The 288358-nt window shown below is 39.0% G+C and overlaps 14 protein-coding genes and 1 long non-coding RNA gene across 29 annotated transcripts in view; 11 read left to right on the forward strand and 4 right to left on the reverse strand.

The window, feature by feature from the left end:
• The first annotated feature begins 12480 nt into the window (after window positions 1-12480).
• Window positions 12481-67953, forward strand: LOC144050808 (heterogeneous nuclear ribonucleoprotein C). 5 transcript variants are annotated; one of them, XM_077564413.1, is made up of 9 exons: window positions 12481-12575; window positions 15325-15422; window positions 16243-16361; window positions 25207-25282; window positions 57720-57764; window positions 62291-62463; window positions 63394-63507; window positions 65369-65517; window positions 66081-67953. In XM_077564413.1, exons 4-9 carry the CDS (start codon window positions 25215-25217, stop codon window positions 66117-66119), a joined length of 588 nt encoding a protein of 195 aa, XP_077420539.1. In that variant the 5' UTR covers window positions 12481-12575; window positions 15325-15422; window positions 16243-16361; window positions 25207-25214; the 3' UTR covers window positions 66120-67953. The 5 variants fall into 5 exon arrangements, with proteins under 5 accessions (XP_077420539.1, XP_077420541.1, XP_077420540.1 ...); XM_077564415.1 differs by lacking the exon at window positions 12481-12575 and adding an exon at window positions 14014-14160; XM_077564414.1 differs by lacking the exon at window positions 12481-12575 and having other exon boundaries at window positions 14943-15422.
• A 585-nt stretch (window positions 67954-68538) lies between these two features.
• Window positions 68539-70914, forward strand: uraha (urate (5-hydroxyiso-) hydrolase a). Its single transcript, XM_077564190.1, has 4 exons — window positions 68539-68592; window positions 68741-68874; window positions 70276-70411; window positions 70522-70914. Exons 1-4 carry the CDS (start codon window positions 68539-68541, stop codon window positions 70609-70611), a joined length of 414 nt encoding a protein of 137 aa, XP_077420316.1. The 3' UTR covers window positions 70612-70914.
• A 1115-nt stretch (window positions 70915-72029) lies between these two features.
• Window positions 72030-76063, forward strand: pdcd5 (programmed cell death 5). Its single transcript, XM_077563715.1, has 6 exons — window positions 72030-72249; window positions 72956-72999; window positions 74410-74471; window positions 74845-74936; window positions 75357-75428; window positions 75505-76063. Exons 1-6 carry the CDS (start codon window positions 72184-72186, stop codon window positions 75547-75549), a joined length of 381 nt encoding a protein of 126 aa, XP_077419841.1. The 5' UTR covers window positions 72030-72183; the 3' UTR covers window positions 75550-76063.
• Window positions 76064-76532: 469 nt separating this feature from the next.
• Window positions 76533-80216, forward strand: mvda (mevalonate (diphospho) decarboxylase a). Its single transcript, XM_077564693.1, has 10 exons — window positions 76533-76700; window positions 76857-76927; window positions 77257-77371; window positions 77444-77590; window positions 77665-77864; window positions 77980-78054; window positions 78323-78541; window positions 79389-79504; window positions 79581-79689; window positions 79774-80216. Exons 1-10 carry the CDS (start codon window positions 76631-76633, stop codon window positions 79903-79905), a joined length of 1254 nt encoding a protein of 417 aa, XP_077420819.1. The 5' UTR covers window positions 76533-76630; the 3' UTR covers window positions 79906-80216.
• Window positions 80217-80960: 744 nt separating this feature from the next.
• cyba (cytochrome b-245, alpha polypeptide) lies at window positions 80961-83040 on the forward strand. The gene is made up of 6 exons (XM_077564694.1): window positions 80961-81127; window positions 81356-81425; window positions 81729-81803; window positions 81888-81971; window positions 82086-82167; window positions 82444-83040. Exons 1-6 carry the CDS (start codon window positions 81070-81072, stop codon window positions 82630-82632), a joined length of 558 nt encoding a protein of 185 aa, XP_077420820.1. The 5' UTR covers window positions 80961-81069; the 3' UTR covers window positions 82633-83040.
• Window positions 83041-85171: 2131 nt separating this feature from the next.
• Window positions 85172-97218, forward strand: tcf25 (TCF25 ribosome quality control complex subunit). The gene is made up of 18 exons (XM_077564028.1): window positions 85172-85540; window positions 86250-86366; window positions 86478-86543; window positions 86656-86780; window positions 86892-86957; window positions 87037-87119; window positions 87563-87693; window positions 88123-88222; window positions 88586-88679; window positions 88812-88904; window positions 89366-89471; window positions 89568-89727; window positions 90397-90484; window positions 90575-90733; window positions 91560-91650; window positions 93938-94017; window positions 94108-94183; window positions 96430-97218. Exons 1-18 carry the CDS (start codon window positions 85319-85321, stop codon window positions 96598-96600), a joined length of 2028 nt encoding a protein of 675 aa, XP_077420154.1. The 5' UTR covers window positions 85172-85318; the 3' UTR covers window positions 96601-97218.
• A 112-nt stretch (window positions 97219-97330) lies between these two features.
• mc1r (melanocortin 1 receptor) lies at window positions 97331-106821 on the forward strand. Of its 3 annotated transcripts, none has more exons than XM_077564029.1 (4): window positions 97331-97525; window positions 98770-98823; window positions 100472-100493; window positions 105549-106821. In XM_077564029.1, exons 1-4 carry the CDS (start codon window positions 97365-97367, stop codon window positions 106434-106436), a joined length of 1125 nt encoding a protein of 374 aa, XP_077420155.1. In that variant the 5' UTR covers window positions 97331-97364; the 3' UTR covers window positions 106437-106821. The 3 variants fall into 3 exon arrangements, with proteins under 3 accessions (XP_077420155.1, XP_077420156.1, XP_077420157.1); XM_077564030.1 differs by lacking the exons at window positions 97331-97525; window positions 98770-98823; window positions 100472-100493 and adding exons at window positions 98829-98852; window positions 99910-100059; window positions 100187-100245 and having other exon boundaries at window positions 105460-106821; XM_077564031.1 differs by lacking the exons at window positions 97331-97525; window positions 98770-98823; window positions 100472-100493 and adding an exon at window positions 102058-102132 and having other exon boundaries at window positions 105460-106821.
• Window positions 106822-115651: 8830 nt separating this feature from the next.
• def8 (differentially expressed in FDCP 8 homolog) lies at window positions 115652-126831 on the forward strand. 4 transcript variants are annotated; one of them, XM_077564680.1, is made up of 13 exons: window positions 115680-115772; window positions 116845-116984; window positions 117047-117169; window positions 120028-120122; window positions 120708-120857; window positions 121009-121150; window positions 121982-122146; window positions 123465-123592; window positions 124349-124462; window positions 124530-124610; window positions 125064-125204; window positions 125518-125627; window positions 126005-126831. In XM_077564680.1, the coding sequence occupies exons 3-13, from the start codon at window positions 117061-117063 to the stop codon at window positions 126081-126083; spliced, it is 1314 nt and encodes a 437-aa protein (XP_077420806.1). In that variant the 5' UTR covers window positions 115680-115772; window positions 116845-116984; window positions 117047-117060; the 3' UTR covers window positions 126084-126831. The 4 variants fall into 4 exon arrangements, with proteins under 4 accessions (XP_077420805.1, XP_077420806.1, XP_077420808.1 ...); XM_077564679.1 differs by lacking the exon at window positions 116845-116984 and having other exon boundaries at window positions 115652-115772; XM_077564682.1 differs by lacking the exons at window positions 115680-115772; window positions 116845-116984; window positions 117047-117169 and adding an exon at window positions 118656-118682.
• Window positions 126832-127686: 855 nt separating this feature from the next.
• LOC144050611 (mitochondrial inner membrane m-AAA protease component AFG3L1-like) lies at window positions 127687-137017 on the forward strand. 2 transcript variants are annotated; one of them, XM_077564015.1, is made up of 17 exons: window positions 127687-127858; window positions 128370-128460; window positions 128549-128608; window positions 128698-128813; window positions 128912-129061; window positions 129147-129221; window positions 129359-129483; window positions 129562-129835; window positions 129912-130049; window positions 131183-131336; window positions 131411-131518; window positions 131987-132112; window positions 132214-132324; window positions 133995-134110; window positions 134659-134859; window positions 135175-135369; window positions 135468-137017. In XM_077564015.1, the coding sequence occupies exons 1-17, from the start codon at window positions 127739-127741 to the stop codon at window positions 135729-135731; spliced, it is 2424 nt and encodes an 807-aa protein (XP_077420141.1). In that variant the 5' UTR covers window positions 127687-127738; the 3' UTR covers window positions 135732-137017. The 2 variants fall into 2 exon arrangements, with proteins under 2 accessions (XP_077420141.1, XP_077420142.1); XM_077564016.1 differs by lacking the exons at window positions 128370-128460; window positions 128549-128608 and having other exon boundaries at window positions 127717-127858.
• Window positions 137018-137676: 659 nt separating this feature from the next.
• Window positions 137677-153138, reverse strand: dbndd1 (dysbindin domain containing 1). The gene is made up of 4 exons (XM_077564017.1): window positions 152665-153138; window positions 148386-148544; window positions 143217-143354; window positions 137677-138374 (listed from the first exon to the last, which is right to left on the reverse strand). Exons 1-4 carry the CDS (start codon window positions 152693-152695, stop codon window positions 138217-138219), a joined length of 486 nt encoding a protein of 161 aa, XP_077420143.1. The 5' UTR covers window positions 152696-153138; the 3' UTR covers window positions 137677-138216.
• Window positions 153139-153931: 793 nt separating this feature from the next.
• Window positions 153932-163420, forward strand: mthfsd (methenyltetrahydrofolate synthetase domain containing). 2 transcript variants are annotated; one of them, XM_077564628.1, is made up of 8 exons: window positions 153932-154092; window positions 154191-154294; window positions 154729-154842; window positions 155647-155760; window positions 155840-155930; window positions 158779-158891; window positions 159086-159211; window positions 161810-163420. In XM_077564628.1, the coding sequence occupies exons 1-8, from the start codon at window positions 154065-154067 to the stop codon at window positions 162533-162535; spliced, it is 1416 nt and encodes a 471-aa protein (XP_077420754.1). In that variant the 5' UTR covers window positions 153932-154064; the 3' UTR covers window positions 162536-163420. The 2 variants fall into 2 exon arrangements, with proteins under 2 accessions (XP_077420754.1, XP_077420753.1); XM_077564627.1 differs by lacking the exon at window positions 154729-154842 and adding an exon at window positions 154895-155008.
• A 1625-nt stretch (window positions 163421-165045) lies between these two features.
• On the reverse strand, window positions 165046-167956 carry foxf1 (forkhead box F1). Its single transcript, XM_077563876.1, has 2 exons — window positions 166766-167956; window positions 165046-165972 (listed from the first exon to the last, which is right to left on the reverse strand). Exons 1-2 carry the CDS (start codon window positions 167739-167741, stop codon window positions 165809-165811), a joined length of 1140 nt encoding a protein of 379 aa, XP_077420002.1. The 5' UTR covers window positions 167742-167956; the 3' UTR covers window positions 165046-165808.
• Window positions 167957-186062: 18106 nt separating this feature from the next.
• Window positions 186063-275493, forward strand: LOC144050782 (uncharacterized). Of its 3 annotated transcripts, none has more exons than XR_013293929.1 (4): window positions 186063-186324; window positions 186583-186706; window positions 226903-226984; window positions 275316-275493. It is a non-coding gene; the product is annotated as an uncharacterized LOC144050782 (long non-coding RNA). The 3 variants fall into 3 exon arrangements; XR_013293927.1 differs by lacking the exon at window positions 275316-275493 and adding an exon at window positions 228616-228924; XR_013293928.1 differs by lacking the exon at window positions 275316-275493 and adding an exon at window positions 228616-228924 and having other exon boundaries at window positions 186647-186706.
• Window positions 275494-279727: 4234 nt separating this feature from the next.
• On the reverse strand, window positions 279728-285183 carry irf8 (interferon regulatory factor 8). Its single transcript, XM_077564430.1, has 8 exons — window positions 284866-285183; window positions 283834-284017; window positions 283586-283680; window positions 283451-283508; window positions 283175-283222; window positions 281801-282190; window positions 281610-281725; window positions 279728-281533 (listed from the first exon to the last, which is right to left on the reverse strand). The coding sequence occupies exons 1-8, from the start codon at window positions 285034-285036 to the stop codon at window positions 281324-281326; spliced, it is 1272 nt and encodes a 423-aa protein (XP_077420556.1). The 5' UTR covers window positions 285037-285183; the 3' UTR covers window positions 279728-281323.
• Window positions 285184-285911: 728 nt separating this feature from the next.
• The window catches only part of dusp22a (dual specificity phosphatase 22a), a 9815-nt gene continuing 7368 nt past the window's right edge, over window positions 285912-288358 (reverse strand). For both annotated transcript variants that reach the window (XM_077563716.1, XM_077563717.1), the window contains exons 7-8: window positions 288235-288358; window positions 285912-286718 (exon numbers count right to left, since the gene is read on the reverse strand). The exon at window positions 288235-288358 is cut by the window's right edge and continues 48 nt beyond it. In XM_077563716.1, the coding sequence (XP_077419842.1) occupies window positions 286527-286718; window positions 288235-288358 (316 nt within the window). In that variant the 3' untranslated portion in view covers window positions 285912-286526. The remainder of the gene's footprint in view (window positions 286719-288234) is intronic.

The following is a 288358-nucleotide window of genomic DNA, read 5'->3' on the forward strand; positions in this document are numbered from 1 at the left end:
AGTCCTTAGGAACTGCTAGCATGTAGCTCATAGATCTCAGCCTTCAAATGCCTGTTTTGTTTTCCTTAAACTGAACATTTGAGATTAAGTTTAATTTTGGTTAATGGATTGATGGATGGTTCATCATGAAACTTAAATCAGTCCTGACATGCATACCGTAGTTCCTATTCAACAACTGGAAAATCCATTTTTAAACAATGAAACAAAACCTGGCAAACTAATTTCCTCACTCATCAGACTCATCATGTGGCATCAAAGGCAATTCTGGCAAAAGTGGATTTTTCATTGGCCCAGTCTTTGCATATGTGACAACAAGCCCCAAAATGACTGAGACAATTTGCCCCAAACTACCATGTTGGCTAATACTTGCTCTAGTTTAAAGTTAGCTTAAAACAGAGCAGTGACTGAGGGATGACAAGATGCCTGAATCTCTCCTCTAACGAGTCCACATGATTTGCTGCTAGAATTTGTCTATGTACGACACCTGTTTCAAAATATATGAAATTGAACAATTATACTTGTTGTGCAAAACAGATAACTGGCACTCATCTCAGCCCGAAATTTGCTATTCTCTTCTCAGACAGTACAAAACCCCTGACCATTTATACAAAGAAAACTAGTATTCCACTTTTTTTGTTGCGCCCTCTGGTGGAGAAGAAAATTGCAATGTGACAACTAGCCCCGGTTTCCCCATTTGTTTTGGAATACTCCTGCTTTCCTGCAGTTGGGTCCTATACTTTTGCCTCCACATCACAAAGACCATGACACTTTGTGGAATTTTGTCAGTGAAAGCGATTCATTGTCGGGATTCAAAGCCACTCGAAACATGAGGCCTGATTTTCTAATATCACAAATAGCGGGTATTAAATTGTGTATTCCCTCACTCTAACCAATAAGGTGTAAAAGTGCGAGACCACCATATTTAAAAGAGGGTTTTTGAGCTACAGGTATCTCTGAAAATAAATATGAATGATGTTTGAAGTGATGGAATTGGAAGTGTTAGTGGGAGAGGCAAACAAATTTGTGACCTACAGATAACAAATGGATTGCTTTGCGAATTTTGCGGACATTAGCAATTAACACAGTAAAGCCATGCTTTGTTGAACTTGCGCCAAGTGCGTGGCTATTGGGTGTCCTAGTTTGTGCCCATTCTGTGCAACATTGTGTCTAAAACGTGAGAAAGCATACCTAAAAAAATAAACCTGGGAGAGGCAAGCACCAATTCTCAAAGTGTGCCGACATGACCCAGACACGCACACATGCAGAGTTGAACAGTTTTGTCATAGGCGATTTGGCATGACTCCTTCTTGTGATCGGCTAAAAGTTCATCTTTAGATCATTTAGAAGCTTCAAAAATGCATTTCTGAATAGACAATATGTCCCAATATTTTTTAAAGATGCAAAATCAGTCAGTGCTGTTCGTCTCAGGTTTGATCAATCACATTCTGTGAGCAAAATGAATTGATTTCCATATACTCCTCCGCAAAGCGCAAGGTGAACTGCATAGCAAATCAACATATTTGGCAGACACAGGCAATTCTAGTTGCACCTGGCTTAGTAGATCAGCTTTCAAATCTATTTGCTTGTTCAATGACGTTTGTGCCAGCTTGTGCACAGGCAAACCTTCAGTAAATCAAGCGAAACAACTACTAACATTGAGAAAGGAGAGAAGGCGGGAAGGCCAAAAGTAATATGAGGAGAAGATCTTGAATAGGAGGGCTGATAAGTAAATAAATAAAATGAAAAGTGTGTGTGTGTGTGTGTGTGTTTGTGTGTGTGTGTATGTGTGGGACGGAGAGATGGCTTTCTCCAGGAAGTCACATATTAATTGAAAACGACAGTTTCAATTAAAAATGTAATCATTCCGTCCGCTTTCTAATTAAAAGCGAAGCGGTTGATGGTTTTGACTCATTAACTTCAAAGAGGGATGCAGCCTGACAGAGGTGGAAAGTAGGAGAGTGGGTGGTGCGTATTGGATGGGGGTGGGGGTGGTATGTGTGTCATTCGACCGAAAGGAGAGCAAACCAGCGACTGATGGGGAGTGAGTCAAGTGACTATCGTCTGTCACAATTGCTTCCTGTAAAAGACATGAAGCTCTTGAAGAAGATTAGTGCTTCAATGATAATTAAATGGGGACAAGGTGACAGGTTGAAACCTAGAGCACAACCACCACCTGTGTGGCTCACCACAACCTTCAAATATTAGGTCAAATATGGATAATTCATTTAAAATGAGGCTTCAAAATATTGAAAAATCAAGCCTTTGTCTTCTCAAATGTGGGCGTTTTCTTCCGCGTGTTCGTTTTCTTTCGGGTAGTGAGAATGTTGGTTATCAGAATGCAGGCTGGAGATCGATGAACAGTCACTTCGAAGCTTTTATTTCTACAGAATATTCCGGGCACAAGTGAGTTCCGGACAATGGCTGCAGCCTCTCACTAGTGCGAAGTTACAGCGGATTCACAACATTCTTATACTATCTTGAAGGGCGGTACCACAAAACCCCCAAACCCCCAGCCCACCCGGAGTTCACCAGACATGAGATAAAACTTTTACAGACATCATTCAATGCACATTGACTTCGACCACAGACAAATGGTCTATTGTTGTGGAAATAGAAGAGGCATCCCAGACAAGCCGACACCCGGCATAAGATAAGACTTACAAAGAAATCATACTAACACATTGACTTCAACCACAGACAAATGGTCTATTGAGGAAATAAGTAAATTAAAACAGTTATGACTAAATCTGGGCAGAAGACCCTCTTCTGCGTGTACGCTGACTCAAGATAATCCTACTTCATCTAGCATCAACTGTATTTTATGCCTACTCAGATCTACATGTTTGAGACACAAAAATATATTAAAACCTCTGATGGCTGGAATATCTCCCACTGGGTTGTCGCGGGGCTTTTTCACACTGCAACAACGAGGCACTCTGAAGCGTCCAGTCCAGCATAAAACACCTATCCCACACGCTGGCTGTCATGTCTGACATACTTCTGTACTGTTAGATATTATTAACATTTTAATTTTTTATTTCATATATTAACCATGTTGAAATGTTTTATAGATGTGTAAAGTAAGTGAAATAACGTTGAACTCATCATAATTTGACCTTAACCTAAGCTGGAACATATTGTTTGGTCTAAAAAATTCCTTCTCAGTGTTCTGTGCGAAAACACAGTCTGTTCGTGAGAACAGAATCTACTTCGAACACACACACTCTGTTTGAGCCATCGCTCACGGCCACTCGAAATCTAGTTCAACTTGTTTGTGAGATATTGTTTTGAGAAAAAGTACCCAGAGAGTATATTTTGTCTAAAAATGAAAGACAGGTGCGGTCTGTTTACGGGGATGATGTTGTGTGACATGCTGAGTGAGTGAGAGCCAATCTGTTCTGCTCATTCTTGGATGGAGGAAAAGGGGCGTTATAAGAAGCCCTCTTCCGTAAGGGAGGGGGCACAATGGGCACTCTGAAAATTCCACCTCCTACGTGATGTTCAGGGTCGTCCCGATGTCCGGAGATCTCTGTTTTAATAAATCATCTTTGCAATGGTGTTTTTTCTTACAAGAAATCTGTCTTCATATTTTTGGAGCACGCAAAAGAGGACAAATATATTTAACCTCTTCAGTACGCACATGTTACAGCCAACAACAGGGCAGTCAAAAGTGGCCACACGAGCATGACACACACACACTGGATGTCAAGTTGAGTTTTTTTTCCTCCCTTTGTTTTCCTTGCAATTCCATTTTTCTCACCAACAATAAAGCGGCCACGCCAGCAAAGTATCCGGAAGGAAGAAGCTAGCTGGCTAACTGCACTCGCAATTGTGCCAAATAACAGCTTATGCAAACCTAGGCTCAAGTACTTATATAGCGGGGGAGGGGTAACTAAGGCCAATCTCAAATGCTTCATTGGGCCCCGTTTTAGCCACATCCCCTAAAAAAAATCTGCGTTTTAAGTGGGCCGGAAAGCACTCGTACTGAGCTCTGGCACTTCTAAAAAATTTCCCTTGAGCGTTCAGGTATTTCTCAACGTGCAAAGAACGTACTTTAAGCGTTCCGGTTCGCTTGAAAATGCACATTTTCATTCCAAAAAGCTGTTCCGGCGAGCGCCTCTAGGGGAGTACCAGCACTTTTTTTTTTCTTCTTAAAACACTGAGGAAAATTGAAATAATGAAACCGTTTTTTAGTACTACATAATGTAGTTGTCAGTGCACATATATAATGCATTTGCAAACTGCCTGAATTCGCTTGACAGTCTTTTTTCAATTCATTTCTGTGTTTATATAAAAGAAAAGCACCTCCATGCATATTGTATTTTTTTTAACCGTTTAATGTGTAAAAAATTGAGCCCTGACCTTTGCACTGCAAATTACTTTTGTCTTTTCTTCTCTGGGATACAGTATACAGCAAAACACAAAGTGTAAGTGATGGTGACTGCAGGGCAGATTTAGCTTTCGCACCACTAGATGACCTTGTGGTTATATTTTAAGCATCTTGTGTTTTCACCCCCACAAGTGATTCTTAACAAGAAAATGTCAGAATTCCATCAGCCACTCTCGCTTCTGTTTCTAACAGCAAAGAAGGTCACACAAGTCTTGTTGATCATCTGGAATCATTTGAGGTTGGTCTAAGCAGCTGAGACATGCTCTGACAGATTTGTTCAAACTAAATATCAAGTCGGTTTCAGAAGTCATATGTCACCTGAGAGTGGAATTATCATTTTGATTCATAAAAAACATAGAACATAACTTAAGAGCACCCACTGACACAAGGCAGATAACTTGTCCATTCTAGCCCAGCTAAGCCTGAAATGCAATGGTGGAAAAAAATCTCACTTTCTAATGTGTGTAATTGAACCAAGCACAAGAAAGGAGGTGTTAAGTCAAAGCGTTACTCACAATATCTCATAGCGAGATTTAATCCTTCTAATTACTTTGTCAGAAGGTGTCAATATGATTTTCTTCCCCTGTAGAGAAACCTGCTATGCTCCCAGCTAAATCATTTTTTTTTTACTTTGAACACAACATCACAAGTCTGGAAACAGTGTGCTTTCTGTATTTTGGGAGACGGAACACACAGCCTTCGAGATCTAACCGAACAGGAAATTGCTTCTCACATCTAAGTCCTCAGTTGTAACATCTAATCAAAACTGTAAAGGCGTTTAGTAATTGTCAACATTTTCCACAATAAGCCTTGTTTTTTCACTTTGACTTCCATTAACCAGAAACTCAGTTATTTGGCTTCAAATGTGCGTGTGAGTTTTTTTTAAGTTCTATAGCCACTATGTCAAGCAAAGTGCCCACAAGCTCATTTTCAGAACATTTATTGTTGCTAGGTTACCAAAAGAAAAAACGTGCTCCAGCCCACCATAATCATGGTAATCCTTCCATGTCTAGAATTAAATAAATGGCTTGTCAGTCATCGCTACTATCAATTTCTCGCCCGTCACTGTTGTTGACAGCATTGATATTGTGAATTTTGATTGGTTGGCGTCGGAGGCGCTACGTTGTTAAGCTGGGCTGTGTGTTAAAAAATGATTATTTATGAGAGCACTGCAGGGAAAAAGCAAGCGGCACATGGGGGTGTGTGTGTTTTTTTGCACGGAGGAGCTTGAATGCTGTCAACGCTGAACTTCATAAGATTTGTGAAGAAGATAGATGCAGCCGGTGAAAACAAGTTTAGCAGAATCTGGGCAGCGAGCGGCACAGCCGAGTGAATGGTAATTAAAGTCTGGTGCGTGTGTGTGTGTGCGTGTGTGCATCTTATCATCAGTCTGGCCAAAATGCACATCTGCTACCTAATGCTTAAAAAAAAGTGGGGGCAGAAATTTCCCCACCTGGGTTCCATCACACTGATGAAGCACTTAACGATCACACATGAGGCACCGTCACACCAACTTTCATGTATGGATAAAGGTATTCAGATACACTGGCTGATTTGATTAATTAATTAATTAATCTGAAATTGGATTGCCCCTGAATTTAATTCATCATCATCATCATCATCATCATTTGGCAGGGCCACAATATAGATATAACGTGCACTAATTGCTAATTTGCGGTCATGAATTAGGTATGAAGGAGGAAAAAAAATAAAAATTAATGTAGAGGAATGTTAATATCTCGCCTGGACATTTGTTTAGAAAAATCCGATGCACCTTCTCTATATTAACTCTTTCACTGCCAGACGTTTTCAGAAACGGGTTGTCCCCAGTGCCAGCCGATTTAAGCATTTTGACTGATCTTTCAAGGTCCACAGAAAATGTTGTGTTTGGACTATGGAAACACACATACTACCAAATGAAAGATTGGACTCTCATCTTTCATCAGAAAAAAAGTTTGTTTATACCTTATTCCGTTCTTCAGTAATCAACAATAGAAAATAGTTACTTTCACCGAAATTCTCTGTTTTGAAACAAAAAACGGAGAAAAAGAGCTTTTTGTGAAACTGTTATTTCATGCACTCTAGTGAATTGTACACTTCTTTTTGTCCATGAATGATGCCACAAACACCTAAATAGTGCTTTACTTCTGTAAAACACTTTCACCAACAATGAAAAAGTGTTTTTTGATTGCAAAATACGTTTATTTCCATTCAACAGTGTAACAATTTGACAAAACAATTTCGTAAACTATTTACAAATGTGTGCAACTGTGGTACTACTTACAATTATGTGGATGTTTCAAATACAGTTTTTCTTTTTGTAATGCTCTCCTCCGTGCAAGGAGACGCCGCTGGACTCGCACGACACTTTACTTTCACTTTGTCCGTTTCGCATGCAAACGTTACACTTTCTTGACGGCCTTTTTTTCCGGGGAATAAATAGCAAGTAGCAGACTGTACACACTCCTCCGATGAATATGCATTGGACTCGGGGCACTCTGTCGTCCGATCGAACGTCCGCCTGTGCGTGCTCGGTTGTGCTGCGCGTTACGATGTCGTCATAGCCGCTGCGTCAGCGCTTCCAATTTCGCCGTCAAACTCGGATTCACCATCATCATCATCGATGATGATCATCGTCGTCATCAATGTGCTCTTTTAGCGTTGGTCGATGCCTTTCGTCTTGTAAGTGTAGAGCTGCTTGCAAACGCTCGCCATTGTCCGTTTCCTCCATCTAGCTCCATCTAACATCTTCTACTGCTGCATCAATGCTTTCCAACCACGGAGTCATCTTCATCATCGATGATGATCATCGTCGTCATCAATGTGCTCTTTTAGCGTTGGTCGATGCTTTTGGTCTTTGAAAAAAACGGCTCGGGCGTGAGCTCCTCGCAACCGGTCGCCATTTTTCCGTTGTTTTCCATTCTGATCTCCTGCTCGACGCTCTAGCTCCGCCTCTACTGACGCCCACCCGATCTTGTCAAAAGAGAGTCATCGCTGCCCTCTAGGGGCCAAAAATAGTCATTAGGCACAAAAGACCTCCTTGAAACTTTCACAACAGATGCGGACGGCTTGCCAGCACCCGTTTCAAAAAAAATAATAATAAAATTGGATGACGTTATTTAACGTCATTGGCAGCCCTCCGTAGATTTTTACTTGACGTCATTTAACGTCAGTGGCAGTGAAAGAGTTAAATTAAATGTGACTACACATCAAAAAACATGACTCAGTTTTTAAGCTGCTCGAAAGATGGCCCAAGCTCATCAACTCACTTCAACATGGTTCTTTTGCACCACAAGATGGTGCCAAAGTCCTACTTTTGCTGAAATTAAGCTCCTCATTTCACTTCTACATGGTTCCTTAGTACCAAGATGCCACAAACGGTGGTCAAGCACTACTTTTGTCTAAATGAAGCGCCTCAACTCACTTCAACTTGGGTCCTTGTCACTGAGATGCCATAAGACGGTCCCACAGCCCTACTTTTGTCTAAATGAAACTCCTTATTTTACTTCAGCATGGTTCCTTAGCTCCAAGATGCTGCAAGATAATGCCAAAGCACTTTTGTCTAAATGGAGCTCCTCAACTGACTTCAATCAACTTAGGTCCATGGTACTAAGATGCCACAAAATGGTGCTGAAATTAAGCTCCTCATTTCACTTCTACATGGTTCCTTGGCACCAAGATGCCACACGGTGGCCAAGCACTACTTTTGTCTAAATGAAGCTCCTCAATTCATTTCAACATGTTTTTTTTTTTTGAACCAAGATGGTGCCAAAGCCCTACTTTGTCTAAATGAAACTCAGTATTTGACTTCAAAATTATTCCATAGCACCAAGATGCTACAAGATAATGTAAAAAGCACTACTTTTATGTAAATAAAGCCCTCATTTCACTTCTACATGGTTCCTTGCCACCAAGATGACCTCAAGCCCACCAAGCACGTTCAGGGAAGATCTACAACAGAAATGACCCAAAAAGTCCTCTTTCAGGACCAGCATCAGTGATGCCTGACGAGGGGCAACCAACTACTTTTTCAGGGCTATAATGATGACTTGTCTCAGTATGGCACTTATATGAAAATGCACCAACCAGTCCTCTGTCCAGTTCAGTTTGCAAGTCCTGCAAAAGAACATAATGAGGTTTTCACACTGAGCAGCTTCAGCAAGAGAGGCGAGGAGGGAGGACGATTTGAAGCGGACGCAGAGTTGTGTGTGTGTGTGTTAGGGGTGCTGGTAGACGCAGACAGAGAAGGGGACGCAAAGGAGAAAAGGCCCTCAATGATAATGTATGAGCTGTCTGCTGTGCTTCGTGGCAAACGAAGAAAGTGCAGTGGTCCATTTAAAAAGAAGATTATCATGTCAAGATACAGTAATAGCTCGGTGAACACATGCTTTCATTGTATGCAGTCCGTATGTCTGTCTGTAGTGGTGGTAGTAGTGGTGGGGGTACATTTCAGTGACTAGGCGGGAGAGAAGGGTGTTTTGTAGGACATCTTGGCTGGGAGCATTTTATTAAACCCAATCCATGAACACTTTACGCAGCAGGTTGAGCAGTAATGGAAATTAACTTGTGACTTTGATGCGATTGGAATTCACAATGTTTTTACTGTTACAAATGCATTGGTCATTATGCTTGATTATTAAGATTGAGATGGAGAAAAATGAATGGATTAGATTTTAATTACCAAACATAGTGTCTTGCACAGCCTGGGGCTACCACACTTGTACCAAACAACTTCCCACCCCCGCAGAATATTCACTTTATGTTCCACATGCCGAATTAAAGCGATACAAATTTTTCTAAATTAGTGGCATGTAGATAGATGATGAAAATATGTCATAATGATAATTTCAGTCTCAGAGAGAGCAGATATGAAAATGAGGGAAGGAATACTAATTCATAAGGAAGTATTTTGAAAAGTATAGTCGTAAAACAGATGAATTTCTGTGCTAGTAAAACTTTCCATGCGCATGTAGCGTAGATTCATAATTATGAATATAATTTGACATATACAGCTTGAAGTCTTTCTCCTTCCTGGCAGCATCTTTTATTTAATATTATGTTTCACATCTTTCAGTGAAATTTTCACCGTCTTGGTATGACGGTATTTCTTAAAATATTTTTGTGACGAAAGCAGTCATTTTGCTTAGAGATAGACGGAGGAGTCAAGATCACTATATGGTGGCTTTTGGCTTTTTTATTTCAACCCAACCCATATATGAGCTTTTCTTCTGAACCTCATATTAATTGTATTAAGTAAATATTATGCTATTAGAAATGCATATATTCTTTAAATTGCCCCACTTCATTATAAATTAACAAAAGGGCAACATACATGCAAACCACAAAATATGTGAGCTTGCTGACAGGGTGTACAGTTTTAGTTCTCTTTATATTATTATTATTATTATTATGCCCCTACTGCTTGAAGCCAGCTGGGATAGGCTCCAGCGCCCACCGCGACCTTTTTAAGGACAAGCGGTTAAGAAAATGGATGGATGGATGGATTATCATTATTATTTAGTACCGTTTAACCACTTATTGTACAACATCTAATTAAAACAGAGCAGTGTGTGGGACATGCCGAAATTGTGGACATTCAATGAAAAAAATAAATATAAAATGAAAAAATATTTTTTTTATTTGTGCAATTCCTTGGCCACTTACAATAAGTTACACTTTCATGATGACTGAGCGATTCTGATGATGACACCAAAGGACCAGTTATCCATTCTGATGTGCCATACATAGGCCAGCTACTGCAAAAGTAAAGTTTCTTTGCTTTCCAAGGCCTGTTTACAGAAAACCTTTTGGGTTTGAGTGCTAAACCTCATTGCTGCTTTCCTCCCCGTGCGAGTTCATCAGAAGAACATTGCCTACAGCCTTCATCCATTGCTGTGGTCAATTTGTCAGTTGGCTAAGCACAGCATGAGTTTCACTGGGCCTGCAGCCGAGTTTCAACATAAGTGCATACATAAATTAACACCATTTTTCATGATTAAGGAAACACTTTGGTGTTAAATCAAGAAGGGGGTTGCAGGATACGTATGAATAATTGGAGCAAATAGCATAGCAGGGATATGATCCGGTACCTGTTTTGATCCGCGTTTTAATATCAGATTGATTTAAACAAATGGTTTCTCTGCAAGGTTGTGTTTATTTTTATTTATTTATTGTGACTATTACACAACGTGCCTGTTTGGTCAGAACATTCATTTCCTGAGTTGTCGCCCTCCCTTTGCATCCTCCCAATTTGTGTGGGGATGAGTCAGTCCATAGGGCAACATCAGGCTTGTTCTGCTCCACTACCTCTTTGCCTGCTTCCTGTCGCCATCTCCCTGCACTTTCCACTCTGCTGTTTCTGCTATAATTGATTTAATAGCTGACAGTGAAAGGGCCAAATGGAATTCAAAGCAATAAACCCGTCTTAAAATAGTCAAATTGTGAGTGCAGTTGTGTGCATGTGTCCTTACGTTCTCTGTATTGTTAAGGGCTGTGTGCGGCGGCTATTCTGGCGCACAGGAAACAATTCAACCTGAAGGTCGGGCGAAACACTCATGCGCAAAGTATTTTTGTCACATGCAGGCTGTAAAAACGAAAACCTTTTTGGAGTAAAGTCAAGCTGTGTGTGTGCGCATGTTAGCATGCATGAAATCAGTCATCACCGAGCATAAAGAGCAGCTAAAGCTGATGAGATTAGCTTTGCACAAAGTGACATTTTGTCCCAATGATGGCACCAGAGGAAAAGCCAGGGGATCACTAAATGTCAGGATGATTCATCTTGTGGCTACCGTTGCTATGCCATAACAGTACAATGTATCATGTGCATTAAAAAAAGAGTTAACCTCTCACCTCTGTCCACTCACTGCACCAGTGGACATGAAAATTCGTTTTACCGGCTGAAGTTGAATGCAAATCAACTACTGATGAACTTTTTAATCGCCGTACTTTCAGTTTTCTAAAGGTATTTGTAATATTCTGACCACCGAACAAAAATTCTCGTGGCCTTGATGGTTTATTTACTCAACTTTACAATTTGAGAGGTTCCTTTATTTGTACAAACGAATGTGTCAGTGTCTGTGAATGGTTGATGAAGAACTCTCACTTACGTGTTACAACAGGAGTGGAATGTGGAATGTGGAATGTCAAGCCTCCGTCCTTTTATTCTTGCTGGAGACGAAACGGATTAATTCCTCCCGGTGTCCTAAAAGTCACTATATATTGCTTTTTTCCCCCCATTTTGTTTCAGGTATCATTGGGACAGATGTGAGGCCATCAGCATTTAATAGCTTAGGCTTTGCCGTTTTTGTAAGCATTCCCTTGCCAATGGCTAACCAACTGACATTGCAGCAGCGCCGCAAAATTACTGCCTGACAAGAAGTTATTTTGCCCCTGATTGCAGTTCAACGGCAGTTTGAGGAATTTTATAGTAGGCTACAATTTACGTTATAGAAACTGGATCTTTTCTTGGCAAACCACGCAAAAACGGTGAAGGCCTGCTATTACCACCGCTGATGAAAAAACAAATTCTTAGAGCAGGCGTTTGCGCAAAGCCAGGTAAAGTCTACCCAGAGGGGTGTACTTGAACTCAGCATCAACAAAAGTTCAATTCGGCAGATGCTTCAGAGAATGAAATAGCTTTACTCTGACTGACTTCAAGTTGTTGAAAGGCTTCAAGCGGAAGATTATGATGCCCATGTAGAAATGTGTGAAACACTCCACCATTACCAAATCCACCCTCAGCTCTTTGAAACCTGTCGTTCAGCGACGAGTCTATCTTTATTGTTTCTGCTATCCTGACACAACAGTTGAATTGGGGAAGGCTGATTGGGCATTTTTTTCTTCACAACCACCGTCGCTTCTGACGCACTAAACGACGCCAACATATTAATGAAGTAATTTGGTTCATTTACAACTCAAAATTTGTGTCTTGTCTTATACCCAAGGGGCATATATGGCTTGGAGAGACTCGACAGAATGGGATGAACACACAGTGTTTAAAAATGCTGCGGGCTGCGGCAAAAAGAGGATTTAAAGACATTTGTGTTTCTTGCTTTCTTCTCTGTTGTCATCACAGGCGAGTTACACGCTGGCCCACTGCTTTGATGTCACACTATTTACGGAGCTCATGCAGCTTTCTTCTAAGCCGCGTAAGCTACACCGGCGGCGGAACCGATAACCAAATCAGGTAGGAGAGTACCAAACCGTGCCTATGTGGCTTGAATGGAAGAAAATGGTAGCTATAAAAGTACAAAATTATTGCCGCCACTGTATTTATTTTTGCAAGCAAATGATTCACTGGATGACTAAGAAAGACACAGCATCAATTAGTATAGCTATCATTTTAGGGTGTACAGTAATATATTGTCAAAGTCTAAATCAATATGGACTAAGAACTTAAGATGAGAAACATTTTTGATATACAGACGCTCCCCTACTTACGAACATTTGAGTTACGAACAACGGTACATACGAACATTTCTGCGCGTACAGTATGTCGAAAAATGTTTGGAAAGAAATGCTGTAAGTTAGATTTTGTATTGCGCGTAGTGCTTCTTTCCGCCGCTAATACCGACGATTGGCGCTGTGAGAGCTCATTGGAGGCTGAGCAACGTGGCGAGGAGGAGGAGGAAGAAAACGCCGGTCCCCATGAAGCAGGAAATAACTTTTGAAGCCGATTCCAGCGACGACGAAGAATCTCTCATGATATAAAATCCTCCTCTTCCTCCTCCTCCTCCATCATCTCCTTAAGCATCGAGTACATCTTCCAAAAGTAAGTTAAACTTCATTTTATTTATCTTATTACGTACATGTACATACTGTGTGTGTGTCTTTCGCTCTCTCTCTCTAACATACGTAGTACAGTACTGTACGTATTCTCTCCATTTTATTAAAAGTTTTTTTCAGTACAAACCAATGCAGGTTACTTGTACAAGCCTTAAACATACTTATATGAACCTTCAATATACTTATATAGGCTTTAAACATAAATTATAATACAAAATATAGCACTGAAGCAACTTACGAACAAATTCACCTTACGAACGATCGTCCGGAACGTAACTCGTTCGTAAGGTGGGGAGCGTCTGTAGCTCTTGTACTGATCTTTTCAGATGCTCAAGTGTACCAATATTGCGGCTAAGCTGTTACAAATCAAAATGGAACCCTTCTATTGATGACACAGTAGTATACCAGCTGGAAGCAGATTTGTTGAACATACATACTGTTTAGACATATGTGCATGACTCGTGATTATTTTTTAACAAAAAGCTGATTAAAAGATTATACCATAGCGTACCATGCCACTTTATTTGTATAGCACGTGACGTTAAAAAGACAACAGATGTTGACACCAAAGTGCTGTACCTAAAGTAAATAAATAAAATTATAATAATATATAGAACAACAGTGTAAGCATATTAAGAGACAAAAATGTGTCAGTCACTCCTGAGTTTTAAAAGCCAGAGTAAAAATGACTCTTAAAAATGTGATAAAAAAAAAAAACATATACTGTAAATAAACTACTCTGTTATGAAAACTATAGTAGAATAGTAAATGAGGAAAAGGTAAGTACATACATTGAATACAGAAAGTGATTACATCCCTGTTAGGGGCAGCATGGCTCAGTGGTAGAGTGGTCTTCTCTCATCTGTGAGGTTGTGGGTTTGATCCTCACCCCCTGGTGACCAGATTGAAGTGTCCTTGAGCAAGACACTGAACCACGATTTGCTCCCAGTGGATCTGGCAGCAGCAGATGTGTGACCAAAATGAAGGTATGCATGTGTGAATGTGAGGCATTGTAAAGTGCTTTAGGCACCAGAAGGTGTAGATAAAGCGCTATATAAAGAAGCAATCCATTTACCCTGGTTAAAATAAGATATTAATTGACTTAAAAACAACTATAAAAAAAAAGCCCAAGTACCTTTTGGGACTGTGGCCAAAAATGTAACATTGGTTCCATCAAACCATGACACATTTTCCCATGTGCTATTGGGAGACCTGATTAAATATTTAGTAAATTATAACTGGGTCCAGATTTTTTTTTTTGTATGAGAACTCTGGTTCTGATTCAATACTGCACATTAGGAGAACGGCACCATACCCAAAGTAAAGAATGATGGTGGAAAGCCGGAAAGGGATTTTTGCTGGCTAAAGTGAAGGAGCTTATAAACAGCTACAGTATAGCAGTTAATTTTGGCACAAATGTTTCAGCTGTCTAAGGATCAAGATTCAAGAAAATTTTTAGTTTTGTAATGCCCCAGTTAGATGCCAGACCTAATTTAAAAATCTGCGGGATGACCTGAAGGGGACGTTGCACAAGAGACACCCTCGCCGTCTGACACATTTGGGAGAAAAAGTCACAATATGCCGTACAGCTAGACTCCTATATCACAGTGCTTCTATTTAAATTGTGTTTGGAAAATGTTTGTTAGCAATATACATTTGTCTGATGTTTAGATCACATTTTTTATCACAATAAAACAGCTAATTATAATGTTGGTGTCTTCACTTTCCCTTTACTGTAAATTAGTGAAGTGTCACATTTTGTTATTGTGACAGTCTGCTTGCCTATCAATGAACTGAGAGCAAATTAGCATTCCGAGGAGTTTGATAGAGAGTTGGGCTAATGACCTTCTGGTACCGTTGTGGTGATTGACACCAAACTGTGCATGCAGTGCAAAATGGACCTTATGATTTACGCATGCCATCAGATGCCAGCTGGGATAGACTTCGGCTCCCTGGTAGCGATCAGCAGTATAAATAATGGATGAATGGACTGTCTCGGAAGTTATAATATCTACAATATGAGTTCCCTTTTCACATGATGATATGATGTAAGTGTGGAATAAAACTACAAGCAAGATGCAGAATATGTCCTGGATCGTTGCTTCCTCTTTCCCAATGAGCTAATATGGATTCTGGTTGTGGCTTTTCAGTGGTACACGCCATGCAGGTTAATTCCACAGCCCATCTGGCTCCTTCTCCTTCCTGGGTTTCTGTTTCCTGAGGGATTCACTAAGAAGCTAACATCCAGGTGGGTCCTTAGGCAAGATTCTTTACGCTTTCTGCCGCTACCTCAGATGAGTGATACAAATCATGATAGAGTGACAGGCACAGACGTTGCCTGAATCAATAAGATCAAGTGGCAAAAAAATTGGCTACTGAAGGAATATTAAATTACTATATTAAGTGTAATCTTTGCGTGTTCAAAATCATTGTATCCGAGATCTGATGAACAAGGTTCCTTGCAAGGATTTATTTAAAAGCTTCCAAAGACACGTTAGGACACCACATCTGAATGCAACGTGATGACCCCAAGAGTGTGACAATTGTATGAACATCGACTCATTTATACAAAAAAGATAAAAGGTTCCTCCTCCTGGCTCTTGATTGAACAAAGGGCAGACATGTCGACTCCTAGTGACCAAATGTGTGATGTTATTAGTAAACAGATATTTTCATACAGACATGTCAACTCCAGGTTTAACAAAGGTGTAATGTTATTAGTAAACAGACATTTACATTCAGTTCCCCTTCTTGACTGGGGGAGAAATGCAATTAGGATCTAACCCCAGACTTTTAGACTCCAATGCCAAAAGGCTCTAAATAACATCATGCACATTCCTATCTTCAATAGCTTTGAGGGTGAGAGGATAAACTAAAGTTCACAAAATCATTATTCCACTGTATTATTTTAAACACTCATGATTATATCACATTGATATGCCTATAAGTAAACTCAAAAACAGTAAAACATCAAATTGAAAATATTAAATGTCTTCACTACTGAAACAAGAGTGTGTGTATATACAATCATTTGTGTGTGTGTGAGACTCTGCTCTTGTATGTTACAGGCCTGGAGCTAGGTGGACTTCTTGCTCCAACACTGAGAACACAGCACGTGTGAAAGTGGCTCAGGACTTATCCGTTTAATAAGGCAATTGCGACTGGGCTAAGTGCAGTGTGGAACGAGGTAATAATCATTTTGGAGTAGACTCAGATTATAGTTGGTCTCAGCCTGCGCTAGACAGTTAAAGAAGCTAATTAAACATGAAAGCTTCGCCAGAGTGATTCTAGGCCCTCTGGTGTCTTCTACAGCAACTTAATGGAGCCAGCACATGTAGCATTTATTCTACTGGTTTGTAATGCAGATTGAATTTGGTCAAGGATAATCACTGTGCATGTATTTGCATGCATCTGCTAGAAAGAATAAAACTTTTTTGTTGTACTTTTCAACCTTAAATTGATTGGAAAAAGAGCAAAACATTAGCCAGATGTAGTGATTCATTCCATTTATTTTTCTTCTTTTCATGTCCCATTGTGTGAATGCTGAGTAACAAACAAACGGACTGAAATTGAACAAGTCAACATTTAAACCACAATTTTTTGTAAAATATACAATATACTTATCGTTTTGGTGAACTTTTACAGTTATGTAAAACAATTTGACTTTTTTTTTTTTTTTTTAAATAATAATTAATTTCTTGGAGTTGTGCTTTGAAAATGTGGTCCATAGAATGATTGGATGGATGATGGATGGATTTTCCCCCCAAACTAGCCTCTTGACTTCCTGAAGGGGAAGTCAACCCCATCAAATAATTATTGACAATAATATGTTCTATGCAGTCATACTAGTCTAAATATGGTATTCTGTTTAATATAGCATTAGTTGCATATGAGTTAAGCAGCAAAACCCAGCTGTTTTTATTAATATCAGAAGGTGGCCGTTTTGCCATTTGATGTTGAGTGAAAATGACAGTTGCTCAGGTTTCAGGTAACAAACAAACACAGCTCAGCGTCAGAAAACAGGTGAGCTGTGATTGGTCAGGCCTGAGCCCTGAGCAACTGTGATGTCATCTTGAGCTGATTGTAAGTGGCAAAATGGCCGCCTCCTGAAATTGATAAAAATGGATGGGTTTTGCTGCACAACTCAGATTCCACAAATGAAATATTAATCAGAATGTCATATTTAGACTAATGAGGTCAAATATAACATATTATTGTCAAGAAATGGTTAAGGTTGACTTCCTTTTTAATTTATATTTACTTAAAATACCCTAATATATTGGCATACACATTATACACACATTATACATTAGCTTTAAGATGATTTTTTTTTTTTAGATTTATGCTTGTGTTTTGAACTCTTCGGTTATCTTATTTTAAATATGGAGGTGTGAATATGAATGCAAATGCTTGTTTGTCTATGACCTGTGATTGACCGGCAATCAGTCCAGAGTTGTCATGGCTCTGCTCTCAGTGTGATGGGTTTTTTTTTTCAGTCTCTGATTGAGCAGAGGGGCGTGTCCTGCTGCGCCACACCTGTTTCCTATTCCTAATTAATGCTTTACAAGGACTGGAACTGCCGGCATTCCCTGTCGGAGTATTGACCTTGTTACGTCCTTGTCCAAGGGCATTAGTCAGATCGCGTGTTTCCTATTCTTGTTCTAGTGTTCGTTCTTCGGTTCCAGTTTTCACGTGAGTCCTTTTGATCCGTAGTTTTAAGTTATTGTCTCCTCAGTAGGGACGGCAGAAATGGAACATTGAAATGATCAAATCATTTGAAAAGATTGATTCGCAAAAAAAAAAGATATTTTGGAACGTTTGAAGCATCTCCCCACAGTGACATCTGCATCTACAATCAAACAGTAGATCAGCGTTGCCAGCTCCCCAGTAAGGAAACTAAATATTGTCTGTCTGTCATCACCTAATTTACACAACTGGCAATCAGGTTGTAATTGTAATGGACGCCATAAGAGAGAGAAATAATATCATGGGAAACAAAAACTGAATAACCCCCACCCCGTCAAAATAAGTAGAGAAGTACAAATGAGCTTTTTGTTGCTGATACTTGGTCTGTTTTTAATTTTGCCTCTCAACATGAACCTGGGTTACGTGGATAACAAACCTTTTTTCTCAGCGGGTGCGTTACTACTAAACCAACCGCCGCGCTCAAGAGGATGTTGAAATATTATCATGTAGGGCGATGAATCAGCAGGGCAATTTTACATACGAAGTGTACTTAGGTTGGATTTATTTCAGATTTAAGACATTTTGATATAGTGCAATAGTGGGATTTAATTTAATTTTATAAAAGGCACTTGCTGAAACAATGTGACGTTTGGAGGCGTGATGGAACACGAAAGGCAATTGTCACGTGACATCCCCTTTTTTTTTTTCATGAGAGCTCAGTATTGTTCATTCGGTAATTTTACCGATTTGACATGTCATCATCATTGCTCTCTTTTTATTTAAAAAAAAATTTGACCTGATTCTGATTCTTTAGGAAGGGGATTCGAACGCGTTGAGTCCTTTTTCTCCGTAGCTATTTGTTTCCTCAGCTTTACGCTTGAGTGATTGATCTCCAAGTGTAGTTTTTCCTACGTCGCCTTTAGTTTCTCCGCTTTGTATAGCTCGTTTGTATTTGTTATTCTGTTTCATCGCGTTGTGCGGTTTTTAGCCCTCGGGTGTATTTTTGTTACTTTCTCTTCTTGCAGCTTTTGCAAGCGACTTTTGTTAATAGTTTGTCTCCTGGCTTCGTCCCGCGCTTGTGTTGTTACTCCCCGCTGTGTAAGAATAAATTTGTCAATCGTACCCTTTGTGTCTCTGCGTTTGTGGGATCCACTATCCGGTTTAGTAGGATAGACTCTAGTACACCTGCGAGTCTAATGAGGACGAGCAATAAAGAAAATGAATGCGATGCCATTTGGTATGCTATGTTATTCAAAATATTACCGTACAATAAGAGATTTATGATTACAACAGTTCAACCCTGAAATGGATGGATTCTATTTCCATTATTTCTCATTTCGAAAAGTGGTTTGACCTTCCATTAAATTAAACATCAAACCGCCTCTATGAACAGAGTGTGTTTGACCTTTCAGGCTGCACTGTATTATCGTTGCACTTAATTTTATTGCAAATTCAGCCCAACAACAAAACAGTTATTAGCTCTTGATGATGAGACTTCAAAGTGCCAATAATAATAAGCACTTAGTAAGTGTTCAAGTGGAATTTCAAAGTCCTTCAATGCTTTTTCCCAGCCGCTACCCTTCTTTATGTGGGACTCAATTTGTTTTGTATACTTTATGGCTTCAACAGAAGTGAAGATGAAGTGAGAGTGTCAACAAAACTCGTTTTTTTTCTCCTCATCTACGCTCCTGTTGCCGAGTTAAAAACAGCCGCGCACCCTTAGCCCTCCTTCCAGTTCTCCCTCTTATGGAGCAGCCCAGCGCACCTCTGTCCACCCCTCCCAGAGTCAAACATTTGGTACATCCCAGTGGTGCCTCTGTCGCTGGCTTGACACTGACTCAGTAGTATCTCAGCAGTCAGTCAGCTGCACAAGCAAAGAGGTCCTCAGTGAGCATCTTTTATCTCCGCCTCCTGCGTGTTTCGCATCTCTGTTATGACCCTGTTCAGCTCAAGATGTGAGTATGTCTTTTTTACGTCTTGTGTGTGCGTGTGTGGGTTATTAGATGTTTGCATGAATCACTGTGTTTCAGAACGGAAGGTGTATGTGTGCGTGTGTGGGGGGGGGGGGGGGGACTCTCATTTAGATCTTATTTGTTCAGTTTCTCCCTTAGTTTCACGCAAAACAACCTTCCTTCACTTTTAATCCCTGTTGGTTTTCCTTTCATGCTCATCACTTTGTAATCTGACAGTGATGTGACACTTTACCACTGGAGGTTTGGAGTTTATGATGATGGTGAACATGAGGTGATTCTGAGCCTAACCTGTCTCACATTGGCAAGGTCAGCAGGCTCTGTACTTAAAGGCTCATTGCCTCTTTAATTACATATATTAAGTAGCAGTGCAGCTCTTAGGAGGAATCAAATATTTTCTTTCGTGAAATCATCACATTAAAGAGGGAGATTCATTTGTAAGCATTTTTTTTATAGCGGAGCTACAACTTTTGCATTGATTGAAGAGCAACACTCTCCTCACAAAGCCAGAAAAGGCTGCAGGCAAATTGGGGAGGGGGGGAACACACACACACAAAAGACAAAATCATGATACACTGAATCTTGGATGTGGATGGCAAATATATTTCAGATAAGTGCTTGTAATCTTAAACTTTCTTCCATTATTGTCTGTAGCCTTCATATTGAGAATAATGCCTTTACAGTGAAAAGCCCTGAGAGTGAAAAAAAACTATAATCAGTCCTAAAACAAAGCTGCAGAGTTGAATCTGGTTGGATATTTAAGCAAGGAAAACTAATGCGACATGACGAAAAAAAGTGTATGCAGTCTAGGTTACAATTATTTTTTGTTTATTTCATGTGTGTAGGTCATGTGTGACTTTTTAATACACAATGGGATGCATTTGAGTTTAAAAAGAGGAGTCTAGAGCACTCAACAATCCTCAAGAGCCCCTATCCTTTCCATGTCTCCCTCGTCCAACACACCTGAATCAAATGATCAGATCATCCGCACACCTGATACCGATCCTGATTATTTGATTTAGGTGTGTTGGAGGAGGGAGAAAACAGTCTGGATTGGGGCTCCTGAGGACTGGACTCGGGCACGCCAGTGGTACATCAATTTGCACTTTTAATAGAAAGAAATGATCTTGCTGCTATTATTATTATTATTATTATTATTATTATTATTATTATTATTATTATTTTAAAGGGCTTTAGCAAATTACCATTGTGTGATGAGGAGCTCAAAGGAGATCAAGTGAATTTTATGATCTTCATTGAAATAAATTTAAGTCAAAAATTATTTTATTGATTCTTCTTTTCTTTTTCTTTTTTTACATCTTTCTTTATAGGGTGAATGGGTAATAAACGGCAGAACTTTCTTATTCCATGAATACACACTGCATGTACGAGTGGTACTACAAAACAATATTTGGGTCAGTCGCCTTTCAGAACGAATGTTATTTCTATGCTCCATTTATAAGAGAAGATAATTGGAAATTATGTAAATGATTAAAGAGTCGCGTTCTAACCACTGCATGAAACATGAAGCAAGAGCAATAATTATGATGGAAACATAAGTCAGACTTTTTTTTTTTTATCTGATCATATTATTTCATCTCCCACACATCAGTGACTTCAAAGTGTACAGATTAATAAGCGTATAGTGGCAATTTTTAGCTTTTATGCGTGTGTGTGTGTGTGTGTGTGTGTGTGTGTGTGTGTGTGTGTGTGTGTGTGTGTGTGTGTGTGTGTGTGCGTGTGTGTGTGCGTGTGTGTGTGTGTGTGTGTGTGTGTGTGTGTGTGTGTACGAGTTTGTGTGACTATATTAGTAGGCCTATATAAAAAAATATATATATATATTCAGAATAAAATGCATTTCAAATGAAAGCTGCATGTATCCAAATTCCCACAACTGATTTTTGCACAGGACTACCGCCAGTCTTGACATTTCTCTTTTAAATAGAATTGAATCTGCATCTAGTAAGGAAATAAATTAGGGGTTAGTTGATTGACCCCGACAGTAGAGTTAACCATCTTGAGTGCCGACAGGAAGGTCGAATCAGCAATGAAGAATTCTGCTTCCACCTACGGTGGCGGCGTACTGATGAAGGTCTTCTGAGCAAGTGCAAATGATTGACTATGTATGAGGAAAACTTTAATGCAACTATGGAATTATATCTCAAACTTAAACAGAGACTGTATCTTGTGTTAAAAGCTTTCATTTCATATCACAATGGGGATAGAAAGCATATACTGAATCAGTTTCCACTCATTCACATTAACACGCAATGAGCCATTATATCAGAACATTTGTTATTTGAAGGGAGGAGTAGAGAACATACACACACACACACACACACACACACACATTGAGACTTGACACTCCAATTGTAAACTGTCTGAATTTTATTGTGGCTCCTCCAGACAAAACCAAACAATGCCCCCTGCATTATCCCACTGATTGATTTAGAAAGTCTTTATAGGCCTTGCAGAGGTTTGAAAACAAGCAGTCTGGAGTTTATGGATTCCAATTAAGAAAGGAGATATAAGGGAATCTGAAATACATAACTCAAGCAAAAACCGACATCTCAGCATGTGCACTCATAAAACAAATCTAATGAGATCTAATCTACCGGTAATCTAATTTCGGCTACTGCATGAGAAAGAAGAAGAAGAAAAAAACGGGTCAATATCGCTATAAAGTGCCTTTGGTGTCTTCATTAGAATCACTCTGTAATCATGAGAACATAGCAGAATAATTAAACTCTGAGGGTTTTTTTTTTAATTAAGTGGCCAAACATTTGCACCGCACAATGATACTGAAAGTCTCTTCAAATTGCTGTCCACCCTGTCTTCATGGGGAAACTGTGCCTTTAAGAAACCCGCTGATGTTTTCAGTGGCATTACAACCAATATTTTGCTTCCCAACGGTGGCTGAAGTACTGGCATGTGGCAGAATAAATATGTAATAATAATGCTTAACGTGTCCATTCTGTCATATTAAATAAATATCAATTGATATTTAAGCCTTTCTGAGATTGGAAATATTTTGTGTTACACAGCTTGCTAACTGAATCCTATTGCGAAGAGTAGGTATAAGTCCATTATCTGTTCATTAAATGCTAATCCTAACCAAAAAATGTCCACACTGTCATTGTCCACCCTGTCAGCAAGCTTACTTGTTTTGCTGTTTGCATGTTTTCAATTACAATTTATTATGACAGGTCAGAAAAATGAAATCAAATCAATGTTTGGCACTTAAATGGGGTGAGCCAAATGCTCGTCTTTTTCTACTACACAAATTGAAATTGCTTTTCGTTCAAGCTAAAAAAAAAAAAAATGTTCCTAACAAATATTTTATAATGACACTAGTTCTTGAAATAATCCATTTTTTTCCTCAATTCTCTTATCAGTCTGGCCACTGTAGAATATAATAATGAGCGTATTGTTGCAATTTTTTTTTAATGCAGCTCTCGTTTTAAATCTCTTAAAGATGTATAAACGTGCCTGATACTGTGCTGCGTTAAAAACATTTTTCTGGTTTGCACTGGACTTAACAACACACCCAAGCTGTTAAAAACCACATGGTGACGCGTACCACCATTACAGTGTGCCAGTTTATTATTTACTTAAAACGACCTTGGTAAACAAATGGGCGTTTTAAACGAGCAAGGATATTTCATTTGTATATTCGTTGCTGGCCTCAAAGCGATAAGGTTTAGATGTCAGCTATGCTGATGCACCACAGGAGAAACAGAGAAGTTGCCCAGCAGGTTCCCTCTATTAAGCCTCATAGTGTTGCAAATGTATCTCTGCTGTGCTAGGCAAAAGCACAGACATGTGTTTTTGTACACGCATTTGCAAACCACACTTAATTAATTGTAGCTTGCAGCCATTTGATTGCCTCACTGTGTGAGTCTATGTGCAGTTGGCCCAGTCACACTCCATTCAGCACCCATCTGTCCATGTCTTCCTCTCCTCTCCTCTCATCATCCTCTTTTTCCACACTCTTTTGGAAAATTGAGACAAAGCGTCGAGCAGCAGAGAGCGTACTGTGATCTGCGATGTCAACATTGAGTTTGTTGGCGTGTTATGAACTGAAAATGGCTCTTTGTTATTTGGCCCATTGCATCGTTCTTAGAAGTGTATTTGTAATTGAAAGGCGGGCAGAGATTAAAGATGGATTGGAGTGATGTGAATGGCAGGATGAAAAAAAACAAAGGTGAACAGCTGGCTGGCGATGGCAGGTCTAATCAACGGTAAGTGATAGGAGGTGAATGTGAAGGACGACCACTGACAGACTTAACGGCCGCTTTTCTCATTAGCATGTTAAATGATGGCTAACAGAATTATTTACATGATTAAAATAAAAAAATGCCTGAAATATTGATGGACTCAGTAGGACATCACTAATGTTCTGCTAGCATTAGCCCATGTGCTAATGGTGCTAATTCTGAGTTTTGTGCGGTCCTTTCACAAATTAAAAACCTTGAGGATTTCCCTGTTATGGGACAAATAAAGGCTTATTCTATTCTAAAAGCGTTTAGCAATTGTTTATGAGGTATGTCGGAATTCCAGTTCCAAGTTTCACGACTGGTGTTCAGATAGCCGTTGCTTATTAAACCACCACACACTGTAAATGCTATTTGTTAGCCTTTCTATGGTGTTTTCCATTAAGACTTTATGGCAAGGTTATGTGGTTGATTTAAATACATTTATTTTATTTTATGTTTTATTTGACACTAAACTTAAATTGGGAGTGACAAACAGCTTGAAGGTTCTTTTCTTAGACTTGTTTTCTATTTGCCAAACTGCTGCTTGTTTGAAGTACAGTAACTTTAATTGAGTGCAGCCACCTAGCTTGCAAGTCAAAGCAAAAATAAATAAATAAAAAATCAGCCGGATGATGACTCGAGTTGAAAAAGTTAGAGGCTAACGTATGAACAAACAAGACCATACACCACTTTCCCATTAGAGCTCCAGTTGAGTTTGCCGCAGTTCATTTCGGATTGGTAGGCTTGCATTTCTTTCCCGGGTGAAGCATCATGTCTGTTTTTGTCCATCCATTTATAAGTTAGCAGGCTACTTTGTGCTTCGTGGAGCATGACATAAGACGTTAGCATTTGACAGATTGAACTATATTTTCTATTTCGGTGCAGCCAGAATGGTTTCAATGTGCCTTCACCAAACACAATGGTCCCTCAGAACTGTAGTAGGAAAATCCTGGAGCAAAAATATTTTTTTTTAGTTTGAAGACGGCAGGTTTAAGCACAAACCAGATATTTTATTCTACCGGTATTTGTATTCTGTGCCATACTACTGTGTAGCCACACTGTGCTGTGATGTCTCCCTTAGTGTATAAGGATGAAGTTAATGGGTTGTTCATGCTTGCAGACACGAGCATGAGTGGAGACCTCAAGTCAAGTCGCTCCAGGGCGGCGAGTAAACGGGCCAGCAACACCACTTATGGGTGAGTGTCAACCACACACGCACACACGCACACACGCACACGGACACAGGCGCTTGCGCACCTGCATGCAAACAGATCTTTGTCTACGACTCAACGGCTGCACCACCTGCATTGCAATCGATGCAGCATTATTTCTTAATGTTTCATAGCAGCTGAGTACGTGCTATGCTATTGATTTTAGCCAAAGGTGCTGTCTACGCCACTCAGTGTTTTAATCTATCTGCTGATGTTGTGAACGCTTATGATAACGTCTGATTACATGTTATTGTTGCTGGTTGAATACGGTGAGAAGGGAGAAGGGAACTGTGCAAACGGGCCTGTGGAAGGCGAGCAGGAGACGGAGACAGAACAATATGGGCTTGTAGTGGAGATTTTGTGTGTGTCTGTCAACTGCAGTGCGAACAACGCTGTTTCCAAGGAAAACAAAACACTTTAATATGAAAGAAGCTTCTCTATTTTACACTGAAATAAGAAATTTTTACTGTCACTATTATTTCAAGTAGAGGGGAGCAGAAGTCTGTAAATTGTGAGATAAATACGTTTTTTTTTTTAAGTAAAATATATATTTTTTTAAAGGGGGGGGGGATTATTTTGGTATTTCTTTCAATTTTAACATTTGAATGGAAATTGTTATGTTTGCAGCAAAACATATTTACATTAAAAATTACAAAGCTAAATGCACTGAAACAATGTCTTTCCTACACCCCTGATTGCTTTAATGATCATTTTACTTGTATAGGGTATAAGTCTGGAACAATACAAATTGGATAAAACTGAAAATTGCAATACTCTAGGACACCTAGATTTTGTGTCAAAAATAATTTTGTTAACCTACAGTATATTGAAGTTCATTTTCTTCAGCAAGTCTACAGTGTGACCAGAGTGAGCCCACATAAGACCAGAATGAGTGAGCAAAACTGTGGCATCCATTCTTGGTAGCTCTGTTCAACTAGGCTAAGCGAACTGGAGGAGTGGAAGAACATAGTTAGCGGATAGCGCTACTTAAACCCCTGAAATTGCTGACCCTCCAAGCTTATTGAAGTTAGCAGTATACACTCTAAAAACAGTTGGGTCAAAAGTAACCCAATTATGGATCAAAAATGGACCGCTCCACTGTATGGGTCAATTTGACCCAACCTTCTGGGTTGTTTTATACAAAATGACCCAAGTTTTGGACCCAAGTAAGGAATCTGATCGATATTTATGAGTTGTTTTACACTGAAAGACCAATTTCTTGACTTAAAGTTGGGTCAAATCGCCCCAAGTAGAGGATCGGTCCATTTTTTACCCATAGTTGGGTTATTTTTTACCTAACTGTTTTTAGAGTGCATGAGAGTATTTTGTCCAGCTGGTTGTGAACGGGAATGGAAATCATTTAATGGACAAGACCTAAACTTTTTACTGTAAGTGCTTCAAAAACCTCCCCAAGTCAAGTTGAATAATGCACATTAAAAGACACTGTTCCAAAATTAATTAGTACAGTCGTATTAGAGTACAGGAGAAAACACAGGCACATCTACTTTAAAAAACACATTTATTATATTCATAATTTGTATATAACCAATCTAATAAATAAAAATATATTTGTAATATAAATGTATTTATTTTTTTAAATCTAATCGTGTATCAAACCGTGGGATAGAAATTGAGATACAAACCAAATCTCAACATTGGTGCATTGTTACAGCCCTAATACAGGTACAGCTAGTACCATAAAACAATTGGAAAATTTCCAGTGAATACATAATTCGTCATTGCCTGTATTCATCTAAGCACATTCCTTTGAACTTCATTCCTGGCTGCCATTCTAAAAGCTCAAACACCTCAAATGTGCACAAGCCAGTCACATTCCTGTAAACTCAAGTAGCTGGTGAATATTCAATAATTTAAGGATACATTCAAAATGCATTGGCGGACATTCACCCTAAAGTCTAAACAGATCAATAAAACACACACTACAAGGAAAATAATATTAACATATGTAATAACTTGTTTGCTCCCAGCCTAATGAGTAGATTTCATTAGCATTCTGTGCTTTCACTGAACTGGGACTTCTGCATACGTTTGCTACGCCGTGCTCCCAAATAAACAGCGATAGTTCGGCATCCCCGCCAGCTCAATTCCGTGTCCCTCTGCTGGGCTTGCTTCAACATATCATCTTATCCAGTGTAAATAATGCAGGAGGGACATGCTACATTATATCCCAAACATGTCATTTTTGAGAAGTTAATCCAGCCAGGCTGCTACCTCCTCTGTCACCCTGTCTCAGGACATCCTTAACACCTCCCCTCCAACTCGATTTGCCCATTCCTCCATGTAGTTATTCAGCAGTACGTGGCCATGCATTAACAGGGTTAGTCACACAACACCCACACACACAATGCGCTGCCACAGCCGGAACTCACCTGAGGTATTAGCCGTGATACAGCCTGGGTCCACCTGATAATTCACCGGAATGACATGGTATTAGAGCAAAACAGGTCAGGTTTCTGGATGTTTTAGGTTAACCGCAGCAGTTCCCTACCTTTACAGCAACCCAGAAACAACTTTTAATAGGTTCTGGTAGCCACTGGATCTCATTTTAATAATAATAATAATACATTTAATTTATTAGCGTCTAGTCAACCCCCCAAAATTTGACAATAATAATGTTCTATCTATATGGCGATCAGTTTTTATCAATATCAGAAGGCGGCCATTTTGCCACTTGCTGTCGACTGAAAATGACATCACAGTTGCTCGGGTCTCAGGTAACGACCAATCACAGCTCACCTGTTTTCTGAATCTGTGCGTTGAGACTTTTGGTACCATTTGTAAATTCGGGATGGACCGATATTGTGCATTTTGATGAATATCGGTATCGGACCTTTTTTTTTTATCTGTCGGCCAATAAAAAGTAAAGCTAAAACCATTTTAATCACAGATAACTATTTATTTAAAATGTCAGTTAACTTTATGAGATACTGCTGACCCTGGGACCCTTATGAACCTTTTGTTTTTGTTCGACATTAAAACAAAGAAATTTGTTTTTGTTTCCATTCAACTGTTCCCTGAATTATTATTTTTTTAGACATTTAAAATGAATTATATTGTTTAAGATTAAAAAAAAGTTTGAAAAATTGTTCGATAAACATGCTTTAAAACATTACAACAAAGTCAAGATTGGCATTTGTATAAAAAAAAAAAACATTTTGATGCCAATATTTTTTCCCCCTTTTCACTGAAAATGAATATCGGCTTCAAATATCGGTTATCGGCCTCCTTGACTACTAATAATCTGTATCTGCCATGAAAAAAAAAACACATCGGTCTATCTCAACTGTAAATTGTTTGTCTCATTAAAGAAGAAGTCAACCTTAAACATTTCTTGACAAGAATATGTTATATGTGACCTCACTTGTCTACACGACATTTTGATTAATATTACATTTGTGCAAAATGAGTTATGAAGCAAAATCCAGCCGTTTTTTTATCCATCTCAGGCGGCTTCCATTTTCCCCCTTGCTGTTGACTGAAGATGACATCACAGTTGCTCAGGGCTCAGGCAACGACCTATCACAGCTCACCTGTTTTCTGAAGCTGACCTGTGATTGGCTGTTACCTAAGCAACTGTGATGTCATTTTCAGTCGACAGCAAGTGGCAAACTGGCCGCCATCTGATATGGATAAAAATTGCTGGATATTGCTGCTTAACTCATATTCCACTAACGCAATATTAACCAGAATACTGTAGTTATTGTCAAGAAATGCTTAAGGTTGACTTCCCCTCACCCAACTTGAGAGTTAGGGGTCTTGTTACATCAACAATCGGATTGGTGCAGTGTTTGCAGTGATACAGACTCTGTATATCGGTCCGATGTGGTGAAGAAGCAGAGCCAAAAGATGAAACTGTCAATTTACCAGTCAACAATACATTCTTACACTCACCCTTGGTCACAAGCTGTGGATCGTTGTCCACGGACACAGTAACTCACACTCAATACTGCAGCAATAGATGCAACTCCAAACGGCCTGCAAGTTAACCATTAAAATGATCACTTTTCATAATTTTATTGGAATCAAATACTGTACTTTATTTTCCCAAGTCAGTTCTCTTCCTTCCTCATTGCCACTTGTTTGAAGAAAAAAAAAAACTCCCCACTGGCAACTTGCTAGCTCTATATAAAGGTTTTGTCATCGTTTATTGTCCATGTGTCCTCCTTGTCAGTCTCACACACATACACACACACACACACACACACACACACACACACACACACACGTAGCTCCATGACACCCTCAGGTCACGAGGACCCAGCTGTGGAAGTATGATGAGCAAAGCCAATGTTTCACAGGCCAGATGCGGTTCCTGCCTCAATATGCTCCAGTGCACCACTACAAAAGCTCACTCTATTGTATAGGAAGGCTCAGCTGTGACTGGAATTGTGTACGTGGGTGCGTGCATGTGCGCTTTTAGTCGTCCTCTATGTATAGTGTTAAAAAATAAAAATAAAAATGTCACCCAAAATCCCCGTTCCCTAATCATGTTGACTTTCAATACATTCCCGCCACATTCTTTCCACCAGCGGTAAAGCACCAGTAGTATTTGCCAACTGCCAAAAGACAGTAGAAGAAGAAATGGAAGAAGAATTGTAGCATTACCGCCGATGGCTTCCTTCTTTATAGCATGGGAACGATGTTGAAGTATATAAAGAAAGTAGACAAAATTAAAGTAGAAGAAGAAACAGACGAAGAAGTACTGTGGTCATGGCAACTAATGTGTGATGTAACTCTGCTGCCACCTGTCTGTCACAACAAGGATTTACTACTTCTATAGAGGAGCAAAAGGTGCAATAATTACCAGGATTCTACCTTTGGCTACACGTGATGCAGGATTGTAGTTAAGTTAAGCCATTTTAAATTAAAAAGGAGAACTTTTCTGTAGTTAAGAGACGTAATATTCTAATACAACCGGAACTCATTTGCTGCCGTGAACACGGGTTGCGTTCAGAAATTCACCGTTCATTTTTTGTGGCACACTGAAGACCGAATGGCCGAATTTTAAACAACACTCAGTTTCCGAACAGTCTGAGTGAAGCAGTGCATGCTCGGGGCGAATTTCCGAACGCACGCACGATTAGGAAATTGAAAGTTTGGGAGCGAGTCTGAGCCATGCTGTTCTTGGTCTCGGTTTTTTTGTTAAATAAATTCCCCCCCAAAATGTGACTATACTCTGAAGCGATTTTTATATGTTTCTGTTTCATGATGCATTTTTCTTTTTACTGGACTGGTATGACTTGTATTCCGGAGCGACATCTGAAAAACGTGGTACTCATTAAACACATTACACTCTGGTCTTTATACAATTGCATTGTATTGCAACAACATAATGAATCTCTCTCCAGTGGCATAAATGGTCAAGACATCTTAAAGCCAGGGACAAAGAACAAAGGACGAAGGACACTAAGATGCAGTTTGCTAACGTCGGGCCAAATCTTCCTATTACAATTTGATCATTAATATTTTTTCACAAATTTCTACTATTGGGCAGTCCACGTGTGGGTGTTGTTTTTACAAATTATTGACCAAATCTAAAGTGTTGAAAATGGCTTGTTCCCTTTTTTTTAATTTATTTTTTTAAATATTTTTTTTATTTAATTTTTTTTTTTTTTTTCTGGAGAGCTCAGTATTGTTCATTTGGTAATTTTACCGATTTGACATGTCATCATCATTGCTCTCTCTTTTTTATTTTTTTTTATTTTGTATGTGGGCGAGAACGTGTACATATGTGCGTGTGAGTGTGTATGTGAAAATGGCTTGTTCCCTTTGACGATGCAATGTTAACGAGTGAACAAACAACGTTTTTGGGGTCTCCTAAAAAGGGATGATATTTGGAGATATGATGATTCGGCCTGACGCCAGTGATTTGCGTTAGTTTTCATGGAAAAGGCATATTAAGCAATAGGGGGCAAAATCCTCTATGTCCTAAAATGGAATTAGAATCTTCAGAAAACATGTTGCAAATCGTGCAACTCCATTTGGATAACAAATCCATTGTGAATCAGTAGTCTGGTTTCCATCTAAATGTTTCGAAATGTTCATTCATCATTTTGGGAAAATGCGCAAAACGGACATGCGACTTATGCCCGTTTCCATCCGGTCTTCTTTTGCGAATATGCGCCGCGAGATGACGTTGTAGTGACGGAACTTTGGGACAATGGGGAATTCCAGGTGGGAATTTTGGTTTTGACGGACTGAACGGGAAGTGGTTTGTCTTGTTGGCTTCCCTCCCGCATGTAAGTGAAGCGTTACATTGAGAGCTGATGTTAATAAAGCCATCTAAAATTGCATTCATGTTTTTTTTCTTTCATTAATTATAAAAAGAATCGTGTTTCTTCGTCTCCATAGACAAACATATCTTACTTTATCATCCGCCATTTATTGTGACTACAAACGTGCGTGTGACTTAGTATCGGTCAAAACGTGCGACGTCACTTTCACTTTCCTTTCTTTTCTTTGGTCCTTCCTCGGGTCTCCTGACGGCCTCACGACTCTGGCTGGAAGTGTTCGGTTTAGGTGAACGGTATGGGATTTTTTAATAGGTTTTAGGTGAACTAATGAATACACACACACACTTGCATGCACGCACATACAAAAAAATAATAATAATAAATAAATAAATTTAAAAAAGAAAAGAGAGCAATGATGATGACATGTCAAATCGGTAAAATTACCAAATGAACAATACTGAGCTCTCCAAAAAAAAAAAAAAACGTGCGACGTATATCCGGTCTTGTAGTCGCTTATTCGTTTCCATCGCCAAAATGCACATTTTCCTTTTTTCGATACGCTTCAAAAACCACCCCCTCCAAGCGTAAAAACGTTTTTGCACATTTTTGGCCTTTTTTTGGGGGGGGGGGAATTTCTGGCGTTTCCATTCAGTTTGTTTTTCGCAATTCTTGAAAACTCGAATAAAAATAGTTGGATGGAAACCCACCTAATAAATGGAATAGTCAGACAGGCAAACAAAAGATTACGTAAATAATGTTATTTAAACCATTACAGCTGATAACAGTTTGGACTTCATTTTGAAAGTGTGGCCCAGCATCCCAAAATGGATTGCTGGCTGTTCCACTGCATTTTTAAACCACTTCTTTCTTCTTTCGTCTTATTTTTCCACACCATTACTACTTTTGATCGCGAGATTGGAGGGCAAAAATATATCTTGTCGATCTGAAAGATTCATTACTTGAAGGTCAAATCCCTTTGGAGTGTCTGCAAAGTTTGAACAGTGACCTTTACTTTGTGTGGTTATAGCCTCACCAGTAAATCCGTTCATCCTACACTCTGCTTCATTTTGCTGTTGAAGAGAGAAAATACAAAAGAGAAATTCCGCTGTCCAGAATTTGGCCTCGCTGCACGTGTTACATTCGCTCATTTTGTTTTGAGTTATGAGCGACATTGCTCATGGAGGACTGTGAGTTAGGACAGAACACATGCAGCAGACCCATCTGCCGTAAAAGCTCAGGGAGGTTAAAAGGGGCAGGATGGATGGAGGCATCAGACTATGGATTGCGCTTCAACCAGTTCATGTTCCCTCAGAGTGGGTCGCAAATCACTGGCTAATCTAATGGCAGACATTACATCGCTGTTTAAAACACACACGCTTGCACAGCTTAAAATGAAATCATTGTAGTGCCATATGTTACAAAGCAGACAAATTAGCCATCAGCTGTCATTTTATGAGTTTATGTTGGCTTAACCGCATGCGGCTATATGGTCTCTACGAACAGAATAAAGGCGCCTCACAATAAAAATAAACGACAGTCATGGTTAAGTATGGCCGCCATTTGTTTGAAGTAGAATATGCAGCCCTTTAGAGCTTAAGAGTTATATCCTCCATTACGTTATAAATTGTAAAATGTCTCAAGTCCGTGGCTTGGCAGGCTGACATCTGTAAAACCACCAGAGACGGAAAAAAAAAAAAAAAATGCAAAGGGCAACAATTGTGACAATCAAAGAAGAAAGCAGGCGATGTTAATCTAGCCTGTCTGGACGCATCAATCTGCTGCAACATATTTTGGTGACATTACTTTGATTGTCACATAACAGCTGAGACTGCCATGTGTCCCGAATCTGCTAAAGCTGTCCACGCAACTAAAAAGGGCTTTATAAGAAAAGAGGACGTGATTGTGCTAGTGTCAGAGATCTGCTGTTTTATGTTTTCTTGAAGAAATATCTTTTCTTCCGCGTGTTCGTTTTCTTTCGGGTAGTGAGAATGTTGATTATCCGAATGCAGGCTGGAGATCGGTGAAAAGTTTCTTCGAAGGTTTTATTTTACAGAATATTCCGGACACAAGCGAGTTTACAGAACATGGCTGCAGCTTCTCGCAAGTGTCCCGATTACAGACACTTACAACCTTCTTGTACTATCTTGAAGGGCGGTACCACAAAAGCCCCCCACCAAACAGCCCACCTGGAGTTCACCGGACATGAGATAAGACTTTAAAAACATAATTGATTACAGACACTTGGCAGAAATTAAGATAATACTCACAAAGCTTTACTGAGGAAATAAGGAAAATTACTAATGACTAAACTAACTAAATCTGGGCAGAAGACCCTCTTCAGTTTCAATAGGAAAATGAAGCATGAGGTTGCTTGTAAAAACAAACAAAACGATGTGATTGATTCTTTAAGCAAAAAGCAACATATTTGCATGATTATGAATTGAAATTGAAAAAATAGGAGGCAAATAATGAAATATTCCATCGATATCAATCTCGCATTAGAATGCGTAGTTGTTTTGTACTGCTCACGCATATTCCAGTTGGCTTTCTCATTACTTCACATCTCGTTCAGCTGACGTCTGCAACATGATAAAATGAAGTTCAATGAAGTGGATCAAAACCTATTCTCAAAAGACATTAACTTGAAATTGAGGGTGACATTTAGAAACAACATTTCACACACGTCGCAAACCGGAAACGGAAACAAAGTTGATAGGTGAAAACCCGGAAGTCGGAAGTCCCGCCTCCTCCGTGGCATTTCGTCCATATGATGTTTTTTTGTTCTACAGCATGCTCACCTGTTTTCTGAGTTTGGTCATGTGACGCTTGCAAGCTGAGCCATGATTGGTCATTATCTGATCCTTGACCAACTGCGATTTCATTTTCAGTCGATATTAAGTGGCAAAATGGTGCTGCTTTAGCTGTAGTATTAATCAGAATTCGACTAGCGGGGCTGCGTGGAACAAATTATTGTCAAGAGAATTTCTGGATTGATTTTCCTTTCAACAATGGAATCTGAAACTGTATGCAAAATATTGTTAACAGGATATGCCGTAACACAGCATGACAAGACATAATCCCTCTTCTTACTGCATATCATTTTGATGTAAGATTTCTAAACGAAACAATCAATGCAACCTAACAAAGCTTGGTATTAATGATCGTGCTTTCGAAAGAAGAGAAAATGATATAGGAAAATGTTTGCAGACAGACTCAAGAGTCCAGCAGATGGCTTAGGTCATTCTCATGTGCCCAATTTTCTTTCTTTTTTTCTTCTTATTTTGTATATACTGAAAACAAATCCCATTGTTAAAAACAAAGCTTCAATTGTACAGCAAACTGATTTTTCGAGCCACATCTCACAGAGCAAAGCCCAGGAGTAACAATTTGCTGGAGACAAGCACATTTTGGCAGACAGCAAGCCCACCCAAAGACCCGCCTGCCGATTTCTGTGAATTATAGTGTAATGCATTGCGCATTGTCCTTATTGTACAAAGAGCGCCGGGGGGTGGTGTCATTGTGGGGCTGGGGGGGGGGGGGGGTTGGCTTGGTAATGCGGTTCAGTGTTGTTATGGCTTTAAGAAAATTGCTGTCCTTGAACAGGGTTTGTCCCGGGTCTGACGGCCCTGTAGCGTGAAGTCCTCTGAACTTCTGTTTTCATTTCAAACATGTCAGACTCTTCACAATCAATCCACTAGACTGACAATCGGGTAGCTCACGTATGGCATCAAGTAGAAAACTCATCACCATCTCATCACATTTTATACTACAGTGGCGAAGGAAGAAAGAAAACGCCGCCAAATTACCCTCGGCTTGCACTTTACATTACAAACAGTTTTCAGCCTGAGCAGAACAGAAGAAAACATCCTCAAACGTAATTCTACGTGCATTACGCTTCATCTGTTGAGATAAATAGTGCGCTGCTGCACTCGCATGCAACCACTCTCATGAATGTAATCTGTTCAGCTCGTTTGCCTGAAAGACTTTCGATTAAGATAACAAGCACAATGCTGAGAGAAAACATCGACCAGGTAAAGACCAGCTTGATGAGGTAAGACATTAGTATGCTTAAGACTACCAAAGATGCACTGCAATCCACTCATATTATACCACTTATCTAATGCAGTTGTTCTCAAAAGTTTTTAAAGTACCACCATTGTCACCAACATTAAAATAGAGTTGCATAGTTGGCCAAAGCGTTCATCAAAAATGAGAAAGAATTTATAAAAAATATATATATATGATGACAGAGTGTAAAAGTTCGCCACTAGGTGTCGCCAAGAGACCAAACTTTGCACGCCTACCACCAATTTTTATTTTGCGTGAGCGAACGAGCATCCCAGTGAGCGACGGCGACTTGGCAGCCGGTGTGAAGCCCGACGTGCGACACCGAAAGACCGAGCAAGCTGGATTTAGCCGGAGCGGCTAGCGGGAATTAGTCAGAGCCATAGGCCGGAGTGGCTAACAACTACGGCTGTGTTTAAGAAATCGAATAATCAATATCGAATCGATTTTCCTTTCTGAAGTCTGATATTGATTCATAAAACCATCAATCGATTATTTTAATATCTTTTTGCCATAAATTCATAAGAAAATAGATTTTAAACTCTTTGACTGCCAGACGTTTTCAGAAAAGGGATGCCGTCAGTGCCAGCCGATTTAAGCATTTTGACTGATCTTTCAAGGTCCACAGAAAATTTTGTGATTGGACTATGGAAACACACATACTACCAAATGAAAGATTGGACTCTCATCTTTCATCTTTCTACCTTATTCCGTTTTTCAGTAATCAACAATAGAAAATGGTTAGTTTCACCCAAATGCTCTGTTTTGAAACAAAATACGGAGAAATCAAGCTTTTTGTGAAACGATATTATTTCATGCACTCTAGTGAATTTGAGACCTTTTTTTTTTTCCATGAATGATGCCACAAACACTATTTACAAATGTGTGGCTGTTTCAAATACAGTTTTTCTTTTTGTAACACTCCCCTGCGTGCAAGGAGACGCAGCAGGATTTGCACAACAGACGCTACACTTTTTTGCTGGCTTTTTTTTCCCGGGGAATAGCAAGTATATACTGCAGTGTGTGTTTGGCCATGTTGCCATCAAGTCTACTCTCAGGATCATGATACGGTGACGTTACGGTGGTGTTACGTCTGGCTTCCTCATGTCCTTCAGTTCCTATACCGGGTGGTTGATCCATCTTATCCGCTCCATTCATGGTGGAATCGTAGTCCATAACCAGTGTCTTCTCCGTGATCAGACTGTACCCACTCCTCCGATGAATATGCATTGGACTCTGTTGTGCTGCGCGTTTTCCGGCGTTAGCATCGCTAGCCGGTGAGGCTTTATGACGTGATCATAGCCGCCGCGTCAACGCTTCCAACTTCGGCGTCAACCTCGGAGTCACCATCATCATCATCGTCGTCATCAATGTGCTCTTTAGCATTGGTCGATGCTTTTCGTCTTTGAAAAAAATGCTCAAGCGTGAGCTGCTTGCAACCGGTCGGCATTTTTGCGCTATTTAACATGGCCGATAGAGGCTAAACTAAAATGCGTAACACTTGGTCGTAATTTGGCACCTTTTCAAAACGACCTATGTGGTCGTATTTATTAGAGGACTGTCTCGAATTAACTATTCACCTGTTCACCACTAGATGGTGCTAAGAATGACACAATGTCCCATTAAATTCGAATTTAAATGTGTCTTTTTTTTGGGTTTGTTTTATCTCACTGTATGTTTGAAATAAAATTTTCAGCCAATCAATCAACAGTCAATCTCTCCCACCTCTAAAATTAGGTTTGACAGTATACATACATCCTGTTCTGCAATTTGGCACATCTCTTCACACCTGCATCCCCGTTTTAAAGCAGCTTTGAACAGCCAAGGTCTCTGAAGCAAACAGATCCCTGCGGGCTCCTCATGCGCCATCCTCAAGCGGATGACAAGAAGCATTTCAATGTTTTTTTGGTTGGCGTAGTAGCAAAAAATAACAACAAATGAGCTGTCAAACCAAAGTCTACACTACACTTTCTTTAAATTTCAGCATTCATCTCCTCCACGTTCCTCTGGTTGCCATTTCTCCCTGCACAGATACTATGACGTTCTGTCTGTTGTCCTTTCCCTGCTAGAGATGACGTGCTGGCTGTAGTGAAGGAAAGGTCAGCGCAGTCACAGGTGGATGTACTGCTGGAGAAAAGGTCATTGTGCCCCTCCCCCCCCAAAAAAAAGCAGAGGTGTGCATCTGCTGGTTTCACTGAGCCGCGGAGACAGCAACAGTGAGGAAGCTCAGAGGAAGAAAGGAGCGAGTGATATGACGCAGATGTGATGCTCGGCAGAGATAAGGTCATGAATCAGTCTGGAGCTTAGTGAAGGTGAGATGGTAGGGATGCTTTTCCAACTACAGAAATATTTCAGTTCTGTGTAGCCATGTGTTGTTCAATAACCTTGTCACTCACGCAAAAGTCATTCATAGCCAAATTTTATGAAGTCATCTTTGGTGCAGTAAATGGATTTAAAAATCAGCGGACTTGTCTTGGTCGACATCATATTTGTTGAGCAACGTGTCCGAAACCGACTGAACTGCCGGGCATCATTGGCCAAGGTTTTTACTGTGCAAAGTCTACTTAGTGTCAGCCAGATTGTCTTCACTCTCTGTATATTTTGCAGCATCAAAAGTTTTAAAATGGCAGTAAATATATATTTTTTTAAATCCCTTGTCAAATAGTCTAAAAATATTACAGTGTTTTTACATTGATAGTGAAACATAATTGTATTCTAGGGCTCTTCATTGCAAGGGAGTCAGCAGTGTTTCCCACACCATGTTAATACTTGGGTGGGCCACCCAAGTAAACTGGCCACCAACCAAGAAGTTTTTAAGAAAATATATAAAAAATATATTTAAAAAATAAATATAACATGTCGCGACCAGATGCAGACCGCATGTAATGTTAGTTTGGCGTCGCTTTGTGGATCGTGAGGCTAGAGGAGACGTAGTAACAGGACTGAGATGTCCACCATACACCCCTCCCCATGCCCGCTAGTAGTAGATTTAAAATAACTAACGTGTCTTAGTACTTTCTTTTTTTCTTTCTTTTTTTAATAAGAGCTGTCTTTAGGAAAATTTTCTACTTTGACCTGCAAGCAATATTTTGACATACAAGCGCCGTAACTCTCTTTATAAAAAGCTGCAGTTTGGCAGGTAGTGAGCAAATTTCAAAAAATAAATAAATAAATAAAGAGGCTTCAAGCTGTTGTTGCCACCCCAGTGAATTTTACTGTCAAACTAAACATAGCAAAAAGAATTATAAACCTTTGCCTTCGAAAACCTGATAGATTAATTCTAATAAATAATGCAAATCGTCATAGACAGGCAAACAAATAAGGAATAATAATAATAATAATAAGGAAGGAATAAGGGATGCAGCAAAATACATTTTGGGGGCCAAAAAAACGAAAATGAGAAATTTTGGGCCCAAAAAATTTATGACAATTTTTACTATCATTGTATTTATTATAATTAATAAAAAGTATAAAATTATTATGAAATATGTATTTAGCACTGGCATTTTAACAAAGTACAATATAAATTGAAATGCGCCAACACCGCAAAAAAGTTGGCTAATGGTACAGTAAACACCAAATTTTCTGGCGGTGCCATTGCACTTTACAGTCAATGTAGTTTGCACGGGTCGGCACGGATGCGTGTGATGCGGATATTATAACGCGTTTGTATTTGGAGCGGAACACGGTGAGGCGCGCTTAAAATCTGCACATTCACATATTCACCAACGTTTAAAAATAAATAAATGCATTTCTTCACACCAGCCAATCGGCTTCGGGAACGGACTGCAAAGTCACACGCGGCGTCTGTAGCCACCCAGAGATAGCGTGTTTCCGTGTTTAAAACCGTGTTGATAGCAATAGTGCTAGCATTAGCTAAAGTATTTAGGTTTTTTTTTTTTGTATTACTTCACCTTTTTTGTAACGGGTACCCAGATGACATCACCCCCCCCAAGGCTCGCTCTCCCGTCTAATGAAGTCATCTCCATCCCAACTGATTAGCCCACATTGGAGGCAAAAAAGACAAGTCAGAGAAACAGGTGGGAGAGGGCGAAGGGGGAGGCATAAATAAAAGACTGGTGCGCAGGCATGAAAGATCGATGGGGTGCGGTGCAGAGGGCAAGTGTGAAACAATTGAAAGAGGAGTAGATATGGAAAGAAAAATGCAGAGAGCAAAAGAAATAAGGGTCAGGGAAAGTGAGGGGTGAAGAAAGCAAAATAGCGGGGGGGGGAAGCAAGTGAGCAGTGCGCCGCGTGTCATCAGCCCCCCTGGCGGGAACAATCCATCTCAAATTGATCTTCCAGCTTGGCCCAGCAGGGCATTCCGAATCAATCTCAAATTGATCTCTGTGCCAGAGGTCGGGAAAACTAGCAGTGGAGCTTATCAGAAATATAGTGGTGCTGGGAGGATCTGACAGGGAAACTTATCACACTGCACAACAGGAAATGGACTCGGAGCCCCCGGGGTAGCAAGGGGGCGAGCCTGCACCCTATACACACACACGCGCACGCGTGCGCAAAGTTGCACAAAGATTGGATGTCTCTGCATGTGCCCAACACAAAAGTACACACGCACCCCCTGTTTCCGTACCACAGAGAAGCTCACGCATTCGTCAGCGCGCGTCACTCGGATACTCATTCATTACACACCTCGAAGTAATTTCAAAAAACAGAGAAGTTTCCCCGACTTAAAGTCAATTTGCTTTAAGATGCCATCTGAGGCCGGGAGCTCCTAATGACTTTTAACACATTCAATGTGTCCTCACTAAGTCTGTGCGAGAGACTACAGAAAGGATAATCAATACTTAGCATTTAGATGGTGGGTCCGCTCTGAAGAACGCTTGTGTGTCTTCAGGCCCAATAAATGTAAACCAAATAAGCCACAGTTCAAAAGTGCTTTTAAAGAAAACAGTATCAATAACAATACTAGCAGTGTTAACAACTCAACACGCACGCACACTACACATGAGGCCTGCCTGAGCTATCTGAATGATTGTGCTTATTAAAATGTGAAATCATGCTGCTCAAACTCTTTGAGAATGTTTTGGATTTGACTTGCTATGATTAAAGTAAAAAAAAAAAAAAGCCAATGTTTCTAATTATATTTCTAAGGCTTTGTAACTTTTCAGTTACTACTGCTTAAGAATTTAGATTGCATTTTGCGGCATGTAAGGAGAAAATGACCAGGGCAGGGCATGCAGAAAAATAATTCATTTTCATTGCGGAATGCAGAAGCAAGTCACATATAGAATTGGGTGTGAAAGTGAAGGGAATGTTTGAGGGTGTTTAGGAGGAAGCGGAGGATTTTCCGTGGCCTAGAATGGCAAAAATGTCTGCATCAGCACTGAGGGGCATTGGAGGTCAGAAAAGGGAGTGTGTGACGATAGGAGTGAGTTTCAGGGTATCTAGTTGGTCTGGATGATATGATCTCAAACTCATCGAATGGAATCCCTTCACAGTAACGGTATACCGTATATCGTGATATAAACATAAGTGTCTTCTTTCTTCTTTTCCTTTCGGCTTTTCCCTTCAGGGGTCGCCACAGCGAATCAGTTCTCCATCTAACCCTGTCCTCTGCATCCTCTGCTCTCACACCAACTACCTTCCTGTACCTCTTTAACTAAATCCATAAACCTCCTCTTTGGTCTTCCTCTAGACCTCCTGCCTGGCATTTGGAAACTCAGCATCCTTCTGCCGATATACTCACTATCTCTCCTCTGGACATGTCCAAACCATCTCAGTCTGGCCTCTCTGACTTTATCTCCAAAGCCTCTATAACGTGTGCTCTCCCTCTAATGTACTCATTCCTGATTCTATTCATCCTGGTCACTCCTAAAAAGAACCTCAGCATCTTCATCTCCGTCAACTCCAACTCTGCCTCCTGCTTACCAACATTGCTGGCTTTCCCCATATTTTGTTTTAACTCATCTCTTAAACTTTCCTTTAGACTGTTTAAATTTGTATATATTTCATGTCTGTGCCTGCAAACATTTTTCCTTACCTACCATCCAGTATGGCGTCCCTCAGGGTTCTTCTCGCAGGCGCAAAAACAAATTATTTTTCCTTGTCACGTCACACATTTGTGCTGCCAGATTCTTAGAAATTCTGACAGATTCTGGATGGCTGTTGATTTAGCATGCTAACATTAGCTGAAGGCTAACTTTTGTCCACTGAGACAGCTGTCCTAGGATGTTTTGTCCAAACCTAAAATTACTCTCATGAGGATGTTTCTGAATGGCAGCTTATCATTTATCCAATGCGTCCGTCAAATGGTGCCTGGTCTTTTTTTTTATTATTATTGATTGGATATGGGTTCATTTGCAGGCTTGGAAGCAAGAAGTTATTGCCACTGTGCTGCTTTGCCCTTCATGCTGCTAAATTGAAATATATAGCTTTTAATTCTCCAATAATTTCATGACAGCAGCCCATGAAAATGAAGCAGTGAACTGAGATAAAAAGGCAGGAAGGATTAATTGCTCAAGGCAGTAGGCAGTAGGCAGTAACCTTTTAACTTTGGTCTGCAAGTTGATTTTGACAGGACCTATTGTCTGATGGTAGCAACTTTTGCCATTCAGCCTCTTTTTTTTTTTTTGCAGTTGATGGGTGGCATGGGAGGGGTAGCTGTAAGCGCCACGGATGTCACTTGTCACCTTCCTGCTGTGTAATGCGGCTAATTAGCACTAAATATCCTGAAACCTAAAATTTTCCAATTACTGCTCCCCATGAGCTCTTTAGTCTCTCTCTGTTTTTTTTTTTTTTAATAAATTACAGAGAGCTGAGGTGTCCTCCCCTACCCTTGCAGTGCATCAAAAACGTGCAGATGTTAACTTAGCCTTATTGTATGGCAAGAAACGTACATCTAAATCAGTTCATCAATCAGGTATTAAGAGTGTTCTTTTTTTAATCTTAATTTTGCACTGAGGACAATTTTTTTGTGAGTGTGCAAAGTAAGGTCCATAAATGCATTCTTGTATGACTTTTATGAGGAAGAAACTGAGAGATAACCAAGATCTCAACCCCGTCAAACATATTTGTGATAAACTACAACACATATGGTGTTCCAGGCCCTTTGCCAGGTCCAAAATCAGTGACCTTTGACCTCACAAATGTTCTTGTGGATGAATGGGCAAAAAAAAAAAAAACATCTCACATATGTCAAAATCTTGTAAAAAGTCTTCACAGTAGAGTGGAAGGCACAATTCCATATGTCTTTTTCTTCTTTCTGTATTTGTTGTGGCAATTTGCTCCAGTACTTTTGTGCATAATCCATATAGTGGAAAAACAGACTAAATGTAGCAAGTTAGTGTCATACACTGACAATCCCTACTCTACAGACACTGTAGTCATTTTTATATATTTGCAAGAGGTGTTCATGAGCCTTCAAGAGTTAAGATGGCATACCAAATGAATCTCCTTTTATTTATAAAAATCAGAACTATCAGTCTCATTTAAAAAGGAGTTTGCAAGAAAAAAAATGATTTTTGTATTTTTTATAACAGTCATTGACTTGACTTGATAAAAAAAAAATCAGCTATAAAATATATTATGATCAAATATCAGCTGTTGAATAACCATCCATCTTCTGCCGCTTATCCGAGGTCGGGTCGCGGGGGCAGCAGCTTTAACAGGGAAGCCCAGACTTCTCTCTCCCCAGCCACTTCAACCAGCTCCTCCAGCGGGATCCCAAGCCGTTCCCAGATCAGCCAAGAGACATAGTCATAGTCATAGCGTGTCCTGGGTTGTCCCCGGGGCCTCCCGCCGGTGGGAGATGCCCGGAACACCTCTCACGACCTCCGACCCACAGCTCGTGACCATAGGTGAAGGTAGGAATGTAGATCGAGCGGTAAATCGAGAGCTTCGCCTTTCGACTTAGCTCCTTCTTCACCAAAACGGCCCAATACTGTTGAATAACCTTTCATGCAAACTCATCAAGGAAATTCACATTATGAACCTAATCGTCAACCATACAGATTCAATGATTAAAATTACAGCTTCGACTTACTTAAGGTTCATGTTAAATGACCTCTGCGCTGTTATTTTTAAACAGCATGATTCAACAAACGACACCATCACATTCATACAGCCTGGAGAAGTTTCTTCCTTTCTTTATAATGAGCACTTCTGACAGGACTGTCAAGAAGGACTTGATTCACTTCTGTCATTTAGTCTCCCTTTAATGATGCCCTTATACTTGACTTTGTTCTGCTCTTACGCTAAGTATTCTTAATAACGCTGAAACATCTCTGCACACAGGTTGATAGCCAAGTACAACCTTTCAGCCTTGTAAATTCCTAAACCAGTCCTCTACCAACATTCTATGCATTTTAAATAAGCATTTCACATACCTACCAGTTAAAACTAATTAATGTAATGCTTATTTGTTTTATTTAACAGGGATGTGATTTGACCAAAGTGAAATTATCTGAAAATTTAGCCGGGGGTCTGGGGGCCAATGTATATTGAACTATCCCATATAAAATGGCAGTTTTAGTCAACTCAAAATCAGTCACATTCAAAAACATTGGACTGCCTTTGCTTTTAAAAACTATCACTGAGAATATCATCATATCTAACTAATGTGATTACTAAGTTAACACATAAATAATGTTGAAGAGTTCAAATTTCATGAACAAATAATTGTGCATACACAATGAACTACTAAAAAAAAATAAAAAAAATCGGATTTTTTTTTTTTTGGGGGGGGGATAAAAAAAAGCGGAATTCCGCGAATTAGCGGAAAAATCACATCCCTGATTTAAGATGCAAGCCTCCTATCCTAAATCCCACATACATGTTTCATCTATTTAAAGTGGTTAAGAAAATCCTACCTGCAAAGCAAATGTCCTTTCCCCTCATTATTCTGGCTTACGTCCTACCGGGTTCATTGTTCGGTCCTGTTTTAACTGCTAACTCCTCGGATTAACTTGTCTCATCAAATATATTTAAACAAGGGATTTGTGGGGCAATTATAGAATACTAGAGATTGTAAAACCTAAAGCATTTACACTTCTGGTCAAATAAGTTATAAAAACGTATATTTACATATTTGTTTGTAAAGGATATATTACACTTAGCTTTAACATACACTCATTAAAGAAACACATAACTAGTGGTTCAAATTTGACAGTGAATTATTATTACAACCACAAATTTTAGATTAACACAGCATAACATAACACCACCATGACTCAAGTAGACCTTAAAAGGAACCCAGACTGTAATGACGCTTGCTCTATATGATTTATTTGGTTTCATTACTGTTACATTTCTTTAAATTAATTTCCAGTTGAATACATTTTGTAGAAACTTTATTTGCATGCATGCTGCCATATTTGTCACAATGCATTCTGGGTAGTGACATAGAACGGTTGCTGTCCTCTGCAGAGCCAAACAAAACAATTGCAAACTACACTAGCACTGGCAAAAAATATCACGTCATGTCAAAATACTACACTTTGCAGCTTTCGGATGTCATTTTCATTTTCATGTTTCATTTTTTTAGCGAACAATATAATTAAAAGACACCATATTTGTTCATTCAGCTCTAATAATAATAATAATAATAATGATGCACGAGACACTCAAAGACGCTTTACAATGAAATGGACACATTATTCATGCACTCACACATTCACACTGTGGTGACAGTAAGCTACTTAACTCTTTGACTGCCAAAAACATTAAATAACGTTTAGTAAAATCCTACGGAGGAGCGCCAAAGACGTTAAAAGACGTTCACCAAGTTTTGGTTTTTTTTTGCACGCAGGGGAATGTTACAAAAAGAAAAACTGTATTTGAAACATCCACACAATTGTAAATAGTACCACGGTTGCACACAATTGTAAATAGTTTCACAAATTGTTTTGTCAAATTGTTACACTGTTGAATGTAAATAAACGTATTTTGCTATCAAAAAACACTTTTTCATTGTTGGTGGTAGTGTTTTACAGAAGTAAAGCACTGTTTAGGTGTTTGTGGCATCATTCATGGAAAAAAAAAAAGGTGTCAAATTCACTAGAGTGCATGAAATAATATCGTTTCACAAAAAGCTTGATTTCTCTGTATTTTGTTTCAAAACGGAGCATTTGGGTGAAACTAACCATTTTCTATTGTTGATTACTGAAAAACGGAATAAGGTAGAAACAAACTTTTTTTTCTGATGAAAGATGAGAGTCCAATCTTTCATTTGGTAGTATGTGTGTTTCCATAGTCCAAACACAAAATTTTCTGTGGACCTTGAAAGATTAGTCAAAATGCTTAAATCGGCTGGCACCCACAGCATCCCTTTTCTGAAAACGTCTGGCAGTCAAAGAGTTAAGTAGCCACAGCTGCCCTGGGGCAGGCTGACGGAAGCGTGGCTGCCGGTGTGCGCCTACGGCCTCACCGACCACCACGAAAAACATTCGCACCTTCCATACACCATTGTGAGTAGCACTGGAGGCAATGTGTGTGCCTTGCCCATGGACACAACAACACATGACTTGGCGAGAGCGGGGATCGAACAGCCGACCTTTTGGTCACTGAACGACCATCTCTACACGCTCTGAGCTACGGCCGCGACGACATAACTTTCCTAAAGAAAGAAAGTTAAGAAAACAGTGGCTGCGCTGAGTCAAGCTGGGCTTTCCGGCAGACTCATTTTCTTTTATACGCCCTTAGCCCACCTGAGAATTTGGTGGTTGAAATGACACAAAATTTTGCGCCTGCTGAAAGAAGGTCTAAAGCTTGGTTCACACGGCAGGAGAATTGGCCCGATTTTAGCCCGACAATCGCAAGGACGCGCCGACAAGCAAACGATAATCTTAACAGATAATCCTGCCATGTGTGCTGGCAGCTCGGAAGGACCTCCGACTTGAAATCGGGGATATTCAACATGTTGGATTGTTTTGGCCCGACTTCGCTCCGTGTTTAATTGTATTTTTTTATGCACGCACACACATACTACACAAATAAACGTGGTCTCCGGGTGGGACGCGAACCCGCGATGCCTCGCCGCCCAGAGCCCATTTACACTCCTTTACACAATGCCTTTTTCTTTTTATGCCGCTTTTTCGCCTGAAAACCAGGAAGTATCGCGACCGGTCCTGCATGTTTGTTGACTCGGAAGTCACATTTAATCTCGAGAGGTTTTGCGAGCCTTCCCGTCACATTCATGAATGAACTCGGCTCGTGTGTGATTTTTTTCTCCTCGCGTGTGGTGTCTGTCAGAGTTTGGAAGTCGGACGACAATTTAAAAATCTTGCCGTGTGAACCAGGCTTAAATTGTGGCACAGGTGGTATAATGCGGCGTTGCTGAATTTGATTGAGGTGCAGGCTGACAGATTCTACACTTTGGGCATGTTTTGGTGGATGTCATAAATATAAGAACAGCGTGCATGGAACCCTCTCAATCATTGTAGAAATCAATTCACTGGGCATGAAAATAAGGCCCACGGTATCTGCCCACAAGGTGTGTACATGCACTCCCAAGCTTTAGTAACATGAGCCTGTAAAGAGATTAATCACTCTCCATGTCTTGTTGTTGTTTAATCGGCTTTGACATGCAGCGCTGTGATCATTTTTATTCTTATCCTCACATTGTATTCCTTTTTAATCACAGGTCAGACAAATGATCAGACTGGATCAAGTCACACTCAATATACACTTGCCAGTGTCCTTTCCTGCATGTGCTGAAAGAGCAGTTGATATAAAAGGTTTTTGTTTTGTAATCGCGGTAAACACCTGTTACACAGTGAGATTTCAAAGGGGGATTATGTTAATCTTTTGTTTAGACAATCCATAGCCATTAACAGTCTCCTCTATCATTGCCATTTGTTCTCCTCCATTTTGCAACATCACTTTGTTTCCTGTCTCTGAAATAGTAAGTAGCTCAAGAACTTTCCCAACTTGGTGCCTGAAAGCTATAAATTAAGATTTAATAGCACAACCATCTGTGCCTTTTTAGGAAAGTATAATAAATTGTTAGCTGTGCCAAGGATTTGAGTGTTCACGACTTTGCTAAAAAGACAGGCAGATTCTTGTCACCCAGCCCAGACATTCTCTGGCTGGTAGGTCAGTGGTACAGGACTCATAGCAGGTCATGCCACGCCTTGGCCCCGCCATACTGATCCGAGAGGCTAAACGCATCAGTCGGGAATGTCCGCATCCCAACAGCTGTGGGAGAATCTGAGTCATCCAGCTCACTGTGCCCGTCATCCTCATGTCCTCACAAATGCCGTTTTCCATCAAGCATGCAGCACAGTTCGGTATCTCATTTTGAAGGTGTCAAGATAATTTTTTTGAGTTGTACTACTTTTTGGCACCCTACATCAGAGTACCTATCAATCGCAGCAATTTGTGTCAGTGGCACTTAAAGTCTGGAGTGAGACAAACTGGTCGAAAAGAGAATCATCACATCAATAGAAATGAGCCCTGCTCAAGGGCTATCGATCAATTTTCTACACCGAGTAGCAATAGCAGTGACAAGCTGTGTAGTGGAGATGGGCATTAGTTGCAAACAAACTTTCCCTAATAAGACTTTCACTTAAGATAGCTAATGTCACGAGTGCGGAGTGGAGGACCCAAATGCAGAGGGAGGCAGGAGAACTACGGCAGGAATGCAGGTTATACTGAACATAATTTATTTTACAAAAACACTAACAGGGGTACTGGTTAGCTTTAAATAAACAAAGATCTGAAAAGATCCAAAATCAAAATAACATACAGAACACCAGAGGTGACAGCGACAATGATCCCACAAGGACTGACCAAAACCAGTAAACTAAATACACACACACTAACGAGACAACAAGACACACCTGGGGCAAGACACAAGTGGCTGAGGGCACCGATTGGTCGACACGAGGAAGGGCAGGAACACACTCAAGACCAATGGAGACACACAACCAAAACCAGAACCCAAACATGGCAGCTAAGTTTGTCTTCTTCCTGTATTTAGAAGCCATCTTCTGAACTGGGAGTTGTAAATATCCCCCAATGTTAACCTTTATTAACTATGTTAAGTTCCTTCAGTGGAAATCATTGGTGGGTTACTCTGAGCTATAACCTTCCTAGAAACGAGGCGAAGTAGCACAATCATCCTTTCTCACTCTGTCCACTCCACTCTTATCCACCTGCCAATTGAGTGTAGCTTTACTATCAGTGAGAGCGCCCGCTGGCATCAAGGAGACAAGTCAGAACCAATCATTCTTTCTCGGGTCACTTTTTATCGACTCTCCTGCCGCCTGATGTTTCGCATGTTGTCTGATGCGTTCTGTCTGTCGCGCCACCTCTCCTCAGTCCTCACTCTCAGTGCCTTTTTGACACTCAATCAGAGTACAGCTCCTCGGCTTCTTTTTTTTTTTTTTTACGATAACGTGGCCGGGGCAATCAAACCTAACGTGCTGTCAGACATTCAATGCAACATAAACTAAAGACAGGAAAAATGATTGCAATCGGAAGCGCAGTCCTTATCTCAAGATGAATGAATTGCTTTGAGCCTATAATCCAACCTTGATGGTTTTATGAGCGTCTGTGGTTGACTCCGTAGCCTTGCAGTGGTAAATCAGCACATGTGCCGCGTACTGTGCATTCACACGATGCAGTCCGGTGAGCCAAGCGATAATGGACATTGAGGAGTAGATTACATGGTGCTGTATTACAGTATTGATATTCTACTACCACAAACATGTCATTGATTAGAAAAACAGAGTATGTGATTACTGCATGTTAAAGTAGGCCATTGGGAAATAATAAAGATGTAGCCTTGAGAAATATTTAAACACTGAATGTTATGTCGAGGACATAAAAAAAAAGGTGTACTGTACAACAATGTCTTTACTATCACTTGATCTCTATGACATTTTAGAAGCATTAAGTAAACTCAAGTCATAAAGAACACTGGCAAGTTTAAAAAAAGGAAGTAGATAAGCAAGTAATATAAACAGTCTCACCTCAGCCACTCTTGGTAGTATTACAACAACCTCAACACTTACATTCTACAGCAACCCCAAATCATAAACAATTTACTACAATGTACTTCTGAAGGGAATATTTTTTAACAAGTAAAAGGGTGAAAACACTTTTGTATTTCAAGGGGTGGTCTTCAAGGTTAAAAAGGGAGTGGTGCCTTGAGATGCAAGAGACCACACATGAGTTTTTCCAAGATAGAAGCCATCGTTATTTTTTTCCCCCCTTTGACTTGCAAGTAAAACATTTGAGATTTTGCCTGAAAGTCTTCTAGTTTAATGCTGAAATATAAAGGAAAGTGCCACAGACGAGCTAACAAATTGGATCTAAGTGGTGGTGTTATAAGAAACAAAAATATAATAAACAAAAATAAACAAAAATATTGTAGTATCACGGTATTAAAATTACAGCTTTAAAACCTTTTGGGAAATATTTGGGTAAGTAAATACATTATTTTTTACCCTCACTTTGCTCCATCCCCACTCCTCTATACACAACTCACCCCTCCCTTTCCCTCTATTCGCCAAGAAGAAGGGAAAAAATTTGAATTGGAGGCTTTTAACGTCTTTGGCGCTCCTCCGTAGGTTTTTGCAGAACGTCATTTAACGTATTTGGCAGTAAAAGAGTTAACTTTATTTTATTACTATGTTTTATAAAATACAATATTGTAAAACACATTACAAAAAAATGGCAGTTTTGGGGCGCTGGCTGGCACAAATGAATAGCAATCCCATTCATTTCAATGTGGAAAAATAATTTCAGATATGAATATTTTGAGCATGGTCAAATAATTAAATTCCAATCTCAAGGGACCACTGTATACATTGTTCTGTAGGAACGGTGTAGTGCGATGAAATGATCTTTATGATTCTCATGTGGCTGCTCGACACAATCAATGAAAAAAAAAAAAGATTGATTAAATGAAAAAAATGCATAAAAAGAATCCTTCATGAGCTCAGCTTCCATTTCATTTTGAGTTTAAAGCGTTGTGACTTCAATGGAAAGTGACCTCCACCTGTGTCATCCCTAATTCCTCTCTTATGATTAAAGCTAATGCTACACCAACGAAGAGTTAGCATTCATGCAGAGAGAAGCAGACATTTGCCTTGTGTAAAATGGAACATTTTCCAAATTGGTTATTTACAGCAAACTGGCCACGTCTAGAACATTTGCACTCTTTGTAGTTGAGTAGTTTCCCCATCTGGGTTTTTGTCATGCTTTAGTGCCCAGTGCTTTCAACAAGGCAATGAAACAATCATTTTTTACTTCTTTTTTCAATACTGGTGACGGTTGGGAATATAATTGAAGGCAAGCATAAACTCCACTTGAGAAAATGTGACAGTTCAAAACTCCCACTTACACAAATGTGACTGTCCACAAATGTAAATTAAAGTCCCTGTATAATTAATGTAAAATTTGGACTATACGCCGCAAAATGTTCCCCTCTGCGGCTTGAACAATAGGTTTGAAGTTTATTTTTTTTCCAGACAAGTATTTTTCCAGTAAAGAGAGAATTGTCTTACCTTGACGACAGTTTTGAAACAAGCAAAGTAAGAGAATACTCTCTTACTGGAACAAACATTTATTTAAAAAAAAAAAAAACTTAAACCTTTTTTTTTTAAATACACAAACAAAAACAAGATGTTCGCCATAGCACTATAGCTTGAAAAATTATGTCATTTATTTACGGGTTTTTGCGATTCACATAGTGCCTCTTTTGGGGGGGCTCATTAGCTTCTCTTTAACTCACCAAAATCGTGATTACCTCCAAGCTGACGTGTTAGTTGTTCATGTTTTAAATCAAAACTATACACATTGAACCAATCAGTCAGTATTCTGATAAGCTCTGCTCAATTACACAATGTTATCATGCAGAAGACGCAATGTATTTTGTTCTGGCACATTGTTTTGTTTTACTTTATGTTTTTGCACTTGTGTTAATTTTCTACAGTAATCTTGCCAGTTCTCTCTCTCTCTCTCTCTCTCTCTCTCTCTCTCTCTCTCTCTCTCTCTCTCTCTCTCTCTCTCTCTCTCTCTCTCTCTCTCTCTCTCTCTCTCTCTCTCTCTCTCACATTAAGGAAGCATTATAGCGCCACCACAAATGCTATTCCTTAGCCAGTCTATGGAATTTCCAATTAATTGTTAGAATTTAGCTAAATGCTATTCCTTAGCCAGTCTATGGAATTTCCAATTAATTGTTAGAATTTAGCTAAATGCTATTCCTTAGCCAGTCTATGGGATTTCCAATTAATTGTTAGAATTTAGCTAACAGATTTTTAAGCAAAGTGATGTGGTTGTTTTAAATACACAATGTGTAATACTGTTTATTTTGTGTTTAGTTTGATGGTAAACGTGTAGTCTCTGATTGTTTTGAAGTGAGGTGAGCTGAGTTCACTGCCACCATGCAATGCATGTGTCTCCAAATTTTGCCCCCAAGTCAAAGCAAAGAAATAGCTCAGCAATAGAAATCTCGAAAATAACTCAAAAGTCGGGTCAATCACATATCAAGGCACTGTAATAAGTTTTTTTTTTAATGGAATTATCTATCTGTGATTTCTAAAGTTGCTCTAAATTTGTCATGTTGAGTATAATACCTTCTGACCACTTAATAAACTCAGGTGGTCTGTATTTGGAGGACCAACTTTAACATGAAGAGGGAGGGAATTGCTTATACTATACTTTAACCTTTGCTTAAAAAATAGTTTTATATCAGCTGAAATTTAATAGCAAGAATTCTGCTCATCGAAGCATGAGGACGTGAAAGTGCGAATACAAAGGAACGAGTAAGTCTTTTCTTGAAACGCAAGTCTAAACAAGAAAAGCATGATCAAACAAGTTTGTCTGTGCAGAACAGATCAGACAGGAACAAGGTAGAAGAAGAGAGCTTGTCAGCAATGTGTTTTTCATGTTTTCACTTGAACTACATTGTGAAAATAATAGCTAAATTCAGTGAATATAGAGTATGTATTAATAGCTGTGTGCTAAACAATTTCATTTTCGCTGGAAAATTGGAGTTAGCAGGGAAAAGTTGCGGCAATAAAATAAATAATGAATGCACGCACGCACGCACGCACGCACATACACATACACATATTCACCCACATACAAAAAAAAATAAAAATACAAAAAAAAATACAAATACAAAAAATATATATATATATATATATATATATATTAAAAAAAAATTTAAAAAAGGAGAGCAATGATGATGACATGTCAAATCGGTAAAATTACCGAATGATCAATACTGAGCTCTCCTGAAAAAAGAAAAAAAAAAAATAATAATAATAATAAACAAAATGGATATACAGTGTCTGTATTGTTGATGATTTAGTAGTGTCTTGTACGAAGATGTTCTGCAATTAGCAGAAAACAAACCCATATTTTCCTCGCATGGAAAATGATGTTTTTGTTGGAGAATGTGAAAAATAATGTGGCCTAACCACTTTTTTATGAATGGCAAAATGTAGCATTTCATGGCCATATTAAGCAATTTCAGCGCAGCATGTCTACCGATAGCCGACTTACTATTTCAGGGGAGCATATCTCTGCTGGCTTTTGCTATTCACTTGGCACAAGTGCCCATTATCCTGAAAAACAGTCTCCTTCGAAACAGTAGCGTCGGTGTGTGTGTGGTTATTGTAAAAACGACACAAGTGTGCAGTTGAAAAACGTCCACAGCACTGAATGAGTTAACAACAATGAATTTGTTTCACATTTGTATGACCATTATTGATTGAAATATGAACAAATCAGCATCGACATCAAAGAGGTTTCATTATAGTTTTATACTACATCTACTGTTACATACTGTAATTTCCAAACACAGGAGAACCTACATTTTCCCGTGAGTTTGTTGATTCTACTATTTTAGGATACATTTCCTTTGCAGGTGAAGCATACTGCGTTAACGAGCAGAAGTGAGCATTAATGTTACTGCGACATCTGCAATCATGATTCATTATGTTTTGTAATTGTGTGTCATTGTGATTTATATCGCTAATAGATGACCGCAGATGTGAATGCGCAGACAAATCGCATTGCATCAACGTTGAATTATTTTTCACAGATTTAGTTGCTGTGACTGATTTTAGGCTTTTGGTGTGGGGACATGCACACACCTACACACGCATGCAGGCCAGTATACACATGCACACGGTGAGGCGGATGATTTATAGCCAGCCGTGTCTAATGGATTGCTTTGGCACTTGAGAAATTATGAAAAGAAATTAATTAGCCTTTAGTGACCCTATGTCCATCTCTCTCTCTCTCTCCCTCTCTCTCTCTCCCTCTCCCTCTCTCTCCCTCTCCCTCCCTCAAACATAAACACACATACACACATTGACCCAGACGCTAAAGTGCTCACTTTGGAGGTAATTACACACTAAATAGGCTAACTGCTATGAATTTGTCTTTGTTGAATTCCACGAAAATACTTGTTAGTTGTCATGTCGTTATTCTACCCTGCTGTCATGTTGCATTGACCTCGGATGAGTAATGAATCATCAAATATTTCTTATTTAATATTCAGGGATACACAACTAATGATGTTATTTACATAGCTTAATCATTTGTGTCACCAGTCGATTGAAACAGCACGTGATTTGTTGTTATTTAGGGAGACATTGTTGAGCACCTAATTAATATCACATCAATATAGATTTGTGCGTAGTGTTTTAAACGATTTGATCAAGTAAACTAAATTAACCAAATTAGTCATTACTTTGACAGCCAACTACAAAACAATTTACAATCCAACAAACGGGCTTAACAGCTGATAGACACATCTGAGATAATCATGACAAAATAGATTATTGCTGCAGATACTGAATGAAAGATAAACACTAATAAACCAAAATATAACATTTCAGCTGGAGGAGTAGCTCATTCCCCCTCAGAGAGCATTTTTGTGAATTCATGTTATTTTCTGTTTTACCTCAGGCTGAATTCACTGAAAGAAGATGTTGTTCCCGCTGTAAAAGGTGTAATGATTTTCCCTTTTTTTGTGTGTGTTTGCATCATTTTAACAAAACATTTTAGAGAGGTCAGGCATTGGATAAACTTCTGTTTCTTATTGATGAAGATCCAGATTTTTCATCACCGCCTAGATCCTTTTTTTTTTTTTTTTTTACTTCTACATCGAGGTTAATAGGGGGCGCAGACCTCCAAACTACAAGAAAACACATCCTGTCGTGAATTTGTTTTGCAGTGGGTAATATCGTTTGAAATGCAAGTTATTGCCAACTATAGGTCTGGAGTACAACATTATCATTATCAAAGCATTATCATTTTGTAATTCATGACATGAGGTGGGTAGTAACGCGCTACTTTTATTCCATTACATTTATTTAGGTAACTTTTTGTTAAATTGCACGTCAGAGGAGTTTCACTACACTATACATTTTACTTTTATGATTTTTTTTTACCATCGCTACACTCTTAGATTGTGCTACATATTGCGTCCTATTTATATTTGTATCCGTTTATTATTGCGTGTGCGACATATTTGTTTTGGTTCATCAGTGAGATTCCTGCCTTGGGAGCCAAACCGACGTAACCACTAGCATAGAATGACTCCATTTTACCAATCAATTGGCCCCATACAGAAGCAATATTTTCAAAGTGAAATTCTTGTACGTAAAACAACAGTATATGATTTTCAGTTAAAAGTGGCAGAGCGTGCTTGGCCTCACTTTCCATCTATATTTACTTTACATGCGATGAAAAAAAAAACAGCTTGTCATATGTGTCTGCCTACAAATGTATATATTTCAGCCTGCAACAATTCCACTTCAAAGTTGTGTTGTTTCATGCATGTAAACAAAGAAAGTGACTTTACAGCCATTGTAAATGGATTTGTCTCCATTTATGTAACTTTTTTTTTTACATTTATTTTTTTATATATATTGCTTTCAGTTATAGTTATATTGTCTGGCGAAATCTGAATCCACACGTTTCTTTTTTAACCCTGGAGAACCCGCAGGGTCAAATTTGGCCCCTATAAATTCTGCTACTCAAATAACAAAGACCTTTTTTTTTCTTCTCTTTTTTTTACAAATTTAACTTCAAAAGTCCAGAGTGCCACTTCTGACCCCTGCATGGGGCCATCTAGTGGATGAATATTGCACTTACATGAGCCAGAGTGGTGGTGACAAGATGGCTGGCAACATGCTGTTTTGTTGAGCTGGAAATCAATCCAAACAAAACCATCTTCTCAGCAAACCATTAGATGGTAAAATTGTGGGTTTTTTTTGTTAATCTATTTCATATCATGTTGCAGAATGCCTAGGAGTATGTTTTATATATATATATATATTGATAAATTAGCAACTCTGAGCTAGTTCAAAAAAAAGGGTTAAAATTGAAAAAAACATATATTTTGGTGTTCAGTGAACTTATAGCAGTCATTTAATGTATAATTCATAATTTTCCAAAGAAGAAAAGGGTTCTTGGGTTCTCCAGGGTTAATTTGATGAATTGACTTACTTACTTTTTGTTTTTGTACTTTTACACTAGCCACTCAGCTACAGGAGGGAATCTATCACTATTTCTGCACCGTTTTAATGAGGGCCATCCTAGTTGGAACAGAACCCGTGCATAGACTTCCATCTCAGACAGCATGACACGGTCTTTATGTTGGCATGTGCACAGCCTCACCACAAGCTCTCATTATGAATTATTTTGTGGCTGTCTGTCTCCCGAGCATAGGAAGCCATCTGGTGTGAGACAGACAAGTGCCACTGTGACTAGAGAACATAATTAAAGTCCAATGCAAAATGGGTTTAGATGCACATGAGCGCAACAAGGATGTTTCTAACATAAAAGCGCAAGTGTAATTGTGACGGCATGCCCTTCTTATTCCAACATTAAGCATGACATCTTGGTTGTCCTCCACTGAGAGTCTGCCTCCCTGAACTACCCATGAGCAGATGGCACAGACTGAGAGTGTGTTACTTTCTCAAAATGTTGAAGCAACCTGGAAAAATAACACAATTTGGCCAATTTACTGTTGGAGCATGTGTTGTCATTTGGATGTGCGCTGATAGGATACTCTGGCATTTGTCCTGCTCTAGTTTATCATAATGTACATCCATCCATGATCTTCTGTCTATCCTGGTCAAAATCAAGATATCTCACTTGACTGTGTAAGAGGCCGGACACACCAAACTGATCACCTGTCAATCATAGGATGGAACCATACAAACAACCGTTCATGCTGAGAAGTACTGATTGCTTGCCTTTCCTCAGACTTACTGTATACAGTTATTTGTTTGCATTATAATACCACCCGTTTCTGTACATATATTCCAGATTTACTTTTGTCTCCTGGCTATTTCACTGAAATTAATCATGCTGAGCTCCTTTGTCGACGTTCTGTTCCTGTTTTGTTCACTTTCTGATTCATGCCACATTAAAGCCAATTCGTATTCATAAACATCTAGCCTTTGTGACACAATGTGAAGTATAGCAAATATTTTAAAAGCTGCATGTTTTTGTATGACTTATGTTGTTTTTGTCATAAAGCTGCAGAGGCCTTTTTGAGCACCCATCTAATGTTTCCTTGGCTGTAAAAAAAAAAGGTTATTGCAGGCATGTACACTACAGTAGCCCGGTATCAATGAAAATGTACAATTTTGAGCTGATCCAATTTATGATGAAAAAGACATTCAAAAAGGAGTGAGGAGTTGAACTGATGAGTAATGGAGATGATGAAAGGTGGGTCTGAATTAGAAGAAAGCACCACGGTTGAATGAAAGGACAATGAGAGTCAGCAGGGTAGCGACATGACGGATTATTAGCAGCAATGTGCAGGCATTAGGGAGGAATGCTGAAGTGTGACACGCCACAGTGTGTTCTCACTCAGGCTTTGTGTCACTTTTCTCTCTGCCTCGTAGCTTCCCTCATCACACATGGAGGTGATGCGTTCGCTTGGCGGTACAATATATATGGATTTTTCACCTCGGATACTGCAGCAGAACAAATCCACTGCCTTTTTTTCCTCTCGGCTGGCGATCATGAACACTGTAATCTGTCCAGATGAAGTGATTGTACGCTGTAACTGCAGCATGTTGACATCCTGGGAGCATAACGTGTAGTTTTGACAAATACTTTACTAACCCGTCCCTACCCTCTCCTCTTTGTCTCCATTTTTCCAGCACCGAGCTTGACCTGGATGACAGCTATGAGGACTACTATGACAGGTACTGGCAGGAAGCAGGACACATACCTGTCTGAAAGTGTGTGTGTGTGTGTGCTTAACATCCCTGATTTGTTTTGCTATGTTCGTTAATCAGGGCTGGACAGGCCATCTGGCATACAGGGGAGATGCTCGGTGGGCCGGTGTCTTTTGAGGTCAATGCTGTGCTATGTTCGGGTGCCCTCGTTGCTCCGCTGTCCGGCCCCTCTCCGGCACCGATGCTTGGTTACGGGGGGTCTCCGGGGTTTGGGGGACTGGTGGGGGTGGTACGGGCGGCTGGGTATGGGGAGGGGGGGCAGTCTGGGGGTTTGGGGGCCTGGGAGCGGCTGGGGCTGGGTTGTGGTGGGTGGCGGGGATGGGGGGGGGGGGTGTCTGTGGGCCGGTGGGGTGCCTGGCGGGTCTGCCGTGCCCCGTTCTGCTGCGTTGGGCTTGGGGCGTGGGCCGTGTTAGGGTGGGGGGCGCTCCTGGCTCCTGGGTTTGCTCTCCGGCCAGTGGCCCCTGGGGGGGCCCTGGGGGGTTGTGCTTGCTCTGTCCTGGCCGGGGTCGACGGCTCCCCTCTCTGGTGGAGGTTTTCATGCATGCCAGATCCACCACTACAGCATATACCGAAATTCAAACACAATCTGCTTCTTTCTCTGGTCGTTGAATCGGTGGAGGCTGATGTCTGTGGATCTCACTCGGCTTCATCTATCCTTCCTTCCTTTTCCTCAGTCTTTCCTTTGGGGTATATATATATATATATATATATATATATATATATACGGCTTGAGATATATATATATATATATATATATATATATATATATATATATATATATATACTGCAACCACAATTATTATGATATTGACAAATTAAAACCTCTCTAGGTATCCATTCAAACTAAGCAAAATTACATTTATAAATCTGATTCCTTTAGATCGTGCAAATCGTACCACATGAGGCTAGTCAGTTTATCTTCTGACTTATCTCAAGCCGTAAAACCTGCCTACTTGGCCGATTGCTTATAGCCTATTGGTACTGTTTGTTAATTTATTCTATGTTAGCACAAAACATTTTGCAGTGTAGCATTGAGTTTGAAAGACTGCGGCTCAGAGTGACTTTGTATTATTGGTCCAAGACTGAAATTGCTCAGGGACCTTCATATATCCCCCAGGCTTACACGCACAAACACACACACACTGATGCTCTGTTGCTTTGTGTATTAACTGTCATGCTTTCTTCAATGCTGTTTTCCTTGCTCTGCATTTTCCTGCCTTTGCTCAGGGGGGCAACACTTGCCACTGATTTTCAATTTGTTTTAACACAGTTCATGATTACCCCATGCTGCTGGGTAGCATAAGTGACAGCTGAATGTGTGTGTATGCTTTTGTATCTACTGTGTATGCACATTTTTACATGCAAGCTCTGCAGGAACTGCGTGCGTTTGCATTTGTGCACTAGCGTTTCTTATTAGTGCACATCAGTGTGTGATACAGACTGACATAACTGTTATTGTCCAGTTACTTTCACCTTGTGCAAACATGAAGGAAAAGTTCAGACACAAAGATAACTGCTCGAGTTGACAAAGCTTCTTTCCACGGGGGTCTAATCCATGGAGACAAACACACACACACGTACACACACTTTGCTGTAATCCTCTCTCATCTTCTGAGCTTCCATTTTCTGGGATGACACTTCAGAGCCGGCGTAACAACACATTGTCTGCGTGCCCCTGCAAACTGCTCTGAGGGACTTTAACTCCCATGAGCCATTTGGTTCCTATGTCCCCCCACACGGACAATACACAAAGCTGCTAATCTCGCACATTTTTGGCACCCTAACACACTTCATCCCGATGTGACACAGTGAAGCGTGTCTACGTGTCTGAGTGTGTGTGCGAGCGTGCGCCGCTGATGAGCACAGTTTGTCTGAGCACTCGGCTCAGCAGAGAGACTTCAGAGGACATCAGAGTGGAAAACCAAAGAAAAACACTTCTCGGAGCTGTGACTGACTGACTGGCTAACAGCTCAATCAGTAAACCTGCATTAAGTGCTCGCTGTCGACAGCTTGCCTCCCTCTTGTTGTTGGCTTTGCTCAAAGTATTTGCAAACGACTCACACAATTCAGTTCTTCAGTTTCAGCAAAAGTTTTGGGACGAACCTCTAAAGTATGAAATTATGAATCGATCAGAGATCCCTGATTTTTAATTCTTCCTAATTCATTATGACATTTTGGACAAGGAAGACCCTTTTTAGATTGTGAGTCATCATCAGTGACCTCTGACCTCACAAATGCAGCAAAACCTAAAAGAAAGTTTATGTACCAGTAAGAAAGAAAATTATAGTTTAGGTCTACATGGTAGTATAAATACCATAGTACGTCAGAAATGGTTTTCAGGCTTTATCACCATAAATCATCTTAAATGCGCAGTTATGAATGTACAGCATCTTTATATTGTTATTTCTATTTTTGCTCCGTGTAAGAGTAATGGTCATGCGTTCCAATACTTTTGTCCTCCTTTATAGTTATGCCATATTAAAATAAAATGCCATTTTCACATTTAAGAAATATTCCGAGGTTAGTGTATTTCCACATGTATTTTTTAAAGGGACAGCAACATGAAAAATCTACTTTTTGGAGCTTTTAGCCATGTTAAAATGCTAATTGCTCACCAAAAATATAATAAAAGAGGTGTTTTCCTCCATTCGCCCCTCTATGAGAAATTCACGGTCATTCTGCTCTCCAAGCACCAGCCCCTCCCAACCTGAGAAAACGAGCTCTTGGAACTTTTTGATGTAATCCCTTTAAATATATTTTCTATTTATTCACAACAATTATGCATGGTTTAAAAAACAGTGACTACATGCAGTCACTATTTGGGTTAAGGTCAGAATTCCGGTTTCTGAAAAAATAGAGGTAACATGTTTGTTTACATGCGTTGCGGACTGAGTTGCTCTCGTTTATGTCATTATGCGGACAACGTCATTACGTAAATAACATCATTTCCGCTTTTAATTTATTACGTTCAATAAAAGACATTATATTTATGTCACTGACCACTCTAAATAAAGTAGTCGGTTTCCTCCTCGCTCCAGAAGTGTGGTTCTTTGCTGCGAGCGTCATGTTTGTTTACACCAACTTGAGTAATTCCGGTGGGTTACACGCCAGAAGCACGGACATTTACTGTATGTGTATAAAGGCACAAACTGTAGAAAAACGAAATGACGTGAAAATGCAGAAGATAAATCAATGTAATTAAGGGATGCTCTTTTAGCAAGTAGGACGGAGCTGCGCATACAAGTCGTTACTGCATAGACGAAGATTCCTTGCGAATTAAATAAGCGAAGAAGAAGACGAAAAAGAAAATAGCAAGCATGCGCACAGCGAAAAACAATGCCCCGTTCAATCAAGGCATTCCGAATGCGTTTATATGAGCAAGAATTCCGGTTGTGAAAGGGGTAACCTTTGGGTCATTGCGCGTGTTTACATGGCCTTACAAAACCCGAATATTGCCAATATTCGGGTTTTAAAAGGGTTATTGCCTGCATGTAAACGTAGTCAATGATGTTTTACCTAATGCTTAGCGAAAGGAGATTTGACTTTCCAAAAAGGGCCAATGTCCCAGGAATGTTTAACTGCATCATAAGTATCAACCACACAGGGCACCATTCTAGCTTAAAAGCTAGAGTGTTTTTTGTTATTCTTGTTTTTTGTTTAGTCATTTGTTAGATTTCTCCATCTCTGTTGTGATTGGATGACTTTGATCATGTGACTTTGGTTCATGCATGTATAGTAGCAGTTCAGATTTGAGAGGAACGTTTTTTTCTTTTCTTTTGTTTAGTTTTTTTTTTTTTTACCGGCAGGAAATAGGCTTGAGAGGGTGTCAGTGGCACCCCGTGCCTGGTGTTAAGCTATTAATTGGCCATGGCAGGACCAATTACATTCAGTGACATATAGAGACATGTAGCCCTCCTCAAGGATAGACCAATTCCAGTGCAAGAATTATTAAACAGATGAAAAGTTGCCAAAAAATAGTATATAAAGACAGATAAATAGAAATTAAAATGTGTTTTGCTATTCTTTCCATTTTATTCTAATTACATGTCTGACATTTTCAGGACTTGTATAACAGATTTTTGTAATAATCTTTCTGGTTCTTGTTCTTGTGCTATTTTCAAATCATATTTTTAATCTCAACAATTCATAACAAAATGTCATATCACTTTTCTTCTTGCACTCAATATTTTTCATCTCATCTCTAGTAATCACTCAAATCCAACACCGGTGATAAATCAAGTATGTATTGTTATTGTGGTTGCTGCTACAGGCATTGTTTCTTTTCTGTCTTTTATTTCTCTATATTTAACTGTATGAAAAATGTTTTGAAGTTTGATCGACATGGAGGTTTAAAGATTTTTGAAGATCCTGCATCTTCTTTCTAGCACAATTATAACCTGCTAAGATTGTCAGCATCTAGGTGTATACACCAAATTATCTGCCGTTGTACAAAGAGTCAGGTTCATTTTATTTGATCTCTGTCTGCATTCTAGGGTGTATGACTACCAGCGTGTCCCAGCATCCCTTTCTCCCCTGCCTTCAATGGGACCGAGTCTACCCAAACGATCCCGCTCTTCTTCCTACTCCTCCAAGCACAGACGTAGTCGAGACAGAACCCACTCCAAAAGCTCTAGAGCCCACTCCACTAGTTCCACCACAGCCAAGTGTGAGTAGCATGGATGTATTCCACATCAAATTGGACAACATACTGAGAGGAATTGCAGATATCTCATATTTTGAACAGATGTGAGATCTTGACAGCTATGGCTTTGCCGTTTTTGTAAACATATCATTCGCCCATTCCCATTGACATTGGAGCGGTATTGCAAAATGCTGCCTGACCCGTATTGACTTCAGATGTTTTCATCAGTAGCCTTCCGCTGCGTGGTTTATCAAGAACAGATCCTGCGCTACTCGTTGCAGCAGTGTGACAGCCATGAAGATTCTCTAACAGGTGTCGAACTGCAGTCAGGGACAGAAAAACTTCTTGCCAGGTGGCACTTTTTCAAAGCTGCTTCAATGTCAATTGCTGTGCCATGGGCAAAGGAATGATATGCTTACAAAAACGTGGCAAAGGCTGAGGCCCGGCATTTCTCAAAAAGATACCTGAAATAAAATAAAAAAAATTGAAAAAAAACTTGTGTATGGTGACTTTTGGGACACCCGGTATAAATTATTAAATTAATACTATTTCTGGGAAAGAGGAAAAAAATGCAGTCCAGTACACATTTACATAAATGTCTAATATACATTTAAATTTTATTCTCCTGGCAAAATGGCTGCCCCCTTAGATGGATTTTGCTGCTTAATTCATATTCTACAAACACAATATTAATCAGTAAGTTTAATGTAAAGAAAAAAAAATGGGTTGACTTCCCCTTTAAGTGTTGATTGATTTAAGTGATAACTGCCAATACCTCCTAAGAAGATCGTAGCATATATAAACATATAACACCATAAGTCTTAGCATTATCTGCTTTTCAAAATAAGGCTTAGACACAGAAATAATCAATTAACCTGTAAATGAAGTGTCTAGTGGTTTCTACTGTTTTTGTAAATGTGGTTAACATTTCGGTTCCTTCCTCTGTCCCTGCAGTGGACATGGAGGAGTTGCAGGTGATTAAAAAGGAGCTGACTCTGATAAAGACACAGATCGATGGGCTGCTTGACAGTCTTGACAGGATGGACACACACACGAGTGACCATAAAGGTGAGGCTCTCATTCGAAAAACGGCGGTGGCAAAAAAGTGCAGGGAGGTCAAACGATAAATCATCTATTTTCATGTCTCGAACATTTTCAGGGCTGACTCCAGTGAAACGCAAGATTTCTGTTTTCTGCTCAATTTGTTCCAAGAGTCTGATCTAAGCCTGATCAAAATCATTCAGGAGCCGTTGGTGCTGAGTGATTGGGAGACAGGGGTGGTGTTTTAACTGACAAACCCATTATTTTTCCACCAGTCAGGAATTTTGAAACGTTGAACAAGGTCGATATCAACTGCAGCGGCGAGATGGGGACTTATGGCAGTTTAATAACATGCTGAACAAACAGTGTGGTTGCAAGCACTGTGACAGATGATGCCTTAAAATTGAACCGCACAAAATTGGAAACACAACACGACACAATGAAGGAGAGCAGTTGCTGCCATCATGTGGCCATCTGAACATTATAGCCACTAGCAGGAGGGCAGGACATCAAGAGGTAAATTAGTATCCTTATGAAGCAATTGGTTCATTTAACTCACTAAAAATTTAAAATAATAAGAATCTTAATGAGCCTGTGTCTGCTTTTGATTTAAAGTCTAACTATTTAATTGCATATTGATTGAGACTGAAATATCAGTAAGGTCAACAACTTAACCCGTGGGCAGTATTTTATTTTGAAATGGCTTGGTCAGAACCAACAAAAAGCCAAAAAATTGTCACAATAACACCTAGGGGTTAAGGTCACATTTCCTGTATATGCTGCTCACTCAAAGTAACAACATGTCGAATTTTACTTTAAAATACCAGCTTCAAAATGATGTCCGTGGTAGACTCTCTTGTAGTACTGAAGTTATCAATATTTTCCAGATTTTTGCTTTAGTGGTACCAGCCAGGACAGATCTCATCGTGCATTTTGGTAGCCTAACAGCATAACTGTCTTGCCAATTCATCTTATCAATATCCATTTAAAATACCAACGTGTTTGTGAAAAAAAAAAAATTAATGTCATGTAAATCCTCAAATGTTGAATCGAGGCGACTAAACTCTTGTAGTTTGTTGAATTTGTTGTGTTTTTTCTTGTTTTACGAAAACATTCCAAAAAAAATTTGGGCAATCACGCAATTAAGCGTAAACGCTTCTTGTTTGTTGAGTTTGTTGTGCTTTTTTGTGTGTGTTTTTATTGTTTACCGAAAACGTTCAAAACGAAAAAGGGCAATTACAATATTAGGCTAATAATTTGCACTAGCGTCTCAGCTAAATGCAGACAAAATTGCTACCCCTAGACTTACATCTGTTTAAATGTACTGTATTCATAATAATCCTAATTTGCGAACCATTGATAAACTTTTATTAAAAGCACAGAAAATGATTACAAGAATTAGTGTGGGCTCACGATTGGGCAAGTTTAAATCATCGATGTTGCTACATTTTGATTTTGCCGTCACTATAAGCTGCTAACCATTAATAACACAAAAGGCATTTATGTTTACATTTAGACTTTCTCACTTTTCTTACATATTGAATGACAGCAATATATAAGGACTTTACAAAGGATGCAACATATGAACATTCATGTTATATTGTCTTGATCAGGCACTGTTTATTTCAAAATGTTGGACTAGAGAAGAATTTGTATTTAGCATGAGCGTTTAATAATTGATTTGGCCAATCATTGACATTAACCTTTAAATTTGAAAGCAGACTCCACCTCACATCTTTTGGGTGGTGCCTGAGAACAACAACAATCTACTTTGTCAACAATCTGGCACTGCCTCTTGATGTAAAAACAGATAAATAATGCAGTATTCAACGTATCTTCCTTTCCATCCATAGTCCCAAGTTGAAACATTTTCACTGTTCGTTCGCAGGCTCCCCTTTGAGGGAGGAAAGTCCAGCTTGCTCGCTGTACGCCAGCAGTCCAGAGCACTCTCTTTCTTCCCTCTCCCCACCCAGCACCCGCCATCGAATCCACAGGGAGACCTCAGTACCGAGAGGGCTCAATGATAACTACCATACGGTAAATGAAAACAACTCCGATGAGGCATAATAACTGTAATGTCCTTATGTTTTTTGTTGGTTGTGATGATTCCATGCACTCACAGGCCAATTTGTAAGGTACAAAATAAATTAACTCAATCTGGTTTAGTGGCTATATTTTGGGTCTATACTTAACTATACTGAGGTATTAAGATACCGGTACTGTGTTCCTAATATTTAGGTGACTTGAGGCCTGTTAACATAGTCACAGATGGTGTTGCAGCATGAATTAAATTCCTGCTCGGTGTGAAACTGTGAATACGAATGGTCTCTACAGCATACAGTATGTGCCATGTGATTTAGTGACCAGTCCACATTTTATCCAAAGTTCTGCTCTCCACAACCCTGAACAAGATAAGAAGTATAGAAAATGGATGAATAATCAATAGAAGCTTGTAGTCCATTATAGTATGACCTAGATGGAATTAAGGCAACGTTATGAGTGTGTAGTCTTAAGACCACTGTCAAATCAATTTTTTGAAGAAAAAATAATAATTCTGTCCTTGCAACATCATGAAGTCTCTCTTTGTTTTTATGTGGCAGATGAACAATCACAGCTCAGACCCCGAAGAGGAAATATGAGGCTTGAAGAAAACAAAAGTGCAGAAGACAAGAATGGCGGAACAAATGTTGTGGAAGAGAACAGCAAACGATCAAGCCAATATCTTTAGTCCACTGGGAGTGCACATATCAAACAACCCTGTAAATTTGACTTGTTGCTGCAGCTGTAGCTGAATTTTAGTGACAAATGCACCAACACAAATGAAAATGTACTCATTCATGCAAAGGAGAAGATGTTTTAGTTTGGACTGAGCAGGAAAGAGTTAAATGTTATTATTTCCAAAGTACCAGTATTTGTGAAAGACAGCTGGAGGCGGAATCCTGCATCCGTATGCATTCCTATTGTGCTGTACCACTGTATTTGCATGAACACAAAGGCTCCAGCAATAATCCAAATAAAATACTGCAGCGTTAATCCAAATGAGGAATTGTGATCCCCTGGTGAGAACATAAAAATAATCCGGTACTAATTTATCACTATCATTTAAGCCTTCTTTTGAATGGAGGTGAAAATGTCGGACAAGATCGTACATGGTAATTTATGTGTTGCTAAAAGGACAAGAATGTTTTTGCTGCCTCATGGGTTTTACTTGAGCAAGGACAGAAAAAAAATCGTTTTAAATGGTCCTTAGTTTAGACTTTAACAGTCCATTCAACAGAATGAGGAACACATGCTGTTAAAACATTGTGCACACCTCACAAATGTTTAATCTTAGTATTTTTCAGAATGCAGTATGAATGTACTGTTTACATAGAATTGAATTATTTGTCAATAAACTCACATGCCATACATTTATGGTATCAGACCTCACAGAGCAAGTCAATTATAGAGATTCGGATTAGTCAGTCACATGGCATTTACTCAACAAAGAGGGCAATTGTGTTATTCTGTATGTATTAGTATGCCATTTTGGAGTCATTTTAGTACTTTTAAAGAATTTAGAAGAATGCTACAATTCTCTTCCACCATGACTTTGGCACAGAGTTGTGTCAAATGCTGTGGCCCAGATCAGTGTGTAATATTGTGCATTATTGTAAACTTAACTGTAAGTGTCTGATTTCACTTTTGCTTTATTTTGTACAAAAAAATATCTGTATACAAAAACAATGTTATTATAAATCATATGGTGTTAACATGTTTTTGTCGCCATTCTTGAGATGAGCCAAGTGGAAAATATTCATTGACATTAGTAAAGGTATTTTCATATTGACTACACATGTAATGGGGGTGTGTTTTCATTTCCCTGACGAGGGACAAGTGATGGCATGAAATACAGCGGTGCCTTGAAATACAAGTTTAATTGAATCTATTACCATTCTTGTAACTCAAAACACTCTTAATTAATCATCTTTTCCCACTGACATTAGTGGAAATGTCATTAATCTGTAGCCTACTCCTACCAAAAAACTCCTATTTTGTTCTCTTTTTTTGTTTGTCCCTGCATGATTATATTATACTGCCCCCAGTGGCCAAGCCAGAAGTAACCGCAATGAACTAAACAAGATCCCCAAACTATTGTCATTCTTTTATGTTATATTTAGTTACGTTTTTAAGTATAATATTATATATTAATATTTTCCTAAAGGCTGGAACGGACTAATAATGGCATTTATTAATTTCATTGGGGAAGTGTGTTGAGTAACGACTGTGGTCATGGAACTAATTAAACTTGTATCTCAAGGCACCAATATGTATTGTTGAGAGAGGATAGAATACTTTTTAATAATACAAGAGGTCCTCAGTTTATTCTATCACTAACCAATGACAATGCAGTAGTGAAGTCATGAATTTGTATTTGTAGAAAAACAATTTCTTCTAAATATAAAATAAAGACATTTAAAAAATGAAAGTTTCTTTACCTCTGCCCCTGTGGTTGACTGTAAGGAGTGAACAATCGTGAATCATTCATGGCCCGCCATTCTGAACTACTTGCCTTTACATCTTTGCATCGCAATAACAAAAATACAGACTGAATGGGAACAAGCGTCAAAGCAGGTTTCATTCAGTAAAGCATTATTTTTGAATAAAACTTGATCATAAATAGAGTGCAACCAATATCTATGAAACTACCCAGAAAACACAACTGTCTAATCAAATGGGATGAAACGCCAGCACATGAGAACTCATGTCAACCATTGCAGTGTCATCCAGCAGGAATGTGGTTAATAATCACCATTGTTGAAGCTGTGAATTGGGTTTTGATTGTCAAAATCTTTTTTTCTTAACCATATACAGTATATACTGTAAACGCACTAAACACATACTATACTGTAAACCTAAAATGACATCATTGTGCTCATCTGCATGTGGTTCAGCTCCAGAACTGCCCACTTTAACAGATTCCAACCAAGTACAAAGTGCTGCAAGCAAATACTGTTTGAGGAGGAGCTTAGTTCTTGCACAACCAGTTTTCTGCTGGGATTGTAATCCTCAGTCCACATGAGTACAAACAGGCTACAACAACTCAAGAGCCACATTTTGCCTGAAAACAAGGTAAGCATATTGTGTGCTTGACAAAAGCTTTTTTTTTTTTTATCACTCTTCACAAAGAAATTACTTTCTTAAAAATGCATTAAAATTTTGGAACTATCATCTGTCTGTCTGTATATCAAGCTATGTATCTAATACGGTGATTGATTAGTTGATCAGAGCGATGGCGAGTCCTCTGACCACACACGTGCTGAACACTGCCAAGGGTGTCCCCGGGGCCAATATAGCTCTCAGCCTACATCGACTGGACCCCTCAACTGAGACCTGGCTGTTGATTAACACTGGGTAAAATATCCATTCATCCATTTTCTTGTCCTCACTAGGGTTGCAGGTGAGCAAGGGTTTGTCCAGCGAGACAACCTGGACTAGTCGTCACCAGCCATTTGCAGCCGGCACATACTTGTATACACAAATAATTCATCTTCACACTTAGGGACAATTTAGGAGTCTAAAGTTCTTACTACTTGGTCATTGTGGTGCCCTGGGTAAAATATGTTAAAAGAAAAAAAAATACTTTAGTTTCAGGCAAAAATATTGGATTTCTCTTTCAGATGCTGCATTCTCAAAATATCTCCTACTACGGATGTTTGCACTACAGAATTAGCTGATCACTAGTGCTGTCAAAGTTAAAGCATTAAACTAATTAATTAATCACAAAAAAATTATTAACACAGATTAATCGCACTATTAATTTTGACCGAAGATTACTCTTTATCTGTCAGCGGATGGTTATGTTCAATGTAGCACAGGTTGTGTTTGAGCAATAAACATAACTAGATGCATTTAAGTAAAGCATTTAATAAATGTTTGCATATGACGTTCAGAAATATTTGTTCATGTCAAACTATTAAGGTCTTTATTTTTCATTTTAAATTATGCAAGTAATTTACTGATTAGAAAAAGAGGAGGGTGAGTGTGTGCAGTGGATAAAAACTTTTGAAGATATCCTCATAACATTAAATGTCGGGGGGGAAATAACACATAACAGGTGATCTTTAAATTTGGTGGGTAAAAAATTTTGATAAAAAAATATTTTTTATATTAAGTGATTAATTAAAATGCAAAACTGTGATTAATCCGATTAAAAAATGTAATCGTTTGACAGCTCTACTGATAACACAATCAATGTAACACTATTACTTTTGATTTTATTACTGGAGCAGTCATAATGTCAGCAAATGAAATTAGCGTTTCAAACTATGGGTAGGTTTTCAAATTAAGGTTTAAAACTAGGTTTAAGGCTTCAAAGTAGGGTTTTAAACTAGGGTTACAGTTTCAAATTAGTGTTTTAAACTAGGATTAGGGTTTCAAATTAGGGTTTTAAACTTGTCTTATTTTTTCCAAGTAGGGTTTCAAAGTAGAGTTAGGCTTTAAATTTTGGGTTTTAAACTAGGGATAGGTTTCAAAATTGTTTTAAACTAGTGTAACTGTTAGGGTTTCAAAATGTGGTTTCAAAACTGGATTCCGATTTGAAATTAGGGTTTCAAAGTACGGTTATGTAAATCATGGTTAGCGATAGGGTTTCAAAGTAGCGTTTCATTTGAGAGGTCATGATGGTCTATAAGGGAATAGAATAGATTTGATTTGTACTTGTGGAAATATTTCTCGTTACATGTCTGCAGTAAACTTTATTAACCATGAATAAAATCCGACATTATTTTTTTTTTGAAATATTCGTCCAAACAGGCAAACGAATTCTGACGGCCGTTTCCCTGGACTCATCACACGACAGGACTTTCTTTGCAGTGTATACAAATTGCGATTTGAAACAGCTCAGTACTGGGAAAGTATGGGGGAGACTTCCTTTTACCCATATGTTGAGGTGAGACGGGGGAGGCTTAAACAAACATCTTCAGTTCTTGTAGTTTTGCCACATTTCTGCCGCACATATTCAATGTAGCACACTACAGTCTGCTTTGTGTTTTGTTTCAGATTGTCTTCACCATAAGCGACCCAGACCAAAAGTACCACATACCTCTGCTCTTGAGCCGGTTCTCCTATAGTACGTACAGAGGGAGCTAGAGGTCTAGTGTGTGGTGACCTTCGGCGATTGGAAACATTCATCCCTTTCGCAGTTTGACTGACGTGTTGTATAGCCATTCCACTCAAAACACAATTGTGCCAACAATTTCTTGTATTCTTTCTAAGAATAAGATATTACAATCAGTATTAGTCTTTAAAATTAAATCATTAAGTTGTGATAAACTGCACTAAGTAGTCATGATTTAAACCCACTGCATGCATGTTTGATTGTGAATCGTATTGTTAAACATGGTACATCATTGTTTTGTTATGTCTTCTATTGTAAGATGAGTGTCTGAAGCAGGTTACAAATATACCGATTTTTTAAATGTAAGACCCCAACAATGATGAAAAAAAATATCTGCATGTGTGTGTTTACTGTTCTTCAGTGTGGTGACTTAAAGATAGGGATGTTCGATACCACTTTTTTAAACCAATACAAGTACTCCACTCTTGAGTAGTCACCAATACCTATATCAAGCAGCGATACTCCTAGTAGTTTCTCCAACAAAAAAACAATGACAGATCATTTTAAAGTAAGACCTATATATCCCACTATAGCATTTTTACTTAAAAATGTCAATTCTTATAACTTCCTGTCCATAAAACTAGCATTGATACCTTGAAATAAGGCTGGGTATCAGCACGATACCGCTACCTGGTATCGAAACTCGCCCATCCCTACTTAAAAGTGACCAAAACAACACATAATACACATAGCAGCAAATTGCAATATATTGCCACTTACTATTGTGAGTCTCCTCCCTCAAACTTGAGACAACATGGTGCCACAGGTCAGGGCATCGAGAATGCTAAAAAACACAAGGAATGAAGAGTATTTACTTAGTAGTAATAACAGTAGCATTTGCATTAGTAGTTGTATTGGTAGTAGTAACTACAGTTAATGTACTTGAAAGCTTACAAACGAAAAGTTATGAGCAGAATTGTGAATGTACAAAAGCTAAACGTTGCTTAATTGCACAAAACAAAAATGGTATGAATAATCACCAAAATTAACATGTACTCGTGTCAACTCCAACTTCTGAAAATATCAAAACAATTGCCACAGTATTTTGGATTTATGGACATTAAGCCTTTTTCGGTGCGCATAAGTTGTAAGCACAACTGTACGTCTATGCAGAGTTAATGAACACTGTGCGATCAACTCTGTGAAATAACATCGACTCTGGACACCATATGAATCTGAAAATGTTAAAATTGCACTTTGGAAGTTAAAATCAGCTCCAAAAATGTAAACCTGAAAGTTTACCATTCCATAGCATTTTTTTTTTATTTGTTCCCCTCACTTATATTTATGATCATCACAATTGCCTATTAGATTATTGTATTTAATTTCTATACCTGATGTTTTTTGAGGCGCTAAATTCTTCTTGCAAGTTGCAAAGGCGAATGCGTGTAGCTCTGTGTTCGATAGCTTTAGCCTGCAGTTGATCGGTTCTCCACGTTGATTACACTCCCCTGAGCTAGCTAGGGCCTTGCCCGGAGATGCGATTGTAGCGTTCATATTATTTACAATTTCTCATAATTTCAGTCCATACTATCAAAAAAACTATGGCAGACGACGAGTTAGCGGCAATTAGACAGCAACGAATGGCGGAACTCCAAGCGAAGCACGCGGTAAGGACAAAAGATTGGAGTGGTTTGGAAGCGTGTTAGCTACCTAATAAGGAAAGGCTGCTTGCTAGTTTGACTGATGTTGTCATTGAAATGGTAGGAAATCAGCTGTCACCTCGCTGATGTCTTACTATTAAGGGAAATTCACGCCAAATGCGCGTGAAATTTAATATTCGAAGTTTAAGATACGGTGGTACTACTCACTGAATCATTAGCAAGTTGCTAGCTCGCTTGCTGTCAACATGACAGTGCACAGACCTCTCATTCTGAGATTGTAACTTTAACTGCATGGATAATGTACGTAGCATCGTGCATTTTATCATGGTGTTTATAAACGTAACGTACAAGGCCAAACATTGTGCAAACAATAGTGCAAGTTTGTAGCATTTAGTTACAACGGTCGTAACTAGACTAAAGAGCTCCCCTGTTTTTTCCCCCAAATATTCTGTTGCACAAATGTGTAATACACAGACTACTGGTTTACTCCCACTCGTGATTTTACAATCAAATGATGATCAATACATATACATGCACCAAATCACATGTTGTAATTACACTTTAAAAACGGCGCAGTATGTATCCAAAACCTGTAAATTCTGTGTTTTCAGAGCTTGACAATAATTATTTGTAAAGTATAACCAAGTGTTGACTGCATTTTTGCTTTCTAAGATGAATGTTAATTTAGTAACTATGTGCTATGTTGCTTCAGGATTCAGGATCAAAGAATCAGCAAGGAGAGGAGTCCAAACAAAGGTAACATAATCACGATTACCTTCAAGTGCATTTAATAACTAATACAAATGAGGAATATGTAATAGGGCACACCGAAGAAGAAGAAGAAAATGATGCGTGAAGGTCAAGATATCAAAAACACAAACCTAAACATAACATTGAGACCAGCTGTTGCTGTCCATGCTCTGCTCTAGACCTGCCTTCTATCCCTTCACTAATATATACATATATATTTAACTCATTCATTGCCATGAATTCATTTTAAATAAAAAAGATTATCAAAAGTTAGGGGCAAGAGGCGATTACATTTTTTAATTGTAAATGATTTCACTAGTTAACTCACGATTAGTCACAAATTTTATATTGGTTCTAAATGTACAATAAAAAAAAGTCTAGGTTTTCATACTCTTGTTAACAAAAGTGGGGGGGGGAGAAATGTTAAAGTAATAGAAATAGTTTAAAAAAATTTTTTACGTTTATAGCCGTCAATGGCAGTAAATGAATTAAAAAAAAAAAGATTAAAAATTCAGGGCGTCAGGCGATTAAAGTTTTTATTCGTAATTAATTGCATGACTTCACTAGTAAACTCGCAATTAATCACAAATTTCATATCTGTTCTGAATGTACAATAAAAAAAATCTAGGTTTTCATACTAAAAAAGTTAAATTAATAGAAATAGTTCAAATGGATTTTTGACGTTTATAGCCGTCAATGGCAGTGAATGAGTTAATGTAATTATATATTTATTTAAAACACTTCTCTTTTTTTGTTCAGGATGTTTTTTATTCTTGTCATTTGTCCAGATCATTGTATTTTCAGGGTGCACACGGTAACAGTGATATTGCGAATTTGCGATATTAAAATAAGTGTGATATCGTCATGTTATGATAATGAAAGCACTACATGTGCTTTTCACCCACTTCAGCCAAACACAGCATAGTGAAGTACACTGGCGTGATACTTTGCGCACCTGAGCCAATAAGAACACTCGCTACACACGGTTTACAAAGTAATTCAAGTTGTCAGAGAGCGGCAAACCTACTGGCATGGTTGAGATTGCAATTTTTTTTACAATATTGTGAGTTTTTATACAGTAATGTGTGAGCTAAAATAAAAAAAATAATTGCCAACCTTCCCACTGTATCGTGATAATTTTCGTATTGTGAGGTTCATATCCTGATAATATCGTATCGGGACATTTGGATATCGTTACATCCCTCCTTGTAAGACAATGAAAGCAGTGCAGTTGTGATCGATTCAATGCCCTGAAAAATATTTTCTTAGTGTCTCTACTTTCTCAGTAGAGTTTACATTGTAGTTGGTGTTATTATGAAATAAATGATTGTGGAATGGTAACAGTCTTTTAACTTTGGAATTTTAAGATGTTATTGTTGCTTGCGTGTTAAAACTAATGTGGTGTTTTATTCCCAGAGAGACAGAGTTGAGGAACTCCATATTGGCCCAAGTTCTAGATCAGTCTGCTCGTGCCAGGTGTAAGTCTTTTTCATAAACTGATAATATCCTTTACATTTAAAATTATGTGTTGGGGCAACCATACAGAGAAAGGTATAACATTTCTCAATCTCAATATAGGATTTTTCTATTTTTAAAATTGCATGAAATCTGTAGAAAATGTATCTTATCGTTTCTCCATTTGATAAAACACATATCATGAACATTAAAAAATAATAAAAAATTGTTTAAAAAATTTTGCGTGGTTGTAAGTTTCCTGTTACCTTCTGACACATAAACATTAAAAAGGAAACTTTTGACTTATTTATCATGACTGATGATCCATCCAATTCTATGTTTTTCTCATTAAAGGCTAATTTTTGTTTGTATTTTTATTTTTTTTTGTCCCTACAGTGAACAGGCTTGCTTTGGTAAAGCCGGAGAAGGTCCGTTCAGTTGAGGATTATCTTATTAAAATGGCTCAGTATGGATCATTGGCAGGAAAGGTACATAAATGAGCATATGCTTGAAATGTACTGTATTTGTATTTTTTGTTACTCTTTCATCACTGTGGGACGGGAAAGTATGTCCGAATTCGGTCAATTTATTTATTTTTTATTATTATTTGGACTTTTTTTTTCAAATTATTGAACAATCAGAAGTGTTGAAAATAGCTTGAGAACTTTTAATGATATTATGTTTAATATATTTTTTTTTATTAATATTATTATTTTCCTGAAATGTTGTGGTTTTGGAGATGTGAGGTTTTCACACAACAGCTAAATTTTACTTTATATTACTACAGAGACCAGATTATATCGTTTTCTTTGATCTTTCTCCAGAATTAATCGACTTGGTTTGGGACGCTATAACTACTGTGTTGCTAAATTAACTGTATTTTGCTAAATGTATTTTTTTTTCTCCAGATTTCAGATTCAGGCTTGATTGAGATCCTAGAAAAAGTCAGCAAGCAAACAGAGAAAAAAACAACAGTCACAGTATGTTCCATTAATAGATTACAGATTATTGTCAGCATTTATGTCCTAATTTATCTGAACGCTTTGTTTTTCTCAGTTCAATAGGCGGAGGGTGATGGATTCGGATGAGGAAGATGATTAACTCAAAACCTGAGCTGTTGAATGAACCAGGAAATGAAGGCAATGTGTTTCATTGGGACTCTTTGACTACTGTGGTCCTGCTAGCACCCTGAAAAGCCGCAGTTTTTACTGTGTCTCTCTGGAATTGACACACCAGAAGGGGAAAACAATGAGTTTGAATTGACAAATGGTTTAAGAGATGCTGGATACAGTTACAAAGTGTCGAGTATATTGTTTGCTTGCGGTTTCATTTGGCATTTGCGTTACTCATGTTTTTGACATTTTTTTGACAATTCTTTACAACACATGAGTGTTTTACTCTCCTGCTCAGTTTTCATGAGTTACTTTTTCTTCCTGGTTTAAAATGTTCACCTACAGAAGATGGGAAAAAAAGCAGCAGATCATGCGTTTCATTATTACTTATATTACAACTCTTTATTCTTCTGTCTGGACCAGCAAATTTGGTCTTCTTTTTGCAAACCTGTCTCTTCAATATTTACAATAAAAATTAAAACAAAAAAGGCCTTAAATTCAAACAGCTTTTCATGTGTTCATTTTCTGTATTATTCTGCAGGGGTAGGTACATGCATCTCCATGAATTTGTAATACAAGTAATGTAAGCCTCAGTTGTATTTAGAACTACAGTATCAACTTTTGCACATGCATTTTCATAAACACTATTTAAACAGAATCACTTTTTGGTGTTGTTTGAACCTGATATAATTGGTTCCTTTATGGGAAACAAACAGTTTTAATAGTTTTTTTCTTTCTTTCTTTTTTATAAACCTGAATGCTGGTTCATCGTAATACTGTACAAAACGATTTACAATAGCAAGTGGGATGGTCTGATGGTCTGGGCCGTTTTCGCACCAGTGTGGTCAGATGATCACTCATTGGCCTCTCAAACTGTCGCATCAAGAGCTTGATTCTGATTGGTTGCAGGTTTCGCCATGTGTTCAACACCAGCCAATCACGAATACGACAGTGGTTGCTCAAAGACGAGTGTTGACAGTCATGTTGGCTAACGTGGCTGCTACAAACAAGCGCTTAATTTTATAAATTTAGATCGAACTCTACCAACATTAATCTACAGAATTAGAAATATGCCTGGGGACAGCATAAAGAAGACACACACGTGCACGGCTCCTGTGAATATAGCGGTCATTAAATACTGTGAGTATAACTTTAAACCTTGGCTCACTAATGCCTGACTCTATCGACCCTTTAAAAGTAGGTTTAATTGTTCTATTACATACCCGTAATTAGAAAACTAACTATAATTGTAATGGACTATAATTGTGGTAACGTTTTAGAAAATTTTGTTTTCAGGGGGAAAGAGAGATGAAGACCTAATTCTACCCATTAACTCATCGTTGAGCGTAACACTTAACCAAGACCAGGTAAGAAAGAAAGAAAAGAGACTGTGTGAAACACAGTTGGTTGTTGGAGAGGAAATTTAGATATCAAAGCGGGCCACCAAATCCCACATATAGGTGCATCATTAAAAGGTCTACAACTATTAAGGTAGGCATTGATGTCTTTAAGATGTTAATGCTCATTTGTAATGAGAAAAGTGTTATTTTATCGTTATGGTAAGCCTGAGCAACATTAGCTTGTGAATATGGTTGTCTTGATAGCTGATTAAAAATGAATGTGCATGCTACTACAACATACATTGTGACTTATTTTCTTTTTCTTTTGTTAAGCTTATGTGTCTTGTGTTTTCCAGTTGAAAACAACCACGACAGTGGCCACTAGCAAGTCTTTTGAAGAAGATCGACTATGGCTCAACGGCAAGGAGGAGGATATCAGCCATCCAAGATTACAGTCCTGTCTGAGAGAGAGTACGATTTTAAAACTGTGTACCCCAATAACACAATGAAGGATCCTTACATCTCTGTGTCATGTGTCTGTAGTTCGACGTCTTGCAAGGAAAAGACGTAATGAAGACGATCCCAATTTAGATTCAACCTGCTTATCCCACAAAGTTCACATCTGTTCCATCAACAATTTCCCCACTGCTGCTGGACTTGCTTCCTCTGCAGCAGGATTTGCTTGTTTAGGTGTGTTGCTGCATTGCATTCAACATCAGTGAAATGTAAAGCCTGTTACACACTGTTTCTCCACTGTTTTGCAGTATACACACTGGCCCAGGCGTTCGGCGTAGAAGGGGAATTGTCTGGGGTGGCTCGTCAAGGCTCAGGCAGTGCATGCAGAAGTATGTACGGCGGATTTGTCCAGTGGCTCATGGGGCATCAGAGTGACGGCAAGGATAGTCTTGCCCAGCAGGTGGAGCCAGAGACTCATTGGCCTGAGCTGAGAATACTTGTGCTTGTGGTATGAATGTCGGATTACGTTGCACTAGGTTAAAGAAGGGAGGGACATAAAAATGACAAGAGGGAAGCAAATACAAGTTATGCCTGTTAATTATGTGTGTCTATTTGTTTGACAGGCCAGTGCTGAGCGGAAACACGTGGGCAGCACCTCTGGCATGCAAACTAGTGTGCAAACAAGTCTTCTCTTAAAGGTACTGTTTTTAACCTCAGTACACACCCATATTTCTATTCTAAAGATTTGCTTTCACCGCGCTATGGAGGATTCAGTAGTCAATTTGTGCGAAAAGAAAACAAAAGTTGTGAAGGTTATTGATATGTCTGACTTGTCCCACACTTCCTAAACTGAACTTGTGAAAACATGCCTTACCATTTTAAAAGAAGAGTGGAATATATGCTACAGAGTAAACACATTGGATTATCGTGCAAGATTAAATAACCCCAAAATGTGTGTGTTTGTAGCATCGGGCCGAGTCGGTTGTCCCTGGCCGCATGGTTGAGATGATTAAAGCAGTGCGCAGGAAAGACTTTACTGCATTCGCTGAACTCACCATGAAGGACAGTAACCAGTTTCACGCCACCTGCCTGGACACGTATCCTCCTATATTCTACCTCAACAGTGTGTCTCATCAGGTCATCAACCTGGTGCATCGATACAACAGTCATTACGGGCTGACAAAGGTGAGGGACGCCACAGTTTGAGAAACACCACAACACTGGAAACAAGTGATGGAATTAGGTTTTAACTAGGTGTGTGCCAAAAACTCGATTCTCATTTAGTACGATTCAGAATCGATTTTAAATGTCCCAAAATCGATTTTATTTAAATTATTCATACGGTCTTCCCATTGTTTGTGTGTGCCTTTATTGGGAGTGCTGTTCATGTTGTACCCGATTTGGCCACTTAGGGGCAGTGTGGTTCCACGCGGTCTGATACACTGTTAAGAGTAGAAGGAAAAAGTCACGATCAAGTTATTCCAATAAAAGTTGTTTTTTTGCAGCGTTGAGCCGTTCTTATGAGTGATAAAAGTGCCGCAAGTAGAGCACTAATTAGCATTAGCGAGTCAGGCTGGAGTAGACCATTACGATTCCTTGAACATCTATAAATTGTAGCAAAAATCATTGTCAATCAAATAATTTTGAATCAAAAATCGTTTTTAATCGAAAATCGATTCTAAATCGAATCGCACACCCAAAAATCGGAATCGAATAGAATCGTGAGACATTCAAAGATTCCCACCCCTAGTTTTAACGCAAAGTACAGTATTTAATCATTGCTGTTTGTATGCAGTGTGCTAAAAGTTAGCTTTGATTCAATGAAAGTAACACAGCTCAAATGTAATTTAGATGGTTGCTGTTCGCAAATTTTCCACTTGTCTCACGTCCTTGTAGTTGCTCATTTGAGCGTACGTGTGCATGATCTGTGCAGCTGTCTTACTGATGTGATGTAATGAAGATGTGAAACTTGTGTGGTTTTCAAATTCTCGGGGTAACATGAAACCATTGTCAACATACTGTTTTCTTCAAGGTGGCCTACACGTTTGATGCAGGACCCAACGCTGTGATATTCACTTTAGAGCAGCACGTTCCTGAGTTTATTCAAGCAGTTCGACATTTCTTCCCTCCAGAAAGCAATGGTGGCGAGTGAGTAGACAATTGTCCATTTTAAGTTGTATACCATCTTGGAGTGTGTCCTCAAATGAAACTTCCTTTTGTGTAGGTTTTTAAAAGGTCTTCCAGTTCCCCATGCAGATATTTCTGAGGAGTTGAAACAAGCTATTTGTTTGGAGCCCATGCCCAAAGGAATTAGCTACATTATCAGCACTAAGGTATATACACACACGCATACCTAATTTGATTCTGTCATGTTCCTGCACTATACAATTTGTTGTTGTTGTTTTTTTATTTCAAAGCCTGGCCCAGGTCCTTGTGTTGTGAAGGATCCCACGCGGCATCTGCTTGGACCTGATGGATTACCTAAGAACACTGTTAAACATCATTCACTGGACAGGGACAGCGGAGTAAAACATGAAAACGGCTACTAATATATGACTGCCAATCATCAGTAGAGTCATTGCCCAATTACAATTTTAATGCCGTGTCTTCCTTTAGAAATGACCCTTTTTACATTTGAAACTGTTTTGTGTGCTCTCCTTGTGTACTGCTAAACCATGACTTTGAACAATGAGTTATGTAAGCTATGATCGAAAAGAGCTCTCAGTTGTCATTACTGTTCACAAGGCATTACACCATATAATCTATTTGCTGTTTAATGCCCATGTCTATAAAATTTGATATTATTATATAATATACTCATATCTAATAATGTGATTAAAAGCATTGTTTTACACTGAAATTTAAATGCTGTGCAAATTTATTGATCACATTGTTAGGCTGTGTAATGCAGATACTGAATTCTGTGTTAAACTTGGATAAGATGCCAGCTAAAATTCAACACAGTGTAAAGGTTATTCTTTTGCTATTGCTCACTTTTTCACACACACAAATGTACCTTTGTAAAGTAAACAAGTTTGTGATTTTTTTATTTTATTTTATGTAGTTTACTTTCTGTATAATTTAGCCTAACATTATTAGGATTTATAGTCAAGTTTATTTGTACAACCCTTAATCAGAAGATTTCCTTAAAGGGCTTCATAGGACCACAGTTCGCAAAGATCAATGGCATCCACAATGGGGAAGCGAAAAGTCAAAAAGCTGTACATTTGTACAAAGCATTTGGAAGGGAAAAGGAAGTAACCTTTGAGTAGAGAGCACAAATGGAAGAATCCCCCCTTTCAGGATGACTCGGCTGCAATGGATGCCGATTGGGCAACAACTGTAGAATGTTAAGTAAAACAGCATTAGAGTCCATGTAATAATAATTAAAAGTTTATTACTACTGAAGAACGTTTTTTACTCAAGTTATTTTTTGTTCATGTTAGAAGGAAGAGCACAATCTACGATAAAATGTTTTCATGGTAAGCGTTTAATTTATTTTAAGTACATTCAACTGGAATGGAAAAGGCATTAACATGCAGGAATTCATCACCCACCTATGACGGCGTTTGTAACCGGAAATGGCGTATATGGGGGCGTGTCACAGGTAGGCTCGGCTAGAACCATACTTATTTCTCATGCTGCTTCACTGCCTGCGCTCACATTTCACTTCAGAGAAAACATTTACTCCTTGAGTGTGCACCGAAGGCAACATGGGGAAGATCGAGTGGGCTATGTGGGCCAATGAGCAAGCTTTGGCTGCTGGACTCAGTAAGTTTAGCTACGTTTCAATCGTTTTTTTATTTTATTTTTACTCTTACAAAAGAGTTGCCACGTACTTTTTGCTGTAGATGTTACCCTGCTAAAAATTTTAAATTAAACAATCGATTCGTTTTTGTTTTTTGTTTTTTATTCAAGTTACTGTTACTCATTTATTTGTTTTAAAGATTAATGAGTGGCCTTGAATTTGACAAGCATCTTCCTGCTTTCTACTTGCAGTTCTCCTTACTGGTGGCATTGTGGGGGTCTCAGGGCTGTTCAGAGGGTGGCAGTTTGCTGCCTATGCTGTGTATCCTTTGCAGTTTCATAAAGCACCTTTAGCTTAAATGTATTTAATTCAAGTTGTCTTTTTGTGCAAATGTCCATTTTATAGACCAAGGATATCCTCATTACTTTTACCTAAGAGGGATTAACTGCTTAGAGACTGATAACTGTAGCAAATGAATATCAATGAAAATGGAAAATATTAACTACTGTTATCAGTTTACTTCTTAAATATGATCACAGTCTGTGGTATGTGTTGCTTAATTTTTACGTAATTATACATGTTGGCAAACCTGTCCGATAAGAAAGCCTTGACAGCATCGCTCAGTGCCACTGGCGTCTTTGTGTGTCTGCTGGAGTACCCGAGAAGCAGACGGGCAAAGGGCACCGGTGTGGAACGAAAGTAAGCGATGCCATTGCATCAATCGCGTTAAGATCGAAATGGTTGTCTGTTAATGTTCATTCTCTCCTAATGTTCTGTTCTCAGGGGGCAGTACTGTTTCACTGTGTGCGTGAGAGCTTTTGGGCCTCTGACAAGGAACTACTACGTCAGGGCCTTTTTATATGCTGGGTGAGTTGAAATCACAGCCGCTTTCCTATGCTCGACAGCATTCCTGCCAATCAAACACTTCTCTATTGTGTTGTTGCATTGACCTTAATAAAGACGTCTCATTCTGTTTCCCAGGCTGTGCGTTCCCGCTGGGTTTATGCTCGCTACTGTCCTAGGATGTGTCTGCCTTGCTATCGCCAGCCTCATCTACCTCTCAGTAAGTCAAATATTGCTGCAGTATTTTTACGATGTATTCAGGAAGTTGGTTGAAACGGTTACAAGGAAGAGATTGTTTCATTACTGGTACAGCCCTTGAGCCATACCTCACGTGTGGATTTCAGCATACCTGAAATCTGACCAGGAAGTAGTGTGGCTGAGTCATTTGGACCTTGTGTCATGTGCCAACAAAATTATTTTTGCAAATAGTTGACAACATTAATAAACATGTATTTAACTTTGGAACATGAGGTGATCATTTATTTTGCTATTTCAGGCGGCCATCCATGGAGAACACTGGGAACCCATTCTCCCAAGAGTGCAGCCCAGTAGGATAGCTCCGAGCATTAAGAATCCCCCTCAGAATCCTCCACCAAGACCTCCAGCGGAGATGCGCAGGAAAAATGTTGATGACTTGGAAGGCGCTTCTTATGACAACCCCATGGCTGTCATCGATGAGAAGTAACCCGACTGGTTTCCTTTTCTCCATCCTGTGGTTTTGTTGAAATGCCAACAGAGGTTTAACGAACCTTGTGACTTTTGGTAAACACCTTTTGAACAACGGGTGACAGCGTGAATGTCATTTTATTTGTTGCGGGGGTGGCACAATGCATATATTGCAGCTGCTAAATGGATCACATATAATAACTATAGATGTTTATATACTTACACTTGTGATTTAGTTTTTCCGATCCCACTGCCTTTGTAATGCAATTGCACACACCAGTGCATGCAGGTTTTTTTCAACAGTTCTTTTGGGTGAATTTTACTTTTTTGTCTGTATCAGTTTGACACACTGAGAAAAAAAACATATATTTTATACGATAGTTTTCTGTACTACATGTAAATAAATCATTATTTTCCCAGGTCTACATTTTAACGTGTCTTACTTCCTCTTTGAAACATGTGGTAGTTCGCAGCTTCCCATTTTGCAAACACCCTGACTTTCAGTATGTTGGAATTTCCCTTCTTTCATATTTCCTGTATTCTTTTCCTCACACATTACCTGTGACATCACATGACATTCATGGCATGCAAAACATCCAATTAATACTTTGTTCTGCCACGGTAGCTTGTTGGACAAGTTCAGCGCACTGATGTTGCATAATCCAATTAAGGTATTGTTTTTTATAGTGTGGAAACATCAGGGAGACTTGGACTTCCTGGTTTTAATGTGAAAAGCTCAAACGACACCAACCATAACAGTAATTTACAGGAGAAATAATCAGTCTAGTACACACATGCGTTCAAATGCCTTTTTTTTTATAAACAGAAATAACACTAAATTATCTCAAAGCCACCTTTAAAGTGGCCTATAACCCATACAACTCAATTTGACTTTGTCTTCAAGACGGAAATAAAAAAATAATAACCGACTACATGATGTGGTTGCACAAGTGTATACACCCTCTAATGTAATTGTCATCACATTCCGAGTTCAACACGTGTTAAATGTTAGTCAGCAAACCTATTGTTAGTAAAAGTGCCTCTGGTTAATCCCAAATAAAATTTCAGATGTTCTAGTTGGGTTTCTTATTTCCCCCTTTCTAGCAGGATCTTAAAGGTTTTGTGCTAACACTAACTGCTATTTTGAACTGTTCGTATCCTCTTCACCTTGACGAAGGCTTTGATTCTAACTGAAGAAAAACAACCCAAAGCATGATGTTGTCACCACATGCTTCACTGTCAAACAAAATGACAGGAAAAGACTACTGAACATCTTGGATTTATTTTTGATTTAACAGGCACTTTAAATAGCGGGAAATGCGTGCTGACTCCCATTTGAGTTGAGTTTGAACGTGATTGATTATTTCTGAACACAGCCGCATCTCAATATAAGACAGTGTGCACACAAGTGCAATCACATTATTTCAGTTTCAGGAAAAAAGGAGAGCCACAGTCACTGATGCACTGTCACCATTTTATTTAATGGCACAAGCGCACAAATATAAAATTAGTTCACCCGCAAGTAGGTACGTCAAATCTCACGGTCAAACATTCGCATGCAGATGAACCGGTCATGTCCCTTACATCAATATCTAGGCCATGCCCTTTCTCTAGATAAACAACATTACTGTACAGTTGTTGTGATGCCCAAAGTGCAGTAAAGTACACTTTATAAACCAGTTTTATTTTCTTCTTCCCAAGCCATCGCTGCACTCTAAAAAGAGAATTGTTGAATCAATTTAAGATTAAGCAGAGAATTGTTCACCAATTTGATATAATTGCTTCAAGTGGTAATACACAATTGAATTAAGTTAATCCAAAGTGAGTATATTAAGTATGAACTCATAGTTAATTAAATTTACAGTAATATATTATTTATTAAGTTGGTTCAACAATTCTCTTTTTAGAGTGTGCACTGAACTGACACTCCTTCCATGCTGCTATGTACAGTACATTTAACCATTCAATGCCCTCTGTAACTGTATATATATATATATATATATATATATATATATATAAAACGTGTGCCTTACTGCTAGTTGCACTGCACAATTTAATATCTACTATAGATTTTACATAATTTATTTTCTGTACTATTTGTCATTCTTGAAACACAATCTGATATGATTATAATGATGATAAAATCATTATAGACACCCGTCTTTTTTATTATTAGTATTTTTATCGTGTTTTATTATATTTTTATAAAATACAATATTTTCTTCATTAAAACACGTTACAATTGAGTTCATATAAATAAAGGAATATTGATTCGTCATGTGTGGGTAAAATGAATACGATAGATAGATAGATAGATAGATAGATAGATAGATAGATAGATAGATAGATAGATAGATAGATAGATAGATAGATAGATAGATAGATAGATAGATAGATAGATAGATAGATAGATAGATGGATGGATGGATGGATGAATGGATGGATGGATATCAAAGCTACCACTGTCACCTACTGTTGACTTCGAGCACTGCATATTTTTCGGCATTGTTTACAGCAAAGGTCCCCTTTTCTCCACTTGGAGGCAGTAGAGTGCGTCAAAACAGTTGAGACTGCCGAACAAGGAAATGAAGAAGTAGAAACTCGAACGACATGGCTGTATGCGAAGCATATCTTGATTATGTGCTCTCGTAAACTTACTTTAGTCGTCAATACTTTTGTATCAGCGCGTACATGAGCAGTGTAAAATGTCTACCAGGGCTTTGCGGAGGCTGAAAGGCAAACAGCGAGCTCAGGAGGCGGTTGTCGTCGAGGATCTAACTTTAGCAGATAGCCCCGATGAGCTGGCTGAAAGCGAGGAAGAGCAGCTGGACGCTACGAGTGTCAGTCCAGCGTCGCATCAGAATGTCAGCAATCGAAAGTCAAAGAAAAACAAGAATCGTAAAGACATCTGTGCCATTTTTGAAATGGTATGTCTACATTAGCTCAATCTTTCTACATGTTGCAGTGTGATCTTAAAGCTGTTAGCCGCGTCTAGCTAGTCCTTGTTAGTAAACTAAACATAGCCACACATTATTTGGTACACCATTTGATATCAAGCATAGAGAATTCGATGTGTGTCAGATACAGTCAAACTTCAAATTACAAGTTTCCCCCCTTTCATTGTGGTCCAGACGATCAGTTAGCACGTCAACAAAGATCCTGCGCCAGTTGCTTTGTTAAGTGCGCGAGAAGAGGTTGACAGTTGAGGCAGGTAAGATCATAGCTGCTCATAATGCCGTGAGCATCCGACAGACACTTTCTGGCTGAACAACATCACCTCGCTAAATTAACCTCCCTACTCGCTTGACCTGGCTTTGAGTGATTCCCCAACCCGTTTTCCTAAACTCAAGGGGGTGATCAGGGGGACCTGTTTTGAAGACATGGAGGATTTCAAGACAGCCGTGATGATGGAGCTATTCCTTTCAGCAGTGCATGAACGTTTGGTAGAGAATACTGGGAATGAGCATTAGACTCAAGGAGTATTACTTCAAAGTGCAAAACCTGTAGTTTGGATGTATAAAATAAAATAAAATTGTGACACAAGTCTTGGCGCTTTTCTGACACACCTTGTAAACTAGTAAGAATTTTGACGTGTTAGTTTTATTACTCTCATTTTTATTATTTATTATTTTCCAGATAAGTGATACAGAAAAAGTCTCAGCCGATGAAGATCTAGAGAAACTTGATGGAAACAAAACAAGTGACACCGGAAACAATGGCAGCAAAGAAAACAGCAGTCAAGGGTCGAATGAGGTAGTTGGCAAGATGTGGGAGGTGGAATGTATTTTTTTTTAAGCAAATTATTTTTGGTGTTTATTTATTTATGTTGTTTTTATTTGCACGTTTGTCATTTGTTATTTCCAGCATTTGTCCAGTGTTAGGAAGAAGAAGAAGAAAAAGAGGACAAAAGTTAAATCTGAAATTGAACAGGTAAACTTGAATAGTTTTAAACATGTCTTCTTTAAACCACACCTCAAATTGATTTTCTTAAGACAGAAAGCCACCTCAAATGTATCTTACAATGATTACTGTCTGATGTCAGAGAGCACAAGCACCAGATGACAACATTGATTTATTGCTGGAAAACCTGGACCGGTCCAACGGTTTGACTTTGCAAAATGACGCTGGTGGCTGTGACAGAAGACCCATCTTATATGTGGAGCACAGGTGATCGAACAATGTCTGTTTGATAAAGATGGAGCATGCTCATGATTGGCTGTCCTGACGTACTCTAGGTTATTTTGCAACTAATTGTTCCATGCATATTTTTGTCTCCAGGAATCTGAACCCAGAGACAGAGCTAAAAAAATATTTTGGGAGTCGAGCAGTTTTTGGTGATCAGAGGTAAACATGGATTTGGGGTGCTGTTTGGCAAATTCTTTTGTCGTCATGTCTTGTCATAATTTTTGGCATTTGTTTTCAGACCGCGACAACGCAATCGACAGTTTCATCGGAACACATGGATAACCAGCCCCAAGGAAAGTTGGCCTCGGTTCAGCCGCCCAGGTCAGGCTTGCTTTCATCTTATTAATCTGTTTAAATAATGTGTCTCCCTGGTATTACAATGACTGCCCTTGCATTTATGTCATGCAAAGTTGCAAAGGTAAAACTGAGTGTTTTGTATTTCTTCACTTGGAAACATTTTGTTACTTTTAATTTAATTAAAAGTGCAAAGGGGCAAACGATCTTCCGATGTTCTAGTCAGTAATTAAATGCATTAAATGTATTCATGACCTTCAAATGGTCCAAACAATTTTGTTTAGTAGAAATGTTTTTTTGTTTGTTTTTTTAACACATTAGGAGTAGGGAACTCCTGTTTTAGATGTCTCCTTGTAGTATTGCAGTAGTAGTTTTAAAGTTACGATTAAATTGCATACTCATGCTTGCTCTGTGTTAGGTCTGTAGTTAATTGACTACACCCGTATTAACCTGAAATGATGTTTTTTTAGGAATCTCAATGACCTTACTGGAGTCAAAAGATGGCATTCAGTGCTTCACCTTTGAGCACAGTCGCGACTACCAACAAGTGCAGTTCAAGTTCCTGGATGCTGTCGAGTCCATGGATCCAAACAACATTATGGTAAAAGTGCATTACTCTGTTGTGCATGTTAGTGAATAATGCAAGTAACACAACCAAACTACTGGTGTACTGTGGAATTTCCAAATAATTACAATTCTTATGTTTACATGATGGAATCATTAATCAGTTAATTTAAAGATAAAACTGTTGAGTGTTCTTTCTGTTGTCTAAGGTAAACAACTCTAACATGACTCTTTTTCACACAAGGGTTTGATTTTAAGTTATATACCATAGCAATTTTTAAAGGTATACTGTCATTCCATTAAAGTGATTGAAGCAAAAATATTTTAAGTTTTAATTGATAAACAGTCAATTATTGGCACATGATGTAACTATAATGCATATTGAATAATGATTGTAAGAGCAGTGATTAATAATGACATGCATGTTTAACATTTGTATATATCATTTATTGATGTCTTTTCTCAGGCTCTACTGCAGCTGAATCCGTACCACATTGATTCTTTGCTACAACTTTCTGACGTCTGTCGTATACAAGAGGATCAAGAGATGGCCAGGGACCTTATTGGTGAGGCTGTTTAACCCAAAGAAAGAAAGATTTCCTTCAATCAGTGCCCTCATCACTTTTAATTAACCCCAAAAATTATTCAAAAACACTGATAAACATTGGTTAATATGTAATGCCTTATTCCGCGGAGCCGATCAATGACGTCATTGGTTGATTGGGCAAATAAAGATATTACAGCCGATTGCGGATTTTTGCATAAAAAATGCTAAATAACAGCCGATCCCGATCCAGCCAATCAGTTCGGTGTAAAGTCTAATTCAATTGTTGACTAGACACACTAGCTGCCCAAATTAAATTATCAAAGCACATGAAACATCGACATAATACCGAAATGTGTGTACAAATGATTTAATTTTGTTGCAGAGAGGGCCTTGTACAGCTTTGAGTGTGCGTTTCACCCTGTATTTAGTCTGACCTCTGGCACCTGCAGACTGGATTACCTCAGACCAGAAAACAGGTTGGACGGACTTTTACATTCTCTTCAACTTTCTCTATCTTGACAGAAGCATGAAGTTATTTTTAAACCTTTCTTGAATAATTGATGACTTGAATAAAAAGCGTAAGTTGAGTGATAATAATCTGCTTTTAGGGCATTTTATCTTGCTCTTTTCAAGCACATGATTTTCCTTGAGAAGAGAGGATGCCCCCGGACAGCGTTGGAATACTGCAAATTGATCTTGAGGTAGAGAAGAAGAGCACAAGTATTTAAAAAAACAATATGGTCATGAGATGGCAAATTATTTTCCAGGGGCACTGTTTGTTTATATCCTACTAGATGAACAAGAACAACTTTTATTTAATTGAATAACATAATTTGTTGATTGTGTGTAATTGGTTTGTCAATTGGATGCTGTGTAGTGAATTGTCACGCAAACCCCTTAAATGTTAATTAAGGCCAAAGACAATTGGCTGTGTGTTTCTTGACAAATAACTGCAATTATACTCTTTCCTTATGAATTTACCCACTCAAAGTACATGAAAATGTAGAATTTCGATTCCTATAGAAGGAGAGGGTATATGTCAAGTGAATATCGCCATATAAATAGCTGTGAATTTTTGAGGACTTCATCGAGTCGATGTATTCAAAGATGTTGGATTTCTGAGGACTCCCAAGTACTTTTTCTCCTTCTTACTCCTACTCAGTTTGGACCCAGACTCTGACCCGCTTTGCATGCTGCTGCTCATCGATTTCCTGATGCTGCGTTCCAGACAGTACGACTCTCTCCTTCAGCTTTATGAGGAATGGGAGGTAAATTGCTCTTCACATTCCACATTTTCCTTATATATTTATTTTGACGTGGTCAACCATTCAGTGCTAGGCATAATTGTTTTGTCTGCTTCTCAGGAGCACAGAAATCTGTCCCAGCTGCCCAACTTTGCATTCTCCACTGCACTCTGCCAATTCCATCTCAGTCAGCAGGAAGAAATGGAGCCTGAAGAAAGCGATCGAGCAAAACATAAAGCTGACCAAATGCTACAGGATGCGCTCATCATGTTTCCTGGAGGTTAGAAATTCCACACTGTCAAGAGCTTTACTTCATACCGAGAGAGAAGCAAGCTTTCACACTGTATGTGTGTGAGGGATTTTTTTTTCTTACCCCTTTTTACTTTTTTTTTATCTAATAGTTCTGTGCTGCACCAAATGAGAAATAAATGGTTAATGGATGTTATAATTAAATTAATATAACATATAAAACTGCATGGGACTGTTTTCAAGCATGGGTGCTATACAGTATAGAACTCACCTGTATAGATCATCTTTTTTAAATAACCGATAAACACCAAAAGAACCTCAGTGGTGTATAGTGGTTCTATATGGAACCAGTTGTGCAATAAAGAACCTGTGAAGGATCTTATCTGAAAAATGTGATACCATCTCAAAATAATTTATGATTTAGGTTTACCACAAATGCCAAAGCCTGGGCTATGTGTAGATGTTACACTCCAGGGGAATCTAAAAGTGAGTTTTATGAAGGTATTGTGTATTTATAATTAATAAAAGAGTAAAGTGAATTTCCGCCATTTTTCTACATGCCAGACTGTCGGAAACAGGCTTCTAGAAATGGAGGGTTTTAATCACAGGAAAACAAACTATGAAGTCATGGTGTCGCAATGAATGATAGAAATCAGCCCCAGGGGGCATAAATGTCACAAATGTGAATGTGTTTCAACAGTCTTAATGCCTTTACTGGATCTATGCGCTGTGCAGCCAGATGCCACGGTCACCTCGCATGCGTTCTTTGGCCCGAGCAGTCAGATTGGGTAATACAAACTTTTGTCTGATCATCTTCTCTTCTCAAGTCTTAATGTTAGCGAACTACCCTTTGTGACGTCACCATTTGCTCTCTCTAGACAGCTGCCAGCCTTGTCTGAACTGACTGCGCTGTATATGGGGAGGATGTACAACCTTTGGAGGGAAGCGGCAGTTATGCTTTGGTTGGAAGAGTGTGTCAAGGAGGTGCTGTGTCGAATTGATGCAAATGACCCACTTGTGGAAGACTGCCAGAACAAGTAAGACCAAAACGGGGCTGCCTATCTGTCAGAAGTTTACATTCATGACAATCTTAAGTAATCCATATAATCCGTATGAATTTTTTCAAACTCCATATTAAATGTTCCCAGTTCCTGCCATGTCACGCTTACATAACACACACAGTAGCACAGTGGAACTTTTGAAGTTAAGAGATTGGCCTAAATATTCTTGAAAACTTAATTTCTAAATTTGCTCACTCCTTCAAACTATCATCATGTTGTACTAGGGGTGTTAGAAAAAAATCGATTCGGCAATATATCGCGATATTACAGCGCACAATTCTCGAATCGATTCGATATGCGGCCGAATCGATTTTTAAACATCAATTTTTTTATGGGAATATTCAACAAAACATCTTACTTAGGGTTAGGATTCACACATTAAGCATGGAAGAATGTTGTATTAATGGAACATTGAGCCTTAATTTTTTTTATTTCAGTGCTTTTCAAACATGAAACAGACAGCAACCTGTTTGTCAAATGCACTATGAATCTGCCCCACACAATCTGTTGCGTTCAGCTCATGTTCATGGCTGTTACAAATCAGATTTAATTTTAAATATACAATTATATGGTGGTGAACTACTTCTTCTTCTTATGTCAACACTACATGTGACCCTGAATTAGATCATTCATTTCCCATCGTAAAAAATTGTTTCCAAACTTGAATGAATCGCAGCCAGTGTCCTGGAGAATCATTTTTTGAATTCAGAGGTTCCAGTCTATTGTACAAACATAAGTATAAAAAGCCGCTTTAAGGCATTCTCCTCACTATAAACCGTTTCCTGTAACCTCTGTGCTGTAGGAGAAAGCTGAGATATCACAGCGCTCCGCGGAACATTCATCGCCACGTTCTGCTGTCTGAGGTCAAAGAAGCCACGTCCAGTCTGCCTCTGGTAAAATGTCCAGACTTTCATTCAAAACAACAAAGTTTTTCCTGTTGTCTACAGTAAAACCACAATTGTTATTATTATTATTATAATTGGGCATTAGCAGATTTACATTTGATACTTTGTCTGTTAAAACATTAAACTACGGTAAATTACAGTACAGTATGCCAATACTGCTTGGCAATACTATGGGACGCTAATCACTCACTATAGCATCTTGTATTTACAATTCAATTCAAGTTTATTGATCAGACTCAGGTCCATATGACAAACACACAGCACATTATAGAAGAAGAAAATAAATAAATAACAGACAAATTATATCTCAACAAGCAAGACATTGGTGCCAATACAGCCAGAAATGGGATCCATATCGTACAGCACTGAACTTGGGATTTGTCAGCAACTGTATGACACCATTCTGTGAGCCATTCAGCCTGCACATTAATCTAAACATCAGATGTCTCATTAAACTCTCAAATTCGTTCATGCAGGCTGTACGGAACGATTCACTGGCACTACTCCACCTGGGCTTATTTAAAAGAATCCTAAAAGCATCATTATAAGAAACCTGAAGCTTGTGGATTCTTACCTTTTTTAAATTGCCCACAAAGGGGGCAGTATACAATGGTGTACAAAAGGTTTTAAAAAGATTGACCTTTACAAGGTCAGAACACCAATAAAACTTCCTACACAACATGTTAGCTTAGGTCCTTATCTCCCTTTGCCCTGCAAATTAGCACCACAGTCTTCTTTGCGTTATATTTGATATCAAATGTTACACCCTAGTCAGAACAAATATTTAGCAGTTGTTGAAATCCTGCACTACCAGGTGACCAGGTAATAGCAAGGTCATCTGCATACATAAGATGGTTGACCACAGTGTTGCCAAACATCAGGGATGTGATTTTTCCGCTAATTCGAGGAATACCGCTTTTTTTATCTCCCCCCCAAAAAAAATTCCGTTTTTTTTTTTTAGTAGTTCATTGTGTATGCACATGACTCCGACAGATAACATCTTCTGCTATAACAAAGACATTTGTGGTATGCTCTAATATGAGTTACTTTTCATTTGGTCATGATACAATTATTTGTTCATGAAATTTGAACTCTTCAACATTATTTATGTGTTAACTTAGTAATCACATTAGTTAGATATGATGATATTCTCAGTGATAGTTTTTAAAAGCAAAGGCAGTCCAATGTTTTTGAATGTGACTGATTTTGAGTTGACTAAAACTGCCATTTTATATGGGATAGTTCAATATACATTGAAAATTTATGCTGTTGTTTTGTCTATTTCTTTGTCATGTGAGTGCATTGAAAGTACTTAAAAACACGGAAAACCCATGAGCTCTGGACCTAGCTGGGTGCCAGCGGCCCCCAGACCCCCGGCTAAATTTTCAGATAATTTCACTTTGGTCAAATCACATCCCTGCAAACATGCAGCCAGTATTACACTGCCTGAGTTGCTCTGACAGATAATCCATGTACACATTCAACAGGACTGGAGAAAGAATCCCTCCTTGGCAAACTCCGTTCCCAACACCAAACCGAGCGGAGGTTGCTTTCCCCCACTTAACCTGTATACTCTGATTGGCGTACCATTAAGCCCTATCAAAGGCCTTGGAGGCGTCAATAAAAACAGAAGAGTTTGCCCTTCTGTATGTTTCAGTCATTTCTTTCAGTGAATAATACATAAATCTGTACTGTGCTTGGGCTTAAAACCAAATTGGTTGTCAGTACTGACAAGATACGAATTAAAGTATTGTAAATAATTAGAAAAGCGGAAACCTGTAAGATCGTTATTGTCCCAATGGATATTTTCCATTGATGAGTTTGCTGTGTAGACGAGCAACAAATACAACACACTCAGACTCTATCACAATCACGCCTCACCTGTTTCTTTTCTTTTCTTTTTATTTCTTTTTCCTGGAGAGCTCAGTATTGTTCATTCAGTAATTTTGCCGATTTGACATGTCATCATCATTGCTCTCTTTTATTTTTTATTTCTAAATTAAAAAAAAATATTTACCTGTTTTCTGAAGCCGAGACGTGATTGGCTGTTACCTGAATCCTAAGCAACTGTGATGTCATTTTCAGTCGACAGCAAGTGGCAAAATGGCCGGCCCAGGAGATGGATAAAAACGGCTGTATTTTGCGGCTTCATTTATATTCCACAAAATATATATATAATAATAGTGTTGACTTCCCCTTTAGCTTGTGGTGACAATAAGATCTGTCACTGCAGTAGACCCAACTTTGACCATGCTTCTTTACTCCACCCTATCAGGAGGTGACGACTCAACCCATGATGGGATTTGACCCCCTCCCACCAGTGGAATCTTTTAACTCATACACCAGACCAGCAAGGTAATACAGGTCGTTCATACCTTTCTCCGTTAATTTAGCGACCAACGCAAGCCATACCTTCAGTTTGCTTGTTTCTCTGTGTGCATGTAGGCCCCGCGTTGGAGCATCAAATGAGAGCACACTGTCACTGTTTTTCCGTTCCTTACTGCCAAACTTCAACCTTCAGGTAAATCCTTCATAGAATTGAGATTCAAATTCACAATACCTTAGGTTGGATAAGGAATGCACTCATTGGTCATCATATTCAAAAGGCTGTTCTGTGCCGGGGTGCGCGCTCCCCGTTTGCCACGTGACCAATGACGAGGTGAAATGGGGAGCGGCGAGGTAAATATTCCCAACGCTCGCTGCATTGACGCGGCCAATTTAGTCAAAAAAGTGCCCCTATGCACACCAAAAAAATGGCAGTATGCAAATTGCATAATTGACCCACAATCCTCGATGCGGCCAGTGACGCCCACGATCGGTTACAGTTTGCCGGTAGCAGCATGCATTGCTGATGCTAGCGAGCATTAGCAACATTAACAAGCCATGCTGCTACCGAGCATTAGCAACATTAACAAGCCATGTTGCTACCGAGCATTAGCGAGCTAAGCAAGGATGGAAACGTGAATATTGTGCCTGTTTATGCACCAAAACGGAACTGTATTGCCCCTGAGTCGCGTAAAAACCACTTTGAATTCCCCCCATGGGCTCGCTCACATGTTGGGGGGAAAAAAAAAAGGTATGACGTCAGACAGGATTGCGGACCGGGTAATGTGCACGAAGTTAGAAAAACATCACAGGTAAGAGGATTTATTTTCACATTGTATTTGTGGGGATCTATTTTGTTTCTGGGGGAATGGAACGATTGTAAATGAGCACTATTGGCGGAAGGATACATGAAAAGGAGGGGGAAGCGATTGTTGTGACAGTTGTGACTGGAGAGCAAGACAAAGTTGTGCTTGTTCCACCATTTGGTTTCGCATCTTAATACAGTGTTTCCCACACCATGTTAATACTTGGGCGGGCCACCCAAATAAACTGGACACCACCCAAGTAGATTTGAAGAAAATTGAATAAAAATATATTTAAAAAAAAAAAAAAAAAAAAAACTGTCACAGCCAGATATACCGCATGTAACATTAGTTCGCCGTCATTCACTTGTGGATCATGAGGTTAGAGAAGACGCAAGTAGCAGCCACATTGGCTAAAAAGTTTCATGACCAAGCGCTAACCCTGCTATGCTATAGATCTGCTCTGTTTATTCATCCCTACTTAAAAAAAAAAAAAAAAAACTTTGTATCTTGTAGAAGCCTAACAGCAGCAATAAATCATATTTGAGCTTGAAAAATGGAGATTTATATATATATATATATATATATATATATATATATATATATATATATATATATATATATATATATATATATATATAATGCAGTAACTTTGTAGCACAACAGTTGGAATGGTCTAAATTAGATAACATTTCCTCCCTATGCATGATGTTCCTCATGACAAGTGAAAAAAAATAAATGAAAGGAAGCATATGACAAATATTGAAGTCTCAAATAACAAAGACTGATGAAATGAGAAGTTGTTAAAAGTTTTGGTCTAGTGATTATTGCTTCTGGTAATCTTATAAAGTTCATTTTTGAGTTTGCTGATTGAGTCTGCTTTTGCAGAACGTTAGGAACATTTTGCCTATTTGTGTCACGTGTACCCGTAAAAACTCCGCAACTTAATTGTTCTGCTTATTTAAGCGTTACAATCAACCACAGCTGCTTCCAATCAGACATCAACATCACATGATGTTCTATCCCCCATCCAAGTCCTGGAACAGTGAGGCCAATTTCTTTATATTTGCTTGTATCCCGTCCGTCCGTCCATCCATCTTCTTGCGCTTATCTGCTGTTGGGTCGCAGTGGCAGCACTTTAAGCCGGGAAGCTCACACTTCCCTTTCCCTAGCCACTCCGTTCAGGTCCTCCAGGCGGATCCTAAGTCATTTCCAAGCCTGTTGGGATACTCTCTAGTGCATCCTGGGTTGTCCCCAGGCCCTCTTACCCAGTGGCATGTGCCCCGAAAAACCTCACCAGAGAAGCGCCCGAGGCACCTCACTTGAAAGGGGGTGGTTGGTTTCAAACAAAAGGTGCTTTGTCCTGAATCTGAGATGTCAAACACACCTGGATGTAAATATATTGAAATCAAAGTAGGAATTCTGAATGTTTGTCTCATATTCAGAGAGACAGTTGGATGAAAAAAAAATATTAAGACTGTAAGGTTTTATTAATTGCGGTATAAATGTGTGAAACTCCGTAAAACAACCCCACCCCCAATTACATAAATTCATTCATCATACACTTTGACCATGTTTCATTATGTAAATTATTAGCTGACAGTGTCAGATACGTCACGTTATTTGATATTTTCTCCAGGATGGGCCAAGGCAGGAGGACGGCGACATGGAGGTGGCTCGAGCCGGGCAAGAACTAAACCAGGAAGTGAATCGCCTGATGGTGGCGATGAGGGACATGCTGGCAAACATCAGGTTTCAAGAGCCGCCACGAGAGGACCAGCCTTTTAGAGACGAGGAAGAGTGGGACTGAGCGGGACGTTTTTGGAAAACTGACGGAAGAATAATTCATCAATAAAACATCTGTGACTAAATTATATTGCTGCCAAATGAGCTCCTTAAAAAAAGATGTTCCTCTCCATTTTTTAGGCTTGTTGAACATGAATCCACCTTTTTAATTAGCGTATTCTTAATTTTTTAGGCTTTAAAAAAAAAAGTTTTTCCTGTTATATAATGATTTTGTTCATGTATTGGATGGAATCTATACAGTGATGACATTGTTTTAAATCTCAGCATAACTTCACTGAATGTTATGCCATGATTACGCACTTTGGGCAATATTTCCCCTTTCGCGCCTGGAACCGCGCACTTTTAATTGAGGTCTATTCACCCATCCAGACTTTTGGCAGACCAACATTGCCAGTAAGCTGGGAATGAGTGTGCAAACAGCCAAGAGTAGTGGATTCGTTGAATTCTGGGGCTGGCTGTAAAATCATGGCGTATGGAGTTTTCCCTGACACTCATAAATGTCATTGGAATCCATGAGAAAAAAATTGCACATTTTAAATTTGAAAATACTTGGAAGGAGATTTGCATGTGTTTTTTTGGGAGGGGATATGAAATAAATCCAATAAAAGTGATTTCATCAGAATACAGCTCTTATGACTGAGTATATGTTTGGATGTCCAATGAAAAGGGCATAAATCATCGATGCCCAGCTTTCCGTCTACCATGGACCAGCCGAGTCACTTTTATCACAGACATTTTGACGACCAACATTAAAGCGAATGCAATCAAATGATTAAATCGCAAATTTACCATTGCACCATTACAATGATTATTTGTATTATTGAGAGCCGTGCACTTTCAAAAAACTCTTTAAGGGCCTTTCTTTTTTCTTTTTTTGATTTAATGACAGCCGCTAGCACCATGTTCGAAGAAGAATTACTCCTGATAAAAAAAAAAGTCATCTGACGCAGATATTTTTTTGCCATTAAATATCACAGCTATAAAATACTGTAAAGGCCAACTGATGGCATCTATTAGATCAGCTCAAAGTTATTTTTCATCCAATCCCTTTTAGCAGCCAAAATACTAGTAACGAATATTTTTACTAGCAGTACATCCGCGAAACCGCGGGAAAAAAACGGGATATAGCAAGGGAACGCTGTATTATAATAATTAATTATTATTATTATTCACAATTATGGAAAGAGAAAAACATCTGTGTTTATTTAATCTTGCACAACTTTTCAACAAACAATATATGAACAGTTTACAAGTGCAACAAATAAATGGATTATTTTTGAATAAATGAAAAATAAAACTTAAGAATTTTTAATTTACAAATGGCTAAATAAATACAGTCCCCTCCAAAAGCATTAGTATTTGGTACCATAGTCCTCATTTGTAATAACTGCCTGCGACCAATTTGAAAGGGTTTTCCAGGCCATTACTGCAGCCTCTTTCAGTTCTTGTTTGTTTCTGCAGGTTTCCCCCTTCAGTCTCCTCTTTGGGAGGTGAAATGCATGCGCTATTGGGTTAAATCAGATCCTATTATTGACTTCGCCAGTCAAAATGTCACTTTCCCCCAATGAAGTCTTTTTTTTGTGTTGGCAGTGTGTTTCTGGCCGCTTTTTTTTTTTAATCATCATTCATCGTTTTGTGTCTGCGACCCATCACACAATAGCAGACTTGCTTGACAATTTCCAGTCATATGCTGCTTTGTCTATTAAGGCACATATGGCCGTAACTCTCCTTCATTTGCAGGAAAAATATCATCTGTACCCGCGGAAAGCATGACAATACCCACCATTGTTGGAGTAGTGTGTTTAGCTCTGCCCTATAGTTGTTCATGTAATTTCATTTCAAGTTTATTTGAGTAGGGACAGAAGCTACATATAACAACAATATTCGGGAGAATTAAAAAAATAAAAATGATATCGACCCAATTTGAATGGTTTTACTTCCCTGACTTTATCATCTACTTGCATATTGGATAGATAGAATTTGTCCAGAGGATTCTCCACAACAAAGAAATGCCTTTTAATCACAGTTAAAACATTCAAAACAGTCCTAACAACAAGCTATGTTAGAAAATCACTCTCTGATGCTTATCCTGTCTCTTATCGCTACAAACTTGCAGGGATTTTTGCCATGGAGATCCCCATTGATTTAATCCACCCAAAAAGTTTGAGCTCTTCAATTCTTGGAACTTCTCTTTTTACTGCTCTCCGCAGAGAATCTCTCGATTGGCGTTTTGTGTTCTTAAGCACATGACTTTTGGTAAGTTACAGCCTTTAATTTATAGGCACACAATCCTAACGTCATGTCATTTGTTTTTGTGCCACTAAAATAGTCTTGAAAGTGTCAATTCTAGGTTTTAAGTAAAGTTACCATAATAGTAGAAACAGCTTTCAGTGGTTCTGCACCGCTGTATACTACAATGTCAATAATAAACCATAACAAAAATCTGCAAGCAAAACTTGAATGTAGCCTCTCCACTAATCCCTCCTCACCTCGACAGCAAAATAGCAGCGCTAGCAATGCTAAGCTAGCATTAGCACTATAGACGTTCGTAATGGTTTGAGTATTATTTTGTGCAATGTCCAATCAATTAAAAATAAAAAGAGGCAATGAACGTATCTGTCAAGCAGAAATGTTTATTATTACTTCTGATTCCCTGCCGTTAGCTGAGGTCCCTTCAGTTTATTTCTGCTTGCTAGTCTTATATCCAGTTGTTAGCAAACGAGGGACTACCATTTATTTCACCTTCCGCATTTCACAACCTCACAACCGCAATGATTTTCTTCACAGATAATTTTGGTCACTGTCAGGTCATTGACAGATTCAACAGATATTTTTAGGGGGAGCAAAACTGCATGCTCGCCTTTAAGAAAAACGGTTTTGATATATTAACAGTAAATACAACAGTTCTGTTAGATCTTATAAGTGTACCTAATGTTGTGGCCCCATAGTGTATATGAAGTGAGATTCAAAGATTTTTTGTCAAATCTGTCTGCAACGCCCTGAAGGCCAAATGGTTTATATCTGTCAAAATGGAGAATGACAGGGCCTTGCTCTTCTGTAAACGATCCAAGACAATTTTGATAAACATCTGCATGAGTTGCCTTATGGGCAATTTGCTTCGGTTTACAGCCGTCTAAAAATATCTTCATAAACTTTGTTCAGTGCCCCACTTCCTATATATTATTTGCTTATACTTAAAAGTTAGTGAGCTAATAGAGATTGGTGGTGTGCTAGATTAAAAAATGATATTGTGGAAGGATTTGAGGACTGTTCATGTGATCTAAATAGAAAGCCTCTCATAACCTGTCCCCAGAAGCATCTGAATGAGGAGAAACAGCCTCTGACCGTTTCATCCTCGACGACGACGCCACAGCTTCGTTGTAATAATTCCGAAGGACACAAAACCAACACACTTAATCAAGATGCAGCTAACAATTTTGCTGGCCTTTATTTTTTTTATCTGGTAAGTGATTAAGAGGATTTTTGCTACCAAATTTGCAAAATTTCAAGCCCCTGTTAATATTGTAATTGGCGAAAAGAAAAGAAAGAAGTAAAGCTGTTGTTTACTCAAAATGTATTTCTTGTGCCAGGTCGTTCCTCAAATGCTGCACACTTCAAAGTGACCTTATCTTAATGTTGATTAAGTGAGGTGAGTTCCAGAGAAGGCACACATCCCCTTTTGTTTACATGCTTGGACTGGATTGTTTTGGACAAAAATGTCAAATATAGTTTGAAGTTCTTTCCCTCAAACTAGGCTATATGTCACATAATCATTATTAATGAAAAGTTTCTAGGTCAAACAATCCTAGCACAATCCTATTGTTTCACATAAATATAGGTCAATTTTCCTGCTAAATATATATCGGTGGTGTCAGGCCAAAACCCGTTACCTCCAAAATCGTCAATTTTCAGCATACCCCAAAAACGGCATGTTTGTTCAACCATTAACATTGTATTATAAAAGTACGGTACTAGAGAGCCGCAGTCCTGCATGTTTTTGATGTCTCCCTCCTCGAACACAGCTGAGAGGCTCCTGCGGAACGTAATTATGAGCTGATGATTTGAAACACCTGGGTTGGAGGCAGGAGACACCGAAAACATGCAGGACTGCGGCTCTCGAGGACCGAACTTGCCTATCCCTGACCTAATAAATAGCGTCAGTGTTACACTGTTATGATCGGCATGGACGTCTCCCAACCCAGAGGTGGTGGGTTCGATCCCCCGCCGATGTGACCATGTTGATGTGTCCTTGGGCAAGATACTGAACCTCCAGTTGCTCCTCATGCTGCGCCATCAGTACATAAATGTGATGTCATGTGAAACGCTTTGAGAGCCTTAATAGGTGGTAAAACGCGATACTGTACAAGTGAATGGTCACTTAACATAACCCTTTCAGCAACAGATATTCGAACACATAAGAGCAAAACATGTGGACAGATGATTTGACAATCCTCACAGGCATATATTCTTTATCCATTGTGAAGAACGACTAGTATTACAGCTGCTTACCGAGTCAATTGTGAAACTTTTTCATGTGTCTATGTTATACTGCAAGCGGCACGGTGGCTGACTGGTTAGCACGTCCGCCTCCCAGTGCTGAGGACGTGAGATCGAGTCTGGGCTTCGGCCTTCCTGGGTGGAGTTTGCATGTTCTCCCCGTGCTTGCGTGGGTTTTCTCCGGGTACTCCGGTTTCCTCCCACATTCCAAAAACATGCATGGCATGTTAATTGGACTCTCCAAATTGTCCATAGGTGTGATTGTGTGTATGATTGTTCGTCTCTGTGTGCCCTGCAATTGACTGGCAACCAGTTCAGGGTGTACCCCGCCTACTGCCCGAAGCCAACTGGGATAGGCTCCAGCAACCCCCGCGACCCTTGTGAGGACAAGCGGTAAAGAAAATGGATGGATGGATGGATGTTATACTGCCCCCAGATGGCCAATGACAGAATACAGCACAGTGACCACTGAATTCCAGCAAAAAATTGTTGAGAAAAATTTTTTTTTTAGATTATATTTAATTATATCATTACTGCATGGTTTTATAAAGTAAAATATTCTATTTTTCTTCTTATAAAACGTGACCATTTTCGGCTAAATGATTAATGCCATTTCTGTTCATTTCAATTGTGAAATATGATTTGTGATAGGCACCACTGTACTTTTTGCCGCCAATTAGCAATTTAGAAAAATCATTCATCTCATGCATATCGACTACTCCACTATGTTGTGACTGCTTTGACAATTTCTTTGATGCACTTATCCTCCGTCAGCATACAAGGAGGAGTCTAGTCAAGTCTCACATGGTTCTCTGGGCCCACATCACTCCTCTCTCCAAGTATTCCAACATAGCACTCACGTCACGTCGGTCTCGGTGCTTTCTGCAAAGAAGCTCTCTTGTTAGGCGGGACGGGCGCCTTCGGTGTGCCAAAGGCAAAAAACATGATTTGGGAAAAAGACATGTTCTGGATGTTGGTTTTTGTCAGCTTGCACCCATAAACAAGCCGAGGAGACTCACTTTCACGTGGATTGCTACTGGTACGTCCAATATATTTTACTTTCCTCCACCAGATCTTAATATTCTAAAATATGTATCTAGTCTACATTGTTGTTGTTTCTCAAGTGTGACTAAGTAGGCCTCTATTCAAGCATTATTTTATTACCAGTCAGGTCTAACTCGATAACTTTCCCCCATTGTTATTTTTACCACCTTTCAAATTGGACTCTAAAGGTATCGATTAAACGTAACTTTTAACATGCTCCTATTCAAGTATGATTTTACATCATGTTGGACCCCAAATTTAGAATAGACTAGAATAGAACAGGACACTTTATGCACGGTTATTTAGGACTCATCAAGTTTGACTAAAAAAATGATTCAATTATTTCATCCCAGTCAAGTTGTGCCGCCCTTTTCCAATGATATTTGCCTCAGATCAACTTTAATTCTAGAAAATTCTTAGAGGGATCCTGTACAATCAAATTAGGTTCTAGTAGTGCTATAAAGTTCCTTCTTTCTTGAGTTATTTTGCAGCCGATTAAGTTTGACTCAAGAGGTGGGATGAGGATATTTTAGCAGTGATCAAATATGGTACATTTTGTCTTGCTAGTCAGGTTTGACTCAAAATATTGACTATTACTTAACACTAGTCAAGTTTTTCAGTGTTATGTATTATAAATCCACTTTAACCCTTCTGTTCCATTCAAATATGCAAACACATCTTATCCTTGGGCAGTGCAAACCTCTTTATAATTATTATTATATAATATAATGAAATTGTTACCCAAGTGTATGTGACAGATGCCTGTTTTATATATTTAAAATCTGAATAGCCCATTTAAAAGAAAAACACAGAGACTACCTAGTTTTTCTATTGCTGGTCCCAACCTATGGAATGACCTCCTGACAACTCCCTGAATGGCCATTAAAATCCATTTTTTAAGTCCTTGAGACTCTACCCTTGTTTTAGTGGCTCATTTCTTTGTATAAAACTATTTTTTTAAATTGTCTTATGTTTTGTTTTGTTTTTATTTTTTTAAATATAGCATGCAATACTTTATTACAGTTGTTTTTAGGGTTCTATCCATACAATTGAGTTGATTTAAATACATCCAAAGAACATGTACGAGACCAATGAGAAATATTCTCATCGATTCACCCGAATTTGGATAGTTTTTTTTCTTTCTTCCCAGTCTTTCATATATTTGTATTGTTACAGAAGTACGTGTGTGCTATGATCTGCTATCTAAAACACTTGGAATGAAAAATCATTTCTGTTATCATAACATGGTGTCAAAAATGATCTAATATTTGATTAATTATCAAATGAATCAACTATTTTAATAATCAAGTTATTGTTTAGACCCATTGCTTAACTTAGAATTGTCAAAGTCCTCTGATTTAACCCTCTCAAAAGTGATTATTATTCTTTAATATCTGTAGTCATTCATGAAATCAAGACTGATTATCTTTCACGTCTTAATCAAAATAAGACATTTGCAAACATCTGCTTTTACTTTGGAAAACAATGACCACACTAGGCTGTAACTGAATTTGTTTCAAAAAAGTACATGATCAAATTGACGCAGGCAAAAACCGAATGCTTTGGGCGATCTGGTGGCTAGAAAAAAAAAATCCATTATCGATAAAGGTTTGTTGCTGCTTTGCCCTTTGACTTGTTCACAACCCGATGTAAGCTTGCAAGTGAGTCACACCCAAGTTCCGCCAACTGCCTCCCAGGGATGATGTCGCTCCAGCTAAGCCCCTCCAGCATTCTGTTTTGATATTCAAAAATGTATTTATAAATGATTTTCTCGGCCTTCGTTTAGCCCCGGGAAAGAACAAATCCCGGAGCTGTGCCTGCTGCCTCCCCTCTGAATTTGTCATCGCCAGTACGTCTTTTCAAATTGATTGTGTTATGAAGACCTCAAAAGCTGATTTTGTATTTGGACATCACTGAGAGGAACCATTTTAATGACATCAGCTCCATTTTTGAAAAGTAGTCTGTTTGCTGCTGGTCATAAGAGAGTGCATTTTTATTATCAGACAAATTCATTTTTTTATGTCTTTTGTGATGCAAAAGATGCGACAGAACCTCATTGATAAGGAAAGCCTTTTTTTCGTTGTCATTTTCAGTTGAGCAAGGGCAGAAACAGTGACTAATCGTGACAAAGCGTGTGTGCACAAAACCAAACTTTTGGAACTACGGCCAAAAAATTTCACCTTGCTTTGATGATACCATAACACATTTTACCCACGTTTGGGAGATTTCAAGTGTGTCTATACAAAATGTAGCCAGGCTTAGGTATTTTTATTTGGAAAATATTGTAAGGGTGTCAGAATTAGTGCATTCATTTTGAGTTAAGTTAAATTCCCTTTAACGGCAACTATTTTTTTTTTGCAGTAATACATTTAATAATAATACATATATTTGTGGAGATTGGGGTCAAGTTTACAATTTTAAAAATTTGCAGAACTTCATGCTAAAGATTAGATAGCTCTTAATATGAAAAGAAAATGCACTGAGCTATCAACTTACAAATGCAAATTTGCCATCTAGTGGCAGAAAAATGACCTAGACACAAATCAATATCACACTATTTTTTTTTTTTTTTACAGTACAGTACATCTTTTTAATTTTATCTCAATTTTGTGAATTATGAAATTACTGTCTCAATGACTAAAAGATGCAACCAGATTTATATTAGTTTAACATATTTCCCCCACTTTTATGTTAACAGTAAGACAGAGTATGAAACTTATAAAATATTTTATTGTACATTAAGAACAGATGTAAAATTTAATTTAAAGATTAATCATGAATAACGGTTAAAAATTTTAATCACCTGGCACCCCTAAAAATAAGACTTCCCACCCTACATGTCAAGAACATTTGCCAAATTGTCTTGTGTAAGTGCTTTTCCACCTATTAAGGGACTCAAAGCGTTTCACACTGACTTTGTATTCACCTGATGGCTCAACATCAGGAGCAACTGAAGTTTCAACAACACTTCGACATGGTCACAAGGTTAGGGGGTCGAACCCACAACCTCTGGATTGGGAGACAACCACTCCACCTCTGAGCCATTCTCTGATAGAGGATTATTGTCACAAGAAACTGCTCTCTCTCTAGTTTCACCTCTGTTTTGAAAAAAAAAACGTATTTTAACGTCTTTGGCACTCCATAGGATTTTACTAAACGTTATTTAACGTTTTTGGCAGTCAAAGAGTTAAATATATATATATATATTTAGATCTGACTAACTAATGTGTCAACCAGAAAAAAAATCACAGGGACCTCCCTAGACCGACACCCCTGATTATAAGCAATCATGTGTTAACTCTTATTCAACTTTCCATTTCAGGAGCAATGGAGTTTTCCAACAGTTCCCAGAATAACATCTTCATGCACCACGACTACCTGGGTGACTTCCTACAAGACAATGACACCAACTCGAGTGGGGCGGAACCCAACTCGTTGGGCTGCTTCCAGCTGCAAATCCCACAGGAGCTCTTCCTGTCACTGGGCCTCATCAGCCTGGTAGAGAACATCCTTGTCATAGTGGCTATCATCAAGAACCGAAATCTTCACTCGCCCATGTACTACTTCATCTGCTGCTTAGCCGTGTCAGACATGCTGGTGAGCGTCAGCAACGTGGTGGAAACCATCGTCATGCTTCTGCACGATCACGGCCTTATGGACGTGCAACCGGGCATGCTGCGCCACCTGGACAACGTGATCGACGTGATGATCTGCAGCTCGGTGGTGTCGTCGCTGTCCTTCCTGAGCACCATCGCGGCGGACCGCTACATCACCATCTTCTACGCGCTGCGCTACCACAGCATCATGACCACGCAGCGCGCCGTGGGCATCATCGTGGCGGTTTGGCTGGCCAGCATCACCGCCAGCATCTTCTTCATCGTCTACCACACGGACAATGCCGTCATCGTGTGCCTGGTGACCTTCTTCTGCTCCAGCCTGGTCTTCAACGCGGTGCTGTACCTGCATATGTTCTTGCTAGCGCACATACACTCGCGCAGCATCACCGTCAACTTCCGCAATAAGCGCCGCCCGTCCACCAGCATGAAGGGCGCCATCACGCTCACCATCCTGCTCGGGGTCTTCATCGTGTGCTGGGGGCCCTTCTTCCTGCACCTCATTCTCATCCTTACCTGCCCTACCAGCCCCTTCTGCAACTGTTTCTTCCGGAACTTTAACCTCTTCCTCATTCTGATCATCTGTAACTCGCTTATAGACCCTCTCATCTATGCCTACAGGAGCCAAGAGCTGCGCAAAACTCTTCAGGAGTTGCTGATGTGCAGCTGGTTCTTCAGTGTTTGACGCTTTTCACGGAAGCAGGAAGGACTACACAGCTGCTGTTCCACTAAATGATACAGTTCAGTTTGAAACAAAAAAAAACCCTGTTCTGTAGGGTGACCATATTCCCGTTTTCAAAAAACAAGAGGACACTTGCCCCGGCCGTGAAATTGTGGTACCAGTCGCACTTTCACAGTGTACTTTACCTCCTATTAGTCACGTAATGCCAACCGGACATTTTCATGAATTTATAAACCCCCCCAGACGCCCGAACAGGAGGTAAGAAAATGGTGTGTCCTCTCAAATGGCATCCCAAGAGACGTTTGGTCACCCTACTCATCTGGCTTGTGTTTTGGCGACGCACTCAAAAAGTAAAATATTGACTTTCATTTCAACCTCAATACAACAATGCCGCACAAAAACTGAGCTTATGCTGTATTTTGTCTTTAACTCACAAAATATGTTTCTGGAACACGTTGACAAAAATAAAAATTGTGACGTATGGTAGGGATGTATGGAGAGCTCAGTATTGTTCATTCGGTAATTTTACCGATTTGACATGTCATCATCATTACTCTCCTTTTTTTTTCTTTTGTATGTCAGTGAGAATGTGTATGTGCGTGTGTGTGTGTGTGTGTGTATTCATTAGTTCACCTAAAACCTATTAAAAAAATCCCATACCGTTCACCTAAACCGAACACTTCCAGTCAGAGTTGTGAGGCCGTCAGGAAACCCGAGGAAGGACCAAAGAAAAGATCAGACTTTCAGCCAATGAACTCAAGCAGTTTCTTCTGTCATCATACTACACTGCGCAAAACTTAAATGAGGGCCTTCAGAGTTGTTAGGGAAAATTAGCATTTTGCGCCTCATCAAAATAGCAAATAGCAAAACTGAGAATCAGTTAGCTACTTACACCACAGCTAGCTAGTGACAAGCTTCGGCTGGCTTCTTGTTAAGCATTTTGTGCCTCACCAAAATAGCATATACTGTAGTAAAATTGAGAATCAGGTAGCTACTTACGTCACACCAAGCTAGTGACAAGCTTCGGCTGGCTACTTGTGGCTATGTTATGGAGTTTTTCCTCTTACTATGACGCATTTACTGTGGTGAAATTGGTTTATGAGCACCGAGATATAAAGGAGCTGGTGTGCAGAATGGGGTGTTGGGAAGTTGGCACTGTCACCCAAAATAACAACACCGCCACCAGTCGCCACATTGACTACTAGCGATATTCAAACTTTTTATATAGGAAGAGCCCCTCCTCTTCTTCGCTCAATGCCAGTCCGGTCTGAACCGGTGAATATGCTACAAGCCATGCTAATTTCCAAGCTAACACTCTAATCGTCAACGTAGAAGTAACAATTCTGTATCGACTACTCAAAGAGCATCAGCATATTATGCGCCACTCCACACTGATACGTCAACTGTTAAAAAATAATAGTTGTTAAAAATCAGCTCTAGCCTGTTCTTTTACAAAAATAGCATTAACTTGTTTAGGGATTTTTATTGTCTATCCAAAAGTGATTATGTGGAACTAATTGGTACCAAATATTCCTTAAAGTCAACTTCTATTATACTAGATCTAAATGCCAAACTCTTCTTTATGTATGTGTGTGTGTGTGTGTGTGCGAGCGTGCGTGTGTGTATGTGCGAGCGTGCGTGTGCTCTCAACCATGACCATTTATAAGTGATGCCCGTGAAGAACAGAGCCTGATACTTCCGGTCATATATTAAGTGCAAGTCTTTGTGGGTTTGGAAGCCATAAGCCATTTGCACGCACATGTTCACGCACTGTGACTAGCAGTGCATTACTGAACTTTGTTCTTGTGTTGGACGGAATGTCCTCAGCTTGACTTTGCTCATAAAATAACTCGAATTGCCACAAATCGAAAAGTTCCGCTGAATAAATGTTTTATGTGTGAGTATTTGTTCATGCCCAGTCCGGGACCATAGCGGGAAACCAGTTTAAGATGGTGGCCAATCTGCATGTTGGTGCTCTCTCTAAGGCTACGTTGACATTGCAGGTCAATTCTGATTATTTTTGCCACTATGTGACATGCTATTGGTTGGGTTAGGGACCAGACTGGCCGACAAATAGCAAAAATCCACATATATTGGATGCCTATTGAAATGCATTGCATTGCATTTTAGAACCATATAACATGTAAGCTACCATCTTTTTCATATAACTAGTACTTCTACAGTAGTGGTATTTAAGATTGGAGTGGGGCGTGATTTCAGAACATTCAGCAAACACACACACACAGCGTTCAAGAGTGGAGAAAGTGGCTAATTCTGATGATCTTGGAGCCTTATTTTGTATATACTTGTTGACGGTCATCATTCAAATTTCACAGGGTTACAGTCCTTGTGTGTCAAATTGCCAACACATATTAATTTCTGCTTTACAGGGTTTTTAATGCACTGCCCTGATTAGTGGAAAGACACTTGCAAGTGTATTTGCTGCTGAGTATTTACCTGCGTGAGGTGTATCCAGAACTTGTCTGAGATGTTTTCTCAGTGATTGTCTTTGCAGCCATGTAAGTGAATGTATTTATTCAAGGTTACTCTAATGTAGACCCGAAACTACAAGAGTGTAAATGCTGTGGTTATAATACATCTCATAGGCCAAGCCAAACTTGTACAGTACATACTTTATATTGATGTTAAGTAATTCTGTGTAAAATGACTGGCTAATGCTAATTAGCGCACTACTCGCGACACTTTTATCACTCAAAAGAACGGCTCCACACTGCAAAAAAAAAGGACTTTTATTGGAATAACTTGATCGTGACTTTTTCCTTCTACTCTCTAATGTGGCTACAACTTAACAGTGTATTAGACCACGTGGAACCACTCTGCCCCTCAGTGGCCAAACCGGGTACAACATGAACAGCGCTCCAAATAAAGGCACTCACAAAGGCGAGACAGTATAAAATATTTTAAATAAAATGGATTTTGGGACATTTAAAATCGATTCTGAATCGTACTAAATGATTCTTATGAGAATCGTTTGGCACACCGGTAATGGAAACCCACCCAATCTGATGTGCATCTTTGCTTCACTGAGGAACGAAACTGTTTCAAGTCTTACCATCTGGCGTAGGCTAAAACACTTTTTCTTTTTTTGCACATTTTTTTTCCAGGTTTCCAAATAAACAGTATTATTTAATTTGATACAGTTGGCAATTTTGTGACACAAAGCAAAACTGAAGATTTTTTAAAATGTATTTTATTTAAACCTTATTAAAGTCAGATATTATATATGTTGTCAAAATGCATTTTAAAGACAATTTTCATGTTACTAATCATTAAAAACTAGTCATGTTTACTTATTGTCAAATAAAGAATATGTTTACCACTAACGCCCAATGTGATATAACAGAAATGTGTTTTATGTGCTCCACTCATCCTGTGCTATATTCCACATAATTTTCCTTTAAGGAAAAATGTGTCTGATTTCTTATGGGCTAAGCGCAGTATTCTGATATTGTTTGTGGAATATGAATTAAGCAGCAACAGCCACCCATTTATATCCATCTCATGGGGCGCCGGGCGGCCATTTTGCCACTTGCCGTCGACTGTAATTGACATCACATTTGCTCAGGGCTCATGTTGGAATCACGGCTCACCTGTTTTCTGAGTCTTGATCGTGGTAAAATTCTGGTGAGCTGTGATTGGCCGTTACCTGAGCGCTGAACAACTACAGGAGAATCCCTTGCTTGTCTTTTCTCTTCTAACTGAAGTAATAGACAGTATACATACGCCCAATGCTGGTTATTTGTGGAACTAACATATCGGCACTTCAAAGCAACCAGTTAATGAAAAATAAGGAGCTGCGGCAGACATGTTAGAGATGACAGAAATACATTTGAGTTCATGATTGGCTTTACTGGAGATGACAGTAACTGCTGTTAACTTAAATGCGTATTACATTTGTTGGTTTCGAAAATGCAGCATTGTACAATGCCAAAAAGGTAGTCTGCTTATCAGCATGGCTGTATTTTTGTCTAAACGGCGCTTGCCTGCTTTTAGGATTTTATTCTTCAAATATTTGTACAGTTATAGAGTACATAGTAGACAAATAGGCGCCTTTGGGCTGCCATTGCTTGTTATTATCATATGAAAATCGGAAATCACATCGCTCCCTCGTGCAAAAGTCTTAAAGGCAGCAGGTAACCAACAGGCTCTTGTTGGATTTATGTTGGCGGCAGCCTGACAAGAAAGGTTTGTTTTAGTTCTGACCGCAACTGTCTTTTAACCCAAAGCAAGTTGTCGCTTTCAACTAACAAACTACAGTCACTCTTTTAAGAAGTACTTTCACTTCTGTCATGTGCTCTATGTGCCTTAAGGGCTTGTGCATTCCTATTTTCATAGCAACTAATGCAGCTCTGCATAGTTCTCAATTGGCTGCCAAGGGGGTTGGGGGGGACCTGTATGATGCCTGGACACCTTGGGGCATCTTTGGGAAAGTTGTGCTAAAAATAGAATCAGATCCAGACAATGTTCCAACACATGATGCACACATTTCACAGACATTCGGGACTGCTTGAAGGCAAGCATCTCATTTGGATCTTCTGAGGTACTCGAGTCAAAATGAGATGTTTGTTTTATGTATGTAATTTGCTGTTTGTGTACCCGATATATAACGTGTTTTCTGAACATGATAAGTTGTAGAACACCTCACCCACAAACAGGAACTCAGTGTATCAATTGCAAAATCGCTGTTGAACTTGAAAAATGCAACCAGTTCTGCTCATTAGGTCATACTTTTTAATCTGCTTTGGCATTTGTCTTTGGTTTTGAGAATATAATTTTGTCATGGCCTTGAGTTGTCTCTACTGATCAGACGAACAAAATAATACACGAATGACAGTAATTAGATGTGCTCTTCTGCACTAAGAGTTTTAACATTTGCATTTTTTTTTCCAACGCAGCCTAACCTCTAAAGTCATCAGATAGAGGCGCTATGGTTTTAATTGAACCCATGATCAAGTGGTGTTGTCATGCTGAAAGGAAGGGAATTCCCAGTGGAGGTAATAGGATTTATTTTACCCTGAATAGAAATGAATAAAGTCCTGTTCCAAAAATATATATAAAAAATAATAATAATAATAATTTTTAAAAAAATACGCCTTTAGGTTTTAATTTATATACTTATTAAAAATGCAAGCAAAATGGGAAAAATAATCATTATTTTTTATTTTTATTTATTTTATTTTTTTAGAAAGCCATGGGCTTTGTGCAATTAGTAGTTTGTCAGTAATATATATAAACAAAAAAAAAACTGGTGTAGATTTTGATTTAGATTTTGTTCTCCAATTAGGAAGACTACTTTTTTGTCATTGGATCTGTATACATGTAGTATGTATGCATATGTGTATATGTATGTAATGCAGTTATTGATGGTTTAAAAATGTCCTTGACAGAGCAAATCAAGATCACCCAATGAAATATACTTCTTGCATAACTGCAGAGACAAACATTTGAATAAAACCGTGTCAGTTGTGCAATTTATACGTGTAGCAATCTGCAGATTCGAGTCCATAAATGATCCTAACTACTCAATAAACCAATCCCACTCTGGTCTTCACACAATAACGGTAAAGACATGCGAAGTTTCTGACACATTCACAAATTCATACACACTGTATCTCAGAAATGACATAATTGATGTTGATTTCTTTTATTGTGTGAATGCAAAATGGCTGCCTCATCCTGGCGTATTGCAACAATATTGAGACTCTCAAAAGCGTACAGCAAGAATTTCAAATCGTGAAACTTTGGGATGCATAATGGTAAAGACGTTTTGGGATTATAAATTGGAAAAATCTTACTTTGGAATACTAATAGTCTTAAAAAACAACTAGTATTAGCAATTGAATGATAACAACTGCCAATAAATCAAACACTCATATCAGTAAAATTGATTTTCAAAGGAAATTCAGTGACGCATGTCTTTACTGTTGTTATGATCTATATGTATTATTTGTTTTAGTGTGTTAATCCTGCCACCAATGAATTATCTGTCCACTTTGTCATTTGGGAGCGTCACAATGGATGGATGGACTGATAATATCCTAAATAGGCAAATACAACTCCGCCTAATGGGGTAACATGTTTAGCGGATGAGGAGCAACTAATGCCTTGTTCATTTAGTTGCACAAAGCAGCACTGTTCACAGCCAAGAAAATTATTCACAGTTAAGAAATGCAAACAATAAACTCACTCAAGCTTGGGATGTTAGGAGTATCCATTACAGAAAACAAAAGTTATTTGTGCCCATCCTCCAGGGTCCAATCTCCGAGGGTGTACACAAATAACGTATAAAACAAAACCTTATTTCAATGCAAAAGGATGAAAAAAAAAGTGTGGTAAAGTCATTAAGAAATACTTTGTCCTACAAGCGTTAAAGGTCAAATTTAGCATTTTGAGACTCTGAGGATCTATCATAAATCATTTTAGCCTCCATCCATGAAATTTTGAAAAGTGCTGGTCCTTATCAGGGATAATCGAGGAGCTTCAGCCCAGCTGACTTTGGGGAAGCGTGCGCCCTAAACTGGTCGTCAGCCAATTGCAGGGCTTGTTTCAGACAAGCAACCAATGGCAATTTTTATAGTCTTGGAACCTGAGTCCCCCTGAGATTCAAATCTCGAACCTCAGAACTGTGAGGCTGGCTTGCAATGAGTATTTGAACTCAAACAGTCGAGCAACACAGATCCTAAAAACCTCAAAAACCTCAAAATTTCTATGTCCAAATTTGGACAATTTCCTAATTTTTCACAAGGCGATTAGTCCCAATGATTCCGCTCAACAGCAGATTTAATGCACAGAAAATAAGGTCTAGTCCACTCAAAACTGCTGTCCAGGACCGGCTGCTGTTGTCATAAATATAAAGCACGAACTAGATCCGGATAGCGGTAGCGGCCATGTTGATAGGGGCGATGTTCCCAACAAAGGCAATCCAAAGTATGGACATTCGTTAGAGTGACCATACAGGTACACTGCTCAAAAAGGGTGAATCTACCAATTAACTCATTCACTCATTGACGGCTATAGACGTCAAAAATTTATTTGAACTATTTCTATTAGTTTAAATTTGTTTTCCTATTTTTGTTAACAAGAGTATGAAAGCCTAGAATTTTTTTGGGGTACATTTAGAACAGATATAAAATGTGTGATTAATCGTGAGTTAACTAGTGAAGTCATGCGATTAATTACGATTACAAATTTTAATCACCTGATGAACCTAATTTTTTACTAATCTTTTCTTTACTTTTTTTAAATAATTTTTTATTTTTTTTTAAAGATTGTAAAAAATTAGGGGCGTCAGGCGATTACAATTTTTAATCAGAATTGATCGCATGACTGCACTAGTTAACTCACGATTAATCACAAATTTTATATCTTTATTTAGATTTGTTTTTTTAACTAATAGAAATAGTTCAAATTAATTTTTGACGTCTATAGCCGTCGATGGCAGTGAATGAGTTTTAATATCAATTGTTAGTGTGTACACGTCTCTCAAATATGATTTTGGTACAGTCTAAACGGATTGGACATACTGCATTTTTTTTTTCCTTTCAATGGGGGAAAAAAATTGTAGGAGTGTTTTGAGTTCCAAGCATGGTCACGGATGAAATTATTCTTCTAACTATAATCTCAAAGCGCTCTATGAGAAATATCTCTTAGTATGATGAAGTGCAGTCATAGTAATGAACATATTGTCATATTACAGGCAAATGTATGACACAACAGGAGTACACCAGTCATCCAAAGCACATAAAGGGAGTGGCTAATGGAGAATTTAAGGAACATATTTTCCTTAATCGTTTATAGCTGGGAAAATCTCTTAGACAACTGTGTTTTAATGCATTATTCCCCAAATTAAAACATGATTCGGTCGGTCAAGCTGTGGAGCAATGTGGTGCTTGACTAAGGTCCTTAAATTCTGTTTCTATGTCTGTGGTATATGTGGTGAAAAGTCATGGTTCGATAGTGTCAGTAGTTGGACACATGCTTCAAGACAAAAAAATGCGTTTTGGAACTTTCATACAACTTGAAACAAAGCGTCTGTTCTTTGCAGAGAACACAATACCCTTTCATACAGCTTCAAATGGGGGTGTGTGGAAAGTACACATTTATACCGTTAGTGGTACACTGACTGATTACTATAGTACGTCGCATCACTACCTGTTTGGCATATTGGATAGAGTTACCATTTAACCATTAGTTAAGATATATGGTGCAATGTTGTGTGTGTGGAATATTGGAATATATGCAGCCGTGCTGTACATACTCATGTGTGTGTATATATATATATATATATATATATATATATATATATATATATATATATATATATATATATATATATATATATATATATATAGGAGTGTGTGTGTGTGTATATGGGTGTGTGCAGTCCTCATGTATGTACTTATCTACACATATATACTTCTGTGATGACTTCTGGGAAGTCTTCTACTTATTGCTGCACTTCTTATTTAATTTTAATTTTATCTCTTTCTATTCTGTTTTTTTTTTCTTTACTGTAAACTGAAGCTGGACGGAGTCCAGGAAAAAGTTCCCCACGGGAAAAATAAAAGTATATCGTATCGTATCGTATTATTTATTGATTTACATACAATGTTGGTTCGTGAGGAAAATGAAGCTGAGTTATCCCAGAGGAATGGAAACGTAGAGTGGAGAGTAGAGTGTAAAGGTTTTTTGGGGGGGTCAAAACTACAGAGTAATTTTGAACATTGCTTTTTCCGCTTATCCCATTTACTCCATGTTCCACACAACAACAACTATTGTCGTAATACATGCCCATCAGGATGAACTGTACTAAATTATTTCCTGTTTAAAAAATAAAAATAATGTCACGAGTAAAAAAAAAAAAGAAGCCATTGTCAACACCTGGCGGTCACAAGTGATGTTTTTTTTAGACAAGATTTCCTTGTCTGGTGAGAGCTCGTGTTGAAAAAGGGCACGAGAAATCGGAACAAGTGATTTACTTTCAAAACAAAACACCACCCGTTGCATTTAACTGCAAAAAAATGGCAAACATAGGGCCTTAATGGGTTGTCAATTAAATTTTAATCGGACTAGTTTTATTTCAAATTGAATGTATTCCTTTTTTAACTCACGTTGTCATATGATTATTTTTGCAATCCTGCGCATGTATTTTATTTTGAAAATGTTAACAGGAAATTAAGCTTTTTTAAATGTCAAGTTTCACCAATTCCTCAGATGTGTTGATGACAGAGAGAAACAAGGAACGGGTGCAGAACTATTCGGTTATTACCACGCGCGTCGAGCATTAAACACAATTAAGAGGCGCCGACTCAATGACAAGTAAGAGCAAGACTAACTCAATTGATGTTAGAGCGTTCCTTCCCAATCAATTAGCTCACAGTCTACTAGTCTAGTATGAAAACATGACTGTTAGCTATGTAGCTTTAGCTTGTTGACATGCAATGATGTTGATGGGCCATATATGAGTTATGATAATACTCCATTATTATATTAAATGACTCGAAATAGTTGCAGGTTTTTCAGTCGCACACATGTACGACCGGTGCATTGCATTTGATGAGGAATAATAATGATTCCCTACATCCAGATTTTAGTCCTGATGGTTGGTTGCTTGATAATTGCAATAATTGTTTTTATTGTATGAGACCAAATACGAAAGCTGTGTCAAAATATCTGCTTTGACAATATAATACACGGTTTTGATTGACGCTTGCCAGAGATATATAAATAACAATTTGTTTATTATTGTGGTTGTAATTCATGGTGTAGAATATATTTGCGTTACATCATACTGGGAGCTGTTTCTAATGTTTTCACCATTAAGGAAGTAATAGGAACTTGCAATAATGCAGCGCTCCCATTGTAGCACATTCCAAAGGTACTCAATTGGATTTGGATCTAGTGACAGTCTGTAAAGAAAAAAACACACGCACACACAGATGATGAGATCTTATTGACTATATTGTATTGACCATGATCCATTATGCATAACTAGACTTTTGCAAGATTGTTGTTGATACATATCACATGGATTAGCTGCGCGTTTTTCAATTTTAGAACTGTTCTCTCATATTATAGTCATCGATAAATCTGTCAAATATTGCTTCAATTTATTAATCGTTTAGGACTTGAACTAGTTTATACATAATCAGCAGCACCACATCTGTTTGCACTGAAGTATTACACTCAATTGCGGGTCAGTTGCTTCAAGATGCGATTAATTAACAATCACTTACACAAAACTGACAAAATTCTACTAATCAACCTTATCAAGTGGCCAGTCAGGATAAGCACATCATCTTCATTTATCATAGAACAGGGGTGGGCAAAATCAGCCCTCGAGGGCCAGAGTCCTGCAGATTCTTCCAACGCACCTGATTCCAATCAACAGAGTCGTTATCAGGCTTGTGCAGAGCTTGCTGATGAGCTGATAATATACCAGCTGTGTTGGAGAAGGGAAACATCCCAAACCTGCAGGACTCCGACCCTCGAGGACCGAGTTTGCCCACCACTGCCATTGAAACTTATCTGGTGAGGACTTCTGAGGCTTTGTTGGGATCAAAATCACTTGAACTGTGTTCTGTCTCACTTAGATGTAGCCAATGAAATGGAGTACGACGAGAGACTGGCACAGTTTCGCCAAACCCGCCTCAATCCCTTTGATCGTGGAGAGGAAGAGGATGGTCCACAAAGGGGAAAGACGCCCCTACAGCAGGGTACCGTAATATTTATCGCGACATACTGTTCACATGTGTGGATTATGACTTCACTTAAAGGTTACAGTTAACATTTTTTATTTGGTCTACCTCAGAGTAAATCAAAATAAAGAAGACGACTAATTAGTTCTTTATTGACTGAACAAACGAAGCCTAACATGAATAAAGATTCATGTGGAAGGTGTAGGAAAAAAACATCATGACCGAGGAAACTGTGCACAGCATGTTTTTATTTATTAATAGTATAAAATCTATGCTACCACATACTGTGAATACAACACTGAAGTTTTACTTTGTTACCTATTTACTATATGCATTTATTTTCATTGCTCTCTGATTTAGGGATATGCTAAAAAAGTTGTTCTTAAACAAGCTTAACAAATTAGGTTGTAATCGTGTAACTGCTATCTTTAAATAATGGCAGCATTAATAATTTTAGTGAAGCAAAACATATAAAAAAAAAATGTAACCTTTGGAAAGATTGGGGGGAAAAAATCTGCTCCAGGCTCAATCTTTATGGATCATTAAACCTTATCCGCTGTCAACAGAAAAATAATAAAGTGCTCAATTATACTTGGCTGAATTTAAATCTAAGATATGATTATTGTTGATATTTAAAGAAGAACAGGAGTAGACGTGCTAAATTAGCATGTCTTCTCCTGTTCTCTCTTGCTTAGTGCGTAGCTACTCTTCATCCGACATTTGTAAGAAGTGTTAGTTATTCGACGCCATGATGGCAGGTTCAACTCTGCACCGAGTTTAGCCGTGCTAGTTAGCCAGCCAGCTCGTAGCTCGCAGTGCAAGTTAGCTTAGCGCCTAGCATTTCCACGGTAGTTTCCGAGCAGGTGGGAAAACGGGGAGGATAGTTGACTATTCAACAAGACGTCATCAACAAGTTTAACAGTTTAAGTTGTGTGCATTTTATTTAACCCAGGAACTTTTTAAATAATCGTTGCAGCATGATTTTGTTTTGGAATAAATAAAATAATGTGGATTATAGGTTTATTAATCAAGGGAATTACATTGAATGCCCTTCCCTTCTCTGGACTGTAAATATTCTACATTTTAATTGGATCCTCTGGACATTATTTTTTGCTAAACGGGAAGGGGAAGTTCACAGAGGAGAAACAGATGAAAAGTGCTGACATGATTTCATGAAGCCAGCGATAAGACCACAGGAGAGAAAACTGCCACAGTCTTTATTTAGTCGTCGTGCTAAGAAGTCTGTGCACTCGTTAATTATAATAATAGTCGGGAAGATAAACATGTGGTGGTTTATAAAAAGTGAATAACCCATTTGCGATTCATCCTTTTATTAGGGATGCTGCAAATGCGTTTTGATTAGTCAGAGGAAATGAAAACCCCGTGCTAGTATTGCTTTAATAACAGGAACAAGTTGAAACGACATTAGTCGGCAAATTGCAACCATTTTGACCAAAAGTTTGGCTGTGCTGTCGATTGTTTTCAGCTTCATTGCCTGCTCGTGACATGTTTTGCTCAGCGGTGTACTCAGGTAACATCTATTTGTCACTACTTATCATTTGTGTTGTTGCAGCCGAGGGTTCTATTAGACCTGCTATGTTACATCCTGCCAAAATGTATTTGGTTGTAAAACTATAAATCTGTTTGACCCCCAAATCATAACTGGTAGTAGCTGCTAATAATGCATAATGATTGACACAGAACTCTTTTAGTTGCAGTCACGTCTATTATTGGTTATCAGTTTTTCCATTCATTTCAAAGAGAAAAATTGATTTGTATGCATGTTTTGAGTTACAAGCATGGTCAGGAAACAAATTTAACAGTCAATGTACAACTATTTTTTATTTTTTATTTTTCCAAGAGTCAAGCAAATCAACTGCCAACGCCAATTTAATAAGGAGCAGGTGAAGACACATCAATTAAAATGGAAATCCGATTCAAAATATATACTGTAAATCAAATTATAGTTGCCCCTCAGGTTTACTATGTTCATCGCTATTTCATTTTAATTTTATTATTATTATTATTTTTTTATAATTGGAGACATTGGAGAACTAATTACCATAAAAACATGCTTAATTTTCTCAGATTTTTTTTCTGGGCTGAATATTACATCTACCTTAGGATTGTGCAATTTTTGTTTTTAACAGTTTTTTATGGCCATAAAAATATAACACTAGCTAGCTAAAATGAAAGCCTTTGCGTGTGACCACAGTAAGCATTTTTTGAAACGGCGATTCTTACTGTTGGACTTACATTTTCCTATTTTGGCAACCCATTTCTGTATAAGTCAAGGACAGTATAGAAAATGTAGTTAAATAATTGCCTTTGAAAATATGTTTATCATATTTTAAACATAAATACTAACAACAAGATAATTACAATAAATGCAGTATTTATGTAAAAAAATAAAGAAGCATGAATATACAACAATTGAATGAAAAGACTTCCAAGATTTTATTCCTACCTGGGTGTAACTTTTACCCATAATGAATCCACTTTTGTGCCCTGACCCACCAGTTGACAATAACTGCTCTTAAACTTTGAGGATATATTATCCCACTACAATTAGTCTCTTCTCCATTCCTGTATTTAACATGTCTGAGAACTTGAGAAAATAATATGGATATTGAAGAGAAACGTTGTAAGCGGTTTCGTAACAGCTTGCGTATGCTGCTGTAAAAGTCACAAAGAGATGAAAGATCAAAGTTCAGCCAATTTGAGCAGTGCTTTTAATGATGCGGTGGTAGTTTGTCACGCATTCTTCTGCTGTTTTTTTAGATTTTTTTTACAAAGTAAGTCTCAATACATGCAAAGTCATTTTAGTGACAGATCATGTGTGTGAAAGTAGCATTTTGTTTGGTCTCTTTTTGCAGAAGCCAGACAAGAGCTCTTTTCCGGGACCAGAATCCAAAGTTCAGACAGAACCATGGCTCTTGGTCTAGCTGAGGACCACTTCTCAAGACCTGTGGTAAGTGAGCAGTGCTCTTTTTATTACCATTGTAGGTTATTCAAAATAATTTGGTTGCTAAGTGACAAGGACTGTGACGATACACCAAAGTCAAGATTAAATTCTATTTTTCGATTTCTGACCCATGGTAGCCCAAATGCTCCGCTACTGCTACTGACCTAAACGAGCACGTTTGGGCCTCAGTTTCATGATTGTTAGAAGTACTTGCCATCTTTCTTCCTCTCCTCCGCTCCATTGAGCTCACATAGTCAAACTAGCATTAGTGGTAGCCACTATTTTGCGCACTCCAGTCAGATGACTAGCACTGGAAAAGTAGTCACATGACACGCAGTTGAAGGAGGTTTACTGCAGAAATATATCTCCAATAAGGATAAGGCTTACCTTGTTTATTTTTTTTTAAAGTTAACTTACAAATGATAATATTTCTTATGTAGAGTTTGGTAGCACCACGAGCTATTATGGCTGTATCTGGATTTGAGGCACGACGTGTTGCGATTCTGACAATACAGAGGCGACACAAGTTTCGATAGGTGTATCGTTACAGGCTTACTAAATAAAAAAAATCCCCGTATTCTTTGGCCACAGGGTTCATTTGTGGCCTCCGACATAGAGCAACTGAAACTGGCTATTGAGGAGTGCAAGAAGCTGATCTTGGAGCTGCCGGAGCACTCCGAAAGACAAAAGGACACGGTGGTGAAACTGATCCATCTTCGACTCAAACTGCAGGAGCTGAAGGTTGGTTCTTTCGATATCAAACTCCGATGCTACTGTTATTCAATGCTGTGCATTGGTCTACCACACAAACACTACAATACGTGCAATATACAGTTTGTGTGTGTGTTTGTTCAATACCGTTTCATTGTTGGCACTGTGTCTCCTCCTCCAGGATCCCGATGAAGATGAGCCTAATCTGAGACTGGTTCTAGAGCACCGATTCTCCAAGGAAAAGAGCAAGAGTGTCAAATATACATGTGACAAATGTAGTACCATCATCTGGGGCCTGATCCAGACTTGGTACACCTGCACAGGTGAGACAATCAACTGCACAGAACTGTGTTTAAATATAACAACCACTTCATTAGGTACACCCATTACAAAAAAAAAAGTCAAATTTTATCACTCGGTGCTGACAATTACTAAGTGTTCTACTTAGTCATTTTCTAAAAACATTGGGGGCATTGTTAAGAGTAAATCAGATACATTTGCAAATTCAGGATTTTTTTTTTTCTGTGCCATTTTTGGAAACTGTGCATTTTTTCTCACAGTATTCCTTATTTTTCCAGATGTTGATTCCTGCATTTCCAAGAGATGTTTTTCAATGTTCTCCCATGCACTTGTAGCTACTGTAATTCTCGGAGTATAAATTGCACCTGTCAAAAAATCCATCATGACGAAGAAAAAAAACATTTACAGTATAAGTCGCTCCACCTTCTTTAGCGTGTAGAAGCCAGTTATGTGGATGCCACATGCTAAAGCCGATGGTGCTAATGCACCTTCCTAAAGCATTTACCAACTCCAAAAAGAAAGTTAGAAGAAATGGAAAATTTTGTAGTGGTGGTTATAGCAACTAATGTGTGACGTGTTGCCAACAACGTGGTTAAGGAATGGGAATTTTGGGTGTGAGTCCGAGCACTACTGCTCTTGGTCTTGGCTTTTGTCCCCCAAAAATGTGATTTATAATCCAGCGCAATTTATAGTCCGAAAGATATATCTAAAATGGCTTTTTAGATCTTTTTGGCTTGTGAAGGTGTACCTAATGGTTTGGTTGGTGATTGTAATTATCACATGTACACAAACTTTCTATTTCAGATTCCATTTGGGAGTATCAGTTCTTTCATATCGGTCATTGTCTTCTTCAGGTTGCTATTACCGCTGCCATAGTAAGTGTATGAACCTGATCACTAAGCCCTGTGTGAGGTCAAAGGTCAGCCATCAGTCCGAGTACGAGCTCAGCATCTGCCCCGAGATCGGACTGGACCGCCAAGACTACCGTTGTGCAGAATGTCGGTCACCGATTTCACTGAGTGAGTATGAATGTGCGGTGCGCTTCGACTGCAGAGCTCAAAAAACAATTCATACATCTGATACAAAATGTTATGCCAAGTCACTTACAACAACATTCATCTGATGTTTTTCATATTTCTGGAATGTTTTGTCCATGCCAAACCACACCATCTATTCAGTGGTTCTCGAACTTTTACTCCAAGTTCCACCTAAAAAAAATACTTACTTCTCTAAGTACCACCATCATGACCTACAAAATATAGTAAAAAAATATAACAAATCTTAACAGGTCATAATGATTAAATGCAAGTGTATTGACAAAATAAGGCCCTCAAAAGAATCAGTTCCTGTCATTTACACACGCCACTTTGAATACTTTCGCGTTGGCATTCAGAGCACTGGGCTGAAATCACATTTCGTCAACACACGGCTCAAATTTGAAGCAATTTTTTTGGACAAAAAAGACAGGAGGAAACAAGAATTGCATCTTGTGACAGAAGCATTGAAAAATATTAATGAAATTACTTTCACGCTACAGAGGAATGACTGGCAAAAAGTCTACACACCCCTGTTCAAAAGCTGTCTTTTTGTGGAGGGGAACCCCGCAAATGTGACTGATAAAAAAGCCTCTTCTTTCAAAGAAAATCATCTTCATAAACCTTTTAACTCTTAATTACAAAAATGTTGTTTGTTGCTAATACAACAGTGCTAATGATCAAAGATCAGCATACCTAAAGTAAAGCATGTTATTGGTCCATTTTTTAAACCACAAAAGCGATGCATTTGAGCTTGACGTATGCACATAAAAACACATAATATTCTGGAAAATATGATTTTGTAATGTCCTTTATGCACCACAATGACCCCCTCTAGTATACTAGGATACCTCCGCACAGATGCTTTTATTTGTTCTGCAGTTACCAATTGCTGCTTGGAACTGTAAAAAAATTCTTCAGCGTGATTATAATCTTAGTCCTAATTGAAGAAAAACACAGCCAAAGCTTGATCAAAGCCATAATAAATGAATTAACACATTTTATTTCACAAAACAAAAACTTTCTTTTTTTTTAACTATTAATGATCTAGGACCACATTGGGAAATTCTTTTTGAATATTGTTCATGTTTTTGTTATACAAATTTGATGTGAAAAAATTAATTAATAAATAAACTTGAATTCCATCAAATAGGTCAAGGAGTCGTAATGATATTGTAATGTTCAGATGTTGAAAGATTACTACAGTATTTTGTTCAATTCAGTTTGGTATTCTCATGAAACATTTTGCCTATAATATGCACTATTTGGAAATGTTGTTTAATGCATCATGTCCATCTGGTAGGAGGCGTACCAAGTGAAGCCAGGCAATGTGACTACACCGGCCAGTATTTTTGTAGCGCGTGCCACTGGAATGACACAGCCATCATCCCGGCACGAGTTATCCACAACTGGGAGTTTGAACCACGCAAGGTACCCCCCCTCAAATACTTCAGTATAAAGTGAGGTCAGCACTTACAGATAAAGCAGCAAAATAAATCCAATAAAGGAATCATCTGGAGTTCAGTAAAACTTTAGAGCTTTTCTTGTAGTGCGGCAGCCAGTTGTAATTTTGGATTTATAATTTAAAATAAATTACACAGCCTCATGTGACGCATTTTCCAATTTGGAGGAGTGCATCTAGGGTCAGCAGAAAGTAAGAGTAAAGTCACATGACATGTGTTGGCAGTCTGAATGTGATCGTGTGTAGTAGTTTTCATACTCAACATTCATTATTATTATTTTATTTTTTTACAATATGTTTTATGCTGCCACACTGGTCTAAATATGGTATTTTGGTTAATATTGCGTTAGTGTAATATGAGTTAAGCAGCAAAATCCAGCTGTTTTTATCCATCTCAGGTAATTTTGCCACTTGCTGTCGACTCATGATGAAGTCAGTGTTGCTTAGGTCTCAGGTAACAACCAATCACAGTCCAGCTTCAGAAAACAGGTGAGCTGTGATTGGTGTTGCCTGAGCTCCGTGCAGCATTGACGTCATCTTCAGTCGACAGCAAGTGGCAAAATGGCCGCCCTCTGATATAGATAAAATAGCTGGATTTTGTTTAACTCTTATTCCACAAATGTAATATTAATCAAAATGTCATATTTAGACTGGTGAAGTCACAGATAACATAATGCCAATAAAAGTTTAAGGTTGACTTCCACTTTAATCTGTTCTTCATGCAGGTTTGTCGATCATCACTGCGCTACCTGGCACTGATGATGTCACGGCCCGTGCTGAAGCTGAAAGAAATCAACCCGCTGCTTTTTAACTTTGTAGAGGAACTGGTTGAGATCAGAGTAAGTTGGCAGGCAATGCTTTTAAGCCTTACAGGATTGTAAATAAGTGTCAGTTTTGTGTTTACAGAAACTTCGTCAAGATATTCTACTGATGAAACCTTATTTCATTACCTGCAAGGAGGCCATGGAGGCAAGACTTTTACTCCAGGTCGGCATGTTGGATATCACATAAGTTTTTTTTTTCTTTGACCTGCATAATTTGGCTACAGTGCCACCGCTTAGTAGCATGTCTGGCATGTCCTGTGCAGCAGCACCATCTAGTGGGGAAATGATCTTACTCAAACATGGAGCCTTTTACAACCAATTGTCCCCACTTACTAGTTTCTAAAAACTGTATGTACGTTCTTCGTTGAAATATTTTTAGCAACTCTAAGGCTTACTGGGCAAACGGTAGGGTACACTCTAGACTGGTAAAGACAGATAAACACGATAACGATATATATAATATAATATAATATAATATATAAATAAATAAATATATATAAAAAAAAAAATATATATATATATATATATATATATATATATATATATATATATATATATATATATATATATATATCGTGTCTCTCTAAGCTGAATTTGTTCTGTGTTTGGGTTCCAGCTTCAGGACCGCCAGCACTTTGTGGAGAACGATGACATGTACTCACTACAGGATTTGATTGACATCTCCAGTGGGCGACTCAGCTGCTCCCTCACAGAAGTCCACACCACATTCGCAAAACACATCAAGCTGGACTGCGACGTGAGAGTTCACAAAAAACACCATTTACACGTTTCACTTAAAGTATTATCTTTTTTTATTTAGCTATTTATTCAACAATATTGTTAGTTACACCTGGAAAATATAATGAGAAACAATACAAGAGCCATTGCCTTTATAAAGTTAATAATGCTCAATTTGAATTGACTGTTGGAGCAATTTTGATCCATTTGCTGTCCTGAAATTTAGCATTGTGCAAGTGTACCTAAAGAAGTAGCCTGGTGAGTGCATATACAAGTGGAAAGCAGTCCAGAAGTGTCTGATAACACTTTCTTCATGTTCTCTACATATGCAGCGTTGCCAGGCCAAAGGCTTTGTGTGTGAGCTGTGTAAGGAGGGAGACATCCTCTTTCCTTTTGACAGTCACACCTCGGTTTGCCATGACTGCTCAGCTGTCTTCCACAGGTTTGTCATTAACGGTCAGACAATTTTGAATGAAAAAAAAAAGAATTTTATTGAGGAAAATATTTACCTGCCATATTCTCCAATGTGCGTAAGTCAGATAAAGGGGCACGGCTGTGCGCTTCTCTAGCTGTACTCGTTCTCTTGTCAACTTAAGTCTCACTGATGCTCCCTCATGCCTTGTACACAATCAGGGTGGAGCAACGCAACAACCCCTTCCAGCATTCTTACTGTACTGTAATACAGAAGGTGGTTGGATAAATGTATGTATGTATGTAATATTAAGTTAAAATCTTAAATTGCCTGTTGGAACCAATTAGGATGGCATTAATCGTGCGCTAGTTGTATTTGTCAAAAGTTCAATGTTTTTCTCTCTTTAGGGATTGTTACTATGACAACTCAACAACGTGTCCACGGTGTACCCGGATGACCGAGCGTAAACAGGATGAAGATGCCTGAAGGAACTTGAGATGAGACTTTTCTGGAAAAGGTTGTCAACAAAGAGGATACCTGGTAGAGTAGCAACTAACATTTTATCGTCTCCCCCTTTTATTGTCTTTATCGTCTTGCACGTTACATGCAGGAGTTAAAAGCCTCAATAATATATAATGTAACGATTGCTACAAATGAAAACTGAAATGTAAAGAAGAAGATGCTATATATCCAGTGCTGGTCCATCTAATTAACATGAAGCAAATGTATTCATTTTTTTACGTTAAAAGTTACAGGGTTGTATGTTCATCATTCTTCAGTGTATAACTTGAATTATAATCCATTTATAATATGGTATGTGTACTTGATTTTGTTGTCCAATTGATAAATGAATTTCAGAGAAATGTACCCGAGTGTATCAAACCCAGTAGATGTGAATACGTGTGCACGTGATGTGCCTATATGAGGTTACAAGGAGCTGTTGACCAAACGTCATAATTCACTTGGCAATGTATTATTATTATTATTTTTTTAATTATCATAATATACCTACAGCATATTTCATCCAAAGGATGTCCGAAGACACCTTTGACGATGTGTAAATGTTGACCTTAAATATTTGTTTTAAAATAATGACTCTTTGCTGTGTTATTTTTCAGCATGATGCACTGTTTATTGTTTAACCAATGGACATCAGTCGTGTCAATTAATTGTATTCTGTTGTAAAAACTATGTTGAGTGATGCATGAATAAAATATTTGAAGATATCTGTAAAGTCATTGCCCCTTCCAATGTTCTAGAGAAGTTCTTGCGCGAATGAGAAAGTCTGCAATGGAGAGAAAACAAAAGGAAGCCCCTCATGTATGCTTGGTTTGATTCCCAGCCACTACATGGCGGCAGCAGAACATTAGTGTACCGAGAGCCTCAGGAATTCATCTAATTTCACATAATTGGTCCAAAAAATATTTGTTTAATAATATATATATCGTAATCGACTATGCCAGCAACATAGACAGGTCCAAAAAAACTAAAATATATAAATGGTAAATGACCTGATCTTATATAGTGCTTTGTAATTCTAACTTTCTATTGGTGCCACAAGATGGTGACAAAACTGTTCATGTTTAAGCTCAGTCACTTAAACGTAAATCCTTGACACCAAGAAGCCACCAGATGGCAGATTGTGACTAATTTGTTTGATGGTGCAGTTGCACCGAGAACATTTTCTAATGTGTCTTGCTCAGTAAATGTTGGAGACACTGCATGGCGTATACTTGATAACCTGCTGTATAAAGACTAATCATGTTAATGATTTCTCACAATTATCAACAATTATTTTTGCAAGTTTATTTGTAGAAATATCTCCAAGTGTTTCCATATTCAAAAGATAACATCTACTCACATATTTTATGTACAAGTACAAGATGTATCAAAAAAAGTGTCTGGTGAATTTTTGTTCAACATATACGTTGGATTCTGTGAACTGTTTTGAGAGTGGTATATTTGTATTGCCCGGGGGGAAGAACCCAATCTTGAATCACACCATTTGGTTGTGTAACGAAATCTCGCGTGACTTCGTGGACGTGTTCACGTGTCCGTGACTAGTACGCCGCGCGTACGTGCTGTTGTGACAGTGCACATTGAAGCACAGACTTAAGGTGTTGACTTGAGCACTTGACACCATGGGGCTTCTTGCTGTCAGTGTCGGCCGCTTTCGGAACCGTGTACGGTCGGTTCGAGCGTGGGGTCGAGACTTCACATCCATTTCAGCAACTTTTTGTGATGGTGGAGCTCTCTCGCTGGTAAGGTCAATTGTTTATTTACACTCTCTGTGTGGGAACTTCCTTTGTTTACTTACACTAAGAGATGCTCGCTGACTTCGCTCGCTCATTTGACATTGGTCAGTTGCGAGCTTGGTTCTGAAAAGGTACATGTCTCATTCAAAAGTTAGTTATGTGTGCATAAAAATGCTTGTTTTTTCTCCCCCACAAAGTTTTACAATGTTACAGTGAAGGGGGCGTGGCTATCTGTTGTGGACTCAAAACATTGACAGATAAAACCTATTATTCTGGCTGTAAAAACTACAGTTCCCTGGTTAAGAAAATACACCTTTACAAGTTTAGAGGATAATGATAATAATAGTAATAATAATAATAATAATAAACGAGGTTGAAAGAAAAAAAAACAGAAACTGAATGAATGTAGTTAATTTCTTTATTTTACTCATTATAATCCCTCAATGGGAAATTCAACATTCGGTCTGCCGTATATTTTGAGTTCCACTCGTTAACATGCCCACCTTCTTTATTGCAGAAGACCTCACTGATCCAAAGAAAATGTGCTGGACTTCACCAAAACAGATTCCCGTTTGTCCGCTTACTCAACTCAAGCAAACCAACTAAAGGTGTTTTTACAGTACATGGAATGGCTGGTTTTGGGCTCAGATGAGGCTTTTTTTTACTGATTTTGTATTCCCCGTGTAATTAATTTAGGGTTTGAAAAGTTCTTCCCAAAAAGTGAAGGGGCCGCTGGCGCCAACAAATCAGCTGAAGGTGAAGAAGGCTTGAAGCAAAATAGGGACACTTTGTTGTTTCTGTTCTTCCTCTGTGTGTGACCTGTTTTCTGTTATTTTGTGCTGTAGATGCAAAAAGCAAGAGGCAAGAATCTTTTAGGAAGCAGCAAGTGGAGATGAAGTGCGAAGAAGGACAAAGAGGTGGGAAAAAAGACCAAGAATCAGATTGGTGGGCTCGTTTTCAGGTGCAGATGAAGAATTTAAACTTCCAATATGTAAATCGCTTAAAATACAACAGTCAAGTCCTCTGTGTCCAATATATTTTCATATCTTCATCGAACAGGAACATTTTCCATTAAATGAAAAAACTCTACGGAACCTTGCAATTGGTGCAGCTGGCATGGCTTCGGCGTTGTTCTACTTTTACTTCCGGGAGACCGGCATCCAGATCTCCTGGAAGGAATTTGTGCATCATTACTTGAAGAGAGGCTTAGTAAGAGATGAAGATTGTTCAAATAATTCCTCCTTTTGTTAAATCGTCCAAATGCAAGAACTAACTCCGCTATCTGTTTTTACAGGTTGATCACCTGGAAGTTGTCAATAAACAATATGTCAAAGTAATGCCTGCACAGGGGGTTAATACATCAGATGTGGTTAGTAGTAAGAATAATAGAAAATAGGCAATGTGTAACCCTGAAGAAAAGTTTCAACTAAGACTGACAAAAAATACATGTTAACTACTCGTATAATTTTTTTGCTCTTATAATAGTTTGCATTTGTTTTATTTCAGAGTTATTTGTGGTTCAACATTGGCAGTGTGGACTCATTTGAGCATAATTTGGAAGCAGCTCAACAAGAACTGGGTTTGGACTCCACATGCAAAATACCTGTGATTTACACCAGTGAGAGTGACGGGTGAGAATCATAATCCCATTATTCCTGGAATCTCCTCTTGGGCATGGTTACATCAGCCTGTTGTCTACCCATCCATAGGACTTTCTTGTATAGCGTTCTCCCAACCTTACTTCTTGTCGGCTTTTTGCTGCTGGGGACTCGGTCATGGCCGATGGTGGGACCCCGTGGTGGTAGGGGACGAACAAACCTCTTCAGTATGGGTCAATCCAAAGCCAAGATCATCAAAGATGACATTGGTGTTCGCTTCAAGGATATCGCAGGCTGTGAGGAGGCCAAACTGGAGATTTTGGAGTTTGTCAACTTCCTGAAGAACCCCCGGCAGTACCAGGAGCTTGGAGCCAAGATTCCTAAAGTAGGCTATTGGAGTTTTAAATTTGGGGTTGTCTTCTAAAAAATCTGGCATGTTAATGTCCTTTGTCTTGGTACAGGGTGCAATATTGTCGGGTCCACCTGGAACAGGGAAGACCTTGCTAGCTAAGGCCACCGCGGGAGAAGCTCATGTTCCTTTCATCACCGTCAGTGGCTCGGAATTCCAGGAAATGTTTGTTGGCGTAGGCGCTGCAAGGGTCTGTCACATTTTTATGTCTGCACACTTTCATTTAAGCACACTGGGCCTTATTCACAATTACAAAGTTGGACATTGGTGTCTCCCCGCGGGCCATTAGCGGCCCAACGTCCATTCTTTAGTGGTATGCAGTACAGTATTTCCTAAAAGTAATATAGACCTATTGTCGGCCGGGCTGATTATCGGTGCCGATATTTAGCATTTTGACGAACATCGACATCGGCCTTTTTAAAAAATCTGACAGCCGATAATAGATCATTTTAAAACTGTGTTAACGTCAGGGAACTATTTAACTTTATCAGAGTTGTTGCTAAACCTGGGAAATTTACATTAAGTTTTTTTATTTTTATTTTGAGTAAGTTTATTTACTGTAGAAAACAATAGTGAGATATTTGCCTGTTTAAGTTTGCATTTAAGTTTTTAACTCATGCGAATGACTTGGGGAGCTCCAATAACTTTTTGTTCGAATTTTAAATAGACAAACATACTCTTAAAGACTTTTCAACAAAATTAAGAATTGAAGTTTGTATTTAAAAAAATGTTGATGCCAATATTTTGAATATCGGCTCCAAATACTGGTTATCGGCTTCCTTGACTATTAATTATATGCATCGGTCCTGAAAAAAAACACCCCATATCGGTCTATGGCCCATCTATTCTATTTATCTATTCTTGTGGGATACAGGGCTCCTAAATCCTGAAAATCATAAACTATTTGCCTAGTTATTACTTTTTAAGGAAAGCTATGATGTAACAAGTTTTCAAAAGTAACTCTGGAATCATAAATTTAAGTTAAAAAGTGGCCCCTTCAGCCTTCAATTTTTCTATATGAAGTCCTTGGAGGAACAATTTTGGACATTCCTCATCCAAGATCATTGTATATCCCGAAAAAGTGACCTCGCCATGTTAGATGCCATGCTTCAATAAATCACATTGGCTGGGGAGTGGTGTATTCTGTACTCCACCACAGTAAACATCACAACCGAATATACACAGCTGTGGTGTCTTGTGGTTTGCTAATAGGGATACAAACATTCTATTTTCTGCCATATACGTCATGCGTAATTAAATTGGGTTGTTGAGTCCAAAAACCCTCAAATAAACAGAACGTCTCTTTGTTTCATCCCATGTTAGATCCGGGACATGTTCGCCATGGCACGGAAAAATGCCCCTTGCATTCTCTTCATCGATGAGATCGATGCAGTGGGGAGAAAGCGGGGCAGAGGAAACTTTGGGGAACACAGTGAACAAGAAAACACACTCAACCAATTACTAGTTGAAATGGATGGTAACCAGATTGTTGCTATTCTTAATGTCTGGGGAATCTCTCGCGACCTTTGTGATAAATTAATTTCATTTCAGGGTTCAAGAGCAGCACCAATGTGATTGTCTTAGCCGGGACCAATCGAGCTGATATCCTGGATCCAGCTCTGATGAGGCCTGGACGCTTTGATCGACATATATACATTGGTACACTACTGTATATACTGCTTTCTATCTTTATAATTACTAGCCTCACATTAGAGCTCTGTCAATTAGTTTTTCAGCAGATTAAATGTAATAAAGGCTATTAGATTAGCCTGCTTCCTTTTTAACATCTGTTCACTCTTAATGTCATCATCTGCAACCACCTTGCAGCCTACTGTGTGTTCTTTCATCCTGACACTTAGCATGTTCTTGATCTTTCCATGCCCATCTTGAGATCTAATTTATGATATACATTTACACTGAAGTGAGCAGGCCGCCACTCTGACAAAGACAGGAAGGTCAAAAGGGAGAAAATTAGACCCATTGAAAGGAAAGTTCTTGACGTTTTAAAAAAAAAAAAATATATATATAGTTCCCCAGTGTCACATGATTGCCGTGGTCTACTGCAGTCGTTTGTGCTTCTCGGAAAATGCTTTGTTGCTGTTTTTCACTGTTATATTTTCTCTCCAGGTCCGCCAGATATAAAAGGCAGAGCTTCCATCTTTAAGGTGCATCTGAGACCTTTAAAGTTGGATGCATGTATACCAGTTGAGGCTTTAGCCAGAAAGTTAGCGGCACTCACTCCAGGTTTTACTGGTAAGTTATCAGTCTCATGTGTAGGCACTCCCTCACTCTTACTATAAAAATAAATGAAATGTTTCCTATTGGCATCAGTGGAACAATTCTTTGTGTCTTAGGGGCTGACATCGCCAATGTTTGTAACGAGGCTGCTTTGATAGCAGCACGCCATCTGAACCAGCACATCAGCACTAAGCACTTTGAGCAGGCGGTCGAGAGGGTCATTGGAGGTGAGATCTCGAGCACGTTTGTACTTTGTTCCGTGAGTTCTCAAACAGTCGTATCTCAAATAATCTTTCCCCTTTTGAAATGAATCGAAATCCCATTAATCGAGTCCAGCCTCCTCAGAAAATCACAAAAATGCTTGTTTTCTTAATATGAAAAATAACATTCTAAAATTGTGTATTTGATAAAGACATGCAGTAACAACATAATTTAATATAATGTTAAGAAAATAAGCAGTGTTTGCTTCTTCTTATTTATTTTTTTTGCTTCAATTCAATAGACGTTGTGCTACTCCATCTGGTGTATGCGCCTTGACCACCTAGAGGGAGTGCATTGAGCCACGTTCCAAATTATTATGCAATTTTCTCTGAATATTGCTATGCAAATGGCACTCAGCCTAATTTTTCTCTAACAGTTGATGAAAATTTTACAATTGTGAAAATTATGCCATTCACACAGACTGTATAAAAATAAATCAGATAAAACATAATTTGCATAGTGATTTAGAACACAGTGTTGAGACATTTGAATAGACTGCACATGGAGCTGGACTCAGCTCCTGAGTAAACTGTAGTCATATTAGTCATTCTTTGCAGAGGATAAAGAATAGATGCACGTTGGTATTGATGTATTATCAATCTGTACGTGTTGCTCTGCTTTTGTGTTAAATCCATCAAAGGGTTCATACATTGTGACACTGATGCTATTCGTTAGCCTCTGTTAGCACACTTTAAGGCATAGTTGTGTGGTTATTTAAATACAAAATGTGATCTTTTCAGGTTTTTTTATGTTTAGTTTGACAGTAAACGTCCACTGGGTGTGCCGATAAACAGCTTAAAGGGTCTTTTTTTAAATAATTGTTCACTACATGCCAAAACTTACTTGTTAAGTGTGTGCACTGCCATCATATTGTGGTTGTATCTCGAATTGTAACTCACAATTCAAAGCAAACATTTGCAGTGGAACTTGTCTAAAAAATCTCAACAAAAAAAAACAACATATCACAAATCAAGTCACTGGTATCTCAAGGCACCACTGCCCAGTAATCACCTCCATGTTCGCACTACGCTATTCACAAATTCAACTTTATGCATTTTCAATGCTGTTTGCTGCAAATCTCAAATGTTCTTTCTAAAATGCCCAAAGAAGCCACAAGATGGCACTTGAGCCCCATCTAATCAGAACAAAGTACACTTATGTCATGGAAGCTCGTTGAAGGGAAACATCTTGATAATGGCAAGCCTTATATTGTTTTTTTGTTTTTATTTGTTAATTTTTCCTTTGGCACACCATCATCATCATTGAGACAATTTACATTCAGACAGGAGCTAAGTTTTAGTGGAAAGAAATTACAATCATCTTGTACTTTATTTTTCATGTGGTAAGAAAGGTACATTGTTGAACTGCGCATTTCTAATTAAACTACACATTTTTACACTTTGTTATGCAGAACTATAAAAAAAACAACAACTTGAGAATCTGTTAATTACCTCCACATAGTAGCATGGAAACACCCAGCTGAATTGAAAATGTACTCTCCTGTCATTTTACATGATCACTGAAGCGGCTCAAAATTTAGCCCAACAAACAAAAACATCGCTTTAGCTAAATAATCATCTGTGGAGGAGGTCGGCGCTAATCATTCATTCTAATTAAGCAAATTTGTGTCTGTCAGGTCTGGAGAAAAAGTCTCAGGTACTGCAGCTTCTAGAGCGGACCACCGTGGCTTATCATGAGGCCGGCCATGCTGTCACTGGCTGGTTTCTAGAACACGCTGACCCGCTATTGAAGGTAAACCACCTGCTGTCTCTCTGTTTTGTAACTTGTGAATATTTAATCACTGTCAGTTAACGCATTCACTCCCAGTCATTTTCACTGAAGCAACCCCCCTTTTGTTTTACTGGATTTTGACTGATTTTGCAAGGCCCACAAAATATTGTGTTCTTTTGTTATAAAAACATGGAACCTACCAAAAGAAAGATTAGAGTCTCTTCTTTCATCAGGAAGAGAAAAAAATTCTATCTGTTTCCGATTTGCAGCAACTAACATTCGAATATAGCTAAGTTTCATCATGATTCACAAATTTGTTTAAAACAGTGGGGGGAAAGAGCTTGTTTTTTGGCCCTGGTTGATCTCTTTTGCTCTGCTGCCACCTGCTGGTCATTTTTGTAATAATTGCCATTGCTTCAAGCATTCTCTTCAGGTCAGAGGCTGCATCAAAGCCTTCTCTATGCTCTAGCATAAAATAAAACATTAAAAAACATGTAAATACGTCTTTGGGAGCATGGTAATATTTAAAATAGAACATAATCATTCAATTCAGTATTGTCTTCTTTCAGGTATCGATTGTTCCGAGAGGAAAGGGGCTGGGCTACGCTCAGTATCTGCCCAAAGAGCAGCATCTCTTCACACAGGAGCAGCTGTTTGACAGAATGTGCATGATGCTCGGCGGTCGAGTGGCCGAGCAGGTTTTCTTTCGCCGGATCACCACGGGGGCGCACGATGACCTTCGGAAGGTCACGCAGTCGGCTTACGCACAGGTGATGAGATGAGTTTACAATGCTGCTGTTTTACAATTAATGGGTTAGGTTTTTTTTTTTTTTTGGGGGGGGGGGGTGCATCACTAGATAAATTCTTGACATGAGATCAGAATTCATAGCTTCAAGTTCTGTTTGAAAATTCTGTTTATTTCAGAATGTGTGATGAAATTGGTGAAAAAACACACTTCAAAAACCCCCAAAATACATTAATACTGTACTCACTTCTTTGCTTCCTATAGTACGTAAACCACAAAATCAAATCTTTCCGCACACGATTCACGACTTCCTCAATTAATTAATTAATTAATTCTTCAGGTGGTGCAATTTGGAATGAGCCAAGCGGTGGGTCAGGTGTCTTTTGAGCTCCCGCAGAAGGGTCACATGGTGGCCGAGAAGCCCTTCAGTGAGCCCACAGCCCAACTCATCGACCAGGAAGTCCGTCTCCTCATTGACTCCGCCTTCCAACGAACGCTCCGGCTCGTCAAGGAGAAAAAAGCAATGGTGGACAAGGTGAGAATTATTTTGAACTATTGAGGAGCAGAGTTGGGTAGACAAAAAGTAGTCCTCCAAATAATTATCCAGTGAATCATTTGACTCATGTGTCAAAGGTGGCAAAACGTCTCCTAGAGAGAGAGATTCTAGAGAAGTCCGACATGGTGGAACTGCTGGGGCCGCGACTTTTTGGAGAGAAATCCACTTATGAGGAGTTTGTGGAAGAGCTCGGGGACCCGGAGGAGGACACCTCGCTACCCGAGGGCCTGAAGAACTGGAACAGGGACGTATGCCACAAAAGACACTCGCAGGAGGAGCAAGACAAATCCGCTGTTTATTTGATGCAGCGTCGAGGAAGACAGCCGTCTGATTTCAGGTGAACTGTCATGGCGAGGATGAACGGTGATCATGTTTATGTGCACTTGTTTTATTGGAGTCACTGAAATCCAACATGGAATTTCAAGAAGGCCATTAATTATTATTATTATTTTTATTATTATCATTATTATTAATTATTATTTTTACCAAGTGCACTGTATCAACTATATTAGGTCATGTTCTCGTGCCATTTCATGGCATGCTTTTATAATAGTGGTAAATTCACGTTGCCTTAAAGCACACACACACACACAGTTTTAAACAGTTTTATAGATGACCTTTGAGCAGGGTTGTTGCACTGATTCAGATATTTCTTATCTTTTTTAAAAATAAATAAGCGACTTGTAGCATCACATTTCTACATTTAGGGCCTGATTTACAAAAAAAAATCCCAAATAGTGATTAGAGTGTGTTTGCGCCAACAAAAAAAAGCCTATTTTGGGAACGCATTGCAAAATGTGTTTGAAGTGATGAAATTGGAAGTGTTAGCGGAAGAGGTAAACAAACATATTGAGTTACAGAAAATACATCGATCGCATAGATAATTTGGGGGTATCCAACAAATGCATAAAATCAATGTTGAGTTGTATTTAACTGGTGGTGATCAGATGTACCTTTACAGTAGTAAATCGGGCCCTTCGTGTTTTGTGACACATTACGACACGTTAAATCACATGTACTGTAAAATCACACTACCTCACATTCATATATCCACCTATAAGGAAAGGGCATTTCTAAAGCATAGCCTTATAAAATATAATCTGGTTATGATAATTTTGTTCTTAAAGAGGATTCCTGTTGTTCTAAATTGAATTTGTACCCAGAGTGAACAGCATCGCAGCTGTGCTCTATAAAAACATTTCATGGATTTCAGGAGCTATAACATGTTTGACAATGGTTTACGGCTAAAGTGCATCTTCAGTTTGATTAAAATCTTTTTAGGTTTTATTGCTTTTTTATTACTTTAATATGGTTTTGGTTTGAAGATTATTCCTTATATGTCTGTGAAGAATATTAGGATCTATGTTCATATGTATGCAATAGGATGTAATGAAGGCAAATGGAATGATGAACATGTGACGCCACGTGGACACAAAAATAAATTAAGTACATATTTTAGATCCATTAGCCTACCGTTTTAGAAATTAATTTCAGAGTGGAAAAATTCTCTGCATGATCTGGTAACAAGATTTCAAGCCTAATCCTTACCTTGAGAATTTTTACCTTTACACAACAGCTTGGTGTCGTTATTCATATTCCCAAGCGACCAGGTGACACCCCAGCAGAACCTGCCACCCACCTGCTCGCTGAAAAGAGCCCTGGAAGCCTTTCAGCGCGCAAGCTAGCAGGTGGTTAGTGCCTCTCATCGAAGCCCTGTGCCGACCTGGTGGGATGCACTGTAATCCGGCCAGCAGGGCCTTTAAGCAGATGTATTTTCGCTGCTCAAACGTGCGATGCGTACATCCAATTTTCAGTGAGATGTGTTATCACGAACTGAGCGAATACGGACACAGTGTTTGAGAGTGGAGACTATGGTTTGACATTTCACCATTTTGAAGCCTGTTTTTTTTCATGATTTATTCAGTTGTTTTGTTTTTTATCATTAATGATCAGTCATCTCTTAGTCAAAAATCAAAAGAATGGTTGGCCAGAGTTATAAAATCATGACCAATCAAGAACAAAAAACATCCTTTCTTTTCTTTGGTAATTCCTCGGTTCTCCTGACGGCCTCACGACTCTGGCTGGAAGTGTTCGGTTTAGGTGAACGGTATGGGATTTTTTAATAGGTTTTAGGTGAACTAATGAATACACGCACATACACATACTCACCCACATACAAAAAAAAAGAGAGCAATAATGATGACATGTCAAATCGGTAAAATTACCGAATGAACAATACTGAGCTCTCCAGAAAAAAAAGAACAAAAAACAAAGCTTACAACAAAGCACAGTTTTCAAGATGTTTAATTTATCCTCCCACAGTCACTCACATCATTCTTGATGATCATCAGTCCAGGTAAAGATGAGCTAAATTGATTAAAAACTAATCAAGTAACTGGGCTGTCACTTCAGCTTGTTGTGTTAAACAAGTCTTGGCACTTCGTTGTGTGTTTGGCATTAATGCAAATTCATGATCTCGACATATTCATTCCTCCAATCATTTTGACTTAAATTTGGAGGGCCAATGTAAATTAGAAGATAGTCATCACTTTGGAAGATCAGGAAAAGAAAAGGATTCTAACGAACCAGCATTCTGTTACTACCCTGTCTGTCACTCCACCGCACACCTTCAAATCTTCAAAGTGTAACAAAAAAGTAGAGGGAAGAAGTATGTGTGTGTGTGTACTGAACATTTTGAGAACACCGCAAAGTGTCCAGAGTTCAACATGAGCTCATCTGTTCATCAGCACCACAAAACACCGCCAGTGGCGTTCAGGTGCCGACTGTCCGCTCTGAGCTGCATTTCCCGCCGTGTCGCACGCCGCGTCAAGGTTGTTTCGGCCTCTCGAGCTTCATGAAGGGCTCCGCGATGGTGTCCGAGTCGCTGTGGTGCTTTCTCTCTCGGGGGAGCTCCACCCTGCTGCAGCGTGTCCATGAGGGAGAGCGCATGTAGCCTCCTTTGCCCAGAACTGCCTGCTGGGAACCTGACAAACGCAAGCAGGCAATTGAGGGACATCATTCAAGGTTACCTCTCACACACAACTGAAACGCTATCATACAGACTACTGAAACACTCGTGCTCACTAGTGATTTTTTTTTCTACTCGCATGCACTACTAAAATGCTCTCACACTACTGAAGAGTTGATAAACTTTTTAAAGGTACTGTGACATTTTCACAACTGAAATGTTCCCCCGCACGAACGCACACACACATACAAAAATATTTTTTCACTCCTATACACAACTGGAGCACCCTCACACAAAACACAGTTTCTTTTCTATCACACACTATTGAAATTGAAATGTAATGTGAGAGCGTTTCAGTTGTGAGAAAATGTCAGTAGTGTGTGAGAGCATTTCAAGTGTGTCTGTGTTAGTATTTCAGTAGTGTTAGAGTGATTCAATAGAGTGAATAAGATCATTTCAGTAGTGTATAAAAGAGCCTTTTAGTAGTGTGTGAGAGCATTTTGGTTTTAAGTGAAAAAAAAAAACTAGAAAGTGTGAGTGTTTCAGTTGTTTGTATGAAAGCATTTTAGCGGTGTGTGAGATTGTTTCAGTAGTTCACGAGGGGCCTTTCAGCAGTGTGAGAGCGATTCAGTAGTGTGTAAGAGCGATTCAGTAAAGTGTATGAGAGTATTTGGGTGGGTTGTGTGAGATTGTTTCAGTAGTGTATGAGAAAGCCTTTCAGTAGTGTGTAAGAGCGTTTAAATTTTAAGTGAAAGTAACTTAGCATCTTAGCGGCATATGAGATTGTTTCAGTAGTGCATGTGAGAGGCTGAGAGCCTTTTGTAGTGCGTGAGAGAGATTCAGTAGTGTGCATGCCAGTATTGGAACGTTTTAGTTGTGTGTGTGAGGAAATCACATATACACAATCTCATACACACACAATGAGGTGACATTCATGATGCATATATTCTGGTCCATCAGCTGTACAGTCATGTGCATTGTTTCTTTAATTGGCCACTTCATTAGGCACACGTCAGCATTTGCCAAAATCCAATTCCCACGGCAACAGTGTGTGCACTGTGTGTCGTTGACCACAACATTAGGCAGCTGCACAACTTAATGAGATCCGACTCAAAAGTCGTACCCTTACAGTGCTAATATGTGAACTACAATAGTGCATAGTTTTGATGCTATCAGAGAAGTATACATCTAAAATTAAGATCAACTGCGCAATTTTGTAGTCAACATCACATAGCAATTCCTCTTTTCGCCACCTGGTGGCAATGTCCAACCTTTGACACATAAAAAGAAAGAGTCACAGTCTGGAGTATTTCTAATGGCTCTCCTAAGTGGACAGCATTCTCACTGCTGGTTCATAAATTTCCCCAGAGCCACAGCAATATCCTCACACATTAGACACATACAGGGTAAGGAGGGGGTTGATGGATGAGTATTGACCTAGGATTAATGGCTTCTCCGCAGGATGTTAATTAGAAGCACACTGACCTGCAAGGCACAGTCTGTTTCCGCAAACACTCTCCACCACTTGTTAAGTGTACAATTTATTTCATGCCATTAATAAATATATAAATATATATATATATATATATATATATATATATATATACACACACACATACACTGTATATAAAGTTTGTCATTTACTCTTCAATCTTCCAAAATGTACAAAGGCAGTAAAGATAAACAAGCCTATTTGAATGTTTTCCCTCAAGTAGCACGGTTTGTTTCCATCAGGGTTAACATGAATTATTTAGAGAGCCACATTTAGCATGAACTCGTTCACCCATCCACCTCTGTCTCTCTCCCGTTCTACCGTCACATGGCCTCCAACCAAAGTCACAGTTTTCTGATTTCCTCAACACTTAAGTGTAAATCGTTATTAAACTGAGTGAGAGAAGCCGGAGAACTTCAGGGAGTGGTCGCCAACTGATTCAATCTCACCAAGATGGCAAAAGATTTTAGTTGATGTTCAACTTAAAAATACATCAAGAAACTGGAGTCCTCAGGATGTCTGCCTGAGAACATTCTGGAATTATCTTCAGCATTCTTTTTGCTTTCAAACTTAGACTTAAACTACTAAGGAATTGAGTGAGGGAATTTAAAAAAAAGGAGTGACTTGAAACATAAAGCGAACAAAAGCGACTGAATCTTTGTGGTGTTTATGTGTGGAGGCAAACAGGTAACATTCTGTGACATTTGGGAGCACAATGACAAAGGCAAATTTTAAATCAGAAGTCGGAATGTCAGGCTTTTGATAAGGAAGGAAAGTTTTCTGCATTTCACAGCGCTGATCTATTTTTAATGTTAAAAAAATAGCTCGTTTTGAAGTTGGCATTTTTACTAATTGAAACAGATGCCGTTCTGCATAAACAAAACAACTATTCGGCTTTAATTTAATCGTCCACTGATCCAGGGATAACTTCATGACATCATCTAAAAGTCTAAATCTGTGGTTTGTAGCAAAAGGATTTCAGACACTAATAGCAGCAGATATAAAAAGTCTACACACCCCTGTGTAAATGCTAAGTATTTGTGATATAAAAGATGAAACCAGTATAATTTCAAAGCTTTTTTTACACTATTAACTCATTCACTGCCATTGGTATAAAATGTCAAAAATTCATTTGAACTATTTCTATTAGTTTAACTTTTTTCCCCCTACTTTTGTTAACAAGAGTATGAAAACCTAGAATTTTTTTATTGTACATTTAGAACAGATGTAAAATTTGTGCCTTTAATTTTTAATAATCTTTTTTTTAATGAATTTACGGCAGTAAATACGTTAATGTGAACTAAAACCTATACAACTCAATTGACCCCCTATATTTCAAGAGGCAAAGTATAAAATAACTGAAATAATGTGATTGCCAATGACTCATGTGGTCTCATTTTGTAAATCACAAAAACCTGGCATTTCAACGGGGGGTGCAAACTTTTTTTTATTTTTTTATATCCATTGTATATTCAAATAGATAAGAAAATCATCTCTCGTGAATTCTGGATTAAAAAAAAACCTTTGTTAATATTTGTTATATGTTGAGTACTTGTGAGGTCATACAAATTGTAATATAACCAAAATTGTTGGGGAAATTATGCCTCTAAACTACAAAACTGCAGTTGTGGAAAACGTTAGGCAAGAGCTCTATCTTTCACTGAATGGCTGATAACTTGATACTGAACTTGCCTGCCTTGTCCACATTCTTGTGTTTTGTCTATAATTATCCTCCCCATCACCCAACCAACTCTTAATGCTCATTTGCAGTTCAAAATGCCACAGATGGTCTACTATTTAAGATAACTGACACTTAACAAGCAACACCATAATGTGTAATAAAACAATAAACAGGAAAATTGAGAGGAAATGAACAAAGGAATGGTTTATATTTTCAAGTTGCTATGTGAACCTGTTTTGGAGCCCAACAAACCCTGAAAGCTACATTTAGTAATTCCACTCCAAACCTCTAGGTGGCAGTAATGCTGATTAAAATATGAACGTCTTGTATATCTCATCGATGATCATGGAGATTTAAATTTTGGCTTCTTAATTTTACATGAAGGTGCTTGAGTTGGGCTATAGGAAAATGCTGCTGGGTGTCAACAGCAGGCGTGAGTTCACGGTCTGCATGCAGGATGAGGCATCCAGCTCATGAATAAAACATTTTTGCCTCCTTTAGAAAAAAAGCGGATGGTGTTTTCACGCACCCACTGCTGTGAAGCACAAGCAAGATGGACTCTCATGCACCTTTTCCCATCATGCATACATGCATGAGGCCCAAAGGAATGTTTCCGCCCTGTTCTGTTCTTTACATGTAAGACAATTTTCAGTTATTTCTGTGTGGCTGATGGATAAAATAGACCAATATCATTTCATAGGATTAATACATATTAAAGAGAATCATGTGCTCGACTGGTGTCGTGTCCTTGAAGCGAGGATGTGTCCTCATGTTTATTCATGAATTTCAGTCTTTCAAATATTCCAAATATTTCACCGGCTCTTTTGGTAAGGAATGTGTGAGTATATCAGAATTACAAATTCTTTAAAAAAAAAAAATCTTGCTATTGAGTGCCACTCAATGTCAGTAAATCTCCTTAATGCTATGTTGTCTCGTTTCTGTTAGTGTCTAACATTGTGACAAAATGAAAAGTATTATTAACTGCGACATAGCAAACTGATTCTGTATAATAGACTATATTTTTACTATACTTTTTTGAATGTCTGCAGCCAGGTTGGCACAGAAAATGAGAATCTGCTCTTAATTGCCTTACATGGATATATAAAGGCTCAGTAAATCGAAACAAATAAATGTTCTTTAAAAAAAAAAATCTATATTGTATTTTTTATGAGACAGAAATTGCATGCAATCACAGCCTGGAGTTCTCTAATACCTGTACATAGAATAATAACTCAGGTTCTCAATTTCCAAATCTTAAAGTCAATTAAAGAGGAATGTTTAAATTATTATTATTATTAATATTTTTTTTAACTAAATGTTAGAACAAATCCCCAGAAATCAATTGTGTGTGTTTTTTGATAGAAGTAAAAATAAAAATAACCAACCAAAAACAATGTGGTTGCAAAAGTGTGCACACCCCACCTGTTTTCAGAACTAACATATCACATTCACAGTAATGTGAAATAGGAGTCAGCACAAGTTATCTGATTAACCCAAATAAATTGGTTGCTCTAGTAGGCTTTCCTAGCTATTAGTTGTTATTACAGCAATTACAGTCATACTTTTTGCTTCTAAGAGTATAGAATAGTGGGACAACTAGCAAATTGGCACATGTCAAGTGGCTTATTGAATTTGTTTAGGTGTCCAAGTGCTGGATCACTCATGTTGTTTTGTGTGCATCTCACCCGGTGGACATTCATTGTGGTTCTCCTCATCAGAGTCAACAAAGACTTCAGCCAGCTCTTGGTCCGACATGTCGGTCAGCTCGGTCAGATCCAGGAGGTCAAAGTGGACTTCCAAAGAGGACACGCTGCTCAGAGGTTCTAGAGGCGACAAAAATTTCAGTCTTGAGTCTCATCATGAACCTTAAAATTATTTTTTTCTCCTTTTCTATATTCAATATTTCTAAATTTATATCTAAATTTAATATTTTACCAAGACATTTTAAAAATGTCCTGACTTCAAGCCCATCAAACACTTTTGATATCAATTAGAACAAAGAACATGGCCAGCCATCAGGTCCAAAGTCAATGACCTCTGACCTGACTTTAAATGTGTCTTTGTCCATGCGTCCCAAAACATGTCCTTCTTAGTCCTATGCTTGATAGCTGAACTCGAGTGGAAGATGTCTGGAGGACGTGCTGAGACAGATGGAAGCGAGTCTGTGTTTCCATGCGATTCAGGCTGCCTGCCAAGTCTGGATTAAACACTTCACAGACTGCGTGGGCATTAAAAAGGCTTCGACTGCAGCAAGGTGTTATCGTTCCCATTTCCAGGCTGCTCATGGATGCAGCATGTAAGAAGGCATGAAAACTGTGGAACACAAAAGAAAGGTGGTAGCCCTCTCAATTCGACTTTTCAGTCTGTGTGAAGATACACAGGGAAGTGTTCTTTCTCATGGGGAGTTCAATTTTGCCATTCTAGTCTCCAAGCTTCACAATGGAGAGTGTGACGGGAACAATAAGGACGACGACATGAGACGATGAAACAAAGATGAAAGGGAAGGAGAAACGAAAAGGGGTGACTGGAGGAAATGATGAAAATGACAGAGGAATGATGGAAACGCAATCATTTTTTTTTGCCGCCTCCTTTTGTGCAGTGCTTGGTTGTTGTTCTCGGCTTTCTTTCCCACTCCTCGTCTCCTTAAATAATTGATCACAGGGCTTTCTCTTCCAGACAGAAAAACGGCCTTTTTGTGTGTGTGTGTTACCACACAAAGGGAAGATGTCAAGCCTGTAGTAGCCTGCAGTCAAATGGGTGTGCCCACATTTGACACAATTCCACTATTGCCAGTGTGTCTTAAATCACACAACTCTATTCAATATTTATGCTTTTAATGTGTGTGAAATAAAGTCTTGTTAATTCTCGAAAGCAAATTATGTCACTTCGTTCCATCCGGAAATTCACAGAAAAAAAAGAAAAGAAAAGAAAAAAGCAACATGTTCCTCTATTAAGTTCAATGTTTTAATATCTAACATGGAAGGTTGCTGAAGCTCTTAGAAAGTGACTTGCTTCTTTCTTCAACAGCACAACCAGACCCGACTCACGAGTTTTCAAGAGTCATTGTTCTACCAATTTTATGTTTTGACTTGTGAGCAAAAAATGCTAGCTATAAGATGGCAGTAAACTCAACTCACGTCATTACAAGCAGCAAAATTGATAAAGGAAAAAAGAAAGGTGGCTTCAAGTTGTTTAATGCCACTGAGTCTCAGTTGAAGTTTAGCACATAGCTTAGCAAGAGTGACCAGATGTCCCGGGTATACGGGGTAACTACATTGCCACAACACTGCCTCAACGCTGGACCGAGCAAAAAAGGTTGTATAATGGTGAGTGATTTGGCTTGTTTAGCACTAATAAACTGACAACCAAGATACAGTAGCATTTAGCATTAGATCAAGTAATAACACAACCAGCAATCACCAGATTAACTAACCTCACAAACCAGATTGATATTGTGATTCACTTAAGGGAGTTCTTCACATTATCAATCTGGAACTTCACTCGGTAGATCCGTTTGGGAAAGGCGGGACATTCTGTACAGTACTTTGAGCTGATTGGACGATGCGACATCTTGTGCACGTTTGCTTTGACCAATCATGGCAACGGATTTGATTTTCAGCAATATTGTAGTGTCCCGGTTTTTAATTTTGAAGATCTGGTCGCCATAGTTTCAATATGCTAGCTTAATGCTAACACTTAACTCATTCACTGCCATTGACAGATATAGATGTCAAAATTTCATTTTAACAATTTGTATTAGTTTAACATTTTTTTCTACTTTTGTTAACAAGAGTATGAAAACCTAGAAAAAACATTATTGCATATTTAGAACAGATATAAAATTTTATCGTGAGTCATGCGAAAAAACTATTTTTTTTAAATAAAAAAATATTAAAAATAAAAAATATATATTACAATTATTATTATTTTTTTAAGGAAAAGATTATTAAAAATTAGGAGCGTCAGGCAATTAATTTTTTTTATCTTAATTAATCGCATGACTTCACCAGTTAACTCACGATTAATCACAAATTGTATCTGTTCTAAATGTACAATCATTTTTTTCTAGGTTTTCATACTCTTGTTAACAAAAGTGGGAAAAAATGTTAAACTAGTAGAAATAGTTTATATTAAATTTCTACGTTTATAACCGTCAATGGCAGTGAATGAGTTAAAGGGATACTTGACTCATCGAGCAATTTTCAGCAGTAAAAGGTAAATATTTTGTCCAGAGTGAATTTGATAGCTTCATAATTTTTCATGTACAATTAATACCTTTAAAAACAAAATTTTCCACTTGCTGTCGACTGTAGATGACATCACCGGTGCTGAGGAAGTAGGTAATGACCAATCATGACTCACCTGTTTTCTGGGTTTGGTCAACAAACTGAGCCATGAAAATGGCTCCTTGAATCAAGTATCCCTTTAATGGAAAATGCCGTAGATGAAAACCCTCATTTAACCTCCTCATCAAGAGTGGAAATCAATAGCAAAAAAAAAAAAAATGAAGAAAGAAAAGAGTGAGAGCCGTCAATCTCATCCGCCATTCTGTCTGTCTGGTGTTTACACATTCTGGCATGAATAGATCTGCTACAACAAACTGACAACATACTCTTCTACGGGAACCTCGCGCACACGTCCAGCGAGTTGTCTTTATTTTGAAAGTGACATGCCTCCAGGCACACACGGTGAGTTGTGCTGTCAGGTGGCAAGGCAAGCCAGTGGGTCACAGACATTAGCCTGTGGATGAGCTGTCGCAGTGAAAAACGCTTGAGTTAGTGAAGCAGATAAAAGCTGCCTTGTCACATTTAGCCCCAGTATTCAGCACCGTGTTGCACTGATGCACAATGAGGCCTTTCAGCATTCTGGGCCTGCGCTGCAGCCATCTTCAAAAATGCGGGACCGGAATACTTAAAAAGGGCTGTAATCATTAAAAGGATTTAAAGCACCGGGGGAGGATCGTTTGATAAAATGGTACTTTATGGCTTGAGAATTATGTTTTAAATCTTTAAAATGCAAGTCAGTAGGGCATTAGAACTGGTGGTATGAGGTTGTTGAAAGCCAGTCTCTCGCCACTCCTGAATGCGTCTTACCTCATTTATTATGACACACACTTAGTATTGATTCGTTATCCTGCTCAAGCAATCATCCTTCCATAATTCAATTATAACCTCTTTTATCCCGGGGGTTACATTCCAGATTCACCTGAGATAGGTGATAATGTAACAGCGAGACCATGTGATGATCATTTTTACCCCTTTCCACATGCTTTAAGCACATTTTTTTTATGTACTTAAACATATCACAGCAGACTTAAAAGTAGTCCTTAGTGCCTATTTTTCACTTTGCCAACCTTTTCTGAAAGTGAGCGCTACATCTTGGCTAATGATTTGTGTGAAGGGCTACCAGTTTGATACATTGCTCAAATGACCATTAATCAAACATTATGCTACAAATTATATTCATTTACGTGAAGACACTCATCATGTCAATGATTTCTCACAATTATCAATATGCAATACTTTGTTTCTATAAATCTTTGCCAGTTTTCAGATGATCACTTATTCAGTATTCCTAGAAAATCACAATGTCCCATTAATGGTGAACTATTTTTAGAACAGTGGTGACCCCTGTGATAAACTATTGTATAGCATCACTGAGGTGACAAAAAGAAAACTCTGTCACACAGTTATCTGAATAAGATCCTACATGTGCTTGCTTGAAACTGTTTGTCACTTAGTTAAATTTGACTGTAAAACTAGCATACATGATTAAACATTGTACTGTACATTTAAACACCAAAATGTTCAACCAAACCGTATAATTTCGTCTAATGGAAGTCCACTAGCTTAATGTAAACATATACTGTGATGCAAAACGCCATTGACAAGCTAATAAAAAATTAGCACATACGATAGTTATACTGTACAGTGAACTTTCAAACAACAACTACTTGAACACACAAACACGCACAATATACAACATTAATACAGAACCACTATATATTCACATTGGGAACTTCAACTGGACAACTTGGGTCCTGCTCTGCCTCTTCTTCTTGCTCTGACGGCTGTAGACGTCAAAAATTCGTTCTAACTATTTCTATTAATTTAACATTTTCCCCCACTTTTGTTAACAAGAGTAGGAAAACCTAGAATTTTTTTATTGTACATTTAGAACAGATATAAAATTTGTGATTAATCGTGAGTTAACTCATGCGATTGATTATGATAAAAAAAAAAATCGCTTGACGCCCCTAATTTTTAATAATCTTTTCTTTTTTTTAAAGAAAAAGAAAAGAGAAGATAATTAAAAATATTTATTTTTTAAATAGTTAAAATTACTTTTTTTTTAAAAGAACAAAAGATTAATAAAAATTAGGGGTGTCAGGCGATTAAAATTTTTCGTTATTAATCACATGACTTCACTAGTTAACTCATGATTAATCCCAAATTTTATATCTGTTCTAAATGTACTTTTTTTTTTTTAGGTTTTCATACTCTTGTTAACAAAAGTGGAAAAAATGTTAAACTAATAGAAATAGTTCAAATGAATTTTTGACGTCTATAGCCATCAATGGCAATGAATGAGTTAATACTGTAATTAGTGCTACATTGCTACCCGACATGTTGTGGCACAACACGGTACTACAACTCTAAATTCAGTTGCTCTCCATGCTGTGTGGTTCTAAACCTTATAACTATAAATAACTTTTGTTGTGATTTAGCATTATATGAATAAAAACAATTGAATTGAATACATTTGGAGTTGCCGGTATATTGTAAAAGCAATCAATGAAAAAATTGAATTAAAAGCTCAATGATCATATAGTCTGCCCCTCCCTCTCTACTCACGTCTCTTCTCGGAGATGTGCAGCAGGCTGGCGGTGTGTCCCGTCCAGCCGCCCTCCTCCTCATCCTCCTCCTCGCCTGCGGCGTGCGGCTGGAACTGCTCCTGAGAGAGGTTTCCTGAACTGGAGGGCTTTAGTAGCTTCTGGATGTCTTTACCGGGCTCTAGTGGCGCACAGACGCAAGGAAAAGCTCATGTTTATGTGACTTGGGAGCCTAAATGCATTTTAATGGATTTGTCAGGTGACTGTTTTTCTGTTATTATGTTAGTAACGTTAACAGAGCAACAGCAGGGTTTGCTCTTTACACCGTACATCATATCTTGACTCAGCCCAACAATTTAGTTTTTTCCATTTAATTTTCTTCTCTTCCTTCAGATGAAAAATGAGAAGAGCAGAATATGACGCCTCCTCCGCACTTGTTAGAATTATTGATTGATTTCTCCAGAGAGGGACAACAATAAAACGACCTTGGCGAGTAGACTGAAATACGTCCTCGATATTTAGACCACAAATTGGATTTGATTTCTGTCTTCATCTTATCTACAAGTCATGGCTAGGAGGAGAAGCATCAACCAGGATTTTAAAAGAGAAGTCAACCCAAAAATTGTCTTTACAATAATATGTTGGATTGGCCCCCACTAGTCTAAAGACTTCAAACTTTTCTTGACAATAATGTTAAATGTTGCCTCACTAGTCTAAACATGACATTCTGATTATTACTACATTTGTGAAAAATGGGTTAAGCAGCAAAATCCAGCTGTTTTTAATCCATATCAGGGTGCGGCCATTTTGCTGTCAAGTGAAAATGACACCACAGTTGCTCAGGGCCCAGGCAACGACCAATCACAGTTCCACCTGCGGCCGCCATCTGAGATGGATAAAAACTGCTGGATTTTTCTGCTTCACGCAATATTGACCAAAATACCATATTTTGACTCGTGGGGCTGCATAGAACATATTATGATCAGGAGCATTTTGGGGGGTTGACTTCCCCTTTAAGAAGCAAAATCCACCCATTTGTATCCATCTCAGGTGGCAGCCATTTTGCCACTTGCTGTCAACTGAAAATGACATCATAGTTGCTCAGGGTTCAGGTAACGACCAATCATGGCTCAGCTTCAGAAAACAGGTGAGCTGTGATTGGTTATCAATGAAATGAGGGGAGCAGTGTTGACTCCTGCAGTGTAGCAACTGTTCTGTATGCAATCAGTCTCCCACACCTCAGACCATGGCTGTTTTTTGGTGGTGGTGAGGGGGGGGGGGGGTCAACCCAATTGCTGGTCTAGGGCACTCCTCAGACTTCTGTGGTAAATCACATTAGAACTGTGATGGCCATTACTTGGATTTGACCTTTGGACGACCTCTGTGTGATTGAACCCATAGATGGGACATGGGCCCGCCTCCAGAATGGGGAAGGTATGTGACTTAACGTGCTTTCACTACAGTTGTGTTTGCATCATTAGTGTCATGGTCAGTGTCAAATTACTGCTACAATCTACGAATGTAGCCACCAAGGCTAATCGACATTGTTCAAGGTAAATATTTGTACCTTTTCAGGGCCAGACAATACAGTACGAGCATGTTCCTAATCTGTAACTGTCGACTGTTTAGGGCTGTGGCTCTCAAAATTTCACCACACGAAATACTTTGCTCTCCAAGTACCACAATTGAGTTTTGTAATAGAACTAAATCTTCACCAATTTTTTTTTATTTTCAATGCAACACTATTGTAAGACATTATAATATTATAAACAGCTTGAACATAAGCATGTGGTTGGAAAAATGCACATAAATAAATTTTCAACTAGTAAAGACAAAGAGCATACTAGTATTTGTACCTTAAGCTAGCTAGATATCAAGGACATATAATATATAGCTCAAATGGTTTTCCATAGTGCACATAATGTGAATTTGCCACAATGACAGTATGCAAATTTCAACTGTGTTGGAAGAGTACAGGCAGCCTGACATCACACCACCTGCTGAATTTGCTTCTCAAGCTCAAGAAAACCACTTCATCCCTTCCCGGGCTCTGATGGATCTTCTTTTATGTGATTCCGACTGACAGATGGTGAGTGATGAGAAAATTAGAAAGCCAAAGAGAATGATGCGCTGTATGCTTGCCAAAACTTCAGCCAAATGTCTCCGCACCGTGAATCAATATATGTGTTGCACAATTAATGTGCTCTAGTTAATAAATGTAATACATGATTTCAAAGCCTTCATTATTTTCATTTCTACTCTCACTGGACAATTCTTTAGGTACACCTGAGCAATCTAATAAAAATCATCAGACTGAAAAGGTTGTTTCATAAGTGAAAATCAGACTGGTCCAATAGTAACGTTATATAACAAAATGATTATTATCTTTGTGAAGTCACATTTATATGATGCAGCTTTTGTACTATGTCTCAATAGATAAGCAGGCATCTCTAATGAATTGGCCTGTAAGGTGAACAGTGGAAATGTGTGTACTATGATGCTGTCACAACAGAACTACTTGTGACTCACTCAGGGTGTTCAGTTTTGTTTTGTTTTTGGTCTTATTGAATTGAATCCGCATAAATGAATAACATTTTATCATCAAGTACCAGCGTGAATGTAATAAGTAGAAGGATCTCTTGGCCAGCTGAGTTCAGTACATGCTGACAAAGCAACTCTGGCTTGTTTCATGCAAATTTAGTCCAAAGTCAAAGAGCATTCTGACACTTTAACAAAGACTCTGAATTTCGAGCCAGCTATGCAGCCAAACCTCACTTTTTGTCTACCTGATGCATAAAGTGGATATCAAAAGTCTACTCACCCCTCTTTAAATGCTAGACTTTTGTGATAGAATAAAAATAAAATCAAGATAAATCATTTCAAAACCTTTTCTACTATTCATAATCATAACCAGTAGAACACAACTGATTTTTTCTCTCTTCAAAAGTAAAAATAAACAACTGTTACAATGTGGTTGCACGGTTGTGTCCATCCTCTTATAACTTGGATGTGACTGTGTTCACAATGAACCAACCACATTCACACTCATGTTAAATGAAAGTCAGCACACACCTGCCACTGTGCTTCTGATTAACCCAGTGGTTTGTCATTATTTTTTTTGTCACGCCATAAGAATAAGAACACCCCCCCCCCCCCTCCCCTCACCCAACTCTTTGCGGCCAGCCTGCGACTATAAATATAATTTGTCTATACAATTCTTATCAGTACACAACTGCGTAATATTGTATCCTTATTAACATGAAAAAAATATATAATACAGATCAACTTACAATGCCACCTACTGTAGTGGATGTGCAATTACATTTTAGTCGAGCATGGCAAAAGAAAAAGGGAGAAGAAAAAAAGAAGCTTAGATTAACATTAATTACCTAAATTAATTTCAGCTAATTAATTTCAGCTATTTTAGGCTTTTGTGACCCCCCCCCAGAGCAGACTCCTGAAGGTTTTGTGCTGACAGACTCCTGTTCTAGGAAAAAAAAAGAAGAAGAAAAAAAGAGATCAACCTTGGTTTCACTGGACTATAACAAAATCTCACAAGCACATGTGGGAAAATATGTGTTGATCGGATGAAACCAAGGTCAAACTTTTTGTCCATAATTTTGTGTAAACACAGCATCACCAAAAGAACACCACACCCAGTGAAGCAGTGAAACCCTCACACAGCACAAAAATCAGCACAAAAAAAAGACAGGAAGAGCCTACTAGCTGAAGTTTATGTTATTTATTTATTTGATTTATCATGGTGTAATTTTTGTCTGGCAAAATGCCAAAACCCTAGTAATTCAACAGGGTTGTGTAGACTTTTTCATTTTATTTTTTTACATCCAATGATTCACACCAATACCTCCAAACTGTCTGACGTTAGCATGAAAGTTAGACTGTCTATATTTGACACACCGTCCACAATGCAATGCAGCACGGGAGTATTGTGTGAGGCTTCCCTACAACGGGCTTCCCTTAGCTGGCCTTCGCACAATGCATCCACTATTGTACAACAATTTGTCTCTCATCAGTACACTTTCTGCATGGCTGACCTATGGTGTGTGCCTGAAAGAGGCCCTCTGCTTTTGCAATGAGCAAGTAACTTGAGAGAGGAACCTCCAAGGCATGGGAAGACAATGACCACAGTGTGTTAATTGACTCTGCGCCGCCCCACATGTGAACTCGTGAAAAAGGAGGGTCAAGTGTGTGCTGTTCTCATGTAGTATGATCATTAGATGAACAAAACTAAACAAAAGCATTCAAATCAATGTAAAGAAGAAGGAGAATTGTGTTCTTACCTGGGCTGGCAGCCCCTCCCTGTGCCTCCATGCGGCTCAACCAAGAGAGTCCTGCTGTTCACCAGACCAGCATCCGACAGCAGAGGAGACGGGCGGGGAGGGGAGAAGCAAGTGTGTGAGAGGTGTGTGTGTGTGTGTGTGTGTGTGTGTGTGTGTGTGTGTGTGTGTAAGGGAAAGGGAGGACGGGGTGGGTGGTTAAGCGGAGCAAAATCTCAGCTCCCCGTGGACCTTTCTCCTTTATTGTCCTACGTTGTCACAGATTTCCCAAACAGGTGTAGTTGCACGCTCGCTCCACGTGGCAAGATCGTCCATCACAGCCGCAGAGAGTGGGTCCATCGCAGAGGGGCGAAGTGGGGGTCCAGGATCAGCCACATCACTGCAAATTCCTAAGCTCGCCGGTTTAGTAAGCACGACATTGTGAGGCTTTGCTTGACATGTATAGAATCCACTGAGATCCAGAGCCAGAGAAGAGAGTGAGAGAGGGGAAGGGAGGGTGTAGCTTGGCTTATTGCCCAGACAGGAGAGGGAGGCAAGGGGTGTCAGGGAGGACTCTGCTGGGTGGGTGGGTCTATGGATGTCTTTGAAAATGGTTGAAAAGTAAGTACATATATTTTCATTAAGGGAACAAATGCAAGGATGCAAGTTTTCAAGCAAAAGATGAAAGGTCAAGTTCTCCTGCAACAGCATGGAACAAGTCTGGTGTTTGACATAATCATCTGTTGTTTACGTTCGGTGATGTCAAAGTCAACATGTATTCATCCTATGATAAATACGGAAATAACACACTACCCTTTGTAATTTGATGTAGCGCCCCAAGCCCCCAACGCCACACCTTCGCTGAACAAATAATGCTCTGAGGGAATTTGCTGGTAGAGGTTTCTCTCTTGTGGCCAAAATGTAACATTGCAGCTTGTCGCAAAATTGAACATTTAGGAGAGAAAGACAGAGGGTGGAAAAAATATAAATAGAAAGATGTACTGTAACTGAACATATGTAGTAGTATGATGTTGTGTTTAATTTTGTAACAATGCTGACCGAGGGAGAAAATGTACAGTATAAATGGCAAAGGTAGCAAAAGATCTCAAAGCTGTACCAAGTAAGATTTGGGAAGTAGATCACGTGAAAGTAAATATTCTGGAAAAACCTAAGTATGGGAGCATTGCTGCAATACATAATAAGTTCAATATAATGTAGTACTTTCATAAATATCGAGTTACACCTCCGTGTTAAGGTTGTCTTTGGACCATTTGGCCTGTGTTAAGTTTGACCCTCTCGATTTGCCGTAGTGACCATAAACATTGTCACACAGCTGTCGCTGTCGTTTTACGTTACTTGAAGATCTCACGTGTACTTCGGAAAGAGAAAGTCAAGAAGATCAATTATTTACAGAACATAACATCATGGAGCCCCTCATAAAAATCAATCCAGGTAGGTTCAATGCGAAAATGAATCTCGACGCCGCCATCGCTGTTGTAATCCGTTAGCAAGAGCCGCTATGTAGCTCAGTACTTTCGTTTTCTCGCCAGGAGCAACAAAATCGGACATTCGTCAAAAGATTTGGGACTACATCGAAGACAAGGATCTGGCTAACTTCCCAAGGCCCGTTCACAACAGAATTCCGAATTTTAAGGCAAGTCGAAACCATTTATACTTGACAATTTGAAGAACCAATAGCGTCCGTGAATAAATGTTTTCACACATGCTACTAAATTGATTGCTAATATTATGCTGGTGTTGGTAAAGTTGTGGAATCCATTAAATAAATTATTCATTTTTGCAATAAAGTGGCCGATGCGAGTGGATTTCCCTGGATGATGACCGTGTGTCAGACAAGCTGAACACGTTTTACGACTGCCTGTCAGTCATACAGAATACAGATACTGGTGCTGTAGAAATGTGCAAGCAACCAGAAATTAATATCTGAGCAACTGCAGAATTTACAACTATTATAGACGGTACAATCTTTTAGTGCAATGTTATTTGCTAAAGTAATGACACCATTTCATCAAATATCACAGCAGTGTTTGCTACAGTATTTGTCCCGTCTTTGTATTTACTGGCCAGGGTGCAGTTCAAACATGCGACAGACTCACAGTCCTGCAGGAGTTCAAGTCCAGCCAGACAATCAAAATAAATCCAGACAGACCTCAGCAGCATGCTCGCTTTGTCACACTGGAAGTAAGTTGCTTATTTCATAAGCCTACACTACACTTTACTGTTTTCCTCCCAGGGGGCTTTGACTGCCTGCCCCAAGGTGTCTGAGCTGGAAGTGTTTACCCAAACAGCTGAGGTCAAGGTGGATCCTGATAAACCTCTCGAGGGGGCTCGACTAGCAGTGCTACAGGTGGACACACACACCAAGAACCAGAAATTACCTCCACGGGCTGTTAGAGACATGAACTATGCCTTGCCCTTAACCTCAGAGCTACGCACATTCAGAATGATGTGAATATTCTCATTCATCCAAGGTCATTTCAGCCAGGTTCTATTTTTTAATATTATGAAGCAGTAGTTTTAATACTTTGTGACTTTGTCATTCAAATTTGGCAGGCTTGTAAACAATACTCTTGTCTGTGGTGTGTTAAAATTACAAAAAAAATTGGGTCACTTTTCAGGGTCTTCATAACATTCTTGTCACACACTGTTACTTATATATATATATATATATATATATATATATATATATATATATATATATATATATATATATATATATATATATATATATATATATATATATATAACCTCACCTTATGACTGGAATACTGCACGTGTTGCTTAGATGCCAAAGAAAATGCAACATGTTTACTGCAGAAGATTTGCTGATTAAAAAAGCAAAAAAAAAAAAACACAAATATTTTAAGTACATTATATTTCCTTTATGATAACAATTTCATATTAGTCTGTTGCATTGTAACATTGTATTTACACAGTTAATTGTCAGGGGCTTTATTTATTTATTTTCTTTATTTTTTGTTACAGGCACACAAAACTTTATTGGTCCCAACTCCTCGTCTTCGTTCTGGCCTTTTTAACAAGATAGTTCCCCCGCAGGGGGCCGACAAAGAACAACTGCGTATATGCTCTTCCTCTCAGGTTTGAGTCTCGTATGTTCCCCCCCATTTACCTCATAATCACGCCATTAGGCCAACATTAAAGTGTTTCCCACCTGCAGGGTGTGAAAAAGTTCAGCGTGCCAATCGGTCTGGATGCCAAAGTCAAGATTGACCTTGTGGTTGTTGGCTCTGTGGCCGTGTCAGAGAAAGGTGAGGAACTGTGTGTTTATTATGCTGTTTTCTAATTGCAGTGTAAAAGTAGAGAGGATATTTCTGAGGAAATATCACGTTTTTAGTAAGTACAGTAGGTGTGCACGGAAGCTTAATTGAAAGTTTGACTCACAACTGAAATGCTTGGCATTGCAGTGCATTACTTTGAGCCTTAAACTCTTTCACTGCCAGACGTTTTCAGAAACGGGTTGTCCCCAGTGCCAGCCGATTTAAGCATTTTGACTGATCTTTCAAGGTCCACAGAAAATGTTGTGTTTGGACTATGGACACACACATACTACCAAATGAAAGATTGGACTCTCATCTTTCATCAGAAAAAAAAGTTTGTTTCTACCTTATTCCGTTCTTCAGTAATCAACAATAGAAAATGGTTACTTTCACCGAAATTCTCTGTTTTGAAACAAAAAACGGAGAAAAAGAGCTTTTTGTGAAACGATGTTATTTCATGCACTCTAGTGAATTCTACACTTCTTTTTGTCCATGAATGATGCCACAAACACCTAAATAGTGCTTTACTTCTGTAAAACGCTTTCACCAACAATGAAAAAGTGTTTTTTGATTGCAAAATACGTTTATTTCCATTCAACAGTGTAACAATTTGACAAAACAATTTCGCAAACTATTTACAAATGTGTGCAACTGTGGTACTACTTACAGTTATGTGGATGTTTCAAATACAGTTTTTCTTTTTGTAACCCTCTCCTGCGTGCAAGGAGACGCCGCTGGAATCGCACAACAGTTTACTTTCACTTTGTCCGTTTCGCGTGCAAACGTTACACTTTCTTGACCGCCTTTTTTTCCGGGGAATAAATAGCAAGTAGCAGACTGTACACACTCCTCCGATGAATATGCATTGGACTCGGGGCACTCTCCGTCGTCCGATCCAACGTCCGCCTGTGCGTGCTCGGTTGTGCTGCGCGTTTATGACGCCGTCATAGCCGCCGCATCAGCGGTTCCAATTTCGCCGTCAAGCTCGGATTCACCATCATCATCATCGATATGATCATCGTCGTCAATGTGCTCTTTGAGCGTTGGTCGATGCCTTTCGTCTTGTAAGTGTAGAGCTGCTTTGCAAACGGGCACCACTTCCTCCTCAGTCATCTAGCCCCCACCCCCCACGTCTCCTACTGCCGCGTCAATGCTTTCCGTCCACAGAGTCATCACCCTCATCATCATCATCGATGATGATCACCGTTGTCATCAATGTGCTCTTTTAGCGTTGGTCGATGCTTTTGGTCTTTGAAAAAAACGGCTCGGGCGTGAGCTCCTCGCACCCGGTCGCCATTTTTCCTTTGTTTTCCATTCTGATCTCTTGCTCGACGCTCTAGCTCCGCCTCTACTGACGCCCACCCGATCTTGTCAAAAGACAGTCATCGCTGCCCTCTAGGGGCCAAAAATAGTCCTTAGGCACAACAGACCTAATTGAAACTTTCACCACAGATGCGGAAGGCTTCCCCCCACCCGTTTCAAAAAATAAAAATAAAAAAATCGGATGACGTCTTTTGACGTCATTGGCAGTGAAACAGTTAAATGATGAGTGCAGCTCCGTGTGGCTTCTGCCTCCTTGCGGCGCATTCTTTTGCTCTCTTGTTTAATTTAAGCAGCCTGATACACTGTAACGATGGCGAAACGGACGTTCGCTATAATGCACACAAATCTCAAATGACTTGAAGTGGACAAAGCCACATGGTTTTCATTGAAGAAATAGTTGCACTGGGTTTAGCTGAGATATTTTCATTATTCTAAAACCGCCTCGCTAGTTGCAACCTCACCTTGTAAAGTCATTGTAAGAAGATTAGCTTTGTTTTGTTTTTTCTGGTTCAAAGCATCATAAAAAAAAAAGAAGTAGTTGGATTTGCTGTCAGGAATGTCCTTTTAATTGTATGTTATTATCTGCAGGACAGTGGTGCCTTGAGATAAGAGTTAAATTTGTTCCATGGCCATGCACGTAACTCAAAACACTCACATTGAAGTTGAAGTCAATGGAAATTTTAATCCGTTCCAGCCTGGATTTTTACAATTTGTGGGCCAGCCAAGTCTTTTTTTTCCCCAGCGAATAGTGGATAGGCATGTGGATATTATTTATTTTTTTGCCTTCGTACGTTGATGCACAGTTTGTGTTAAAAAATCTGTTGCCTTTAGCGCTATAACATGATCCTATAGATCAGTGGTGGGCAAACTCGGTCCTCAAGGGCCGGCGGCGTCCTGCAGGTTTTGGAGGTTTCCCTGCTGCAGCACAGCTGATTCCAATCAACAGGATCGTTACCAAGCTTATGCAGAGCTTGCTGATAAGCTGATCATATATCAGCTGTGTTGGAGGAGAAGGGAAACATCCAAAACCTCGAGGACCGAGTGTGCCCACCCCTGCTATATATGGTATATTACTATTATTATATTTATTGTTTGTTAGCATTAAGCTAAGTGAACTTAAGGCAACTCATATCTTTATTAGCCACTGTAAATATTTTTAGTACCCACTCAGCCGGAGTTGTCATAAGATGATACTGTATTGGTGACATAAACTACTGCTGGCTGCTCATTTGTGACTATACACACCGAGAATTGAAATGACAAAAATAAACATGCTATTGTTAGCTTACACTTTTGCTGTGCTTTGCGCTTCCTCTTCAAACATTTGTGTTCGTTTTTTTCTTGCTGCACTAAATCTCCCCTCAAATAAAATTATTCTCTTTTAAAATGTTGACATTTTAGTAAGCATTGATATGTTTTATTATTGTACTCGTATGTGGAGAATATCCGAGTAATTTGGCTCTATATTGTCATGATCATGCAAAATAGATTTTCAAGTCTTCATTGTCTTTTCCAGGTTTCCGCATTGGAAAAGGAGAGGGCTTTGCTGACCTGGAGTATGCAATGATGGCCTCAATGGGAGCTGTGGATGAGTCCACTGTGGTGGTCACTATTGTCCATGACTGTCAGGTTAGTTTCTTTTATTTTTGGGGGGAAAAAATACGGTAATTTCTCAGTTGAGCTTAGTTTTCTTCTCGTTATAGCGTTACCATAATAACAAACACAAGTTAGAAACTGCAGGTGTACCTAATGTTGTGGGCCAGTGTCATGCAAGTTCAATACGCAAAAATAGCATGAATGTATTCATATAACTGATTCTTCAGGTGGTGGACGTTCCCGAAGACCTCATGGAGAAACACGATTTGACAGTGGACTACATCCTCACACCAAGCCGAGTCATTAAGACAAACTGCCTGTCTCCCAAGCCACAAGAAATCATTTGGACTAAGGTAAAAGTGAAAATTATCTCTAAATAATCTTGCCTTCAGTGCCAATTTGTACAAGTTACAGACGTCTATAATATTTAAGTTAAACATCAATTTCAAAGCATTTATTATTAAATATGTTGGCTATGTACTTTAGTTCAGGGAGCAGTTTCTCCTGAGTCTCATTGTCACTTTTCTAAGCAACACTGCCCTCTAGCGGGCCCATTGTGTTTCTGCATGCTGTCACAAAGCTAACTGTAAAACAATAAGCCAAAAATAATACTGACTTTCTACAAGATGTTAAACTCTGAATCTATGAGAATGTCCCCATTTATCTGAGAAGAACATTTGTGCATTCAGAGGTGACTGATACTTGACCTAACAGATGGTAAGAGTCCCAATATCTGTTCATTATGAAGGTGCATGTTAGAGTTGAGGACCAAACTCATTTCAGCGTACATTTAAAGATGCCAATACTTTTAACACTGTCAGAACAAAAAGATAATGTCTGGGTCGATTTTTGTACTGATAAATGCCCCAAACTTGCAAAGGGAACATGCCTGTAGCTTTTTGTTTACATGTAATCTACTAGTGCTAGGCCTACAGTATGTGGATGCCTTTCAAAAGAGCCTTGACAAAGTTCTATTATCTATTTTTCTTTTGCTGATTCAAAAAATGATCTGATCCGTGATTCAAATCCGTAATCTGATCCGAACCGTGAGTTTTTTTGTTTTTTTTTAATCCATTGCACCAAGTGATTAACACTTAGTGAGACAAATAGAAAATGTGTGTTGTAATTAACTCATTCACTGCCATGAATTCATTAAAAAAAAGATTATTAAGAATTAGGGGCGACAGGCGATTAATCGCATGACTTCCCTAGTTAACTTACGATTAATCACAAATTCTATATCTGTTCCAAATGTACAATAAAAAAAATCTAGGTTTTCATACTCTTGTTAACAAAAGTGGAAAACAATGTTAAGCTAATAGAAATAGTTCAAATGAATTTTTGACGTCTATAGCCGTCAATGGCAATGAATAAATAAAAAGAAAAAAAGGAAAACATTGTTAAAAATTTGGGGCGTCAGGCGATTAAAATTTGTGATCATAATTAATCGCATTACTTCACTGGTTAACTCACAATTAATCACAAATTTTATATCTGTTCTAAATGTACAATAAAAAAATTCAAGGTTTTCCTACTCTTGTTAACAAAAGTGGAAAAAATGTTAAACTAATAGAAATAGTTCAAATTGACTATAGACGTTAAAAATTACGTCTATAGTCATCCATGGCAGTGAATGAGTTAAAGTGCATCAATATACATAAATTAAAAATGGATCAAAAATCGTTTTATAATCGAATCGTAGCCCCTGAATCGTAATCGAATCGTGAGGTGTCCAAAGATTCCCACCCCAAATAGGTACACCCTTGAGGGTACTGTCCCAGTGACAAGCGATTGAACCCTTAAAAATACACATTGAGCACCTTTTTTTTCTGACAGTGTAGAGTATACAGTGTCTATTAACATTTCAGAGAGATGGCCAATATTTTGCCCTCTGATCATTTCTCTCACATTAGACACGATGGTGACATTTGTCTGAAATAGTTTGTGCTCAAACCTCTGGACTCCTCAACACACTTGTACGTAAACAAGACCCGCTGACCTCACTGGCAGGAAGGCCATGTGTGATCATCAAAGCGTCGTCTGCGCGGGGCTCCGCGGAGGCGGGGTTTGGGGGTGGGGTGCGAGGGGGGGCGGTCGAGGGAGTTGCCGGGTCAAACAGGACACTGTAAAAACAATAGCCTCGTATATTCTCGTCTGGACTGCTCCGCATCAAAGGCTGCCAAACACACTCCAAGATGCAACAAATCAAGATGGCTGTCTAATTTTTAACTGCTTGGGAAATGAAAAGTCCTGCTGCTATAAACGGACGTAATTCTCATGATGCGGGCTTGGGCCTGATGAAATGGCATGCTTTAATTTCATTTTATTAACTTGCTGATGTCCTTCTTTGGCTCAAATGATTTGATTCTAGAAATGCAGGTCTGCCGGCTCCCTCTAGTGGTATGCAAAAGAATCACTGACAAGTGCAATACAGTTTAAATTTACAATTAATCTTTTAGAACTGTTTATTTATTTATTTATATGTGCAATATATCTTATTTGAATTGTAAATTCAAGTTGTTTCCCTTTATTTAAATAAACTGTAATGTTACAGTGACACACAATAGTGTACTTTTTAAAGGGGAAGTCAAGGTAACTCAGGTAACAACCAATCACAGCTCAGCTTAAGAAAACAGGTGAGCTGTGATTGGTTGTTGTCTGGGCCTTGAGCAACTGTGATGTCATCTTCAGTCACAGCTAATTGGAAAAATGTCCGACCCCTGAGATGGATAAAAATGGCTGGATATTTCTGCATAAGTCATATTTCACGAATATAATATTAATCAGAATGTCATGTTTAGACTAGGGATTTCACATATAACATATTATTGTCAGGAAATCTTTAAGAAAACCTTTCAGAATAAATCCTCTCATTTTTGATCAACACTAATGTACTCCATTTTAATGTTGGCACACAATTTTGGAGTGTGACTGAGATTTTATGTCCTCAGCTGGATCCAGAAAAGCTGGAGAAGATCCCCATCCTGAAGACGCTCCTGGCCATGGAGGAGCAGGCAGGGAAAGACGTCACGCTGGGGGTGGCCCCTCCCCCAGCCGAGCCTCTTTTGCAAACCGGTCCCCCCAAAAAGCAAAACAGGCGCAAGCCCAGACAGAAAGCAGCCCGTCAGGATGCCCAGGATGAGTCCGAGGAGAAAAATGCAGAGCCGCAACCCAACGCCGGGCAACGTGCGCCTCGCGTGAGAAAAGAAAGTCGAGGAAGTGAGGGAGAGGGTGCCGAGAGGAGGAGCAAGAAGGGACGAAGTGGACGCAATCTCAAGGAGAAGAATCCAGAAGAGACTGGAGGCGAAGTGACCCCAAATAAGCTCCCACCCGGTGTGACCACCGTGTATCTGGGCGGGATCCCCACAGGGCTGCGCGTCAGCGAGTTGAAGACGTCCCTGCGAGAGAGGGAGGCGGCGCCGCTGCGGCTCACCTGGCAGGGAGCTCAGCACCGCGCCTTCCTGGACTACAGCAACCCGGAGGCCGCCGAGAAGGCCCTGGAGGCTCTCCAGGGGCTCAGCCTGAATGGTCACAGTGTGCAGGCCGAGCTGGCCAAGAGCCAACGCCGCAGCAAGAGGACCGGGCCGACCAATCGCAACGCCAGATCAGCTGCGGCTCCCGCATCTGACGTCGAGGCGGCGGATTCTAAGAGCGAAGCCCACGAGCAGACTGAGTAATAAAGCGGAAGCGTAACGGCACTAACCTTGAAATGCCTTATAACATTTTTGGTTTGGCTTTATCTATCCAGATTGAATACGGTAGAACCACAGTTTTATATTAAGCAACATCTAAATAAAATATGCAACAATAGCACATTAAATGTGAGGATTCTCTTGCTATAATCTCACCAGCTCTCCCTACCGATACAAAAAAAAATTAAAAACCTGTTGGTGACCTCCGCATGGTTCAGGGCCAAGAAGGTGCAAATAGCACCACCTTGTGGCCAAATTTTACAGAAACTCCTTCCAACTCATTGACCAGCCAATGCAAGCACTATATCACCCTTTACAAAGACAAAAAAAAAATGCTCATTTAGGATTGAGAACAGGTTCGAGGTATTAATTTGACAATATATTCGTAACTTTAGTTGTATTTTTGTTTTCATTAATAGAAACCACTGTCATGCAGCTCTGCGCCGCTGCAAAAATACAATGGGGGGGGGGGGGGTGCATTGGTAAACCAATGCCTCTTGATAGGACATTATTTTTTTGTTTTGTATAGACATAGCCCTTTTATTTATTATTTTATCAGATTTAGCAGCATGCCTAATAGCCACTGTGTGTCATTATTAACATTGTCACATTTATTGAATGGATCCTGCATATCTGCAATGTAATCAGCAACAAAATGGATGAATTGACTACATCTTAACTGCCATGTGATTTAGTTGAATATTACTCACAGTTCATAACTCATGCAATAAATTGTACCTAACGTTGTTTAACATGGACTAATTTTCCTGTCGTTCTGTCAAGTCAATGAATGCAAGTGTTCATCTGGATGAAATGATAATATGTTTTGCAACGGAATGTAACATACTAAAGATTTTGTGGAGAACGCTTCGGGTGTCTTTTTCTTCTTGTCTTATTGTGAAAGGTCTAGTTGAGCCTTAGCCAAAAAATGTGCGGAGTTCTCTTCGTGGAAGCTTGACGTCATTTGAGTTAAAACTTCCAATTTGCAGTTTGAGCAATTTGCGAATATTTCTATAGTCTAAACGTTGAATCGCAAACATTTGAGAGGTCAATATAGTGCATCACGTGAACGTGCATTCCACATCTGCATGCCCTTCATCACACTATCACGTCTCCATGTTCTTGGACAGACTTTTTACCTGGCCTGCTATGTACAGTGAGCTACTCCGCGCGCACACATTCAGCAAGTCATGTCAGTCTGCACCCAGCAGCCTTCTTCGAGCTTTTTATGGAGCTGGCATGCAGGCCTGCAGGTCGGGAGAGCAGCTGCGGTTATTCATCTCGCTCCCAAGGCCGTGCCACACCTCGGCCAATGTCATCAGATTGAATGTGAGATTCCACTGCTGCTCGGCCATATGTGCTCCGTGATGTACTGTATAGCCAGTGTTAGGTGCTGGACTGCTGGTGTTAAACGCACCGTTTTGTTGTTGTTGTTGTTGTTTTTTTGTTGTTTTTGTTTTACAGCACGAGGTGCAATGTGCGTGTATATGCTAGTGACCTCCAACATTGATTGGCTGGCCTGACACTAAAGTGAGCATGAACGTATAGGCTACTCGATGTAAACTCTTTACTGTGATACATCTCCTGTCACCTGACATTTTCCTCAAAAGAAGTTCTTAACCTGAAAGAAATGTAGGCCTTTCAATTAGCTTAAAACGGAGTCGGTGTTGCATAGAAATTGAACAAGTTTCATAAATTCACACGTTTAAAAAAAAAAAAAGAGACGCTTTTATGAGTTTCATATTCCTGTTTGATTGACACTGCCATTAATTTAAACCTTCAAATTGTGGTTGTAGTTTACAGTAGAATAGAACTGCACTTTCCGGTATTTTGATTTCCTCATAACCGGAAACAAAATTTTACAAACAGTATGCACTGTAAACTATACGATCACAAAGTATTTTCTTATTAACAGCCTCAAATATTGTAAGTTTAAAAAAAGTTTTCATAATAAAACAAAAATAATTTCATATCGATGAACATATTTTTGATAGCCTATTTATAAAGTAAAAAGTAACGTGTTATTAACCCCTGGGCGTTATTTGACCATTTTTTGGCTTTTTGTTGGTTCTGACCAAGCCATTTCAAAATAAAATAACGCCCAGGGGTTTGAATGTAAAATATTTTATAATTATAATAAAATACGGCAGTGTGGTTAATTTGACAAGAAAATATAATTTAGAGACAGACGTCGTGTTTCAGCACCCATGTCGCCAAATAGTGTCTCTCAGTAATTGTACTTCGTTTGGCAATAGATTTATTTTTGCATTTAGTTTACATTTTCAGGGTTTATATTGTTTCAGAAATATTTTCCTGCCCTGTTCAAGAAATTCAACCGACATTGACCTGAGGTCTAATTTATTACTTCGATTTCATTTGCGCTTATGTTAATCAAAATTAATAATAAACAGATGAACATCTATATCAGTATTGTCGATCAGATCGAATTTGTTGACGTGTATAATAAGTGTTAACAAAATCCAAATGTATATCCCTTTTGAGAATTTGGCGTCAACAGCCCAACAAATATTTTATTTCTTACAGATTGTAATAAAGATGACCCTCGCTAAATTCTCCAACAATATAGAACAGTATACAGTGCTGGCATTAATTCATGGTCTACATATCCAAACGACAGAAACGGTGCTTACAATATATCCTCCATGTTCATTTTAAAACAAATAATAAGCATTCTGACAAATATTGCCAATAAAGCATAACACCTCCTTGGCCAAATCGCCTGAATTGAAAAATATGCAGGCCTTCAGAATAAATAAAAAGTTGCGCTTAGGCTATTCAAAAAGTGCCTTAATCATTTTTATACAGTATACATGGACACATCAGTACAATGTCCACAATTGTTCATGTCACTGGAATTCCAAACTAGTGTTATATGCCAAAAAAAAGAGAACACATAGAAAATAGAAGTGTGCATTTTTTTTTTTTACAAGGATGATGAAGAAGAATAAAAGCTGGACAAAAAAAGTGTGAAGTTGTAGTCATCCGCGCTGCAGGACTTTAGTACCAAACGTCAGCAGACTTTCACCCCGCTGCTCCACGATGATGGAACGTAAAAGTTTGTATTATTATATATTATTATTATCATCATCATCATCACTAGATAGGCTTAGTCGCTGTTGCGTGAGGCGGAAGAAGAGGGAAGGGAAAAGTAGTCCGGCTTGTCTTTTGAGAGGCCTTCACGTCCCCTCAGTGGTTTTCTTTTCCTTCTCGTTTCAGCTGAACCGAACCGAACCCGCATCACATGACACACGGCTTGATGTCCTGGTAGGAGACCTGCTGGTGGTGGTAGTAGGAGCTGCTGCTCGGCGAGTGCATGGCCGACGACGTCATGGCGTTGAAGGAGAAGACGAACTCCTTCCGGTCGCACATGCTCGGGGACTGCGAATGGTACCGAGGGATGCCTGCACAAACACACGCAAGCACACGCACACATGCACACGTTTACGACATGTTGTAGACTTTTATTTAGCCTCATGACAACACATTTTATTTTATTACAATACATATACAAACAATTATTATAAATGTGAATTAATACACGACTGTTCAGTAAAATAAAATTACAATTAAATTGAAGGTAGACGTCTAAGAACGATACATATTTTTTTTTCAATATGTAATTCAGTTATTTTATAATAATTTAAAGCTTTACGACGTCCCCTGCTGTTCTCTAAAGTGCGTATTTGTATGGGCCAAAAACGGAGGCTTCATGGCATTGGCCAATTGCATTTGAAATACATCAATGCATTTTTCCAACGACAGCTATTTATATGTATATATATTTTAAATAATTATAAGATCGCCGTGTTTTCTTGATTATGTTAATATATTTATTCGATAGTTAAAAAATGACTATAGGCTTAGTGGCGTTCCTCCGACACAACGAACCTAATTTTGCTAGTTTTTTCCCCCCTACTTTGGAACTTGCTCAAGTCAATTCGAACTTCTTGTTGATGCAAAATGTCAATTTTAATTCCAGCGTTTAGTCATTTTCCCAAGCACGTCTTGCCACCCGAAATGCAGTATATTTCCACTGAAGCTAAAAGGCCCGCAGTTGGCATCAGGTCAGTGAACCACTCCAACTTGGCCCAACACTAATAATTATGTGGCTGCTCTTTGTTTTCATTTTTCCACGCGATCTGCTTCAATGTAAGCTCGAATGTGATTGCGGTATTATTGTGGACGGAAGCCTACCTTGCAAGTCCGTGGTCGTGTGGCCGTTCTGGTGCAGGTAGGGCTGCTCCAGCGAGTGCGTGGGCAGGCTGGGCTGCAGCGGGTTGGCCCCGGGGTTGCACGGAGACAGCGGCTGCTGCTTGATGTAAGAAGCTCCGTTATTGAGCGAGGCCGAGGCGGGACTGGGAGCCCACGCCGACGCCGGACTGGAGTAGACCGCGTGCGGCTCCATCACGCCGCCGCTGGTGAGCAAAGGCGAAGCGGAGTTGTCGTGGTGGGGGTAGCCCCCCTCGGCGGTGTTGGCCGCGCAGCTGCCCATGTACGAGTGGCCGCCGTTGGCCGACAAATGCGTCATGGAATGGCCGGACAGAGCCATCCCGTCCATGTTCCCCGCCAGGTGTCCGTTCATCATCCCGATCCCGCTGTCCAGGGACAAGCCGTTGGGCGGACACGACAGCCCCCCGCCGCTCCCCTGGAAGTTGTACGACTCTGGGATGTGGTTGAAGCCCAAGCCGTTCATCATGCTGTACATGGGCTTGAGCGCTTGGCACTTGCGCCGGAAGCCTCTGGGTCTCCTCCGGAACGAGCCCTCCTCGAACATGAACTCGCTGGCTGGGTCGATAGTCCAGTAGTGACCCTTCCCCGGTCTGCCCAGACCTTTGGGCAGCTTGATGAAGCACTCGTTGAGGGACAGATTGTGGCGCACCGAGTTCTTCCAGCCCTGATAGGAGCCCCTGAAGAAGGGGAAGCGGCTCTGCAGGAACTGGTAGATCTCGCTGAGGGTCAGCCGCTTGGTGGGGGAGCTCTGGATGGCCATGACGATGAGGGCGATGTAAGAGTACGGAGGCTTCTCCGGCCGGCGGATTCCCGCGTTGGTCTTTTTGGCTTTGGCGGTGGAGGAGGCGGCGGTGTCCATCACCGCGGTCTTGTCCGGAGCAGACATGGGGCCGCTCTGGGCAGGAGTGTGAGCTTGGGGCTGCTGGACCTCTGCCGTCATTAGTTGGACTAGAAGAAGACCAAAAGTCTTCCACCTCCACACCTTCTATAGACGATGTCAACTCACCGGCATAAAGAGAGCAACAACAAAAAAGAAGTGAACAGCTTCTCAATGCGGGGAGGATCCGGACCAAGAGTGTCTCGTCCAAAAGTTTTCCAGAGTGGGATGAGGAGTAGAACGGGAGCCGCTTTCCACTTCACTTGCTGTGTGTTGTCCTGCTGACTTTTTTACTTATCTGTTGCCATCAGCCAGTTGGAAGCTGCATGTCTTGGCTATCCGAAAAAAAAAAGTTTGGCCCGCCCATTTCCCTCCTACTCCAATGGTGGGCTGTAAGCAGGCACATCTGGGTGCACTCACTTTTTTACTTTGCATTAAAACATAATAACATCATTATTTTTCTTGAAAAAATGTATGCCGTGATGCAAACATTTGTATTAACAATCACATTATGATTTATATCTTTATTTTATTTTTCAAATTCAATCTAAAAAAATACAATATGTGCTATTAAATAATAATAATAAATAATCTACATACTGTACAAGTTCGCCGGGAAGCACTTATAATTATTTTTAACAATGTCTTATTTTCTTAAGAGCATGTCACTCATATTCAAAACCAGCCTCCAAATTTCTGCACAAAATAATCAGGCGGGTGGGCAGGATGTTTACACAGCAAAATGTAAACACGTTCACTTCTTGAAATATAAAAAAAAAAATCAACAAAAAGCCAGTTCGATCAGCTAATAGTCACTGTGATGTGACGCGCCCTGCACAGAAGTCCGGGGGACTTTTTTTATGCAGCAGAATATTGTTTGTGTAAGTCATAATATTTACGCAGGAGACGCCCGGGGAATGAAGTCGAAGCTCTGCCGCGCTGTGAGCGCACAATCTCGGGTGGAGACCAAGCAACGACTCCTTGCTCATGCTGGGACTGACGGAATATCCGCAAGGAATAGTAAGTCCATTTAGTTTTATTGTATGTTAATTTGCCTGGGTGGAGAACATGAATGGTTTCCTATATTTCTCGTTCTACTTATTTAAAGGTGAACTGCGGTGAGGTTTAATTCTTGACTGACATTTTTGCAGCAGTCCATGCAGACTATAGTGCAAGCGGATCAGTTTATAAGCTAAAACTGTTGACAGTAGCTTGCTTATTGTTCCCCGGAGAGCTCTATAGCTGTAGTCTGCAACCTTTCCTCTCACAATAAGCTCAAACTTACTGCTCATATATAATGATAATAATAATGAAAACCTCACACTTGCGTTTTTTTTTGGTAGACTTTATTGTCAGGGATGGATGTGATAACATGTTGCAAGACTGATATTTTTCATTTCAATTTTCATAATGGCACTTGTAGTGCAGTGACGTTTTTATGCTTCGATCCGTGATGAAAATGTCATTCTCATGCAGGGCGAAGGTGACAAAAGGTGCTTCATGTGTTCACGCGATAAATGAATGTTCATATTGTTTGAACCGACATTGGTGTGGATTTTGTAAAGGGTGGGGGGCACATTTATCAGCGAATGGGACCACCCAGCGCGCACCATTACAGGGGCATGCGCGCTCCCGTCATTTCCCTGCCCATTGCATTTGATGACTTCTTTCCATTAACCTCCCCAAATACCTATAAATGTCGAGATCAGTCTGATTCTGCCGAAATACGTGACAAAAAGGGTTGTACATATTAAATTCACAGAGAGAGAGAGAGAGACGACATTTCTGCAGAAATGTTGCCTTTACACGGACAAAAATGTTTAACAAACTATGATGTATTTTTAAAGGCTTATTGCATCTATTTTATGAGACTGCCCCAAATGTTGACTGTTCCAGTACATCACCAAACATTTATTTTTGTCTTATAAACATGTTTTCGTTGGAATAAATAACAGCGCAAAGGAAATGGTTGTTCATGGTGTCGCAAACAGATTGTGTTCGTCATCGAGCATTCATGCGTTTTTTTTCCTCCTCCATGACGTCCCATGGTGAAATATTGGACAGCTCTGCATACCCAGGAAAGCAGAGCCACTTAGGTGGAGGTAGACCGCAGAGTGCAGAGTCCTGACAGGCCTTCCTGACTGTCGTGTCTACCTTATTTACTGCAATGTACCCAATATAGCCCCACGCCTGCACGTCCAGTCCCAAAACACTTTGTGTTTTCTTCTCAGCTCATCATTTGACCAAGAAATACACTCACTCGTTTCACTTATTGGTTTAGTTTTCTGTAGCCATACAGTATTAGAACTTAAGTGACATTTATGCTAGCAAATGTCTTGTTCATGTCTTAAATCTGCTTTAATTATTACATAATTAATTAAATTTAATTTGGTTAGTTAAAATGTATGGGTCTAATCCGAATTTTGGCAATGCTAAGAGATAAAAATGTACAATATTGTCTTTAGTGCAGATTGAGGCAACAGATGATTAACAAAGTACAGTAAATCAATCATGCAATCATTTTTAAATAGCATTTTACATCGTTTCACAGATATAAGAAAATGCTCCAATCCAATACAATCCATTTTAAAAGCACATTTTAAAGTAACATAATTCACCAATACTGTGCATCAACAAATAGTTCAAATATAGCTCGAATAAGAGAAAAAAGCAGGTCATTAAAAACACTGTTCACAAAAAGGCAAAAAAAACAAACAAAACAAAACACACAAGCTGAACTCTGGAACGAGACGTTAAAAACATTTTGGGACAACTTAACAGCATAATATTTACTAATTTAAAGCAAATCGGCTAATACAGTCTCTATATTCAAATAAGTCATGACATTTTTTTTTAAAGGGTTTATCATAGCCTCCTTAACGTATACATAAAATTAAGATTATTGTCCAATGACATGCAGGCCCTGGCGACATTTTGAAAGTAACACAAATGTTACACAAATTATTATATGACTCCTACAATTATTATTATTATTATTATTATTAAGGTTACAATATTTTAAAAATATATAAATTCCAACCATTTTAAATACATTTTTGTAGCCTATAATAAGAATGCAAACTTTCGTTCTTCATGTAAGGACATTTTCAAACCATTTAAGGAGACACGCAAAGATTTTTATTTTTGCGTCATCGTTCACGTCGCCAAGTGTCGCCTGCAGTTGATTGTCGCTTTAATTGAAAGCAGTGTGATTTGGAACCCTCAACACTTTCCCTGCGCTGTAGGTGGCCGTGTATATTTTCCTTCAAGTGCTGTTTATGTGAACGAGAAAGGACGGGAAAGCTCGCAGAGCGCTGATTGCGCGCTTTTTGAGTCGTCAAGCGGGTTTGATGGCCGCCACCATGCAGTTGCTCTTCTTTCTTTTCACCGCCACGGCTAAAGAAAGTGTAGTTCCTATGCACAGGACAATAAGCACTGCAAGAGGCCGTGAAACCAATATACAGTCACGGGCCATAACATTAGATACACCTTCAATCCAATGCAAGAGAAAACATTCGGCCTTTATTGACACTACAAGAGTTATTCTTCGTGTGCTGTTGCGTTATTTTTTTAATATTTGTGTTATTTAAACGAGAAAATCACTCCCCAAAAGTTCAATGTGTTCTTGCAGTCCATATAAGCAGCATTATTTTTGGGATCATTTTAAAAACACGAGTTGCATCAATGAATGACGCATAATATTTAAAAATGTCCTTGTTGAACAGGGAACAAGTGCACCCTAATTCATGACTATTAGCCCATTAGGGCTTTATTTCCCAAACACAACGAGTTGTAATTGCGAGTTATTGTTTTGTTCCTCTTTTGTGTTTTCCCCATTCACATTGACGTTTCTCATATCGCGAGAAATAAACCCACGTGCACGTCAAGCATGCGCATAAATCACATCACTTAATTCACAAAGATGCGCTGAGTGTTGCACATGCATGCTTACTGTACATTTAAGTCTACGGCATGTGCTAAATGACCTAACGTGAATCAACAATTTTCACGCGTTTTAACAAACACATATATAAAAGCCATGAGGAAAAAAACATCTCTTCAGTCAGATCGACTTTTACGTCGTTTCACCATTATTTTCTCACAAATCACCAAAATATTGAATTTAAAGTTTAGTTTACACTGCTTGGTACATTGTCATATATGCAGTCCGAATGCATCCAGGTATGAAATCTAAAATAAAATAGAATAAAATAATAAATAAAATAAAATAAAATGAATAAAATAAATAAAATAAATAAAATAAATAAAATAAAACTCCCAAACAATCCATAGTACAGAGATTAAATAAATAAATGATATTAAAAAAACAACAAAGTGCAAATATAGAAGCAATAGTGTGAGATATATGTAATAGTCTTGCTATGCTGGGACTGTGGTTACATGCAGTACAATTTAAAAAGAAGAGGCTTAGTATGATATAAAATAAATCCTAACTAAATGTTCCAATATAGTAAATAATACATCCATATACAAATGTGCATATTTTACTTTACTTGTGAAAACTTAAGGGGACGTCAACCCAAACATTTTCTTTACAATACACAAATTATTTGTATGTCCATGCAGCCCCACTAATCTAAACACGACATTCTTATCAATATTGCATTTGTGGAATATGAGTTAAGGAGCAAAATCCACTCAACTAATAATGGCTCAGCTTTAGAAAACAGGAGAGCCGTGATTGGTTGTTAACGGAGTAACTGTGATGTCATTTTCAGGTGACAGCAAGTGACCAAATAGTCGCCTCCTGCATGAGGTGGAGAAAAATGGGTGGATTTTGCTGTTTTGTTACTCAGATTCCAAAACGCAATATTGATCAGACTGCCATGTTTAGACTAGTGGGGGCACATACATAAACAAAGAAGAAACGTTTTGTTTTGATTTCTCCTTTAAGAAACTAAATATTATGATAAGAGATGCAACAGATATGTGACCCCCTCAAACTCAATCTTGAACACAAAATCCACTTCAAAGTGGTTCGTTTTTAAATTTGGAAATTTAACTTGTTTTGCATATTGATGTACTTTAATTCCTAATAACTCATTCAAATACTGTATATAATGCTCTAAATTGAACAATCCAAGCACATTTTTATGCTCTTATATATTTTATGTATGATTCACAATTTGTTCTAACGTGTACATTAATAATATTTCAGTGAATTTAGACCCAAGTTTGAACTTCGCCTCCTCCCATAAGTTCACCAACTTCTTGTCACAATGACCTACAGTATTCATAAAAACTACACTAACACACACAGACACACACGCACAGCTGAATTCATTTTATGAGTCAAAAAGGCCTTTGCCAAGAATGTGTGTCTGCTTGATTGTCAATAAAACATCACCAGGCATTTAAAGACACCAAGTTATAACTGTTATAATCCATATATATCTATCTATCTATATATATATATCTATATATACAGTATATATATATATATATATATATATATATATATATATATATATATATATATATATATATATATATATATATATATAAATCACTTCTTTGCATAATGTCTACTGTGCTTTTCTTCCAGGCACTCTCACTCGGTCCCACGCAGCAACTGGGAGCCAGTCAATGTTGCCCCACCCTGCGGCTGTGCACACCTCCCATGCAGGGCCGCGCCGTCACCATGTTTCTGATGCAGTCTCAAGCGTCAATAATAGGAGATGAGACATAAACCACCGTGGCGAGGTCATGAGCAGAAGCTTGGTGGGCCGCCATTGCAGGTTAGTTTGCCACCCTGACGGCGGCGGCATGTGGCGGGCAGCAACGTGGGCTCCAATGTGCGTGTTTACACCAAATCTTCTTCAGCGTTCACGGGTCACCCACTCTCTTGTTTTTGTTTTTCTGCTTCGAAAGGGGATTTTCCTGTGGTGAGCTGATTCGGAAAAAGCAATTAAGAATTCCCAAACACTCCACCACAATGGGAGATATCATTCTGGCAACCTGAGTTGGATATTTCTAATTTTGTGAAGCCACCTACATACAAACCGCAAATGAAAGCAATGTGAGTGGGGGGTCAAGCTAGTTTCCTGTCACGTAGCTTCTGCCATGAAGAGCTTTGGTAGCGCCCAACTTGATACTGCATTCGCTTTGAATTGAGGACACGTCCTGGTTGTCTGTGGGAAGCGGTCGGAATCAGTCAGGAATGTTCTGGGACGGTAACTGGATTCGGAGCGTAATGCCCGGCTCTCCACAGTGGAGCGCGAGGGTGGGAAATAGGCCGAGAGCATTTCCTGAGTGGAGGGGGGTCCCAGCGAAGCATCACAGGCGTGGGCATTATGTGACAGCCGCCCTGCCAGGTCTCAGCCTTCCATCCCACATGAAGAGCGGCGGGGACGGAAAGAAGGCACGCAGAGGCTGCAATTAAAACATGTGGCAGTTTGGTGTCCAACGCAAACCTGTCGATGGTGGAAAGATGAAGAACATGATGTAAAATGGAGTGACACACAAAACAAGCTCAGTATTTTTCATTTTCACAGCACTCGAAGTCTTTGTGGGCGGATGGCAGAAGCTTTTGTGGACTCGTTGAGGTTATAAAAACAGAAAACAGTAGAACCTCCAAGGCTGAACAGGACCCAGATTGCTGGCTTGAACTAATTTAAGGAAATAATGGAAATAAAATTCAAGGGCCAAACTGCCATTATAGAAACTTATATTCTCTTAATAGATATATTTCAAGTTAACATTCGGAGAGGGAGCATTTAAAATTTTAAAATAACTAACTTTTAGTATGAATTGACATTAACAAATTACTAAAATGATGTGTGAGAAAAAACCCCATCCCTCTCAGGTCCTATATTGTATCTCTAATTCGATTTTTAAGAAATCACCATGCGCGAAGAAAAACAACCAATTTGAGACAGGATGTCCGACTTACAAGGTGTCAATTATTCTCGAGCACACTCACAACGGAAACCGCAGTTTGTTACCTGAGGTTTGCTGAAACAATGGCGAAGCATCCATCATCGATTAGCACCAAAAGTTAAAAAGATGGAATCGGACAGATCTCGAGACGAAGCAAGGGTGAACGTATAGCAGCTGCCTGAAGGGAGGCGGTATTGGGATTTTCTGTTATTCTCATGTTATTGAGGTTATAGCCATACTGCACTGAGCAGCGAGGACAGAGATCCACAGAATGTACCAGTTTCCCATGTTGCAATAAATTCAACATTCTCCTTTTCCATGGCTGGTATCCTTGAGATTCCACTTCAGTTGGCAGTGGTATACTGTAGAACTGCACAACATCGTTTTGTACCCTTGCTTCTCAGTGATAAGTTCTATACCTTTTCAAAAAAAAAAATAAAAAAAAATAAATAAAAAATCAAATCAAAACATGTTTCACAAATACTGACGGACTTACAGTATAAGTGACCCAGCTTGCGAGTTTTTCGAGATACAAGATTTTCTGCTTCGACTTGTAAGCAAAACTTGAGGCATTTTTACAAAAAGCATTAGTTTGGCAAACAGTGAAATGCGGTGTTCCCTTGCTACTATCAGTTCCGTTATTGCGGATTATCTGTATGCCGGATTTTCATTTTTGACCAATTTGTGACATTTATAACCCAGTTTCTAGTTAAGGTAAGCCATTTTGAGATAAAAAAAGAAAAACTGCATCAGCAGCTCGGTATTTATTCTACATTTTGCGGGCTAAAAGTTAAATTTACTAAGTGTAACAAGTGTTTGGAAGGGTAGGAGCTGTGTGTGGAGGGGTCATAATGGCCTAATAGAGGTCTAAATTATCCCCCTGGGGGGGGGGGGGGTGGGGTCTAGGCGTCTCGCAACGTATCACCAACAAAAAGTGCGGGAACACTGTAACCTCTAAAAAAAAAAGCTATTTATTGAAACTCCCAGTTGAAGTTTACCGTCAAACTCAACCTAAAACAAAAATAATTACATGTGAATGTGAGCTAGCTCAACGCTAACACAATGCAAAATGCTGTCGATGAGCTAAAGAATAGCATCTACGTGCTGTGTATGTCGGGCGTCTCGCAACGGATCACCAACGAAAAGTGTCGAACACTGTAACCTCTAAAAAAAGCGATTTATTGCCACTCCCAGTTGAAGTTTACTGTCAAACTCAACATAAAACAAAAATAATTACATGTGAATGTGAGCTAGCTCAACGCTAACACAATGCAAAATGCTGTCGATGAGCTAAAGAATAGCATCTACGTGCTGTGTATGTGGGGCGTCTCGCAACTGAAGGAGGTATGTTAAAAATCCATACTTTTGCGTGTTCAATAAATCAAATGATGAGATAAGACATGAACAGAGTTCCTGCGCAGGATGATTTATTCCGGAGATCTCCGTCACATCATTGAATAAAGCTCAAACAGTTTCAGATCAATAATGTGCCTCCTCTTTCGAAGAGCCAACCTTTTATTACAATCAAATTGAAAGAACAATGCCTCCTACTCCTCTTCTCATGAATAATATAATAGAAAAAACAGATTAAAAAACAGCATTCTCAGCACACAGTTGCAGCTGTATTCGTCTCTAGACAAAATAAACTTTCAAGGCACTTCTCGTACTTTTTCCCATAACAGAAATCTCACAAACAAAATGTGTTTTCGCACAGAGAAGGAACTTCTAGACCAAACAATGTGTCTTGGGTTAAGGTCAAATTATACTGAGTTCAACACTACTTTACCTACTTCACATCTATAAAACATTTCAATATGGTTAATATATGAAATAAAGAATTAAAATGTTAATAATGTATAACACAACGGATCACCAACGAAAAGTGTCGAACACTGTAACCTCTAAAAAAAGAGGCTCTAAGATGTTTATTGCCACTCCCAGTTGAAGTTTACTGTCAAACTCAACATAAAACAAAAATAATTACATGTGAATGTGAGCTGAGCTAGCTCAACGCTAACACAATGCAAAATGCTGTCGATGAGCTAAAGAATAGCATCTACGTGCTGTGTATGAGGGGCGTCTCGCAACGTAACACCAACGAAAAGTGCGGGAACACTCTAACCTCTAAAAAAAGAGGCTCTAAGATGTTTATTGCCACTCCCAGTTGAAGTTTACTGTCAAACTCAACATAAAACAAAAATAATTGCATGTAAATGTGAGCTAGCTCAACGCTAACACAATGCAAAATGCCATAGATGAGCAATACTCACATATTCTCTCATATTCTTTGTCGTCCGTGAAAAATAATATTACTGTAGCTTACTGAGTCACGTAGTGGTGAAACTTGCAAATCTCGTACACAGAAATATTACTATATTTTTGTTTGTGTGCATGATGTGTGTGTGTGTGTGGGGGGGGGGGTTTGGGGGGCTGGGGGGGTTGTATAATGTTGCGCTCATCCTGGGAATAATCTTCTATGCTGTCGTTGTCAAAGCGTTTTTATTTCCACCTGCTAGCGGCCTATTTCCTGCTGTATAACAATGGCACTGGGGAAGCTGTGTAATGCCAAGTGATTGATGTTGTACTGTATTTGGCCCTTCTTCACATCGGGGCCTGACGGGAAGTGTCTGTCCCCCTCCCCATCTTACGGCAACACGATGGTGAAGAGACTAAAGTGCTGATCAGGGTTTACGAAAGGCATACTTTTTTGTTTTTGTAACTTGGTGACATTCTTCTCCAAAGACAAGCTGGCAGCTGCGCATAAACACACTTTCCATGTCTTATAAATCAGTTTGAGAATGAATGAAGTTAATTCTCGCCACGCGATTGAACTTAGTCACGTCCCCTCCCGCTCGCATTCAAGCATCACTCTTGTGACACGTCCCGCGTCTGGAAGGTGAACAGAAATATATCACATCGGCATTCTTTCCACACGGCACAGCAAAGAAGACGATCTATCACTTGGATTGCCGGTGTTCTTTCTCCTCTGACTATTTCTAACCGTGTTTCTCTTTCTGCTTCCTCTAGACTGGAGTGGGCAGGCGCGCGGCTTTGGCCACAGGAAGCTGTGAATTCTTCACAGAATGGAAGATGTCTTGCAGAGAGACATACTCGGCCCGCCCACGCCCATTCGTTACCCCAAAATGACCCCTGACCCATCCGTATGTTTATATCGGAGCATGGAAGTGAGAAATAGTGATGAGTCACTCCGGCCGTGTGTTTACACTCCCGAGTCACGCAAGGAAGGAAATCAGCCACGGTCTGCTTCAAGTGGCGAGCTCCGAGAGAGGAGAGCTGCGGCCCCCTCAGAGGTGCGCCTCGAGCCCAGCTGGATTTGAGAGGATTTACTTCACCTGAGCGCTGACGTTAAAGCCAACAGAACAGTGCAAATTTGGCAGCACAAATGAATTGTGTTCAATCCTCACTTTTGCTTTCACTGCAAGGACAAGACAGTCACCCTGAGTGGGATTTGAACCATGATCTGTGTGCCCTAGGCCAGTGGCGTTAGCCACTGTTCCATCCACTCCCTAACATTTTCCAACAAGTAACTTTACTTCAACTTCAGTCCAGGAGCAGGCATGGTTGACCGCTTCAGCTCTTCAGCCATCTTCATTCCTATCTATTGAGTCAAAATATTAAACCCAACCTTGGGTAAAAGTAACCCAATCTGCCAGCGAGTGGGTTAGGAAAACATGCCAGTATTTTTGAGTGTGTAAAGTAGTAGCTTGAAATAAGAGTGATGACTAGTCTTACATATTTTGGAGATTGATTGGCCGATATTTTTTTGCTTTGCAAAAATTTCAGATACGAGCATTGCTCACTCCTTAAACTGCTGGGTCAAAAACAACCCAATTTGGGTAAAAAATTGGACAGACCCATTAACTTGGATCATTTAGACTTTCTGTTTTTGTTGTTGTGTAAAATAAATAAATAAATAAATAAATAAATAAATAAATAAATAAATAAATAAAATAAATAAATATATATATATATACATATACTGTATAAAACATCCCCGTTTTTGAAGAAGTTGGGTACAATTGACCCAAGTTAGTGGGTCGGTATAATTTTTGACCCAGCATTTTTAAGAGCGTATGGGGGCAGTGAACTCAATTCATTTCTCGACAATAAGCATGTTGGCATATAGTGAACAATTCTTTAGAAAATAGTGCTTCAAGATCTTATTGCTATTTAAAGTCAAACTAAAAATAAACACACATGAAATACACTTTGTGTGTTTAAAAATCTTACATGGATTTGAGTTTGCTTAGCTTAATGCTAAGAAATAAGGCAAACACCATTGACGGGCTAACGAAAAACCAGGGGTGGTGTTACTGTCTCCAATACTTATACTGCCCCCTTGTGGCGAAGGCGTGTACACCAGAAAGAGCAGCACAATGTCCTTTGGATTGAATTGAAGTAAAAAAAAAAAAGAGATGCAAAAACGGTTTACTTCTTCCCATATTATTATTTAAATATGTTATCATTGTTTGTTCCTAATGTTATTTCCTTTATTAAAAAACACATTACATTTTTTTTACAATAATTTTTCCTTTTTTTTCTGTTTTCATTCATTTCCATGGGGGAAAGAAAATTTGAGATAGTCAACAGCAAGCTGTTCCTTTACTCTGGCCGACAGTTATTCTAATTTCATCACAGTAAATGCTCCCACATGTTTCTTAAGTGAAAAAATGATCTGCTTCAAACCTTATAAATTGTGCAGTCGTCCCTCCATCACAATGGATATTTGTATCCGCTCAGAATTTGTTCTTGACTTCACACATTTGCACTCGCCCCATTCCAAATGTAAAATTATAGTATTCCTGCTGTCCAATGAAAAGCATTATTTTTTTGCCCTGAAGTTATGTTTCTTTTTGTCTTGAAAATCAATTTTGTTGTTTTTCTTTAACGTAACAAGCTTTGCCAAATCTCCCCTCCATCTTACAAAAATATTTCTCATGCATGAATTCATTGAAAAAGTCCCTCTTGGCCAATCTGCTGAGTGAACATTTGATTATAAAGCTGTTATCAAGATAGGTCGTTATTGCACTTACGTTTTATAAATAAACATAACACCTTATTGCTTTCCACCTATATGATCCACACACACACACACACACACGCACACACACACACACACACACACACACTAGGAGCCAACAGAGTTTGGCAAGATTTCTCCTGAATTGTACCTCCTGTCAGGGGCTTTGATTGATAGTTGAGTTTATCACCGTATTATTAAGTAATCAAGCTCGCCACAGCAGTGCCTCCAGCTCCTCAATTCCACTTCAGTGCAAATTAAAGGTTTGCTTCATGTTTATTCTTGTGATTGTAAAAAAAAAAAAAAGAAGATCTATCTAAGCATTTTATAGGAGTGTCCTGATTGCTGCAGATGCTTGGGAACATTTGGCGGGATGCATCCTCTAGATCGGTGGTTCTCAAACTTTTCATGCCAAGTACCACCTAAAAAGTACGAAACCCTCCAAGTACCGCTGATCATCAACATGAAAGTACCATAGTCGGCCTAAATATGCATTTAAAGAAAAAAAAACTGAGCTGTTTTTTTCTGCTTAAGTAGGGGGAAGGCAATTTTAGGAATATAGTTGATGAGAAAAGCTTGGAATAAAAAAATGAATGAATTCAGTCAAAATATTAAAGCAACACTAAAGAACTTTCAGTTTTTGTTGATTATGGCGGCGCCATAGGACAAAAGTGGTAATGTTCTGCCTGAAGGAAGATCACATTTCCCATGAAGACAAGCACATTGCTTTTTTTTCCTTTTTTTTTTGTAGCTCAAATTGACTTCTGTCTTTGTAACGAATGGGGAAAGGGGGAAGGGACGTATGCCATAAAGCAGTCAGCACATTTGTAATTTTTTTTATGTGGCAGTGTTCCTACCATCCTACTCAAAGTTGTTTAGTTCCAGTAAAAATTAGACAGACCCCCCTTAGGCCATGGCAAATGTACCATTCAAATAGTTTTAAGTTGATGCTTCATCAGAAGAGTTATGAAAATATTTTATTAAGGTTGAAAAATTCCTTAGTGCTACTTTAAAGAGGGGTGTGTGGAGATGTGAGTAAAGTTGTGATAATGTGTTTGCAGCAATAAAGTCGAAATATTACGAGCAAAAAAAAACACATGTAAAATATAAATATAAAAAAACACCCCAAGAGAATGAAAACTCCAAATGAAACAAAAATAAAGGAAGTCCCACATGAACAATGTTAAAAGGAAAGCGTCCAAAATTATAGGGCTCCTTTACAAAACAAAGGATGTTTTGAATAAGAAGTCATTATATACATTATATTGCTCATTATAATTAGCATAACTAACCTATTGTGTGGAAATATGGGGAAATGCTTACAAAACAAATACTTACCCTCTTTTCAAATTACAAAAAAAAAGAGCAATAAGAATTATTAACCGATCAAAATATACAGAACCAACAAATTCCATATTTATCAAATTAACTCATTCACTGCCATTGACGGCTATAGACGTCAAAAATTCATTTGAACTATTTCTATTAGTTAATTTTTTTCCCACTTTTGTTAACAAGAGTATGAAAACCTAGGAAAAAAATATTATATATATATAGATATAAAATGTGTGATTAACTACAATTAATTCGTTTAGTTTTAGTTTTAATTGTAATTAATCGCATGACTTCAATAGTTAACTCATGATTAATCACACATTTTATATCTGGTCTAAATGTACAATAAAAACTTTGTTAAAAGTTAAACCAATAGAAATAGTTCAAATGAATTTTTGACGTTTAAAGCCGTCAATGGCAGTGAATGAGTTAAACACAATCAAATTTCAAGATCTAGTTAAATTGCTCAAATAATGTACAAGGTACACAACAACCTACTTTGCCACAATATTCAGAAACTGTTTGTAATCAGAGACAGTGACTATGATTTGAGGGCTATAAAAAAAAAAATCAAAACAAGATCAAATAATAAGCAAAGGTGTGTTACAATTATCAGTGTAAATTTGTGGTATAATTTTGGAATTAACCTGAAAAGGTGTGAATTACTGGTTGTGTTTAAAAGGATGTATAAAAACAAAGTACAACAACAATATTGAAATCAGATATAAGTCAGTACAAATGTAGAAAATGGAGTGCAATTAAAAATGTATGTGTAAGCCTTTGTGCTGATTTATATATCTGTAAAAATGTTTGCTTATCAACTAAATGTGCAATACTGTTGACATATCTATGCACGAATAAGTGCATCTGTTTATGTTTTTTTTTTTTTTGTAAGGGGGTTTCTTCTTCCTACTCCCTTTTAAACATGCAAGCTGTGCTTAATAGTGATTATGTATGTAAAAAAAAATACTTTACCTTTAAATCTTTTTATTTAAATTGCAGTATTTCTGTTGCTGGTTTATATGTTCAATAAACAAACAAACAAATAAACAATAAAGTGGCAATATTCTATGGCAAACATTTGTAACTTATGCAAATAATGTCTACATTTTATAGGTAGAGGCTAAACAACATAAGAAAAAAATAAAATCTTTAAATTCTAAAACGATAACTTCAACATCAAATAAGTTTCATTAGGACAAAAAAAAGACAATTTTACAAGAAGAAAGTTGGAATATTACAAGAATTTTTTAATTTTTTTTATTTAAGTTTAACTTTAAGACTTAAGTATGCCACTGTAACATTATGCCGTTTAAAAATGAGCAATTTGCTGTCCTAAATGTAGGAAAATTTAGAAAGAAAAAGAATGGTTGAATTAAAATGTAATTCTCACCTAAAACAATTTTAAAACCAAACATTTCTTTAAGATGAACTGCAAATCTCTGAAACAAGTTCAATACAACTGAACTGATTCTTTTGCACGGCAAGTGTTACTATTACCATACTTTGAGAGTCATTTGTCTAGATCGCCGCAGGACGTTCACAGCAACAGCGAAGAAAAGGTTCTGCTGCAAAACTGTGCATAAACATCCTGCCTTTCAATACACTTAAGCCGCTTTTACATTGCTGTAAAAATGGTGCCAAATGACCACACGTAGGTATGTATGCAACTTTCACAGTGTACAGAATGAGAAACACTCGGCAGAGGTTTGTTCTTGCTTCGTTAATAGCGCCTGCGGCCAGCTGACTTTGTGTACGGGCCGAGTAAACACAGTCACGGCAAAATGGACATGCTGCTGAGTGTGTCCTGACTGGGGACAGGCAGCACGTGTCACGGCACTGATGGACACAGAAGACAATATGACAATGAAAAAGTTTATATTTCTTTAAGTTCATATTTTCTCCAGAATTGATTTGATAACGTCATTATTTCTCATGTACAATTCACACCTTTATAATCAATTTTTTCCACTTGCTGTCGACTGAAGATGACATCACCTGTGATGAAGAATTAGGTAACGACCAATCATGGCTCACCAGTTTTATGGGTTTGTTCAGCAAACTGAGGAATGATTGGTCGTTACCGACCACCTCAGCACAGGTGATGTCATCGTCAGTCGACAGCAAGTGGAAAAATTAGTTTTTAAAGGTATTAATTGCACATTAAAAATAATGACGTCGTCAAATTAATTCTGGTCAAATTACTAACGTTTTACTTCTGAAAGTGTCTCAATGAGTCAAATATCCCTTTAAGTAACGTTTTAGAGAAATCGTATGTGCCAGATTGTTTGAAATGCAACAAACTTTTCCATGAATATATTTGTTACATTACATTAAGGCACATTCCATTCACTACTTACATTTTTAATTTACATGTATTTATTATTGCTTGTGCAATCTATTTCGATTTGACAGAAACTTAAATCACATGATTCGATTAACCAATCCAAAGTACAAAATAACTTCTGGTGTCGTTTGACTTAATTTCACCAATAAACTCACACAGATGTTAAGTTTTCAAAGTGACTCACTTAGGCGAAATATGGCAGTAATTAATATTTTGTCGCCGCTATGTGAAAAACACATTTTTGTCTTTTTTCTTTTTTTTACTTTTTGGGATAAAATTGAATGTAGAAATCCTAAAAATGTAAATAAAAAAAAGTGTTTTTCACATAGCAGCGACGATTTACTTTACGAGATCATATGTGGTATAGAAAATGAATGGGCTACAAAAAAGAACAGCTATCTCACAATTTGTCATTTTTATCTGCCTCAAAATCTCACACAGGGGGGGCACAGTAAGAAGCTGGAAAATTGTCCATTGAATAAACCTAATCGCATAAACTGTGTAGTTGTATTTTTACTTATTTATTACATAATCTGTCAAATAAAAACAAACATATTCTTTATAGATATATATTTTTAGAGGGTTCATCTTACAATCATCGGATAGAATTGAAAAAAAGCTTAGCTGTTGGTGGCCCGATTGTTTTTCGCGATCATCAATGACCACTTGGCGGTGCGATTTTATTGCTTCATGTTAGTGGAGCAACATCCATGTTTTTTGTCTATAGTTGTGGACTCGATATCGTGGGCGTATGGGGAAGACGGACAGCTGGTCGGACAGACAACCACATGGTTTCGTTTGACGTCTGCTAATTCCAGGGAATCAATCCTAAATGACACCTGTGGGATACACAGGGTGGATTTGCCTCTGATGTCGATTGTGGTGCTTTGCAGATGAAAGACAGTCAAATAAATAAAACTGTGGCAAGCCGGCAGAACTCTTCTGTCCACGCGGCCCGAGCATAATGGGATACATACTCACACCCTGAGCTCCAGTCCTGCTTATTTGGAGAAATATGTGTGGCTAAAGGAGCAAGTTACCTACTGTAATGAGAAGACTAATTATCAGGAAGCAATTCTGTTCCTCGTCACACTCGGCTGATGCCGTTTTAATGCCCCAAACACTTCATTGAATTAACCTCAGCCGTATCAAATAGCGATTTAAACTCCTCCAATCAATCTTTTCATCAGCTTTTGTGTGTGCGGGCTGCCTGGAGTAAGAATAGTAATGGTAAGACAATACTGGCTTGTCTCATCCTGGCTGGGCTCACGTAAAGTAAGCTCCCGTTCCTCACTGCGCCGCCACAGCATTGTCACCAACAACAATGCAGTTGGGATGGCGAAAAGCATATTGTGGCTTTAAAGCCAACAATTGCTTGTCTATGTGGAATTGATAGCTGCTTGTAAGTGCACACGACACACGTACAAATCGGGGCATTATCAACGTTGGTGCCACGCCGGTGATTTATTCCCATTGTGGTTGACTCCCGTCTGATGCACTTCAACAAATCACAGCCTGAGGTCTGGCTAGAGCCACAGCACACTTTGTCTGCGTCTCCTCCAGATGACCCCCACGTACATGCTGGGTGGACCCGGTTTAGGACATCACTCAGGGCCTGTGTTTACATACAAACAAAAACAGATTTGTTTCCTCTTCAAGTGTATGTATGCATGCTATATACACTCTTATAGTCCAAAGGTGTAATTTAGCGATACGTTCTTCGACCGTGGCCACCAGCAGTGCCGCCTGACCCAGGGGCTCAGGGTGATAAGACCCCCATAACTCTACTTTATCCCCCCCGCTCATTATCTACCTCCATCCCAGATCTGCTTTGAGCCTTCAGGCCCTTTGCAAGGCCGTCTTCCCCTTTCACATCCGCAGCCTTCTTCGGATTGGAGATTAGTTTGGAGACACACGGGATCAGTTGAACTAACCCCAGACACTTGACATCTTCTCTCTGTGGGAGAAATGGGTAAACATTTAATTGGATGTCACACTGACGAAGAAAACGTTGAATTCCAGCTGACAGTTTTCATTACGATACATTGATAACCTTGTCTCACTGTGAGCTGCAGTTTACTTTATGTCATCATGAAACAAGATTTATTCTTCTTCTTCTTCTTCTTGTTATTATTATTATTATTATTAATAGTGATAATAATAATAATAATAATAATAATAATAATAATAATAATAATAACAATAATAATAACAATAATAATAATATTATTAGAATATTCAAAACTGTGCTAAGGATGTGAGCTCCGTTCTTCTTCTTATCATCTAAACTTGGCCTAAGACACAGTGGAGGTGCTGCAGGAGTTTGCTTTTTTGGAAGTACCGGTATATGTTGGTTAGGAAATATTTTATGAATGTATTTACTATAATTTTCCTATTATTATTTATCATGGTTTATGGTCATCTAAAAAGTACCTTGCTTTGTCACTGCTGAATTATTTTAAAGTGCTCTATAAATAAAGTTGATTTGACTTAAATTCTTAATATGAATTGCAATTTTTTTTTTTTTTTGGGGGGGGGGGGGGGGTCATTAAGTGAACCATTAATGCACTAAAGTAATTTTGTAGCTCTAAAATGTAAAATGTTGATTCAAACTCCTTAATGAGTTGCCTTATAAAGGGTTAATTCTATTTAATGGTGACTGCTGATACTCCCAACCAGCAGAGGGCACCAAATCCGAAAGTTGACACAGGTTAGCAACTTTTAAATGCAGCAACAGGAAGTGAAAGCTCTTAATGGACCACCATAGCTTTATAATGGGCCTCTGCAGATCTTCGTTTTGGCTGAGGAACTTTCCTTTTCTTTTTTTTCCCTTTTCTTTACCAAGCCACCTTTAGCATAGGTTATTCCTGACTAACCTTGACAAAGCAATTTTAGCCCAAATCCTTTAGGGCAGCAATAAGAGGCCACCGATGAAGTTTACAGATCTACGTGAAGAAGCAGAAGCAAAAGGAACCTCTGTAGACTAAGACACCATTATGCTACAAAACAATAATTGCTTACTGGTAAGTTAATATTAGGCAAGATCATAATAGATATTTTCATAGTGCAACATTTATGGCATTCGAAAATAAAATGTGAACTTCACGTACAATATACAGTATATTCCATACCAACATACTGTAAATTTAGCCTCCTAAGAGATTTTCATTGTTGATACTACAATTGGGACAATTGTAAAAAGAAAGTATAAAAACCGTTTTAAAAGTGCTGTTTATTTCATATGTTCAAATGCAAGAACAATGTCATTTTTTTTATACCAGATATAGAAAGGTGCTGTAAAAGTGAAGAGGTCTGACTTTCTAAAGAGGGACTTTATGTTTGAAGGCAGTCATCGTCGAAGGTTTAAGGACACCGCTTGACGCTGAGGGGATTCCAGTTCTGAATGTAGGTCATTTACACACACTTGATTGCTTTGAGCTCATTATGGTTGAGTTTAGAAATGTGATAGTAGATTCTGGATGTATCAGTCCAGCGTGAGTCAACTTTAGTGGCTTCAGTGCCAACATTATTTTTTCCAAGTATCATTTCCCAACATTCATTTCCATTGTCATTCAAATGTTGCTAAACATTAAAATGTGTATTGCGTTAACACATCCATACCTATACAGGGTTTATTTCCACAGCTGGACACCAAAGTATGTAGCATGTGTATTTGACTTTGGAGCCTACACAGAGTGAAAATATCTGAGCTATGCCACAACAATGTGATGTGTTTTTAAGTATGCTATATATACATATTTTATGGTGCTAGTAGAATTTGGAACAAAAAGAACCACTGCTGTATGTAAATACACAGTTTCCAAACCATGTTTTTTGTGTGCATTTCACAGTTATATTGCAAGGTTGTTATTGCTTCAACAAGTCTGAAAATCAATAGGCCCGACACAAGAGACGGGACCCCACACAGCGTTGATCTCTTCCTGTCCGCTCCCCCTTATCCGACCCGTTCTCCGCATTACTGCAGAAACCCCAATTCTGGGTTAGCCCCCCCCCTTTGCTTCTCATTTGGTGAACACCAATGAAGGATTCTCGGAAATTGCTATAAAATGATTCATCATCGAGCTGACCTTTACCACATGCACTCGCTCGATTTTGTTCCAATCAACGGAAGAGGAGAAGAGAGTGGCGGGTAGACGCGCAAATTTCTTGTTTTAATTTCTCAATTGGCTCTTAACTTTGGGGTCAAAGGTCGGTTTAAGACAACAGCTCCGACAAGATAAGCACCTGTTTCTCTCCCTGCAAGTTATCCTTACACCGTCAATATGTAAACCTCTCAAAGGACCTGTACACACGTGTAAACACTCACGTACACACTGGAAAACACCGGTGTGGCTGCCGTTTCGGAAAACACAAACACACTCGACACCTCCCGTCTCCGTAGTGTTGAGACGCTCAGTATCACCTGACAGCGCACTTCTCATTAAGGACCTTTGTTTTGATCTTGTCGACTTTGTTTGTATGGTGATCTTTACTTTGAATCATTGAATCTTTCAGGGTACTCATTACCCTTCACTCAACTAGAGGAACGTCTTATGTAAAAGGTACTGGCATCTCTGTGGGCGCACATTTGTTTGGGTTTGCAACGTCGTATTTTTAGACTCCAGACAAACCAGTTTTTAATTCCCTGTTACTGTTTAGCATCCATGGTTTTGCCCACCCTTTGTTTAGCTTCTCTTACCTGATGGATCTTTCAGGTTTTCGTTTGGTTAAGAAATATTTTAGCTAGAATGACATGTAAAGGCTGCTAGCAGACGTAGCGGTACAGCTACTGACTTAAAGCGAATTCAGAGATTTGCTGCTAAACGCATTACAGGGAATCCTTGAGTTACGTCGTACGAGACCAACGTCGTTTCGACTTTACGGCGCCCATGCCTCGTCTGTAGCACCTTCTTTTTCGTTAATTTCCCACAGTGAAGTTATTTAAAGTTGTGTTGTTCTTACCTTCAGCAACGGACGTCCATCAGCAGGTCGGCTCACCATCAGGCGCGTCACATTTCCGTGTTTAAGTTTGAATAAGCTCCGCTCTGCCGTTAGTCAGCAATGAATGTCCGTGCGGAAACATAATATTGGTTCAGACTCTTCCGGGTCGAGCAAATATGTTTTTTTTTTTTTTTAATTACTGGTCAAAGTATTTTGATGTAAATATCGACTTTAACGGGGAAATCCAACTTAAGTCGAAATTCAGGTTACATCGCCAGCGTAGGAATGGAACTCTGCCATAACTTGAGGACTCCCTGTATACATGTTTGAAGATAATTACTGAAAACAAATCAAGACAGACAACCATCTAGTATTTAATTATGGAGATAATGCAAATGTTTTTTTTTTCTTCTTTTTTCTTGGAGAACTCAGTATTGTTCATTCGGTAATTTTACCGATTTGACATGTCATCATCATTGCTCTTTCTTTTTTTAAATTAAAAAAATAATATTTTTTTTGGTGTGTGCGTGAGTGTATATTCATTAGTTTACCTAAAACCTATTAAACAAATTCCATACCGTTCACCTAAACCGAACACTTCCATCCAGAGTCATGAGGCCGTCAGGAGACCCGAGGAAGGACCAAAGAAAAGAAAGGAAGGTGAAATCCAGCACCGACCAGACAATGTAAATTTTTTTCACCATTTGAGCTTTCCTGTTTTGTTTTTTTAGGGCCATGGTTAAACCCTGGCTCAGTAATGCACTTTGGCATCACATACAAGTCCCCCCCCCCCCCAGCCCCCTCCACAATATAAGAACTTGAGCACCTTCGTTCACATGAGTGGTTACGTAACACAACTGCAAGTTGTTTTGCTGTTGCATGATGCCAACGCCAATTAGCTCACACGCTAGATGCTCCTATTGTGGCAAAGAAAGAAAGAAGGAAAGAAAGAAGGAAAGAAAGAAAGAAAAAGAAAATCTCACTGGTGAGGCCAGTGCGCCATTCATCGTTTGGTCAAAGTCAACTGGGGTAGGCCCTCTCACAATCCAGAGCAGGTTAAGGATAAGCAGAATAGAAAACCATGGATGGACGCTAAGTGACTGAAAGTGCTAGTTTGGTGATTGGACTCAGCTGCCGACATATGACTCATATATTGAGTCACAGAGAAACTCCCGAATTGACTAAGAGGGACACATGTAGGTGATGGGACTAGGATGTGGTCCAAAAATGGATAAGGCAGGAATTCCCAGAAAAACTTGGGATGTTTCTTATTGAGCTTTGGCATTACTGCAGCCCTTCAATTCTTTAGAGAGCTGTTGGGAAATTGTTAAACAATAACTTTGAATAGTGGGCTAGCTTTAGCTTGGCTATGGTTTCATATGAGAATGACTAATGTTAGTATTTGTCACAAGATCTTTTTGGTTTGGTATCTTTAAGTGCTGTTTTGTGGTTTTGATATGTTTGATACATATTTTTTTTATTGGCCAAAGATTTGCTTCTTCTCGATACTGATTGTGGTGGAGGTTGTAGAATTACGACCAATGCAATTTAGGACTCTTCCACTTTGACTCAGTTTTGACATAACAGAGTTTATGACTTGGCAGTCTACTGTGCGATCATGTTTGTGGCTTTTATGTACAGTATTTTACTGACCGCTAAGCTATAACCCAGAGGAAGAAAAGAAAAGCCAGTCTTGGTGCAAAGATAAAGGTTATCCTAGCTATTTAGTTCTAGCTCTATGCTAAGAGAAGATAGCCACTGCTAAGTGTCACTTGCATCATTTTAAAACAGATTAGTTTGACTAGAATGCAAATTAAATATTCAGAGCTGTCAAAACATGAAACCTTGATATTTGACCTCTCTTACTATTTGCGGCAGATGATACATACGTAAGTTTTTTCCTTTTCTTCATGTCCGATTGGAGTCTCTTGAATATATAAAGAATATGTGTATACTGCACAACTTTCTCCTTATATTGGTGCTTCTTAATTAAAAAAAAATAAAACATCTGAAATCAAATCTGTCACAGATGGGGTTTTTTCTGTGAGTCACTCATGGCCGCTTAAAGGTCTTGGGTTTCCACCCAGATGTCTTTCATGTCTCAGTGTGATGTTTGATGGTCTACTTAAAAGTTAGTATCAATATTTAAATCAATTGTTGTTTTTGTCAATAGTCAAACAAGGAGATTTTAGTCAAATCCCAACTCCTGTTCTTTATAAAGAACTGGAGCAATTTCCTGTGACTGTCTGTCTTAGTTATATTTTCACACTTACTTTAGCCAAAACCCCAAAGCCAGACTCAGGAAAATGTCAACTATACATCTGCAGAAAGTTTCTTCATTAATGTGTTCTTCGCCTGCTCGCTCTGTGGGTGAATTTTTGCCACAAGTTTGATTGCTGTTTTTTTTTAATATATATATTTTTAAACAGATCATCTGATGCAACTAATTTCCTCTCACCATCCTGTGTGTGTGTTTCCCCCTCATTTCAAATTTGTCTCCATCTGGACTCAAATGTCATTTCTGCAAATAATTCTCATTATCCTGTGGGATTTGCTACCGATTCTGTTTGCTCCCTGTGTGCGGTATCCTCCTCCATGAGCAACTGTTTGCAACTCACAGGCATTGCTACTAAGCCATACGCGAGTAAAAGGTCAGATTGCTCATGAGTGCGTGCGTGCTTGTGTCTCACCGCGCCATTCGATGTTAATTAGGTTGAGATATGTTGCAGGCGAGCATGTGATTAAACGCAGTAGCTTGAATGTGAAGCTTTACAGAGACGCGAGGAAGCAGTCACGAAAGTCATCTCGGCAGTCTCTCTGTGTGTGTGCGTGTGTGTGTGAGCCGTCACTCCTGGCTTGGCTGGAATGCTCTTCTGCAAGTTGTGGCCTTTCACTGAGCCCGGGCTTTATTAATCACCCTCCACAAGGCCTGATTTCTTGGCCTCCCGCTCTACGAGTACGGCCTTGACACAGGGGCACGCCGTCCAAGAGCTCCGAGTCAGCACGCTTTTCTTTCCCACTGCATGTGGTTTCGCATGCGTGTCAGTGCAGGGGAAGGAAAGTAGAATTGACGTGTGCGGTTGATGGTGAGCGGGGGCCGTGGGGGAAGGAGAGCAGGAGGACGGTATGCGGCAGCCTAAACTGGCAGAGCCGATAAGATGGGTCAGTCCAAATGAATGGGGGTCAGGGCTGGAGTGGTGTCATGGACCCGGTCTGGCTAAGAGAGGGGCACATGGGGTCACTGAGTCACACAGACAGGGTGTGTAGACGTACATTGTTCAGAGGTTGCCCGACCTGAAAAGCGGTGTTTTCTCACAATTGTCCCTCAGAAAGTGTGCACTCATGGCTTTTCTACAGCAACATTGTTAACATACAGTCTAGCTGTCACTCAACTCCATCAACAAACACTACACTTTATTTGGTCCCATCAGACAATATGTGCAGTAATCAGATACAGTAAACATTATTGTACTATTGAACACAATATCAGTTCTAGGATTACAGCAATTTACAGCAAAGCATGTGATTTCCAAACAATTACCTTAATACACGAGCTTAGTTTCTTCTTTTGGTAGCTAATGTTCAAAGATCAAAATGTAAATAATGGAACGATGAACACAAATATAACTGCTGTCTTGAGATTCAGGACTGTTCTTTTCCGCACTCTATATCCTCTTGCCTTGTCTCATAGAGGACAATCTACATTTAATTTGGCGATGATCTCCTCTGTCCATTTGTCATTTATGAGAGCGACATCTCCTTGACTGTGAAACATGGAACACGTCACTTGCATAGAATCAAAAACAACAACAAAAACGTGATGAGATGAACTGATCATTGTCTAGTTTTTGTACCAAAAACTTGGATCAGAATTTAAAAAATAAAAATAAATTAAATAAATAATAAATAAATAAATAAATCGGCTGGCCTGGGAATGCCTTGGGATCCCGTCGGAGGAGCTGGGTGAAGTGGCTGGGGAGAGGGAAGTCTGGGCTTCCCTGCTAAAGCTGCTGCGCCCGCGACCCGACCCCGGATAAGCGGAATTGAAGACGGACGGAAATAAATTAAAAAATACTATAATAATTATTGATCTGGCTCTTGTGGTAGGCTGGTGACCAGTGTATGGTGTGCCCCGCCTCTTGATCAAAGTCAGCTGGTATAGGCTCTAGCTCTGGACCATTATTTGCCAGATCCGTGTTTATCATTACATGTGACAACCATTCAATGTGTGTCCATGATAATCATCAGAAACACTACCAAGACTTTGTGTTTTTGCAGTTTATCTGTTTGCAATAGCAGCTAATGCTAGTTGAGTGATTGTTTTTGCTGCTCCGATTATTGGGCCAAAAAACATCTTCTGGAAGTTGGCTGTGGTCATGGCAAAAAACTTCAGGTGGACAGACGGTGATATATGTCTGATTTTATCTTTATCCATCCATCCATTTTCTTCCACATATAAGGATCAGGTCTTTGATCTGGAACCCCTTACCAGGGCCATGTCCAGGAGGAATCCTCCACTGATGCCCGAGCCACCTCATCTGGCTTCTCTCAATCCATAGGAACAGAGGCTCAACTGAGTCACTCCCAGATGGCCGAGCTTTCCACCCTAATTGAAATCCCGGACACCCTGCGGAGGAAACTCATTTCAGCCGCTTGTATCGGTGATCTTGTTCTTTATGAGCTTGTGACAATAGGGTGGGAACACCCTGTTACCTACCACTAGATCACACAGTAGACAGAAAGACTAGACTCTCTTTAACGACACCCAAACCATAATCTTCCGGTTCAAGAGCCCAAGATCTGATGATCTTAGTGGTTGGTAACCTCTCAACAGAGATGCTCTCCATTTGACTGATCTTAATTTCTATGATGACAGCGCCAGTTGAATCTCCTCCGTTTTAAGCCCACACAGTTTTACCATTAAACCAATACAGTATATTTTCCTCTTCACACAGAGCTTTTGTCTGAGCGCTCTTGTTACTAGGCAATTCTGACATTGTGACGTCGCGCCGGTTTGTCTTGGCCGCTATTCTGTAGCTATGGGCGACAGATGTTAGCAGCATGTGTGTGTTTCCCAATTAAAGCATTAATCCAAATCAACCCCAAATGATCGCACACAGTGCAGCGACGAAGACTGAGGCCCCTCTATTTCCCCTTCCATCTCTTCTCACTTTAATTGTCTCCATCACCTCTTCACTTGTTCGGCGCAATCCGCCTCCCTCCCTCCTGCTCCCCGCCGTGATTACTCACTCGACATTCCTTCAAACCGGTCGATGTTAAATGTGGAAAAAGTGAATATGCAGAATAGGACGACAGAATCGCAGTGACGCTCTACTCTGACAACTATTTGACGTTTCCGACATTCCAAAGTGTTTTGGGGGGTATTTTCTTCTTTCTGCAACTGCGTTATACGGGATATTAAATGCCTATGGAAGGGTGTCATTTAATACACTGACAGAGTTCAAACCTCTCAATTAAAGCCTTAATGCTAACAGGTGTATACTGTAGTCTGGTACTTTTTAGGTTACAATCACATCTCCCAACTCATCCCGCAGCCCACCCACTCACACACTGATACACACTCTGGCACATGTTCAGGCCCCAAACATCCTGTTGGCGCTCACACTAACTCATCATGTGTACAAACATGTCTCAAGGAGGCAGCACATGCTTTGTCCAACGACACCCACCTGCGCAGGTCAAACGGTTCACGACTTAGCAGTCTCACAGAAACGTCAGCACACTCAACAGTCGCATCTTCATGACCTCCTAAGACTTATTGAGCTTACGCCTTCGCTTTCACACAGAAACATGTAGCGTTAGTTTAAAGCAAGTTCTATTGACCAAGGCGATCACTTAGGATCTGGATTAGACAAATGAAGAGCTCCACAGCTATGCTATGCTAGCTTTGCTACCAATTTTGGTGATATTTATTTAGAAAGGTATTAAATCATTCATGTTTTTTTTTTATTCTGTTAAAAAAAGAAACAGACATTTAAAACGCTTTTCAACATACAACTCAACGTTTAAATTCCCTTTTGTATATTCTTTAATCTGTTAAACCACATAACTGATTGTATATGTATGCATTGTTAACATATATTCCCAATAGAAATTTTAGATTTTTTCCAGATGTCTTTTTTTTTTCAAACATTCATTGAATATTCCCAGTGCTGTTCCAGCTATTACATTTTTTAAACTAATTAATCCCAAAATTTCACATAATTCATCACAATTAATCACTTTTCGCTACTTCTACTTCTATTATTTTCTAAAAAGCATATAACAGATATTTACTTGAGTAAAATCTTGGCATTAATGTAAAATCATCTAATAGAATGGATAGACAAGGCAACAATTGTTCAACCAAAATTATTGAAAACGTTTTCAAAATGTCTCACCTAAAGGTTTAGTCATCAGCCCACAAGCACCACACTCAAGGAGTGTTGAGTGGCGAAGCCCCATTGACAATGACGCACACACAAAATACAATACCATGTGGTGCAGTGCGTTGACGAAAGTAAATATGGCCCCTTTTGGAGTTCTTAGTCCTGATGCATTTGTGGCGATTTCAAGGATTTTGTGCTTCAGCTAACCAGTACCCCCTTATAATGTTTTATCTTCTTTTTGCCACTGATTGTTTTTTGCTCTTTTGCCCTCCATTGCTTTTTGTCTGTTTTGTCGAACAATTGTGACATTTGTTATCTTTTGATGACGTACAAGTGTCCTGACTGCAGTCTTATCAAATAGATTCAAATCCCATTTAAATTGACACACAAAATGAGGATGGATTTGAAAAAAGGTGGAATTGTACTGTTTACCTTGATGTTAAAATCTGGTACATATATGGGCAACAAGGCTCGAAAAAAGTTTTGCAAATCCATTATTTAATTTCAAGAGCAACCTTTTAACTTTGTGGAGTAATTTTATTTATTTTTCTTTTCTTTTGTCTATCTTTTTTTTTTTGCAGGTTAATCCCAGGAACTGAAGCAAGGGTTTTATTAACCAATAAAAAGAAGATGACATAATGAATGAACTATTTTTCTTTTATTGTAGAATCAACTGTTTTTATTTCTTAAATCCACATTGTGTATGGCAGCACACATTATTTTATTTTACAGAAGCAAAGCTGAATTGATTAAAAATGTAGTGTAATTAACAAATAATATTACTGATAAATTATAAATATTTCATACAATTTTAATGTACTTTAAAACTCATGCTTGCTGATGTTCATCGTAATGAAAGTTATTTCATTCCTTTTTTGGGTTCAATTCAGCGAGTATGATTTTTATTCCAGAGTCCATAGACTCAATTTTCCTGCAATTTTGCTATTCAAAGTTCCAGCCAACCTTAGGTGAAACGTCTAATCAATCACACAAGCACTTAATTACGGTGCCAATCTTAGGTTAGCTTAGCATTTAGCATTGCTTCTCCGTCTTTTCTCGGCATTCCTTTGTGAGTATGACACTTGTCATAAATGTCGCTTCTTCGCCGCCATGCAGGCGATGATTACTGAGTTAGGAGCGACTCTGCAACGTGTTTAGGCACACTAGTAGCCTGCCGAAGCTGTCGCTAGTGAGCTGCTTGTGCGTAAGTAGCACAGAGCTTCTCTCGGCCTCCAATGTAAGCCCAGCAGAGCTTTTTCGTCTCGTCTCGGTGGTTCTTCATTGGCTTTCTTTTGATGGTTGTCTCAACGTTTGATTCTCAGTTTTGCTATTTAATGTGGTAAAAATGCACATTTTAAACCCGCAAAATGTGATGCACAACCATTTATTTCAAGCAATGGGGCAAAAGAAAGAAAGAAATTGATCGGAGTGTGAACATGGATTTTGATAATGAGATGGGAGTTTGACCTCTGATAGCACCCAAATATTTAAGTTAAAATCCAAGTCGCTTGACAACAAGACTACTCAACATTAGCGGTTTCAGTGTATCAGAACATCCCATGATAGTGATTAAAAATTGCAACCTGCAAATAGTGTTTCGGATGGCTTCTCGGTGGTCAGGCTGAACTTGGCCGCCATGTCGTTGGACATTTTTCCGTGTCAGGCCACAGGAGTCAGTGCAGCAGAACCAGCTGCTGAGGCTCATAGCCCGGCCTCTAATTAAAACAGTGGAAAATGAGATAACTCGGCAGATCCATCATGGCCGCCGTGGGCTGTCAGAGCGCTCGGGGGCTGCCACCCACCGTATGTTTACATCAGGGCCACTCGGCCTCTCTTGCTCTCAGGGTGTTTTTAGAGTCCCGGCCTGATTTCTCTAATGGGCCGAGAGGTTTTTTTAGCCTCCTTCCACCCTTGCTTTGCTCCAAACGTCTCGACGCTCTCACTACCCCCTCGCCTTCAAGTGTTCTTGATGGAGTTGACAGAGGCATGAGGTGGCGGCACCCCCATTCCCTGCTCCTATATTTCCCACCCACTCCGCCTTGTTAGGCCTTCATTTATTAGGCACTAATGGAAGCTGGGAGTGCTGTGATGTCATGCGGTGGTGCATGGAGAGGACAACTTTTTTTTAAAATCTTCCCTCTTCCTTGCGTTGCTCTTCAGCTTTTGCCAGCAGATTTTTGCTTCTGTTTGTTGCATTTACTTATTATTTGGCTTGACGGCTCACCAATTAGGCGGTTAGTAAAGTTTTGTAAGATATGATGGCAGTCGCATAAATGTCCAACACACCAGGGTCAGCAATCACGTACGGACGGAGAATTGGAACATGTCCCTCCTGCCTAGCCAGTGATATATGAACTATTTTGACAGCTGCCTTTTTAGAAAAGAGGATCAAACTAGCAGCGTAATTAGTTTCAGGGAAAAGCTGTGTTCGTTCTTACTGGATAATAGTGGCGTGTTCAGCAAATCTCTTTCAAACTCCCATGCCAGCCCCACTAATGATCTTAAGGCCTCTTCCACAACTTTTGCCAGCACACAGGAGAGGAATCCAGCCGCTAGCGCTGATTCCGACCATATTCAGACAACAGAAGCCTTTACACTGGAAGGAATGTGGAGGTATTGAGGTGAAGGACTCAGCTGGGGACATGTTGAAACATTAAAAAAATTAGTGCATTTTTTTTCCCTCACAAAAAACAACTTTAAATATTAATATTATTGAGGCACTGTTCAGTCCTGCATATCATTCCAAATCCATAAAAAAATATTTGGTCTACTCATGTAGGGCAGCTAAGCTATGTCTGACAACTAGTGGTGAGTGGTGATATTACAACTTAAACAGTCATCTGATGGGAATTCTCAAAATTTTCCAATAATTTTCAGATTTTTGTCCCCCCCACCCCTTTTTTTTCTGAGTTTTTTTTCTACCCAATTTACTCCACATTTTTCATGAAAAACAGAAATGTAATAGGGTTGGCAATACCATGTATCGGCATCAGACCAATACTAAGCCTTAGTATAATTACGGTATCGGTACTTGGAATGACCACCAACACCAGTATCAGCTGCCCTCTTGTGGTCATTTTACGATCAGGAAATTACGATCAGAAATGAGTTATAAGTTATAAGAACAGAAAATTGTCATTAATTCCATACAATTTTAATGACAAATGCTTAATTGGAATATATAGGCCTTTTAAAAATGCTATGTCGTTGTTCTTTCTTTATTTATTAAAAGTACCAGTGGTATCGGTACCTGGCATCGGTGACTACTAAAGCGTTGAGTTTTCATACTGGTCTCAATATGAAAAAAAGTGGTATTGAATATTGTATATTTATCAGGTTTTTTTTTTCGAAGATGGGGGGGTTGTCTAAAAAATGTTTGTTTTTATTATTATTATTATATAAAATTGATCAAGGGGCCATTCGAGTGCAGCCCAAGGGCCGCCAACCCTGGTCGAGTGTGTGTGTGTGTGCATATGGGAGTGTGAATGTGTGTGAAAATAGTGTGAGTGTGTGTGTGTGTGTGCGAAGGTTTAGTGTGTGATTGTGAATGTGTGTATGAGTGGGGTGTCCTGCAGGCCACCCAGCAGCAGCGCTCATTAGTTTCCGTAACACATTACTTCATGTTATCACCACACAAAGGCCATTGATCAAACTGCAGCACACGCTGATGACAAAGACCACAAATGTGATACTTTGTTCTGTAACGGGATCCGTGTTTTCCTTCTCATTGCAGCGGCGTGCACACCCAAAGCGGCATTTAGAAATCAGGCAGGGGATGATTACGACCGCCCTCGCCCCTGTCTTTCTCTCTCTCTCTCTCACTCTCTCGTTCTCTCTCTCTCTTTCGCTCTCTCGCTCTCTCCCGCAGAGGTAGCTAATACGTTTTCAGATGTCAGCAGATGTCAAATGACTCCACAATTAGCCCAACGGGCCTCACTCCACCACTGCATGGTGGGCTTTTGCCAAATAAGAAACTGGTAGATCAGGCTTTTGATTTCTGTAAAATGACAAGTCATCCATCACGCTGAAAGCCCCCCCTCAGCCCGCCTCTCACTTCTCATCGTAAGCTCTCTCCTTGCTTGCTCTTTTTCTGCCCCCGACTCAAAAAAAAGTCTGACTGAGAGAGAACAAGAGAGTAAACAGTGCCGGGAGATCAAGAGCCTTTTACACCCGCTCTAAATATTTGCATAAATGTGGTTGGAACACGTGGAACACACATGAAGATCATGAGAGATCTTCAAATTTCTGCACACATGCATATGAGAGCCACATGCAAACATGCATGTACACACTAATCAACAGCATTCATGTCGAATTTAGTAGCCTTCCACCAATAGGAGCTAACAACTGGTGCATTCATGTTGATTTCCATAGTGTGGTTTGTTTCCACCACAGTGTATGTATGTAGCATGGTGACAGTAATGTTAGCTACAGAGGATGTGAAAAGTTTTCACACCCGTGCTAAAAATCTCTACTTAAACATCTGAACTTTAATTAGTGTTGATCAGAGATACTCTAAATAGTGGCAGGCATGTGCTGACTCCAATTTAAAATGAGTTTTAAATGTGATTCTGAACACAACCAAATCACAGTAATTCAATCTTTTTCTTTTTTCTTTTTAATTTACCGCCTTGAAAATGTTTCATTTTTATAATTATTTCTCTCTCTCTCTCTCTCTCTCTCTCATTTATATATACATACATACATTGCTATTGATATTTTGATTAACGATTAAATTTAGAGCTATTATTCAACTTAAATGTGTCCAAATCCTCAGATTTTAGCCTCTCAAAACTATGTAATTTATATTATTATAAATAGTTCTTATTTCTTATTTAAGGTGACAAACATCTAATTTCACTTTCTGAAAACAATAATCGTCCCCCCCCCCTTTTTTTCTGACAAATGTTATGTACTAAACCAGAAACTGAATCAAAATAAATTAAATTGAAAAAGAAATCATTTTAATCTACAGTTCTATGAAAATAATTATTTACAGCCACTCTTAATTTAAAAAATGTTGGTGAGTACAACATATTGATATTTACATGGGTTTGTTTAATCATTAAACAAGGCAACATAAACAACAATAATCAGTTAATATGCATTAATCTTGAAAAATATTTTTGCAATAAACTTTAATGCTAAGTACATTTTTATGTGATTATTGAAAGTACGCATCATCAATTGTTATCATTTAAAGCCAACTAATGTTTTGATGTCCTGTTTAAAGTTGTGTCTGCAGTAAGAATGCTAAAATGTTACATGTAGTTAATAAGGAGTTGGCTAATAATGGTTTTATGGCTGTGACAGTTTTTCCCTCCCTCCTCCCTGCCAATTATTTCCATCGGGGAAAATTGTTTCCAGTGTCCTGAAGGGGAATTATTTATTTTTTTTGACCTTGTAGATTTCACTGTAGTGAGACATCATACCAAGTGTGAAAAAATTATCTGGCCATTGAGCAAATGCCAGAAAAATCCCAGTTTTTTTTTTCTTGTTACAATCAAATCAACATACTGACTGTAGTGTGTTAGCACTTAGCTCACGCCTTAAGGTATTGTACTGTACTATTACTGTTAGTACCTTTTAATTAACAAGCGTATATCGGATAGTGTTAACAACTTTTCACAATGAAATGCAACACGTTTTCTGCTGTAGTAAATTGAGCTGTCATACTTGGTTAGCTGCTTGGCGGCTTTTTGTTGATTCCTGCAACACTTCCATCTGCTTTGGACCCAAAAACTTCCAATGTGCAAATCACTCCAGTTTCACTTGATTATAAGACCAAAAAAGTCGAATTAACTCAGTGTCATCATCAGAGCTTATGTCAGTGGACTAAGTCCTTCAGCGGTCTTTCTTACACAGCTGGTTTCAGTCTGTATCCCCTCCCGCCCTAATTACTGATAAACATGCTGCGATACGTCTCGAGTCTGATGGATAGACAGGTGAGGAGATGCTGTCACCGAGGGTGTGATAGCTCTTGAAAGCAGCCCGGCGTTGACAGGGAGATAAAGTGTGGATGATGGATCACATGACAATCTCGCCAAGTCAGACTTGCGCTGTCATGACTGTGGGGAAGAAGGTCAAGAGGTGAACAAATCAATTTGTATCAGGATGGAGCTCTGCTGTGAAACCAAAGGTAGGGATGATATCTCAAGAATCGGGTTCATTGGACTGGCTTTGGAGCATTTTGGGGGTAGGGGGGGGGTAATTTTGACAATGTTGTTGGTATTTGTGTCAATATCACTTTGTGGTTCATTTGGTGTCCTCATCAGAATCACTCAGTCGTCATGAAAATGGAGCAGAAGAATCAAACTCTGATGTCTTATGCCATTTTTTTGCCATTGGATGTATGTGATTTTGGCATCTCACACAAACTGATTGCATTACTACAGTGTGTAATAAGTGGATAAATAATAATAAGTCACTATTTTTCTCTCTTTAATTGAAGACACTATACTAACATTAATTGTCATTATCATTGCGGCGTAACTGTCCCTTTAAGGAGCGCTCTAATGTCTTCAGAGACTTTATTATCGGCATTTTGTATTTTTCAATGGTGGCCGAAACTTTGCAGAATCAGTATTTCCACTTATTTATGTAAATTACATTATTTGTGTAAGTGGATGTCAAGCTTAAAATGTGTGCCCATTCTTTCATAGTGAAATATCAATTCATGTAAAAACCTTTTAGAAAATTCAAATATATTTGAAAATCCAAACTTTTTTTGTGTAAAATAGGAAAGTCTGAAAAGCAACTTCTGGACTCATTTCTATCCATTAAAATACATTTAAATATTCCTGCTCAGCGTCTCGTTGGAAATTTGAGCAATCCTGCTAATTTGCCATTGCCGCGGTGCGGAACAGAGCTCCCACACCAGTGCTGCCTTAAAAGGAGGGAAACCAGAGACAAGACAGCTTGTGCAGTCCTCCCTGTTCCATTCACCACAATGGCACCTTATCATTGCAAATAGAATGTATCAAATCGAGCAGCAGCTCCTCAACTTTTATGATTTCACTGAAAGAGGTCAAGAGAATCATAGTCGAGTTGTGGTTAGCATCATCAAACATTCTGCAATTCTAGAAAACAATGTTGTTGCATAATCACTAGTTTATTGGTGGTGTGACTTATTTAATCACAATAATTAGAGGCTTTGCAATTCATCTCAATTATTCACTTTTAAAGTCATATGAAAACATTTCAATTTAAGTAAAATGTGTTCATTAAATAGGGGGCGTCTTGGTTGACGTTTAACTTGGTTGATAGTTCAACAGCGCTAAACAAGTCAATGCACTCAACATTAGCCAACCTTTTTGGCTCGGTCCCGGGAGCTATTGCAAGCTGGATGGGCCGTTTACCTCGCGCCGGTCTCGTATTGTAATACTGGAAATATACTGCTAGAAAGCTCAGTTTGCGTTGCGTTGCAACCGCAATGGATAGCAGGGCTACATTTCCCATGATTCTTAGATGCGAAAGCAGGAAGTCACCTGCTACCGATTAGATCTGAATGAGAACACAAACATGAATTTGGAAGTATATAGGAATGATTTGAACTGTTAAATTCCCCATGAATGAGTTTATTGTATGAATCGCTATCTGAATCGCTACCTGCATAATCTAACGACAAAACAATGAGGTTGGCGAAATCCGCCGGGACGCGGGACCCAAGGCTCAAAACGAGACATCTGGCCATCCTAGATATGTAACAAAACGTGTCTAGACTCAACAACTAGCCTCCCTTTAGCTTCGTCCGTATCTGTCAATGTAATGAAGGCCGTGCTTGGCATTGGCCCAGCACAAGAAGTTGGCTATTTACATGAAACGAGAAAGTCATCTTCATAGAGGAATGAACAATAAAGGGAGATTTTAAAATGTCTAAAACAACACTGACAAGGAACATTTTGCGAAAATTTATTGTTCACGAGGTACATTGTGGCCAAACTCTTTAACTCATTCACTGCCATTGACGGCTATAGACGTCAAAAAATCATTTGAACTATTTCTCCTAGTTTAACATTTTTTCCCACTTTTGTTAACAAGAGTATAAAAACCTCGATTTTTTTTTTTTATTGTATTAGAACAGATATAACATTTGTGATTAATTGTGAGTTAACGAGTGAAGTCATAATTAATTACGATAAAAAAGAAAAGAAAAGATAATTAAAAATAAAAAAAGTACATCAATTAAAAAAATATATATATTTAGAAAAGATTATTAAAAATTAGGGGCATCAGGCGGATAAAATTTGTAATCTTAATTAATCGCATGACTTCACTAGTTAACTCATGATTAATCACAAATGTTATATCTGATCTAAATGTACAAATAAATTATAGGTTTTCATACACTTGTTAACAATAATAGAATTTTTTTTAAACTAAAAGTAATAGTTCCATTTTTTTTTTTTAAGTCTTTAGCTGTCAATGGCAGTGAATGAGTTAAGACTTTTCTGACATTGAAAAACATGAACACGAGTTGACCTTATCTGATCATAAATTAATATGACGCTTAGGGAACAAAAGTGCGCGTGTAATTAAAAGTGCGCGACTGAAGGTATCTCTGTTTTGGAATGGTTAAAGGGCCTTCAGCAGCTTGAACCTCCTCCCAGTTCAACCTCCAGCAAGCTTCCAATAGCCTCTGTAACGCAGGGTAATTGAGTGGAGACCAGATAAGGAAACTGGAGAGACGATGAAGGGGGGATTAGGGCCGGTTGTTGTTGTCCTCGGAGCATCAGGGTCATTTTGACTGCTCTCTCTGGATTGGCAAAGGAATGTCTGCAGCAACAAAACACATTTTACTGGCTCCATTTGCTCAACTGAGGCTTGGTTCGAACAAGTGGAGTCTTTGCTGGTGAAAATGTGTTTTCTTTGTAGCAAAGTATGACGTTTAAGAATGCCTTCTTTTTTTTTTCTTTTTTTTTTTACATGGAAATACTCATGAACAAGGTCCATCATCACAGAAAATGTTAATGTTAACTCATTCCCTGCCATTGACGGCTATAGACGTCAAAAATTCATTTGAACTATTTCTATTAGTTTAACATATTTTTCCACTTTTGTTAACAAGAGTATGAAAACCTAGATTTTTTTTATTGTACATTTAGAACAGATATAAAATTTGTGATTAATCGTGAGTTAACTAGTGAAGTCATGCGATTAATTGCGATAAAAATTTTGTAATCGCCTGACGCCCCTAATTTTTCATAATCTTTTCTTCTTCTTTTTTTTTTAAATCGCGTCAAGTGATTCCATTTTTTAATTGTAAATAATTGCATGACTTCAATAGTTAACTCACGATTAATCAACATTTTTAGAGCTGTTCTAAATGTCCAATAATTTTTTTCCCTAAGTTTTCATACTCTTGTTAATAAAAGTGGATTTTTTTTTTAAACTAATACAAATACTTCAAATGATTTTTTGACAACCAATGGCAGTGAATCATCATCACACTTTGACATTTTAGATTTAATTTTAAATCTTAAAAAAAAGTGATATCTGTATTTTGGCCTGTTTTGCTGTGGCTTGTCCTCACTTGTCTCCCCTTCGACTAACCATGACTTCTAAAATGAATGGCTAAAACGTATTTTCTGCTCACCAATACAGAAAATAATTGTCTCCTCTCATGTCAGTTCCTGCTGTCCTTCTGTTGTCTGTACTTGGGCGCTAAATAGCATCGAGTTGTCGCTTCTGTATCCAGCTGCTCTTTCTATCAGCTGTCATCACTTTCATGAGACCGTCTCTGCCAAATAATTATCTGCTATTCCAGGGCCACAGCTCCGTGATTTTGTGTACTATTCTTGGGCCGCTCCATCAGTGGCGTTCAAGGCTGTGACGTCAGCTTGTAGGCAGCTGTTGACATCCTTCCTCAATCCTCACGCCCACACGCTCTACTCTCTGAAATGCTGAGTAATAGCTTAATGCTGTTGAGGATTAAGTGTGCGTTCAACCTCCTACACGCTTGTAAAATTTGAAGTCGGTCACTATAGCACTATTTTTACTTCGACTTCTTCAATTTTCTTATTGCCATGTGAGTTGAAATGAACATAATAATTTGGTGTAAATCAAGCCATGTCATGGGTGTGTGTTGAGGATTATGTTGTGATACGGTCACAGTTAGATTGGAGGAAAGGGATAATGAACCCTGAGGTCCAGTGCTGGACAACTAATGGCCCAGTTTTATCATCGTACAACTTCCTGTAGCCTCCTCTCCTGGGAAGGCCTGCTGATAAAAAACCCTGGCTGTGGTTCACATGCCTCTGGGAACAAGAGAGAGAGGAACAGTTTGGTGAGAGAAAAACAGTAGGTGAAAGACTTTTTTAATAGTTACAAAAACATGTACAGAATCCACTATAATAAGCACTATACCGTACTTCTTAACATGCTCAACGTAATAAAGCGATTGGATGTCCTGCCCAGGACAAGACATTTTGATATTACGTTCATGTTGAACAGTAGCAAATAAAGTGAGGCGAAAGGGGGCGGGAGGATGGTTATTTTGGTGTTTTGGGGCCCCCAGATGACAGTATAAATCCAGTCAGAGGATCGGCATGCTGGATACCGGGCATGACAAGCCATGGGAGCAAGGACCAGGAAGAAGCGCAATTATACTCACAGAGCTTAAGAGGATCCCAGGGTACCACATTGGCTTCCTTTGCTGGGAAACACAAGCACTGACGCAAAAAGAAAGGAGTAAAGTTGGACATTTTGTGGCAGTGCTGGAAACAAAATGTGAGAAATGTGTCAAAGGAGACAAACAGAAAATTCACTAGAGATTAAGGCTAAAAACAAAAAAAGGGGCTTTGTGTAAATAAGTTATTCACACATTATTGACACAAAAGTGACCTAGTGGACAACAGAACTGTACAGGATTTGGGTTTGTTTGTCGTCGTTAGCTAGCAGGCTACTCCTGGTTGATGGAGGATGATATAACGACACACATTCAGATAAAAAAAACAAAAAAAAAAACTATTTACATTTTGGTGGACGACGAAAAGCTAAATGAATGTTATGGTCTACACTTTTAATACCATTTATACACACACGTTACAAAGGGAAGCCTTGATTAATTTGTTCTGTGACCACAAATCATCTTTCTCCATTGAAAAGAATAGAAATGTCATTAATCCGTTACAGTCTCCCTACAACTAAAATGGTTATATAGTGCGCTGTATAATATTATAACAATTGGTCCATCTATAGTGTTTATTATATTAGCATTAAGATAACGGATTAAACTGGATTAAACTGGTTTGATGACTAATGACTTAGCAGGACAAAGAAAGTTTATTTCCTGAGCCTTACTGTTTGTTGACAATGTAGTAAAAGAGTGTTTGATTGTCTCCAGTGCATGAAAATGCGTAAAGATCGTCAGATTGGGAAATGTTCTCACGTGTCTCAGGGGCGTCTGCTTTTTTTTAAGATGATATATTCTAATACAGTCCATCATATTTGTCTAAGACCTTGTAATTCAGTGTTATCACGTTCTCATGACTGTTTTACGCCATTAATAGACTGTAACTCACTGGCCTGTTTCGGCCCAATCACATTTATGTGGAGGACATTTTAAGTACAGCTATATTTGTGCCAATTACAGTAGATATAAAGTGATGATCTATTCTCCACTTATTTTCTGTTTTATGATGAGAATGATATTTTTGCAGCTCCATTTGTTAAGGTAAAAATATCATACTCAGGCATAAAATAAGCAGCTATAATATTGCCAATGACAGAGTGCAATTTATTTTACAACTTTACAACTTTTTTTCCCCCCTGAATAAGATTTTTCCTGGTAATATTTGTTTTTCAGAAAATTCTATATTACGCAAGCTGTCTTATGTTTAAAAGTGTGTGTTTTTTTTGTTTAAGAATGCCGTCTTTCTTCTTTTTTTTTTTTACATGGAAATACTCATGAACAAGATCCACCATCACTTCCTACATAGACAGAAAATGTTAATATTAACTCATTCACTGCCATTGACGGCTATTTGTATTTTGTATTTTCAAAGTGGAAAAGGTAACGTGCTCAAGAGTAAACTGGCATGCTAATATTTTTTTCAAATGAGTGAAATTTTGAAATGGTGACTTTTCAGCACAGTTGCATATTTTCTGAAAACAAAAACAACAAATTCAACAAGCAGGAAGAGTCCATTACCTCGATTGAACCATCACCTGGATGACTAAGGCAATTTTAGCGACCACATTGGTATCTTTTTATTGATATTTTGACAGTAAGTTAAAAATGACTTTCGCAATTATGCTATTAGGCTAACGACGTGTTTATTTAAACAACAATATAAGATCCTTGTGATGTCTTTAGGTCTCGGAGAGTCAAATGACAGAATCTATGGACTGCAGCTCGGTTTCAGTGACTCCTCGTCGGCTGAATGTTTTATTTTTTTAGAAGAGAAAAACATTTGAAAGCATGGCGTAAGCAGAGAGGGCCCTCAGCGCCGCTGTCTGTCTGCGTGGGCGGGGCTGACGCACAATGTTGAATGAATTCCATTAGAGCCTAAATTACCTTTAATAATACAACAACAGGCAATTAGTGGGGCGCCATTAGCATGGTACCGAGGTGTTTGCTCGTGCGTGTGGCACAGGCCAAACATATGGTTCGGCTCACGGCGAGCCCGCCGTTATAAAGCTAACATTGTCATGACTGATGTATGGTGGCGTGGTAGTGAGCTCTGAAAGATCCATTTGTCTTCTCAATTAAAGCTGAGAGGGGGAAGACAGGAACGGGATATGGGGGCAGGGAGGTTGCCGTGGTGGGATTCTACCCCCTGTGCGGTCCGCACTTAGGAACATGTGGTGGGCGGGGGCCGAAGCTAGCCCGTGTGTGTGTGTGTGTGTTTGTAAGAGACTGAACAAGTGTGTGTCAGACTGTTGGATGCAGGCCAGAAGAAGCCTGGGAGTTGTTTTGGCAACTTCTTCTTCTTCTTTTTTTTTTTTCTACCTAAAACGTTCTCTCGCCCACGTTACCGCCTCCTCCCCTATCTTTTCCTCGCCATATTCCCCATTTTGCCGAGCAGTCAGGAATCTCTTCCCCGGGGCAGAGACCACTTTAATGTGGGAAGCCCGGGAAGGGCAATCAGAGACCCAGACTCTACGACACACACGCACACACAAACACACACAATATGCAGACAAGAAATACACAGAAAATATACGCATATAAAACACACACAAAATGCACACACATTGACAAAAATACACAAACAGCCTGCTTATCTGAGTTGACGACATGGCGTGTATGCTCTCTATTTCCTTCGTCCACCTCACGCTGTCTTGCCATCAAGTAAGCCAGATAAGGCCTAATTAGGGAAAAGAGGGTAGAAGGGGCGATTATTCCAAGGCTAAAAAAAAAAAATCAGCAAATCAGTGTTCATCCATTAGGGCATCGCTCTTAACAAGTGCTGCAATAATTATTCTATCTACAAAGACATTCTTTGATGCTTGTCAGCTCATCCGGTTCATACATGCTGCTTGTTTTCCATCTGACTTTATCAGAAGAATCAACCCAAGCCCCACATCATTTAGAATGAGTTATTTATAGTCCTCCTTTTTCTTCTTCTTTTTTTTTTAGTAATTGCTGACGCAGTTGGTTGTGACTTTGGTACTTTACTGTGTGATTTATTCACCTACGCCCTAATAGTGTACCGGTGGTTTCTGTGTCACATCAGCAACATTATAAAACATGCTTAAATGAGTACAACTAGTGTGTGTATTAAGTGTACAAATGGGTAAAGAGAAAAAAATTAAGGACAACGAAAATAAAGTGTGATATTACTAGAATACATAAAAAATATCCACTAATTTTATATACGGCTCATTCTCCCTTTGGTCACAGATGACTTATTTAAATCATAATTTTCTGTCTTTTCAACGTAGTCCTAGTGCTCCTTCATAGGTACTTCAAAGACTGGCTTCACAAAGTGATGATTTAAAAAAAAAAAAAAAAAAAAAAAAACTAAATAATGACTCTAAACGGTAATGTTCCCACTACAGCTACTTGGTTGCCTCCAGTCAAGTTGCATGGTGATTGCTGTTCGTTTAGTTGTTGCTGTAAGACACACGTGAGAACAAATACAGGAGAAGACAAACCAGGGCACCCCCTGAACATGACAAGCTTGATTACTGCCATAAGGGACCAATAAGAAAACACTCACATGTAGAGCCCAAGGTGGTCTGTAAAATTGCGACGAAACAACTCTTTGTAATCTCGTTTACACTTTCTCGAACATTTTCACTGTGGAGATTTTGATTATGAAATTTATATACAGTAAATACTTAATATGATCACTTTACATGAGAGAAGGCTATGCAACTCAAATAGCAGTTCATGTGATGTAACAAAATTAGACCAGAATAAATCTGTCTCACATGTGTTTGGGAAATTCTGTTTTGTCCAGATGAAACTAAAGTGTTGTTTGTTTGTTTTTTGCCATGTTTCCATGTTGCAAACACAATGCTGCTCATTCCCAAAAGAACAGCACACAAAGTTGAGGCAACATCATGCTTTGGGGATGTTTTTCTTTAGCCAGAATTAGGGCTTTAGTCAAGGTAAATTGATTTCTGAACAATTCAAAACGCCAGTCAGCGTCTGTTAACAACCAACAAAACGTCAGGAAAAGCCTACCTGAACATGTGAACTTTATTTTTGCTTAATTAGAAGGACTTTAAATTGTGACAGATGTGTGCTGCCTCCCATTTAACATGCATTTATATGTCATGGGTTGATTCTGAAAACCGCATCCCCTGTTGTAAGAGGGTGTGCACACTTTTGCAACCAGATTATACAGTACCAGTTGTTTGTTTCTATTTATCCTCTTGAAATGATTATTTATTGAATTGTGCAGGTTATACTGTAACAGTTTTACAATAAATTATCTTACATCGGGATGGGTGAGTATCGATACCAGGTATCGGTATTGTGCTAATAACCCGACCTTATTTCAAGGTATCGGCACTCACAATGGCAGCTGATACCAGTTTTGGCCACCCTCTTGTAGCTATTTTACGATCAGGAACTAGAAATTGGAAATTCATAGGCTAGAAAATTGCCGTTAATTCCATGCAATTAACGAAAAATTTCATATTGGATATATAGTTCTTTCTTTTAAGATTATCTGTCATTGCTTTTCTTCAGAACTTTTTTGGCAAAAGTACTAGTGGTGGTGGTATGGTATCTGTATTTGTGTCGGTATCAGTGACTACTCAAGAGTTGAGTACTGGTATCAGTCTGGAAAAAAAGTGCTATTGATATTAAACATATTTAATCTTATCGTCATCTATTTTTTTTATATATCAAAACATGGCATTTGAACAAGGGTGTGTAGACTTTTTATATCCACTGTAGATGCTAATGGTAAAAGATGCAACTAATTGTATGTTCTTGTCATATTGCTAAGTTTGTGAATATGAATATGAATATGAAAATTTGCCCTAAATTACAAATAGTTAGTAGAGAGAATCGAACAAATCGCTCATGTCTTTCGTGTGTGTGTGTGTATGTTCGTGTTTTGGCTATCGCAGGTTGGTCGTATTGATCCCCGTTATTAATAAATCAAAACAAATTGATGCCGGATTTGACTGTATTTCCATCTTGGACGTACGTACGCACACTCGCACAGGTTGCGCCAACACTTCAGAGAAATCCCAAGAAAAGCAGTATTGTTCTCCAACCTGTCATGCTGTCCAACAGCTCCTAATTGGACCTTCTCATCATACATCCTCAGTGGCACGGGGCTGGTGGTATGCAGTGAAACGGAATCGCACTTCTAAGAGGCGCAGAGGAAGCGCACTGTATGCCGAGTGTGTGATGCTTTTTTTAATTCAAGGTCTCATCCAATTCCCCGCTGCCGCATGTGTTGGAACATCTGGAGCGCGCCGCCTTCTTCGTCCTTCTGTTGGCGTTGTATGACTGTTGGCCACTTGGAGTGTGCAGAGCTATTCGGTAGTCTCGGGTTTTGTGTAAAACCATATTGCAAACATATCCTACGGAGCTGTGGACATACTGTACCGTTTAGAATGGATATAATAATAACCGAATAAAAAAACTGTGTAACAGGTACCGGGGGGGGGGGAGGGGGCGTTATGAGAGCACTCAAAGAGCGCAGATCTCTGCCAAGATTGAAATATTTTCCACCTGCAGAATTGGGAGGTGAAGCCGTAGTCAATTATTGCACCTGGATTTTGTTTTTGATCCAAGGTTGTAAAAAGATCCTTTATACAACAAGGTACACTAAGTGTCTAATCATCTTAACTGTATTTTCAGTTAAATCTAAATCAACAATTTACAAAATGCATGATCTGGATTATCCATCTATTGTGCAACGTTTGTATAGATCAAGATTGAATAATTTTAACAGCAAAGGTGGATAGTAAAGACCTGTATTTACTAACTTCGCAAACAAACACGGTAAATACTACTATTACTTTTACGTGAGTATGTTAAGAAGAAATGCACTTTTGATTTTGGTATTTTGCTACTCACAAGTCAGATCAGTCTTCTAGGGTTATTATAGTTTTGGAATTTTCATTTTAGTTAGTTTTTATTTCATTTTGAGTTTTGTTTTTTAAATGTAGTTAGTTTTAATTAGTTTTCCAGAGGGTTCTGTTAGTTTTTATTAGATTTAGTTACTTAAAAAAAAAGTTTCAGTCTTAGTTTTCTGTTTTCTTTTTTTAATAGGTATTTCTTGTGCGCAATATTTAATAAAAAAAACATTGTAAAACGGGGGGAAAAAAGCATTTCTTATCTAGCATTGCATTTTGGCTGTATTAGGAGCGACGTCATTTGAAGGTGCCTTTCTATCGGCTGCTGCTAGATGACCTCACTTCTGTGTGACACACTTTCAAACGTCCTTATTCCAGTTAATATCAAAATAAATCTACATAAAATCACATTTAAAATCATCCCCAAAGGGTCATGCATTAAATTAGTTACCAAAGACTAAAACGAAGGACATTTTCGCTATAATTATAGTTATTCTTAGTTTTGTAATCATAAAATGTAGTTTTAGTTTTTTTTTTAAAAGCATTTTCATTTTTATTTAATTTAATTAACGAAATAGTTTTTTGAATTTTAGTTTTAGTTAGTTTTCGTGAACTAAAATAACCTTGCTTGTCACATGACTGTTTTAACCAATCAGATATAAGCACTAGTGATCCATTTGACCAATCAAATGGAGCAGTAATGACCTTCTCTCCCAAAAAAAGAAAGTCTATCAGAAGTTACTTTTTTTCACTGAATACTTTTAACCATTTGGATTTTCTTTTCGTTTACAATACTGGCCCTTTCAAAAGAGTGCGTGACATATCAACATTTGAAGCAATGAAATTGGACACAAACAAATAAATGGACAGCCCATGTCAATGTGAACTAAGTCCTTGACGGAGTGGGTAAGTTGTACACAGCAATTTGTCAAGGAGTAAGGAAACACCTCGCGCTTTGACGTGGTTTTCGAGCTAACCTCCTTTAACGAGCCTCTGGCCACACTTGCCTTTTTATTTATTGTGAAAATGTCTAATAACTTCAAACCGGTGGTTTGTGTAGGAAATGGTTTGAACGTGCTCCTGGTGTGTGAAACAGAATCTTCTCCGGCATTATGGAAATGTGAGGCTCCGAGCGAGCGCAAAGCAAACTGAGGCCGCTCTAATAGTGCGGTGCGCTCTAATGAAATCAGCGACCAGACCGGACCTCATGAATGAGATCCATGCATTGGCTTTCGCTTACCCGGGCGCCCTCACCCAAGTGCTTTCTTCAATTGGGCGTTCCAGCGCTGGCGGGGAGAAGAAGAGGCCTCATGGTCTCATCGGGCTAAAAGGATTGGAGGCCTATCTTGGAATCAGTTGCACTTTGGGATTTTTAGAGGCACCATATTTCCTATGCGGGCACCACTATGGACTCAATCTTAGGCTGCTCTTGTAAGAGTTGAAAGTTGATCTGGTTGAGACACAGGAACGATTTTCTTGTGTGGTTTGAAAGCAACTGTGTCAGAATGCAACTATTAGTTTCATGTTACCACCACATATTAGTCGAACAAATTACTCTTTAAGTGAACCTGCAAAACTTTTTTTGCGATGAATTGACCTACTGTACCTTTTTAAACAAGAACACTGGAAGATCATGACTTACTTTAAGTCCAATGGAATTTGTTGGATGTTATCTCTATGCTGTCCACCGATTAAAAAAATAAAAAAATACAATAAAAAATAAAAATAAAAAATAATAATAATTTTAAAAAATAACTACCGTGACTACTTCTGTAAATACTGGCACGAGGACCCCCCTTAGCTGTTCAACAACGTGCCTGACGTTAAACAACGCATGCAAGGACATGTTAGTAGTCTAACAATATGCCAAATGTAAAATACACAAACTCAGCACTGAACTAAAGCTAGCATTAACATAGCATTTATCATCTACTAGTGCCATCACACCACAACAAAAAAGGTAAGGTATTGTTTTTTTTATTGTTTAAATACTGTACTGTACTGTAAATGTAAAAAACATAAATATAAATTAAAATAGGAATTTTCTGTTTTTGGAGCTTGGTAATGGATTAATTGCATTTACATTAATTCCTATAGGAAAAAAAATGTTTTGGAGGTTGAACACTTCGCAGGAACGGATTATGTTCAAACTCCGAGGTACCACTGTAGAACTTTTTCTTCATTTATTTTATAAAAACACTTTTGCCCGTTAAAAAAGAAAAAGACATTCAACTCAAAATGTCAAATTTAGCTGTTTAGATTATATGAAAAGAACTTTAAGCCATTTATACCTTTTTATTTTACACATGAACCATATAAAAATAAAAATGTTCCTGCCTCATATTGAACTTAGAAGTTGTGTCCACTGCCATATTAGACATTTTGAATATTTTTTTTTATTTTTATGAAAAAAAGCACTTTACAAAATAAATTAAGGCAAAGTACTATTTATCTTTTTTTTTTTTTTTGCTGATCCGAAAAACGATCCAAACCGTGACTTTTGTGATCCGTTGCACCACTAGTTAGTATTAGTTTAATTTTTATTAGCTTTTGAATTTATTTAGTTCTCTAAATATATGTAGTATTTGTCAAGTGCAAACAAAAAAAAGTTATTACGTATTATGTAATAAAGTAAAGTAAACTACAATTCTCAAAGGAATGTTTGATTTTCCTCCAGTATGAAAAATCAAATCAGGAACTCTGACTGGTTGGCTGATTGATTATCATTTCATACTATCATTGTATACCATTTGTTTATTAGCACGATTACCCGAGTTGATGAGCCTTTTAGGCAAATGAACAGGCAAAGGTAAAAGACACCCACGCTGCCCCGGAGACAGAGAAACCCTGAGGAAGTTCTGGGTTAATTAGATTTGTCCAACAACGCAGCACAGCTCGTTCCACTTCAAATATTTATGGATCACACGTCAGGAAAACAGACATTTGAGACCTCTCGGAGAGCTGGCTAACGGGACTCGACTGTTCGCACGCGCACGCGCTTGCACTAGAGGCAAACAAAGAGCTATAAGAAAACTCACCTCTAGTCACTCATAAACGAGAATCTTGTCAGCAAAGGAATTTGAATGCATTTTCATTTGCTGGATTTTTTGGCTCTGCCAGGATGTTGCTGAGTTCATGACAGCGTTATTGCTAAGGTTAGAGTTCAGAGCTGCGTTTGGATGAACTTTGCAGAATTTACTTGACTACCTTCCATATCTTTTGTGGGGTTTGAAAACTAATTGACAGTTGAAATAAATTAAAAAAAACTATTTTTGAGACCCCGTTTGACGTAAATAGTCCAAATCCTTCGAATTTCAGCCTCTCGACATTAAATATTCTCAGATTTCTAGTTCTCTTTGCGTCATCTGCTTTAATGATTACCATTTTTGCTTATTTTCTGACATGTTACGGAACAAACTAGTGCAGATAGTAACCTATTTATGTGTGACATTTTCTGCACAGTCAATTTGAAATGATGTCCTGTTTTTGATGGTAAGGATGGAGAATCATCAATTAATTTTAAAAAAGGACAGTTGAAATGATTATTTAAAGAATTGTTAGTTGCAACAAATATATCATGTCGCTTCAACAATGCACACATTCATATGCCACAAAGTACGATATGGTGGTACATAATGCATAGTTTATTGCAGAAAATAAATACATTGTACTGAACTAAATAAAAACAGGAGGGGAGTTGAAGGTGACAGTACGTAGCACTAAATAGGTGGACCTGCCATGGACAAGTGGTATAGAAATTTAATTGAATGGCAAATGGGCTTTCACTTGGATAGCGCTTTTCTATGTTAGATACTCAAAGCCCTTTAAAGAAGTCAATCCAACAATATTCTTTACAATTATGTTCTATGTAACTTCACTAGTCTAAATATGGCATTCTAATTAACATTGGACATTGCATTTGTGGAATATGAATTAAGCAGCAAAATCCACCTGTTTTTATTCATCGCAGGGGGCGGCCATTTTACCACTTGCTGTCAACTGAAAATTACATCACAGTTGCTCAGGGCTGAGGTAACGACCAATTGCGGCACATGGGTTTTCTGAATTTGGTCATGTGACATTTGCTAGCGACCACTCCAGCCATTAATGAATGAATGAATGAATGACAGATACATACAAAGTTTGCATGGCTAAAAGAAGGTAACACTTATTCGTGGCCCAGCAAGTATACCCCTCAACTTGATTCAACTCCGACCCCAACTCGACCTCAATCACTTCAACTCAACTTTGCCTGATTAAGTCACTTTAAAAACCACCACAGCTGTTACAAAGTGCTGTAAACGGACAATCAAACATAAAATATAAAACAATGTAAACGACAAACAAAACAATAACACACCCATCAGGTGCAGAGTCTCATAAAAAATGGGATTTGAAAAGGGTTTCAAAAATGTAAATGATTCCATTAGGAGGTGAGCAGCAGCATTTTGAGCTGGCTGGAGACTTTTAAGGTTGATGGCTGGCTGACTCCAAAATTAAGTGCATTACACTAGATGTACTAAAGGCATGGATCAAACTCATTGAATTACTACTAGCGTTACTCTAATTATTATATGTAAACTATTAAAAATTATAAGACAATGTTTATTAATAATAAAAAAAATCTCTTAACACAATTGACTTTTCGTCAGTGACGTGCATTTATGTCTTTGTCGCTGAACAAATGAGCGAATGTGTATTCACAGCACACTGGCTTGAAATTAAATCTCACTTCACAAGACCAAACCAGAAAATACAAAATATGATTAAACATCAGCACACAATGCAACACTTGTAATAAAAAGAAAAGGTCAGTAAACCCGTCCAGCACTTCTGTAACTTCAACTTTATGGAGTTGATTTGTGAATGGCAGCAGGAGTTGCTGAACTCTCTACTGCATGATGGATCACAGAACAATCCCGAGTCCCCTGAACCCATCCGGCACCTTCCGGCGAAACACTCTGGTTACTGTTTCCCCAGACTCCTGCCTTAACCCTCCACGCTCATACGCAAATGCGCACGCACACGCACGCACATCCTTAAATAGCCCTGTCAAAGCGTTCTTGCGTGCCTCATGGGCCAGAAGAGCCACAGCGAGACAAAGTACTAAAAGAGACGTTAGACGAAGAAAAAAGTAAAAGAGCCAGCGAGCGAGCGAGCGAGCGAGGGGAAACACGAGGGCGAGGAGAGGGAAAAAGTGACGAGGCAGAGCAGCGTTGAAGGCAGCCAGGCGCATGTTTGCAGCCTGAGAACAGGCTTGTCCCACTATCTCTACTTGGTCCTTTACAGCTCTACAAGGCCTGGGAGACGTTTTATAGTAGCAATCACTCAGATCCCCTTGGCTTTTATTCCATCTCTGGATTCCACAGTATTCCATTTCACTTTCTATTAATAGATGAAGGAGAAATGTGGACCCGGCAGCAATTAACAAACTCCTTTTTAAGGTACCAGAGAATTGTTCTGTCCCCGGGACAAGTGCAATATTGTGCAAGGCGTTTGCATGTTGGGGTGACACTGACCTTGTGTGCTTTGTAAAAGCTTGTTCTGTCCGATATTGAGTGACATAACAGCTCTTTTGTGCCGTGCTGAGATCTGATGTAGACCTCGTGTTATGCTGCCATTTGATCTGCAGAATGAATGTTGTTTCTGTCCCAGAGGGGGGCTGCCTTTCACTGAGTCTGCTGTGTCTGCTCAAGACCACACAGCCAAAAAGCTCGGGACCCCGGGACCCCAAATCATTAGATATAAGGGCTCTGTGAGACCACCACCCCCCCCAACATATCCAGCCTGCCTTCTCTCTTCACAGAACCGTTTTAGCGCAATCATGTGCTGCGAGTTGACAGACAGATGCATCAATTATGAGCGTTTAGTGCAGCAGATATGCGAAAATATGTGAAAGGCCAACAGACACACTAAAGTGTCTCTGAATGATGACCCGGTCATTGAATGTGCGTGTGAGAGATACAAGCGGGCAGGCGTGATCCTCATTACGGCAACATTTTTAGCTTTTTAATCCACAGATGAATGCTAAAGTCTGATCTGAAAATGACATGCTACATGTAGAAATTAATTCATATATTTATATCCTCAAAAATGTGAAATTCAAACTAATTGTGCCCAACCCACAGACCCATAAAGTATGTTAACGCCCTCTAGAGGGGTTTGTCAGCAAGACCTTCACACTCAGTGTACTCATTGTGTTGTGAATAAGCAAATCAACGATAAAATGTAAGTGGTCATCAGTATTCCGGTATAATATTGATTATTTTTATATGATATTATGTGTGGATTCACTACAATTTATGGATTTGAACATTGTAATGATCAACTTTTCCCTCAAAGCACAAAACTGTATAGGGTTGTTCTGCAACTTTTCACATCAAAATGTACTTATTAAAATACAGTAAGTCTGCACTTACAAATAGGAAAAATTGTGACATAAGATTGTAGCGAAATGTTTGAGAACAAACAGTCATGAAAATGTATAGTACTTAAAAGTGAAATACAGCTTGAATTGCAATTGTACAGGGTGTTTCATAGCATTTGTCATGATAATTTGCAAATATGACACTAAATGGTCAAGATTAATGAAACAAAACAAAAAATATAAGATTTACTGTATTCATCCAAATTTGAATAGAAAAAAAAAATCAAAATGTATGTGGATTTCATAGCCGAGTTCACAAAATGTTATTCTTTGTAATTCTTTGCAATTTTGATGTTATTTTTGACAAACACACTCGACCGTCTCTTCCGATGTTTTTAGTCATCCAGATCTTTTTGTCGTACACAAACAGCCTCCCTCTTAGAAATTGTGTGCCATGTCCAATTCTGCATTGCTGTTGGTGACTGTGTGAGAACGCCCTCACAAATGCACGCTGCACACTCTTGTTCGACTGTGATCGAGCACACTTCAACACACAAAATGCTTTTTGTCTTCCAGTGAAGGGCATCTCTATATCTGTAAAGATAAAAACAGTAAATGTCCAAATTTGACCTGTTTAAAAACATGCTGTTGACGTGAGAAGAAATTTGAACACACCAGCTTGCAAAATCATATCAAGTTATTGAAACAGTCCTGTAGTTTAATTTAAGTTTCCCTTTTATTTTATTGGCATTGATTAATATTTTCATTCATGCAAACTTTATTTCATATTTTTCATTTTATTTTTGCATTTAATTTACCCCACTATAATGAACAAGATAAGCGATTATAGAATATCGATCATGTATAAATTTCATTTGGTAATATTTCCTGGTACCAGACGAATGGATCAAGCACTCACTGCTGAATATAAACATGATCGTTATTCCTTTATAAAACCAGCTTTTTGTGTCTCAGTGACGACACTGTTATCTTTATTTTTAAATGCACTTCTTTTCACTCAATTCAAACAAAATGACATTTATACGAATACGTAAATAATGTGTGATACGTAAGAAGATACATTTGTGTTCATAATGCTGTAAACGGGCCATATGTGTCACAGCTCTGGCGTTGGTGCTATTTTCAGCACAGACTGTAAAGGTTTCATGCATCATGTGTTGGTCATAAACCGTGCAAATCGCTTTCGTTGTGAACAAGACTGAGAAAAGGATACACAGTTGAAAGCTGGATGGTTTTGCTCATCATTATGCTTTCAATTTGTGGGCTGGAAGCATTCATATAAATCATAATATGGATTACATGGAATAAAAAAAGACGGAAAATTAGTTAGACAATATAGGCCAGCTAAATGGTAAAATTAATACAACAAATATGCTAATGCCATTACAAGACAGCACAGCATGATCATTTGAATCAGGACAAAGTCTAAAACTTTGTGTAAATGCAAAAAAAGAATATAAGAAAAAGTCCCAAAATGCTATAGTTTTGCAGTGTTGATAAATGTGTGTGTTTACTGTTGGCCTTCGTTGGCCGATGACTCTCAAACTTGACTCCGGTTTGCGCGCTTTCCCCGCCAGTCGGTCCTCCTCTTCCGAAGAGGAACCGGAGGACAAGTTTGGGGATGTCAGGGTTGAAGGGAAATGGCCTACGTGCGAGTCTCATAAAGGACCGCTTTCGAGTCTCCTGTTCCATCAAACAATGGAGCAGTCGGAGCCAAGGTCCTTCAACTTTCAGTCAGCCTGAGTGCTGCCTCTGATGTTAATATTGGAGGTCAGACTCTGAAATATTTTCACCAAGGCTTCTGTGTAGATTACATTCAATTTCAATTTGGAGAAAACTCACAATTAAACAACAAAAGAAATGTTACATCATACAGTATTCGCGTCAACAGTCCCTTGTTGAAAATTGTTGAGCACTTCAAATCAATCACTATTATTGGTATACAGTATATTGTGAATAAATAATCATATTATGTAAAATATGTTTCTCCAGGATGGACCCATTTTGTGTCATCAAATTTAGTTTGAATTTGTGTGGCAATGTTAAAACACTAATGCAAAAAAACCCACAAACCATACAGTATTACTATGGGAAATTTTGTTTAATTAAAGAACCTTAAATATGCAGCTCTCGAACAAAAACCTTCGAAACAACTTATACAGTTTGTAAATTGTCTTCTCACTTTATATCTCATAAATTGAAATACTGATGACAAAATGACAAATATTTGTACTACTAACAGACAAGAAGAAATGTTTCCTTTTCATTGGCACATTAGTGGCAGGCCTTGAGATACAAGTTTAATTTGTTGACCACGCTCATAACTCCAAAATCCTTTTTCCCAATTGAAATGAGTGAAAATGCCATTAAGACTCCCCCCAAAAATATGAAATATGGAAAATAGCTCTCTATAATATTGACTTCTTTAGAAAAAAAACATACATAAATAACATACTAAAATAGAATGTAAAGAATACAGCAAACTATTTGTGTATTATGATTAATTGAATGCAACTCCTCCTGCATTGTGTGCCTTGGCCACTGGAAGGCAGTATAAAGTGAAGACATGTCATGAAGACATAAACAAAGAAGACTTTCACAACTACTGCAAGTGACTGTAAACTACAATCATAACAGCCATTTTTACGCATGCTTAAGACTATTGTTGTATTGTGTGTCTACATGCGTTGTGTTTAAATATCAGTGGTGTTTGGTATTGTGTGTTAGCATCAAGCTAGCAGAAAGCTAGAAAGTAATAATAACGCATCAGACTTATATAGCGCTTTTCTAGACACTCAAGGATACTTCACAATGAATACATTATTCATGCATTCACACATTCACACTCTGGTGGCGCTAAACTACATATGTAGCCATAGCCCAGACAGAAACTTGTCTGCCATTGTGTGCGACCCTATCGGAACCTTTTAAATACATCATGTGTATTGTTTTGTATTTAGTTTGACAGTAAACTTCAATGAGGACTCGGAGTGGCATTAAACAGCGTTAAGCTTTTTTTTTTTTTCTTTTTTTTTAATTGTTTACAATGTTCTAAATCAAATTAGTGCTTGTGGGAAATAATTTATTTTATTTTACTTTTTACAGATACAAATGTACTTTTTTTCTACAGGTACATTTTATTATTTATTTATTTTTTACAAGTACAAATCACAACTTTTACAGATTTTTTTTTCTACAGGTAATTTTTTTTTTTATGGGTACAACCTACTTTTGCACCATAAGCACGATTTTCTTGACTTTTCTTATTTTATAGGAATGTGTGTGTACGTGGTACATGTGTGTGTTCATGCGTGAGAACCTCCTCTCAGCCCGTACAGGGCATGACCCCCATCCTGTCACCCGTCGGGGACCCAGACACTCTTGTGGCAGGTCAGGAAGGAGTCTGTGTTCAACTTCCCTGGTACCTGACAGCCATATTTCACTTCTCTGCATGACCTTCACCAGCTTCTTGGCAGAAGATAAGAAATGTCCAGCTATGAGTCTGAAAATGCCTGCTTCCAAAACACTTCCCACAACCCTGACCCAAAGTTCTCCTGCCTTTGAGAATTGTGCCCTTCCCCTCAAATGTTCATCCATGACCTCCAATCTCAGCCACTTGTACCCCACCTGACCCCCAACCTCCTGCCCAGACACTGAACCCTCGTTGTGTCCTTGCCAAGCGTGACCCCGACCCAAAATGTGTGCTCACATCAGTTTTCTCTAAATAAGTTCAATTATCATTTTTTTTAAACCAACAGCCCCAAAGCAGTTAAACAACGCTCTTGCTGAACAAATCTTATACTTATTGCTCTTTTTAATCTCGAAAATGTGTTTGGGGTAGGCTGCCCACCTTGTGACAAGGACATATGATGAATCGCAGAGCCATGTGCTGGATGGAAGAATGCAGCTCGTACCATTATGAGATAAAGGCCAGAAGGGGGGAGGGATCCGGCCCTGGCTACCTGTCATTCGTTATCACAAATGCGGTATTAAATGTAGAGATAAGCGATGAAAGAGGGGAGAGGCAGCGTGCTAATACACACACACACACACATAGGGGTGTGTGCTGGGCAGATGGTTCGGCCTGATCCCGCCAAACAGCTGCGCCAGATCCTCATCGGAGGTGAGGTCCGACTCCTGACCGTGTGTGTGCGTGTGTGTGTGTATGTGTGTGTGTGAGATGCGAGGCAGGCAGCGTGACTGGTGGCAGTAGGGAGTAATTGTGATTGAGAGCATTACTCCTCACTCCACCCATGTGTATGTCAAACGCACACGCACACACATACGCGTGCTGCCTCTCCCATGGGTCATTCTGACACTGTCCAGATAAAGCAAGAGACGGATGGTTCGAGGGAGAGAGAAAGGGAGAGCGTGTGTTTGTGCGCTACATTTATTTTTGTTTAGCTTTCATGTGTTAATGTGTTTGCCATCTCATTTCAGTGTGTGTGGATGAGAGACAGTTTTGTCTAATATATTACAGTAGAACCTCTGATGTGGAACATAATCTGTTCTGGGACACTCGTCGGCCTCTACTGGAACTTCTGGACTTGGGAGTATGTTTTATATAGCGAATAATGGCATTTAAAACTTATATCAGCTGCACTACATTTCAGTTACATCTTTACATTCTTAACAGAAGCAAGATGTGAAATTAATGTAAAAAAAAAAAAAAAGTAAACATTGTGATAAGTCAGAATGACAACTTGTAAAGAAGAGTTAACAACTTGAAATAATAAATTATAAAAAAATATATATATTTTTTTAAATGCTTAACTTTCTGTGTATTCAAAGTTCTTCTTAAAGGTAATTTAAAATGTATACATTCAATGGTAAAATAAAATGTAACATTTATGGTTTATCACACAATGTGACTTGCACTTTTTTTCTGATTGCATATTCCATAAAAACAATTTTAAAATATTTGTTTTAACCACCTTGAGCGCTGGAAAATAGCATTTGTGGCCTGTCCCGCTTTCTAAAGTCAGACTTCACCATTAAATATGATTCAAATTGATTGGAAATATTAGTATACAGTATATTTTTTATATTTGTGTTACTCTCTATCCCATTTATACATATTTTCTTGAAAAACAAAACAAAACAATGCTATTTATTTTAAATCTCCACTTCAGTTGTTTCCTTCCTAATACCCTAACACATTAAACCATCGGAAATAAATGAAACTATTTCACAAGTCACCTGGTCCACAGGAAGTTGCATCATTCAGACCCTCTGCAGACAACGAGAAAGCCAAAAGGAGGTTCACACATTTATTTTTCTGTATATTTAATAATGTTTCAACTCTGACTTGGATTTTAGGGGAGGGTGGGGTTTTTGGGGGACTCCCGTTGCCAATTCTTTATTTAATTTATTTATTATAATTACTGTAATGTAGTGTCATCATGCTATTGGGGTGGATGTCGTGTGGCTATATTTGCTGTATATGCAAAAAAAATACAAATAAAATTACTCCTGTGAGTGGAGTTCCAGTACAATAAAATAAAAAAGTTGCCTGAGATGGGCCAATGCACATTTTGAGCAGTTCAGTAAGTACATGATCAGATTTGGAGTAGAAACAAATCTGAAATTTGAGTGGATTGTGTGAGCTAAACAACTTTGTTGAGGTCCTTCTTTTTTGATGCGTTGCAAAAACAGCACATGAAAAAGAAAAGCACACTTTTTTTTATTGATCCCTTGCTGAATAACTGTTAAGGGGATTTTAGAGGTGTATCATTCCCCCAGAATTTTGTCTTGTGCAACCTTAGACGCATTCAAGTTTAGAGCACTGCACTGATGTATTTTCATTCTAAGGCTTTTATCTCGAGGAAAAAGTTACTCCATCCAAAACCAAAGATGAAACAATTGAACTTGTCGGATGTGGCTGCGCTCCCTGTTGGAGCTTTTTGTTTTACAAACCACAATCCTAAAACACATTTTTGAAATATCCTTATATGCCGCAACTTATAATTTGAGTTTGTAACATCCCAGCTGACACTCTCTAAAATGCAATTTATGACTTTCTGGCAGTGGAAGAGTAGAGTACTTTGGAATCTTTTAAACTTCCAGGAATTTGATTACTGCATCACGACTGTCAGTTTCTCTCTCAGGATGATGACTCGGTCTTGCGTGTCATCGGCGAGGTGCCGACCGTCTCGGTACCGGCGTGTTGTTGTACTGCTCTACACGGCGATGCTCCGCCCTGACCTGCAGCATGCTTTGGCCCACAGGGGAGCCCTGTCGATGGGGCGGGTGTTAGCGTGCGTAGGCCCCTGAGCCCTGGCCCTTGTGTGGTCTGCCTCTGCGAGTATGTGTGTGGTCCTCCCGGCCCCCTGCTCATCTGTCCGAGGCCTGCTAACGGCCTGCCCAATGACCACGGCTGTTTACTTTACTTCTGTCTGCACCAACTGAACTCTGATCGCCCGCTTCCTCCAGCTGGGCCGAATCAGAGCCCAGCTCAGAGTCTCAGCAGTCCGTGGAGAGCCCCCAGAGTGTAGGACATGACGGGACATTATGTTGGGTGCGGGTGGATTAGGACACCTTCAGACCCACCGCCATGTCCCGTCTCGGCCTACTTTGGTGACCACACCCTGGCATGTGGTCGCCATGTTGAGATGAGGCTGTCAGAAGCTTGTTGACAATGAGGGAGAATAATCCTTTAATTCTTCTGCAAGGGTAAATGTTATTGACACTATCAGGGATGCCTTGAGATATGAGTTTAATTCGTTCCGTGACCACACTTCTATCTTTCCCCATTGAAATAGATGGAAATGTCACTGTTCCGGCCTTTCAAAAAATGCAATAAAAATGTTTTAATGTGTTTTTAAATGAGAAAAATACAGTTCTATAACACACATTTTCCCATTATAGCTAAGTTGTGGCCTATTTTAATAAATGTTAAGCCTTGTAGGGTTGTCAACATTTTTAATCGCATGGCTTCAATAGTTAACTCACTATTAATAGCAAATTTTATATCTGCTCTGTTTAATAACATTTACTATAAAAGTTGTCATACTCTTAACATAAAAGTGGAAAACAATGTTAAACTAATAGAAATATGGCTGCATATTTTAGTCATTGACAGAGTAATTTCATACTTCATAAAATTGAGTTGAAATTAAAAAGATGGACTGTACTGCAAAGCAGAAGAAGAGTGAGATATTGACTTGTGTTGAGGTCATTTTTCTGCCACTAGATGGCATAATTGCATTTGTAAGACATTGGTGACAGCTCAGTACATTTTTCTTCTCATATTAAGAGCTATATAATCTTTAACATGAAGTAACTTGTGAAATTCTGCACATTTTAAAATTGTAAAAGACAACTTAACCTCAGTCTCCACAAATATATGCATTTTTATTAAATTTATTACAGCTACATTTTCACGTGGACGTGTCTGCTGCGTTGCAACTGGAATTCCCCCAGTACAGGCTTTCTAAGTAAGGGGCGGTCATTAATTGTGCGTTAAAAAAATACATATATATTTATACTATATAAATGTCGTTTTGCATTAAGCCAAACACACAGTCGTAAAATAGACTATGTATTTTTTTTAAGAAAAAAAATGAGTAACTCTCTTTGTTCAATATTCAGTTTGACAATGAACTTCAACTGGGAGCTTCAATCAACAGCTTGAAGCCTCTTTTTTGAAGAACTTTTCAACAATTGCTTCTGAATCGGCAGAAGGACAACTCATATCTCAAAGAACTCATTAAACATGTCACTCGTATCTCAATTCACCACTGTGTTTCCAAATCTTCAGGAAAAAAAAAATCCAAATATTTTGTATATATAAATTTTCATGGCACAATGCTGAAGAAATGACATTTCGCTACAATGTAAAGTAGACGGTGCACAGCTTGAGTAACAGTGTACATTTAGTGGCTCCTGGAAATAACTCGGGACACAGCCACTAATGTCTAAACCACTGGCAACAAAAATGAGGAATGTCACGGTTCGAGTCTTGCGTGGTGGATTCTGTGGAGGACCCAAGTGCAGAAAAAAACAGAGTGCAGGAATTTCAAATGGTATTTATTTTTTAGTATATATATATATATATATATATATATATATATATATATATATATATTTAAGGCAAGCAAGAAATTTCGGAATAAAAAAAACAAAGCTAAGCAGGAATCCGAAAAACACCCAAAGGAACAAATCAAGACTTTTAATAAATTCACCTCAATAGGAAACAAACCATGAAAAAAAAAAAAAGGGGGACGAATGAATCAAGGGAGCTAATTGGTTGACAAGAACAGGTGGAAATGAAAACCTAACAAGACATGACAGAACTCATTCTAATCAAAATAAAGTCAACGGAGATGATGACCAATAAGTGAAGATGCATTTCATTTTCAACCTGGTGCTAATCTGAGAGTCCACACTAATTCGGCTTCTTGAATTTCTTCCAATCCGCAGCCTAGCTTTGTATTTATTAATTTACTTCTTTACAGTGAAGGTCAAGAAGTTAAGCGTTCAAGCGCGCCACTACACACAGGGCATATTATCCTACATAAATCCACTGAGTAATGAGGCGGAGATGGCGGCATACCTGCTCCCCCTCCTCTTCTCTGCTGTCCCTGCCCGGGGTAATTCCTCTTATTAAGGACGTGTACGTGTGTGCGTGCGTGTGTGTGTGTGTGTTTGACTCCAGGTCCTGGTTCGGGATGGGGGAGACAAGGCAAGAATTGGAGGGAGGCTGGTAGTGTTTAAGACCTGTGTTTGGCCAGGGAAACCAGGAGAGGCCCTCTGGGGTCACCCTGTACCGCTTTACAAATTGAGGGCTGTGCCGGCAGGCGCCAGGGCAGAGTAGAATGAGCCAGCAGACTGACCTTTGACCGCAAGCCAGCCCTCGCGCAGGAGCCCCTGTAACCTAGCGGAGGGGACTGCTGACCTCCCGGGGTCACGTATCTCCTCTTCCTCCTCCAAAGCTGCAGGGGATTCCGAGTTCTCCCAGCACCCAATCCTGCAGAAATTAGATTTAACGCAGACCATTCCCAAAATAAACAGCTGCTTTATGCTTGAAATTGTCCTGAAGACCATGAAGTTAGATAAAATGACGCTCGGCGTTAAGCCTGGCACGGGCGTGAGGAAAAGATGATTATGATTTATTTTTGTAATGAGATTTAAAAACAAAACAATAATAAAAGGAGGAACCTATGGTTGCTCTGTATTTTGTCACAACTTCACATACTCTTGTAAACATGCTTGCGATCCACATACGCAAACAAATTATTTTTGCAAATTCCACAACTTGGCAGCCATCTTTGGCTGCTTCTGCTGCGCTTGTCACCAAAGCTCCTCCTCCTCCGCCATCCAATGCTTCTTATTAGTAATTACAACAGGAAGTGTGATCACTATGGTTCAAGGACTCTCTAATTCTATCACAGAGCAAGAGAAGGTTCCAGGGGTGGACGAGAAGGTCGAGACGCGACGAGAGGCAACGTGAGAAAGGCTTCACTTGAGTGGCCCGTGAGTAAAAATGTGTGGCTGGTTTGTTGGACTCCGAAGGCTGCTTGTCACGCTCCATTAAGTACAGAAACACACTCATATTCTTGTCAGACGAAATCAACGTCCAGTGCGGTGGGAACAATCTCAATTCTTGTGTGGCTTATGAATGCTACTGACACTTTTATTGCAAGCGTATTGTCCCAACATGACCGCAACCTTTCTGCTTGGTAGAAACAGGATTTATGTTTACCATGCATTAGTTGAACTACCACTATAGTTTTACAACTACATTTAATACTACTAACTCGGCTCTGATCCAGTTTATATGCAAAGGAGGCTACACCCTTAAAACACCTGGGTATGTTTAACCCAGATTGTGTTATTGACTAACTAAAAGCACTTTCCTACTTGCACTTTATAGTTAGCCACTTTCAATCAATGAGAAAAGTGTGAATTATTGAATGATGTTCTTACTTGTTGATATACCTTGTCTGTTTTAAGGCACCTGCCAAGGGATTATGTAGATAAATAAATTACAATTAAAATTAAAATTAAAATTTTTTTTTTAATTAAAATTAAATTAAAAATAAATAAATAATTAAGTAAATAATGTTCCGGGAGGCTGGTTGGCCATCTATTTGTCAAAATTTAGAAAGTAAGTAATTCATTGAAATATTGTAGCAGTATTTGTGCTATAATTTTAATTTATCATAGCTTTAATGTAAATTTAATTTCCCTGTGTCAGTCTGCCCATCCACCCAATTACGTATCCAAATAATCAGTTTCATTGTCCTTCAGTGAACGGTTGAATGTGATTTTTAAAATATTTGTCCATCTCCATGTATGGGCCCTGTGATTGGCTTTCGCACAAAGTAAGCTGTGGGTACAGCTCCCTGTGACCCAAAACAGGAAAAGCGGTATTTAAAATTGATTGATTAGAAAGTGCAAGGGTCAAATGGTCGCCATCATGAGTAACCAAATAGGCACAATTTTAAGTAGGATTTTGTCATTTTTGCAAATATAAAATGTAAAACTGTCAAAAGTAAAATTGTTAGGCACAATATACTGTGTAGGTATCTCAGCATTCATTTTAATGACTACTTCACACTTTGGTATTATTGTCGTCGTGTCCATATTTTACTGAACCATCTCTTTAAAGGTTAAGGGTTAAGTCAACCCTAAAAAAATGTTTCAGACATTAACATGTTCTATGCAGCCCCACTAGTCTAAATATTGCGTTAATGGAACTTGCTGTCAACTGAAGATGACATCACAGTTGCTCCTCAGGTAACAACCAATCACAGCTCAGTTTCAGAAAACAGGTGAGCTGTGATTGGTTGTTGCCTGATCCCTGAGCAACATTGCAAGTGGCAAAATGGCCGCGCCCTTAGATGGATTAAAAAACGGCTGGATTTTGCTTCATAACTCATATTCCACAAATGTAATATTAATCAGAATGTCATGTTTAGACTAATGAGGTCAAACATAACATATTATTGTCAAGAAATATTTAAGATTGACTTCCACTTTAAGCAGTATAATTGCTAAGATTGCATCTTTTGCTGATAAAAAGTGAAGATTTCGAACAACAAAAACAGAAGGAAGCAACATAAGGACACTCTGCTTCGTCTGTCCTTTCTACCTTTCCTCAGTTTCTCTTTTGGGCCCTTGAGGTTTCCCTGATTTGTTGGAGTTTGGATGTCTCTGGGGTTGGTGAAGGTTAGTGGCCCGGTGGGTGGTGTCTGGTCGGTGCTGGGCTTCGCTTTTCTTTCTTTTCTTTGGTCCCCCTTCGGGTCTCCTGGCGGCCCCACGACTCTGGCTGGATTTTGAAGTGTTCGGTTTAGGTGAACGGTATGGGAATTCTTATTTATTTATTTTATTTTTTTCTCACGCACGCACGCACGCACGCACGCACACACACGCACGCACACACGCACGCACGCACACACACACGCACAAACACACATACAAAAAAAAAAAAAAAAAGGGAGAACAATGATGATGACATTTCAAATGATCAATACTGAGATCTCCCAGAAAAAAAATAAAATAAATAAATAAATAAATAAATAAGGACATCGTCTAATGAAAACCATGCAGAAAGATTCCACACGACGAATACGTCTAATTCGAGAAAGAGAGGCCGAAGTACCAGGTGTGCTGTGTCACGGAGTCGAGTCCGATGTTTGGATAAGATGCGTGTGGCCGAGCGCTCCCGACACTCATGAGACAAAGAGGCCAAGGGGTGGTGCGAATTTCCTCGGCAGGTCTCAGAGCGTGTCCGCACGCACGGTTAAACCTCACCACTGGAAACGTACGCTGTCCCATCGCGTCACTCCTGGGCGGCAGCGTTTGCCCATGGCTGACGACGAGACAGACAGCGATTGGCGTTAGACCGGAACCCTCGGCTGGTACAAGAACCCAGTGGCTGATCGCTCCCATTTATTCCTCTTCACTTGTGTGGACAGTATGTGCGTGTTAAGGATGTGTATGGCTTTTGTTTATTCGTGTATATTTATGCCAAGTATGCACGAGGGTGCAAAGATAAATCTCTCACCAGTAAAGGTTCCATAACTTCTCAAGTAGGCTTTCAGTGACATACTGTTGCAGGAAGAGGGGACTGAAGGTTGTGGGAATTTGATCAATAAAATACAATTTTAAAATACATCTATATCGTGTTCTAGCAAGAGTTTCTTGGAAATCATGTGAATTTAAAGACTGTATTTGCGGAATAGCGTACATTGTATCTATCAGTTTAGTACTGACTACCTTTGTTGATTTTTGGGTCACTGTAGTTGTGGAAACAAACAAAAGATCATATGTGTCCTTTTTTCGGACTTTTATTATCAATCTCCATCTACATACACCGTAGTTTTCGGTCCATTGGGCGCATCGTAGTATTAAATACAATATAAATGAACAGGTCTATTTTAAAATATTTTCATACATCAGGTGCTCCGCGTTATCAGGCACATTATTTTTTTATAAAGCATTGTATGTAGGTACTGGTAGTTTACCATATTGTAATTGTACCGTATTAGCGTTATTATGCTAGGTTATATCGGGTAGTGCCAGTGTCTCGCTTGCTATTGTTCGCCGAGGGGGGTTGGAAAAAAGTTTGAACATCGCTAGTCATTCTGGTGCTAATGCTAAATGCTATCTTGGGTGAAAGTACAATAATAGCTGTAAACTCGCCCTTATCCAACCATTTTTGCTCTGTCCTATTGGATGTTGGCTGTGTTATCTCGTACCATCGGATCCCACGTTGGAAATATATCGCCAGAAAAGCTCAGCTTGCGTTGCATCTATCTGCCGACCACAGCATTAGGCTAGACTTAGACACGTAAACAGGAAGTAGTTCTAATTCCGATTATGACGAAAACTTAAGACCCCTGCTCGTGATTATATGCAGATGAAAATGTTAAAGCAGACATTATAAGGAATTTAAATTAAAGACAACAAACAGAAAACACAACATCCAGATTACAAGGTGTGTGTTCGATTTTTGAGAAAATTAAAGGATTTTAAGTCTGCCGAACAACATTGGGTCTATCTCAGAGGTGTGTAGAAACGTAGTTAGGCTAAGTCAGAGTAGTTTGAAACCAACATACGTTTTACTTTTGAATTTTTTTCCTCAGCAGAAACATACTTTTACAAAGTTACATCGTTTACATTCGGCCCATTGCTTGCGCAACCTATTTGTTCTGATTTTAATGCACATGACTGTTCCACCAATCCAACGTAACCACTAGTGACTTTGGACTCCATTTCATCAATCAAATGGAGCAAGAAAGACTTGACCCACACACAGAGGGCTCAACATTCATGGATGGTGAAGCTGTGCTCAAGTGTAAAAACTAGCAATTCTTGATTTAGCCTGTTTGGGTCGATGGCTTTTTTGCCATGATTTCAAAGCAGTTAGAATTATATAGAGTAAGAATGATGGTATAATACTGTATTTTCATGAACCAGAATGACATTCAAAGACAATCACCAAATGGATAAGCCTGATTTTTTTTTTTCATTTAAAATATATCTTTGATTCTCACACTAACCTTAGTGGGGAAAAAAGGACAAATGTGGTTTGGTCAACTGTGATAGTGTCTTAAGTCAACGTAATATTAGAGCAGAGTCAGAAAAGCTATTTGGACTTAAACATTTCCTTCCTCTTAACAATTTGTTCCTATCGCCAACTTCCTGCTTGGTCTCTGCCTTCATGTCAATTGGCTCTTACTTAGATACATGATAGCATATCTCAATTATGATCCTGCAATTTAGATTATTGTGCTGCACAGGACAGTGACGTCTCCTGGGGGGGAGGCAGCCGTAAAATCTTCTGATCTGAGCAGAGTTGGTTGCAGATAGCAGACATTTCTGTTGACCTTTTTTTTTCTTCCTAGTCAGCACATCACTTTAAATGTGTGGTCTGGAGAAATGACTTTCAGTTATTATATTCCTTTTCTTTATAGATCACCTATGCTTTTGGTCTACACACTCGCTGTTTATAGTTTTCTAGCTGACTGAAAATGTGTGCGCACGAAGGTGCATCCAGCTGACAAGTTTTCCAAAAATGAATCTGTGGAAAAAACCTAGCTGCTCGATAGCCCCCACCCTGCGTATCTCCTGTGCTTTTCTCCCCTCACTGTAGACTAGTTGTATTTAGAACTAGAGATATGGAGAGCAGGGCTGGAATGTCCCGAGCTCTGGTTTCTGAGTGAAAGGCGTTGTAATACATTTGACACTAATCATAGAGTTCACATATTGGTTTGATTTCGGTAGATCTCGCTCTAATGGCCAAACACTCTCAGGGTTAATCAGTGTGCAAGTAGACAGCTACATTTGGACCTCAGAACCACACAGGTTGCAGAATACGTCCGCTTGCTTGTTCCAACTGTTTGGATGCAATACAGAAAGAAATTGTTCACTAATAAGTGTGCGTCACGTGTATGAAATGTAGGTGGGATAAAAGATGCTGCTTTCAGCTGTCAGTCAATGAACGAGCCAAGATGAGTGTGGCTGATATTGGGAGGTTGGATCCAGAAAAGTAGAGGAAACAAACATAAACACAAGCTTGTAATGACAGGCGAACTCTGAATCGGTGATCAAAGACGAACATCCAATAGTATAATTATAGAAAATATAATTTAAAGGATGCTTCATGTGTATATTTCTGTTTGTTGTACTAATTCATCATGACATATTCCCAATCTGTACATTTATAATACAATACGTTGTTTCCAGCATCTAGCTGTGAATGGATAGTTATTGTTGTTGTTTTATAATTATCATTATCATTATTGATGGTTGTTCGTCTCTGTGTGCCCTGCGATTGGCTGGCAACCAGTTCAGGGTGTACCCCGCCTACTGCCGAAGCCAGCTGGGATAGGCTCCAGCGGCCCCCCCGCGACCCTTGGACAAGCGGTTAAGAAAATGGATTGATGGATGGATTATCATTATTATTGTTTTTTCAATAAATACGGATATATAAAGAATATATATAAATATAGAGGATATTCTTTATTTAATTTGACCAAAATCAGAAAATAAAAAACATTTGTATAAACATTATTATTATTATTATTATTATTACATGTGTTGCTTGACCTTTAGCTAGCCCGTCCATAGCATTTTGCATTGTGTATTAGTATTAAGCTACCGGACCTTTGCAAGCAATGTACTTTGGTTAAATACACAACCTTTAAATTTCAACTTGGAGTGCCGATAAACAGTTTGAGGCAAGCACTGTGTTTTAAATTGTACACCATCTGCTGCTTGTTGTAAAGTTAGCTGCTACATTTTAGCGCTAGTAACTTCAGTTGTTGCTGACAACTCAAGACAAGAAAAGTGTCTTAGCGATGATTCGCATTTTAAGACTTTGCGAATCGGGTCACTTGTAAGTCTACTCACATATCTAACCTCAAAACCTCAAGTAAAGAGCTAATATTGTACTGTATTGAGACCTGATTATCTGAAGTTATTTTAATGCTGATCCCAGTTCAGTGCTAATGAGTGTGTGAGGCGCGCAGTGCAGCAGGAGGAGCCTGCACGCTGACATGGCCCCAGCTGGATTTACAGTGTGCTAATGTGCTGGCAGTGAAGACACCCCAGCTGTTTCCAGAGCGCAAGTGAGCTGGCTTCAGCACCGCCCTACAAAGTAAAGGTCAGCGGTTCAGCTCAAGTTTAGCTTTGAGCTAACTGGAATCAAACATTCCCGTCCAATTGCTCAAACTCCCTAAAAAGCTCTATCAGAGATTTTTGAACAAATATGCACAAAAAGATTTCTCTTCGTGCGTTCTGCAATGCTGGCCGGGATGTGGGAATTTTAAAGACGTACAGTAATGACAAGCTGTGCTCCAGTTCCAAGCCACCCACTGCCATTGAGCCTGACTCAATTAAAGCGACGCTGGTTTAAAAAAAAACAAAGTTCTGGTCCGCTGTGGTTTTTGGCTTGGGACACGGTGGTTTGCTGGACTGTGGTCTTATTTCACATAATGCGTAAGCAAACAATTGAGAGGGACTGATCGAAAATATGCAGTGGTGGATGCGCAATTTAGGATTCAGTACACAATTTTAACAATCACTTACAGAGCCCTTTATGGTCGGGCTCCTCCTTACTTGATGGATTTTATTGTCCTGATAGGTCACTGCGGTCTGCTGACTGCTTTTTACTTGAAACCGCCTGTAAAGTCAACGTAGAGATTGATTTCTAAATGCATTTTACACGTTTGAAGGTAATTGCTGACAACGTGCAAAGACTGAGACTGAATTAAGGAGATACAGTGTTACGTTGTTTTTCACTATTTCAGTTTCCTTTCAATAACTTAAAACAGGGTCATGTGATGCACTTGGGGCTCTCATCCCCCACTTTAAGAACCCAAGTGCCTTCTTTCTTGTTTTTCATCAGTTCAATTGTGGCGTGCAGTTAGCTAGCTAGCATCCCTGCCTACACATACTGAAAATGCTTCTACAGTGCCCTTCGTATAGCCCGTTGTATAGCTGAACAAAGTTCAGAATTGAACTAAGAATGGCCCTTAAATTCCACTTAAATCCTTGAATATGAATTCAGCCGATGTCCAGCAATTACTATATATCATTCGCCGACGTGGGACCTGATCACTGATACGTGAGAGAAGGAATTTCTCCAAATTCAATTCCACTTCCTGTAATTCAAATTCAATTCAAGGTCCTGTGGGGTAGAGTCAATTTAAATGCATCCATTAAATTGAAATGAATTCTGAATTTTGCTCAGCCCTGGCCCGCTGACATTGCAGCTTTAGAGTGCCTTGTTGTTGTGGCATGCAAAATCCCCGTGACGATTAATTGAGACCGCCACCGGCGGCATGAAATGGATATATTTTCATGGTTAGGAGTTTAAACCATGAAAATATATCCTTACATGTTTAAAGTTTGGCAGGGTTGTTAACAACACTCTTGTCTGTGGTGTCAAATTTAAGACTACTTAGTTTTGCTTTTCAGGGACTTGATAAAAGTTTCAGTCTTTTGCCCCCAAATTGTGTAATGCATTTCCTTTTGAGTTTTATGTATTTTTATTTCAAAAACACGTTCCAGCAAAACTAGTATTTTTAAATTAGTTTATTGTACAAATTTAACTATATTTGTTGATTGATTTGTGTTTTTCTTGTGTTAACTACAAAATATAAAATGAGTTGTGATTCTGCATTTTGTATATTTATGACAGCATTTTCACGATGTCAAGGACTTTGTTAGTCCTCTCTATGAAAAGTGCTATATAATTGAAATTTACTCTCTTACTTACTGACTTACTTGCAATAATTTGACAGGCGGCAGAGATACAGGCTTGTGTGGAGTTTTGTCCCCCAAGAGAAAATGAACCATAAATGGTATTTCTTTGAGCATCAGTAGCTCTGTGACTGAAATACAACAGAACCATTCCGGTCGAACGTTGCGGACTATCATTTTGCTGGATATAAATTTGAACTGCCTACAACAATAACACAGCAGTGCCACTAGAGCGTGGACACTTGACGTAGGATCGAAAAGGTCTTTAAAAAATGTTAAGTATTGCAGATACCAGAAGAAGGCCAGATTGTGTAAGCTAAAGTGAAATAAGCAGCAGGCCTGCTGTGTGGCCGAGCAGCAGTGAGGGAGTTTAAACAGATAATACGTCTTTCTTTTTGGGCGCGCACACACATGCACAAGCCTCTCGTAGTAACAGTGTTTATCCCAGCCCAGCCATGCGGCTATAAAACATGGTCACTGTCAGCGCCCGGGCTGTCAGTGAACTCCTGTTTACCTGACAAAGTGGTCCGACCTGGGTAGTGATGTTGGATGGGCGGCCCCCCTCCGGCTGGAGGGCCTGGAGAGCTTTGGCTGATGGCCTCATGTGTGACAGCACATGTTTACGTATTAGCCAGCTGAACTGGAGCTAAAGTGACAGTGAAGATGATCCATGGAGGAGTCTTGGTCTCACAGAGATAAATACATGCAGAGCCAAGTGCAGTAAGACTCATTTAAACTGCTTTTGGAGAGCAAATTAGTTTGTCGCGAAAGAGCCTATATATTGAAATGTGTCCATAACAAAGTTGTACATTCTGAGTGGCTTTGGCTGAGTTGAGTGTTTGACCTCAAACACGAAATGTGTTAAATTATTTTACACAGTAAGTTGTAGAATATGTGTATTTATAAAAATAAATTTACGTTGGTGTCAAAATAACGCATCACTTTCGTTAAGGTTGTCATGAGCATGCCAAAGCAGCAGGTGGCGCTGTATCATTTCAAGTTAATGCCATTTTAGCCACTCACAAGCAATTTGGGGGAAAAGTACAACATAAATGAAATAATAAAAATGAATTGATAGAGAACTGGAGTTACGTTCTGAATGTACATCTTAAATATAAAGTTAATAAAATGAATTAAAACAATCATGCTAATACCAGTTGTGGAACCAAACTGGGTTCCCTCCCAGAATACAAAATATTTTGTATTTAAATCATTGATAAAGAAAACTCTGACATGAATTTATTACACTAAACCAAATATCTTTGCCAAGAGAATGACAGTAGATTTTATAATAGAATTTTACTTTTTCACTCAAAAGGGGCATTTATATCATGTGAACATGTGATATTCCAAATAACAATAATGAAACACAGTGCTGGGTTTTTGCTCAACCAGAATGTACTCTTAAAGTTGAAAGAAAAAAAAGTTTTACTAGATCCTGTCAGTACCGATACTGAACCTCTACTCATGAAAATGCTCCGATACAACAACACCTGCGTGTGTAATAAGCTTGAAAGAAATGAATTCCTGGTCCAATAAAAAAAAATATTGTGTTTTAAACAGAATTTCATTAAAATATATCAATTTTTTTTTATCAAAAATGCAAGACCTAATGACATCATCAAATTTAATTACTTGTGCTCAGTGTGAAAAAAAAAGTGGCATCAGTGCAACCCAAGTACAGTATACAACATACACAAAGTTTTTGGTAAGGGCGGCTATAAATAATGCAAACCAAGTAAAGCCAATTTTCAGTCACCTAAGGCCAAAACACACAGACAAATATCCGTTTTTAGAAATACCTCTTTAACTCTTTGCACAATAATGTACGCGCCACAAGTGCATGACATCAAGAGTGTGATGCACGTGTCCCCGCACATCAATGTGAAGCTGCTGTTTATGTGAAGCGGTGATTCAGGTGCTCTGTTGGCAGAACCGATCTCATTGCTGTTTCAGTACGCGCACACATTTTCCTCTCCTGGCTAAGCTAGGAGGCTCCACTATATTTACAGAGTTGGACCAGCCGAGGCGCTCAACCCCTTGACCGCCATTTACTCGTAAATGATGCGTCTTCATGGAAACGAGACCACACGAGCACGGGCAAACGAGATGTGGGTGGGAGGAGGCGGGGTTAGCAAGTAAAAGTAACCAAGGTGCATACGGAGGTGTGACGTGAGAAGGGACGAGCGGACGAAAGACGTCGCGGTCAACGTTCAGACAGCGTTCAGCGTTTTATTAACCCCATCTCCACTGGTCTAGACAGGAAGGCTGGACCCGGGCTTCGCACAGCCGCTGGCCTGTGGGGGGAGGCCGATTTCTGGATCGGCGCTCAGCGTGTCCCTCAGACGAGCAAAGGGAGTGTTTATTTTTTAACATGGGTAATGCGAGGTCCACTGTGTGTGCACAGTCTCTGCTTTAATATGGTCAGTGTGACTTTTCCCTTTGACTGACCATCTCTGTGGTCACATATGTTGCTGAGTCCACACATTAGAAGATTACTGGAGGTGTAGAGGTCAAATAAAGGTCAACCAGACAATCAATCAAACAAACCGAGGTGCGAAGTAACGCTAAATTTACAGTACTTAAGTAATTTTTGGTAGATGAATTGTACTTACAGGTATACTTTTTTTAAAATAATTAAATGGTATATTGAGTTACATTCTGCGCGATACTTTTATTTTTAACTCCTCTATTATTGGTTCCATGATCTTTGTTTTGGTTTGTTAGAGAAAACACATCCACCTGGCATGCTGTCACATGATTCGGTTTTACCAATCCAGAAAACTACGAGAGAAATTTGACTAGAATTAGCCAATTAAATTGAGCCATGCCGTCACATAACCGCACAAAAAGTCTCTTTGAAGCAAAGTTTTAAGTGACTAATTTTGAAGAAAAAAATGGCTATTCAAAGTTTATTTATAACAATTTCTTGTGGCAGAAATTGACTAAAAAGTCAACCCCAAAATTTTCTTAACAATAATGTGTTATATGTGCCGACACTAGTCTAAACATAACATTCTGATTAATATTGTGTTTGTGGAATATGAATAAAGCAGCAGAGTCCACCCGTTTTTATCCATCTCAGGGGGGCGGCCATTTTGCCACTTGCTGTTGACAAAAAAATGGTATCATCAGGTAACAACCAATCACAGCTCACCTGTTTTCTGAGTTTGGCTAGCTGAGCCGTGATTGGTTGTCGCCTTATCCGAACAACTGTGATGTCATTCTCAAGTGGCAAAATGGCCGCTCCCTGAGATGTATAAAAACGGGTGGACTTTATTCACATTCCACAGGCACAATATTAATCAGAATACTGTGTTTAGAATAGTGGGGCTGCATAGAACATGTTATTGTGGGGAGGGGGGGGGGGGGAATGTTTAGGTTGACTTTTAATTAATTAATTTAAAATATATATATATTTTTGTCTAATGTCTAGTTGACAATCATGCTTTCATTTAAAAAATAAACCAGAAGTTACTCATCAGATGCTCAGAAGTTGTAGTTTTGTTTTTTGTTTTTACTTTTACTGGAGTCATATTATTCTAAAGTAATAGTACTCATACTTGAGTACAATTGACCAATATACCTACACACCCACCCTTGCACTTTTCGAATGTTAAACAATAAAAATCAACAGACAGCTTATGTTTAATTTCATGAGTAATCTGGAAGACTTGGCTGCAAATGAGATATAGAGAGACCTTTTGCGGGGTGGAGGAATCCTGGGTGATTCGAAAGCAAGCGAAGTGGAAAACATGTATAATTCACTGATAGGTGAGGAACATTGTGTAATTGTTGGCCGTGTAGAAAACAGTGGCGTAATCGCTGGCGTTTAACACCAATGTCTCACTCCCACCCTGTATCAGCATGATTATGCACCTGTGTTTTAGACATTTCTCTGGAATATCAACGTGTTTTAGGGTTGTTTTGCTTCGGCTCACTTTTATTATGTCCAAAAATTGTCCATCATGTTATCGTAATACATACAGATACAGAGAAAATCCCATGGGGCCCATTCCCTTTAGTGTTGAGCTGTAATTCACTCCTGTTTAGCAATGTTATTAATGCAACTATTCTTACACTCACTAGACACTTCCTTAGCTACAGTATAGTAATGATCCAGATCTTGGATCGGATCATGTTGTTTACCAAAAATCTGCAAGCTTCTTGAAAATCTTCCGTAGCCAAAGCTCAGCTATAAAAGCGCAAAGCTAAGCAAGCCAAATCAAGTGGTACTGACTTCCTCCTTGTAAAATAAATATGATGTTGAACAGATGTGGGTTATTAGTGGCGAATGTTTTAATTGCTGGGGAGGAAAATTGGATCTGATTTCGGACGGAGATATCCTCCGAGATGAGAAACACTTTCATGCACACGCTGCAATCAGTGACTCAATAACAAATATTTCGCTGGGGCTTTTATTTACTCAGTCAAGCTGAATGAACCACAAAGGTGAGTTGACGTACTATTGGTCAAGCAATATTTCAACACTGATTTATCGTCGACAATATATGGCACACCTCTTTTTTGCCTTCAGATTCGAGTAACCCGATTTTTAAAACAACCACATAGCTAATTTGCCTTAAGACAGTTTGGCTAAATTCTATCAAATAATACAAAACTCCCAAAAAAAGGAATACCAAATATCCTGTGTTATGGTTGTAACTCGGTCTGTCACGACGGCAATTTTTTCAGAGAACCAATAGTGCATAAACAAGCAATGAAATAGTACAAATAGAGCACCATCGTCGACGATAGCTGTTAGCCGATGTACGGCTAGCATTAATGCTAGTTGGCTATGCAGATGCGATTAAAACTTTTCAAATGGGTTTCAAAAGCTGTGTCCGCTCGCACTGAGGCACGCAGACTGACAGAAGAGGCAACAAAGCAGCGTGAGAGAATGTTGATGACGTATATGTAAACAAATATGCATGTCTTTTGGGGGGATATTTGGGAGGACAGACCATTTCCTTACGTACCGTTCGGGCGTCCCGGGTTTTTTATAAATTCATTTAATATGTCTGGTTGGCTTTGCGTGACTAATAGGAGGTGAAGTACACTGGGTAACTGTGAAGTGGTGCCACGATTTCAAGGCCAGGGCAAGTGTCCTCTTTTTTTGGAAATGGCAACATGGTCACCCTATAATAAGTAATTATCGTGACAGGCCTTCAAGTGTGTCTGTATTATACTGCCCCCATGTGGCTAGTGCACACAAACCACTTGATTCTTAACATTTTATTTAATTATATTTTAACAATATTCTAGAATAAAATTTTCCTTATGAATAAACACATCACAATTTTTTAAATTGATTTCTGTTGGTAGGCTGGAATTGATTAATGGCATTTCTGTTCATATATAAACAATCTGAAATAGCGATTAAACTCAGCGCAACACTGTATTTCCATCCAGAAGCGTTGATTTAATAAACTAAAGGGTCTTTGATCATGATTCCCTTTAACTTGAAACAGGTGATTTGTATAAAAGAAAAATGGAGGTGCACCACCCACTCAAACGTTACATTAGGCCGCAAACAGAATTTGTTATCACTTTTGTTCCCCATCCATTGAATCTCATTCCATTGCAATATGGCGGCGAGACCCCACTCTCGGTGGTCCTCTTGCAGGGAAAGCCGGAGCTAAAAAAAATAAACTCTCCCTTCTGGCATTGAGGGTGGGCGATGCCACTCTGCAGTGAGGGGACGGCGGTCTCTGGTGAGTGTTACTGAACTGTCACTTACACCTCCCCCCACAAAGCTCCCCATCAGCGGCCCTCCGGAGTGGGACAGGGTGGGGTGAGAGTCCGGAGCATTCCCGGCATTCCCGGTCAGCAGCGCGGCGGCAGGTACGTGCACGGGCGCACACGCGGAACGGCCAGCGTGGCAGCACGTCACTTTGAGTGTGAGATTAAATAAGACGCAGAGCTAATCCGAAGCGGTTTCACTCAATGTGAGTCCAGTCGCACCCTGCAACAGACTCTCATCCTTTTTTTTTTTTGCTTTTTTTAATGTGAGAAAAAGTGAAAGAAACCAGCTGGGTAAGGTTTTAGCGCAGCAGCCCTTAGTGGACTTGGCGTGGCTTGACACAGTTGATTTTGTGATGCAGCGCTGATTACAATGATGGGCCTGCAATTGTGATGCTGCCTCCGCGTGTGGCCTCCTGTGGACTCATCCTCTCTTGCTGTAACCGTTTACTAATTCACACCTAGGATAGCAAGATGGAGCCGTTTCATTTAAAATTTTAATAGCATTCTATAACCATTTTCCTGGTGTGATAAAAGGTGAAATAAGCATCTGGAGTTGTTTTCCATGAAACCTCATCTTATTAGCAGTGATGAAGTTGACCTTCTGAACCTGCCACTCAATTGCAACACAAACCAAATGTGCATTCAGCACAACGCTCTCACAGACTCAATTGGACTCATTCAAGAAATTTCAAGAAGTCGATGATGACGTTTTCCCATACCTCCGTTTGGGCTTGTTGTAGTAAATGTATGTTGGCAGACTACACTTACAACTCGTATACATTTTTGATGGCTCACTATAAGAGGCCAAGAATGCATGAGTGCAATGCCTGAGTGGTCAACGTGTACTAAACACACAAACAAACATACACGCTATCCTCTCTTACTTTGGCCCTCTCCTGCATGCTAAACGTTATCCTTCGGGCTCCTAATTGCCTGTAATTTGCTCGTTGAAAGAATCCCCAGCTTGTCTGGGCCAGTGACGCATGGTAACCTGAGAAATACTGCAGGGGAGGAAGAGCGGGAAAAAGGAGGGAGGCTGGATACACGACCACAGGAAGTGGATTAAGACGAGAGGATGAGGAGAGAGGGAAGACGGAATAGGAGCTATATGATCAAAAGATGCTATTCATGGTTTAATACACCTAGAATTTTCTATCCATTTTTTCATCAAATATCTTTGATTCCCTTGACTTTTGACTTCACCATTTGATCCTGTTAACTTGACTTACCATTAATAAATACTTGACTTTCTCAACCCCTGATTACGCTAATGATACCCTTGACTCACCCTTAACCTAGTTGACCGACTCTTGACTCACCCTCAGCTCACCCTTGATTTACACTGGACTAACCCTTAACTTTGCTGCTAACTTTCACGTCATATTGCTTTAGCACACCCTGACCTTTACCTCCCTTTAACTTACTCGGAACTACTTTCATCGACCCTGAACTTTTCTATAACCTAACTTGATTTTCTACCTACACTTGAACCATAAAATACCCTTTACCTACATAGCATAGCCTCGATTTGGTCAATAGTGGTCATTACTCGTATTTAAAAAAAATAATAAAAAATGGTCCCACCGAGCATTGGGGTCCGTACATCATCATTAGACTGACATTTTCATACTGACTTGGGGCTACTGAAAGTCAAATCTCCCGTCCTATATATCACCTTGGTTAGATTTTTTTTTAAAAAGGAATTCAACTCCACTTCCTAGTCGACAACATTGCACCCGAGAGGGATGACAAGCAATATTTTGTCGCGGGCCACATTGTAGTTATGGTTTTCTTCAGAGGGCCGTTTTGATTGTGAACCCAAATAAAGGTATGATCGCAATAACTAGTTGTTAAAAATCAGACGCCAGTAAAAACTGTTTGTCCAAAAAAAAACAAAAAAAATTGTGCTTGCAAAATCTCAATGTTTTTGAAAGTGAAGACAATTTGAAATGTTGGTGTTTTAGAAAGTAACATAAAGTCAATACACATCATTTGCTATTGCAGGCCACAGAAAATGATGCGGTGGGCCAAATCTGGCCCGAGGGCCTTGATTTTTACACCTGTGACTCAAGAGGTTAAACTAACCTTAACTTTATCTCAGATTCTCCATAGGTTAGTGTTTTCTTGTCTTCCCTCAAACTACTCTTGAGCATCTCTGCATAAAGTTATAGGGGGAAGTCAACTTCAAACATTTCTTGACAATAATGTTACCTCACTATCCAGAATGCAGAATCCAGCCATTTTTATCCATCTCAAATTACATTTTGCCACTTGCCGATGACATCACAGTTACACAGTGCTCAGGCAACGACCAATCACAGGTCAACTGTTTTCAGAAGCTGAGCTGTGATTTGGTTGTTACCCGAGAAACTGTGATGTCATTTTCACTCGACAGCAAGTGGCAAAATGGCCGACTTAAAATAGCTGATTGATATTGATTTAAAAAAAAAAAAACTCCTGAATTTTGTTGCTTAACTCATTTTCCACTAATGCAATATTAACCAAAATGCTGTATTTAGATTAGTGGGGCTGCAGAGAACATATTACTGTCAAGAATTTTTGGGGGTTGACTTCCTCATCAGTGGCCTGATTCTTTAATATGGCTGCCGTAAAGGATTGTGGGTAACATCCTTTTGCAATTGTTGAACAAGTAACCTATAAGCTAATAGTTGGTTAAAGGTTGCATTGAGGCACTTTTCCTACGCATTTTTAGAATTCATACAACCTTTCTTCCATGTCGTTGTGGGTGGGTCATCTCACTTGGGCAGTAAAGCAATTAAACATTTTGATGCAAAAAAGCAGAATTGTCCATTGTTTTGGGGGACCCCCAACTACCAGGCTTGTTTTTTTTTGTTTTCTGGAGAGCTCATTATTGTTCATTCGGTAATTTTACCGATTTGACATGTCATCATCATTGCTCTCCTTTTTTTTCTTTTTCTTTTTTTTTTGTATGTGGGTGATTATGTGTATGTGCTACCAGGCTTGTTTTTGTTTTGTTTAGCGTGTTTCTATGGCTTTATTTGCATGGGGCCACCAAGGCGTCTAGAAATATTCTTGATTCAGAGTAAATTTCTCCAAATTCTTCACTCACAACCCATTCAATGGCATAGCCTTTCACGCACCCTGGAATTGAAAACCTCATTCACCCTTAACTTCCCCTTGACTTCCTCTCAACTTAGTCACATCTGACACCAAGCCATCCACCCTAAAATCCCATCCAAGTCCCCACAAACGCGACTGCATTAACAGATTTACGTCCCACAAACTGAGAACAACGAGGCGCTCGCACACAAAGCGTGGCGATCAGAGCACGGTGCGGTCTGGACGACAGGATGTAAGGTCTTGATTGTTTGCTTTGATTTCCTGTGGTGAGGGCTGATGAGCGCCTGCCAGCAGACTGCGCTCGCCCGCCTCGCCCGCCTCGCCCTGCCAATTCCGAAGCTTCCCAGCGTGCCGCGGCGAGCGTTTCCCGCCGCTCCTAAAGCCCGAGCAGGCGGCCCGACTTCAGCCCTGTCCTCGCGTCTCCCACCGTTGCTGCGAACGAGCTCCGCTGCTAGGCCGCCAACCTGTTTCGGTGTACAGTTGATTGCTTTGTGGTTCCACTGCTCCTTTTCAGGCGGGGGTCAACATCCTCATGTTTGACAGTTGGAATCATGAGCAAATTGTGTCATTTCCTACTTGTTCTCGCTTACTATTAGATGCGTATGCGCGTGTGTGTTTGGAGTGTGTCTGAGGGGATCCTGAATCAGCAAACCGCTCTCCATCGACTTAATTTTGCTTTTCAAGAAAAGTCTACATACACTAGATGTGTGTTACCTGCCTTGTGCCGATTCATGGCATTCCAGCAGTTTGTCATGTTTTTGATTTCTGATCACATCTTGCCCCACTGTGGCGTGGAGCCGCTCTACAGTTTATATCTGCCTGTCTGCCTCTCCTCTTTCCTTCGCCTAACCGGGACCACCCAGAAGAACCGCCAAGATTTCCCCCTCTTACTTTCCACCATCCTCTCCATTGCCTTTTCCCATCCCCGTTTTCGCCCCCATTTTCTTTGTAACGCTATTCGCCAAATCGCACGAGATGGACTTTTACCTCTATAATTACGGCGCATAATTATTTTCAATGATCAACACATGGAAGATTAATCAGCAGTGAAGATATTCACGTGTGACAAATAAACAGAACAACAGAACAAAGCAGGAATCTCACGGGTGTTCCGTTGAGGTGCTTTGTTGCTAATTATAAAACTATTCGCCTCATCTGTCGAACAGGCTGACTTTGTGCTAAAAATGTCCTCTGGATTCAGGACACGGATACTAGCAAGTTTCTTCTGGCTGGAAATATTATATCATCGGCTAAGAAAGGATTTAACCCTAACCCTCGGCTCAAGGCAGAATAATCAAACCATGCTGGAAGGCGAGACTTAAAAATGTGAACGGAAGACACCAAGATTTAATAATATGTCATGCTCACTGTTGAATCTATTTACTTACAGGGGATATATAAAAAGTCTACACACGCCTGTTCAAATGCCAGATTTTTGTGACATAAAAAAACAAACTAATTTTTCTAAGGAGGGAAAGAGAAATAATAGGTTTGCAAAAGTGTTCACACCCTCCAGTAGCTGGGCATGTGACTTTGCTCAGAATTAACCAATCACATTCATTGTTATCATTCAGATAATGGATGGATGGAAGGATTCAAACTCATGTCAAATGGGACTCAGCACACGCCCGCCACCATTTAAAGTGCCTCTGATTGGCCCAAAATAAAACTCAGTTGTTCTAGTAGCATTTTCCTGACTTTTTTGTTTTGTTTGTTTTCTAGCATAAGCCTGATGATTTTGTCCTAACACCAACTGCTATGCTTCCCTCTAGGAATGGTGTTCTTTTGGTGATGAGTGCTTCTGCGTTTGTGCCAAAGTACCTTTTGGAATTATGGCCATATTAAATAATAACAAAAACAGGTGAAAAATTGTATTTATATCCACTGTGTAGCAGTTTAAGTCCGACTATTTGCATGCAAATTAATAACAAATTAACAAGTTGCAATGGTAAAAGTGATACTTTACTAATTCTGCAATTTTCAGCAGTAAAAAGTTAATATTTTATGGAAAGGACATCACGTGTTGAGGGCTCAGGTAACAACCAATCACGGCTCAACTTAAGTAAGTCGTGATTGGTTGTTACCCCACAACACTTAAGATATCATTTTCAATCGACAGCAATTGGCAAAATGCGTTTTTAAAGGTGTTAATTGGACATGAAAAATAATGCCGTTATCGAATTTATGATAGACAAAATATTAACTTGTTGACTGCTGAAAATTGCAAAATTAGTCAAGTATCCCTTGGAGTGGTAGAGTCTCAATTGTCAGTGGAGCGGCGCTGGCGTGGTAGCGTCTACTTGACGGGGGCGGATTCTCGTCGCACTTGGTCCTCTCCTGTCTTAACACACAAGACACTGTTTACCTTTTGGGGTCATGGACTCAGTAGATGGAGATACCACTCATAGTTCTCTGTGCTGTCCTATTCCCCTTGAGGTTGGGGAGGCGGTTACGGGGGCATAATTATAAAGCTCCGCACTGGACATATTGTACATGGCAGCCATTTGTTTTTGTTTTGAAGCGACGTAGCATTGACATCAACGAGTTGAACTTTGTGATGATAATTTGCCTTTGTTTTTTTTTTTTCATGTTGATTTTGCAAGACTTGGATGTTTATCTGCAGTCGTATCTTCCTATGCATCATGCAAAAGACGCATGGCCGTAATCTTATATCAGTGTTTGAGATTGGCTAGAGTGACCAGTGCCAATACAAACAAAGAGATGTTTTGGTTGGACTTGACTGAACTGGCACACGACTGGCCCAAATTTTCATTTCATTACATGTTAAATTATTATTATTATTATTCAAGATAAGCGCCATATCAGAAACATGTATGCATTATTATCTTCATGTATAATATGTGATATAAATATAATCAATATTTTTTCTTAATGCTTAACACTTTAGCTCTCTCCCGAGCCCGAGCTTGTTAGTAAACTGAATGTAAAAGACGTAACAGTGCGGCTTCGGGAAACCAGATAAGATGAACGCTTAACACGTCCCAGCCAATCTAATCAGCCTCCGGGACAAAAGGGGTCCGAGTGGAGCTCCTTAATTGCTCGTTTGTTGTGGAACTCCAAGCACTCAGCAGCACTAACTGGCCCCAGTCTTCGCCCCTGAGCTTTCCCTCCCTCCGACTAACTGTGAGCACACACGCACATGCCCACACAGTAGATGTTTACTTGCAATCATGGCATTTAGTTACAATCATTTATTTCCTCGTGCACATGACATGGAAAATACAAATCACTGCCGTCCGTGAACCTTGGAGCCAACTTCGACATTTTGGAGTGTGCTTGATTGAGTTACAGCTGACATGGTAACACACAGCAGCTTGTAGAGGTGAATTGGGCTGAGAGGCTCACGACCTCCCAAGACAGGACCTGCATGCGCTGTGGCAGTATATAGGCAAGAATCACAACTTTCAGAGGCCATAATTACTGTGCTGTTTTTTTTTTTACACGAGTGACTTGTATAATTATTCATCAGCCACATTAATGTTATAAAACTACCAGAATTTTATTTTATTTTTTTAAACAAGCGCATTGAGAAAGATACGATTTACTTGTGATTTTATATTTCACCTTAATATAAACATCCAATCCTCACGTTAATGTTTTTATTTACTTCATTTAATAGGTTTAGAGAAATTTTGATTATTAATCAACAAAAATGTAAAATGACCATTGCACCCAAATGGTCTCATTTGCTTGTTGTAAGATGCTTAAAATAAACTTAAACTCTTTTTTTACAACTCTAAAATGAGTTCATGTATCAAATGACTCAAAATGTACACTTTTTTTCATGTCTTTTTTTTGTGTGTGTGTGTGGGGGGGGGGGTAACAAGACAAAAACTAACATGAGTAAGTAATTAGCATGGAATTAGCAAATACATAAAATATAGTCACATAGTGTTTATGCTGATAGCAGTTGACACTAAGCACATTATGTTGACTTAAAAATTTACATTTTGAAACTAAACAAATAAATTTTTAAAAAAAAGTTGAAAAATCATCAAATATACAGAAAAAAAACATCAGAGGATCTGAATGGTGCAACTACCTGTGGACTATTATTATCTTTTATATATATATATGTTATATAATAACACAAAACATTTCTAACTGATATAAATTGTAATATTTCATGGTAAAGTCTAAATTTAGGAAGCACTGACAGGCAACAAATGCTGTGGAATAGCCCAAATAGTGTGACAAGAAAATACAGTGTGACAAGAATACATTTTACTACATAATTTTCCAAAAGTTGTACACGTAGTATACAATAGACACACAGAGAAAGACAAATGTATGCCACACATTAAATATATCAGACCAAAGACCCTATATCCTCATTTCTTTGGGAGTACCAGTGTATTAGTGATACTAAAATAATATATATCATGTTATCTCTCTAAAAAAAATATATATTTATTATTCATTATAACAATCATTAAATTAAGTATTATTATATTACAACATAATATGTAATATAATTAGAGATGTTTGATATCACTTTTTTCAGACTGATACCAGCACGAGGACTCAACTCTTAAATATTCACCGATACCAAATGCTGATACCACAAGTACTCTCAGACTCTGGGCCGTAGTCACTGGGTCAGAGGGTTAACACAAGCCAATTACCAAAACAGTTAAGGAGGAGACAGGAAACACAATATTTACCACATGACTGCCAGAGTGATGCAACACTCTCACACACACACACACACACATCAGTTATAATTTTTTGACCTTTTGGTTCTTGTGGAGTGAAACCAACTCGGCCCATCGAGTAAATAATTCCCAAAACGTGAGCTGAACTTTTGCGATGGCGTTTTGCAAGTGGCGAGGAAGACTTCCATGCCAAGCTCCATTCGTGCACAAGGAGACAATGTCCATACTCCACTTTGATGTTTTGACAGAGCTGATAAGTCGAAATGTCCGTGTATCTGATATGTTTATGTTGGGGATGTTTGCTATGACCCTGGCGTGTGGCTGCGGGGACGCGGCGGGAGGTCGCGCCGTTTCCTGTTTATCACATCTTCCCCCGTGAATGTCAAACAGTTTACCTAACGAGGTACTCTGCGTCTCCTTTTTTGTCACATACGTACAAAAAAAAGTGCACTGCTCCGCACGCATTTTATGGATCCATTCGGATGTACGTGTGGGTCTGTTAGCTTCAAATCGCATGGTATGTGCATTTAATGTAAACAGGAAGCAAAATAATACTGCAGTTGAGCTTCCTTTTTAAATAAAGGAACTGAAAAAGTCAACGTGAGTAAAAAAAAAAAAAAAAGTGCTATTTTGATTGATGAATGTGAAATAAATTCTCCTTATTGACTTTTGTTTTCACGTTTGCAGTCAAAATATTCAATCACCATGTGTATAAGCAATAGTCATATTATCCTAGTTGATTTCTTTGTTTCCAAGCACCAGTAATGAAAACAATGACACCGAGAAGCTTTTCTTGAACCTTGTTTTTCCTTGTCTTGGTTACATCTCTTCCTCCGGACTTTACTGTCTTGTAAAGCATGCGAAAGCTGCACTATGTAACATGAGAGGCAGAGAGCGCGTAGCGGTGAGGGAGGAAGAAGAGGCTCGAAAGAAAGTATGCACGGGAAAGGCTGGAGGAGGCCGCGGTCATTTGCAAGCTGAGTTTTAGAGGCTTAGAGGACCTGACGTCTATCTGATATATTCCATGGCTCTCAAATGCTCGCTGGGTGGTTCGCCGTATGTGTGCGTGGACACAAACGCACCCTAAATGGTTAATTGTGTTCCAACCAGTTGAATGCTGTCACAAAATGCTAGGACATATTTCTTTCCTGAAATTCATTATTTTTTAGGATGGCCGAGTTCTAACAGTACTTGATATCGGTACTCAAGAATTTAGTACTTGTACTGGTATCGGTATATATTCAAAATATCTGGCCACCATAAATTTACATTGGTTTCCTAGCACGTCACTCAGGTTTTATCACTGATCTGAATATATGACCGATAGGCCAAGACTTTTGAAGTCGCGAGGCCGCCATATTGCTCCTCCCAATAAACCTTTCTCGGCATGCGATCCTATACATTTACAGTGTCGAAAATTGGAAAACGTTTGAGACAGTACTTAGTAGAAACAGCATGATTTATGATGTTTTAATTTCTTAAACATAAACAAGAGGACTTTTTACAACTTGCCTTAAATACATGTATAAATTATATGCTTAATTATGTTTATAGGAGAAAACTTGTTTGTTTGTTTTTTATTAGAGAATTATAACTAATTAAACAAAAGATTCCTCTTCCAAATCTAATATTGGGGTCTAAGGAACTGAGTGATAAAAAAAAAAAAGGGTTCTTCAAAGCAGCACATACCGGCCACTTGTTATTTTGTATTTTTTCAAAAAATATATTTATTTTTACTTGTTAAAGAATAGTGGCCACCGCCCTATACTTATTGCCTACGAGCTGTATATGTCTAATTTGTACAAATACCGTATAGTTTATTCAGTAGTCTGCTCGTGAGATGGGAGGAGCAAAATGGCCGCCCTGTCGCTTCAACGGCTTGCTCGGGTATGTATGGGCTATCGGCTATCCAGTCATATATTCAGATCAGTGTGTTTTATGCTTGTGTTTTCTGTATTTGCAGGTTATGTGGACAGCAAATGTTCACTGAATTACAATACTGATGCTACTTTTTCAGAATTACAATCCAGTTTACTTCAACCATTTCAACGTTTTTTTTCTATTTTGACAACGTTTTTTTATGTGCTAAAATTCGGCCACCTGTTATTGCATTTTTAGTACTGTAAAGCTTAAAGAAAGACTTCATGGTTTGTGGCTTCTGGATTTATTCTCGATGTTTTTTATTGTGTGCTCAATTTGGATGAAGTGACCCTTGTTGGAACATTTCAAGGTCTGTTTGATAATACTGGTGAGCTGTGTGTCGCCCTTGGGACCTTCGCTAGCCATAGCGGAGCGAATGCTCGCCTCCATTCAGCACCTGAATTGAAGCCCCAAGCATGGAGGTGTGGATGGAACATGTCAAAAATTTTTTCTAATAGATAACATGCATCACATAGACTCAGAAATTGAGCATAGGCGCTACACTCTTTTGTCTTTTCTTTTACATTTTTACCAGGCAAACTTATTCCCACTGTTTGGATAAATGTATTGGCTTGTGCGTGTGCACGCACGTGTGAGCAGCGCAGGTTTCCATGCACGTAAAAGAGGCGGCGGTAAGGGAGCGAATGACACAGCCGATGACTGGGTGGTCTTCTGCGAGCCCAGCGAATGGACGTGGAAGTGAACTGTTAAAGGCCGCAGGAGCAGCCTGACTGAAATCACAATAGAGCCAAATGAGTAAGCTACATGCAGGGGAGTGCTGGTGGAGGTGTGGGGGGGTGCACAGGGGCTACTCCCCTCTACAAAGCGCTTCTTTCACAAGGGGAAACCTACATGTGTTGGCCGTTGCGCTTAATAAAGTTTCAATAGATTTAAATAGCCGCAGAGGCTGAAGTTGGGGCTGGGTGGAGTGAAGTGAAAGTGATGAGAACCTGCATGCCAACCGTGTGCTGTGGCTTCTGCTTGACATGATATTTGTATGAATAATTGGAAAATTTGAATCCTAGTTTGGATTGACATTGAAGATTTTCTAATATGGTAACTGGGGGGGTGGGGGGGGTACATCTCTGCACAAATTAGTTTTTTGATACGTTACATTTGAAAGTAGACCGATTTGATTCACTGAGAATACGATTCGATTTGATATAGCACGGCTCAGTTCAACGGGGTATGATGTAATGATATTTTTGGGTGTCATTTTACATACATTTGTGTGAACTTGTCAATACTATGAATGCGCCACTTCCTTCTAAGATGTATCACTCCAATAAATGACAATTCAAGATTTTTGATTTTTTTTAAGTGGAATGATTTGGTTCGATTTGGTGCAGTCACATCTTTTAAATCAATAAATGATTTGCCAAAACAAATTGTTTTTGTTTTTTTGTTACACCCCTAACCGTAACTTTATTACATAAACTATGATGGACAATATTTACGATATGCTGATGTATGATGAATGAACTAATTTTAAACATTGTTCAATTAATATGACAGTTAAACAGATTTGGGCATGATTATATTTGAGAATGCAGAATAGACTGTATAGGTATAAAAATTAAAGCACAGATGCGCTTACTTTTGCATGGATCGACTGTTTATTTATCGAGTACTGTATGATGCAATTTTCAAAACATGGACATCACATGTTAAACTGAAGTCAACCCCCTCCTCATGTAAGGTTAATGCAACAGCTACAAAATATTTATATGTTTTAATGGTTAATCACGAAAGTCTGTTTATGCTAGAACAACAAAAAAAACACCCTTTGTTTAATTGTGGCAATTGCCACATGTGTAAAAACACAATTATTTAGCCTAATATTGCCGTGCACCAAATACACAATACTTTCAACGACATTTATGCAAAGGCAAGCTTTTTGTCACTTCAGTCTTAATTATGATATAGTATCTCGCTCCTAATCATACAAATAATGTATTGTAATTATGACTTAGTGTCTGCAATAGTTCATAATTATGAGATTTTGAAGCTTTGTATTTCAATTGCGACTTTAAAAAAAAATAATCCAGATCAAATTCACTTGCACTTTTAATGCACCAGAATGTCAAGGCCAATTAATGGTATTTTTTTTAAGCAAATTGTTATTTTTCAGAAATGTTCACAGGTTTACAAATACACTTAAGATCCCAAATGATAGTTAATAACTAGTATTCCTGAATTTAAAAATAACTAAACGTTTTAGTGCTTGATTAATTTCTGACTCCTCAGAGAAGCCCAGTGAGCTCTCTCAAAATTTGAAATTCCTCATTCCTGTTTAAAGACTCCACACTCAAGCCATTCATTGCCATTCGTCCAAATAGATCATTTATTTCTATATCGAAATGTGACGTTTTTAGCTTTCGAGTCCCGTCTGACTTTTTCGCACGTGAAGGGCGTCCGTCTGGCGTATCAAAGCAGACAACGGCAGACGGACTCACTCAGTCGCATTTTCCTTCACTTGTCTTGACTGCGGCTCGCTACGACAGGCTTCACTCTCTCAGTCTGTCTGTCTCTGTGGATTTCCTGTGGCCTCGGGGCTCCTCTCTCTCTCGCTCTCTCCAGGGACGCAGCTTGTCTTCCACGCACACACATAATCAGCGCAGAGTGTCTCTGGGGCCACGATGATAGCGATCTCCAGCCTGGTCCACGACTTTGGTCCATTTGGGGTCAGAATGGAAGAGATGCTGCCAGTAACAGGATTTAGTTTGTGTGTACGCATACTTGCGCATGTGCCTCTGAAAGTTTATCTTTGCTTGAATGCATGTTTCTTCGCGGAAAGGACAGTGCGGAGCACCGTGGAGGCTTTTGCCCTCTAAAAGCAGGATAAAGAGGGCAGAAGCTTTTTTAGCTGCAGGGCTTTAGCCACTGACAATATTTTCCAGATGGGCCTCGTTTGCCCCCATACTGCACCAATACACCAGCCACTGTCCTCCACACACGCGTCCAACACTCACACAACGTTTAACACACAGATTCTTTGACTTTGTAAAGTGTTTATCACACAAATATACATTTTTGTATTTTTATTGAATTTATCTAAACAGTTCACAAATTCATATGCTTGTGTTCTTTCATATTTTTTGACACTTTTGTCATTACATCTTATTGTAATAATATAGCATTCTAATATACAGTATGTATTTACTAGGAATGTTTGATTTTTTTTAGGCCGATATCAGTACGAGTACTCAACTCTTGACCGATACCACGTACCGATACCACTAATACCTTTGATACATAAATAAAAATTTAAAAATTAACAATGACAGATTGAAAGTAAGACTTATTTATCCCAATATTTTTTTTTCCTTAAAATTGCATAAAACATTTTTTATTTTATTTTTTACATTCATTCATAAAATGCATATTTTGTATAAAACACACAATAAATGGCAAATTAATAAATATACAGTATGTATTTACTAGGAATGTTTGATTATTATTTTTTTAGGCCGATACCAGTACGAGTACTCAACTCTTGAGTAGTCACCGATACCAAGTACCGATACCACTAATACATTTGATACATAAATAAAAATTTAAAAATTAACAATGACAGATTGAAAGTAAGACTTATTTATCCCAATATATAATTTTTCCTTAAAATTGCATAAACCAGTTTTATATTATTTTTACATTCATTCATAAAATACATATTTTGTATAGAACACACAATAAATGGCAAATAAATAAAAAAATAAAAAAAAATAATCCAGTAGCCAGGAAAAGATATTTATTCCTGTAGTTCCTGGTAATGATGGACAAATGAAGACTCATAAAGCACTTGTGATATTTTTTTGACTCCTCTAGATGTAGATCTTAGTTTAAGATGCAAGAAATTTAAACAATTTCCAATGGTCCAGCACATTTATCTTTAAACCAAGAGCACCACCTAGAAGAGTCAAAACATAATGCAAATGCTTCATGAAGCTTCATTTTCCCATCACTAGTTACTGATTGTTAAATGGCAACAAGATGGCGGCCAATACAGCGTTCACTCGATTATCGTTGAGGTTACGTTCTAAAAAATATCCGTAACAGGTGAAATCCGCAAAGTAGTCAGCTTTATTTTTTACATTTATTATATATGTTTTAAGTCTGTAAAGCTTCTCGCCACACACTTTTAAATACACTTATCTAAGACAGGAATGAACATTTGCTAACATTGTTTAAACTGTGTCGATTAAAAAAAAAAAAGCATCAGACTTAAAAAAAAAAAAAAAAGCATCAGACTTAAAAACAAAAAAATAAGCATGCAGAATTGCACTAGACAAAAATCCACAAAACAGCAAGGCTGTGAAAGGTGTACCACGTTATAGTATACTGTACTACTTACTTTACATTATTTTCCTGAATTCCTGTTAGAATCTATGTGATTTTATTGCCACATAGTAGTGCATACAGGGCGGTATTTTTTATTTATTTTTGTCTGATTACAGCCCATTATAGTGCCCATCTATATCAATGAGATATTTTTAGAACAGGCCCACAGGCTATTATCCTGCTTTATATTTGCTCTTCTATGAGCACACACACAAAAAAGAAAAAGATCATCACAGTCGCCGGCCATGTCAACATCAATCAAAATCAAAACGGAATATTACTTGACTTCACATTATCTTTACTTGGGTCATATTATGCTGTGGCTGCTTGGTGTGTATTTGACTGGAAAGTTTAAAGGTTGACTAAGTTCCAGGTGGCATATTTCCTATTTCCCCACTGCCCTGAACGCAGCATAAAATCTACTCCATCATCACGCATATCGCTGAGGCGCGCTCAAAAGATTCGACGATTCTTCCCATGTTGACGCACAAAGAGTCAGTGTTCGCGGGCCTCCGGTGTGACGAGCTGTGACGAGGCGGTGTGAAGCTGCCACAGAAATAGATTGGGGTCACAGGCAACAGCACGCATGGAGGGTCAGCCAGCGCTTTCTCGGTAACGTGTGTGCGTGTAGGGTGGAGGTGTGGGGAAGCGAGCGTGTGTCCATACCTCGATATTTTTGGAAACCACATGGCCGAGTCGCAGCGTTGCGAACACACATGGCACATCACTGACCATCAGTGAGTGCGGGTATCCACCAAACCCAAACCCACCCACAAACCGCTACTATGCACACACACATCCCGCATACACACACTATTCTTCTCTAGCCACGTATGTACTCGTTAAACTGCACACGGTATCGGGCTTAACCCTCTCGCTTCCCCTCCTCAAGCTCAAGTTCATCATCACTAAGCGATGACTGCATGCGAGCGTGTGCAATTACCGAACGCTTAACAGCCGCGCTATGTTTACATCATTGATACACAACTTTTGAGGAATGTCAAACAAGCAGTGTGAGTAAATATGTCTTCCAGGTGGCACTATTGATCACAGGGTGTTGGTCCCCGCCCCCTCAACTCAGTGAGACCTCGAGATCGATTGATACCATCATTAGGCGACTGAATTTGGCCCACAGCCGCACACAAAGTCTGTTTGTTATTGTGAGAAATGCGTCGGTCCGCTGGGAATTAAGTTGGCTGTGCTGATAAAAGGACAGCAGTGACTGTGACAGAGGGAAAATAAAGAGATGGGGGGTCGGCGGAGTGAGAAGTGTGTATGAGTCTAGATGAGCTACAATGATAAGGGCTGCCTAACACATCCTCAGGGTGCGTCTACAAATTTCATGTACGTCAGCATACAGTAGAATCTCTCAGCTCAGCTTTTTATTTGTTTGGGTTTCCAAAAAATATTCCTATAGTGAAGTCATTTTAAAGAGACGGGGTGTTGGTAATTTTATATACGCACACACAAGTCGACGTATTTAAAAAAAGTCTTGCGTCGTTAATGATTTTAAACCTAAAATAATGATAATTACTTGCATTAGACTACTCGCACTGACATTTTGATTTTAAACCTAAAATAATGATAATTACTTGCATTAGACTACTCGCACTGACATTTTGATTTTAAACCTAAAATAATGATAATTACTTGCATTAGACTACTCGCAGCAATATTTAGACATGGTCCAAGCAGGTGTGTCCTTTATCCTTAAACTAATCCTTCAAACTTTCTGCCACCAAATTGTCATTCTTTTTTTGCTGCAACATTTAGCTTGGTTCAGAAGGATCTGCTAAATTGACAAACAGCGCAAGTCTAGCACAAAGCGGAGTCTACTAACTGTGATGGTGGATTTTTCTTTATTTTTGGTATTTTTGCTTTTCTCAGATAGAATTAGGCGTAAGAAGACGTTTGCATTGTTGTACGCCGTTGTGAGATGGAAGGCAACCGACACCCCTCGATCCTATTAAAATCAGGGCAGTAGAAGCGCACACATGCTCGACCTTGAGGAAGCAGGAATGGACTCGCTGGGTTCAGAGAGAGGAGATTGGGATGTGTACCGTTCATTTATACAGGTAAATTGCAAGACCTCCCCTTGCAGATGATGCATGAGAAACGAACAGTTGGAGCATCTGGGGGGGCTTCTTATTCAAATATTTTTAAGATGATAATGCTAATAAGCCAAAACGATAAAGTTCACCAAAATCGTGTTACACCACCTGCACCACCATTTAGACATTTTTTAGCAAGTCTAAAATCAAGTCTACATTTTGTTACCAAATTGAGATGCACAGCCGCGTCCACCAGAACACCCAGAGAAGCTCAATGAGGTCCCAAACACGTTAGACGAGACTTGTCCCAGAATCAAATTGAAGATACACCCATTTTATGAAAATGTCATATATGACAATTTGAAACACAAAAATGAGATGCATATTTTCCCAAAATGCTCAAACTCCAAATTGTGAACGAGCTTCAGGGCATTCAGCATTGGAAGTTCCAGCATACAAACAATGATGTAAATGCATGTTGTGGGCTGGCTAGAAAAAAAACATCTGCTTTCCATGAGCCCGTGAGCAGGCTGGGAGCAGCCAAGTACAACGCAGAGGGTATTAGAGGTAATTTTCTTATTAGAGAAAAAAGACTCAATCTCAGGAGCTGTGATTGTAAATGGAGATGGAGCTTATCTGAACGACTATCAGTCTCCCCTGCAGGGCCAACGCAGGCAGGCAAGCGGTGGCTGCTTAACGCAGATACACACGCGTGTGCATGTTATTGCCAAAAGCACCGAGCAAGCATGGCAACATCGTACCACATGACGTTGTTTTAATTGTGCTTCTAAATTGCATTATCTGCAGTGCTCGATTTCCTTGTCAGAACCAAACAGCTGGTGATTGGAAGTGGTCAAAATGAAATGACAATCGATATGTAAAAACTGATCAATCACCAGATGCATCGTCCACTAGAACAAATAAATGCTTCTCCCTAAATGGGTGCCTTATTTTCTACACTCAGGGAAAATAAAGTAACAGGTGGTACCACTAGGTAGCTGTAATTACCTTAACTACAGCCACATTTCCGCAAGGTACAGTTCGGTTCAGTTATTGTGGGCTCGGTTTGATATGCTACACCCTATTTTGGTTAGCTTCACCACCATGGCTGTGTAGCTGATGGCAGATGAGCATGGCAGAGAGCTGCGTGAGCTCCATAAATAGTGTGACATCTTAACAGTGGGGTAGTGTATAACTTTGTCAATATCACCAACAGGTGCCTGTGAGAGTTCCACTTTTTGCCTCAAATATATATATATTTTTTAAACTTCCAATTCATTGTAGTATGCGCTGTAGATGATCTGAACATCTGAAATTCATATTTGAGAATCTCTCATTATGGTTGGATAGATAGATAGATAGATAGATAGATAGATAGATAGATAGATAGATAGATAGATAGATAGATAGATAGATAGATAGATAGATAGATAGATAGATAGATAGAAAGATGTGCAAACTGGACATGGTGAGACCATGGTGGACCTTAGCAACTCAGTTTTTTAGGATTTCACTGTCCTTTCTTTTCTTTGATCCTTCCTCGGGTCTCCTGGCATCCTCACGACTCTAGCTGGATTCTGAAGTAATCGGTTTAGGTGAACGGTATAGGATTTTTAATAGGTTTTAGGTGAATTCATGAGTTCACACACACACATACTCACGCACATACAAAATAAAAAAATAAAAAATTAAAATTAAAAAAAGGAGAGTGAGAGAGCAATGATGATGACATGTCAAATCGGAAAAAAAAAAAGCAACTCAGTTAGTAAGATGACTGTATACAAATATACTTGGGATTGATGAGAGGTTTTGTATTTCCCTACGACAGAGTGGACATATGTTAAACTTGACGACATTCTTCTGAATATGATGACAATCATAAAACATACATGTAAATATTTATTGCGCTATAGACACCGCTTCATCCTCCATAGTCGACAAAATGCTGGTGGCGATGTCTGAAAACATCAGATGGTTCAGTTACTCCATAATGACAGGGTGGACAGCAATTATAAAATCTTCAGTTGTTAATACAGTGTGTTACGACCCAACTGATGTCTCTTCCCCATATATGTGGTGTCAGTCTGGGCCTGCGGGTCCTAGCAGGTTCTGCTGCTGCTCAGCAATGATGTCCAAATACCTACTTAAATGTTTCTTCAGAGTTGGAACCATACTACTGCAATTAAAAAAAATGAATAATAAGTCATTTCAAATGTGCGTCATCGTTGACCAAAACAAGGAGGAAAGCAGTGGCAGGCCTTTTAGATGTGAAAACATCACAATGAATTAGTCACTATGTTGTCTGACAATATGCTTCTACTCACTTTAATGTTATTAGTCACATTAACACTGAGCGGTTGATCTTGTTTTTTTGGCTCTGTCTGAAAATGTTGCAAGACTCAACGTTCAAGGATGCTGTCATTGTTAATGTCTGAAATAAAGTTTGCCGCTATCTGTTTTTGAGCGCGGTGACGCGTGTGTGGCATGTTAGTCACCGCCAACGTGCGTCTGCAGAGAGCTGCAGACAATTTTGTGCAAACGTGGCAATGCGGGGGCAAGGAAATGGAGTCCAAATGGATGCTGGTTGGAAAACACGCTGCAACATCACGGCTTTAATCTAACAGGGAGTAATCCACCCCTCCGTCATCCTCCTCTTCTACCTCTCTCGCTCTCTCGCAACACAATCATCCTCAATCTTTCCTGGCCTTCTCTGAGTGGCTCCCCTGCTCTGATAATTGTCTCCCACTGATCTATGACTCGGGTTTACTCCCCCGCAGAAGAAGCCGTCGCCTCAATGACCGGCCGTCGGCACCATGAGTCGTGACTCAGCTGAAACCCAATAGTCCACAAGTCTGTGGTGACGGGAAGCGTTTGGTCCTGAAGTCCGTAAAACAGGCATATATAAATGCATCCACACTGCATACGCCGAGTGTTATGTGTTATTTTTATACAATATAATATTGTTGAGTGCAATTTTTCTTAAAAAAAAAAAAACTTGAAAAATGAGTTTTGATGTTTTGGGGGAGGCTGCAGTGGATTAATTGCCATTTATTTACAATAAGAATAGATGATCTTTGATTCTGTACATGTGGTTTTAGATGTGAGCATTGTCCTGGAACAAATTAAACTTGTATCTCAAGGCCAACAGGGCTGTGATGTTGTGTGTGAGTGTCAGCGGCTGAGAGGGGGAGTTTGTTGGATCAGGGAGGAGGGTTTTTGGCACCTAATCCGATGATTGATGGAGTCAATTGGGTGGCCCGAAAGGAGGAGTGCGATGGGTGACGTCCACCATCAGACGTCCGCCTTCTCATCGATCCTGACTCTCTGATTGACTCACACACAAAAAACACTCTGCCTACTGATAAAACCAGATCACACACACCCACATGTTAAATTCCCCTCATGAATCAGTGTGAGTGAGTGAGTGAATGAGTGAGCGAGCGTATGTGCTTACTTGTGTGAGTGAGTGAGTGCGCTTACTTGAGTGAGTGAGTGTTACATGCTTGTGTGCGAGTGAGTGAGTGAGTGTACATGCTTGTGTACAAGAGTGAGTGAGTGAGCATATGTGCTTAATTGCGTGAGTGAGCGAGTGAGCATATGTGCTTAAATGCGTGAGTGAGTGAGTGAATGTGCTTACTTGTGTGAGTGAGTGTACATGCTTGTGTGCGAGTGAGTGAGTGAGTGACTGTGAGTGAGTGAGCGAGTGAGTGAGTGTACATGCTTGTGTGCAAGAGTGAGTGAGTGAGTGTACGTGCTTACTTGCGTGAGTGAGTGAGCATATGTGCTTAATTGCGTGAGTGAGTGAGTGAGTGAATGTGCTTACTTGTGTGAGTGAGTGTACATGCTTGTGTGCAAGAGAGAGAGTGAGTGAGTGTACATGCTTGTGTGCAAGAGTGAGTGAGTGACTGTGAGTGAGTGAGCGAGCGAGTGAGTGTACATGCTTGTGTGCAAGAGTGAGTGAGTGAGTGAGTGTACGTCCTTACTTGCGTGAGTGAGTGAGTGAGTGAGTGAGTGAATGTGCTTACTTGTGTGAGTGAGTGTACATGCTTGTGTGCAAGAGTGAGTGAGTGAGTGACTTTGAGTGAGTGAGCGAGCGAGTGAGTGTACATGCTTGTGTGCAAGAGTGAGTGAGTGAGTGAATGTGCTTACTTGCGTGAGTGAGTGTACATGCTTGTGTGCAAGAGTGAGTGAGTGTACGTGCTTACTTGTCTATGTGACTGAGTGAGCGAGTGAGTGAGTGAGTGTACATGCGTATGTGACTGAGTGAGTGAGTGAGTGTACATGCTTGTGTGCGAGTGAGTGAGTGAGTGAGTGTACATGCTTGTGTACAAGAGTGAGTGAGTGAGCAAGCATATGTACTTAATTGCGTGAGCGAGTGAGCATATGTGCTTACTTGCGTGAGTGAGTGAGTGAATGTGCTTACTTGTGTGAGTGAGTGTACATGCTTGTGTGCAAGAGTGAGTGAGTGAGTGAGTGAGTGACTGTGAGTGAGCGAGTGAGTGAGTGTATATGCTTGTGTGCAAGAGTGAGTGAGTGAGTGAATGTGCTTACTTGTGTGAGTGAGTGTAAATGCTTGTGAGCGAGAGAGAGTGAGTGAGTGAGTAAGTGAATGTACATGCTTACTTGCGTGAGTGTACATGCTTGTGTGCAAGAGTGAGTGAGTGTACGTGCTTACTTGTCTACGTGACTGAGTGAGCGAGTGAGTGAGCGAGGGAGGGAGAGCAAGGGAGAGAGACAGAGAATGTGAGAGTGAATGTGTGTTGGGGGAGATAAAGAGAGAGAGCGAAAGAGCGAGACTGCTGAGCGAGTTTATGAGCGTGTGCTCTTTGTCTGTTCTGTGTCAGGTTGACTTTACCACTGTGATCTGGCTCATTTCTTCCTCTCCAGAAGTCTGAAATGTTTCTCTATCAGTGAACAATCCCCCCTAAAATCAATGGAGGTCATTGCAGAAAGACACAGATTCTGATTAATGAATGTCAAAACTTTCACAGGCAGAGCCACAAGCAAGCGTTATTTTTTGCACTTGGCGCTGATGACCTTTGGCTCGGTCCAACAAGGCCGGGTCCATGTCAGGGTCCAAAGAGATGCTCCAACCACCGCTGTCTGTGTGGCCCTCTTTGTTGTCACGTCAGGCCGCTGCTCCCTTTCCAGTTCAAACCGCAGTGTGTCATAGCCGCCGCAGAAATAGATCTCTGTTTACATCACCTTCGAGTCAACCCCGGGCTTGTTTTCAAAGATGTCCTGTGGCAAATTTTGCGGAAAAATGTTTCTTTTCCTTTGGCTTGGGAAAAGAAATCTCCAGGTGTGAGTAAAATCCAATTGACAAGGGCGTGACATCACTGTTAAATCTGGATTACAGTTGAAATAGTTCAAAGAATATTTACGGACTTTATGCCATGACCAGTGTTTAATCAAACAGGCCGCGGTGATGTTGCTGTCCTCCAAGTGGGATGATGTGGATTAGAGGTTACTACTCGGTTCATTACATAGTGTGGGGCGCCCCCCTCAGGATTCAACTTGACTTGCAGCATAAAAAAAAAATAATAATACTGAAAAACAAATCACGCGGTACAGAGTGCTTGATGCTGCTATCCAATACATTAATTTAAAAAAGTCTTCATAAAGAGTTGTATTACTACCAATATGATGCTTGTTATTGTGGTTGTAATTCACAGTGATGTACATCATACGCAAACTAAATATAAATAAGGTGACCCAAATATTAGACACACCTCTCAACTCTCAATAATAATCATTAATTCAGTCGTTCATTTTCAATTATTTTCTGGCAATTTGATTCGACTTTGATATCACTTTTTTTTTCTCTTAAAAAAAAATCCTTTTAACTCTTCGATGCAAATGCAACGGAATGAAATAAGGATTGTTGTGTGATTTGTCATTTCCAACCATTCAGTTCTATTAATAATATGACTGGCATCCAGCAGAATCTCCAAAAGACAAGAAGACAAATGAAAAGTTTTTTTCCCAACTGTTTAATATTCTATTCTCAAAGCAAGGAATCTATTTTCAACACATTAGATTGATTTCCATATCACAACCTGAATAAAAAGAAGAAGTATGAAAACAATAATGACTAACAAGGGGAGAATAATAAGAAGTCTGGCGGGTCTCCTTTCAGCACCCCGAGTTGCTTAGATTTAAAAAAAAAAAAAAACATAAGGGAAGGGGCGAGAGAAAAAAACAAACAAAGCTCAAGCTCTGCCCTTCTAAAAGGTGGCACAATATGAGCCTGGAAAAAAACAAAACGCTTAAGACTTCCACATAGTAGTCAATAATTTGTATAAATAGCACAGACACATGTGGACATACCAATAGCACCTACTTGTGAAAAAACATGGACTTTAACAACAGGAGGTTCTACCAAATTAAACAAATGCTCAAATTTTGGACAAGTGCACAATTTCATGTTCCAAAAATTGTTACAAACAAGCTAAAAAGATATTAAAACCCAAACAGGTCGGAATGCTAACATCAACGCTAACAATAACAACAATGATTTTAAATACCTCATCTATATACTGTCTTAATATTTGAATATTTAGGGATGTACACAAAAAATATATAAAATGATAGTCAATGAAGTGCTAGCTTTAGCTTTAGCTTCCCTTCATTGCTTCAACCTTAAGGCCTCCAATTGGCACGGTTTAATGTGGACGTGTAAACAGCAAAAATGTCCAAGTGGCCTCTAACATGTTGATGGGTGGCTGATAAGACAACTGGGGGTCAAATCGGAGTGGTCATCTCCTCTCCACTCGCTATGCGCCCCCATAAATCACATGATAGTGTCTGGCTGCTGTCAGGCCTGCCTGATGCCCGCTAGGGTTAAACCAACAGAGGCCTATAAAGCAATGGGGGGGGGGCAGACAGTCTCCATGGAGCTTTGTCTTCTTCAAATTGACCGTCAGACAACTGCGATAGCGCGAGGAAGACTCTCACATCATACACGTCTTATTCTGGATGCTCTCCTATTTTAGTTAGCATTTGTTCTTTCCACCATTTTGACTCCCCTGCTCTGTCTTTCCTCACCTTTTAGCGCTTGATTTTAAGAGCGCAGCCGAGCGGGCTAAAGTTAGAACCTCTCCAACGCTTCATCTGTCATTTGCTGACGTTATTGTAATCAGGACCGAAAAGATCCTGTCCATACAGACCGGACTCGACAAGACGGGCGCGAGTCGTCCCGAGCTGCTTGGACAGCGGCCAGACGCAGGAGACGTCGGCGTAAACACAGCACGAGCCGCACACTCGGGCTAATGCGAGCGCACGGACGACGCATTTATACAACGCTGGCTGCTGAGTGCTGTTGGCTAACATGATTAACACGCTATGACCTCATTCGGGCCACCTAAGAAATGTGTTAAGTGGACTTTCGTTGCCAAGTTTCTTGAGATTTTAGATTGTATTTTTGTGGCCAAAGCTGCAGAGGTTACCTGCCTCAGATTAAATATTTACATCGGAATCTGTTAAATGTGTGAGTATAAAATGTGACTGCTGACTTTAGGTTAAATGTTTAGAAATAGGTCCATTGAAGAAAGGTCAACCTAAAAGGTGCATTGTGCATTTAGAGATTGCAAAGGAATTTCTTTACGTGTTTCTTCACTTTTTTGCAAATACTGTTTTGCATTTTAGAACGCCAACACAGTAAATTACAACGACTTTTTTTAGCACCCTAAAATATAATAATTTTCCTGAAAAAAATTGAATAAAAAAAAAATGATGATATAACTTCACCAACATGTAAGAAATAAATAAAAATCTGACAGATAATGTAATAACTTATGACATTATTGGGAATTTATTTCATTTTCAGGTGTGTTTGTGTTTGTTTTTCAAAACGGACAACGTAAAACTAGACGGATAATGTTCATTTTCTACATTTTGTGTTTTGAGAATCTAATTGACTCATTTACAGCAAAAATTGTTAGATGAATATGTTAGATGTTTCAGAGTTAAATGGAGGTCAGTGTTGGAGTTATTTCACAGAGTTGATTTATTCAGTGTTAAACCAACTCTGCAGAGAGTTAATCAAGGTAGGCTCCGCCCACTTGGTCACAGCTGCTCTACCACAAAAGACTTCTGGGAGTTCTAAGTGCTACAGGTTAATGTACCTGTTCTTTTTTAATCAATAATGTTTTGTTCATTTTTTATTGTTAAACAATCAAAGACATGTTAAGTTCACTGGTAGAGTTTTAGTGTTGTTATAGGAACGGTGTGGCATGACTGAAAGTAGTGTGACAAATGTGTTCCTGCCTCACATACAACAACAAGGAGAGGATTCCCTCAATGTTCATGTGCCTGTCATGTGATGGCTTCACACTTATGGTACACGTCACATTAACTTTACATTAAGGTTTTACATTTTCAGTAAAATTGTTATTACAGTATCAATCAGGCTTTTTTTTAATTTACATTATTTGTAGGGGTAAGTGCAAATGAAATGACATTTTCAGGCATTGTTAAGTTTTCAGGAAATTATTACATTATGGGTGCTGCATGCTTAAAATACAAGACTTAAGCTCATTTAAAAATAAAAAATAAATACCACGCTACCAAATAGTTAAAGGGACTGCAACATGGTATTTTAAGCCCTTCCACAATTAACTATAGGCATATAATAATGAAATCTTACCGTTGACACAATCGCGATGTAATTTCTTATGAAATATGACTTATTTCGGTGGCTATTTTTCTTACCTGGAAGTCAAACGCTCAGTTCAGTAAAACCCCGCCTCTCCCCCTGTGGCTGCCGCGCCCTTCTCATGACGTCGTGAGCCGGCTGCTTCGCGCAACGCCCACGTAACATACAGATAGGTTTTAGGCCGATTTTTAAAATGGACTCTAAATTTCACGGGCTGCTAGATCTCTGCGTTTTGGTCACGCAAGCCATCAATTCTTGAATAAACAGTTGAAACAAAACGGGTCCTTGCCGCAAGATATCGTGGAAGAGGAGGGAAGCAGAGTAGGTGTGTGCCAAGAAATGGATTCTCATAAGAATCACGATTCTCATTTAGTACGATTCAGAATCGATTTAAAATGTCCCAAAATCGATTTCATTTAAATTATTTTATACTGTCTTGCCTTTGTCTGTGTATTTTATTTGGAGCGCTGTTCATGTTGTACCCGGTTTGGCCACTGAGGGGCAGTGTGGTTCCACGCGGTCTAATACACTGTTAGGTTGTAGCTACATTAGAGAGTAGAACGAAAAAGTCACGATCAAGTTATTTCAATAAAAGTTTATTTTTTTAGCGTGGAGACGTTTTTTTTTTGTGTGTGATAAAAGTGCAGCGAGTAGCGTGCTAATTAGCATTAGCGAGTCAGACTGGAGTAGATCATTACAATTCCTTGCACATCTGTAGATTGAAGCAAAAATCATTGTCAATCAATTATTATTGAAAATCGATTCTGAATCGAATGGCAGACCCAAAAATTGGAATCTAATTGAATCATGAGACATTCAAAGATTCCCACCCCTAGAACAGAGGGGTTAGAGGAAAGAAGGAGGAGGAAGAAAAAAAAAGCACCACCGAGGGTCGCAAACCCGCGCCCTAGTAATTATAGGGCAAGCGCACTATCCCACTGCACCATCCATTCAATTAAGATCAAATGTGCAAATGTTTTACTTGTAGTTTACATCAGTGTCAGCCAATGGATTTGAAGACAGCCAATTGTCATTTCATTGCACTTTGGCATTGCAAATGTGAAGAATAATTGATTGCTTCAAATTCATTTGGACAGAATGTTTATTGATAAAGGCTATTTTTGTCGTTATCCCATGTAGGGAGGTCTCAGAGAAAGTCGGCGTGCGTTTAGTCCACAGAGGCGCTGCGGGGGTGGGGCCGCACGCAATGACGTCAAACCGTGCCAACAGCTCGTTTTCTCAGGTAGGGAGGGGCTGGTGCTTGGAGAGCAGAATAACCTAAAATTTCTCATGCAGGGGTGAATGGAGGAAAACACAACTTTGGTCATGTTTTTGGTGAGTTATTAGCATTTTAACATGGCTAAAAGCTCCAAAAAGTTGATTTATATATATATATATATATATATATATATTTTTTTTTTTTTTTTCAAAACACTAAAAGCTTCCCGCGCTAGGATTTAAAAAACATACAGTACATGTTAGGATGCAGTGAAGAGTCTCACTCAGTCATCCCTAGGTGTGACTTTAAGAGTGAATCTTCAGCGCCTCTTACCCAAAGTCACCTGGGATAGACACCAGCTTGCCCGTGACCCTCGCACGCTCTAAAAAGTTCATTCAGGATGCTCGTTCGTGCGCTTGGCTATCAAAGGCGGGCATCAGCTGGCTCGCAGCACATCATCGCAAACTGCTCTTTTATTACAGGAAATGCCATAAGCAACAAAAAGCACCCATCTTCCCCCTCCCCCACCCGGTGACGCATTCCGGACATGTAAGCACGTCGACACAGCGGAGGTGGACGGTCGCAGTCCCCGTGAGAACCGGTTGTGTTTTGGACCTTCTGCGTGAGGATGTTCTTGCAACTCGAGACTATCTTTGCTTCGTCTGACATCTTTAAAGGGCTCATCAGGCGTCACATTACATTGAATTTAAGAGAGCAAGAGCCGTTACGGTCGCTTTTATCCTGAAGTAAAGAAGTTGCGGGCGAGGTTATAATCAAGAGGGGGGTAACCTTTGCCCTGAGATTTTGTGTGTATGTGCGTGTGGTCCTGCCGGAGTGATAGATTTGTGGAAGGAGGAGCCGCGTGAGGCGAGGCCAGTAAACAGTGCAACATGCATGTAGGAGGTCTGGGGGGGCAGACCAAAGCCAGAGCTGTCAGGATTCCAGACAGAGATCTAGACAGATCCCGTCCCCGTCCCTCCACAAACAAGCACGCGCCATCGTAAACCTTCCCATCTAGCAGACGTGTCAAGTGGCCGTCACAAGTGCAATTATTTTATATACTGTATGAATTTGTAAAGTATGAGAAAAATATGATTCATTGATCATCTGTGCCCTCAACTTTAGCTCGTCGATAAGATACAGAAGCCCACATTTTTCATTTCATTTCATTTCTGTTTGATAGCTCTCTGTGTTAAAATGTAAATAAATAGATTTTTATTTTATTTTATAAATTTGTGACTTATTGAGAATAACATACCGATCGAACCCGACCGTTTGGAAATGTAAGATCAAACAGTTGCGGCTGGCACGCTGTGAAACGGTGACAATTGTTAGCGGTGATTGTTAAACGCAAAATAAGCTAATAGATAGACTGGTCGGTGCTGGATTTCACTTTCCTTTCTTTTCTTTGATCCTTCCTCGGGTCTCCTGACAACCTCACGACTCTAGCTGGATTCTGAAGTATTCGGTTTAGGTGAACGGTATGGGATTTTTAATAGGTTTTAGGTGAATTCATGAGTACACACAAGCACACGCACATGCACATACAAAATAAAAATAAAAAAGAAAGAGAGAGAGCAATGATGATGATACATCGAATCGGTAAAATTACTGAATGAACGATACTGAGCTCTCTCTCAGGAAATAAAATTTAAAAAGATGAAGCTAATTAGGGTTTCAAAGCAGAGCTAGGTTTTCAAGTAGAGTTAAGGTTTCAAATTGGTCAATGTAGGTTTTGGGTTTCTATTCAGGATTTCAAAGTAATGTTTGGATTTCAAATTATGGTTAGCATTTCAAAATAGGGATTCAAAGTAAGGTTAGTTTTTCAAATGAGGGTTTGAATATAGGGTCAGGGTTGCAATAGTAAGGTTTGATAGTTGCAGTAGGGCTTGAATTTAAGGTTTGAAAGTAGAGTTGGGGTTTGGAAGTAGGTATGGGGTTTCAAATTAGGGTTTCAATAGTGTTAGGTTTTCAAGTGAGGGTTTCAGAATAATTTTAGCGTTTCAAAGTAAGGTTGCAGCATAAGGTCAGCATTTCGATAGTAGGGTTCCACAGTAGAGATATGGTTTCAAATGAAGGTTTAAAAGTAGAGTTGGGATTTTGAAGTAGGTTTCAAATGATGGTTTCAGAGTAATGTTAGGGTTTCAATATAGGCTCAGGGTTTCAATAGTAGGGTTTCATAGTAGTGATAGGGTTTGGAAGTAAGGTTTAAAAATGAGATTTAGAGTTTCAAATGAGGTCAGAAATGTATTAATTCGGTATGGGATTTTTTAATAGGTTTTAGGTGAACTAATGAATACACACTCACATGCACGCACACACGTGCACATACAAAATTAAAAATTAAAAATTAAAAATTAAAAATTAAAAATTAAAAATTAAAAATTAAAAATTAAAAATTTAAAATTTAAAATTTAATAAAATTTTAAAAAAGAGATGATGACATGTCAAATCGGTAAAATTACCGAATGAACAATACTGAGCTCTCCAGAAAAAACAAAAACAAAAAAAATGTATTAATTCAACAAAATACTTGTTAATGTGGTTGTCGTAGGCATGGAGTATTTGGATATTACAATATAGCCAACTGTGAGTGTCAGTGTGTGTGTACAGTAAAGTAGCGATCTATATGCGTGTGCGTGTCAAAGTGGAAGTCACCCCTATAGTGACCCTCTTCAGGCCCAGGGGTTACACATTGTTCAGGAGGATGCAGACAAGCCGCTTGATGGATGACCATTCCGAGTGTTTCCCTGGCTTCGGCGAGACTCCGGAAATCGTAATTCAGCCCCCGGAGAGGCTGAAGGTGGCCCGAGTTCTTTGCTCTGCACCTCACGCATTTTCTCCACCGTTTTCAGAAGCTGTGAGCTCAGCAGCATTATAAAGATCTTGAGGTGCAGCTGCATCCCTCTGCAAACTCCCAACTGGACCGGGTGGAGACGCGCCGTCACATTGAATGGATTTATGTGAATGTACAGAATTACTAATGTTAGTGCTGTATTACATTTTGATAATTTTTGTCTTCACATTTATTGAGTTACAAAATCTGGAACAAAACTGAAACATTTTCTTCTAACTAGTTTAGATGACTAAGTAACTATGGTGAAGTGAGTTGAGAAGTTTCATTTAGACATATGTAGTGTTCTGATGCCATCTTGTGGCATCTATAGGCAATTACAAACCTTTCGAGGGGGTTTCAATTAATTGCAAATTTTAGGTTGTGTATTTATTCATTTAAAAGCCAGTAGCCGATTAATATGAGAACACTGTATATAACACACAAGCACAATAAATGCCTTTTTAGCACATTTACAGTGAATATAAAAAAGTCTACACACCCCTGCTCAAATGCTTCAATTTTGTGATGTAAAAATTTTGACCAAAATAAATCATTTCAAGATTTTTTTCCCCACCTGTAATATGTACAACTCAATTAAAAAAAAAAGTGATGAGAAGTTAAAGCAAATGACTAAAATATGTGCGCCCTGTGCATGTTTTCACACATTGAATGCAGGGTTCCAATTAGCACAAAACCTTGAGGGTTTTTCTGAAAAGAAAAAAAGTCAGGAAAAGCCTACTAGAACATCTGAATGTGTTTAGAGTCAGTCATAGACACTTTAATAAATTGTGGCAAATGTGTTCTGACTCCCATTTAACATATGATTGGTTAATTCTAAAATTAGCCATATCTCCGTTATGAGGGTGTGCATACTTGTGCAAACACATCGTTTCATTTAATTATTTTTACATCCCCACTCAAAGAAAAAATAATTGAGTTGTACAGGTTATGTCACTTTAATGATGGGGAACGTTTTGAAATGGTCTCATACTACTTGACCAGGGGTGTGTAGACTTTTCAAATCCACTATTCATACCCATTCACACATGCAATAAAGTGAGTGTTTGTCATCAGAGGATGTGATGAGCAGCTGACACACTCGTTCAAGTGACCCGCTGATGACTGCATGATGAGAATATGAGAAAGTTTGAGATGATTCTGTGAACTTTCGGAGGGGCGACTTCCTCCAGGAAGGGTCGTGAACCTTTTGTTCTGGGCGCATGCTGTATATTTGCAGTCTTTTGCAATATCAAAAAGTATCTGAAAATAACTTTGCACATGAGATTTGTCAGGAGAAAAAAAAAAAGCTCCACTCTCAGGGAAACAAAGCAGAGGGGGGCACTCTCACATCCGCAAACTTTAGGGAACTTTCTCAATTCTGTGCACAAAATAACACAAAACGTATTTTCTCACAGATTTTTGTTGTAGTCAAGTATAATGTAAAGCAAGTTGGAGGGAAAAAAATCAGTATTCTAAATGTACTTGTACACCTTAATAACGCCCACTGAGACTCTTACATGTGCTTTGACAGCAACAATCTCTTTGCTAATTTATTTTTTCCTGTTTGCTTCTCCTTTGTGCGCAGCTGTAATTGTTGAAACAACAACCGAGACGCTTGACTGAAGAGTACAGTTGTCAATTTACTACGACGCATGAACGTTTCCAGTCAAAAAAAAACATCACCTGAGAGCACTACAAACATGTTTGTTCAAATAAAAATACTCATCACTATAAATCCTTCTCAAATTCTCTATGTATATTTTTCATTCTCTTCCACTTAAGTGTGTAACATTTTGCAACCCAAGAGAATAGATCTGTAGCGATTAAGACTAGTTTTTACGCCCTCTCTGGGCTCTAAATGTACCAGAAATAGCAAATAAACAATTTAGCCACTAAGCACATAATTAGATGAAATCTGCTTTGCAATTTGAGGGAATGGAATTCTCTGTAGCGTGCATCAAGATGCTACTCTGTTTGTTTTGCACAGATTGAGCAAGCCTAATACATGCACGCTCATAACCTGTGTTTAGGACAACAATTCTTGATATGCTGGAAAACAGTGACATAATAATAATAATAATAATTTCTCACACCAAATATTTTAGTGATGGGTATATGTACATAATTGATTTAATGCAACCGAACTTTATTGAAACTCATTTTTTAAAGCTGCACTTTGTAACAATTTACCCCCAAAATATCTTTACAGTATCCTTTTTATTTGACCATTTATGAGTGAAACATTTTTCAATTAGTAGATTAACACCTGTTCATAATAGGAGCTCCTGCAAGTTTTCAGACTGGATTAGGGTTCGAATTTCCCGCCCTCTGTGCCATTGTGATGTCATGTGCGCATTTTGTCGTGAAGAAGGGAAAATGCGCTTTCATTGTTCGGCATCATGTAGTAGTAGTGATTTGAAATTCATTTTTCCGCGTTCAGTAGCTTTAAGGTAAAGCAAACCTTTAATTTCAAGTGATCCTAAATTCAAATGGTTAAATTGGCTTTATTATTTAATTTTCTAACCTGAAAGTTTTTACTTCAGGTAAATCATTTCTGGATGTTGGAACAAACATTTTTTAAGTTGTCTTAAATAAAGATTTCAAGTTGTCATAATTCAATGAATTTTCTATAGTGCTTATTGTCATAAATTACCACATTCACACTTAAGGACAATTAATTAACTATAATTGTTCGAATACAGGAGGAAACCGGTGTACCAGGAGAAAATCCACACACGCACGTATTGTAGAACATACAAACTCCACATACGAATGCCAGAACTTGTGTTGAACCCACAACCTGTAAACTGTGTGTTATTACTAATCAGTTATCCAGCATGCCAGCAATTTAATGCATATAAATTTGAAATAAATTAAAACTCTTTGAATATGCCAAACGCATTTATTGTTAAATGAAAAATTTCAGCCAAATGGCTAACATAGTACTTAAAAATATATATATAAAATTATAAATCCATTGTCCCCGCGACCCTAGTGAGGAAAAGCGGCCAAGAAAATGGATGGATGGATGGATCCATTGTCAACCATAACACTGCTGCTCTTTGTATACATCAAATCATGTATGTTGACATGTGTAAACACTGTTTAATACACACAGTATTATTGTATGTCTTTAAAAAATTTTAATGTTACAAAACAAACAAACAAACTAAATGATGGGTAGCCTAATATGTGTGCCTTGCAAATATACACCCCGCGACCCTTGTGAGGACAAGCAGTTAAGAAAATGGATGGATGCAAATATACATGACTGCTGAACACCAATGAATATTCCACACTGTGCCACTAGATGGCAGCAGAAATTTGAGTAGGTCCATATCAGCGGTCCCTTTCGGGGGGGAAAAAGCCTATTGTATTGTCTTTTAGAATATTGTGACTATGTGTATATAAGTTAACTAAATTACAGTAAGTACAACAATAAGCCCTCTTTATCCTTCAATCTCTTAGTTTGGCTTCTTGAGATGTAGCCTACTCATTTTTAAGTAGGTTTTTCCCCTGTGGTATATTTAACTGCGCAAAAATATCACGGTTAACTAGCTAGAGACGATCCGCGTCAGTGATCCATGCATGCAGCATGCAAAACATGAAGAAAAAAAAACGAATGATGAAAATAAACTGGTGCCAATATTCGGTACATCTGCACACTCTCATGTGACCCAGTACAAAAGCTGCAAATTATTCTTCAATCTTCCCTCTCTGTGGTTAGAGAGGCAAAACAGTAGAAGCAACCGCAAATCTGGACAGTTATTTTCAAAATAACTGACGTGAACCACACAGATTTACACAGTAAATTGTACAAATGCAGCTTTAAATAGTACAATTCCACCTAAGTATTGTGATGGTCAAATTTGGATGCTGGTATTTTAAAGGGGGAAGTACATACTATCGCAGCCACTTTCTGGCCCGGGTCTGCGGTGGCTCCTTCACCTTCAGATGTGCTGGAACATTTTAGAGCAACTTTAAATAATCTCCATCCCAGCAGCACCTGGCATGCGGGCCAGCCAGCGTGCAACTCAGAAAGAGGTTGTGTAATCGCCGTGACTAACACTGTCGGTCAAACGTTGTAGTTAGACCAGCAGGATTCTTCAAACCACAAACATCCTGTTTCTCAATCAACAGATTTACATGGATTCAATCACATACACAAACAATAATACAGCACTCATATGTTGCTATATTAACATATGCAGCTCATTATTATTATGATGATGCTCAACTCCAGATATGAATAATATGATTGTGTAATGTCAATTAGAAATAGTTAAGTCAGTCTGAAATGTCAACAAATTGAACTAGAACACTTATAGACGCTACAAGTTGTTTGTTGCCACTCCCAGTTGAGGTTTATTGTAGAACTAAGCCTAAAACAAAGAGAATTACACCCTGTGTATTTAAAACAACCACGTAGCTTAGCCTTTCAGTCTGCTAGCTTAATGCTAATGCTAACTAGCATCGATGTTGTGGTGCTTTAATGCTTTGATCCAGTGAGTCTTAAGCAGTGTGCCGTCGGAAATGATCAAATTTCACTTAATTGGCCCCCAATTTTTTTTTATTGATAACAAATAATGTACTTTGTAAATCTATCTTTGCCAAAAACTTATACAGATAGACAGAACAAATACATGACGTTCTAAAAAAGGGTATAATTGACATGTGTATTAACTTTTTTAGATTTTTTCTTACTTTAAATATGTGCTTTGACTCAGTAGTGGGGATCACTGCTTTAATCATTTTTTTTTTGTATGTGGACTCATTGTAGCAGTCCTCACAGTCATATTTTCTTTAGCTCTCCATAGAAGCACAAATATTAGTGCCGTACTGATGGTTTGAGCAAGAAGTTGAGACATCTCAATGAACAGTAAACCCATCTGTCTGTCTTTTACTGTTATGGGTTACACGGGCATTGGGCCCACCAGAAAGAGCTGCACAATTTTACATTTTAAATTGGGTGACATGTTAGCAGCTAACATAGGCTAACAGTTAGCTTATAAATCAATGACAATTGTAAAAGAAAAAGTAACCAGGTGAGCTGTAATTGGTCGTTGCCTGAGTCCTGCGCAACTGTGATGTCTTTTTTAGTCCGCAAAAAGTGACAAAATGGCCACCCCTGGAGATGGACAAAAATGGATGAATTTTGCTTCTTAATTCATATTCCACAAATGCAATATTAACCAGAATACCATATTTGGTCTAGTGGGGCTGCATAGGACATTAAAGAAATCTTTGAGTTGACTTGCCCGTTAAAAACAACTATTATTTGATGATACCGTATACTATATTATATAATATTGAACACATCAGGAATGTTGGTGTTTTAAGTGATGTGAGATCACCTTACTGGATGCCCACATCCGACTAGTTTGCATGCACACATGCACACGCATGCGCAAAGCGGGACCACCGAGCCGTGATGCATGTCAATAATGTGCTTGGGCTCCCCCCCCCCCCCAAACCGCCCCCCCGGGACTCTCACCCCACCCGGGTGTTCCCCTACAATGTCCTTCCTTTCTAACCACTCAGTTTTGTTTCACTCGAATACGAAACCAGTCTTGAGTTTTAAACAACTCAGCAGTAATTCAGTGGAAACCTTTGTGAAAATGGGTTAAAGGGCCCAACTTGTACCTTTTCACTTAGGGGTGTACTCACTTTTGTTGTATTATGTTTGGGAAAGTACACACTTACATGTACAGTATATAATTTAGTAGTACTATAGTGATGTTCATGTAAAGTAATAGTTATATAGGGTTAGCTATATGGAAGGGATTTTTTTAGTAGCAGGGGAAGTTTCCTTTTCAAATATGTATAACATTATTTTAGATTTTGTTTTTCTTATGTCATTCTCACATATGTTTTAAATGAATTGTTTATCCATTTATTTTATAAATAAATGTTATGATAGTAAGTGAACAAATGTCAGGAGTCGTCGTCCATAGCATGTCTGCACGTCTGTTCCTCTTTTTGGAGGAGAAGTTGTAAGCCGGATCATCTTCCTGGGTTCCTTCCTGTCTTTCCTGTCCACATCAGATCAGGCGGTCAAGGATCTTGTCAGAGTGCAGCAACCTGGCCAATAACTGACGCAACGTCCTATCTGTCCTCTCACCCATTGACGGGCCTACAGTGGGCCCATCCTCCGCATTTTACAGTTGCAGCGGATCCTGCCGGCATGTGCTGACCTGGACTATTGCTAGAAATACAGTCTGGAGAGAGCCAATAAAGATTATATTTGTATGATGCATTGCAATTGTATTGTATGTTCTGAATAGCAATACAATTGTAAGACATTAAAGATGAGATTGATTGTAATGTTGGTTGTAAAATAAAAAAATGAAAAATATATTTTAATGTGTACACTATAAACTCTTAAATGACTGTATACAAATAACAATTTGTAATTTATCATTATTCCTACCGCTGTGTACATTGTTTATACTGTAGATATCTAGATATTTTATTATATGCTATTTTATCATTCTATTTTATTTTTTTAACCTGTGTTTTTACTCATTTCTTATTGCACCGACAAGGGGAAATCGTCCACAATTTTGTTGTACCTGTGCATAATGACAATAAAGGCATCCTAGCATTTCCTATCCCATCCTAACAAAGGTAAAGAAGATAGAATAAGGATTATTAATATAATTTCTATTTTACCATGGGATTGCTAAATATTGATGATTTGTGTGTTTGCATGAGCACCATCAAATGTTTCTATGTAATATTATTGTTATTGTTATTGTTATTGTTATTGTTATTATTATTATTATTATTATTATTATTATTATTATTATTATTATTATTATTATTGTTATTATTATTATTATTATTATTATTATTATTATTTTATGTAATTTTTATTTATTATTATTATTATTTACTATTTATTATTTAACATATTTTGCATATCGTACAAGTTTCGATCCAACTAAACCGTTCACCTGGGAGAAAGTCATTGTAACTTTGTAAGTATAGGTGTTAAGCGAGACCAAATTTAGGTTTCAACCGATACTGATAAGAGGATATGAGGCTTCATCATGCGTGTGCGTGAGGCCGTGGGCGGCTTTGTCCCCGTGTTCCAGTTTGTGGGATCTCGGTCCACCTGTGTCTCCTGTGTGCTCTCACAGTTCCTCTCTGGACGTCTATTCTCATCTCAGCCACACTGATTCTAAACCAGTTCTCTCCCCAGAGACCCGCCGGTTTCCGTGTCTTGTGATACGAGCCCGTCCTGCGGCAGAACTTGGATGTCAGGTTTATTGCCAACTTTCACACACAAAAAAGCATTCTAATGACTACAAATTAAACACACTGTAGGTTTATTGTTTTGTGAGTGATAGGGTTTAAGCAGGGTTGGGTTACCTGCTAAAAATTTTTGTTAGTAACGTAATCCAAGTACCATGTTATTAAAGTAATGTAACTGGATTACTTTTGGTTTACTCCAATATTGAGTATGCTCATGAAGACAAAATAAAAATAAATATCACCACAATATATATTCTATACATTATGCCCCTGATATTTGTGGATGATATGGACCCGGGCAGACTACAAATAGCAATAATCCTTGTGTAATTAAAAAGCATGTAGGCTATTGATTGATTGATTGATTGAAGGCTAAATGTTGTTTTCGAACTGTCACTGAAAGCAACCACACCTCACAGTTAGATAGATAGATAGATAGATAGATAGATAGATAGATAGATAGATAGATAGATAGATAGATAGATAGATAGATAGATAGATAGATAGATAAATAGATAGATAGATAGATAGATAGATAGATAGATAGATAGATAGATAGTCATCCAATGAGGAAGGCGATATGTGACATCAACTGCAAAAAGAACTTTTATCCCAGTCACAAGTTTAGCCGTGTATATGTTGTGCATGATGTTTAAATAGTGAATTGGTGGGAGGAAGATTTGTTTGGAAGGTGTAACTCACATTACGGTTTTAGGCTAGCGGGCTAGCTAGCAAGAAGCTACATCGCGTAGCATGCCGCTGGACTCTCAGCTCAAACTTTCGCTCCGAGTAAGTTCCAGTGAATACCGGTCGCCATTTCCTCCTCCCGTCCGTGAAGCTTTTTCAAACTGCCCGCGTATGGAGGACACGACTGGTCAGTTCGTTCGTTCCCACCTCCCAGACATGTAGCAACGGCCCCACTCGCGCGGGCGTGCACGCGCTCTCTCTCGCTCTGTCGCTTTGTCCCTCTCTCTTGTTTTTTCTTGTTTTCCTGTAACTGTAATGCAATACAGTAATGCAATACAGTTATATTTTTTTTGTAATCTGATTATGTAACGGCGGTACATGTATTCCCAGGTTAACCTTTAGGTGGTATTGTGACCCGTTTGGGCTTTTTGATGGTTCTGACCAAGCCATTTCAAAAATAAAATACTGCTCATGGGTAAAGACATACAGTAAATGTATGGACATGCCACGCTTGAAAATTAGAACTGAAAATGGCTTTTTCGGGTGAAATATCCTCAATTAGCAAAATCAATCAAGCTTCAATTCAACCTTTGCAAATGACCATGACCTACTTTGTAATCATTTCATAAAAACATAGCCTAGTACAATTTTCTAAACATTTTATAACCTATACCAGCTGACTTTGAGCGAGAGGGTGTCCAAAGTTGTCAGCCAACTTTTTCAGAAACTGTTGTATTTCCTTGAAGCGCTGCTTCCTTCAAGTGTGCAGCCTGCCCGGCCCGGTGACTTGCCGTGGAGCAGATGGTTCACGGATGGCAACATCACTTCTGTTTGTTGCACGTCTCTAATGGTTAATTGTGGGAAGCCTCAGACGCCACAAAGAGCTGTTGCAACACAACGACAACCACACTGCAGACACTGGACGAGAGCACAAAAGAGGCACCGTTAGCAGAAAGCTACCCGAGCACGTGGCTCCTTCTTTTCCGGTCATAATATGGAAAGAATTATGTTGTGAAGGAACACAATGCATTGTTGCATTTTGTTGCACATTGATACATTTGTAGCACTTGAGGACTGTGTATCTACTGTACATTCCGAAAATGATGTCTGTTAAGAAACACCTCTGTACTGCTCACCATGCATACCACCACCCACACCCTCTAGTAGTTTTATTAACCTTTTCGTTTTACAACCAACACTACTTTTCTTCAAGCTTCTTTTCAATTTCCCAGCCAAAACTACTGGAACACTGCAACAATTAAATTTCACCTCATTTATCCCAATATCTTCTTTTGTCTAGCACATGATCGCTTCATCGCGTGCTATAGCACAATTAATTTTTAAACGTATCATGCTGTAGTGCAGAGGTCGGCACTGATCATGTTAATGATTGCTGAACTTTTATAAATCTCTCCTGGTGTTTTACATTTTCATTTTCACTTTCATCACTTCACTATTCCTAGAAAATCACAAAGCCCCGTGATCTGGTGAGCTAGGCTAACAGGCTACTCATGGGCTCCTGCGGTGGTGACACCTTCAGTAGACTTTCTTGTCTATTTGCTTTTTATTATTATTATTATTATTATTATTATCATTGTGCTGTCTGCTTCCATGAAATGAGAATCTGTTCTCAATTCCCTTACCTGGCAAAACAAAAAGTTGAAATAATTCAAATAAATAAACCATAATTTCTATTGTTTGCATGAATATATCTTAATTACAGCATTGCAGATACCTTTATAAAAATGAGTACTGTATATGTGATTTGTACATTAGAATGTATACACAAAGATTGCACTTTACGTGTACGTTGCATGAATCCAGTCTCACATGTGCTATGTGGGCGCTGGGGTTTGTTTGCTTCCTGTGACAACATCTGAACGATGTTCCTGTTCTGTAGAATTGAACGAAAACTCCCCTGTCGCGACACACACACACACACGCAATTGTTTCTTACTCAGTGAAGAAATTGATGAATGTGAGGATGCTGTCTCGCTATGTGATCTGTATTTATTGATAAAATACATCTTTTGTAAAAAACAAAAAAACATTCAACATATTTTAAATATATATAAATGTCTGTCAGAAATGTTCACAAGAGAGGAGAGCGAACCATAAAGGTATCGACTACCATCGTGATTACCGATACCTTGAAGTAATGCCTGGTAGCCTCCCACTACTCACCAATTCCTATAGCTAATAATTGTTTAGTTTTTTTCAAATTTCAAGTGATCTTACAAAAATAATCAAATGAATGCAATCTTATCTCAGAGAGAAAGAGATTTCATATTTATTATTATATTTCAAAGTTACGCCGAGTCCCTATCTTTCCGTGCAAACGAGCAACATCCAAACTTATCCAGGCACTTAAACTTGTGGTTCAGGAACTGAGACTTGACTTGGAACCTAAGACTTGGACTTATGGGTCAAATATTTGAGACTTGACTTGGCCTTAGTACTGTACCAACATTAGATATCTTCATACATGAACACGATAGAGAAAAATATGGTAGTTAATTGAAAATGTGATTTTAATAAAACATCATAAAAAATTAAACAAAAAGGCATGATGACAGTAAAACCTATCTGTAATATGCCACTCCATGCTTAAATCACAGTAAAAAAAATAAAAAAAATGACAAAAAAAAACACAACAGAAATTTGGTCAGTCAAAAAAAAAATCCTATTTTCATTCAGTGTACAGCATTTTCACGACATCTACTTGTGAATTTCTTCACTCAGTAAAGAATGTGTGTATTTTTGTGCTTGTAACAAAAACAAACTATGACTAAAAAAACTGGAGTAATCCAAAATATCTAAAAGTAATTCAAAAATGAGAATAATGGCATGCACTTCCACACAATATTGGAAAGAATGACTCATTAACAATCAAACATGAGCGATATAATCCGGAAAAAAAAGAATCTTGACAGGTTGGCCTAAAGCTTAAGAGGAGGCACTGCAGCAGCATTTTGACGTCGCCAACTGGTTTGACAATTTTAAATTATATTATCATGTTTTATAGTTACAGTGGTACCTCGGAGTTTGAATATAATTCGTTCCTGCGAAGTGTTCAAAGTCCGACTTGTTCAACCTCCAAAACATTTTTTTCCATAGGAAATAATGTAAATGCAATTAATCCGTTCCCAAGCTCCAAAAACAAAAAAATCCTATTTTAATTTCTATTTATGTTTTTTTACATTTACAGTACAGTACAGTATTTGAACAATAAAAAATATTTCTTTATTGTGGCGTGATGACATCAGTGGATGATAAATGCTCTTAATGCTAGCTTTAGTTCAGTGCTGAGTTTGTGCATTTTACATTGGGCATATTGTTAGACTACTAAGCGGTCTTTGCGTGCGTTAACGTCAGGCACATTGTTGAACAGCTAAGGGGGGTCCTTGTGCCAATATTTACAAAAGTAGTCACGGTAGTTACAACGGCGCGATAATCTCCTTCCTAATTCCACTGTGGTTCGTAGCACTGTATGTTTTTCTTTGCTGCCACTGGCACTGTTGTCTTTCTTTGGGCCCATGGCGAAGAAAATTGTTGAGGAAAAATCAAAATGTACTCGCGAGTATGGAGCAGTATTCACAATCTGATTGGAAATGAGCAGTGCATCGTCTCAACTACCACAACGTGAGCATTGCTAGGCTTCGCTCGGCTACCCGTTTTCAAGGTACGTTCGGCTTAGCTCGCTTTGCTTGGGTGTTCGAACTCCGAAAATGAGTTCAAACTCGGAGGCATTTTTTACTCAGATTTTTGGGTTGAAGTCCGAATTGTACGAGTTCCGAGACGTTCAAACTCCGAGGTTCCACTGTATTTTATTAACGAAGAGCACTTTATTTCTGTTACACCATTGTTGTTTTTACGAGTGCTCTCTAGAAAAAAAAATGAGTGAAGAAAAACAAAAGTTATTACACAGTAAATATCATAGAGTAAATTTTACCCCCCCCCAAAAAAAATAAAACTATTCTGTCCCAGTCTAACACTTCTTGTATATAATACAAAAAGCAACAATGTTTCAAATTCTGGACATTGTTGTCATTGAGAAGAATATCCAGTATGAGAATATGAAAGAGTCTTGGTGTGCACTCTGGCATCCCTCACGCGGTGATGGGCATGTTGTCCCTGTAGCAGGCGGACCTCTGGGGACCGCCGTAGCTGCACGCTGTGGCGGCACGCTGCAAGTCCTGATACATGTTGGCCATCTGCTCTGCTGAGATGTCCTCGCACAGCTCCACGTTGGTGCAGTACGGCTGCGAGCGGCGCAAATTCACCGCCTCCAACAGCTGCTGGCATTTCACCATCGTGATCTGCGGCGGGGGATGTCAAATGATCAAATTGCAGACAAGTTTCAAAGGAAAAGAGTGACTTTTTTTCTTTTCTTACCTGCACGATTATCAGCTTGTTCTCGGCAGTGCTGAGATCATGAAGCTCTTCTCCAAAGCACAAAGTCACAGTTGGATCAGGAGGTGGAAGTTGACCTTCCTGGTACAGCTGCAGGGCTACAAGAGGACAAAAGCGCATCTGGTTAGGATCTCTCCTCCAGCTTATTGCGTATCTCACAAACAAAGCCTCACCGTGAAGGAATTTCCCAGTGTCAAAAATCTTCACCACCGCATCCCTCTCCAGCTTACAAGGCACGGGGCCGTAATGCGAGCCCACGTCGGCCAGTCCGCTCCAAAAGACTCTGCCCTGGCATAACCTCTTGATGAAAATGCCTTCCTGATTGGCCCGCAGCAGAAGCCCTCGCTCCAGGTGGCCCAGGAGCTTGTTGGTGACGTGGCGCTGCCGTTCAAACTCGATGGCTTCCGCCGAGGGGAAGTAAACGCTCTGCATGCTGTCCGAGCTGTAGGGGGCGCCGTGTCCCAGCTGAGCCGGGGAGAGGCGACAGCCCTCGGGGTGAGTCACCAGCGTGTTGTCCATCAGCTTTCCTCCGTAGTAGAAAAAGATCACCATTTGGGAGAAACCTGGAGGACACAAAATATGCCAAACTTGCCATATACGACTCATTTATGAAGATAATTCACAGGCAATGTAGGATTTTGTTTTCTCAGCAATCTTTACAACTTTCTACATCAGTGGTGGGCAAACTCGGTCCTCGAGGGCCAGAGTCCTGCAGGTTTTGGATGTTTCCCTTCCAGAGGTGGCAAATCCAGGTCCAGAAAGTAAAATCCCTTTAGCCCCAGGTGTTAGCTAGATAGATAGCTCCCTAGCTAGCTCCCATGTTGCCTGTTTAGCTTTTAGGGAGCTAGCTAGTTAGCATCAGGGGCTAAAGCCAAACTGTGGCAGGGTTTTTACTTTCTGGACTTGGATTTGCTACCTCTACTCCCTTATTCAACACAGCTGGTTAATGATCAGCCAAAACCTGCAAGATTTCTGGCCCTCGAGGACTGAGTTTGCCCACCCCTGTCCTAGATTTATAGTTTTAACAAAGGATATTCAAAACCACTTTTTTTTTTCAAGCCGATGCAGTACAGGTACTCAACTCTTGAGTAGTCACCAATACCGATACCGAGTGCTGATACCACTAGCACTTTTGATCCATATAATTTGCTAAAAAAATTAATAATACAATGATAGATCATTTTTAAAGAAATACCTATATAATCACAATATACATTTTGTCTTTAAAGTTACATGAAATTAATAGCAATTTCCTTTCTTCTAATTTGAAGTTACTGATCGTAAAACGGCAACAAGCGGGGGGGGGGGGGGGTGTACTGGTATCAGCTGCCGTCGCAAGTACTGATACGACAAACGTGCCGCCGCCCCATATATATATATTTTTGGGGGGATATATTTTATATATATATATATATTATTTTATAATAATACTTCACTATTTAATTCCATATACTTGTGGCTAGAAATAGTTTTTTTGCGCATACATTTGAAACCTGAAACTGTTTTTCCATACCACTGAAAGAAGTTGCATAAGACAAAATAATTACCTGAGCTGAGAGTGCCACTCGGCAAAGGGTCCTGATGCAGTGAGAAGGCTGTGAATTAAAAATAGAAGAATTAAGGCCGTGGACACACTCCAATCAGTTCTGTCATTTTTTTTTTGTTTGCCTCGTCATCAGAAATATTTTTACAGCAACAACTTAATCATCTTAGTCAGCAAAGTTCAACAGGATATTAGTCAATTCTTCCATTGGACAGTTTGACTGAACATCGCACAAACAACAGCAAAACTCATGAATACATTTTGTGGTATATTGTCTTACCGCCGACACTAGTCTGCGGCCAATACTCGGGACTGGCCTGGATCCTGCAGCCTTCTTCCTGCATTAATACAACAATAAAATGTCAACAAAAATAATACTAACTAAGGCAAGAAGAATGACAAGAACGAGCTTTACCTCTTTAATGAGCCCCTCGATGTCTGTTGGGCTGCAGTCTATGTCGGTCATTTCGGTGCTGGCAGCAGCAACCGCCATCACGGAGCTTCTTCCATCTGTGGCACAACAATGGAAGAAGATATTCTTCACACGCTAGTAGTACAACATTTTTCAGGTCATGATACTTGGAATGCTATCCTGTAACATGCGTTACGTTTGTCTTCTTATTAACAAACAAAATCATTTAAATTTCAAAATCACAAGCTCACTTTTCTGCTCGTCCTCAGGTACGATTCGGTAGACTTTATAAGGCTCGGAGATGTCCAGCTGAGACCTTTCTGTCACCTCTTCAAAGTCAGGACTTTTGTTGAGCGCACAACGCAGTCTGGTCTTCCAAGTTGCAGGTTCTGCCTTGTCGCCTTCCTTGAATTTGCCTTTAAACACAGCCCATGCCTGCAGAGACAGCCACATCTTAAAAACACATTTTTGATTTTCTAAAGAATGATAGAATTCTCATAGTATTGTACGTTAAGTTATATAGGTAATAATATCTACCCATATATCTATCCATTTTAAATATATTTTGTCCTCATTGTGCTAACAAGTGAACTGGATCCCAGCTGACTTTGGGTGAGAAGCGGGGTACAGCCTGGACTGGTTGCCAGCCAATGGCACACATGGACAAACAATCATTCACTCACATTCAAACCTGCGGACAATTTAGAGTCTTCAATTAACCAAGAAATAGTACTATTTAAATTCAGCTTCAGAATTCAGTAGATTGATGTAATAGTACATTTCCACTTGACCAGGGCGGCTTAAAACCTTTCTTGCCAATCAGTGGCGTGCCGTTAGAGGTGTACTGCGGAAATTTATCCAGTGGCACAATTTAAAAATATTTATTTTGTTTGCCAAAAACGTGGAGTATCAGACAGAATGATTAAATGCACTTCCAATAGATGACAGAAGGTATGCAAATTACCTATTTATCCACTTTTTGTGTAATTTTTTTTGCCAAGTGGTGTACTCTAAGATTTTTTATTATGTGAAAATATGAGCCTTGAATCTATAAAGGTTGGCAAACGCTGGTTTAAAATACACTAATAAAATAATGGTTAGGGTGGTTGGTAGTTGTCAGTCAACTGCAAACAATATTTAGTAATTGTAGTAGTCCTGGTAGTAGTTAAAAAGAATATTATAGTAAACCCACAAGAACATGTAAGATACTTAAAGAGAGGTAAGATAATGTAATGTTAATACAAAATGGCCTATCTTGAAGAAATGCTTATTTTCAAACCGACCTTAAATATGGATGCGTCTACTTCTTGGTTGTAATCCTGTTTCCCTGCGTGTTTCCATGGAATTCGGAACATGATTCGGGTTCCGTCCTCCCACATGAGCCCGCAGTACTGTCCACTCTGGATCTGCTCAATCAGCCACTGCTTCAGTCTACGACCTCCAGAATTCGACATCCTGCTTGGCTCACCTCAACCAAGATGTACTCGTGTTACTACTTAGAAAGTAATGCGGGTTAAAATTAAAACGTTAGGAAGTAGTGGCTAAAGTGCCTCCAAAAGCGAAAGTAAAAATTCTTACAATGAGATGTTGATGAGCTGAGAGATGATAAATGACTGCGCCCCACGCGTCCCTGTCAGGTTTATTGTTGTGAATGGTAGTGACTGTACGTTGACGTTCGTGAACTCTGACCAATCGCCGCGGCCGAAGTCACAACAGGCCCCGCCTACTACGCCAGTGTAATTCTCTTAAGTGTGGGCATTTACAAGAAACGGCCTGACACAAGATGCTGCCCACGTCAAAAGTTATCAGTCACAAGTAACATTTTGTCGTGGGGTTTTTTTTTGGCGGGTGGGGGGTGGGTGGACCTCTCCTTTACCCACTCTGCCCACACACAACCTTTTTCATTGTGCGTTGTTGAACTGGGATGTTGGTAATTTTCCATTTAGCCAAGTTGCAATAGCGATGTAATAAAGCCATTCATTCATTTATTTATATAAAGGTCAAAGTTCCCTAGGAATAGAATATGCGGGGGTCGGGGGGTATTCACATAGAGCCAAATTGGGTTAGAAGTTAGGTTGCTCCTGCAGCCATGTTGTTCTGCTACAGGATCTCTCTGGACATGCTAGTTGATTTTCTAGTAACTCATATAAGAGAGGAAAATTTATAGACTGAGGGTTGAATATTGTTTGTTACAGTCGTGTAACTTCTCTGACAGACAATATTAAGAGTAGTATTGACACTAGTACTTCTTGTGTCATTATACAAATTATTTCATTAAAAAAAAAAAAGTATTTGTAATGCACTTTAAATTTCACGAGAAATCTCAAAGTGCTATCAGTGATGGTGGTTTATTACAAACAACACACACAAAAAAGAACTGTGCAATTAAAACACTTGTACACTGTACCAATAAAAAGCACGAGATAATCTATAAACACTAAAATGATAAATCAGAGCTTCATTAAAAGTCTGGAAGATTGCAATGTTTGGACTTCCATGATCCTTCATTAAAACTGAACATTGTACAATCGACAAAGCCTTGCATGAAATGCACAAATGAACGTGTTCACTTTCCGACTTTTGTATTACCTCCACTTTGTGTGTGTGTGTGTGGATAGACTCATTTACACAAAACCAGTAAAGCAGCACTCCACCAAAACAGGTCCATGTAATTGGAGGCAAATGACAAATCTCGAAGGCTGCTGAGCATATTGCAACAAGTTGAGCGGATCACATGGAAGCACAAGTGATGTCATCATGGCTAAGGTGCTGAGGCTTTTAGAATAAGGCGTCTGAGCCCTGATGGGCTCAGTGAAGGAACCGAGGAGGTACTAGAAGTGAGGTACGCAGAGCCCGCATCAAAATCAACCCAATTACTAGAGAGGTTAGCGTGAAGTATAAATTAAGTATTTTGTGGGGTGATTTGGTGCCGGGGCTTGACGTTTCAGCTGCTGCCTTCAGGATGGGCCGAGGTGGGCGGAAGGGAGCACACGTCCACGTCCTGTTTTATCCAGCGCTGATCTCCAGCTTGTCTCTGGTTCTCCTGTTGCTCCGTGTACTGGATCAGCAGGGCGCCCACCTGCTCCTGGTCCTTGAACGGACTGGCTTGGAAACTGGACTTCAGCCACGCTCGGTACTGTGGGTAGATATAAATACAGTCATGTCCTGTGTAGTTCATTAGCCTAATAGTAAATTTCATTTGCTTAAGTCATTTTTTTTTTTTTAACCGTTTTTGGGTAACAAGAAAAAACACACAAAATCGCAACAAGGTCAATGTCAATAATAAAAGTAATGCTGGAGTACACAAATTGTTTTCAAGATCTGTCATTTAGTGGTTGACGTGTTAACCTTGTATGACAGTTCAGAATTTCACTTCCTAAAAAAATAAATCTCCATTACAAATCATCACAGGGTGATTGCCTTTATTGGAATTGAGTTTACAGCAATTAACTTCTTCCACTTGTATGACAATTAACATTGTTAACACTTTTAATTAAAACGCTGGCTGTAGAGTGCATGAAGGTTTTACGATAGTGATGGTTTGACTGATTATTGCAATTTCCATTGTTTTCTGTGGTTTGATAGTTTCCAAATTGTAGTTTGTACTTTTGTGTTCAACCGTTCCGACTCCATTCCAGTGTACCGAAAGTAAAAATGTGTCTAGTTCTTGATATGAATTAAACTAGGGACAAAGGTTTGGATCAGACAATCTACAGTATATTATATTGCCCAAAGTGATTACAGAGCCTTCATTTTAGGCTTCCCTATCATGAACCTTCGTGATTACAGCCTAAGCAACATAAAATTTGATTATACGAGTAGCGGTCAACGTCATTTATCCTGATAAAAGTAAGACCCATTTTATCTAATGGATATGCTAAAATCCAGTGGAGTTTATTTTCAATGTAGGTAACTGCATTTGAACTTTCCTTTAGTATCACAAAATGAGATAATAAATGACAAAGGTGACGATATAAAAAAATCTAACAGTGGGGTAATTAATATTTCACTTGTCTTTGTTATTGTTGTGGACTTGTGGTGTATAACTGATGTATTGCAAGCCACTGTAACATCGTGCACAGCCTGAGCATTAACACTGCTCTTCGATTGCACATCAAATATTTAGAAAAATATTACATAAATAAACATTTAAAAATAAACAGTTCTTAAAATATTTGAATGCAAATACATTGAACTTAAAAGTTAAATATAACTGAACTGAAACGTACTTGGGAACTCATTCTTTTCACTACCGCTAGAGGGCGCCTGGATACCAGCACACTTTGACAATATGGAGTCAAAAGAGTTTGTTTGACTTTAAATGCGGATCGTCGCACACAGTGAGGCCGTTTCCCTTCCAATCCTCAAAATCAATGCATGCAAGACGCTGACAGTGATTCAAAGCACGTGATGAGCAGTGCCGAGCTAATGCAATACCAGCAACCCCATCCGCCCCCGCCCACCCTCTATGGTTCCTGTTCTCCACAAATTGCAAATGTAACGGGCAGCTTTCTATCTAGAATTATCTTCGCGCACCTGCAGAAACCCTGTACTGATTTTGTCATCTTTATAACAGCATAATTATTTGGATGTCATAAATAGTACAGCTGTACCTAAAGAAGCGGTCACTCTGCCGGCCTTCTTGTTTATACCTCTGAGACTTGCGTTGTCTGGTACTCCTGTAGCTGCTCCTGGAAGCCGCAATTTGGGCCAACAAAAGAGCGTACGGCCTTGACTGCGGTGAGACACTCCTCCCAGCTGTAGTGGGTGACGGTC

This window comes from Vanacampus margaritifer, chromosome 4, assembly GCF_051991255.1.
Source record: "Vanacampus margaritifer isolate UIUO_Vmar chromosome 4, RoL_Vmar_1.0, whole genome shotgun sequence".
Lineage (NCBI taxonomy): Eukaryota > Metazoa > Chordata > Actinopteri > Syngnathiformes > Syngnathidae > Vanacampus > Vanacampus margaritifer.

What these genes read in the sequence shown, in the direction of transcription:
- uraha (XM_077564190.1), top strand. Translation starts at nt 68,539, where the DNA reads ATGAGTACAAACAGGCTACAACAACTCAAGAGCCACATTTTGCCTGAA. An exon ending in ACATTTTGCCTGAAAACAAG is followed by an intron (nt 68,593 to 68,740) that starts GTAAGCATATTG and finishes GTGATTGATTAG; the next exon opens with TTGATCAGAGCGATGGCGAG. An exon ending in CCTTTTACCCATATGTTGAG is followed by an intron (nt 70,412 to 70,521) that starts GTGAGACGGGGG and finishes GTTTTGTTTCAG; the next exon opens with ATTGTCTTCACCATAAGCGA.
- mvda (XM_077564693.1), top strand. Translation starts at nt 76,631, where the DNA reads ATGCCTGGGGACAGCATAAAGAAGACACACACGTGCACGGCTCCTGTG. An exon ending in ACAGTCCTGTCTGAGAGAGA is followed by an intron (nt 77,372 to 77,443) that starts GTACGATTTTAA and finishes ATGTGTCTGTAG; the next exon opens with TTCGACGTCTTGCAAGGAAA. An exon ending in AGCAGGATTTGCTTGTTTAG is followed by an intron (nt 77,591 to 77,664) that starts GTGTGTTGCTGC and finishes ACTGTTTTGCAG; the next exon opens with TATACACACTGGCCCAGGCG.
- def8 (XM_077564679.1), top strand. An exon ending in AAAGACGCCCCTACAGCAGG is followed by an intron (nt 117,170 to 120,027) that starts GTACCGTAATAT and finishes CTCTTTTTGCAG; the next exon opens with AAGCCAGACAAGAGCTCTTT. An exon ending in TCAAACTGCAGGAGCTGAAG is followed by an intron (nt 120,858 to 121,008) that starts GTTGGTTCTTTC and finishes CTCCTCCTCCAG; the next exon opens with GATCCCGATGAAGATGAGCC.
- irf8 (XM_077564430.1), bottom strand. Translation starts at nt 285,036, where the DNA reads ATGTCGAATTCTGGAGGTCGTAGACTGAAGCAGTGGCTGATTGAGCAG. An exon ending in ACCTGAGGACGAGCAGAAAA is followed by an intron (nt 283,681 to 283,833) that starts GTGAGCTTGTGA and finishes GTTGTGCCACAG; the next exon opens with ATGGAAGAAGCTCCGTGATG. An exon ending in ACAAGCTGATAATCGTGCAG is followed by an intron (nt 281,534 to 281,609) that starts GTAAGAAAAGAA and finishes CCCCCGCCGCAG; the next exon opens with ATCACGATGGTGAAATGCCA.
- LOC144050808 (XM_077564412.1), top strand. Translation starts at nt 19,794, where the DNA reads ATGACCCTGTTCAGCTCAAGAT. An exon ending in GACCCTGTTCAGCTCAAGAT is followed by an intron (nt 19,816 to 25,206) that starts GTGAGTATGTCT and finishes TCATGCTTGCAG; the next exon opens with ACACGAGCATGAGTGGAGAC. An exon ending in TAGTTCCACCACAGCCAAGT is followed by an intron (nt 62,464 to 63,393) that starts GTGAGTAGCATG and finishes CTGTCCCTGCAG; the next exon opens with TGGACATGGAGGAGTTGCAG.
- dbndd1 (XM_077564017.1), bottom strand. Translation starts at nt 152,695, where the DNA reads ATGGAGGCACAGGGAGGGGCTGCCAGCCCAG. An exon ending in GGGAGGGGCTGCCAGCCCAG is followed by an intron (nt 148,545 to 152,664) that starts GTAAGAACACAA and finishes GTGCGCCACTAG; the next exon opens with AGCCCGGTAAAGACATCCAG. An exon ending in GCACATCTCCGAGAAGAGAC is followed by an intron (nt 143,355 to 148,385) that starts GTGAGTAGAGAG and finishes TGTCGCCTCTAG; the next exon opens with AACCTCTGAGCAGCGTGTCC.
- foxf1 (XM_077563876.1), bottom strand. Translation starts at nt 167,741, where the DNA reads ATGACGGCAGAGGTCCAGCAGCCCCAAGCTCACACTCCTGCCCAGAGC. An exon ending in CACGACCACGGACTTGCAAG is followed by an intron (nt 165,973 to 166,765) that starts GTAGGCTTCCGT and finishes GTGTTTGTGCAG; the next exon opens with GCATCCCTCGGTACCATTCG.
- cyba (XM_077564694.1), top strand. Translation starts at nt 81,070, where the DNA reads ATGGGGAAGATCGAGTGGGCTATGTGGGCCAATGAGCAAGCTTTGGCT. An exon ending in GGCACCGGTGTGGAACGAAA is followed by an intron (nt 81,804 to 81,887) that starts GTAAGCGATGCC and finishes TTCTGTTCTCAG; the next exon opens with GGGGCAGTACTGTTTCACTG. An exon ending in CCAGCCTCATCTACCTCTCA is followed by an intron (nt 82,168 to 82,443) that starts GTAAGTCAAATA and finishes TTGCTATTTCAG; the next exon opens with GCGGCCATCCATGGAGAACA.
- mc1r (XM_077564029.1), top strand. Translation starts at nt 97,365, where the DNA reads ATGATTAAATCGCAAATTTACCATTGCACCATTACAATGATTATTTGT. An exon ending in GAAGAATTACTCCTGATAAA is followed by an intron (nt 97,526 to 98,769) that starts AAAAAAAGTCAT and finishes GTTTGAGCTCTT; the next exon opens with CAATTCTTGGAACTTCTCTT. An exon ending in CAAAACCCGTTACCTCCAAA is followed by an intron (nt 100,494 to 105,548) that starts ATCGTCAATTTT and finishes AATGACACCAAC; the next exon opens with TCGAGTGGGGCGGAACCCAA.
- pdcd5 (XM_077563715.1), top strand. Translation starts at nt 72,184, where the DNA reads ATGGCAGACGACGAGTTAGCGGCAATTAGACAGCAACGAATGGCGGAA. An exon ending in TCAGTCTGCTCGTGCCAGGT is followed by an intron (nt 74,472 to 74,844) that starts GTAAGTCTTTTT and finishes TTGTCCCTACAG; the next exon opens with TGAACAGGCTTGCTTTGGTA. An exon ending in AGAAAAAAACAACAGTCACA is followed by an intron (nt 75,429 to 75,504) that starts GTATGTTCCATT and finishes TGTTTTTCTCAG; the next exon opens with TTCAATAGGCGGAGGGTGAT.
- LOC144050611 (XM_077564015.1), top strand. Translation starts at nt 127,739, where the DNA reads ATGGGGCTTCTTGCTGTCAGTGTCGGCCGCTTTCGGAACCGTGTACGG. An exon ending in CTCAAGCAAACCAACTAAAG is followed by an intron (nt 128,461 to 128,548) that starts GTGTTTTTACAG and finishes TAATTAATTTAG; the next exon opens with GGTTTGAAAAGTTCTTCCCA. An exon ending in ATTACTTGAAGAGAGGCTTA is followed by an intron (nt 129,062 to 129,146) that starts GTAAGAGATGAA and finishes CTGTTTTTACAG; the next exon opens with GTTGATCACCTGGAAGTTGT.
- mthfsd (XM_077564628.1), top strand. Translation starts at nt 154,065, where the DNA reads ATGGAGCCCCTCATAAAAATCAATCCAG. An exon ending in TGTGGCCGTGTCAGAGAAAG is followed by an intron (nt 155,931 to 158,778) that starts GTGAGGAACTGT and finishes TGTCTTTTCCAG; the next exon opens with GTTTCCGCATTGGAAAAGGA. An exon ending in AAGAAATCATTTGGACTAAG is followed by an intron (nt 159,212 to 161,809) that starts GTAAAAGTGAAA and finishes TTATGTCCTCAG; the next exon opens with CTGGATCCAGAAAAGCTGGA.
- tcf25 (XM_077564028.1), top strand. Translation starts at nt 85,319, where the DNA reads ATGTCTACCAGGGCTTTGCGGAGGCTGAAAGGCAAACAGCGAGCTCAG. An exon ending in TCTGTGCCATTTTTGAAATG is followed by an intron (nt 85,541 to 86,249) that starts GTATGTCTACAT and finishes ATTATTTTCCAG; the next exon opens with ATAAGTGATACAGAAAAAGT. An exon ending in TGGATCCAAACAACATTATG is followed by an intron (nt 87,694 to 88,122) that starts GTAAAAGTGCAT and finishes GTCTTTTCTCAG; the next exon opens with GCTCTACTGCAGCTGAATCC.